This window comes from Morchella importuna, assembly GCF_003444635.1.
Source record: "Morchella importuna strain M04M26 chromosome Unknown Morimp01GS001, whole genome shotgun sequence".
NCBI classification, from domain to species: domain Eukaryota; kingdom Fungi; phylum Ascomycota; class Pezizomycetes; order Pezizales; family Morchellaceae; genus Morchella; species Morchella importuna.
In genome coordinates this window covers 3,160,525-3,433,999 of record NW_025763398.1, presented here as the reverse complement: position 1 = coordinate 3,433,999, position 273,475 = coordinate 3,160,525, and the positions used below count along the sequence as shown (strand labels likewise).

The following is a 273,475-nucleotide window of genomic DNA, read 5'->3' as shown; positions in this document are numbered from 1 at the left end:
TTTGGCGGCCGGTTTTTAAGTGGTAGAGGATCCAAAGTCTCGTTTGTCGGGGAACTCGCTGAGCAGGGAAACTGAGTGCGGTTTCTGAGCTAAGACGATACCATAAAAGCCGAGATAAATACATGTATTTATGTATTGTATTTATATATCTATCGCTAATATAAATAAGGATGAATTTACCCCACTCAATAATAATATTTCAATTTCACCTATCGATTCCTTGAATGTCGTCTAATTACTTAAACTACATGTCTAAATAGAATAGTCAGGTATCTCTGTCATCACGAAAGGTTTCAATTGGATGGTTAAATGCCTCCAGTTTCTGTGGTCTGGCGGGTTACAGCTGTCAATAAACAAAGAATGGGGTGCTTTAAGGGAGACGACATGCATGTTTTCAACTCTTCTTTAAATGACAAACCCTAAGCACTACCGTCATGATATATAATAGTCTTCCGTCCAAGATCAATATCGACTCTACTCTTCCAAAATTACAACCTCACGCGAGCAAGGAGGGGCCCAGCCTGCCGCGCAGCGGCAGGTGGCGTCGAATGCATGCGTGAATTACATATTGATGTTTATTTCCACCATTACATCGAATCCCACGCATATCCGAGCCATTGAACAGGGCCGGATCTTTATACATACACATTCCTTTAGTTATCAGCAGTCCCTCGAATTGATGGTTAATTTCATATGCGGCCGGAGGCCGCTCCTCACTAGTATATGTATATATCAGCCATCACATCTACCGTCAAAATTCTGGTTGCATACAATTGAAGTAATCAATCAATCTACCGTCGTAACTAATATAATTTCATCATTGCCATTATGCATGTTCTTTCTGAATCTAGTTTTTTGGTAAAACCCCCCCCAACTAAATCCTTTGTACCCCAAGTAAAATCCCATCAAGCTCAAGCTAGCTATTAGTAACCCCCGTACCTCTTGGTCTGGAGTTGGTCATGGCGGAAACATGTTTATATTCATAGACTTACACGCAGTAGGTGGGGTAAGTAAAGGGTAGGTTCATTACACGATAAACCTCCGGCTCCTATATACTAAAAATGATATCTTCCGTGTACATTATATGAGTAAGAGTCGCGGCGGGGTAATGGGAGTATTTCAAAACAAAAACGGAATAAATGGTTTGAGTGAGTGTTCTTTTAGTATAACAGAAAGCAGGTTTCGATCACTACCCTTGGGATATCTTCGACTTGAGGAGAATGCAAATTGTTTGATGATTACCTCTCCGCTAATGAGCGACTAGTAGGCATAAAGGGTGAAACCCTGTACTTGTATTGTAGATTGAGTGCTCCGCCATAACTGAAAGGTTGCATGCGAGTATAAATTAAACAAAAAAAAAAGAAAGAAAAAAAAAACCTGTCCGCTAATAAAACGCAATTAGTGAATGATCAATCATAATCAATCAATCAATATCCGCTAGTAAATACATGTAGTTATCGTGTCTGGTTTATATTTAGACAGTTGACTAATTCTATCAATGATCATGGATGACGTTTTCTGTAAAATGAAGATCACCAAATAAGTAGCTGCATGCGATTAATGTAATGAATAATAAAAGGAAAAAAAGAAAAGAAAAGTATATATTGTGTATCATCAGAAATCACTCGACCATATGTACTCATACATGTATGTTATGTATGTATCTCCCTACGGCGTTTTCACGACCGGGAGCTAGTAGGCCACTTTTACTCGGTAGTACACCTAACCCTCACTCCGTGAACCTCTTTTGCTGTGAAGTCACCTTCTGTGACCCCTCCGATACCTATTTTGGTGTCTCCACAATCTGTAGGTAGCTAGATTTTCTGAATATCACCACGCCGTCGTGGGCCTAATATGTCTCCCTTTTTGCTCTGACGAACGAAGGGATAGGGAGTCCTATTAATAGATCGCTATTGACTATGCATACATGCAGTACTAGGTCTTTGGGATGCACAATTGTGCTGGTATTTACTCAAGTATTTTCAACCAAGTTGGCTTCCGCATCTGTAAATCAAGATAAATATAAATCTTTCCACTGTCATTTAAGGTCTGTTTGCCACTACTTGCCAGATTTTTTTCTGTGTCCAGCTGTTTCTTCCTCATCCGGAAATATGGGAGTGCTACGAAGCAACAGCCCTAAAACTTGGTGAATTTGATACTTATTTGGTGAGATAAAGTCGTTGCGACTCTTCCGTATCAGGAAGAATAGGTTCGCTGGACACAGAAAAAAATCCGGCAAGTACTTCTCGCAAAGATAGTGACAAACCCGTATTATTCAATCGACATCTTTCAAACACATCTTTAGGAGCAAGTGGGCTTTACTTATGTGGAGAAGCGACAGAGAATGCTGAGACGAAGGTTCCACTTCGCAATATACCGCTGGTATAAGCTGACCCAAGTGATTATTCACAAGGTGCAGTGGGTTCAAGTATAGTAGTCTGCTAGAATTGATGATTGAAAGATGCGGAGTGTACTATACACTACAGTTATAATAACGTTATGAGCAAGTATAACGGATTCACGTATGCGTTAATTAGCGATCTATCACATGTCCATCAAACGCGTACGATAGAGGAACAAAGCTAGCTGGTCGTAAATATAAATCGATAAATCGGCCAGTTGCTATACTAGACACGGTGGGTCCGTTTGCATATATTTGTGCTCTATCTTTGATGAAATCGAAACGGAGGTCGTAAATCTAGGCTCTGCCAATTTAAATCTATAAATATCATTGCCGCCATAGATGACGCTGATTGGACAGGCACTTTAGTTAAGGTTGGTTTAAAGTTCTTAGCGTGTACACCCTCCCCCGTTTAGTGGCTTGTCAAGCAGTAAATTAAGCGATTTTAAGCCTCACTCCAACACCAAACGTCCAACATCCATATTCCTATATTCAGAAAACTAACCCCCAAGACCTCCAAATCATGGCGCGCCCCCAACAGCCCCAATTTCAAAATTCCCACCAGGAGCTCTCCCTTTACTCTCACATCACTTCATCACGACAGCCTCAGATTCTCCGCATCATCTCCGGCATTACTGGCATGCTTCCTGACACTTCACTGCACCACACCCTCGTCTTCAAGCCCAAACGGCCCAAACAACTTGGTCCCGGTGGCGGTACAGAGCTGTACTATGTGCACCTTGTTTCCAGGATTGATGAGACACAGGAGGCAGAGGGGAAGTGCTATGATGTCCGGAAACAGAAGTGGACGATGACGCTGGAGGATATACCGGAGCCGACACGGAAGCCAGTGACCAGTAGGAGTGTGTTGAGCTCAGACATCAGTGAGGGTGATGCTGTCGCTTTTATGGAGAGCTTGGGATACACGTGAGTTTAGGTGTCTGTAGGCGGGGTGTGCTTCAATCAAGATATTGATAGAACTGGATTATAGATTCCAGGCAGCGTATTTCACGAAGTCAGAGCGGCTGGTGCACAATAACGTCATTATTAAATTGACACAGATATTAATCCCATCAAACCCTCCGGCCCCAGATAATACAGTCACGCCGTCGGCAGATGAGATGCTAGGAAACCCATTCCCGGTGTCAGCTCTGACACCGCTCGACCCGGCCAAATCATGGATTTTGAAGGCGAGCGTACGAGTTCAGAGCAACCAAGACGTAGAGAATCTCAATGTTGGAGCGAATGAGCTGAAGGGGTTCAAAGAACTAATGAAGGGGATGTGTGATTTGGAGGTTGCAGAGAGGTTGGCTTTGGATACCAGGGTGAGGTGATTAATTAGAGACTAGTAATTCACTTGCTGTGTACTTAGGACGATTGAAGTCACCAGGGATAACATTTGTATTATAATATTCTGAGATACTGTGCCCTCTAGGTTTGGTAGCCCACATGCAGTATGGTAGATTACCTATAAAAACTCGTTAGAAGGTGCATCTACTAGATATATCTATACTTAACGGGTTCCTGGTATGCACCCCATGTTTGCGGGTCTTTTTTTGTAAACCGCCCCATAATGGGGTAATTCCTAGATCATTGTGGGTAATTAATTTGCTATATGAGTCGAGCGGTGGAGGGTTGAGACGGAGAGGTTGGCGGGAGAGATTCCAACCAAAAACTTGGCATCGAGTTCCGATGTAGTTGAAATCGCCATGCCTCACCATTCGTCTCGCCCAACCCTCCACTACCCTAGCCCCGACTTCGCGGGCTGGATACGATTGTCAATGATCGTTGAGATATAAAGTATAAAAAAAAGTCTACAATTACAATAAAGGTTAAAGACTAGGGTATACTAGGCCTAACAAGCTCCACTCATTCCATCTATCCCCTAGGTTACAAAAACCAATCTTAACACGTTCCCCCCTCCGCCCCTCCCCTTAAAATCTTCAAAAAGCTCTGTACGACAGATATTGCCATAACACAGACCCCAAAGACAACTGTTGCGCCAGCAACATACGTCTTCCAGCTCCTCGTTGCGAGCTTCATATAGCACAGCGGTGGCAGTATATACGCTAGTGCACATGCACTTGTGGCACCAATCAACTCAAACACAACACCCAGATCGCATGTAAGAAGCGACAGTACCATTGCAGAGACAACGTGCGAGGTCCCGAAGATGAGATGACGCTTCATACTGAAGGGAGCGTCGGGGAAAAAATAGGTTTCGACTACTTCTCGACATACAAAAGCTTCCAGCGGGAGCGTGGTTAGCATGTTGAGGCCAAAACAGCTATAGTTTGATGTTAGTACAGGTCCTATATAAATCTTCATATGGGTGAGAGAGACAGACAAACGCGCAATGTTAACCATGACGTTGTTAGAGGGGAAGTTATTGAGGACATTGCCTTCAGTTTTGTCACCGAATGTGAGAAAGCCGCAGACGGCCATAAGAAGACAGGCAATCATGGAGATTCCCGTGGAGTAATGGGTTACTTGCGCAAAACGGTCCAGAGTAGGTGTTTTGAGGGAGCCATAGATCAGAAGCGAGTTATGGTGGCATACAAATGCTGGTGGACCGTTAGATATGGCTCATTCGACTTGGAGGAAGGGCGGAGAACGAACCGAACGAGATGACACCAATAGCTTGGAATACTCCATCATTAATTAGAAGCATGTCTTTTCCAAGCTTGCCTTTCATATCTTCGGGTACGGTGAAGCCTTGTGTTATCACTGTGAGGACAATGATGAGCATTGATATGAGTGCTAAAGTCGACGCTTTCGCAAGCTTTGCAATATCACGGTACCAGCTCAATGGGTAGGATATTGTAAGTATGAAGATTACAATACATGCTCTTCGATTAGTGAATATGCTGAGTATAGCATTGGAATCTGCAGATGGGAAGAGCGCATATATAACGTGTGGAATTGTGTCACCAACGATTATACAGAAGGCTATCATGCCTCCGAAGGCGCTAAAAAGAATTATTAGAGGTTCGACTTGAATTTAGGCAGTAAGCCCGGAATTTTGGGTGGGAACGTGTTTTGCAATAGATGCAATTACTCACAACGCCCATTGTGCAACCTAAAGGGGAGAATTAGCCTTGTACTTATTACATGTAAATACACCACTGCAATTATTACTGGGAAACCAAAAACTTACCGAAATCGCGATCAATCCAGGTCTTCCAAAACAGGCACTGACGGTAGCTTGAAATGACTTTGTGCCACTGAGTTTGGAGTTTATTACTATTAAGTTGATGGTCCAATCGACCTATGCATATCGTCAGCTGCAGCCCTATCGCCTGTGCGGAGAAACCAATGCAATGCAGGAGTTTTAGCGTAGGCGTCATAGTGTACCTACCGTTACCGTCAATCCCACTAACAAGAATATACCCATTCCAAGCCCAGCTTGTCGAAACGCATATGGCTGTCCTATATCCCGGAGTATTTGTTAGTACGCGCGTCCTAAATCCCTGGTATTGCGCGCGCGCGGGTGTCAATAGATGTAAGCTGGCCTACCAATGATACCCGCACCAATGATACTATTGGCCATATTCATGAACGCCATCTTCATACCGCTCTTTGGACGTGCATTCTCCAGAAGCTCTCCGAACTCAAACTGTGAAGTTGGCCTGCGACCTAGCAATCCTTCGTCCTCATCGTCACTATGGAGATAATCCTCCTCTGCCGTCCAGCGATCTCCCGTCTCTTCGTCCTGATCATCACCAGGAGTCTCGTCTAGAGCAAACCGGACCGTCCGGTTAGGTGTACGTGGAACTGGCTGTAGAGGCGGCACTGGTGACCGACTAGGTGCGGGAGCTTCGGGGGTGACAACTAAATCGTCCGATGAGTGATCCGACGATAGAGCCGAGGAGAGAATTGAGTCATTGGAGCTGCGCCTTAGGGGGCGGGAGCTGTTGGCAGTGTTGGAGCTAATTAGAGTGGAGGGAGTGGACATTTCAGGTTCAAGGCATGGTTAGTTGTAAAGCTTGTGTTCAGATGGGGGGTAGGAACTTTGGTTTGGTTTCTTTGATCGGCAGCCGCCGTCCCGTCATCGGATTTGCAGGGTTCTTTGGTTTCCGGGAAAGCCATAAAAGCCTCAACTCTCGGACATGGAAGATCACTCGCTTGAACGAATGCTCTTCTGTGAGAAAAGATTAAACTTGTTTCGATATCTTGATGATATTTGTGTATGGGCCTTTCTAGATTAGTAAATACATGTAGCGAACCTAGCTGGTTCAAATTAGCTACCGCATTAATTCGTTCGAACGGCCGGTCACACAAGACGTTGAAATTCCCGTATTTGGTTATTTGTCTTGAATCCCCCTAATCTTCCCTCATATTAGCTTGAAAAGGCAACTTCGACGTCTTGTGTGACAGGCCGTTCGAACGAATTAATGCGGTAGTCAATCAAACTAGAAGGGCCTTACCAGTCTATTTGCAAGCACAATACAGGATAAAGAAAGTAAATCACAGGCGACAAAGAATAAATATACGAAATAAGTAAAGTGCCTACATAGCCGTTTTGCACGAGGTAAAGAAAACAGAAATGCACAGATGAGCTATTATGTGCGGGTGAGATAGCATGACCCTAATGGCCGGGTGCGAGAGCATGATCGATCTTGTATCATTTGCCCTGGTTGGTCATTTGTCATCGGCCAAAGTTTGCCATTAACTGAGTTGTGACCCTGTTTCTACTGTAGATATGATTTGTGTGTGTGCATCTGGGGGAGTTTGGTGAGACCCCAAGAGTCTTGGGAGAATGCCAGAAGCATATTTTGTCACTCGCTCCAACTTCACATCTTGGCATCAACTCAACGACAATGCGTGTATATAACCATCAATAAGCCCCCCCGGCGCAGACACAGAATCACAATAACGTTTCAAACTCCCGATGCCGCTTTTTAAGCAATCATAATTAAGGTAACCATGAGATCTCTAAATCTCAAGTAGGGATGGCAGGAGACAATTACTTAACCTGGAGATAGGGGTAGTTTAGCGCTGTGGTTGAGGGCAAATATCACAAATATTACGCAAGGACACTCATGGGAAAGGCTTCTGACTGGATGGTAAGTCTTGTTTCCTTGACTAGAGCGAGAGCCAAGGAAACAACCTCAAGGATCATTCCTCAAGCTACTACCTACTCTACGTATTTACATATAAAACTCGGGTCTTTAGACACATGTATGTATTTCTCCATGGTAAAGTGTTAATAGACAGAGGCTTCCTAAACTGTTCCATCCATTGATTTCCAATGCTAATCCATGAAGTAATGATAATGGGTACGTACAGCGGCAGGTAATATGTGATGGAACCGGCTGAGACACAGTGATACCCGTTTTGGGTAAAACGCCACCAACATACGGTATTTGCAGGTATAACCGTACCTCATGTCGTCCCATCACTTATTACCTGTCGCTGTACATAAGTATTTCATGAATTTCCGTTTTGTTAATTTTGGATTCTACACAATACTTTTTTTTGGCCCGGCAAAGCACATACAAACCAAAAGGAAATCAATATAAAGAAAGGAAGAAGTAAAAAGACTACATAATAGTGCAAAGAGAAAAAAAAGTACATCAAGAAATAAGAGACAAACCACATGAAGAAGAGAGAGGAAAAGAAAGAAAGAAAAAACCAAGACACAGTTCGAGAGTATACTACAAGAGCAAGCCATCCAGCACCACCTAAGAAATTTTAACTCCTTCCACTCGCCCGCCCGTCCATGCTGCTTTGCTATATTTATTCCGACTTGCTCTTCTTCTTCTTCCCATCTTTGTCCTTCTTACTCTTCTTCTTGTCGACTTCGCCGTCGGTCTCAGCCTCTTTCCGTCTCTTCTTACTAGACTTGTCTTCTTTCTTATCTTTCTTTTCCTTCTTTGCTTCCTTCTTTGCCTTCTTCTCGGCCTTTTTCCTTGCCTCCTCGTCCGTCTCCTCGTCCTCCGATGACTCGGCAGCAGGGGTGGGTGCCGAAGGAAGAACGGCAACGATCGTCTCCTCCCTCTTCTTTCCCTTCTTATCCTTCTTGCTCTTCTTCTTTGTTTCGGCCTCGGAGTCCTCGGAGTCCTCGGAGTCAGTGTCCATCTCAACATCGTCTTTGATGGCCTTGACAGCAGCCTCCGCGACAGCCTGTGCGGCAGATGGTGCATCCTCCATAACGGCATCAGCGTCAGGGTTGTACTTCTTAGCCTCCTTGATCTCCCACTTGCCGGGTTGCCTAGCGCCACCAACAGGAGTAGCATTGGCATTCGCACCTCGAGGAACAAGTGGCTTGCCCTCAAGCTTGCGGACACGGTTCTCAACCTGGGCGCGCATGGCAAGACCGAGAGCAGCGGACTCATCCTTGTCCTCAGTGAGAGCGTCAACTCTCAGACCAAGAGTGGTCTTAGTTGCGAGCATACGGGCGATCTTGCCCTTGTTCTTTCCAGTTGATTGACCAATGAGGGAAGCGTGGTAGATCAAACCATACTTAGGGGTATCATGCTTAGTCTTCAACGCTCTGAAGAGCGCCTTCTCGGCACCAAGAATCTGGACAGTTGAGGCAGGTGATTTTGCAAGGTTCATCAGAGAACCAGCGTGGGCGATGAGACGAGCCCCGACAAGTTCTCCGACAAGAACAGTCAAATTGGGCGCAATAGCTGACATACGGGCTGACAAGTAGGATGACAATTGCTGTCTGTACTCGGTGAATGAGATAACCTGCTCAGCAAGAAGGGTGATGTTGTTCAAGTCCTCATTGGTGATCTCTGTGCCCATAGAAACCTCGGCGGCAGCCTTGAGGGCGGTCTCAATCTCCTCAGGGAGGATCTCCGAGAGATCAGTTGTGGAAGCCGAGGATCGCATGCCCATAGTCTTGATTACTTTGGCGTATGCCAAGTTGTCGTTGATGATTTTGCCCATTTCGGGGAAATGCCATCCGTACCATTCCTTGACACGCATAGCGTAGATGTTGAGCTCTTTATCGAGATCATCGAGAAGGGCGATCGCCTGAACGATCATGGTGTCGACCTTATCAGGGCTGAACTTGAGCTTGTGGCGTGACAGGGAGTGGGAGAGACCCAGTGACATGGTGGAGACGTCTGAGGGTGTGAGACCGGGAATGAGCGCGGTGAGGTGCTCGCGGATCGCTCGGTACAGGTCATGGGTGCTGGAATCAGATATTATGGTGAATGAGAGACCAGGGAGCTTGTTGATGGCAATTCCTGCAACATGTTAGGATACTGGCAAAACCACAGATCGAAACAAAACCAAAGGTGGGGTGGATGGTAAAACATACCCAATTTAGGGTCAGCGACAACGAGTGAAGCCTTCTTCTCATCCTTGACCGATTCCAAAAGATTTGAGAGCATAGGCGAAACCTTGTTCTCTACAATTGCAGTTACTTCTTCTAGCGCAGTAGCAGCACTGTCGAACTTTGCGAATTGCTTCAACTTCAATCTTTATATGAATTGAGATGTCAGCTATTGTTTTCGCCTTAATTGATCCTCCTATGCATTGGGAGTATACACTCCCATATCATAAAGCCAAACGGTAAGAGAGAAACATACAGTCCAGCAGCGCCCTCAGGTGTGCTCATCTCGCCAGCAAGGTCATTCTTCTTTAACAATTTCTTGTCCTTGGCCTTGAAAAGAGCATAACCAGCACTGGTTTCGGTAAGAATTAAAAACGTCATTGTCTCTTCTATCCTCGTGGGGGGGGGGGGGTGTGATTGATTAACACGGGGTTTGAGCGTTGTGATTGAAGTTGGTTGGAAGAGGTTGAGGAAGGGACTTTGCAGGTGTGGACGGGCACACTTTTTTTTTGCAGAAGAACTTTTTTCCTGGGTTGTTGTTGAGCCCCTAACAATAGCTTTGTTTGTGGGGCTGTTGTGCATCGATCTTGGCAGGGCACGGCAGTCTGTCTTTTCCTAATCCTGGACTCGTCCCGTCCCCCGGACCTGGAGACAGAGAACTGAACGCCGTGGGGAAATATTCATACTCACCGAGCAAACATGCAGATCTGCCAGCTCTCGTCGGGACCTAGAATCCCAATTCCACGGAAACAAAACAAAACATTATAGTTCATTTCCCCAGGCCCCATATGTCCGGAACCATCAGCCGTGAGAGGCACCAGGACGGAGCCGATTACCGTGGTTGACTTGATTTACAATTCACCAAACGCACCGGGATGACAATACTAAGGAGGAAACTAAGGGTTCGATGTCTCATCCCTGGTAACTACATGTACCCTAACAACACGAAAAACGAAAACACCTGCCCATAGATTCCCATACGTTGGGTTCGTCCCGGCTCTTAACTTTTATAAAATGATACTCTGGGGTATACATTTTCTCCTAGGCTGATTTATGTCCATTGTGAAAGAACCTACATCCTTTATACATGTACATGTAGTGACCATATATCAAGGTCTGAAGAAAGGAGTTTTATCCTAGGAACGCATGCGCGTAGTGCACATCAAACATTTACGCATCCCACTGAAGTTTACTCAAGACGTCAAATGCCTATGCCAGATACGTGCGTGTATTAATTCGAGTGATGTAACATGACCGAGTCTGCTTGCCAGAACTGGTTGGTCGGAGGTCCTGGATCAGAGGTTTGAAAAAAACCATTCGGAGACTCTCCCAAGATAGGGTAAAGGTTCGGCAAGACCGCTTCAGAAGATAAATTAGCACAGACATCAGATGAACCATGGATGGGCTTAATATGGAGGTACCGTGAATTCTCTATTGTGGAAATGCCCACGACTTGACAACAACGACGATGTGGATGGCGTACAAACCTGAATCACCAACCGAGGTGTTTGGATCTGTGCGGTTATACCGTAAGACCGGAGCTGTCATCCGTCCAGTTGACATGTTTGGTTTGAAATTACCAGCATGGGGTACTCCATGTGTGACGTTGAGACTTTTCTCCTATCGTCTTTGCATTTGCATTTGCTTTATTTTCTTTCCATAGGCTGGGAAGCCTGAGCTGGGTGTGCTCTGACCTCATCGGTAAAGATGCCGCGAGATAAACGAATGTTCCATCTGCTGCCCAATGTCCGGTATTAAGACATCTGGAAGAAAGTAGGTAGGCATGAGACCGCTCTTGGGCCTCTGTTAGGCCTCATTGGGGCTCACCACCTCAACCACGATCCTACCACCATCTCTGTGATATTCCATCTCTACTGGTAGAGGGTTCACTCGGATTCATTGATGACCTTCTGAAGCATCCGCTTTTGCCGAGTCAGAGACGTAGACAGTACACCCCTAGTCTCGTGGGGTTCTAAGGCATTGTAACCGGTGATGTGGTTCATCTATATTGCCTGAGATGTTACATGACACCTAAATGCGAGTCCTATCCATCCGTTCCGGCAGTTTTTCTTTCACGGGGCTCCCGAAACCCTAAACCGCCTTATGGGAATGTAGTGGTATCTCCAGATCTATGTTCGCTCAGACTCGTTAATGGCCTTCTATATCGAGCCCAGAGTACCCTTTTCCACGGGAATTGATATCTAGTATTAACAATATATAATAAGTATTATCAAATAGAGGGACTCGATAATTTGAAGCCCTGATCTCGATAGATCAACCTAAAGTTAATATGGCGCCAACGATCGATCCCATAGAATGGGGGTCCGAGAAGTAAATCTTGTTCCAGGGACACGAGTGTAGCGTGCTGTTGCGGCATGGAAACACTAGGCCACATACCTAGTTACTAACAATCTAAGTAGCAGGGCCTCCATTACTCAGAATCAGTCACCCGGACCAATTAACGACCTAGGCTAATAAATCAAACCATTCCTCCTATGTGCCAGTTTCTCGGCACATGAAGCGTCCGTTGAATGATTGGCCGAGAAACAGATTCATTTGTCTTAGTTGCTCAAGAGCTCAGCTGTAGAAAATTAGCTTGGACCACAAAGATAGGCTAACCCAGATCTTGATGTTGTGCCGGTGGGTTATCTTGAGAATAATCGTTAGAGGGTATTGCGTATTTGATGCGCTGGGTGTGAGCTAGGTGGATGTCTGGGCTATGTATACTCGAAGAAGGGGGATTTCCCGAGTGATATAGTGTGACCCAATATTGCAATAATATCAATTTAATCACAGGTCGTATTCACAGTCACCGAACGTATTTTAGCATGTGAAGCTGTGCTCTACGTAGCTGGGATGGTGGGCAGGCCATGGCGCGTAAAGATTGTACTCTGGGATCTAAACTTTCCTCGTAAAGAGGCTGTGGCGCAACAGAATCATCAAATTTAGCTATCTATAGGCAAACCCGTGTTACGAAGTCAATGGAAAACCCGCAAAAATGCATTTTATACAGACAGTAAAAAACCAAAGCTAGCAAAGATTTGACGAAACGAACTCCCCCCATTTTTTGGTATTTAGGTTGATGACGGGAGATTGATTTGGGCGACCCAACCAGGTGGAAAATGAGAACCCAATTATCTATTTTCCATAGTTGAACAGTAGAAGAACCCCAATCACGCAACCTTCCCACCACACCCGAGAACCAAACCCAGCTTTTGAATTGTAGTTTATTTTTAATTTGCGTCCCAGACCGTTTATTTCTTGTCCTTGCTGACCTTCTTTCCGTGGGTTCCCCGTACCTCCTTGGCCTTGTTCTTGCGCTGCTTGCCTGTGTTTTGAAGACGCCATAGGTCAGCCTCCCACCACACATACATGGAAATAAAAGTAACATACGTTGTTGACGAGACGCCTTCTCGATCTTGGTGGCGTCACCGTAACGGACAAGGCGGTAGTGGGGCTCGAATTTCTTCAGAGCGTCGTGGGAGTCGTAGATCAAAGCGAAGCCGGTGGACTTTCCGCCACCGAACTGGGTGCGGAATCCGAAGACAGAGACCTGGCTCTTGTCGGCCTTGTAGAGCTCAGCAAGCTTAGAGCGAAGCTCATCCTTGGAGACGTTGGGTCGGTTGGGGTGGAGAACATCACTGTTGAGTTAAGTGGCCAAGTCAGTTTCAATCAATATTTCGCGATGTCTAAAAAATCCTTCAATATCCCGGTCCAAGCCAGTTTCCAGCTTTTATATCCACCCAATGACCATTCAAATCTCTCATTTCTCTTCTTCCAGCTCTTTACCGATAACACTTCCCCGGCACACAAATAAAGGTAGCAAATGGGATAACATACACCACCATCTGTTTCCTTCCCAAAAGGGCATTCCTCAGGAACTTGCGGGTCCTCAGAGTGACAGGGTCGGCCATATTGAATTTTTCAAAAATTTACTGAACTTCGTTGAAACCGGCTTGGTTGTCGGGAAGGGCGTCGAGGGATATTGTCGTGGTCGTCGTCGGGTGCAGAAATTTGGTGGTATTCACAAACCAATTCGCCTAGCTGGACAAGTTGCCTGTGTGCCCGGGGTGCATAATTTGTGTGAGCTAGTGACTGCTGTTGTTTATTTGAGGTTACCCGGCATGGTAGGTTTCTACCCTAAGAAAACCTGACCCTGATCCGTTCCTACTGCCCGAAATACTCGTAAATTCATGATGTTTCCGAACACGACTGCTATTACATACCATACAAAAAAGCGTCAAATCCATCCTTTTTGTATGCCATGCAATATTGGTTGTGCTCGGAAACGCTATGAAATTACACTTAGGACAGCCCGAAAAACGTTTTAGAATCGAATATAGTACGGCGAGGCCCTACGTGTAGTATGACTCGTTTTAGATGATCATGATGATATGGTCTTAAACTTTGCGAAGTCCTCCGCCTTTTCAGGATCTGTATTATTATCGTGTGAATATATTTCATATGGGATTTTTGCTTTTACTGAACATAACAGGCAGTTCTGGGTATAATAATCTCTTTTGGGAATTTGAGTCCGAAGGCTTTTGGTTCCACCTTCATCCACCGCTTGGGGATTTCTGTTGGTTCGATGATCGACGTGGGGCGACAGTTTTCACTCCGTCCATTTGAATCAAATTTGTGTAGAGGCGTTCGACAGTGGAGTTACTGAATCACCATTCAGCTCTCTTTACTCTGTCAACCCATGTGATAGGAAGCTAAGGTAAAGGTGTACTCAAAAAAAAAAAAGATGAGAGGTGAAGTTGCTCGATCCAATCATTCCTTTATGCGCAGCAGCATTAGGATTTTCTCTTTAGGACTGGGTTCTCAGATACGAGATGTGATGATACATAATATTTGCCGTTTTGACCGTTCATGGAAAAGGAGACAGAAAAAACAAAAGTAGGTACGTCCGTCCCATCGGTAATTGTCTTTGTCCACATCTCGATCTCGATCCTAGCATAGGTGGTTTTCAGGGTTGTTGATAGTAGAAACAAGGGCCTACCCGCTCGCTCGGCAATCCCTCTTAGATACCTGTGCTCGTAGAGTAAATCCGCGCTGGCTTGGGTACCTACCAACTCATCCCGGGGTTACTGAGCGAAGAGGGATTCAGATGTGTATCGAATCCAACAGATGAGCCATTAAAAAAAAAATAGATACATAGAACTCCCCCCGGCTGCTGCGGCGCACAATTATCTGGATCCGTCAAGGGCGCTGAGGCCTCTCATCTGAAAAATTGTCATTCATAGGGCAAAATAATCCCTGTCAGCACCTCATATACATACACGACGAATCCAGCGACAATACTGTGCAGCATCTGCCATCTGTCCCCTCCACCCCGGGTTCTAAATAATAACCCATCTTCCCCCACAGACAAGCTCATCGCCTGGTTATTACAGTAGTTAAGCCAACACCACCATACAATGGCTGAGCCTCCACCATCACCTGCCCCAACACTCTTTCGCGACTCTTTCCAATCTCCAGCTGATCTTCCAAGCGGCTGTAAGTATCCCTCTAGTCTACTTGAGCCCCATCTCCAACTTGCATCTTCTAAGACCGAGTCTTTCGCAGACAATTCTTCCAACGACGACCACTTCTCAGACGCGCAAGAGGGCCGCGAGTCAGAAATGAGCGACTCAGACACCACACCATCCCCCACGATACCCATACCGCCCACAGATATGCCCAAGTTAGATGAGACTTTTGGGACAGAGCCTTTCGAAGATCTCTCGGACGACGACACAAGAGTGCCTGACGGTGCCGAGACCCCCAAGAAGCGTAGATCAATGAACATTACCATACCCGGAGCATTCGGTGGAAGTGACTGCGATGCCGATGACGACAATAACGTGGAATCAACTCCCGAAACGCCAAGATCAGGTGTTCCAGTCACTGTTTTAGAAAGAACCGACAACACTTCCAGTGACGGGAAAGTAACAGTGACAGAAACGCTGAAGGAGAGATTAGCCGGTCTACATCCCGATGTAGACCGGTCTCCTAGTCCGATACCTACGATGGTCGTACAAAGAATCGAGGAGGATAAGCCATATCATGGAGAGGTCCCTGGTACAGAAGCATACGAGAAACGGGCAGCGGATGCCCAACCGGATATTATCGTACGATGGAATGAAGAGGAAGATCGGATCACAAGAAGAGTACAGACCCAGCGTGAGAAAATCGAGAAGATGGTCCAGGATGGCGGGACGCCAGTTGTGGCCCCTTTACATGGAAGGGCAAGAAGTGTGAGCCCAAGTGTGAATAAAGGTGAAGAGGCATTGTCGAACCCAATGTACACACGAGCACGAAGTGCAAGCCCGAGTTTCGGGAAAATGGATTCCATTGGGAAAAGAGAAGGGGCCATGGCTGGCGACGAAAGCACTGTTGTTATGAGTGGTGGCTTTTTGGAGATGCCAGTATCCAAAGCCTCACTTACAGTCGACCTCGATGCAGCTGAGAACGACATTCCTAATACATCTGCACTATCCCCTACATTTTCTACGGGCTTTGAGGAACATACTGCCCCTCGGCGGCGAAAATCGTCCGCGGCATCACGTAAGAGTCGAAAGTCTGTCCCGCCATCGCCAGTGACTCCTTCAGCAGACTTTGGGGATTTCCGAGAGAATGAAGAAGCAGATGATGATTTTGGGGATGACGATTTCGACGATTTCGGCGAAGTGGTAGAGGGGGAGGAATTTGACGATTTTGAGGGGTTTGGCGGAACTACCACCGATTTTGAACCGGTACCCATAGAAACTCCACAGCCCACCCAACAACCCCCTGCACCGTTAAAGCCGGTGATTTCTGTTCCAGTACTCGACCACAAAGAGCTCGGTGGAGCGGAAGCAATTATCAAAGCTGTTTCCGAATCATTGGAGATCATGTTCCCGACAGGCAAGAAAACCAAGCTCGCGCCAGTAGAGGATAGCTGTTTCCTCACGGAAAGAAGGTAAGGCTTACTAATCTTACATGACTTTGTATGAGCATATATACTAATTTGTGTCACAGTTTATCACTTTGGAATCAACTTGTCGCTCCGCCACCTTTACAACCCCCTAACTGGAAAATCTCTCGTATCCGTCGTCTCTTCCTCGTTTCACTCGGTGTGCCTGTCGACCTTGATGAAATTCTCCCTGCAGAAACTAAACAGAAAAAGCTTGTCCTCCCATCCATCAATACTCTCCGTCGTTCCTCGGGTGACGATGGTCACAGGTCTCGTTCGAGCTCACAGTCAAGATCATCACGTCCTTCTTCACGTGCAAGGAAGGCTGCGGCGGATGATAAAAACAAGAATGGAGGGATTGGACCTGAATCTCTTGACGTTCCGAGTGCCAGGATATTATGTAGTACGAGCGACGTAGCATTGAGTGGATTGACAGTGGAAGAGCTTCAGGAGCATGTGAAGGAATTGGAGAAAGTAACACAGATTGCCGGCGAGGTGCTTACATATTGGCTCAGGAAGCGCGAGAGTGCAATTGGCGATAAGGAGACTTTTGAAACGGTCATCGAGAGTCTTGTGGGATATGCGAGAAAGAAGAGGCAGAATGGTTAAGTACCTTCTCCGAAAGCTATCATTATTATGCATCTAATCGTCTACGTAATTGGGGGGGGGGTTTGTTTGCTTGCTTTATTTTCTATCTTTTTGCGGGTGTGCTCTAGGGGAAGGAAGGGAAGTATACTGGGCTAGGAGTTTTTTTATTTTAAAAATGGGTTCATGGGCGCGGGACACTATATGATATGGAAGATTTCTAGATTCCTTCGTTTAGGTTGGGAAGGCTTTTTTTTTGTCTATTTTTTTGGGGGGTGGACTAGGGTAATGATGCTGCGTTGATGTCCCGGTATTATTAGTGGGCTTGGCATAGTGTGGGAGAGACTTGATTATGAGGTCATAGAATATATTTATATGTAGCTTAAGAAGTATTCTAATAGCTATCGGTTATGGAGAAGAACCCCCGCTTCGTCCTGCAGTAGCTTGTGATCTTTACCCGAGGTACTTAACCAAGTTTATACAAAAAATCTCGACCCAAGTTTCCTGGGATAACCTTAATCGATCATGCCGACACCAACCAGAGTTATCCCGCCTCTTCCAGAGATCTCAGAGGACCCGTTGGCATCACAGGCCATTTACAGATTGCTTCCGGATGTTCATAAAATAGAGACAAGCTCTGGAGCAACTGTAGTTGCGAGGACCAGGAGTTTAGACAATGCAGAACTACCGGTATTGGTGATGATTCACGGCTACCCGCAATCGTATGTTAATCGAAAGTCCTGTGAAAGTATAGAGCTTATGGAATGATTATGCTGATACGACGATGGCAGAATGAATATGTAAAGATCTTATCTAAGTGGTAGGAACTGGACCGCAAAGTCTCACTAGTATAGGTTTCGTTACATAGTAGAGCGTCTACCAGAACAGATTCCATTGTTCATACCAGATGTATGTGTATTGTGAGTATCCTTCTTTGTATTTTAATCTACTGATAATTTTATGAAGATTCCTGGATATGGAGAATCCACTCATTCTGCTACACCCTCAAACACAGCGGCTTACTCAAAGCGTGCAATCGGAAATATCATTCTCGAAGCTCTCAAGAAACTCCTCAATACCCCGGAGAGGAAGATTATACTACTTGGACATGACAGGGGTGCAAGGATTATTCATCGTCTAGCTGTTGACGCAGCAGAGGGGTTCCTCCAAGAGAAATATGGATTTGATCTAGTAGGAGTCGCTTTATTGGACATCATTCCGACGATTGTTCAATTTGCATCATTTACGGATCCTGCAGTTGCGGCGGCAACTTTTCACTGGTATTTATTGACTAGCTACTGGTACTTATTATTTACAATCAGAAAGCCTCTAACCCCCTTGGAAACACAGGTCCTTCCTAGCAGCCCCTTCACCGTTGCCAGAGAATATGATCGGGGCGCTCGGAGGTGATGTATTCGTTGATAATATGATAAGAAAATGGACAGGAGTCTCGGGAGAACCGCAGGTGTCACTTGGTATTCCTATATATGCTGCATATTTCAAACGGCCCTCCGTAATTGCGGCATCCTGCGCCGACTACCGTGCTGGTGCGCTTGTGGATGCCCCGGAGCAGGTTGCGGATCAGAAGGGGGGCCGGAAGATTAATTGCCCGACATATGTTTTATATAGCGAGGGTTACTTGGGGAGTCGGTATGAAGTAGAGAAAGTATGGAATGATTGGGTTCATGGAAGTAAGGGGTTGTTGAGTACGAAAGGGGTGGGGAATGGGGTGGGTCATTTTTTGTGCGAGGAGGCACCAGAAGAGGTGACAAATGGCTTATTGGGATGGATCAGGAAATATCTAGGGGTAAAGGTTTAAGCCGAGAGCCTCGGAGAGGCGTGGTTCATGAAATGTCACTCAGGTTCTATGTACAGAATAAGCGACGATTCAAAGGGCGTTTATTTCTTTTTACTCATAATGTACCTGTATGCTCTATATTAATACGCGATCGGTCAATAGGGGAGGGGTGGAACTACAAGAATATGTTTTCTCGAGTGTAAGTTTCATGATCTGTGTCGTGTTGGGCGTATTCAGGTTCGTCCTTGATTTCACGGACATTCAGTCTCTTCTTTATCGCTTTCATGAATGTCAAGTCCGCCTATTAAACAATTTATTAGTATTATAAAATATTAAAGATGTTGTTGAGATCGAGAGGTTACTTGCCCGTCTCCTCTTCTTGAAGCAAAAGAATACAATTGTATCATCTCCCACTAAGTCTACTCTAATCATTAATAAGCATTTGTATTTGACCTATTTGTGGTATAATATCTAACTTACAGAGTTTTTTCTAGCAGAGGAAACGCAGGTTCGTAATAAACCTAAAAAAAAAGGTTAACCACAGCTAGTAGCTAATATGCACAGTTTCATATCATACACAGTCTGCTGCTAGCACAATATCCACAGGCTTGTTTGCTATTGTCTCAGGTATGGGTTCGCTCCTGATAGAATTTTAAAATTTGCAACTTTGCATTAGGGGATCTAACTGGCTTACCAGTCTAGTAATTCTACTTTGACTCTGTTATCGAATCCGTTAAGTGCAACGTTCTTGTGAATTAAATCGATCATCGCATCCATATCCGTGATGAATAATTCGCTATCGTGAAGATCGCATGCAGCTGCAATACCAAGGCTAGTGAATTGGTCAGGTTTCGCCGGACTTTCTGGTAACGGATTCAGCAGAGACTGGTGCATACCCTGTCAATCCGCCCCCAGCACCCAGTTCTACAATCCTCTTGCCCCTCAGACCACCATTATCTTTATATCTTCTCAGAATATATTTCGTTAAGGTTTCTCCCGCTGGCCATATTTGTCCGCCGCATCCCTTCGCAAGATCCTCGTGCAGTTTGATAGGTGAGTCAAGAAGGCCACTAAATGTGGTTTCCGTGATACGAGCTTGTAGCATTGGAGCTGGGGCGACAAGATCTGCCCCAAAGGGCTCAACCTCACTGTCGCTATTTTCGCCGAAGAGATCCATGATAAAGCGGTTGGGCAGAGTGATGGCTGGTGAAGGAGGCGGGGTAAAGAGGACCCCGCTAGAGCCTCACCAGAGCCGCAAAGCTTGGCAGGTCAAATGCGGAGGAGCCTACATGTACTTAATTTTTAATATTGACGACTATCACCCCTCTTATAGTATAACGAGATGAATCAAGTAAAGGAATCTCACACGAAAGAAATGTCCTTTTGTGAGTGGTAAGCGCTAGCGAATAGAGGTACAGTCTGCGTGCTTAAACTTCAGGGGCCACTGTAGCTGCACTTCAATTAGATTAAAGCACCTGCATACATGTACTTCGAGTCTCGGGTTTGGGGATTGACGATTTGCGCTGGGAAGAAGTGAAGTCCACCAATGTCACCAATGATGACTAAGCATTGCATCGTGGAACCCTAATCTTCTCACTTTTGACTAACAACGTCAAGCTCGATCACCGACAGGAGGATTAAACGTACATGTAGTTCGAACCACAAATTAACAATGGCTGATATTATGGATCTTTCGAAGCTCGCATTTGTTAAGCTACCCTCGAAAAAATTAGGCTCGGGCTCGGACTTTCTTCTCAACAGCATCAAACAAGCCGAAAAACGGTCGTTCCCACCAAACGAAGCGTTTGACTTCAACGCAGAGCTCCCGAAAAGGACTACAAATCTATACTGCGCGTTTACTAAAACCGAGAACGAGCCCGAATTGTGCGGCTATATTGTGTACGTACGTTCTAAACTAGTCACAAGGATTCATAAGGTCTGCGTTGTGGAAAAGAAAAGAGGCCAGGGTATCGGGAGATGGATGATGGATCTTGTCCTGGTGGACTTAAAGAAGGGTGGGGCCGGAACTATTGACCTCTGGGTTGATAAAAATAGAGAAATCGCACGAAAGCTATATGAAGCGTGTGGATTTGAGAAGAGAGAGCTCATTGAAAATTACTATTCCGGTGGACGTGATGCACTTAGGATGGAGATAAACCTGTGTGATTGATAATGATAAAATCAAAGTAAGGTCACTTCGAATTTCTGTTTTTAGAAACGACCCTTCCCTCAACGTTTGTTAATTGTGTACTAGTACTGCGAAATAATATCTCATGGGTATAGGGTCTCATCTGTGCTTTTACACTTTACTTGATGAAAAATAGACTTTCCTTTGCTAACTATTCTTTATCTAGCATGGTTAAAGGTTGCTATTCACGATATACATCAGCTACTCTAGAAGTCTAGAAGTCATGATTTTTAATTTGAAGGGTAATCAATTACAAATCATCCCAATGTGATCAATTTTGGTATCGTCAATCATATATTTGCAGCTATTAAGTTGAAGTCCCCATCCGTCAACTACCCCTTGCATCCGTTTATCCACCCTCATACCATTCCAACATCAACATGCCAAATATGTTAATTCTTGAGAATAGTACTGGAAAAATCTTCTATGGTCCCCTTTCTGAATATTAGGTGTAACTTGAAAAGTTTGCGTTCCAGCAATGTGGATCTACAAACGTAAGGGAGATGCTGAGTGTCCCTTCGAAAAACTGTAGTAATTCACAGTCTTGGTATCAAGTATCATTGCTTGGGGATTTCTTCGTCCAAGAGTTTCTGAAATTCTTTCCTGGAACCTATAGTACACTGTCGTTCTTTCTTTTTGGTTTTTATCGCCTATTCTCACTCATTCATACCATACATTCTTTCCTTGTTGTTCATACCGCCCGCTGGTGCACAACCCAGCGAATTATTTCCCATATCGAAATAAGGATCTCTTGAGTTAATCTACGAGCTCGTGAGGTATTTTATTTATTCTTGACTGGTAGTACGTGAATTCAGCATATGCTAACGAAAGTTAGGATTCTCGTCAATCTCTATAATGGTGGCTTTTGTTATTATCATTCTTTCATACGCCTCTCTTATTGCAGGAGCACCATCAGTTTCCTTCCCAATAAATTCACAAGTACCACCAGTAGCTCGAGTATCGGAAGAATTTAAGTTCGTGTTCTCACCATGGACCTTTACCTCAAGTGTAGAGCCTATATCATACAATATCACCAACGGGCCTTCATGGCTGATGCTCGACAGCAATTCACGAAGTCTATATGGCGCGCCGAAACAAGATAATATTGGATCTTTTGAAGTGGTTATAACTGCGACAGACCAGACAGGGTCAACATCACATCCAGCAACACTCGTTGTGTCATCGGAACCGGGTCCAATGTTAGAAAAAGACATCGATTCTCAACTAAAGAATGCCGGCATGAGAGATGGAAAAGGCGGAATCGTTTTTTTCCCTGGACAACCGTATGAGTTCTCATTCTCAAAGGATACTTTTGGCCCTTCTGGATCTGTAAAACAATACGAGGCGGTTTCGACAGGAAATACACCTTTGCCGTCGTGGATTAATTTCGATCAAGGACGCCTAAAGTTTTCTGGGGTGACACCTGATTTAACGTCTTTGATTGCCCCGCCGCAGTCTTTCGATGTTACTCTAATAGCAACCGACTATCCAGGATTTGCCGGGCCATCCGTATCATTTCAGATGGTTGTTGGGCCCCATCGCATCTATTTCAAAGACACACTGTTTACTGCCAATGCAACTTCCGGAGGCCTGTTCAATTATAAAGTTCCACAAAATGCTATCTTACTAGACAGCGAGCCAATTGGGCTCGAGAACTTGAGTTCGTTATCTGTGACCGGGTCTGATTGGCTTTCGTTCGATGCGGATACCTTCTTGCTTAGTGGAACACCACCAAAGGGCACAGAATCCACAACAGTTAATCTCGTGGCTCACGACGTTTTCGGAGGCGAGGCACAAGCAAAGCTCCAGATCAGTGTTACCTCAAAGAACAAAACTGATGCTATATTTAAGGGAGGAATTCCTGATTTCAACATCACTGGCGGAGAGAATTTTGTGTACTCGATTGACCAAAAATCTCTCTCTGCCAAAAATGTCAAGCTCAGTGTGAAGTATAATCCGGACGTAGACTGGATTACTTTTGATGCTGAAAACTTGCGATTTCAGGGTACAGCACCGAAAGAATCTATCAGAGTTCAGGTCATCATGTCTGCTCAAGCGATTGGAAAACCTTCAGAGTCTCGCAGTTTTTCGTTAAATGTTGACGGAGATACCAGCGTGGAATCAGTTTCAGCTACTCCAACTAGTATGTCAACTGGGACCACTGCAAGCCAAACAGAAGCCAAAGCGACTTCGAGCTCAGTGACCCGTACAGGAGCACCTAAGGCTAAACCCCCTAAGGGAACGGCGGATACCAATTCTGAAGCTTCCACAAAACGTAGCCGCAAAAGAACCCTAATAATTGTCCTTGCAACCGTGCTACCTCTTATTGTAGTCTGTAGTTTCCTCTTTATATGGTACTTTGCCACCCGTCGGTCTACAGACTCGAATTCCTATTACAGCCGCTCTACAACCCCCATAGGTTCAGAAATCTCTCAGCCCTTTGTACAGCTCCCTCAACCATGGGCAGTCACCTCAAGCAACCAAAAAGAATTGGAGACGCCGAGGCGTTTATCGGGCTTTGGATACTTCACGACTGATGGAAGCGGGAGAATATCGAACGGGTTCATGAGTTCAATGATGAGTAATGATGGGACAATCCTGCACTTACCTTCGCCGCCTATACATACAGCTTTAATCCCTTCCACACCAGAGACAGCCGGTGATAGTGGTACAGTTGGAGCTATCAACTTTTCTCAACATCCCGTGAATCGCATCTCGTTCCCCACAGGGCCACTGTATTCCCTATATCCCGCAGTCGGCCGCTCAAGTTCTCGAGGAAAGGGCACACATCCCGCGATTGCACGATCTAATTCTCGAAGAGAAAACATTGCTCCGGGAAATCACCGAACGGGCTCCCGAGGATCGAGCTCACGCCCTTGGGGAGCCAATAGCCATGCCCCCAGACGGCGCTCAAGCACATCCGCCAAAGGGAACAGCGCGGTTCACGGTAAATCTTCATTTGGAGGACCGCCAGGATATGGTGTCCCGAAACGATCTTGGAAAAGGACAGTAGTCTCACCTAGCCGCTGGCCTGGAGGTAAAAGATTCAGGGAGAGTGAAGAGACTTTTGAGACTGTTTCGACCGAAATTTTCAATCAGGTGCCACAGGTTAGCCAGAAAAATGAGGTCCATCAACCCAGTGTTAGGCTAGTTGATGGATCTCCTGAGGGAGCTGAAAAGGCGAGTCAAGTACGAGCGAGAGGTTCTTCGCCTTTCTTCGCGGGGTCTTCCACAGCATGGAGAAGGGGTTCAAAGGTGCACTCATCAACTGGAGCCGAGTCGAACGACGGTGACCAAGATGTCATCGACGATGTCATCAAAACAATGATTCGGGAGAATAGCTATACGAAGACTATCGGGACATATTCATCGCTCAATCTCCCTGAGACACCGCTGCGAAGATATAACAGTGCTCTCCCATCTCATTTTGCGGCCTCATCGTCGTTTATGAATCATCCTAGTAGGGGCTTGGCTGCTGAAGAAGATGGCGCCTTCTCAAATGTGGTTGATGAAAGTGGACAAAGGGTCTGGTATCCGAAACACTCTACTAGAGAAAGCGGTGTTACATCATACAGTCGTGGAGGGTCATCATATTATCCTTATGAGCCATTTGAGTACGGCGTTGCGGTGACCTCCACACGAGCACAGGGGCCAGCCATGGGAAGACCTAGTATTGAAGAGGAACGGCCAACTCGTATAGTGGGTGAGATGCCTATACCTCCTCTGGTCACACAGCGAGCAAAATTAGTGGACTTTACGAAGAAAAGACCAGTCGGTATCAGTGAAGAGGGGAGTGAGGAGGAAATAAAGGGAAGCTTTCCGGTGGATATGACTTATCTGTAATATGATCTGGGGTTTAGTTATCGGAGTTTTACTTTCTTTCAAAATCTCATCCGTTCGTTTGAAGTTAAGTTTTATATATAATGTAAATATTTAGGGTTAGGCTGTTTTGGGGGGATTTTGTGATGATATTAGTGTATTTATCTCTAGATATTCCAGAGAATCAAACAATCCCTGGATTTCCGAAAACAATAGGGGTCTGTATAAGAAAAAGTGAGAATCGATGGGTGGAGTGGCGAGGTAGTCGCCGTTGGGCCAATTTTGAACTTCTGTATGCTAATTTTAAGTATAATAGGTTCGACGTTAGGGATGTACTCTATACGCCATAGTTTATACTGCATGCGACCATTCTGTACCTAGAAACTAGAAATGAAATGACTTCACACACACATAGGGATGTACTCTATCTAGACACTACAAGATCTTGGCGGGACTTTTCTATAGGGTTAGGGCTATCCATTTGCCCTCATATTTCTACCCAATTAAATTCAAACACACTTCTTTGGGCTACATGTACATGTATGTATTGGAAGGCTCTTGGTGACAGACCTAGCCCAATTAGGTTAGGCTTATGAGTTGAAGATACTACATACATGTAGTCGATTACTGACCAAGGGGAAGTAATGACTTTTCGATCCTATGAATTGAAATCTGGGGACTCGAGTTTATCGAAACGTTTATTACATACGTACATACAGTCAGCGAATCTCTTATTGTTTCCAATTTTAAATTGTGGTATTTAGGGTGGGCTTATCGTAAACTCAATATCATAGAGGATATCTATGCACATACAGTAGTTAGGACTGCCGAGGGCCGGGGCGTTTGTCGGATCTAATCATAAAATGCCGCTCGCTTCGGATCATTGGCGCGCGGATGTCAAATATTAAACCTTGGAAGTGCAAGTGTAGTCAAAGTTGGTAAAGATAGCTGACGCAAAGAAATGCCTAGGCCGGCCCAGCACTTCGTCGATTCAACATCTGTATGCACAAGTACTGTTAGGTTCTGCTATACCTTGTAATACCACTACAATTTCCCGTGCAAAGTGTACAGCGGTGGGTAATAAGTCATCGGACGACCTAGCCACAATTTTGCCTGCAAACGTGTATTTTGGTCTGATGACTTATTACCCACCGCTGTACCAGCACGGCATGGTACATAGAGACATACCTACATAGAGTACTTTAGGTACCTCGATATTCTAGGCAGCCATGCGCGGTTTGTGAATCAGGTTGGTTTGAGCTAGAATGAAGCTTTCCCCGCTGTTCGCTGCTTGAGAATGGTAGAGTGAATTGAAGATAATTGAGGATTTATCTTTATAGAGGGTTTGGAATCAATACCATACCTCCTAGTGTTCTGTAGTCCTATTCTGACTCGTATTCTACTTGTATGTGAATCTCGGGTGTTATATTCTGGACATGAATAGGACGAGTTTTTCTGGCGTCATCGGGAGTTTCATTTGCCCCTCTTTCCGGGTGAACGCTTTTCACTTCTCGTCTCCCCGCGTCACTGATAAGATTATGGTAATAGCAAATGCTCCGCAATGGACCTTTGGTATGGGACTATAAAATTACAGAAGTACGAGTACATACATGACATTACAGGAAATTAGAATAAACAAAGGGTTGGCTTCGCCTTCTTCAATCATTATTGCCTTATCAGCTTTGTCCAGCAGTGCCTTCTTCCTGTATCGCCCCTCTCAGAAGCACGCGACCGAAAAGAAGTCAAACCCTGAAAATCAGGATCTTCGGGCTTCTTTTCTTCTCTCTTTGATACGGTGCCTAGTTTTGTGACATGCGTACATTGAGGTCTTGTTTTAATTAGCTCGTTACCCGAAAGTTCTTGTTTTCTCTCATTTTTTCGTTGCATTTCAGACTGGGCGAGGGTCTTTCTGTAGCCGCAGCACAGACTTTGACAAGGCACTCTACCCCTTCTTTCCCCTCCCCCACCATCAACAACCACACAGCGCAACTCGAGGAAAAAGAATAAAGAGCGATTCCATCATCTTTTTAGCCACTACTTCTTTGTTTCACCTACAGGAGGTCTATCATCCATCATATACAGGTTCCCCACACATTGAAAATTACTACCAGCCTTTTCGAAGACCTGGATTGAATCTTTTACTTATCTAAAATTAAACGAACGACATCATGGGTCAGACTCTTTCGGAGCCAGTAGTAGAGAAGGTACGTCATTTTTAGAGAACGGAGCGAACGGAGAAAGGACGGATGAGGATGAGACGAACGGAACTCTTTTACTGTCTATTTGGCCCTCTAGCGAAGTTTTTAGGAAGATATGATCAAGTACCTGACACAAATTAGCTATCCGACAGCGGTGAAGATGATCGTTTGGCCTTCGGACTATCCAGCATGCAGGGCTGGCGTATCTCTATGGAGGATGCTCATGCTGCGGTCCTCGATCTCCATAAACCTGACGTTGCGGGCACTGCCGGAAAAGAGGGAAGGTTGAGTTTCTTCGGTGTCTACGATGGGCATGGAGGCGAGAAAGTTGCTGCATTCAGCGGGGATAACGTTCATAAGATCGTGGTGAAGCAGTCTTCTTTTGAGGCTGGCGATTACGGAAAGGCCCTGCAGGATGGGTTTCTTGCTACAGATAGAGCTATCTTGCAGGGTAATAAATTACCTTTCCTAGTGTTTGTGAAGAGTTGGCTCGGATTCATTCTAGGGCAGGATGCTGATGAGTCAACCGGTTCCCTAGATCCCCGCTATGGTGACGAGGTATCTGGATGTACTGCCACTGCCGCCCTTATTTCAGACACAAAGATCTATGTTGTAAGTTATTTCCCATCATAAATGAGGGTGATATACTAAGAGTCTCAATAGGCAAACGCCGGCGATTCACGTACAGTTTTGGGTGTAAAGGGAAGAGCTAAGCCCTTGTCTTTCGACCATAAGCCACAGAATGAAGGTTGGCTTTTCTTCCTTCCCGTGCGTAACTAGCACGTGATCAGAACATTAATGTTGTCAAAATAGCCGAGAAGGCCAGGATACAGGCTGCTGGTGGTTTCGTCGATTTTGGAAGAGTTAACGGCAACCTTGCGTTGTCAAGAGCTATCGGTGATTTCGAGTTCAAGAAGAGCGCCGACCTCCCACCAGAACAGCAGATCGTTACCGCCTTCCCAGACATCAACATACACGAAATCTCAGATGATGATGAGTTCCTAGTTCTTGCCTGCGACGGTAAATAATTCTTAGCTTTCAATTTTGCCTCTATTACTGATACCGTAACTAGGAATCTGGGACTGCCAGTCATCTCAGGCCGTTATCGAATTCGTTCGACGTGGCATAGCCGCCAAGCAAGAGCTTCATCGTATTTGCGAAAATATGATGGATAACTGCCTTGCCTCTAGCAGTGATACTGGTGGTGTAGGATGCGACAACATGACCATCGTTATCGTTGCCCTACTCCGTGGCAAGACCAAGGAAGAGTGGTATGATATGATCGTGAAGCGTGTTGCTGACGGCGATGGCCCTTGCGCTCCGCCCGAGTACGGCAAGTCTCTTTTCATTTTAATTCAACTGTCTACCCTTCCGTTGTGCCCTCCCAAAATAAGATCCCCATACGTAGCTCCTTTGAATTACTTTTAAATTTGTTCGTCATTATCAAAACTAACATACATATCAGCCGAGTTCCGCGGGCCGGGGGTACACAACGACTTTGATGATAGTCCAGACGAGTTTGATGCGCAGAACCAGTCGGGTGCGGGCCGTATCATCATGCTTGGTGATGGAACAGAAGTTTTGACTGATTCTGATGATGCAGACATGTTTGACGACGCAGAGGATAAAGAGGAGGAGGAGAAAGATGACGAGGCACTACGAAAGGTAGCTGCAAGAGAAAACAAAGGGGAGGACGAAGAGATGAAAGACATCACAAGGTCGGATAAGGATAAGGAGAACGCAAAGGTCGACTCTTCTCCTGCAAAAGCCGCCACCTCTACAGACGGAGGGCCCAAAAAGCAAGCTTCAAATTAGTTCAAAGACCAAAAAGTAATTCGGAGAAAGGGAAGGACTTCTTTCCTGAAATTTACAACTCCAACCCCTAAGCTTTTTATTTTTTTTGTCTTTGTGATTTTTTCAGAGAAATGATATGGTTGACACCAATTTTTCGTCACATTTGTGTAACCCGAGGAACATCATTAGACCGAAGCGATGTATGTTCTATCCGGGGAACTTACGAGGGCAGGGCATACCGGACTTCTTCATAAAGGAAACATGGGGTTATGAAGAATCTAAACCTTCGAGTTGTGTTTTGCCAGCCATTGTTTTTGTCATTTTCATGTTTTCATTGTTTTCATGCTCATTTGCAATTTTCATCTGTTTCTATTACATGTGTTTTTCTTTTCGTGTGGGATTACTACTAGCTGGGTCATGGACCGATGGTTGCTAGGTCTGTCGAGTTTCTGCTACTATTACTACATTACTATGGGCAATGGGGAATTACCGATCGGGGGCAATGAATTAACGAAATCTTTAGGAGAGGGGTATTCAAGTGGCTTTATGCCCCCTTTCTTGCTCATGTGAGGTTGAAGTTATTTTAGGACTATAATTTCTTTTGTTTTCTCTTTCTGCATTGCTTGCGGATGGATTAGACGGACATGGGTTTCTTCTGTTTATCACCTCTAAAACAGTTTCTTTCTCGGGTTTGACTGCGTTCATATTCCATTCTTTATCCCTTGGGGTTTTGTCCAGCTGTAGATAGATTCGGCTAAAGGCAATGGGTTTCCATAGGGCCCAAGCGCGCGGCTAATCTCGCTACTGCGAGTGATGGTCTGTGAAGCAGTGCAGGGTTAGTTACGGCTGCTAAGAACGCTCTTTTCCCACTTCTCCCTATTCGTTACCTTCTTTACTTCATTAAAACTGTATTTCCGATCGTTAGACGGGAAATCGACGGCAGAAGGCAACCGAGAAATTAATCTATCTACTGTAAATCCCACCCGGGTCTATGTATATATATGTTCGCACCATGGCGCCTTTATTTTCTACTCGGCTGTCTTGACACCCAGTCCAAAGACATCTACAGTATTCTTCCACGCAGCTTCGCAAACCTCCTCTACACTTATGCCCTTCACATTCGCGATGACATACGCCACCTGGGATATACACACGGGCTCGTTCCTGCCCTTTATCAGCTGATTGGTACCAGCAACGAAGCGCTCCTTCTTGACTGCTTTCGGCAGCGCAGGTGCATCTTTGAGGTATTTCGAAGATGCGTGAGTAGGGCGAATCTCGCACCATGGACCCTATCACACCAGGTCAGCTACGCCGCAAACTCGCCCAGGTAGCGAGACACTCCAGATGGGAATGCACACACATCAGTCTCAATCATAAGCCTGTCCAACGGTATCTCCTTCATAACCGCCAGGTTCTCTTCCGTCTTCAGACTACACCCATTGACACCCACATACAGCCCAGCGCCCACGATCCTCTTCATCTCGTCCATAGACCCCGTAAAACTATGTACCAGTCCTCCCTTCAGCCTCGGCAGCCTTGGGAACAAGATGGCTTCGAAGTCCTCGGCGGCAGCGCGTGAGTGCAGGAATAGCGGCAGCCCAAGCTCCTCCGCGAGGTCCAGCTGCATCGTGAACGCGAGCTTCTGCTCCTCGACAGAGGCGTGGTAGAGGCGGTCGTAGTCGAGACCGATCTCGCCGAATGCGGCGACGAGGGGCGAGGAAAGGGCGAGGGTCCGCAGGGAGTCGATGTAGGCGGCGTGGCCAGCGCGGTGGTTTGTGAGGTCTTTGGCACTGCAGGGGTGCACGCCGACGGTGGTGTACATGTATCCGGCTTTGGGGTGGTGTCAGGACTATCTATCCATTGTTATTTTGCGGGGGATGAAGGAAGAGCTTACGGTAGTTTTGGGCGATCTCGAGCGCCGCTTTAGACTCTTTGAGACAAGAGCCGGTGAGCATGAGCTTTTCCACACCGCCTAGTCTGCCGCGCTGAACTATGTCGTCGAGGTCAGATTGGTGGACCTGGGTAGTGAGGGTTTGTCAGCTATGAGATGCGGAGCGGTTTCTGTAATAAGGTGTTGAGCATCATACCTGCTTCCCGTGGTATTCGCCATGGAATTGGCGGTCCGTTAGGTTGATGCCTATGTCTATATACCGGGGGACATATGGGGATGATTGAGGGAGCGCCAAGTCAGACTGCGAAGAAGCTGCCGTTGCATCTGCAGATGAGGTAGCTGTGGAGTTCATAGCTGTTGAGGGAGCGCTGCTGGCTGTAGACATTTTTCTGGCTGATTGCGGGGTGATGGCGAACTGGGTATTTTGGCTATGGGTGTTCAGAAATCTCTTCTGTTTTGGGAAACTGAAGGCAGAAAGGTGAGCGCAGGTGTGGGTATGGGAAGTTATATTACGGAAGACAGCTGGGGGGAGGCGTATTCGCATATTTAAGTACATGTAGAGTACCTACATTCACCAGTAGCAGCCCTGACACCAACGCCGTATGAATGACTCTAAGGTCTTGATAGGGTGTCGTTTACTGGGGGAATTGAGATTTGTATTGAGTCACTCTCTCCTGCACTTTCAAGGGTGATTTCGCACAAAGAACAACATTTTGATCATTGAGGATTTTCGGAAGGTGAGTGGGGGTCATCTTGTTGCGGCTCAAATGGCGGTAGGGTAATGTGGAACATAACATTCTGTGTACTTAATCACAGGATGTCACTCGAGGTACTTCTGGGAAAAGTTGTTTGCCGATTTTCTACGAAAATCTGTCTATCAGAAGCTTTGTAGCTACCGCTTAAATAGGTGTAGACACGGATCGAAGGCAGAACTACCCAGGTCTAATCCCAAATGTTCTCTGGCTAGCTAGGCCTAGCTACCGTGCTGTCCTGCACAAAAACCCAACCCAAAGGCGCACTCCACTCATAAATAAAGCCCCCCCAATACCGACAAACATGTCAGCCAACATCCAAGCCCCACTAGAACACCTCCTAGCCGGCCAATGAGAGGTTGAAGCAGCACTGTTTACGTCATGGTCCTCTAGACAGATTAACCTCCATCCAAGCCTCTAGCTCTTCGTGATGAATTTGTTTGTACATACCTTCCTCGTCACCACCGAAGCTATAAACGTGTTTGGATTTTGTCTTCGTCTTTGCCTTTATATCTGTGTTTACCACTGCTGGTTTGGGCCCGCCAATAGCCGCTTCTGTGATCAGCGGGGAGAAGGTTTTATCCGTGGCACCGCAAGTACTCGTGGTAGCCGTGCACGTGGACGGTAGGGCGAGTAAAGATATCAAGAGGAAAAGAATAAGAGAAGAAACAACGATATTTTTTGATAAGAACTTCATGGTTTTCAGGACTGGTGAGGAGATGTAGGATCTCATTGGAAACTTATATCACGATCGTTTGATCATAAGGCCAGATTCAACTTCATTGGCTTTTGTATGGATGTTGGAACCAACAGCGAAGAAGCTATAGGCGCCTTAGTATTTACGTAAAGTGAGTAAAAGAAGGCGCGTGAAGGATTGATCTCGAATTGCTTGGTGCAAGATTCCCTTTGTTCCGAGATGCGTTGAGACGTGTGTCGAGCCTGCTACTATCAGCGCCAGGGGATTAGCGTTGCCAAGCGCCCTGGTGATCAATTATGTTTCCCTTTCATTCTGGGTTTTAAGTTTTGTTCCTGCCATGTATCCCCGAGGAGCAGCGCACCTCTCACACCCCGCGCGTAAGATGAAGCGCCGCGGTAGAAAAAGAAAAGAAACCCCCTCCTTCCAAAAAGCTTAGGTTAAACCTTAAATGCTCTCGATCCAGGCTAGCGTATTCATAGGTTATCACTCGTGTCCCAAGGACAGACTGTCAGGATCAATGTATCTTGCCACGGAGTGAGCTCGAGCCCACGTACATGCATATACATATAGAAGGGACATCTATGACAGCCTGCTTGTGCAGACCTGTGGTGTAACTTTGCCGTTTGGATTCCCACCGCCTTAATAGTCAAACTAAGGACATTTCATCACAGTGCAGCCCACCTTGACGATGTTGTTATCAGTGCTTGAAATTAAAATAGTAAAGCTTGCTTTAGGTATTTTTAGGTCTTTTACATCCTGGAGCTGGTCCAATAAATCCGCTCGACTATCGCATCGACACCTGACCCACCTACCAGTGTCATTCAAAAGATTCGGGTCCTGAATACCTACCAAAAGCCAAGAGAGTTGAAATTGTCTCGTGCCAGTTCTACACCTGCGCATGCTGTGTACCAAGCAGCCGGGACGGAGTCAAGCCCAAAGCGGGAGTATATCAAATCCCTCACGACATGGGCCCACACTATCCGTCAAGAACAATTCCGAAATTCTTCACTCTACTCTTTTTTGAACAATTCAGGGAGAAAAGGGAATCTTTAGTAAGTTCTAAACCAATTATTTCCTTCGGCGTAAATACATGTAGCTCTAATCTCATACGAAACATGGAATCAGGAAAGAAACTTATAACTTTGGAGTAATACCAAACAAATGCTTTTCATTGCTTTAAAAAGCCTCCTCAACTCCAAGAACACTAAGTGGTAGCGACTAATTCATTGTATTCGCCTTTCGCCTACTAATTCTTGACTGGCCCTGGAGGAGTAAAAGAAATAACACAAAAAAGGAAAGTGACTGAAAGAAACGCAAAATTCCCAGCCCAAACTAGAAATGAATCCTCACATTAAATTAAACCACTAATGACTTGGTTTTCCATACGCCGGTGGTGCACCCGCCTGGTACTGCGTCGGCGGAGGAGAAGTAGCCTGATAAGTTCCACCCGAGGGCCCATGAGCTCCTCCCGCTGAAGGTGGAGGAGATTGGTAGCTACCAGGACCACCAACCGGCGGCTGGGATTGGTAGCCACCGGGGCCGCCAGGACCACCAGGACCACCAGGACCACCAGCTGGCGGTTGGGATTGATAGCCACCGGGGCCGCCGGCTGTAGGATGGGGCTGATAGCCACCTGGGCCACCGCTGGTTGAGGGCGAAGGTTGGTACCCGCCTGGACCACTAGTGGGGGGCGCGTGATAGCCTGGCGCACCCCCGGCTGGGGAGTAGGCGGATGGTGGGGGAGAGTTATAGCCCTGGTATTGGCCTTGAGGTGGAGCGCCATACTGCCCCTGCTGCGGAGGCGCACCGTATTGGCCCTGCTGAGGAGGGGCTCCATATTGACCTTGTTGAGGGGGGGCACCGTATTGGCCCTGAACCGGTGGAGCACCGTACTGGCCCTGGGGACCTTGAGGGCTTTGAGGACCATGTGGACCCTGTGGGCCCTGAGGACCATGTGGACCCTGTGGGCCCTGAGGACCCTGAGGACCCTGGTAACCGCCCTGGGGAGCCGGGCCGCCGTATTGGTGCTGTTGTCCAACGGGACCAGAAAACTGCTGCCCTTGAGCGCCGGGTGAGGGGTAGGATTGCTGAGGATGCCCATAGGGAGGGTTGGCGTTATAGGGGGGTTTGGAGATGGGGAGCCGTGTGAGCCGTATTTTTGGGGTTGCTGAGATTGCTGGTGGGTGCCATAACCATAGCTCTGTTGCTGAACCGGTTTCTATCGCCATGATCGATCGTTAGTATTTCAATATATTCTACCGGTCCCAAAAGCGGGGAAATGTTGTACATACCGATTGACCATGGCTTCCGCCCCCTAGCACGCCACCAATAAGCCCACCAAGGCTACCAAGTCCTCCCGGCATTCCGCCACTGGAACCATGACCACCGCTGGAACCATGACCACCGCTGGAACCATGCGCGCCATGCGTGCCATGTCCACCTTGTCCACTCTGACCATAACCACCCTGCGAACCTTGGGTGTTATGCTTGTTTTTCCCTCCACCCAACAATCCACCGGCAATTCCAGCAGCTTGTCCAAACAAGCTGCTGCTGCCCCCGCTGCTGCCATGGCCACCATGGCCACTGCTGCTTTGCTTTCCGCCGCCCAACAATCCAGATGCCAATCCTCCCAATCCACCACCACCACTTGATGAATGGCCGCTGCTGGAATGCTTACCGCCTCCTAGCATTCCTTGAGCAAGGGTACCGACGAGGCCAGAACTACTTGAGTGCCCGCTGCTCGAGTGTTTACCACCTCCTAGCATTCCCTGGGCGAGACTACCGGCGATACCGCCGAATCCACCAGCGCGAGTAGCAGTCTGGCCTTCTGGCTGAGGACTATACTGTGATTGGCTATAAGCTGGTTGTTGCTGTTGCTGATCTACATAGCCTGAGTGTGAGGGTTGACTCTGCTGGTTATAGTTGTCTGTGGGCGCTGGATACGGAGATGGAGTGGGGGGACCGGGGGTGTTGGAAGCTTCCTGAGTTGGAACCTCCCAGGTTGTTTTTCCGTTCGCTGTTTGAACGTAGTAATAACGTTGCGTTGTCGGATCCCATTGTGCGATCCTAGAGAACAGAAACAATTAGATCCTGGACTACTCAGTTTAAGATAAGGGTAGGCGAGACACATACCAGCCGATGGGTAGGCTTGGGGGAGCAACACTTGGGCCGTTCGCGTTCGGTGACGCGATAGGGTTTGGTGGGGTTACCATGACTTGGGATGGTCGTTACGGGGGGGGATGCGGGGTATTCACGCTACGAAAAGTGGGAAACAAACGAATAGAGAGTAAAATGCAGGAATAAGTTGTAAGAGGCGTAAGGAAGGAATGTTATGCAGAATCAAGCTTCTTCTTGAGAGTGACTTTGAGTGGTGGGGGGGGGGGGGGGGTGAAGAAATAGAAAGGAGGAGGGAGAAACCAGAGAATAAGAGATGGATGGAAGCGCCTTAGCGAGTAAGAAGAGGTGGGGTTGGATGGATAAGTGAATGAGCGGAGGGGTTCCACGGCGTGCATGTGCATCAGTGTGGAAGCAAAAACGACCAAAACTGATCAAATAACGGGTGGGCTGTGCTCATCTCGGCCATCACCACCGTTCGCCAGGTACCTCATTGCAGCAGTAACTGCAGTATCCGCGCATGACCCAGTAACAGCCGCCACTCCTACGCATCATTTGCTATTATTACTTTCATTTTCCCTTTACTTTTGTGTCGGTTGGTGTGGCTGAGCCTGTTATTTCATTCTTCTGCTTCTTTTTCTACGAAGTACGAAAGCTCCTTTGCTGGCTGGATACCGCCGGCTGAAGCCTGGACAAAGCTGAAAGTGAGGGAATAACGTCAACAACCAACCAACCCACCCACCCAAGCCACCACCACCCCCCCTCCTCATCCTCCTCAATCAAATCCTACGATAATGACGGAACCATTTTTTTTTTATCTATGTATGAACACGCGTCTGCTTTGTTCAAATCCTACACCTTTTAGTCAGCTTATGGAAAGTGAAGAATGGTACTTAATAGATGCGGTCTGTGTGGCCCACAGCCCATCTTGGTGTACAAGGGTAGCTTGTGAAGCGGAATAAACGATACACACTCAAAAAAAAATCTACATGGATATTTCTAAACAATATGGACCGGACCGATTGAGGCTGCGGAATCATACTTGCGGTTTCGGGGTTACATACAGTATCAGCGGCGGTACGGTACGGTACGGTACGGTACGGTTGGCCATGGCTTAGTTGGGATCCGGCGGTAAAGCATATGGAAGTTACCCTGCCGGTCTGTCTGTCACCGCGCGCCAACGAAAGCTAAATGGGGTCTTTGTTTAATATTAAACTTTGAATCGTGAGTAAAAAAAAAAAAAAAAAAAGAGAGCTTACTTTGGAGGCTATGTAGGGTTGTATGGATTCTCTAGCTAAAATGCAGGGATTGGGATAAATATTGGTTAATTTGCGTAGTCACAGATGATCACTCGGTTCATCTCTCTAGTGTTTTTATTGAATTATGCTCTCTAATAACTTCATTTTATTTTAATAGCATACAGCTTAGAGCTGACTTGAACAGACGACCAGATTATGAGTATGGCTTACGAGAATGCTTAGTTTGCTTCGTCTTGTGGACTACATTAGCTATCGCTAATATCGAGTGAGAGTTCATGATACAACACGCGGACCATCTGTGAACTAAAATCACAAAAACCTCAGCACAACGCAAATCAAACCTGCATATCCTCTAAAATTATCTGATTATATTAATAGGTATTACACTACAGACAATACGAGGATTGAACAAAAAAAAGAGAGAAAGAAAACGCTCAAAATCATGCCCCCCGATCCACTAAAAAAATGCATTCCCCTACGACCGCCCCCAAACTCATTCTCAGCCAGACGCATGATATCTTGCAAGCCTGGATGCATGTCTTTTGTTGCATTGGTCCAGAAACATTCTGAGCTTTGGCATGCGTATAAGGTTCTGGTATCCTGCAGGAGTCATAAGCTCCATGCATCTCTTAGTTATCTCCTCCTCCGGACTTTGATTAAGGCCGACCTCTACTCGTAGAGGATCAACTCTAGATTTAGATTATTTGAATTAGTACATCATTACCAAAATAGAAAAAGGGCAGCTGAATGAAACTTACTCATAAGTCGGTCGGAGGTCAAGAGAGATGTGATACGGGAACCGTGGTCTTTTTGGGTTTGACTGCCCATGCTCAGAGGCCGCGTAGTCGACCACGGAGTTCTTGGGGCTCGTAGCCTGGTTGGGGGCACCGGATCCCCTCACGACTATTGCTTCCTCCTCCTCCTTGGGCTCCATTTCCTTCCGGAGAGACGTCTCACCGACCATCTCATGCCCCGTCTCACCACCACTTTGATACAAGTCATAGCGGCCCTGATCCGCGTTTCTAAAAACTGCTTTGTGCGCATCCATTGCAGCCCTACTGGTCTTAATTGGCGATGTGCTTTCCTTTTCATCTGAACTCTCGTCGTCTGTGCTGGGCGCTTTTGGTTTGCCCATCTTTCGGCGGCTCTCTTCGTGTTTTACTCGTTCCAGGTGCTCTTTTACCAGCCTTTTGATCTCCTGCCGCTCTTTTTCGGCTTGCTGGAATGCTTCGATTTCGGCGGCGCGTTCCTGCTGCGCTTTCTCGCGCGCTTTGAGATCAGCCAGGCGTTTTTTCTCGGCGTTGTCCATACTAGGCTGAGTTTTAAAGCTTCCAGATGCATCGGATTCCTGGGTTGTTTCAGACTTGTGCTCTTGAGATCTTGCCTCTACCAATGGTGTGTCCTCCGTGGTTTTCTGTATAGACATATCGTTAAGATGGCTATTATTAGTAGTGATCTCAACTTCGGGCTTAACGGGTGATTGGGTTGCGGGTGCTGCTTGAAAATTAATCCTAGCAAACGGTTCATTAACCCTAGGGAATTTGGTCTCTTTGGTTTCTTGGTCTGAATGCTTCTCATCTTTTTCATGATTATTTGCGAGAGATTCTTCTTCCTGGGCCTCGCCGGATGGTCTAGCCTCACTTGTAACTTCAAGTTGTCCCTTCACTCCAGAATATTCCTCCTCGATAAACTCATTGGGAGGCACTTCTGAGACTTCCCATGTTGACTGCTCCTGGGGTCCTTTAGTTTCTGAGCTGTCCTCCTCTTCCGCTACAGCTTGTGCGATATCCTCTACAAGATTTGCCATTTCAACGTCAGGTCTGCCCGCCTCTGCGCTTTCTTTAGCAATCATCAGTGATTCAGCTTCCGCTACAACGTTTTCAGTCCTCAGAGCCAACGCTGATACAGCTTGCTTGAGAGCATCGCGCTTCGCTTTGATATTATGCAATTCACACTCAATTTGAGACATTGTCACTTCCTTGGTCTCGATTTCCCGGAGAATCCCTTCCTTTTGTAACATCATCATGACGATACGGGCCTGTAGGGATTGTTCAAAGCTATCGATACTAGATACCTCGGTCTTGAGATTGTTAACGGATTCCCTAATCGCGCTGATATCATTATGTAGTGATTCAATTGTTGCGTCATCCTCTTCAGAGATATTGTCCGAGCCGGTGGGGTTTGTGTTAGCATGCGCTTCTAGGCTACTCTCCTCTCCTCTACCGACTGAATCCTTATTGATGACAGTGCTATTAGGTTCCAGAGATTTAAGGGGAGGTGTTCTAGTGGCCTCAGGATGTGGTTTGGCGGAGGATAACTTATGTGGAGCCGTACCAGCACTATTATCACTTGAAGCCCCACCCAGCTTGAAGACAAACGGCGCTCCAGGACCAGTTAAAGGTGTAGAGGGAGTTGCAGAAACCTGGTGCTTGAATATAAATGGCGAACCAGGCTCAATGGTGGCTTGAGGCCTGGGAATTGGCCCAGTATTTGAAGGAAAGATGGTTTCAGGGAAAATAGAAGGCTTGGGGGTCTCAGGAACCTTTTGAACCAAGGGAAAGAGAACTGGGCCAGGAGCAACAGCAGGGTATGTTTGTGAAGAAGCAAGTTCAGGACTCCTCTTCCTAGGAGCACCGGGTATAGTGGAAATATCTGAAGCGATTGGTAAGTTGGCCTTTTCCTGGCTTGGTAATTGAAACTTGTTTTCGGAGGAGGGGCCAGTGTCTGCCTTTGCCGTTTCTGAGAATCGGAAAAAGGCTCCAGAGGAAGAAGCCTTGTCGGCCATTTCCTGGTCTGCTGGTATAAAAAAGTTCCTAGGGGGAGGGGCTTGGTCGAGCTTTGCCGGCGTCGGGCTTTGGAATAGACTAGAAGCGGGCTTTGGTGGGTTTGACAGATAGTCATAATCGACACTGTTCGTTACAAGTTTACCCGTATTCCACCTAGTTTCATGTATAACTTAGCAATTACCTTTAAATTATCAAAGGAAGCTTGAATAAACTTACTGGCTAACCTCCGGATTCCTAACAACAGACCTCGCAGAGAGATGAGGCGGTAGGGCAGATGTTTTTCTAGGAGGAAGGGCAAAGACATCCATATCGCTTGGTCCCTTGGAGGCGTAGATTGGTGGGGTATTGGGCGGCGCAGCCCTCCGCTGCTCAGCGACCTGTGCTCGGAGGGGAATGCGGGCATTTCCAGCAAGATGGTGCTTGACGATACTATGAACTCCCCTGGAGCGAAGTGATCTTTTCCGCCCCGCGACTAGCTCAGGTGCCCGTAGCGGGGCTAGGGGATTGCCCGGTGGCCCTTCGCTGTGCATGCTACTGTTGGTTATTTAGTATTCGTAGTCCCACCAAAAAGAAAGCCAAAAAGAAGGAGAAAAAGAAGAAAAAGCCAGCTGGCCGACAACAAATAAAAACCCATCAACAGATGAAAGATCAAACACAAACCTCATCTCAGCCCTGATCGCCGCCCTCCTCTGCAGCACCGCAGACCCACTGACGGTGCGAACACTGTCCAGCGGGCCGCGCGTGAAAAACGGTATCTCGGGCGGCAGCTTGCCAAGCTCAAAGAGCGACCTCGAATGCCGCAGCTTCCGCCCACTGCCCGGTGGGGACTTGTTGCGCCCCGCTCTCGACCCCAGGTCGGCGGGGTAGCGGCCGCTGCGGTGGTCGTCGCCATTGTGGTTGTTGCTGTTGTTGTAGGGTTGGTAGTTGGGGCCGCTGCGGTGCATCTGGCCTTCTCCGAGGCCGTCGTCGCGCTCTTCGACGAGTTTGGGGTCGAAGAGGGCTTTGGGTGGGAAACGTTAGTTTACTGATACTACTACTAGGAGGGGAGACGGGGGAGGGGGGGGGGGGAGGAAGGGGGGAACTTACAGGCCCAGGCATTGGGTATGTCGGGGTAGTCTTCGGCGAGCTTTGCGACGCGCGGGTTGTGTTTTGAGATGTCTGGTGGGGGTGGGGGGAGGATTTTTGTGCTGCCGGAGAGGGGGAGGGCGGCGCGGCGGTGGGTGCCGAGGTCCGCCTGTGGATGGGGGGTTAGTGGACGTTTGTGGGGAGGAAGGGGAGGGAGGGAAGGAACGAGGAAGAGGGAGGAGAAGGAGGAAAGAATGAGGAAAGAAGGAGGTACTTGCCATCATTTCGGCGGCGCCATAGGTGTCGAAGCTGGCTGCCGCAGAGGGCGTGAAGCGGGAGTCTTGCGGGGTGAAGGATGGCATCCCAGGTGGATGGGATGGGATGGGATGGAGGGGGCTGGGATGATACTCTTTTTATGGGGTAGAGGGGGGGGGGGGGGGGGATGAATTGAGTGGAATATGGGGAGAGGGATGAAGCGTATACTTGTAGCAAGCTATTTTATAGCAGAGGAGGAGGAGGAGGAGGAGAGAGTTTATCTACAATTGATGATGGTGATGGATGATAGAAAGTGGAGGGGAATTGGGGGAATGAATGTGGTGTTTGTGGGAGAAGGTTGTAGTTGACGTTAGTGGTGGCTGTCGTTCGTAGTTGTAGGTTTTGTGTGTGCAGACAGCAGCTCAGTGGGATTCACCGAGCGAGAATCCATGACGCACAGAGATTAGAGAAAGGGCCAGACAGACTTGGCAGGCCAGACCCTGACCCTGACTGACAGGCGGCTCAGTCAGCATGATATCGAGTGAGAATTCGTCCCCTAAGCCCTGAGTTTAGTAGCTACCCTCCCCCGGTACATAAAGTGCGCGCAGTGGCAGTAGTGGGGTAAAAAAAAAAAAAAAGAAAAGCTTCCCCCACCAACCCCAGGTTTTCTGCATCTCGACATCTCTCGCCCACACATTCGATCTAGCAGAGAGGAGTGAGAACAAATTCCACAGAATGCAGTCAGCAAGGATTTCGCGACTGGCTCGCGCCGGGAACAATAAGGTAAAATACATGATAATTATCATTTCATCTATCTATCTGTGAATTGCTTCAATTGCAATTGCAATTGCTAGATATCTGCTACCCCAATGCTCCATCTCCCCAATCCTTTCTCTTCCTCCTCCCTGAAAGCTCAAGAACAACCCAGCTAACAACCTCCCTCCCTCCCTCCCCCCACCCAGTGGACCCCCACCGCCACCACCCGCACCTTCACCCGCACCCTCGCAACCCCCGCCAGCAGTAGCACACACACCAACTTCTCCGCCCACCCCGAAATCGCCTCCCGCACGCCCCCCTACGCCAAACTCACAAAGAACCTCACCGAAGTGCGCCGCGTCCTCGGCGCCGCCACACCCCTCACCCTCGCCGAGAAGATCGTCTACTCGCACCTCGCGAGCCCCGAAGAGTCGCTCGCGGGCCGCAATGGCAACATCCGCGGCGACGCCTACCTCAAGCTCAAGGTCGACCGCGTGGCCATGCAGGACGCGAGCGCGCAGATGGCGCTGCTGCAGTTCATGACGTGCGGGCTGGCGCAGACGGCCGTGCCCGCGAGCATCCACTGCGACCACATGATTGTGGGCGAGCACGGCGCGGACACGGATCTGCCGAAGAGCATTGAGGGCAACAAGGAGGTGTTTGACTTTTTGGAGAGCGCCGCGAAGAAGTATGGGATACAGTTTTGGGCACCGGGGTCAGGGATTATTCACCAGATTGTGCTGGAGAACTATGCGGCGCCCGGGTTGATGATGCTGGGGACCGACTCTCGTATGTACAATCCTATACACTGGCTTTACGGAGGGCTGACAGGTGAACAATAGACACTCCTAACGGCGGAGGACTCGGCGCCATCGCCATCGGTGTCGGTGGTGCTGATGCTGTTGAGCCACTGGTCGACGCCCCCTGGGAGCTCAAGGCGCCCAAGGTTCTCGGCGTGCGCCTCGAGGGCCAACTCAGTGGCTGGGCCACGCCCAAGGACGTGATCCTCAACCTCGCGGGCCAGCTCACCGTCCGCGGCGGCACCGGCTACATCATCGAGTACTTCGGCCCGGGCGTCGAGACGCTCAGCTGCACGGGCATGGCCACCATCTGCAACATGGGCGCTGAGGTTGGCGCCACCACGTCGCTCTTCCCCTACACCGCCTCCATGACCGCGTATCTCAACTCGACCCGCCGCGCGCCCATCGCCGAGGCTGCCACAGAGGTCAACAGGTCGCACAACTTCCTGCGCGCGGACGAGGGCGCAAGGTACGATGAGGTCATCACGATAAACCTCTCCGAGCTCGAGCCGCACATCAATGGCCCGTTCACGCCGGACTTGTCGACCCCGCTGTCAAAGTTCAAGGACGTGGTCAAGGAGAACGAGTGGCCTGCGGAGCTCTCGGCCGGTCTTATCGGGTCGTGCACAAACTCTTCGTACCAGGACATGCTGCGCGCCGAGCACCTGGTTAAGCAGGCTGAGGAGGCCGGCTTGAAGCCGAGGGTGGGCTTCTTTGTTACCCCCGGAAGTGAGCAGATTAGGGCCACCCTCGAGCGGGACGAGACCCTGAACGTGTTTGAGAAGGCCGGCGGCACCGTTCTTGCAAATGCCTGTGGACCTTGGTAAGTATTATCTTCACAGGCCATCACTCGGTGCCATCCACTAACCCGACCACAGCATCGGCCAATGGAAGCGCAGCGACATCTCCAAGGGCGACACCAACGCCATCCTCACCTCCTACAACCGCAACTTCCGCGCGCGCAACGACGGCAACTCGCAGACCATGAACTTCCTCGCCTCGCCCGAGATCGTGACGGCAATGATCTACTCCGGCTCCATGTCCTTCAACCCCATGACCGACAGCCTCCCCACGCCCTCCGGCAAACCCTTCAAGTTCTCACCCCCCACCGGCCCCGAACTCCCCTCGCAGGGCTTCGAACCCGGCAACCCCGCCTTCGTCCCCACCACCTCCGCCCCCTCCCCCACCACGCCCGTCGTCGTCTCCCCCACCTCCGACCGCCTCGCCCTTCTCGACCCCTTCGAGCCATTCGGCACCGCCGACCTCAAGGGCCTCAAGGTCCTCTTCAAGGTCAAGGGCAAATGCACAACCGACCACATCTCCGCCGCCGGCGCGTGGCTCAAGTACAAGGGGCACCTCGAGAACATCTCCAACAACACGCTCATCGGCGCGCAGAACGCCGAGACGGGCGAGGTCAACCGCGCATACGACGACGACGGCACAGCCTCGGGCATCCCCGAGCTCGCGCGGAAATGGAAGGCGAAGCACCAGCCGTGGCTCGTCGTCGCGGAGAATAACTACGGTGAGGGGTCCGCGAGGGAGCATGCGGCGCTGCAGCCGAGGTACCTCGGCGGCCGTGTGATACTGGCGAAGAGCTTTGCGAGGATCCACGAGACGAACTTGAAGAAGCAGGGGATTGTGCCGCTGACGTTTGCGGACGAGGCGGACTATGAGAGGATTGGCGCGTGCGATGTGGTGGATACGGTGGGGCTGTATGAGATGCTGAGGAATGGAGGGAAGGGGGAGGTGGCGCTGGAGGTGACGAGGAAGAGTGGGGAGAAGGTGAGGATTGGGGTGAGGCATACGATGAGTGAGGACCAGTGTGGGTTTGTGTTGGCGGGGAGCGCGCTGAATCTTTTGTCGAAGAGGAGCCAGGCGTAGAGGGGGGTGGATATAGAGCTAGTGATACCTGTGTTTGGGCGTGTGTTTGGTGTTGGGCTTTTGTATGTAGTTATTGCAAGGGGGGGAAAACAAAAAACAAAAACAAAAGTTCTGGCTTTAAAGGGCCTTTCTTTTGGGGGTCTCAAGTTACACTGTGTGCTGTTTTTTGTTTTGTTTTGTTTTGTTTTCTGATCTGGTTTGTGATTGTGAAGATATCAATGATCGGTTTGCCGCTAAAACACGCTCTATCATTGACCCTTTCTGTCCGCGGACTGCAGGATTCCCTCGCTCCCCCGGGCGATGGCCTGGCTGCCAAGTCTTTCTCGCCATAAGCCAATTCGGTGATCGAGGTCTCGCTGTCTTGGGGGTTTATTTCTCTGAATGTGCGGTTGAGGGGAGTGTGAGAACTAACTTTACAGCACCTCGGGACTCACACCTCTGCTTAGCCAGCCACTACCACTTAACCCCAGCCAGCCCGGCTCCACATTAACCCAACCCAACCCCACCACCGGCGCCCACCACCGCAAAACCCCCACAGCATGACCTCCGCCTCCCCCGCCTCCGCCGACACTTCCTCCACCCCGGCCGCCATGGCCACCCTCCTGCCCAGCTTCCGCGCCACTCTCCGCGCCTTCACCGCCTCGCCCGCAACAGCGTTCCAGCACATCCGCTCCACCACGGCCGCTCCCCTGTCCGCTGCGAAACAGCTCTTTGTCCTCGACTCGTCGTTCAACCCGCCCACCAAGGCGCATTTCAGGATCGCGCTTAGTGCGTTTAACGATTCTACTGCTACTACTACTAATACTACGGCTGGATCAGCGGCGGCGGCGGCGGCGGCGGAGAAGAGGCTGCTGCTGTTGCTGGCGACGAATAATGCCGATAAAGGTCTCTCTCGATCCTGCGTAGATCTAGAGCTTATAGCTAGCTAGCTGGTACTTACAAGCTAACATACCATACCACACCCAGCGCCCAAACCCGCCCCCTTCGACGACCGCCTCGCCATGATGACGCTCCTCTCCTCCGAAATCTCCGCCCTCTCCTCCACCTGCACCTCCCCCACGACCCCAGCGGCCGTCGACGTAGCACTCACCAAGCACGCGCGCTTCCTCGACAAAGCCTCCGCGCTGCGCAGTGAGTACACGGGCGCGCACGAGTTCGTCTTCCTGACGGGCTTCGACACGCTCGTGCGCATCTTCGACCCGCGGTACTACCCCGAGGCCGAGCACCGGCTCGACGGGCTGAGTGCGTTCTTCGAGAGGGGCGTGGTGTGGTGCATGTTTCGCGAGGGCGAGGGGTATGGGGGGAGGCGCGAGCAGGAGGCGTGGTTGGACGGGTTGCGGGGGGGGAAGTTGGAGGGGGTGGGGGGAGGAGGAAGTGGGCGGGGAGGGTGAGGTTTATCGTGAGTATTCATTCTGGGTGTGAGTGTGGAGGAGGAGAGGGAGCGCTAACGAGGTGTGGGTGGTAGGAGAATGATGCGGGGGAGGTGGTGAGCTCGACGAAGGTGCGGGAGGCGGTGAAGGGCGGCAATGGGGAGGTGTTGGAGGCGCTGTTGACGAAGAGTGTGAGGGAGTATGTGCTGGAGAGGGGGCTGTACTTGGATGATGGTGAAGGGGGTGCCGGGTTCGATCATTGACCAGCTTGTGGGGGATTTTTTTGTCTTTGCGTTTTTAGATACCCCCCTTTTCTAGATGGAGATTTATAATGGAATGAGGGTTTGCAAAATTGATCGTTGGTTGTGTTGAGGTCAGTACTTATTGAAGAACTTGGAGTGTTTTTTTTTATATCTTTCTACTCTGGATAGAGTCGCGACGGGCAGGAACTACATGTTGTGGGGGATTTATTGTAGAGGTTTATGGATTTTGGTGATATGGTCGTTATCCCCGTATTCAAGGTCACGCCAGAGCTGAGATCCAATACCTCCATTCATATCTCAATTGTCTCTTGAAACAACAGATAGAATCGTGGGTGGCGACATGAGCGGGCGATTTCTGTTTGATGTTGATCACGACGCACGTACCAGAGCGCGTAGAACACATGTAGCTCGCCTAAACACCTAAGCTAGGGAATTCGTACTGTCCTTGGCACTGAAGTAGTAGCACTAGGGATGAAAAACACACATGGCGAGTGTGGCCTGGAAGACACCGGGAGGTTGTACGTTGCCTTCGATTACAGAAGGTCCAGCGTTCAACCCGGGGGTGGAGATTGTATATCTGGAGATTGTATAATCTTTTGTTCTTTTTTTTTGTTCTCTGGGAAAAGAAATCGGCACCTGGCTTATTTATTATTATACGGGGCTGGAGGTCTCTCTATACTTATAAGAGTTTATAGCGCATCTTTTAGGTAACGAAGGGCCGGGGGGACCATTGTCGTAATATACAGTAGCTAGTAGCAGACGTCGGAATATTATCTATTGCCTATTTATAGGGATGCGTGCTCTATAAGAACCCGATATATTAGGACCCTAGAGTTTCGCAGCTAGTAGTTACTTGGCTGTAATCCGTATATTGCTGGCGACCACCCGGGTACGTACGTACGTACGTGTAAATTTATGAAGGAAACCCCCGGCACTGGTGGGTCGAATCATAGATGAGCACTCGATCGACATCGATCGCCTCTAAACTGCCAAGACGTTTACTTGAAATCACCAGTAGAGTAGTTCAGATTAGTGCAACACATTACTACTGCTACGCCAATTATCTAAGCTACTAAGCTTACAACTCCGGCCGGCTCGTTTTTGTGAGTAAGTTGAATCTTGGCAATAGGGTTATAATGCATATGGGTGTCTACTACTATATATAACCACTATATACATTGTATTGCAGCTAACAATTGCATATACTATATATGGCTACTATATATATTTTTTAATTCATTACTATATATATTGCTTGTATATCATAGCACGAACTCTTAGGGCGTCATTTTGCTGTAGCATTCATTGGTAATATGATTCTAATACTCCAACCCAAGATCTTCTATAGCGCCGCGGTGGGTAACCACCGGCCCACTCGACTCCTCTTTCTCCCCCCATTGCATTTCCGCCGTTTGAATCTGCTCAGGTCAGCTAGCTCCGCGACGTAGAAAGCAGGGCTGCACTACTAGGATCCCAACCCACAGCTAGGCCGGTAGTTTCTGACAATTGGTTAGTTATACGTCAATGCAGCCCGAATGAAGGCCTTTGTTTCGGCGCAGGTTCATGAGCGATCACTCGCACTCACTCTTAAGTGGACTGTTGAAATTATGTTCCGAGCCTAGGAGCTAACTCCTAATACTCATATAAGTGTCAGTATATATGTCAGTATGTAGTCATATATAGACTGTTCTGGGCACAATATTCTTGTATAAATAAGGGCTTTATATGCCCCCTGTATTATAGTCAAGCAAGTCAATTGAGAAAGTCACAGTCTTCCGCATTTATTATTATTCACTACTATTTATTTCCAACATGGACACGAATTGAAAAATGTGGCGAAAGACAACGACTGATCCGGAACCCCTTCTAGCTGTTCTCCAGTGATCAGTGAGTGGGGGGGTGGATAATGGCTTGGTTTAAAGGTGGGGGGGGGGGGGGATGCTCGCGAAAAATGTCGACTTGAATAAAGGCTGCCGCCTGACATGGGTGATGATCTAGCGGCAGGTACTTTTATGGCTGGGTTATCAACCGCCATGACTGATGGTGTGGATTGAAATTCTTAGATTGTAATTAATCAGGATAGGCTACGATATTATAAATGCTTGGACGGCGGTGATAGCGGTGGAAAAGTATTCAGGCGGTGAGTGGAGTAATATAGGCCGACAAATATCTTTTGGTGCTTATATTTTGATACTGACCACGTACGAGATGGACTTTAGTAAATCTCAGCCTTTCAAGGTCTAAGTGCTAGATAAGCAGGCGCTTAGCTAAGTACTAGGCTTTGGTGAGACCCTTTCTCTAAAGTTTAAGCATATTAGTCTCCCCCCACGTCTCGATCACGTTTAATTGGTGACACATGACGAAATCGCAAAGTTTCACACGTTATTATTATTATTATTTTCAAATTGATACGCAGTCATAACGAGATTTAATGATTTAATGATTTAATTCCGAGCATCTTCCCAACTGAACTAACACGCCGACAGAATGCAATGATACTAGTAAATCTTCAATTACTAGCCAGCTAGAAAAGAAGAAGAAAAAAACGCCATGCAATACACCGGCCCCTCGGTCCAAAAAACCAAGAACTTAAGGCCCATGTAGCAGAAAAACAAAGCAAAGCAAAGCAAAACAAAACGAAACCCTCTCCTACCTATTTCTCCGGCAACCCCTGCGGCATGAAATCCTCCTCGTCGTCAAACGCGGCCCATCTCTCCACCGTAGCTGCGTACTTTGCAGTAACCGCACTAGCATCCCTGATCCTCCGCTCTTCCACTCCAGCCTCCTCCTGCTCCAGCAACTCGCGGTACTCGCGGTCACTAAGCAGACGGGGGAGGACAGTTTTTTTGGTATCCTTATTGCTCTGGAAATTGGCACGGGGCTCAACGACGGTGGTGGTGGGGGTGGTCGGGGGTGTTGGCGAGGGGACGAAGGGCTTGCTGAGGGGGTTCAGCTTGGAGGTGTTTTGTGGGGTCGACATCGTTTTTGAGTAATTTGCCTATTGAGTAGTTTTGGTGTTAAAGCCGGAATTGTGACGTTGTTGAAGTGGTAGTTGGATGGTGAAGATGGAGTTTGAGCTGGTGCAACTCGAGCGGTATATATAAGTGTGGCGTAGAGCGCCATGTGTATATGAAATCTCAAATGGAGTCTTTCAAGCCATTCTATGGACTTGAAAAATATTGTTTGGTGGGGGCGAGTGATGGGTTGTGAAGAAATACAGGGGGGAGGGGAATAGAAAGATATCATATAGCTGACTAGCCCCACATCGTAGTACTAATTATTTCATCATTGGAAAGAGAAACCTTGTTTCTCTCGGATGGTACTGTAACACATTCTATTCTTGACACTGATATTATGAGGAGGAAACAAACCGTCTCCTCGCCGGTTTGTCTGGTTTCTGACTAAATATAGATATCGTGGTGCTAGTAGTTGGCTTTTATTCAAGTTTTTAAAACACGGGGCGGCTTTGCGTATCCATGGAGCGTTATAATTATCGGTTTTCTTGAAATATTCTTCTAAAATAAATTTAATTACAGATTGAATAATTGTCTAAGGTAAGTTGTATGGCTTATGGGAAACAATAGATACTCATAGTACGTACACTCGGCTCGTAGTTATGGAGTTGTGGAGAATATTCATATACTTCTTGCAATTGTTGTTGTATCCATTACTATTCGACTTTCTGTCTTTGACTCTTTTCAAGTCCACTCTCTCACCAGCCCATGAAAATCAACAGAGCCTCAGGGCACTCCGTGTGCAACCAGCTTTCAAGTTTGGTATCACAAGCGAGCTAATAGCGCACTTGTGCAACTACTGTGCATGTATTCATCTTACAGCTCGACAGATGAGTAGCCAGTGCACTCCAAACCAGATCCGCCCCCCATCTTCCGCGTGCAGCATGCGCAGGTGCTAGTCAGGAGACTGACAGACTTTAGGCCAAATCCATGGATCTTCTGTACTTCGGTATCAAGGGTAAGTGAGTAGAACGTGGCAGCGTGGCTAAAGCTGTAGTTTTCCTGTTTTGCTCGCGAATATGAACCGCTGCGCCCTACTCACTTACCCCTGATACCGAAGTACATGCAGTCCAATGAGAACATAGTGCTACAGTGTTACTGCTCATCACATGAGGTAGTACGTGTAGATTATTATATAGATTGCCCTATCAGCAACATTGAGATAGCCACGCCCCAGAGATCCGATAAGATTGTAGACTTTGTGGATAATGTCTAATCTTATCAGACGCAGAGAGCATTTCAGCCCTTCTAGTACCTTCTAAGGGGTATCAATGTCACAGGTACAAGCTGACCCCTATCTTCAGCCCTAAGGGTCGAGTCCCAGCTTATTATCAGCCGCTAGAATATTTCCAGAACGCCCGGAACCACAGCTCGATAGAGAACTCCCGAAATCAACCTCGGCTCATAACACCGGCTCAGATCATAACACCGGAGAGCTGCAGTCACTAGCTAGCCCGTTCTCGAACCCAACTTGCCCTGACTGGTACCGGGGTGGTCGTGTTATTCCCGGGATCGGATCTCTGCGAGCCGCATGCCATGCTGGGCTAACGTCACGTCACACAACTAACAATGATCCAACATTCCCGATCGTCGAGGACCCGAGTGGCTTTCTCGGAGCTTCCATCTCGAGAAGTTTAATCAAGAGCCAAAAGTGATGTATCCCGGGTACTGTGTCTCATCGAGGGGAGCGGTGCAGGAGGCCGAATCATCATCCATCACTCGACCGATTATAGCCTCGAAAACAGATCGAGATCGCACGCCGGGTGTCAACGTCAACAACAACACACGCCAAAGGCCATAAGTGCTGCTTTAAAGATAGGCCCGCACCAACTCGCGATAATAATGGCTTGTGGGGTTTTCCGACGATAGATTAGGACACTTCTCTAAGGGAAACAGGGAAATTCCATCGCCGATGTGAGGAGAACAAAGGGCTCTCCACGGTGCAGTAGAGGAGAGAAATGAGACAGGACGTCAATGTTTTTGGGCTGCAGTATGTACTTGTTCGTGTGTGTGTGTGAGGTGAGGTGAGAGTGAGAGAGAGTGGAGGGTGTCACCAAAATATGGATAAGCATTCAAATGTTGCTGGCAACATACGTCACCCGTTTGGGACCAAACTACCTGCACCGTTCAGGCACGCACCCTTTTCAGAATCTCACTCTGATTAACATTTATTGACATGTGATAATCATTGCGTGTTGCTGTTGGGAGTCATGATGGGTTTATTCTTATTGACACCCAATTATTGCTTCGCAGCTACATACAGACACACATGGCCAGCTGGTGGATAATGTACTTGGCCGCAGATAGATAACCACAACGTCGGTAAATATTAACATTATAATTCACGTGACTAGCCATGTTTATCATAATCCATCTTAATTGGTATCAACTAATTACTATAATTGGGCACCGGCACAGTACGGTATTCCCACCCTTGGGCTTCTGCTGTGTAAAGGGAACTTTATTCATCCGGTACTACTACAACATAGAGCTAATACGGGGAGGCCAAATCACTCACAAAGTGCAAAGTAGGTACCCACAGCCTGGCCAGCTGGTTGGTATCTTGAGGTCGGAACTAACGTCGTTAGCTACTAAGAAGGCAGCTTATTGCCAACTGCAATCATAAACCTGTTTATGAGATTTCAAAAACCCCGTAAGGATCCGATTCTTAACAATTGCTGCGATCCGAACACTCTTCCGCAATCATATATATATATCTAGGTATTCCGGGGAGCACAAGATCACGGAGTAATGTACCATACTGGAGAGAGAAATAGCCAAGAATTAGCTCAAATTAAGGATGTGTTATCACCATTTCCTTCTCCAAGGAATGCCTCCGAGACACTGGCGCAATGCCCAATTTCCTTGCTCCGTAGCCCAACAACATGACAAAAACATCTGAGCCTTGATATCTAGAAACAGATATTCTTACAGTTACAAAAAACAACAAACCTGAGCTGCCGGGAGGAGCGGAATCAGCTCAATAGCAAGGCCGGAAGAAACTCCGCGAGCAACAAACACCGCACCGCATCCCCCAACGAAATGAAAAGCTCGAAGAAGAACCACAAGATCCACAGGGACAGATATGAGATACAGTACAGAAAGTAGAGCACTACTGATTTACGGTAAGCAAGTCCTAGCGCCGCGCCGTACGTTCAAAAGGAAAACGAGAAGGTAATTCGGATAACATGTCTCAATCAAGCCCGTTATGGTAGTTAAATTCTCACCGGCGAACAAGGCGACTTTGATCGGATCGGAGCTCTATAATAGCTAGGGACAAACTAGTTTATCATCAAGAGGTTGCGTTTCGTTGGCTACTGCTGCCGACTGTCTGCGCTGTAATGTATGTACCGTACAGTACAGTACATGAGTAGAGAGATGAAATGGCACTATGTAAGCAAAGGTATCAAGTCCTAAATATTTTAAAAGGGACTGAAGATAGCAAGTGGTTGTTGAAAGAAGCAAGTACAGGCTCGTACAGGGTGTGGGGCGGAGGGGGAAATAATAGGTGGGGCATGAGCATTTGTGGCGAGTATAAAATATAGATAGCTACTTCCTCGCTACCTGCAAATTCTGCAAGTACTTGTAGTAGAGTTTTAAATCCTACTACTATTTTCACAAAACAGGAAAAACTAACTATATGTAAGGCTAGAAATATCTGTTAAAAAGCCGGTAGAAACGTGGGGTCGTGGGAAAAGAAAAAAGAGTGCTGTACCGGCATGTATGTTCCTACATACAGGAGGTAGAGTAGCGAGCTGGTTGGGGTTCACCATTGGAACGACGACAACTCTTCTCCCTCCGCGGCTACGGCATCCTTTGTTTTGGCTGCATATCATGAGGCGACAGACAGCAGCTCCATGGCGGCATCAAAGCAGAACATCTGTTCGTGGTAGCTAGCTACATATCAGAGACAGCTCAGAGCTCCTACCTACACAGCAGCAGCACAGCTAAGGTCCGCACCGCCTTGCAAAACTGCTACCTACTGTCTGTGCTTTTTTTTGTTCTATCTCTGGCTCTGCTGCTTTGCTGAGCTCTGACAGGTCCAATTTAGAAAATGTCACACATTTCACACTGCTGCTGAGCAAGCTGCGAGTGTGCTCTGCATAAGGCGCACGTTAGTTATGTCTCGAGCTGCTGTCTGTCTGGCCTATCTTCTGAGTTCTCGAGCTCGTGTATCTATCTTTTGGCCCCACCCCCGGGGAACCAGAACCACTCGTTTACAAAACCTAATCCTCACGGGAACCGAGAGTGCAATTAATTCCACAATGCCAGGGGGTTGATGGTACAGTCGTGTTAAAAAAGTCCTGGCAATCAGCACCACACGAAATATTAAAATCCTTCCCATTCAACAACCATTAAGTGAATTAGATTAAAACAAGATAATTATGCATCACAGACACCCAGAATACAGTTATTCTTACAATTGAAAGTCAAAAGCAGCGAATGGAAGACCTTCAACTGATGTCCTGACACATCCCACCACACCTATATCCAGAGTATTCTCGGTTCACTTTGTCGAGTATCAAACTTGCCCTTTCCCGGGCCCTACCTAGATCTGTCCGATTCGAAGCAGTCGACAGTCAACTAACACCCCTTCGATCGGAGTTGTCCACAAGGTGCCGGCACCAAATGAGCTTGAATACGTAAAGGGGTTTAACTCTAGTACCGGCAGCACAGAACGAATCATGGATCCGGGATGAGAGTCAATATGTTGATTTATTAGGAAACCCTCTCGGTTTTTTCTTTTTGTTCGAGAAGTAATCATTTAAGGCCTAAGGGGTAAGAATGTTTAGAGTAGGAAACGACAAAAAAAAGCAAGCAAAAGATTAGGCAGCCTCTCCCGGTAACAATTGATCAAAGAACCAGATATAGCCAATTCCTTCGATGTCTACAAGCTTCATAGGTACGAGAGTCTCATTTCAAGGTCCCAAAAGGTGCGGCTTTGGATCCCGGTAACAGCTTAGCTACCTTACTTGAGATAAGAGATCTACCTTCCACACGAGTCGCCTTTCAGTTGTTAGATTGTTTACCGGTAACTAAACAACCGTTTTTTTTTTGGGGGGGGGGCTCTTCCCTACTAATTCTGTTTGGGATGGGAACGCGCCGCTGTGCAGCGGAACGGAAAAGCCACGCCCAAGAAAAGAAAGGGCCCTGATTTTTCCGGTGGCTTGGTTCGGAGCCCTGCCTTATCATTACGATGTTTTCGATTTTTTGTTACTTTGGCATATGCCCGAGAAGGTACATACGGGTTAGTGTATGAAAGGATAGCCTTGTTAGTCGTATCGTATTCCGCTTTTGGGGCGGATGCGGTGCGCGTTTCGCTCGACTTCCAACGCTGTCAATTAATTGCTTTTGACAATTTCTTTTCCTGTGGTGTTTTGTTTGATGCAGGAGACACAATATTTCACGGAAGGTGAAGCTGAGTACCGAAAAGGCTGAGTACCGAAAAGGCGTACCTACAGCTAACTAAGAGGCCCATGATAGGTTTTTTGCTCCAATTACTTTTATTTTCATTTCACATACAATTTGTTGGTAGAGTAACAAGTGTATTGGATACATGTTCCGCACAAACTTTTTTCCCAACCGCATAAAACAATATGTCGATAACGTCTTCACGTTTGAGGATAGCGGCAGGAGATCCGTTTGCATGTGTTGTGCGTGAATATTTGTTCGTGATCGTCGTCGTGGGCAGCAGCAGCTCCCCTCGAAGGCCGGTCCGGACAACTGTGTGTCAAAGGGGTTTCGTTGGACACACTACATATCAATCAGTACTCAAGACAAGAAGGGTTTGGGACCGGCTGATAACAAAGCAGGAAGGCAAGATTTTCGGCCAAAAAAGATTGTAGTTTCCGCTGCTCCGTGCAGCAGCAGCAGTGAGAGATGCTGCTGTCGCTGCTGCAATTGTCAGTCCGTTCCAACTCCTTGGACACGAGCGGGGGAGGTCAACAGGATGGATGCTCCGTTCTTTAAATCGGAGAATTCAGTCGGAATCGGAGTTGCAGGCCAGAGGTGCACGAAACTGGGTGGCGGGTAATCTGCATCGAATTGGGCAAGCAGGCAATGCAAGAGAATGCAGTCTTTTGTTTGGATAGGTGACCTGCGGGGCTTGGATGCAGTGTCACGTCATTGTCGCAGGGACCTGAAGGGATGGGCTTTACAGGGATTTGCAGGTCCGTACTCTAGAGTACCTCGAATTGGTATCTTTTGGGGATTGGTGGGTGTGTGGAGGGGGGGGTTGGAGGGGGAGAGAGATGGTGTGAAGCCTTTTTTTAAATGCAGTGCAGGAGAGAGTTGCAGGAGATGGTGGTGGGTTGCTGTGGGCCTGTTCTGCTGCAATCTATTTGGAGGGGATAGAATTGTAGGGGCGGTAGAGGTTGAGTGGGTGTGAAGAGTTAGAGTTGGTGGTTGTGTACCTATGTGGTGGTGGTTGGAGTATCACTGTGCCAAAAGATCTAATCTGATCTAAGGGACCACCCACTGGGTCCGTAATGAGTAAAGGTTAGGTTTGGTGGTGGACCTCTCGCCGCACTAACACGGGGATGATCGAGTGACGCCTACCCACCCACGCCCGCCCCGAATCTCTCCACCCCCATTCCCTTCTATCCACTCAGTCATTTTCGAGCCCTCCACCTTATTCCACCACCCACTCGAACACCCCCCCCCCTTGTCTGCCCTGTGGACATCGTCTTGGCCTCTTGCTCTTCAGTATCCGAGTCCGCGCTTTGCAATAGAGTAACACGTACCAGCCATAGTAACATTTACTCACTCATTTGCACCACTCAGAGAACACTACTCCATAGTCAGATTTTTTGTCCTTATCTTGTGCTCGCGCCCCCTCGCTTTCTACCTTCTACCTCCCCTCAACAGTCAGCCATCCAGTCCTCTTGCTTATCTTCCGCTGCCTGCCCGCCGACCTTAGCCCTGAATCTTTTGTTTTAACATCACCTCACCACCCTCTTTCGATTCCTTCTCATCCTCGCGATCTGAGCATCAACCAGTCCACTTCAAGCCTACAATACATCAACCCCCATACCAAATATGCTTCTTCCTCCTACTGAACGCCGCGAGTCGGGAGCTATCATCCCTTCCGCATCACAAACACAAACGAATGCACAGCCTTCCATCCCCAGGCCCGTTCGTGTCCCTGATGGAACCCTTAGACTTAGAGGAGGTCCTGTCGAAGATCGCCGTGTTAGATGGGGTGCCGATGTCATTGACAACGAAGGATTAGGAAGAAAGAAGTCTAAAGGTTTGTTACTAAATTTCCTCGATTCGTGGTCGTTTGAACTTCAAACCTTAGCAAGCGAACATCAATTAACATGTGATTTTCCTCTCCAATAGTATGCTGCATCTACCATCGCCCAAGAGCCTACGATGAGTCCTCAAGCGATGATAGCGATTCCTCATCCGACGATGACAGCGACGCTAGCGATCACCGACACGGAAAAGACTGCGGACACGGTTCGATGAGGAATTCCCGCTCAAAGGGGAAGGGAAAGCCCAGCAAGAGAGGACCAAGCCCAAATGCCTACGAAAAGATGCCCAAGACAAAGAAGAAGGCGTAAATGACTGGTTCATCGGCTTGTAGATTGGGTATTGGGTCTTTAACATAGAGAGGGAAAAACAGGGTTCGGCCTGAGGTGTTTATTTGTTAACTTGTGGTTTCTTTTTCTTCTTCTTTTCTTCTTCTCGAGAGGCGTAAAGTTTTATGGATATTGCTTGCAGTTCCTCTTCAATTCTTCTGGTCTCTATATTATTTTTTAGTCTTTTTTGTTTCATTTATTTCTGGAGAACAATGGAAAGAAAAAAAAAGCTGGCTGGTTGGGTCACAGTTGGCATCTGGGTTATTTTTCTTCATTTCTTCTTCTTCTTCTCCTGGGCCATGTGGAGTTTCACGGAACACAATTCTTGTAGCTGCGAGCTTCTATATCCTCATTATCATAATGAAACTACACATTTAGGTATTTAAGTCTCTGGAATTTACATGGGGTGGGGGGGATTCTCTGATGGAAAAAAAACAACTTTTTTCTTGGTAATAATTGCTTCTTGTACCTTGCCAAGTGTGCGCTGCTAGCACAGGGTCGAAGTTAACGGCTTCCATGGTCCGTGCGTCTGCATGTAAATGCGGCTCAATGCCGTGACAACGTTGCAGTCAACGTAGACAACAATTATTATACTTATACAGTCACGTCACCAGCTCATAACTATTGAAATCTGACCTTCTTGCCATTCTTCTCATCACTCCACGTCAAAAAAATGGCCTCCGCTGACCGTTCCACTGAAACTGAGGAATACCTTCCTAGTCTCTACCGTCCTTCAACAGTTCTCCCTATATCTCGACACCGAAATGCTCTTCTGTACCTCATCGAAAATCATCCAGTGACCATCGTAGTAGGCCAAACCGGGTCAGGAAAAACCACACAGCTACCCCAATATCTAAACGAAGCGGGATGGACACGAGATGACAAGATTATCGCGTGTACGCAACCCAGGAGAGTTGCAGCCACCACAGTCGCAACAAGGGTGGCCGAAGAAATGGGTGTGAGGCTGGGTGAAGAGGTTTTGTGAGCCCCTGTCCATTATTATACCTTACCTCAGCTACGGATAATAATAAATCCCATTATTGTTGGGGCAGCCTGTGCTGCTCGAATATAAAAACAAAATTTATTTTGGATTTTTTTTCTCCCTTGTCCTTAGCTACATAGCTATAGCTATCAATAGCGACATGTGTTATTTTACTAGGCTGACGGTTTTTGCGGGGTTTCCGCGAAATAATATTACTTTTAGGTGGGTTACTCCATACGTTTTGAAGACATGACATCCCCGCGTACACGGATAAAATACATGACGGATGGAATGCTGCTCCGAGAAGCGCTGGTGGATCCTTTGCTATCCAGGTATTCTGTTGTCATGATCGACGAGGCGCATGAGCGCAGCTTAAGCACGGATATATTGCTTGGGATATTGAAAAAAATTCGGAGGAAGCGAGAAGAGCTAAGGATTGTGATTAGTTCCGCTACTCTCCAAGCGGAGGAATTTGTCAAATTTTTCGAGGGTGACGAGCCGCCTGACCAGGGCAAGGGCAAGGGCAAAGGGAAAGAGGTGGACAAGAAGGAATTGGCAAAAATCATCTCGCTGGAGGGAAGATGCTATCCGGTGGATGTACTCTATTTAGAGGAGCCTACGGAAAATTACGTAGAAAAGGCTATGCAAACAGTTTTTGATATACATCTCAAGGTAAGTTTTTCGTTTGGGATATTTTTTCCCTCCAATTTTTCCAAATCTTCAATCGCTGCAGTTCTAGGATGGGGAAAGAATCGGCTCTTCCTTCAATCAATGATTTCTGATATATCTGAGACATGCAGGAAGGCGAGGGCGACATCCTACTCTTTCTCACAGGCCGGGATGAGATCGAAAATACTGTTTCTGCGATCCGTTCGCGTTCCCAAGATCTCCACCCCCGGGCCCCACAGATTTTACCCCTACCCTTGTATGCAGGTCTACCGCAGGACGCCCAACTTGCCGTTTTTGAGCCTGCACCTGAAAACCACCGTAAGGTGATAGTATCTACCAACATTGCGGAAGCATCAGTCACAATCGAAAAAATTTGCTTTGTTATTGATTGCGGGTTTGTCAAGCTGCGAGCTTTTAACCCGCATACGGGGATCGAGTCATTAACTGTAGTCCCGATTTCAAAGGCCTCTGCTACACAGCGGGCGGGAAGAGCAGGGAGGACAAGGGCGGGAAAGTGTTTTAGATTATACACTGAGAGTGCGTTTCAAGAGGAGATGGCTGATATGGGCGTACCAGAGATCCAGAGGAGCAATCTAGCCCCAATAATCTTGCAGCTAAAAGCACTTGGGATTGATAACGTTGCTCGTTTTGCTTTTATCACGCCACCACCAAGTGAGTTAATGGTGAGGGGCTTGGAGCTGTTGTACAGTCTTGGGGCCTTGGATGAATATGCAAGACTTACGAAACCACTGGGTCTGAGGATGGCAGAAATGCCGTTGGAGCCCATGACAGCAAAGATTGTGAGCTGAACTTTCTCAAGTCTTACCTAATCCTGGAGGGCACAAAAAGTAGGTACTAACCCCAGCAATAGCTACTCAATTCTGCGGAATTTGGGTGCAGTGAGCAGATTCTTAGTATTGCTGCAATGACGAGCGTTCAAAACGTCTTTATCAGCCATGAAGGCGAAAAGAAGCCCGCTGAATCGGCCAAGCGACGCTTTGCGGTTGAAGAGGGAGATCACCTGACTTTACTGAACGTCTACCAAGCATTTACAACTAAAGGTGGCCAGAAATCATCGTGGTGCAGAGACCATTACCTGAATTTCAAGTCACTATCTAGGGCCGTATCGATACGCGCACAGCTGAAAAAATACTTGGAAAGATTCACTGTGGATGTGGAGAGGGAGAGATCCCGGTCACAAACGGCTACTGGTGAAAGTATCAGGAGATGTCTCACTACAGGTTATTTCGCCCACGCCGCTAGAATGCAGCCAGATGGGAGCTTTAGAAATATCAGTGGTGATACGGTGCTCTGGGCGCATCCTAGTAGCGTCATGTTTAATCGGAAGGCAGATTGGGTGATATTCCATGAGGTTGTGGAAACTGGAAATAAGACTTTTATCAGAGATGTATGGCAAGCTTCCAATATCACTTCCCCCCACTACCACCCGATCCTGCAAACTAGGTATGTTTTATTTCAACATGCACTAACCATCCGATTTCATCGGGATTTTAGGTTACGTCTGTACAGAAAGACTGGTTGCTGGAGTACGCGCCAGAGTTTTACCAAGTGCGCAAGTAGATAAATACATCTGGGTGGTGATCGTAGCTTAGTGTTGCATGTGTAAAATACCAAAAAGATCTAGTTAGGTGCGGGAATTGCCGAAAACAAACATTTCCAGGGGTGAGGTTGCTGGGGCCTTGGCAAAACACCTTTGCGGGTACGACGTTGTTCTCAGCACTTAGTAGCCACATGTAGTAACTGAATACAACTCCAACGTCGCAGTAAATGTTCCATCATTTGTCCTCAGAGCTTTACCAGGCCATGGCTCACAATACCAATGGTCAAGGTAATAGAAGCAGCACAATACTTCTTCTCACTATCTTTGTTATTCTAGCGGCTGTACAGTACCCATTCGTGTTCTCGTGGCTACAAAAGATCTCAGGTCAACGAGCTCCCTCAGACCCAATGAGCTCTAGCTACCAGCCCGGACTATTCAATATGGCTTCAGCCCATAAGCCACAGACAATCAAGTTTTCAGACGGATCGAGCCGACAACGAGCTCGACAGCGGATATTGAGGCAATTGACAAAGACCAAGGGCTGGGAGCGCGATACAAGTCACCCCAGGCGGAGGGTACTAAGTGCACTTGTGGGGTTCCTAGAATACAGAGAGAAGATGGAAGAAGCCGTTCGAAGGAAGAGAGATGGGTGGAACAAGTTGACTGTTAGACAGAAGGAGGTTTGTTGCAGCTTTTTTTCCACCACTTTTTTTTCGTTTTTATATCGTGTCGTCATCTTCATAGTGGGCTTTCGAGCCCATCGTGTTTGTTTAACCACACTTCTCGCCTGTCAGATTTACATCAAATGTAGATCATAGCTGGTTCTGTCTTTGAAATCTGCATCAATTAACCCGGAGCGCAAATTCAGACATGACGTACTAGGGAGAAACCGAGATTGTGGAAAGGCACTATCGAGATTATTTTCTGAAAATCCTATTTTATCTTTTTTTATGTTCCTGGGCTAATATGCGTATCGTTGATCCTATCAGCTTATGTCTACAGTGCCCTACAGTGAAAAGCTGGAAAAGACATCCGCTCTCATTCGCGAGAACGACATCCTGGTGCAGAAAATCGTCGATCATGGGCTTTCATACTACGATCTGACACTTACCGAGCTATTGTCCTTCAGATCTGCGCACAAGAACGACACCAGGTCTGTGGCGGACCATAGTTCAGTGATACAGTCTTTGAAGCACTTTATCCGCGACTGGTCCGCCGCGGGGAGCCATGAGAGAGATGCGACCTTCCCGCAAATCCTCACTACCCTGGAATCACTCTATCCTGACCCTGTAGGACGAGAGCAAAAGAAAGTCCTTGTTCCTGGCGCGGGGTTGGGGAGGTTATCGTACGAGATTGCTGCCATGGGGTTCCAAACTGTTGCGAATGAATACAGCTTCTATCAGAACCTGGCACACCTTTGGATACTTTCCCTCCCTAACACAACACAAAGGGAGTCATTCAAGTTGTACCCATTCATCAACTGGTGGTCACACCAGCGTACAACCACCTCGCTGCTTCGCGGTGTCGCGTTCCCGGACACGGAGCTGTCGGCTTTGGCACTTGAGAAACTCTGCCTGATCGACGGTGATTTCACGACTGCATTTTATGCGGAGGCCAGTAGTTATGACGTTGTCGTGACACTGTTTTTCATCGATACGGCGCGTAACATTGTTGATTACCTAGACAAGATACACGCCGCTTTGAAACCCGGGGGAGTGTGGATCAACCTCGGACCGCTACTATACGGGACGGGCCCGTGGTTAGAGCCGTCACTTGACGAAGTCCTGGCAATTGCGGAGAACATAGGGTTTGAATTAGTACCGACAGAGGAGAGGTGGGGGGCGGACTCCTTTGCAGATGTGGAAGCTTGGAGGGGCAAGGTGAGGGGTGCGTTTGCGGGGTACGGTTGGGATCAAGATAGTCTTAGTCGCAACGCCTATTCGGCGCAGTTTTGGGTGGCGGTGAAGAAATAACTACTCTACATGCAGAGTAGGTAGCATGAAATAGATATCATATCAGTTTATATCACGACAGAAAGGAATGCTAGTAGAGTTTTTGTGGTTGTGATAGTTACCAAATTCATTTCCACCAGCATTCTTATCATGAAAAGTAGTCGGGCGAAGATTTGAATAGGAATCCATTGAATAACTAAGAAACAGATACCTATCTACTATCGTAAGAAGCCACGATAGTGGGAAAAGAGGCTCATATTCCGAGGTTAATCTGGGCGTGTGGGGTTGTCCGGTGCGACGACTCAGTTCAAAACCGAATAACCGCCCAAAAATGCATCCCTGTTGTGGTTAGGTTAAAAACACGTTTTTTAGGAGAACGTAGTTTAGAACCCTCGGTTATCAAAAGATGTAGATAGATCTTTGAATCAAAAGCTCCACTCGGCGTACACCATGCCTTACACACGTGCCAGGGATCTATTTGGCCCTCAAAGTGGAATCATCTATATCGTATTTCCCAAAAGGTGACTGACGTTGCGAAAGTGACCGATAGATTGAGCTTTCGGACTTTCTCCTGCAGCTCCAGTTTTGGAGAAAGGATGTATGTATCCGTTTAGGGAGGAAGAAACTCAGGGCCGAATCAGAACAAAAGAAAGAGAATGCCAGGGACCGGCCAATGCTCACAACCCATGCCATAGATTGTTAGGGGGATACGGGATCTTTACCGTCGCTAATCGAATATCGGTAACTATTCGACCCAGTTTGTGACGAACATCACCTGTTGTCACTCGGTATGATACTGTGTGTGAAGTTTTTCCGAAATGCCGTTATGAATTGGATACATGGGAAAGAGAAAAGCTCCTTTAGAGAATCACAGATAAATTAGGTGTGTGTGGGAGAAGACACGTTTTCCACCTCTCTTCTCTTCATCCCCGCATACTTCGGGCAGGAATTTTTTTTTCAATAAAAATCATCAGCCGAGTGCTGGGCTGTGAAAGCAGCGACAGTAGTACCATAACAGTTTCACAAGGGCACTTTAACTTACCCATGGATGGCGCATACAGGTTTAATCCCGCACATATGTGTCGTTATTAATATCGGTTTTCCGATCGATCGATCGATCGCATCTCCCTGAATAAATATGCGCATAAAATGTCGCAAAAACGCCTGGCAAACATTGGTAACCTTGTGAGTTTTTAGTGGCCAGATATCTATTAGATCAAGAGAGATGTTTGATTGGCTTTACCGTAGAAATGTTTCAATCCATATTTCCTGGTTTTTGGGCGTCAATGGAGATAAGTATGCTGGTAGGTTAATTGTAAACATTTGTTTCTCCTCTTGAAAAAAATTTGCACTTCCCCTCTTTCTTTCTTTCTTTCTTTCCCTTCGGCCGCATCTTCCACTTCTCATCTCTATTTCGTTTTTGCTTCCATTGTACCTTTTTTTGGGCCAGGCCGCTGTTGACGCTGCTAGTAATGACTGCAGGACCTTAGTTTCGCCAGTCCGCCAGTTCGCCCAGCTTCACTTTGGTAAGTACATATGTCGTCTTTTCATTCCCAGAATCTCACACGGTCCCTTTTTCTGCTTTATTGCATCCACTCTTCTATTCATTTCTACTCACCGCCTATGAAGACTTATAGTTAGTGTTTGCAAGTTAGCTATCAATGCAGCTCTCCGGGGTTGGAATCTGCCTGTTTTACCGCCTTTTCCACTCTAAAAATCGAACTCTGGTTCTATATGTACTATCCTCATATAATAGAAACACGTGCTGGAAATTAGGATGAGACCGTTATCGAACCTTCGTATCTGGGGAAAGAGCCGGCACATTACATACATGAGCCCAATTTCGAATGATTAAAGAAGTCCAAAAGTTAGCCTCGAGGAATATGGTCGTTATTGCGTTATCAATTGGATCGGGCTTTTCTTTCTTAAGGGAAAGCCGAATTGACACCCGCCCCGATATTGACACAGGACAGCCAGCCGGAATTGAGTGGAACTCTATAAGTCATCAACAGGGTGCGGTCTGGGGTAATTGGCCTCATTGGAACCAATTCTCGATAACCCAAATACCAATAGTTTTAGGATTCGGAAGCTAGTGTTGAAACTCACCTTTTACTATGCCTGAAGTACGTGCATCTGCTTCGCTGCAACGCGCATCCTCGACCTGCATACACCAATTGCTATTTATCCACGCATTCTACTCTGGTACTCGGGGCAGGAAGAACCTGAAAATGACTTTTTATGGTAACGACCTCTGATTCGCGGCAGGCAAAAAGCTACACCAAATTGAGCCCCTACTTGCAGCTTACATTTTCAGGTTCTTCTTGCCTGCCCCGAGTACATACCCCAGGCCTGGTGACCCAAGCGAGCGAGAAAAAGAAATATGAAACCATCCAGAATAACTGAAAAGATTTTCGGTTCTGGTTGTTTTTGGTACTTTTTACGTTTCGTATTTTTTGATTCGTTTCAACGGTTTTGTAGTAGGCGGCGGCCGGCAATCGCTCATCCCACTCTGTCAATGTTACTCGGTAGACGGCAGATGGATCTACAATTTCTTTTTGTTATGTAGCTAGAGTATAGTAGGTGGCCAGGAGGCTAGCAGCGGCAGTCAAAAAACAAAATTCATAGTCAGTAAATAGGCCCCACGAGGCAGAAAAATGGAACAAACCCCACGCGAACAGTACAGCATGTACGTACTTCGTGGGATATGTACTGAGATCAAAATACCTGTCAGCCAATAAGGCCTACTTCGAAAACTCAAACATGGTGGGGAAATTTCAATCCTCAGTGACGATGATGTTCCCGGGGCTGGTACTTATTACAATAAGCATTACGTTAGGCTAGTTAAAAATGTAAGCCTCAAGTTTGAGGGGGATCCACGTAGGGTTTCATGTTTGCTTTTTGATTTTCATGTCGTGCATCTCGCGGTTGGCTAATCACAGGAGATCACTCGGTCTGGATATACGATCAATCACTTCGTGGCCAGGGCTCAATCATGTGCCCACGGAAGACTCGATTCATAAGACTTTGTAGATCATACGGCCCTAAAAGAAACGGATAGTCCTCATTGTGTGGGGGTCAATAAAACGTAGAATGTAAGGAGTTAGTGGGTTTAAAGAAGAAAACAATTATTGGTAGATCATCCGTCTTTGCTCGTACCGGGAACCGAAAAGTTCGTCTAATGCACATACCAGGAGATTTTAGCATCCGGTCCTGTTCCCCGCAAATATCATCACTTCCGTGTCATTTTGAGACCTGTCAGGTACGCAGATCTGCCGAATCCTAGCGGCAGACGGCCGCCTCAAAAATAGTAATAACGGGAAAGGTCCAGAAAGCCGGTCTTAAAAACGCTGCCGGCGTTGGTAGAATAACGAATTCTGTCTCCGGTATGTACTCGTGATTGCAAAACGCTTCCAAATACGACTGGGTTTGCGTGCCACCAAAAGACGTACACAATGTAATATTTCCCTATATGTGATCCGGCTGTGACCGGAAACGTCTGATAAAAAGAACGTGCGCGCACGCATATGTACCTATCTTTTATTTTAATGTTTTAAGAAGACATAGACTGGTAAGCTAAAGACAGCTGACAAACTGCAAGTCGGCTTTGAGAATGATATGAAGATATCAAGGTGAATCTATGTGATGTTAGTGGAATTAGATGTAGTCCAGTAGTACCTACATACGTTGATGTATACGTATCTCATGTTAAATCACATGATCTGACCTAGTCTCGTACCATCCCGTGCGAGCAGTATGCTGCCTGTAGTGATTGGACCTAAAATCTGTCGTAAGGGGAAACCCTAATAATCTGATATTCGAAGGCTAGTGGCACCTATAGGCCAGATCAGATCAGATATCATATCGAAACAAACATCTCTTATATAACTTTCTGATACATAATGATCTGGTCGTGATCAGGGCATTTCATATGGCTAAGATGAGAACTCGGGATGCACTCACTTATGTATATGGCCGTAAAAAAATTTCCCCAGCAACCCACCGATCATCAGCAAAGGTGGCCACTATCCAGACCTCTTATTTGATGACTATGCAGGGTGAGTCCAATTCTTGATTCTTAAGAATCTCCAGAACATGTGTGCCATAGCTGATGATTGGTAGTCACTGAATCGGAATCGTAATTTCATCGATGATCTATCCGATGGAGGCGACACCGAAACTCACGGAGTCAACGTCTATTAGATACCCCATCTAGTCTTATCATTTGCTTATTCCAATTACATGTAGTGTAGCTACTAAGACGGTAGTTTAAGGGTCCACCCTTCGATTCTTGGCGTTCGTACTAAGTTGTTTTGGGGATATTGTATATTCTTCCTCATAATGGTTGTGCAGTAAATATTTCCATTGGCCGTGATTAGATTTGACCATTTAGTGGGTTGGGTATCAAGATTTGGGGAGATTCATATTCTAACGCTGTGTTAAATTTCACCTAAATAACGACTTTAGGTGGCTTTTTTCCAAAAATCCCAATAAGCCTTGTAAGTGATGCTCTTGCGGAGTATAGACTGGACTGCTGTTACTATGCTGCCGCAATCGCCTAGTGTAATGCACGAGACCGCCTTTAACACCGATGAAACTTTACATCCAGGTTCTCGAGGTAACTTGAGGCGAAGGGTAGTAGTGTTTACATCAAATAGCCTGATGCTTATGAATCCTTGGGATTATAATGCCTTATAGATCGACTGACCATACTATGAGTGTTTCAAGGACCCAGGCCACAGTGTAACGCGGAATACCTCTGTAGTGAATGTTTATAGTACTTCGAGAGTGGAGTAAACAGGTGGCAGGTAGTGGGGCTATGGCTAAAGGTTTGTAGCATAGTACAACCATGTGCACCTGTGTATGAATTTCCCCTTTCACTTGGCCACCGTTGTGACCTTCCGTGGAAATTCGAGTTGTACCACCATGTACTGGTAGTTGACCGGCGCAGCCCCTCTCAGCGGGACAACCACCTTCAGCGGGATCCAGAAACGTTTGGCTGTGTGGCATATGTAGCCATTAAGTAAGCCACGCCATATAGAAATACTTCCAAGCAACTCCAATGGGGTCGTCTCGCTGATGGGGAAGTTGGTATGTAGATCTAGCTCTTTTTCTCCATGAGATCTTTCAGTTACAAACCCGAACCAGCTTTGACATATATCGAATATAAACTATCGAGGTTAGCAATAGTGTCATAAGCCGGGCGAGAGTTAGAGTAGGGCTGGGATAAGTACTGCGCGATGTCATGACACGGTTGTTGCACCAGTGTCCGGGTGTGTGTCACTCATGTGTCGGGTCGACGTTCAGCATCCCTTGTGAAGCAAGCTTCTAAGGTTACCCGGTATCTTGTTTGACTCTAAGTGTGACCCGGCCCAGCCCAAGGCATTCGATCTCTACATAGACCTCATTCTTATGGCGCAACTTCCGGATCTCTCGATTGGCCCTGGCCTATGACACACAAAATTTGGGATAATTCGTCTTTTTGCTCACTGTTGACCATGGTGCATCTAAATGTAATCGGTTTTTACGACCCCATTTTGTTTGTAGCCAGAGATCTCTCACTCGTGTGTTCATATTATGTGTGGTAGCCGTGTAAGAGTCACCTACTACGTGCCACTTCAATATGAGTCGAGTCTCTCTTGTTCGAACAAGCCTGATTGCGTTCTTCGTGGGAGGTTGGCTTGGAGGTGTTCTTTTGATTGGAGTCACTATTAACGGAGAAAGAAAGTACCTAAAATCGCGGAGAGGCTCCGTATAAGATCTTGGAATTGAACTTTTATCGTATTATATGTTTAGTTGTAATCATGAAATATCACTCGACTGCTATCAATCTATCTGTCGCCCTACTGTACCGCTCTAAGACGTAACCTAGCACTATAGGAGGTCCAGAATTTAAATATCTTGAGGATACCACCATATTTTCAGAACTTTCCTAATAAATATCACAGTGTTACAACCTAATTGGTCTATTTCGCTAACACAAGACAGGCCCGATGGAATCATAATCATTCAGTGTTTATAAATATTTCCCTACTATTCATCGCCCGCCTTTGGCATCTGAAAATCTAATCTCTGTGGTAGAATTTCCCTTCCACAGTCCTGGGGCCGGCAACGCAACCGGCCTCGGAACTGGCGCAGGCAATGGAGTGCCCGGCGCCGCTGGCCTATTCTGCAACGGTGGTGCTGTGACTGGCGGCATCTGTGGCTGCGGATGTGACTCTCGTGTCGGCCTCTGTGGTTGCAGCACAGGTGTCTGCGAGAGGCGTATAGCTTGCATTGCGTTCGTTATCTCACTAGAGCAAATCATCAGTTATCACTCGCCACTAAAAAGAAGGGAATTAAGGTGCACACACTCTTCAAACTGCCCTGCTTCCATTCTTCTCCCATATGTAAAACTTTTACATCCGTCCCTCCATCTTACCATTAGTTTGTTGAGGTCGTTATAGAATTTCCGGCCGACATCAAGGTTGTTCATGATTTCGCGGTATCGTAGGTATGCGTTCTCAAGGCCCTGTAGAGCCCTTTCTCGGTCCTTATTTACGTTTTCTCCTTTACGGCAAGCCAAGAACGAGCTGTTTGCCTCGTATAATCGCTCTATTAGGTCTTGTTGGGCTTCGGATTCTTCAGCTAGAAGGGTGCGCTCTGATGAGTAGTAAAGGGATAGCCGTGACTCAAAAAGGGGCTCAAAGTGAGCAGGCTCGAGTTTGCAGAGAGGATTGGCACGTTCAAGGGAGGAAGCTTCGTTGAGAATTGCGGATGCTGAGGGGAGTTAGTTGAGCGACAGAGGTAGATATAAAAAACAGAGCGAATTACTAATATCATCTGCTTTGGCCTTCTCACGAAGACTCTCAATTTTTCGACGTCTTCTAGACTCAAGTCTAGATACTTCGTTGAGGCATTGCCGTAACTTTCCAACTTCACGATCCATCTTTGGCGTGAGGGTAGCCCTTGCGGAGTTTGGCACAAAGTCTTGAAGAGCCCGCTATCCATGGCATTTTGGTTAGCACATACTACACAGAACACACCAAAAGAAACTCACACTATCCCCTCCTCCCAATAACCCCAACAATCCCTCATTCTCTTCCACCTTATTCTTTACCACCCGGTCACTATTCTCCGCACTCTTCAATATCCCATTATACTCATCCACATGCGCCCAAAGTCCCGCGCCTGCAGTCTTACTCGGCTCTCTAGTCCATCGATCGGTCCCATGCTTCGCTCTGAGCGTATCATCCTCTTTTGCCTCGGCCTCCAACATCTCTACCGCCTCTTGATATATCGCATGGTCAGTCGCCTTTAACTTTGCGATGTCATCTATACTTCTTAACAGTGTGCGAATTCCCCCTTGTTGGTGCATCTCCTCAGCATGAGCAATGATACCTGGGGGAAGACCGAGCGGCTTTTCAAGGGCCTGGAGGGAACCAGGAAGGCCGAGAGATTGAAGCAGGTCATGAAGCTTTGTAGTCAGAGACGAGAGCTCCTCGATTAAAGTGGTATTGACTAGTCTGTCACGACGCTCCGCGTAGATGCTGGCCGCTACGTGAACAGCAAAGGGTACGAGCTTCGAAAATAGCGGAGCACCATATGGGCCTTCCTCTACAAGCAACGTCTGAGATTCTGAGATTTCTTTTGGAATTTTGCTATTCACCATGGGCGCGCGTTGGATCTTTGTCAGTGCGCTCGCCGGTGGGACTGGATTAAGATAAATTAAGTCGTTATCCTTCTCCGCACCCTTCAAAGTGTCTGTAACTTTCTCTTTCAATCCCTGGAGATCACCTAGAACAGTCTTATTAAGGTATCGTGCTTCTTTCAAAGCATCGTTAACCGCATCTAGAGCGTCCTTTAAGCGGGCAACCTCCTCTCCGTATTTACTCTTCTCCAAGCAATCACACGCAGCCCTATACTGCGCTGCCGCAGCAAAGTGGTGGTGCTTGGCGCTCATGTGGTGGATCCACTCGCTGGAGATACTTGCACTCTTGATTGCGAGCTCCCCAGCCGCGTCATAGAAGTCGGATACTTTGGCGGCAAGCTTGGATACTAGACTGTCTTTATGTCCGTCGACAACGGCCTTAAGCCAGAAACATTCCTGCGCCTGGGCAAGCATGAGCTGTTCTACGCACTCGAGGGTAATGGCATCCATATCTTCTGGCGGAGTGGAGCGAAGCTCGGGCAGTACTGAGGTCTTGAGGTACTCCATGACCCCAGCGGCCGCGCAGAAGTAATTACAAGCTACCTTGAGCCCATGTTGAGTATCGCGAGGAGAAGAGGTGGCGAGCTGGGAGTAGAGAGATGCGAGATTATAGAGGATATTTGCGCGCTCAAATTGGAGATTATTTTGCGTCACTGGCGGCGCAATCAGAAACAAACCCAGAGGTGCTCGCAAAGTAAGCGGCGAAGGAAAAAGAGGTTACCTACCAGGTTTATGAGTATTGTATCCTAAAGCTGGATACCATGCAAAATCCGCTCCAATCTGCCATCCCACCATATCGTCAGCATTCTCAAGCAGCTAAATAGCCTCCGAAAGACATACATCGATGGGAAATTTCCCACTAATCCATTGCAGCTGGGCTGCGTAGGCCGATATCTTAGCTATGCCGCTAACGTGCGCTTCCTGAACATGTACGGCGTCGGTACGTAGCTTATCGATTGCGGTGAGGTCCGCAGCGAACATGTCGGGGTGTTGATCATATTTTGTTGATATGTACTGTTTGATCGCATCGGAAAGGCTAAGAAATACGGACTTCCGAAAGGGTAACTGCGGGGGTCAGTAGAGGTTTAATCAGGCGTCTTGGAGGCGGAGATGAACGGTGGGGGAGGTACGTCGAGTATGTTGGAGCTAGTGGGGAAACTTGGTTAGTCTAGGTAGAATTAAGGCAGAAGCGGAGGTTCAGGCAGCTTACGAAGTCATTTTCAGCATGCGAAAAGCGTTAAAGTGGAGGTAATATGAAGGGCACTCTTTGAGTGAGAACACTCAGGGATATCAGTGAGGGCGAGAGGAGAGTCCCCGGTGGCGGGGTTGAACGAGATATGAAGATTCTGGTTGAGGTGCGCATGCATAGGTAGTTGGTAACAGGGCTCACTGGTGGAACGTGCACTGGGGTTCATGTGCCCCTGCTTGGCTACAACCAATGACGTGTTGTTGCTGCATGAAAGACCTACCAACTGGGCCCGGTACACTCTAGAGATGTTCATTCAACTCCACAAAAACCTATTGCTTTCTGAAAACCACCATAGAAATCTTATTGTTTATATTTAACTACGCTAAGACTTGTTCAGTGTTCGCACCGCGAAGAGTGATGGACAACCTAGATACGTTTTTAACCTGGTACCGCGTTAAACTGGGAAATGGGCTGTAGGCATACAAATTGCTGTGAACAAATTTGGTTGTTGATCGCCATACAATTCGTTTCTAGACCTGACGCCGTACTGGGTCAAATACGTTACTCGTAACAATGATGGATCCATGGCTTTAGAAAAGGGTTTGATTGTAGACTTATAGATCATAGTTTACGCTCCTTCCTTCACCTATAGTCGTCCCTGTTGAAAACTGACGTGAATATCCCTTCCCATAGAGATCGAGTGTGCTGAGGCCCTTACTCTACTAGCTAAGGAAAGAACACTTCTGTGAGAGTGATCAGATTGAATAGTTGGTTCTACAAGGCACCTAACCATGAATAGGACGATACACATTGCTTCTCTATTACATTTCATCATCTTAGCGGATCCGGAGCTGAAAAATGAATCCCGGCACCAGGTCTTTGAATGCACTCCTGGAGACTAGGAATGTTGTCCTTGTTTATGGGTGCCAAGACGGTGACTATACTCTACTGCTAGCAAATTCCTTGATTATTTGTTCTAAACCCATCTAGGTCCCATGAATCACTAATCTGTATCTGCTATGGCGTTGTCATTCCCTGCGATAAACTTTCAGCATCCCAGATAATCTCGCTATCAATACACGAAAATGTGTCGAATGTGGATACTCGTAATTTCATAGCGTTTGTGAACACAGCTGGGCCTGCATACACCAAAATCTGGAGCCTCATGCAGGGTTTTGCGGGTATGCAACCCAGTGGTGTTCACAAACGCTATGAAATTACGAGTAGATGCACATATCGAGTGATATTTCATGAGTCAAGCGTATCCGTATCACGCTCCCCCCAAAGGCTCAACCTAACCGGCACATCCTCTGGCCTCCATACATGATAAATTATATGGTTTCTTTTCTAGGGGATTCGCAGTTGCTTCAACTCTCTAGTTCTCTTTAATTTTTCTCGGATTCTATTGGAATAATATCAATTACCTAGCAAGATATCCCAAGGGAGTTGAGACTAAACGTCCGGGAATCCTTCACGAGGCGGATATATCATTTGGTAAGTAGTATCCTGATCGCTTGATTTAGTTGGCGGGTCTTGTCTTCGAGCCTCGATTAATAGTTGATTCTGCCAAAGACATGACGGGATACGAAGATAGGTATTTATTCAACCTCTACAAGAACGCCTACTCTAGGCAGCTATCTAACATGCACTCAAAGATATAAAACTACAAATGGCGCAAAGGTAAAATAAAAGGGGGAAAAAAGAAGAGGTAAAAAAAAAAAAACAGGTAAATATACCCCACTACTCCGCCCACACAAGTGCAGAACCCGCCTCCCAAGCTAGCATCTCATCTCCTCTTCTTCTTCAGCTCCTCATTCAACATCTTCACTCCCTCTTCCACCACCACACCACCACCAACCCTACACTTATTCCACACCTCCCACTCCCACCTCACCACATCCACCTGCGTGCACAAATCCTTCACACACGCCCACTGCCCCACCCACAATATCCACTCCCACAACCTCCTCCCACCCGTCAACCTCTCTAGCCCCCAACTCCCTTCCTCCCCTACCCTCGTCTCCCTCAACCAGGCCGTCACAAGAAACCACCCAACCGCAAATACAACCCCAACCGAATACCCGCACGCCACCTGCATCGGCGTATGATAGTTCAAATACACCCGGCTTCCACTCACTGCCGCAGACCCGGCAACACACAAAATCGACAGCAGCACCTTCTGGTACCGCGGGAGATGGTGGCTCGCGCGGAGATGCAGCCATAGACTGAGGTACACGGCGAAGAAGGCGACGAACTGGGCGTGCGAGGAGGGCATACCATAGCCTTTTCCGTACATCTCTAGAACACCACACACGGGTCAGAATATATACTACACAGGTAAGAGAGGAAAGAGAGAGAGCTACGCTTAGGACGCTGCTGCTTAAAGCACCGCTTCAACACCCAGTTCAACCCCTCGCACGCCAACTGTCCCGCAAGCATCAGCAGAACCTCCAGCTCCCGCTGCGCGACCGACAACGTCGCGTACGAGACCATTAGTGCCTGCGGCACGAGCGCGAGCCATGCGCACAGGAGCGATGCCGGATCATCTGGATTCTAGGACATCCACGGAATTGTTAGCTAGCTATCCTTCTATTCTAGCAGCAACGGGAGAGAGATATACGTAGTAGACGTGTGTAAGGCTCAATGAAGCGAGCGGAGGTTCGAAATGGCTGTCTTCCATGGTGCGCTTCTTGGGGAGTATCGAGCTGTGGGTAGAGATGCTGTGGGATTCGTGGTTTCTCTGCTTGTATGCGCGCCTTGGCAGGATGATTGTCATGGATTCCACGTGGTTGGAATATGGGGTTGTCCTGCCAGGCTTTCTGCGCTACTATTGGCTGGGACAACTGGGACAATGGGAGCGAGTTGTAATTGTGCGGGCGATAAACAAAGGAACCGATCATGATCAGGTGGAGAGGAAGCTCAAATGCCCCTGTATAATTACAATCTGGAGTAATTATTGGAAGTTTGGCTCTAATTAACTACTAATTACCAGCAAAGTCACCTTAATACTGACAGCTGAATTCAGCTAAAACCCTCATATGGATATCGAATACCGAACGCCACGGACTTCTAAAAACTCATAAAACCTTCATTCAAACAGCACACATCACAATTGCGCCACATTTTCATAATAATGTACAGAGAGAAGCTAAAGATAGAAAGAAACGAAAAGAAAAAAAGGAAAGAAGAATAGCAAATAAAGAAGAAACCTAATACGCGTGAATCCGTGAAAAATTACTTTTTTCTTCCCTCAACCTTCACTAGGTACTACTTGTTGTAATCCAAACAAAATCATTGCAGACATATAAAAACCCGATCAAGCACTATTAAGAAAACTAACTACCAAGGAGGAGGACTGGCTACGAGTCGCTGGCCCTGATTAGATCTGAACCTGTTCCACCTCGGTAGTTAAGCTTTCTAGCTTTTTCCTGGTAGATTTTACAAGTACATCTCTGCAAATCACAACTTGTTAGCCACCGACCACTGCTACTGGGAAAGCAGAATACTTACTCTCTATCTAGCAACTCTCTCAAGATCCTCAGTTTCTCCTCCCTGATACTCTCCGGTACATCGTCCTTACGGCCCACTAGCCCACTTCCCTTCCCGCCCTCCACCAGCGGCTTCAACTCCTCTATCATCCTCGCCACCATCTCCTTACGCGCCGCGAGCGCAACCCTCCTCTCTCCACCAACCCTCTCCTCAATCTTCCCCACCTCCTTAAACCACTTCTTCTCCGCATCACTCAGCCCAGTCTCGCTCTTGACAATAAGCAACTTCAGCACCTCATCCGCACGGGACTGTAGCTCCTCCTGCCTCTTAAGATATCGCTCAAGCCGCTCGCGCACATCCTTGCTCTGGATCTTGGCCAGCTGCTCATCGGCCCGGTGGATCGTCTCGATCTGCTTCCGGTACTCGATGCGCTGCAGCGCCGCACGGTCATACATCTCCTGCGCGGCCTCCATGATGCCGTCGTACTCGAGCTTCAGTGTGTCTCGCGCCTTCCTCAAGAACTCGTTACTCTCCGTCGAGAACATGACGGGGCTGCGGACAAGCCGCGGGTTATGCTCTAATGCTTGCTGGAGCAGCTGCGCCAGCTGGCTGCGTTGCCGGAACTGTGCGGAGGGGTTGTACGGCGGGAGCAGGATGTTCATCTTGCGCTGGGTGCTGGAGCTAAGTGCGTTGTTGCGCTGCGAGGTGGACGTGGACATGCGGAGCTGCTCGGCTTTGGCGATGGCTTCGGAGGAGCGGGAGCCGGCGGCGAGGACTTCGTCGAACTCGGCGGCGGCGACGCCCTTGAGTGTCGCCGCGACGAAGATGTAGCCTAGGTAGGCTTCGTAGATGACGACGCTGCCGGCGACGGGGTTGGGGTGGAGGCTTTTGCCGCGGTTGTTGAGGACGACGCTGACGGTACTCTGCGGGCTTTTTTCCAGCGTGAATGTCATAAAGTCGGGGTCCTCATCACGGTCAAGGACGGAAGAGAGCTTGCTGAGCCAGCCCTTCATACTGAAAGAGACGACGCCAGAGCTGTGGTTGATGAACCAGACTTGCTCGCTGCGTGGGTCCGGGACAAATACGGGCCAGTTTGTGGTTGCATTATCTCTACCGGCGTTGAGACCGAGATCGATACTCTCGAAGGCGGCAATAACTGGGAGGTCGGAGAGCTGCTCTTGATGCCTCTTCTTTTTGTCGACCCACTTGGCGCGGAGGAGCTCAAATTCGAGACAAATATCGACCTTGCCGTTAGAATAGAGAACACCAATGATGCCAAGGGACCCAGCTTCCATATGAAAGATGTCGCAGGCGTAGTAGTCGCCTGGGAATTCTACTGGCGGAGGTTGAAAGAGAAAGGGTCCTTGAAGATGCGGTTGTATGTCCTCTTTTGAACGCGCATCTAGCCCTGGGCGTGTGAGGTATGTCTGGTTCTTCTTCCACGGCGTACTCTGTGATGCCCCAAAAGAATTCTCAAGATTTGTTTCTTGGGTCAATATGTCGTTGATCCATTTGGTCTGCTGTCTCAATATGAGCTTTTCCTGCAGACTTGCGTCCTGGTCAATGGATTCTAGGTCTGCGGTGATACTGAGAGATAATTTCTGGAGGTACTCCCGACTTGCCATCCAGCGGGACGGGACCAGCGGGGTAAGAGCGTAGATATCACCACCGCGCATAAGAATATATAGTGTGAATTGGCGCCAGCCTTCTGTACCTTCCCCGAAGCAGCAGGACGCAGGCTCCATCTCGGACTCGTCGGCGGAAAAACCGTTAGTGTAGCGAGCCCGCCCAGAGAGCAAATATAAGTCAATTTCTTGGTCGGCTATGTTGAAGGTGATATCGCGGCCGACCTTGAAGTCGTAGGATCTGTAGATACCTTATTAGTACCTTCAACCTAGGCTCGGGAGAGAAAACTGACCTGATCATACCATCCTTGGACAGTACTACCAACGAAGCGTCGTCGACCCCCAGCGGATGCCATAGCGCACGTACGATCGGGAAGGTTGCTTTATTGTAGACGTTCTCGCCAACCTTATGGAACCTGCCTCTTAGTCAGTAGTAGCCCAGAGCCTAGAACTGAGTATACAAACTTACGCAGGCACCCTCAACTTAGGGTTTTCCATCTTCGACAGCCCTTCCGCGGGGAGTACACAGACCATGAGCTCATTCTCACCGACAATCGCGAGGAACACACCATCTTTGCTGATCTCAAGCTGGCAGATGTCGAAATCCAGCTCTGGCAGATCCAGCCTCTACACCACCGACCTATTAGCCCTCCCACCCACTGCCAAAAAACCAACAGTACTTCCCCCCGTAAAGAATAGAGAAAACTGCGCACCTTGTACTCTCTGTACCCCTCCACACTCTGTTGCGCTGGTTGCCTGGCCTTCAGATCCTGCAAGTCTGCCACCCGCACCTCGTTACCCCGCGCCACAAAGATCTCGGTACCTCTGTTCGCGATGGCCCTTCGTGGGCCTACTGTGGGGGCGTCGTCATTTGCTTCGCTGACAAGTGGGTATGATGTAGGCTTCTCTGGCGGCTTTGAGAAGAGGTCCCAGCCGGTGGAAGGTTTCGCGAGGAAGGGCAGGCTGGTGGACGTGATTGTTAATGTCATCGGATGGGTCTGTCTGTCAGTGTGTGTGTGTGTGTATTGTGAGTCTATCTATATGTATACTATTTGAGTGATCTCGACGCGTTGTGGGAGGGGTGGGTTGTGGTGGGCGGTGGTGGGTTGACGCGCTGTTGGGGCGCTAGGAGGGGAGAGTTGTGTGTGACAAGAGATGATGGTTGCAGTTGTTGCTAGCCTGAGACACGCAGCAGAGGAATGTTTGGTGACCGCTGATAGGCCGGCTCTGCGCTGCAAACAGAATCTACGGACGAGAATATATTAATTATATAGGTTCTAGCTATTACATTAAGATGGCTTTCTTTCGCTGCACTGACTGGTTCACAGATCTCTCGCAAAATATCGACAATGGGACGTTAATCCCTGAATTATTCTTTATGCTATTAACCTGCAAACGCCAGTAATGCTTCTGACAATAATTATCATTTACCCAATGCTTAACTCCGAATTCCTATTCCCAATTATGTATTTCATGCTTCGTGATAACCCGGAACCCCGCAGCTCGTTAATCTTTACTAATGCTTTATGGCCCGTTTAGATTCGGCCTCTCGATAGCTGCCTTTCTTCTCTTAGCAAACTTGCGCTACCTGCAATAGTAGTCTTTGGTTCCTGAGCGCGACTCATTCCGCCTAGGCCTTGGATATATACCCTAACAACCCAAACACCCCAACGGCTCTCTAGTCTTCAGCCGTCTCCATTGTTTCATCATCCTCAGTCTTCACTTTCACTACCTTCTCGGTATCCTCATCCATAGGCTCCTCTTTAATAGGTGCCTCTTTCTCTTTTTCTTTTTCTTTCTCTTTCTCCTTCCCACTACCCTCCTTCTCGTCCTCCTTCTCGTCACCATCCTCCTCCTCCCCTTCACTCTCAAGCTCACTCCCCAGAGCACTATCCCTTGGCTCTAACTCATCCGCATCCTCCAGCATCGCCCTCGTCTTAATATGCGGTAGTGCAATATCACACACTCGCTCCTTCGTCAACAAATCATCAATAAACTCATCCATATGCGTAAGCCTCCACCCGCCCATCCCCCTCACCCTCAGCTTCCGATAATCTGTCATTAGCGGCTCCAGCGTCTTGAAGATATCCACGGCGTTCCACGTCAGCCGAATATAGAACGCCGCGAGCGCGCGCAAGTACTTGAACTCGTCGTCGTGGAGATACGCTAGCACGATCTCACGCTCCGGATGTAGCTGCAGCAGCTTGAACGCGAGGCAGAGGAATGGGGTCGGCTTCTGGTTCGAGTATTGGCCGCCGATGTATGTGAGTTCTACGGCGCGGTCGAGGAGCGTTGCGGCTGTGAGGTGTTAGTTTGGGGCGCAAGAGTGCGAGCGCGCATAGGGAGGGGGAATTACCGTTGAGACCGAAGGCTTGCTCTTTCCAGTAGAGGCTCTCGAAGATGCGCTCGCGGATGATCTTCTCAACGAGCAGGAGAGGGTTGACGCCGTGGACGGTGGCGCCGGTGTATAGTCCTCTGCTGTCCAGCATAGACTTTGCGTCTGCTTGGTGCGCCATTGTGGGTTTATTTGCGGTCGGAGCTACGGAATTACTGGATTACTGGTATAATCGCGGGTTGTGGAATCGCGGGTTTGTGAGGCTCTTGAGACCTGGGAGCTTGTTTTAGGGCGTGCCGGGTAACTGGCGTGGGTCAATGATTGCGCGGTAGGTTCTGCGTCCTGCTGTTAATATCCTTAAAATTGTCGAATTTTGCTACTTTTTAAGGCGAATTCGTGGCTATATTGGGTAGTGGTACTCAAAAGGAGCTCCTGGGCATCCAAAAGACATTTCTGGTCACCAGAACGTTTATCAAATACCCTGGATGCAGTATAACACTTGGAAACAGCTAGGGGGGAATTCCGGAAAGGATATATATTAAATACATGTGCCTAAAAGAAACCGAACTTCTAAACAACACTCATAGATATCTCCCAGTGTTGCTGCTTTGCATAGCCATAAGTTCCTTATATGGTTATAACTATGGACAAGCTCACATACACAGAAATACTACTCTTAGTATGTCCTTAACATAGATTTAGATCGAGTCAAAAGCTGAGGGTCTCATGAATACACATCTACAGCGGGTTGTTACTACAAAGATAAAAAGACTCTAGCTAATTACATATTCAGCTTCTGAATATAGTGTTTCCTGAGTAGGTGCTGGAATCGATTGTAAAGACCTCTTTTCCGCCATTGGTTGCAGATAAGAGAGATAACGAGATCTATCAGCAAAGATCACTCACCTTCTTCATGATTTACGTACAGCACCTTGATCACTTACCAATGTCTTTAGATAAAGAGTGTAAGGTTTAAAGTGGTGACTTATGCCATTACATGGTTTTTTTTACAGGATTCCTCTGACCTACTTAGTCTCATCAATACTTATATGCGGGAGAGGTTATCTGCCCAATATATGGTTGCACTTGCTACTGGAGAAACGGCAGCCTTTCGACCCCACCACGTGCACTACAATATAGCAGTGGGACCACCGACCACTCATTATGAGCTAATACATACCACTTATGCCTCTGGCTTCCATTAGACTACCATTTTCTAAGATATCATGCGTTGTCTGAAAAGTAACAAGGCTCAATATTAGCTTGAATTTCGTGCCTGGTCTTATAGCAGTTTCTTCACGGACCATCACTCGTTTCACAAACCCTAACCCCCATCCAACTAAATATACCAGATGTACCACTAATCAAGACAGATTGTACTTCAAGTAGAGAAATAATTTTATCTTAAATCGCTTATAGTACCAAGCGACGTGGTCTATAGATAAAACGGGACACCAATCCGGCCGTATACACACATTCTACGTCGTACCCGGCCAGACCTACCGCTCATTAATCATGGATTATAAATTTTCCAGAATATTAAAGAGCACCGGAGGAGGTAATAGGGGTAACTATCGGTCGAGTTCAGGATCGTATTCTTCAGGCGCCGGCTATTCTGTAGCTACTGGTACCCATTCGGAGAAAATCAGTTCAAGAACCGTCCTACTCGAGAAGGAGGGCGATGGCGATGTCGATAAATACCCCAATGATCAACAGGATGGGGCTTGGGGAGGTTCTTCACGACATGTCACAATTCGGGAAGAGGGCGACTCAGAGAAAAGTCCTCAGGATTTGGAGAGTGTTAAGGTGATTTCACCAAATGAGGAATGCGCACATTGTGTGGACGATACTGAAAGAATTGATCAGAGTGCGAGTCTTCTGCCTTCCGAATTCCCCGTGTATGTAATTGAATGACGAACTTACTGAGTTCTAATAGCTGCAAGTGTTTACGCACGCACCCCTTCTGTTGGTATTGAGAGTTAGTATTTCAACAGTCTAGCACAATTGGAGAAGTATTTTACTGATGATGGTCCAACAGCGTCAAGTATCTACTCACTGGATCTTCCGACCATCATGTCCGACCAAAATGAGTTCGCGCTCTACCCTAGATTTGGCAAGCTCAACTGTCTAAATCTCCTTCACCTGCAACAGCATCTCTTTGATCTCGAACAGCAGCTCGAGGATCTAAACCTAGAGGAACTCAAGAGTATCGAAGAGGAGGACTTTATTGATAACATGAGGGATGCCTTGGAGGGGACCGAAACGCACGGTGTAAGGCATCGACAACAATCAAGGGTATCGAGAGCATCCTATAGCTCCAACCTCTCAACTAGAAGTGCTGGGTATGGGGGGTCCAGCGCTCAAGAGAAAGCCGATAGAGAGCATGAAGGTTGCAAGTCTCAAGGTCATATTCTTCGGATACCTCACTCTCTAGAGGGGCGAACAAAGGACCTGCCAATAAGTTTGAGAAGGTGCCAGTTGATGGGAGAAGTGGAGGTGACATTAGGGGCTTATAGTGCGTATCTTTCGTTTAATGAATATAATCTACGTATCGTCCTTTACTGAATATTCTCCACTTGAGACTAGACCGAGCCCTTTTGAGCTATTCCCAATTAATTAACCTTCCTAGCGCATCTACGCGAGATAGGCGGGCGCTCAAGGTCTGGCTTCAGCGTGCCGATGACCCTCTTGCCAGAAATTCGGATTCGCTTCGATTCCTGGATGAGGATTCTGCTGATGTGATAGCACTTTGTGCTCGCGATTCAGATATTTTGGAAAACTTTTTCCAATCTCGTCTACTCCGTATACTCGAAAACTGGTCGATCTGGGCTTTCGTATTCCCGTCCATCCGGGGGGCAGTGGCTACAATCAAGCCAACAATCCAATCACGTGCAACCCTTGAGTTCCTGAGGTTTTTCATCTCCTTGGGTGGAGCAGTGCTGATTGTTGCGCCGGTCGTTGTTCTTTATTTTACAAGGTCGGAATGGGGTAGGTTGATGATTATCTGTGTGTGTACAATTGTATTTGCCATCCTGATGCACATGTTTACAGCTTCGGACAAGAAGGAGGTTCTTATGGCAACCACTGGGTATACAGCTGTGCTGGTGGTTTTTGTTGGGTCTGATGCATTTTCGGATGCAACTGCTCCAATGCCTGGCTGAAGGTTGTATGTACATGTTTGTGTTGAAGGTTTGAGCCAAGCTGGAATGGATGTACAGTTGGGTGCACGTAGCAATAGGGTTTGACCCGTAGGCTTGGGGTTAAGGTACTACAGAGCTTGCTAAATCAAGGCATGTCCACAGCAACTTGCTGTTTAAATTCAAGGTCCCGGGGCGGTACTCACAATCAAAGGCATATCGTATCACAATGAAAGATTAGTAGTTTAATGAGAAAACCCAGTTGATGCTAAACCATAGAAACCGTGCTGAAGAATACATATCTTTGGTATCTTTGGGAAGCTGTCAATTCGTTCGCCGATCCCATCCCAAGAAAGTAAATATGCCATGCACGGACCATTTCCTAATGTAGGGATAGTCACTCTTAAGCTTTCTTTCAGCCTCAAAACCCAAAACCAACCCCACATTACAGGGCCCTACCCGTCGCCCCCGAAGCCCACAGCTATTTAAAAGGGAGGGATAGCTACAGAAACTCGGGATGTCAGCGCCGTTTACCAATCTATACCATCTACGGAAGGTGGCAGAGGTAAGGGAAGCTCAGATTCTAGTAGAGGAAATAGGTTTTGATAAACCGGCTTCATTCTAGAGCGCTGCGAAGCCATGTATGGTGTGCTACAAGCCCACGACGAGCGTCCTTGTGACGCCGGATAAGAAGGTTTGTTGGTGAATTGATAGCCTTGACAGGGACTTTGTTAATGGGTTTGGCAGGACTTCTTCTATGTCTGCCCTAGCCACACGAAGGATCGCGGATTTGCGTCTGCAGTTGTGGACGACCCAGAGCCCACGCCCGAGGAGCTGGACAGGAAGCGCAAAGAAACTGAGGAGAGAAGGCTAGCCGAAGAGATCGAGAGGGTGAAGAAGGAGTACGAGGAGAAGCAAAGGAAGAAGAAAGAGAAGGAGGAAGGCGAGAAAGAGAAAGAGAAAGAGAAAGAGAAAGAGAAGGACAAGGAGAAGGATAAGAAAGAAGATGAGAAGGAGAAGGGGAAAAATAAAAAAGAATCCTCGCCCCCCGTAGAACCTAAAAAGGCTGAGGAGCCTAGGATATTCACATTGCACAAGTGAGAACCCCCCACCTCTTCCATAAATCAAAGCTTGGAGAGCTTGCTAACTCCCCGTCTTCTGCAGGACCATATTTGATTCTAGGATGCGACGATGGAAGCAGCAGCAAATTTCGAAGCTGAATCAGGAGCGGCTTAGGTCTAGTGCGTTTCCATCGGTACCCAAGGGTGACCCGGTATAGATAAGTTATATCATATCATGGAGTTTATGTGTGCCTTGTTCCTGTCCTTAGATACATGCATCAATTAGACATGGCGAGTTGTGGTTGACGATTGTTTCGGTGGTGGATTGACTTATGTGAGAGCGATACAATACCTAGCATACATGTACCTATATCCAATATAATTCGGAGGGTTCTTCCGGCGAGGAAAGCACACGCAAGTAAATACAAACAGGGCGGAAGAAAGTCGCTATATGTGGTGTATACAACGAGTGATCACCAATGATCTAGAATAAGGGTCGTTTAGAAACGGACAAGGACTTGTTGGTATATACTGTCAAGCTTCCAGTTGAATGGAGCTTGATAATACTATTTGCCAAAAATAAACTAACTAATGATTCTGCTGGGATAGCTCCAGGAATTTCTCCCTAGACGGAATCCAAGCCGATCAAGCAGGATATCCAGAAACAGAACAAGTCCATTAAATGTCAGATCCCATGCACTCCCATCCCGTACAACCAAGAGAAAAAAAATGAATTCCCAATCCCGTACCCCCCATGCCGAAAACCTGTTGAAAGAACACCGATTATATATCAAAATATCTGCATCTGTATTAACACAGTCCCCAACTTCACCTTACCCCCGATCAACCTTCCAATAGCTTCTTTTGCACCATTTCGGTAGTACCCAGCCCACAGAAAACCTCTTTCCAGTAGATCCCCATTTCGAACAGCTTCAGCTTCGCACCGATACGGAAGTACTCCCACAGGGCCGAAACCCACCGGACGATGTTCTTCGCTCTCAGCAAACCGCCGTGCTTCTCAATTTCCTCGCGGGCTTCTTCATAAACAGCTCTCGAGCAGTATCTCGCAAGAATCATGAATGTTCTTTCTGGACCGCGACCAGTTTGGAGGCCCTCATCAAGCGAACGGGTAAGATCATTTGTTTTCAAGATAAGCAGAATAACCGACGGGACATTGGCGAGCAGTTGGATTAGTTGTTCCAAAAGACCCTCAGTCATAGCTAAATCTCAAGTGTCAATGGCTTTTTCCCCATAAATCGACTTAAAGGGGGGGAAAAAAAACCTTGAGTAATTTGTTTCTTCTCTTCATCATTTCGAGGAAGTGCAACCCCTTTTTGCAAAGCGGTAAAATCCCTCCCTGTGATAGCACTAGCAAATAACGGGAACTGTTCGTCCGTGATACCCGCGACTTCGTTCGCATACCTCCTCATCTTCTTTTCATTCCCGTCGATCACAGCCAACCAGAGCTTTGCGTAAGATCTTCTTAGGTCCATTGGTATTTCCCTGTATAAACCGTGATCATATAATATAATCTCGAACTTGCTCTTCCGCCATCCTCTTTTTGAAGGATCTGTAAGTCGAATTGCAAGGTTTCCCCCGTGTGGATCACAGTGCAGTGGTGCATTCTTTCCAAATACCATTTCGTTGAAAATTCTGGCCAACGCAGCAGAAACCTCATCCCGAGAGATACCATTGCTGTCTAGCCATTGTAGATCATCGAGGCGTTTTCCAGGAAGATATTCCATTACTAATATTCTTGGTTTTGCCCAAATCACTTTCCTCCAAGTTAGTATATTTAATAATACCCCGAATATCTTTACATCGCGAGATTAACTAACCTTTAGGAATAACCACTGGTGTATTTTTGACGTTCTTGAAGTATTCTGTTACCCGGTGAATATTGCTGGCCTCTCTTTCAAAATCGAGCTCTTGAGGCAGACTATAAAGATGTTTACTCGTAAGCACCCCTCCTCAAAAAGGATCATGTCTGAAAAGGTATACCCACGATGCCTCCATCTCATCGCTGAGCCAGGTCAACGGATATTCCGGGAAGAACCATTTGATGTATTCGAATGAGAATCTCGTCAATTGCATATCGAGAGGGATCCATTCCGCCAATGATGGATGTTGTAGTTTTACCGCAACCCTAAAGGCCATTAGCATCAAAACCTACGTCTCATCAATGAAAAGCGCATGAAAACACACTCTTGGCCTGTTTCCCTCAATATCGCCCGGTGCACCTGAGCCAAAGATGCTGTCACAGAACTCAGTTTTCATAGCTCGAAAAAAGTAACGACTGGGTTTTCCGTACCGGCTCCTAGGGGGACTGGGTCAAAGGTTGAGAAGAGTTCTGGTATTGAGTGACCGGTGTCTTCAAGGATCATCTAAACCATCTAAATCAGCACAAACTATCATTTCCAAGGTCTTAGTCATCCGTAATTTCTTACTTTTTCAATACTTTCCATACTAGAAACTGGGCAACGATCTTGTAGAGGAATAAAGGTTTCCTAACTAGTCATTAGAAGATAGCTCTCCGATTTCTGAATAAAACACACTTACAGTCCATTCCACCGGTAGCAGATATCCCATGGCAGCCAGATGCTGTCCGAGCTTGATGAATATCGAGCCATTCTTCTCGAGTACCTTGTAGGTTCTATGCCAATTGAGTTAATCCCATATCACGAGAGGTGTTTCCGGTGAAACGCCGGAGAAGTGAAACATTGACCCCACCTTTCGGCACACCGCTTATGGCATTTCGAGAGCACTGTTTCATTATCCGGGTCACTATCAAGGATCCTCAAAGTAACTCGATAACTGCCAATCAATTAGCTTAACCCCCCGGGAAAAGTAATAGGAAGAAATCATACTCATTTATGCACAGCGCCAACGCACTGGCGACCCGACCCGCCCTTTCCACGGCAGCAACCGTATGCCCCACATCTGTCACGATCCCGAAGACCGCCGCCCCTACTACCGTACCTCCGAGGACGCCCAATACTATTTTGCCACTTCGATGAGGGGTAGTTTTTGTTCCAGTCTTAATAGGTTGGAAGGTTGAAGGTTTCCGTAGTGATGAGAGGCATCGTCGGCATGTCCATGAGGCAGAGTTGAAGGCTGGGAATATGGTATTCTGATTCCGGGGGAGGAGACCACGAGATGGGATTAAGGCACGCATGACCGGAGAGCAATTGTCGAAAGGTGAGAGAGGACGGAAGCTATCATACAGGCGATAGATGGACCTAGTTATATTGATAGCAGGCGGGGAAGAGGGAAAGCCCAGTCTGGACGACGTGGTCTTGAGTTATCGGCGGGTGAGACTCGGAGGAGTGTTGAGAGCAGGGTTAGGGTCACGAGCCAAATTTTTGCCGGCAGTTCATGAGCTGCCAGAGTTGTAGGGATTACTTAGTGCCGTTGAAGTTAGGCAGAGCCTCAACAACCACATCGAGTTCCTGCGTTTCCCTGCACCGCTTGACCACATGGATATGACAAACGGAATTTGAAGCTGGACTTGCTGCTGCAGTAAAATTAGAAACAACTACAGAGCTCGTTGTTTTCTTGCATTTCTGGACAAAATGGTTCAGGTCATGGCTGTTTGAAAAAACAAAACTGCACTCGAGGTTTTGAAAGAGCAACTGTCCTGCGGGATTGGTCAGGATCACAATTTGCGACCCTTCTGGCGACAAGTCGGATTCCAGAGTGAAGGTCTCAGCAGCTCAGCTTTCATAACCTAGCTGGACCATTATTAACTACATGTAGATAAGTACATTTTAGCCCGGTACCGTGGGAAACTGGGAAATGGGTCATTGACATACACGCTTCGTTGTGAATAGACCTGGTTATGAATTCAGAATAACACCCGTGGCTTTGTGTGCCAGAATGTCTATTGAGGAATTAGCAAGTCGATCCGCTACCTATTTAAGCCTACAAAAGCTACATGTATTTAGAAAAGGATATACCATTTACTTATCCCTGCTGAAAGCTGACTACCCCCTTTCGTAGAGAGTGTGCACTCATGTGTTGAGAGTACGTTCGTTTGTTGGTTTCACGCTGAATTAACAGCAGGTCTCCAACTACATCCCTTAAAGCAAACTCTGGGACGTAGGGAAATGGTATATATTTGCTTTTTTTTTCTTTCCCCCCAGGCTTCTAGCCAATCAGTTCCCGTCCTTTGCGAAATAATTTTTCATCCTGATCTTGAGATATCTCCACTCCCACGATTTTATTGGCGTTTAACAATCCCCGCTTCTGAAGTGCATATATGGTCTTTGTGGGCCTAGATCGCCTAAGGCGGGGTTATTCGAGAGGGGAGAGCATCCGCGCGCGTAAAAAAGTACAGGACCGTAGATGTGCCTTATCACCTTGAGAAATATGCGTATGTGCATATGTCTGAAGTTGATCATATATGAAATCACCCAAAAAAAAAGCCTGGTGATGCGCATCTGCAGCCAAGGGAGTAGAGTAGACGCCTGTTGCTTTCGATTGATGGTGGTGGGACTTTACATGGAAAGCAAAACTGACCGAAATACATGTAGTGGTGAACGTTTTGCATTCCAGCATTTTGTCATCCACAGCATACTTTACATCATTAGATGTATTTTTTTTTTTTTTAATGACTGAATTCTACAACACATCTGTATCGAATGCCAAGCCAAACGAGTGATCGAATATGTACCTACAAAGCATCGATGGTAACTGGCAGGGATTGCAGGTCTCTTACTGATAGAAACGAGAAACAAAACCAGAATCAAGGTAAGATGACAGGAAGAGAAGACGTTATATATAATCTGTTGAAGTCGAGATGAAGATAGGGCCTACGGATGACATCCACACGTTTGATAACCCGTTGGTAGCACATTGAGTGTACCTCCTTATACTCAGCAGAGAGCAAAGCAAAGAAATTATATCTGCTGCCCATTTTCAAAAACCCTACAGCTTCTATATCCTCTCTAAACCCGCGAAGGGGCCCTATGATCCCATTCACAAAAGATATAAACACCGAACCCATATTTTTATATATATACAGACCTCTACGCCGCAGCCACTGGCTGCTCTTCGGCCTCAGAAACTGGTGCCTCCGGCTCCTCTTCAAAGTCAGACACAGTAAAGGTACTCCTGCCCCGTCTCTTGATGATATCGGCCGTAGCCACCTCTTTCCACATCTCGAGAGCCTTCTGCTCCATCTCGATACCGATCTCGAGGTACGACTTCCCGAACTGAGCGCCCACAGCCAGGGCCTCTTCCGCCGCAACACGGCGCTCAATGTCCTGCTTCATACGCAGTTCGTAGAATTCCCTACGGGCATGGTCGTAGGCGTCCGTCTCCCCAAGCCCCTTGTTCTCCATCAACCACATCTGTCGCTGGACAACACTAAACGGAACCATCAGCACCAGCAAGCCACTGACAGTTAGTACACTAGGAAACCAACCTTTCACCATCCAGCTGCTTGCTTTGCTGCTCAATCTTGCTCCAGTCATAATGCTTATGATCGTTTCCGTCGTTCTCCACCAAGATCCTCGGCCTAGCCAGCTCCCACGGGTGGTCCTTGAAGAATTGCGCTCGAAGCTTGTCCTCGGGGTACTCAATCTTCTGAGGCATGAACATTCCTCTCGGCTTATGTCTCTTTGTCCATGGCTTGTGGTCCTTCTGTTGCACCGGGAGCGGGCGGACAAGTGACGTTGTGGGCGGTATCGAGCCGACAATCCGATACCACGCCGGCTCCTCCCGCAACCGTCCAGTCTCGAGGCGGCGAGAGGCGGTCAGGTGCACCCGTATGGGGCGCAGTCGTTTAATTGTGTTCATTGGGGCGTTCCGGTGTGAGCGGAGGGTGTTTCGGGGATCTCTGGGTGGACAATTCCGGGGTAGTCGCCGGGGGGTCGAGTTTGGTTGTTTGGTGGGCTTGGGGAAAACTTTGGTGGGTTACCGTGGGGTGGTGATGGCATGTGCGTCAGAAGCGTATATGTAGGAATGGGCGGTACTGGGGACAACTCCGGGGGTGTCGCGTTTGTAAATTCTCGCCGCCGGTAGTTGCTATTCACAGACTCAGGTTTTCTATTATATTCATAAATTTCATTTGAGGAAAGTGGAAAACCGGAACACCGTAAAGAATTATAACTATGGTACAACTGCTAATGAAAGCGACACATTCAAGAATACTCCCTTATCAAATCCGTATCAAGCACCCATGGAAGAAAGATAACCTCCATGCCTATTCTCACTTTGCTGCTGTAGCCTCCACAACATCCTGTTTATCGTCAAACTGCTTCCTGGCGTCGGCGATAACTTTTGCCATGACTAGAAGCTCCTCAACACGGCCCAACTTTTTCGGATCGCGTCGCAGAGCAAACTTGAAGTCGTCGACCTTGATCTTATTTCGCCGGGCCTGTGAGGCCATGCGCGCTGCGTCGTGACACTGTGTAGAAGATCTGATTAGTTTAAGCTGCTGCGGAAGTTTGAGCACTGTAGGTAAATACCATATCGACAATGTAGCTGCGAGCGCGAATGGTTAGCTATGCTATCTAAGCTGAGCTCACGGGGAATGTTTGTAGAATAACACACTCAGTGACAATCTCATCAAGGACATTAACACTCTCTTGGAGTGGCTCTTGGTCATCGCCGAAAGCGTACATCAGCGACCTAACTACATCCCCCCCCCCAAGGTGACTGTTAGTACAATATCACAGCGAACTAGTATTCCGAGGGTAGTAGACGAACTCTCTTTAGCGAAAAGGTGCTGGCGTCTACTGCGCGGGCGCGAGCGGGAGATTCCAGCATCGGTGGCCATGGTTTTTGAATTCTGATGTTTAGGATGAGCCCTGGGTCTCTTCTGCGTCGACTGTTCAGGACTCTCCATGGTTCAATGGAATCTGGGTTACTTATGCGCTTGGTGGCGGTGATTGTGGCGGTGATGCTCCAGTGTGGCGTCAGTATGTTCCTAGCTTCAAAGCTCTGACGTTGGTTGAAACCACGATTCAATTTACCACCACTGCCCCACGACTCCCGCTCTCACATTCAACCCTCCAAGTCTACTTACAAACGAGCCCGCAATGGTGAGTTATCCTCAAAATTCCTCTGCAATAGCTTTAGACAACTAACCGCCCCTATCTACCTAGTCTGCTCTCTTCCACTTTGACGCGCTCCTCCTGGTTATCCTGCTCCTTGTGTGCACATGCACCTATGTGCGCGCCACTGTGCCGGGCATGGTAGACTCACGGAAGGATAAGAACATGTAGGGCCCTCCCGTTTCCCCACACACCCCTGCTGGCTAATATACGGTAGGCTGATGAGCGATTGGTAGCTTCTTTGGCATGTTTTGGAAGTTTGCCCGTATCGGAGAGCGATTGTCGCCATATGTTAGCTTATGCTGCATCATTATGGCTGTAAGTTCTTCCCCGGAGTTTTGCACTTGGAGTCGGCTCTCGTTATAAGGACTTGTCTATGGCGGATAGCGGGTATCCTGCAAGATAGAAACCCTCATAAAGTTTAAATATTCTTATTGGGGCCTCCTTATAGCGAGAGTCGACTTCCGGGAGCGAGCTAGCCCGGAACACATGCTAACATGTTAGCGATGTAGGTTGTGACATTTGTTTCATAAAATGGGGATAAGATACACAGACCAAGACGGGGGAGAGTGGGGGGACGAATTTTTGTTTGTATTACTGCTCTGTGTTGGATTGTTTTTATCGGGCGTCCAAATGCATTTTTTCTTTCTTTCTTTCTTTCTAATTATTATTGTCCTTTCCCGCACGCATAGATTATTGATACCACATACATTTCAACAAAAGTGATTGAATTTGGGCGCATGAGTGCAGGTCCTGCCGGCGCCATCCATGGTCTCTATTGAATAAAGCCTTGGTGTAAGCTCTGTATACACATGGGCCATGGGGGCTTCGCCAATGATGGTCTACATCGCCGTGGCTAGGAAGCTTTTCTATCAGCTGGACAAAGACGGGGCCCATAGACAGCCAAAGTCAGAGAAAAGTAACGTTCTCAAGGCTGTGGGCTTCTAGATCTAGCTCAATTGCAACCTCAAATGCCTGTATCTAGAAAATCCAATTATGCCGTAGTTAAGTCACGAACCTACATCGAGAAAGAAAAAAAGTTTGATGACTAGGAGTCGTCTTAGCGATAGCTAGCTACTATCGCTGTCGTTTCAGTTGACCCATATCTACCATTCCCTCGTCTTTCCCCTTTGCCCAACCCACATCGATCCGTCTTGAATAGTCCTCATCACACACACCCACTCACCCGACCAACTGTATACCCAGTCATACATGTATCAGTTCAACCCCCCATCGACGGCAGACAGACCTCAGAGGTCGATCCCAGAACTCTCAAACCACAGATTACAGCTAAGAATGTTATACTACTACATAATTTCATCTATACATATAACTGTGCAATGGGTTCCTCCAACTTTAGCCGTTCCATGTCGTCTCTTCTGAGCTGCAGGAAGTAACGCCCAATCACCAGTCATCACTCGGTGCTCAACATTGCGACCTTTGTTGGATCTATTGGTTGATGATTCGTTCGTATGGGGTTTTATTTGGATGTTCAGTTTTTTTCGAATGATGTCGAGCCCGTGCAGGTGGGCTGTCCAAACCTACCGTCGACACCCTATCACTGCCATATGCACACTGGCCCTTATTAGATGAGACTCTTTGACCAAATCACTCAACCATCTCGTCATACTTCCCCAACACCTTCGGCCAACATGACGGTGAATGGGGACGTGCAAAATCAGAATCAAGAATCTATATGCTGCAATGGCCATCCAGAGCCTTCGCACCACTACGCATGAGCGCTGATCACCAAAAGAGCTACCAATGATATCTCGACCACTTTCCATTAATATCTAAGGTACAAAACGCAAACTTTTATCTATCGAAACCTCCTCCTCCTCCTCCTCCTCCTCCTCTCCTCCTCCTCCTCTCCTCCTACACAAATTCAAAAGTGTCGCCCACATCCGTACACATCACGCCCACCCTCTTCGACCCCACAACCCTCTCCAACCTCAGCACATCCCACCGACTAAACAAGACCCTCACCCTACACGTCCCCGCCTCCGCCATCCCCTCGCGCACACTCCTCGCCAACCACCCCCCCGCCACCTCGCGATAGAACCGCTCATTATCCGGCACCTGGTAGAACACCACCTCCCTCGCCCCAGCCACCTCATACCTCCGAAAATGGTGCGCGCGCCCGGTATACAGCAGCACCTTGAGCCTCCCCGTCCTGAAGTGGCTCCTCGCCCGCGCAACAGCACCCACCGCCGTCTCCTCGCTGACGACGCCAAAGTCGAGCCCCAAGCCATCCAGGTGGTTGCGCACCCTCACAAAGTCGTAGTACGAGTGTACAAACACCACGCTCCCCCCCGCGCTGCGCTGCAGTCCCGGGAGCACCATGGCCGCGAAGAACGCAAACCGCGCATCGGCGTCTTGCGCCGGCGCGCGGGCGTCAAAGCGCATGAACGTCTGCCGCACCTGCAGGCCCAGGTCCGTCATGGCGCCCGCGTACTCGGGCGCGGTCTTGACGCGGCCGGCGATGCTGCGCATGTGCCCGGCGAAGAGCGCGTTGATCTCGGGCGTGAGGAAGGTTGCGGTGACGAGCGTCTGCCGCACGAAGCGCGCCTGCGAGTCGAGGTACCATGAGCGCACGCGGCCAAAGTCGCAGCCGTGGGCGTCCGTGGGGATGAGGTTGAGGTGCTTGAAGACGTGCTCGACGTGCTCCCAGTTCTGCATGAGCAGGGCGTCGGCGTGGTCGACGACCACGAGCTCGAGCGAGGAGAGGAAGTCGTAGTCGCGCTTCCTATCACCCTCGTCCCCGAGCACCATGCGTAGGCCGAGCGGGGAGGCGAGGATGATGTCGGAGGTGTAGAATTGCGAGAAGAGCTTGACGGACTTGCGCGTGAACTTGAGGCCGAGGCGGAAGAGGTCGTCGTGGTTGCCGGAGAAGAGCTCGCGGAAGTCGGCGGGCTTCGTGGCGGGGATGCGCTCCTCCGAGGGCGGGAGCGTGAAGCTGTCGGTGAAGCGCTTCTTGTTCTCCTGCTGCTCCGCCTGCGACAGCGCGAGCAGGGTGTTGACCACCTCCGCGCAGGCGTTCCGCGTCGGCAGCAGGAAGAGCACCTTTGGCCGCGTGAAGCCCTGGTCGCGCAGCTCGAGGTCGGCGGCGCCGTCGTCCGTGGTGGCGGCGCGCGAGAGGCGCTCGTTGTTCTTGAGCACCCTGCTGCGCGTCTTGTAGATGTGGTTGAGCGCATGCACGCAGGCCAGGTTGCGGACGGCGGCGGCGTTGTCGGGCGTCCGCGAGGTGAAGAGGACGTCCTGGTTGGCAAAGATGTAGGGCGCGAGCGCCTGCTGCACCGGCGTGAGCTCACCGTTGAGGGCCTCGAAGGGCGCAGCGAGCTTGTTCTTCAGGTTGACGTCTGCGATGCGGTCGACCTTCTTGCCCGGCGCTGCTTGCGACTCGCTGGGGGCGCTGAAGACCAGCTTCCCGCTGAGCGCCGGGTGCGTGAGCTTCTTGGTCTCCCAGCTGTTTGCCTCTGCGGCCTTTGTGCGTGCGAGATACGAGGGCGTCGGGGTTGCAAAATGGGACTCGAAGGGGTCGGACTGGTTCTCGTCGTCGCTATCCCCGCCATCCTGCTGCTGCTCTTCCTCTTCCTCTGCGCCCTCTTCGTCCACAGGCGCCCACTCCTCCTCCGGATCCTCCTCCTCCGCTTCCACGACGTGCTGGGTTTTCCGGCGCTTTGCGTCCCGTGTGTCTTTGGACTTGCGGCTCAGCGTTAGGGACTGCAGTAGCACGTTATACGGCTTTGCGCTGGTGTCTTCCGGCTCCTCCTCGTCCTCCGTGGTGAGGACAGCGTCGTCGTCTTCAGACTCGGACTCGGACCCGGACCCGGGGGCATTATGGGCTGCGCCGACTTGCTCGTCGGAGCTGGCTTCGTCTTCTGACGGCGCTGGGTGCTTGCTACTGCCTTGCTGTTAGGGCCAATTGCACTCGTTTCATGGATTGATTGATGGCACTGCTACTAACTCTCTAGGACGGTTCTCGAAACTGCGGATACCACCTCGGCCTCTACCACCGCCGCCGCGGCCCCGTGCGCCACCCCGTCCTCTACTGCTATTACCGCCTCGACCGCCGAAGCTACCACTGCTGCCGCCGCGCCCACGTCCTCGCTGTCCTGGTGGCATTGTGGGGGTTGTAGGTGGTGGGGTTTGTATGTGTTTGAATCCCCTTGAAGGTGAGGCGAATAAAATAAAAATTTAGGCGCATGAGGCTCTGGGAATCCCTGCGTGTGCCAAGACGCTGCACGCCCCACTATTTTGGTGTTTGGGTCATGGGATGTCACTCGGCTGAGAAGTGAGGGCCGAGGGAAGCGAGTGGTCGTGGTGGGAGATGGAGGGTTTGTATGGCGGAGTGGCCTGGGGAGATGGCGTGGAGGACTCTCGGTGCCTGGACTCTCTGATCTGGCACTGCAAACATTGTATCTCTGCCGCCCTTCCCCGAGTAATCATCCCGTTCCAATGCCTGCTGCCAAAAGACCCGGCCCCCGAGTGACTGACTGACTTATCAGATGCGATTACTCATCACTCTTCTCTTTCTTATCGCAGTCCCGACACTCCCCCGCGCTCGCAGTCAACAATCCAATTCTCCCCACGCCCGCCCCACATGCGAGTGCATCAACAAGTTGGTGAGTTCTTGCCCTGCGCCTTGGAACAGTCCCGACCGAGAAAAACAATTCCTATTCCTGCTACATATCTACTTACATATACTTACATATCCCTCCATCCCTCCATCCTTCATCCCTTCTCGCATCCCCCCTCCCCCTCCCCCTCCCCCACATTTCTATCCTATACCCCCCCCCCCCCGCATCCGCTCCCCCGCTAATGCTGCGGAATTTCCCCACCGTTACCGACCGATTCCTGCACTGCATTGTTGGGTGGAGGGCGGGTGGGAACTTGCCTGCTGCTGCTGCTTCTGCTGTCGTGTGCGCTGAGCGATAGAAGAGAAAGAAGAGAAAGGGAGAGAGTGAAGGGCAGCTGCACAGAGTGAAGAGTGAAGAGAAAGAGTGAAGAGAAAGAGAGTCTGTGTGTGTAAGGTGGGCTTTTTACTTTATTATTATTGCTGTTGTGCGCCCATTCGTCTTTTTCTGTCGGCACATTACTCTCTCTAATAACGATACCAAATCAAAATCAATACTAAAATACTCTGCACCGTCTTTTTTTTCCAGAGGAGGGAGCCAAATATCCAAATCCAAATCCAAATATATACAATACATACCTAGAAGACAAGTCTGGTGGCCCGGTGGTGGTTATCCTAGCACTTCTACTACTTCTGCTACTTCTTCTACTACTTCTACTTCTGCAACTGTTACTACTATTCTGCTGCTGCTGATACTACTACTGCTTCTGCTATCATTGCTGCTGCTGCTACCACCATACTGCAATACTGCAATACTGCAATACCACAAATACAATTCACCACCACTGGTACTGCTGTTCCCATTACACCAAACTGTCAGTACGTCCCGGTGCCTTACTCGTGATACGGGGGCCACAGCTCCATTCTGCCGAATCCTACATATACACACACACGCCCGGCCTCTTGCATTGCGTCCAGACACCCCGTCAGTCCACAGCAGCAGCCTGCACCCATCCGTCCGTCAGTCAGCCAGTCAGCCAGTCAGCACCAGCAGCAGCACCGAGTCAGTTCACACAACAGCACCCAACATCCCATATCCATATCCCCCCACCATTAATACCACCCCCCCCCCCCCCCCGACCCAGTAACACTCCCCCGAAGCCAAAAGTGCTCCCCCAAAAAAACCAAAACCACAAAATCCCCCACAATGCCACCACCACCCCCAACCCCCTCCACAACCTCCCCCGACAAGCCCCCGCACCCCGTGCACCACATCTACCCCATCTTCGTCCCCGCCGACCTCTCCGACAACTTTATCCACGCCTTCTCCGGCGCCACCGCCGGCTTCGTCTCCGGCATCGCAACCTGCCCGCTCGACGTCATCAAGACCAAGCTGCAGGCCCAGGGCGGCTGGTCGCGCATGGGGCCCGGACCCGGCGAGGTTGTCTACCGCGGCCTCTTTGGAACTGCCAGCACGATATGGAGGGATGAGGGCTTTCGCGGGATGTATCGCGGCCTGGGACCGCTGATATTGGGCTATCTGCCGACGTGGATGGTGTATTTTACGGTGTATGAGAAGGCGAAGAAGTTTTTGGAGCCGGGTGAGTTTCTTTTTTTGATTCTTTTTTTTTTGTTTTTGTTTTTGTTTTTGGTGTTCTTTTTTTTTTGTGTAGTGGGAGGAGGGTGGTTTGGAGTGGGGAGGGAGAGGGGGGGTTATATTTGCCTTTTACACTAGTATTTTTACTTGTTACTTCATCCGCTTTGGGTTTGCGGTTTTGCACATGTTCAATTGAAGGATTGGTTCCGCGGGGGGGGGGGGGCGCAATTGACCTATTTCATTCCCCAATTGCCCTAAACACTGTCCCCGCCCTCCTCTCACCTCCGCGCTCATCCCCCCTCTATCCAACCCCCCAACTGCCAATTGCCATGCCCCCATTTCCCCACTCCCCCCCCAACACCCGCGCAACGATCATTTCCACTAACCCGCACCCACCCACCACCACAGAAATCGAGCGCACCTGGGTGACGCACATCCTCTCCGCCATGACCGCCGGCGCCTCCTCCACAATCTGCACCAACCCCATCTGGGTCATCAAGACGCGGCTCATGTCGCAGCCGCCCGTCACCGCCTCCTCGCCCGCCTCGCACCACTACACGTCGACGCTCGACGCCATGCGCAAGATGTACCTGCACGAGGGCGTGCGCGCCTTCTACTCTGGCCTGGCCCCCGCGCTCCTCGGCTTGACGCACGTGGCCGTGCAGTTCCCGCTGTACGAGCAGTTCAAGAAGATGTTTACCGCGGGCGCGCGCGAGGGCCAGAGCGGGAGGGCAGGGCGGGGGACTTTTGGGGGATACTGGCGGCGAGTTGTCTGAGTAAGATATGTGCGAGCTCGGCGACGTATCCGCATGAGGTTGTGCGGACGAGGTTGCAGACGCAGAGGGTGCTGGGGAGGCGGGGGGAGGAGGAGGAGGAGGAGGAGGAGGAGGGGTAGGGGGTAGGGGGAGGGTGAGGTATCGCGGGGTGGTGCAGAGCTTTGTGACGGTGTTTAGGGAGGAGGGGTTGGGGGGGTTTTATGCGGGGATGGGGACGAATATGATTAGGGCGGTGCCGGCGAGTGCGATGACGTTGTTGACGTATGAGTGTGAGTTTGCGCTCTCTGGTTTTCTGTGTTTTTGGGCGGTGGGGGGTGTCGGGAGTGCGCTGCCGGTAGGAAGGCAGGTTAGATGTTGAAGACTCGGTGGCTAACGTATACGACAGTGATGGTAGGACGATTAACACGATACAAGGAGCAAGGAATACTAGAACGAAATCGACTACTCGGCGAACAGTCGCAGTCATCACGGTGATGTAGTTTGTTTTCTTCCGTTTTTTCTTTCTCTTGATACACGAATACTAGCCCAGCCCGGAGGGAGCGCCATCTATTTACCTGTGAATTTCGAGATTGGAGATTAGAGAAGAAGAAAGAGGAAAGCTAGTTTGGGGTGGGGTTGTGAATGTAGTTACTTCCGCTTCTTGTTCGCCTCTTTTTCTTTTTTTTTTTTTTTTTTATTCGTCTCTATTCTTCTTAGTTGGGCGTATATTCATTCCATTCTCATCATTCTTTGTTTCTTCCTCTTCTTCTATTTTGGGGATTTTGTGGCCTTTCTTCCTTTTCTTGTTTTGTAATTGTGATGCGGGGATCTGGACGAGAGTAAAGACGAAGGAAAGAAAAGAAATATCATGGGGATATATACACGGACTTAGTAGGTATTATAATGTAACAAACGCCACTACACTATACACTTCCTTTATTTCCTTCTTCCTTCTTCTTCCTTCTTCCTTTTCTCTTTTTCTCTGGTTTGGTTTCTGGTTCTTTTTCTTGGTAGATGGAAAAGCACTCCTTCTTTTTCTTCTTCCTCTTTTTTCTCTTCTTCATTCGATGGTTGCGGTCAGCTAGAGTAGACGGTCTCTTACAAGTCAAGTCACTTTGGTACTCTACTAGCTCCATCTACTCTGCTCGAGGCCGCATTACCGGCCGAGTGATGACCAGTGATCCTACATCCCCGCCCCCATGCCACCTAGCGGGGGAGAGGGAGAGGGAGAAAGAGAGAGCTGTCAACCCACCCTATGGGTTTCCCGCAAGAATTCCACTGACAAACCCGGCTGGCTTGAGCTGGGCTCTGGTGGGGGGGGAGCACATGTAGGTACCTGCATCACCGACCATTACCGGTGCGGGGTCTCCCGAGGTGCACATGCTGTGGTTGATGCAACGGCGGAAGAGGGAAAGACATACTCTACACTGGCGATGCTGGCATGTGATGGGTTCGGGGATATTGGGGTGTCGGTGTGTGAATCATTGTCTTCTATTGCCATGTGAGCTTCGTAGGTTCCGGGGAAGGTGGTGTGGTATAATATGCCTGTAGAGTATAGTACAGCTGTGAATAGAGAGAGTGAGTTGGTATTTGGACTGTAGGAAGAATCCGGAGGATGGGTTTGCAGTATCGTGGTGCGGGAGTGACTGGAGGGGGAAGGGCTGCAGACCGGCCGGCGCATAGAAGAAAGTTACCAAGAAATATGGCCAACGAGTACACCAGACATCCAGAACCCAGTATACATCTCACAATAGCCCCATACAAGAAGATCGCTCTTCTAATTCCTCAACTATAGAAACACCGGTGTGGTGCAAAAAATATATACAAATCTCAAGCTCTCCGCCGGCCCATAAAACGCCAACATAGATATATAATGTTAGTTCCCTCAGTCAATCGCTCACATACACAACAAGTTCACACTCCTCTACACGCTCCGCTCCAGGTCCAGCATATCAAAAATAAACCCATTACCATTTCCTATAGGCGCCTGTATAGTTAACCCAGCCCAACAAAATCCTGCTCTAAACTGTATCCTCTACCTGCTCTCTCTCCCTAACCTCTCTTGTAGGTCCTCTACCAGCTCATAGGCAGGTTTAAATCGCGGCGTTGACTCCCCGCTCTTGTTCTCTAGTAGCACTGGGTTGGGATGGGTATCGGTCGTTCCGCCTAGAGACGTGTAGCCCTTATCGTACAATGAGCAGTACGGTATCTCAAGCGCGCGCAGAAACTACGATTACCCGTCGGGTCAGCATGCCGTTATTGTCCAAGGATCAACCGAGACACTTTACGGGCGGGAAGACCCGCAGTGAGATAAATCAAATCCCACCCCGCACGGGGGTCCGAGAATCCCAACCGCACAACGGGAATTTGGGGGGGGGGGGGGGGGGAGTGGAAGAAAACAAGGCGGAGCTGAAGGGTTCTGTCAACTTACAGCCCAAACCTCCTGGTAGTGCCAATCAATTACCGGGTGCACTCTCATAAAGTCCGGCCAGCCATGATCCGTCCGGTCAAAATGCGTGAGGAACTCGCCGTGCGGGTCTGTCCGCCTCGTACCGACGAAGATGGCCTTCACGTTCTTGTTCTGCTCGAGGTATATCTCGAATGCCTTCTTCATGGGGAGCGCATAGCGAGCGAGGTCGAGGTGGTACGACGGCACGCAGATGTCTACGAACTCATCGACTTCAGCGAATGGGTGCTGGGACATGACATAGACTGCGTTTAGGAGCGCTATTGAGCTCTTTGGGAGCGAGTTCTGGGAGAGTCCGGCAAGGAAGATTATTAGCAGTACAAGGCAATCTTTGCCACCGTTAAATGAGATGGCGAGTTCATCGAATCTGTGGGAAGCTTTAGTTGTCTGTATATGGCTTGGTGAGCGGCGAAGTGTGGGGGAGGGTAAACGAACGAGTATCTCTGTAATGCTTCTTGAACGACCTGGAGGGATATCTTTGTCTGGTGCTGAACCTGCCGGAGGAGCTCAGTCTCAGGCGTGGACGCGAGGAAAGCAGAGATCTTGTCGTGGAGTTGCGAGCAGAGCTGGTGTAGTGATTCTTTGGATTGTTCAGCGCTCTTCACATGAGTGGTCGCACCGTTCTGCTGGACCACATTCGGGGGAGGGTGGGGGGTTGTGGTGGTATCTTCTTTGTCGAGCATCACAGAACCTCTGGACATGATCATTGAAGCCGTGAATGTCGAGATTCCGGGAAATTTGAGGATGAAATCTAGAAGAGGTGTGAGTGCAATGTATGTATTTGGCTAGGTGGTCTTTTTTGTAATAAGCTGGGGATGTATCGGTATCCACAACCACCATGCTCTTTCTACCCCGCCGCCGCCGCTTCAGCTTTACCTTTACAACCAGATGGGTACATGCCTTACCACTGCCGAGAAGCGGGGATTGACTGATTGATTGAAATAGTGTCAGGTACGAGATCGATCTGGTCTCGGAGGCATCTTCTGTAGAGTACCTAGCGGAAGTAATTTGTTTTTTTTTATTCCTATCTACACTAGACTGCAAGCTTGCGATTGCCAGTTTCGTGATATCTAAAAAAAAAAAAAATACCTATTCGGGGAAATGGAGAACTCACTTGGATGAAGGACGAGGACGAATGGGTAAATGGAGATGCTCTTCGCGGTCAGAAAACCTCCTCTAAAATCCCAGCCTGCATTTCTACAAGTACATGTACTTGCCATGAGTACGCTACAGTACGTAAAGTGCACTCCTCCCACTTCACAACTCTGCGGAAGAAGAAGAAACAAGAACACCACCACCACACGTGCTACCCCGCGGATCCGCGCAATGCAGGTGTGCCCCCATCCCTCATCCCTTCCCTCGTAAGAAAGGAAGCGCGAAAAGCTTGATGTCTGTCTGAATCGATTCCTGCTTTTATGTGCGCAAAATCACAACCGGGGATTCATAATCGAAGCTCTCGGGAAAAGAGGACCCTGATTACCTATTGTACCTACATGTAGGCAGATATGTACCTGATCCAATGAATAATTCTGCCTTCTAAAGAAGTTTCCTGGGATATGTTGCTTTTCTGTTAGTACCTGCAGCTTTCCATTCCTGGGGCAGTTTTTCAGTAAAGTACTCTACCGCCGGCTGTTTGATTTCCCGCCGACATCGCTCATCCAGTCATTGTGGGAGAAGGCGAAGAAGCTCACGGCAGTGTGCGGATCACCTCTCGACGGAAGTTACATGGGGGAGTAGGGGTTCACAAATAGGAACCTGCATTTCATGTAAAACGTCGTGTGTTTTGCAAGGCTGTTGGTTACATATTGGTATGCCCCCATTACTTAACAAGCCCGAGATAGGCAAGCAGCAGGCAAGAATAGTAGACCAGGTAATCAGGCGGGAAGCATCATTACCCAGCGGGCCGTACATAGAGTACCTACATATGTAAAAACCTACATACATCCATACAGCAAGCTTTCACCGCCATAAGCCAGCACCAGGTTTTCGCTCTCCTCCCCGCGTACCCGCCCCTCCGCAAAAAGAATGAGCGCATGCCGCAGTTGTGTGTGATCTTGTGCTTGTGAACACTCACCCGGTCACTCAGCTCCGTGAATGACTGTAACGGGTCGACTGCTGCTGCTCTTCTGTTTCAACGCAGCTGCTGCCCTTTCTTCGTCTTTTTATACTTTTTGTGCTAGCTAGCTATTCTTTCCCTCGCAACGTCCCCCCATCCAACATTCCTGCACTGCAGAAAATGTCCTCTCTACCCGCTGAACATGCCGTTTGCTTCGCCATCGTCTCCAGAGCTCTTGCACAGGCCCGTGAGGAGTTCAGACTCGAGAAGCACCTCAGAAAAGTTTCACCGGGCCGCCAGCCAAGGCCGTCGTTCTCGGTAGACTTGAGATCCAAGCAGATCTCAAGCATCCCGCTGGAGGCTATTGAGCTCATCAAAGATGAAGTAGAAAGGTCAGCCAACGGCAAACCATGGAAGGGGGGCAAGTGATGAAACGCCACCACTTTACCCCCTTCAGAAAGAAAAAAAAAAAAAATTAAGCTATGGCGGGTTCGATTGTTGCTAACTGATTATTCTCCCGCAAATTTTGTTCTGCTTGTTTTGTGTTTTGAAGACTCGCTTTGGCCCATAATCAATTGACCTCGCTGCAAGATGGGTTCTCGGGCCTTCACAGAATGAGATATCTGAACCTCCGTGCGAACTTACTCGGAGAATTTCCGGCGGTGGTATGGTTTGACAAGAAAAAAAACTTCCTTCCCTACAACTTCTTTTTCTCTTTCTTCCTCGTTATCCTTCCTTCAGTGCTAGTATGGGTAAAGAAAGAAAAAAAAAACTGAATGGGAGGGCTGATATTTGAAATGTTTGCTTTATGTGTTGCTGCTGTAGATCACTCGCCTGCCGTCGCTTGAGATACTTGACGTCAGTCATAACCAAATAGGCTCACTGCCCGAAGACTTTGGGACCCTGATGTCGCTGAAGGTATGGCCAGCCAGTACTGCAATCAATACTCTTATTTGCAAGGCACAATAATTTACCCTCCTCCTCCAATCCCCCACTTAAAATTACATAGTTATACTCCAATCTACCTGGCAATGATAATTCGAGAAGCTGCTCACATGGCCTCTCCCAAAAGGTGCTCTCAATGGGCAAAAACAAAATCACCATTCTGCCTAATTATATTGGCGCCATGCCCAATCTCACGATCCTGAAGCTCCACCACAACCCCATCGTCTTCCCCCCAAAAGACCTCCTGGCCAAAGACGACGCAACGGACGACGAAGTATGGCTGGAGGAGGTCAAGAGATTCTTGAGGCAGCATGCGGAGAAGATGGGCACGGGGTCCGAATCAAGGTAAGGAAGGCCCTCCTAGATCAGTAACATTAGAAGTAGGTGAAGTAGGTAGAGTAAATGTACCGTAGTACCTACCCTGGGGGGTGCTACCCTACCAACCCTATCCAGTCCAACCCCCCTCCCCCTTTCGCATATCTACCCCCCTACCGGAACCCTGGTCCCGGCATTGACGGGGTCACGGCGAACTAGGGCGGGGGGGGGGGGGTTGGAGTGGGAGTGGATGGTTTGATGAGCTGCCTGCGCTACCTTCTTTACCTACTTCTACCACCGCACCCGCCGGTATTGTGGGTTTATGCCGTGGTTTCAATTTTGGGGACTAAACTTTCCTGGGGTAAAATCCCTTCTAGTAGTGATTACGGCCCAGACTTGGGGAATGATTCTTGTTCATCAATCAATACCGCGACCTTTGCTTCTAGAACACCAAGCCCTGGTTCTGTGAATAGCTGCTGCTGCTCAGTGGAAGGTAGCGATACGAATAACAACTCTAATCCCACCACTACTACTATTATTACCACAACCAACCAAGCGGAGGAACAGCAGAAAGAGGCACCATTCAGGCTATCAGCAGAGCTCGATACCATCATGCCACACGCTTCCAATTCTCTAAGGACGCGATCCGTTAGTCCGTCTAAACGGTCCATGCTATCTCTGCACCAGAATCGCTCGCCTTCGCCACTGTCGAACGCCACGATGTTGTCTAGCTCTGCACCAATGCCCGCCTCCTCTCTCTCCCCATCCCCATCCTCCTCTATTGCTTCCGAGCAGGAGCAGCCTCAGACACCGCTTTCAGAGTCCAACCTGTCTCAGCTGGAGCGATCCCGTAGTCATAGCGAATCTACAGCACAGCTGCAAACCATCCGGGGTAATCGGAGAATGGGCATGTTGCCACCACGCAAGTCCCCAAATGCCATTTTCCAAGGAAGCGGGAGCAATAATAGCACCACCGGCAGCAGTAGCAATAGTAGTGGAAGCATTGGAGAAGGAGGAAACAACAACCTTCGAACCGTTATCGAACAACCGCAACCGCAACAGCATCTGCAACAGCAACAGCAACAGCAACAGAAGGCTTCGAAGCACCAACGTGGTTACTCGCACGATAGCATCATCGACTCGGCTGGAAGGACGCTAAAAAAGAATATGGGGAAGCCTGCTGACGGTGTTAACGGCGGATCGCAGGGCAGTCCTACGGAAAAGGAACGACAGCCTGGGCCGTACTTTCGACGGTTAAGCTCGTTACCAGAGAATAAGCGGACGTCATTGTCATCTGCAAGAGTTGGTGAAGCTGCTAGGGGGATCCTTTATGCTATGAGCACACTGCAGAAGCCGATCGAGCACTTTGTGCAGTCAGCAGTTGATCCTAACGGACCTCACCATAAAGTTGAGAGAGCTCTTTATAACGGGAATATCCATATAGGGTCATTGGTTGGAGCTCTGGAGGCATACGAGGAGAAAGACGATGAGGCAGCAGTAGATCAGGTCATTGATGCTTGCTACTCTTGCGTTGCCGCGTTCCGACAAGTGCTGTCGATGCTACAGTCGAGCTCAAAAGAGATTGGAGCCGGAGCAGCAGGACATGATGTCCGCTATATGAGGACATTACTACTTACAGTCTACGGATCTTATGTTGAGATCCAGAGCTCGTATGAGATTCTCAGACCATTGCTTAGGACACATCGGCCCACACCGAGTGTACAATCTTTCAGTAGTGCTAGCTCAATGATGAGAGGAAGACAGCCGCTGCAGATTAATAATAACCCTGGACTACGACTAGCATCTATCCCGTCCGCTACGTTCATGTCGTCAGCAGCTTATACAACCCCACGGGGTGGCCCGCTGGGTGCCGACTACTTCTCACTCCCGCCAACGCCGGGTTTAAACAGTGTCCCGTCTTCAGCTGTCTCACAGATGTCGGAGAATGGGTTTGGGTTCGACCACGATGAGCCGTTGTATGGGATCTTCCAGACTGCCATTGGCGCGGCATTGAGCACGCTGCCAGTCATCGAGAAAGAGATTAAGGCTGCGCTGGGGCAGAGCTTGATGCCGAATGTGTCTTTGAAACTAAGGCAGGTCTCGGCTTTGTGCGTCAATGGGGCGGACGCAGCGAGGAAGCTGAGTAAGGTCAGATGGGAAGCTATCCAAGAGGGAGATGTTGGTGAAAGGCGCCGATTCTGGGACGATACTAACATCTTCACTAAGGTTAGTTTCGGGTTTAAGCTTTTGTTTTTTCTATAGAATATTTACTGATGGAGTGATAACAGTTGATTATCAACATTGCGGAGCTCATCAAGAGTACTCACCAAGAATACACTTTCCGAAAGAACATGCTCACTGCCGTCGGTATGGTTGTGCGCCCGACAAAGGATCTATATATTCTCTTGAATGGCTCATCATTCAGGATGTACATGGCTGAGTCCTCTTCGACACCCAATTCTCCACCATCAGTTCTCTCACCCACACAATTTGGGTTCCAGTCCATGATTGCTCCCAGCCCGACACCGACATCCACACCGACAATGACTGCACCACAAACCTGGCTCGCCGCAACGCCGCTCTCCGCAGCATTGGGTCCTGCAGCGCAGGCAACGCTGCCACAGGGTATGTTTTATCCAAGTCCTGGACTTGGTGGTGGAGGTGGTGGGGGAAGCGGCAGCGGATCGAATAGTAGAAGTGCTACTTTGATGAGCATGGTACACCCCACTATGACAAGCGTTATGAGTGGGCTTGGTGGGGCTGGGATAGCGATGGCTATGCCCGTGACTCCGAGCACACCCGGGCCGGAGGGACCTATGGGACTTGGAATGGGGTTGATGACACCTGGAGCGGCTAGAGGTGGAGTGGGCACTAGTAGTGTGAGCCTTAGGATGGGATGAGCTGGGAAGTATAGTGTGGAGGATGGAATACTAGCAAACGTTCTTTCTTTGACATTGGGGTGCATTATGGGTTCTTCTTTTCTTTTCTTTTTAGCGTTATTTTCTGACTCTCAAACATTCATTGGTGGTTTTTCTATTTTTTCAACATCGTCGTCTCTCGACTTAAACAGCGTCTTGATTGACATCCGTTTTTTTTAAAAGTACTTGTTATACCCCCCTCCTTCCCCATTCTTATTTGTCTCTTTTTGTTACCAGGTTTCAGGCTGCATTCTTATAAAAACGGTGTTTTGGGGTTACTTATGTCTTTTTACCTTGTTTTTTTGACACAAAAATAATGTTCTGTTTCGGTGTTGGCACGCACATCTTACATCTAGTTGACATCTTTCTTTCTTTTTTATTTCTTTTTTCCATGCACATTGACAGAAGTTGGTTTACTGGTCTGTCTTTACATGTATCATCTATGTATCCTCACATAGAAACGGAGTTTTTCTCGTCCCGTTGTGTGTTTTTGATTTGATTTTTAGTTGCATGGTCGTTGGTGGTTGGTGAAGATACCTAGATTGGCATTAAGAGGAGGGGCTACAAAGTCGAAATTGGAGCATATTGCATTATTATATCCTGATGAGCTTACGGACCATAGAGTTAGAGCTGGCTACATGTGTATTTACTTACATAGGTGGACATTTGTTTTTATCATTCACTAATTTGAAGCCGGAGTTTTCTGCTTTTGAGCGTTGTGTTTTTTTCGTGGGAGTTTTGGTTGAAAATGCTTGTTAACTATTTTTGTTTGGACCTTTATTAACTACCTTTTTTACGCACATCTTGTTTGTAATTTTTAATACCATGACCTTGACAGCCAGGAATCATACACTGCTGTTCCTTCAACCTGGAGAAACGATCCTAGCAGCACCGAAGAGAAACATGTCTCTCATACGTGAAGCACCGAAAATCACTGTCGCTTATCAAGTATTTTGTAACCACTCTATAGGGTTCCGGGGCCGGGGTTCTGGCCGCGATGCGCATTGTTGTCTTTTTCTTCGCCTTCCATACACTTCCCTATAGGCGGCGCCGAAATCCAAAAGTTACTCCGTTCTACCTACGGAGCTCCCTACCCAGAGAGGTTAAATCACTCAATGGGTGACCTGATCGCTGGAATATGCTCTTGTTCCCAGACTCACGGTTGACATGATGTCTCGGAAGTCTGCAACGAAAAAATTCTTTGCATGGAATTTTGCCAAGAAGTTGATGGGTCGCGCAATACGGAAGTCGCGAAGTTTAAAAAATTTAAGGTTTTTTATTATCATTTATCCTCATTCCCATTCTCCATATATCTGAAACACAGTATTACACATGTGAAGCCTAGGGGGATATACGCCAGAAGCGAATCTCGAAACTCGTGGGAATAACAAATTGCGAGAATTATGAAAGGCGTTTTGTTTGATCTGGATCCTGTACTAAAATTTGCAATTGGACGTTGAGGAAAAACTGGTCTATGCAAGGGTATGTTGAGGATCGTGTAATATGTAGAGAAGGAAGAGGAGTGTGAGGGGGAGGGGTAATTTATACCTTTCTGCAGAACCAGGGGAGAAGCCCCTTACCCTAGTTGTAGTTTGTCTTGGCCTTTAAGGTACTGGCCAAATAATTAGTAGACGACCTTAGTGGTCGTACGAGCTAGTCTGGAGGTTTTTTTTTTTTTGTTTGTTTGTTTGTTTGTTTAATTCATTAATTGCATGCAGCCTTAAGCTATGGCAATGCTAGTCTAGAGGTGAAACATGCTCGGGGAATTAACATTCGATAACTAGAATTCAGTTATCTTGTCGGGGTTTAATATACTGCGATTGAATCCCATGACATAGTATATGCACTGTAATTGGGTACGAGAATACTTGTCAAGGGTGCCGGTAGAATTCGAACTTATCTATAAGATATAAGTATCTACACCATCGAGTAATTAGATACATTTATATACGAAATATGACAGCTTTAAGGGGACGTCGGATTTCCCATTCATACTATAATGATTCAGATTCCATTACATACATCTTCTTTTCCAATCAAGATATATTATAGTCGGTGACTGAAGTTAAAGAAAAGATAAAAGGTCAAAGAGCAGCGAATTATGATCAAGTATGGGGTTAAAGATACAACAAATGAAAGGGGCTCTATAACTTGAATAAGGAAGCAGCTATAGGCTATTAACCATAGATGATATTTAAGGTATTTCTATACGTTGTGGGATTTTTATAGGCATATATATGTCGAGAGGGTTCACGATTTGATCAATAACAGGTCTTTCAAGTTACATCCCCGATCTCTTTGGGATATTGCACTAAGTAGGTGATGACTATAGAGAGCTCGAGCTCTAAAGCCATAGATGACCTAGATAGGTAGTTGAATACTCGAATATATATATCTGAGAGGCAATTGCAATCCATATACGAATGTTATCTGAGACAGTTACAAGTAATGTATTCTTTTTTTCTTTTGTAGATATCTATTTGTCCATACTACTAAACCTCTAAGAGCTCAAGTTTGCACCGAGTCCCAACTATATATAAAGTTTACTCCAACGTTATCTGTATACGTGTGTATAGGTCGGTACCCATGCAATTGTACGCAGGCGCTGGGTCCTCATTACATACAACAAGTTTGATATTATGACCAAGGCCAAGGCCAAAGCGATAGTTATTCGACTTCAACCAATGTAGTTCTTGTATTGGAAATCGAGATATAGACTAATCATGCATGAGACCACCTCTTATAAAATATTGAGATGAATGCAATTTCATCGATTAAAAGTATATCTGGTTAGTAAGATAGCTAAAGGAGATTGTATTCTGTCGTCTTAGCTTCGACGGATAAAACGCATTATCGGCACATTAACATAAACGAACAAGGACTTCATATCGCATCATCATTACTTAAAGCGTATATAACGTGTTAATTTGTTGTTATAGGGGGTATTAGTAGTGACTTCCTCCTTCTGGTGGGATAAAATTTATGCAGTAGGATTGATTTCTTAATCATAATATATCACTCGGCTAATGACGCTCCGGTCATGAGTTGTAGGAATGCTTAAAATGCCAATAGATCGCCTAACATTCTTTGTTAGTATTGCTTTATGAACCGGACATCCACCAGCCCTTAGGATATTCGAAGAATCGGGAGGCAGCAGATAGTTTCGACGAGGTTGTATGTCTCGATTTCCTAGTTATGGATATATAGAAATGCCAGAGTAACTCTAAAAAAAAAAAAAATGAATGACGTTAAAGTTGTTAGAGTTGTAACTAGATTCAATCAATACATTAACATTAGGCACGGGCTGGCTCGTGTACATGTATTTCCCTTGAGATCGAACCTGGTAGGCTCGAGCTTAACCTCGAGCCCCCTTTTTGAGACCTAAAATTAGACCTCTCAATGTGAAATTTGAGACGAATCCGGAATATGAATTCTTGCAAAGGGTATCGAATATGAGGTGAGACTTTGGATGGGCTATTTGGCCTATAACACACAGTTCATAAATTATAAAGCTCGAGCCTAGGTTCGAGCTTTCCACGGATAATATTCGAGCTGGCTCAGCTTGGGCGATATAAAGCCCGCACTAGGTATTGAAGCTCCAATATTAGCCCTAGATGACCCGCGCCTAACACTGTTGTCGTAACAAGACTTGTTCATTGAGCAGCTACGTATATAGCTACTGGACGAATTCTTTACTTATTAACGAGAGAATTATCAACTATTTCGGGAGCAAGGGAGCAATGGCTTACTTTGTATACATATAGTTTATAGCTATTATATATCGTCTGTTCTGGGGTATAGGTAGGTAGCTTTGAAAGATCGATCAACTTATCCAACCTAGCCATACTATTAGGCGCCTGGAACACGCGCACTAGTCGCTACCAAATATCGCACTGGATAAGTTGTGGTTATTGTAAGCTCGAACTCACCGAACTTCTCCCAAATGCCATCCGTAGGATAAGATCCGCTCTCTAAACTTCCTTCTTCTTTCTTCTCTCATTTTCCCAAAGTCATCCTCCAAACTGCCGGAGCAATCCAAAACACCACAGCCCCCCCTGAATCAAAGCAAACAAGCCACAATGACGGAGGATCAAATGACCCTCCGTTCGCTTACAGATCTTCTCTCATCCAAGGGTTCGTATTGGCACCAACCACTCGATAAACTCATCACCCAATGGGCCGATACTCAGTATGGCAACGATAGCACCAAGAATGTACTCGCCCGAGATCTGATGAGGAACCAACTTACCTCCCACAGAGATGTCATCCAGTCGGCACTGGATGAGAAGGCTGAAGCGGTTGAGCTTCAAAAGATACATCTAGAGAATTTGGTGGGGCGTCTCAAGCATGAGCAACCCAACCCCGGAAATGTCTTTTCTGAGATCGAAATTATTCAGTATAGGCTGGACGAACCCCTGGACGAGTTTATGAGTTTGAACGCCATGCTCGATGTCGATATCAAGTCAGCTTGGCAAGAAGTGCAATTATTCGGAAAGTTGTTTGCGGACATCAAGGGGTATTTTGCTGCCAGGGACCAAATGTCGTTTGGTAGACTCGCCATTGATTATAAAGAGATCGGAGGACTTCTTTTGGCGATTTTGCGGGTGCAGTTGGAACTTCAGAAAATGGAGGAACAATCTCTAATCATCCAATCAGATATCAGAGACAAAGTCATGACGCTACACTTTGGCGTCGATGCAATCTTAGCTATGGAAAAGAGTAAGAAAGAACCTCCGAAGGGTTTGCGCCATATTAGAAAAGCTTGGAGACGCGTTAGAACGGTGTATAAGGCCAAGAGGGAAAATATTTCGAATAAGTTGCGGAGACGTATGGGGAAGAGAGAGTGTTTTAGGGATTGACTTTACGAAGCGGTAAGTTGAATCTGTCAAAGCCTGCATAAACCTCCTTTCTTATTTTAGATTCACAGGCACCTCCCGACGGATGACACAATATCAACAAAACGAGCGGAACGGGTACCGCTGTCAAATCCACACATTTTTTTAAATACTTTTTCATATGGTTTTCTGGTTAGGGTTCCCTTGTTTCCGCATTCTCATATTACTACATGTACACATTAATACTACCCATCACATCTCCTTTTTGGCACTCTATTGATTCACTTACTAAATTACGTCATTTGTTCTGGAAGTACTTGAAACACTGTTACTTGCATGCATAAATGTATCCCTCCTACCGATTACTGCTGTCTCGTGCCCAGCCTTCTCCTAGTATTTTGACTGGGCACGAGACAGCGACTTCTGGGTCAATTACCCATATCCTTCCTAAAACAATTACATATTATTGTATTCTTCTCTATTGCTATCTATCGCACTCGGTGTAATTAAATGTGTAACCTACACTACAAATCATCAGATCACACCTGGTACAACAGCTTTCCTATCAGGCACCGCGTTCTTTCCAAACTTATTCAAGTACCATCTTTTCCCCTGCAACGCTCTTTATACATACGAAAGTCAGCCACAGTTATCTTTATATCAAGCGAAAGTCTTACCTAGGCAACATAGTTGCAACCTCATTAACCACAAACAGCCCTGCCGGCCTAAAGCTCGAAAACCCCCCTCCTATCATCATATACCCATACCACTCCGCCCATTCTGAAAAGTAATGTGGGTGCCAAACCCATTTGAAGAGGCCACCCTCTGGGATTTTGTAAACCCTGCCATTTTCTACAACAACCTTTCCTTCTTTCTCTGCATTTTTGTCCACCCTCTTATCCCTTCGAATCTCTCTAAGTACCTCATCATGATACACGTTTCCAAACAGTCCTGTAACGAACAAAACACTTCCAGCGATCACCTGCCACGTCGGCACATCTTTAGCAGAGCCATATCCGCCAAGCCACCCGCCAATTAAGCTGCCGTTCATCAGGTTGAAGAAAGCAGCTCCGATGGGGAGGATGATATTTATAGGTGCCATTGAATGGTTCATAAGAGGGCTGATGAGCGCTCTGTTAGTATAATGGAGACAGTAGAGTGCTACTAGCCAGAGGTGAATATAGGAGAGCGGTTGCGTTCGTTCGGGGTTCGTAGAGACCGTGTAAAGCATGGTGAGCGGAGAGACAAGCTCCATTAAAATCCAGGCAGGTTTACCTATACAAAAGGTTGTTAGGATATGTTGTAGAAAGCTAGCTGTAAGTGGGGAAGCTACCAGGAACATTGAGAATAGACTTGTAGGAGGTCTTTCCCATGGGGTACCAGTCTTTCAAGATTAGTTGTGCGGGACATATCTATGCGGCATTAGATGGATCTAAATTTGATGGCGAGATTTCGAGGGGAGGTACGAGAGTGAAGTATTTCCAGTAGGTCATCAAAAGCTCCCAATTATCTCTTGTGAGAGGCACAAAGCCAGCGGTGCGCAGAAAATCCATTATCAATAGCTATTGTGCGGAGTTGAGCATGAGCTTAAGGACGAAAAAGGGGGAAGCTGGAGATTTGACTTACATATACGTATATATATAATTTGAGTAAAGCTTTGACAGCGCAGAAGCAAGGTCTTTATATAGTCTTCGATAGATGCTATAATAATATCACAACGATATAGACAGTTATCGCCACGTCTAGATTTTCGGGATTATACTGCATGTGGATCGATCGTGCATGATATCACCAATAGTTATCGTGGTTTGCAATATGCGGCTCCGATCTCTAACCCGGCTCAACGGCGAATTCTTATTGGTCAGCCAAATTCAATGGCCAGTGAGAATATTTGTCCCTGAGCTATCATCTCCGCTATTAATAAAAAACACACAAGAAAGTAATCAAACAAGTAGAATCATGATCGATATATAATAGATCAACTAAGCAAGAAAATAAATTAATCGCAATAGAAGAAGAATAACGTACTGTACATGCACCAAATAAGGAAATTATAGAAATGCGAGTCATTCCTTCCGGGTGAGGCAGCATGATCTTACACCATTTACGTAATTACTACTTGATTGCTATGATTGTCCAGGTTCGCCAATACTGTATATAGGTACATGTACATACGTCTACACTCAAACATAGCCCTGAGCAGACTATGGGCTGCCAAGAATCACGAGGACCGTTGGGGGAGCTCAATTCGGTGATCTTGGATATATACCTACATGTATCGCTTAAAACTGAACAAGTCGAGGAATTTAGATATTACATGTACTTAGGTATGTACATACGTATACATGTAAGCACCATGATATATCGCGCGAGGCCGGCCAGTCGCCGTGACCACTCTCACTCGCCGTTTTCTTGGCAATGAATAAATGAAGCTAGTTTTTCTTTCTGTGGTCATGGCGACTGGCCGGCCTCGCGCGATACAGTCGTTGAGACTGTACTTGTGTGATAAATGAAGATACTTAGGTTTTCTCAAACCTTGGGGGTATCATATATATTACCATTCAGTCTAAGCTAGGAGGTATCAATGATTTGGTATACAAGTACATGTATGTAGGTTAATTTCCTAATACGTCCGGTTTATCGACAAGGCCTACGGATAAATACGGAAAGTCTACTTATATAACTTCCTGATCAATCATTCCCGCAGCCGTCTAGCCCTGTGTAACAGGATTCCACCGGAGTATTCCCTGACGTGCAGGGAATTTTGTTTCTCCGAATACGAGCTGTGAGCACTGAGCTGCTACAAATCTGAGCTCATGAGTCAATTGATGAGGTTATATAAACCTCAGTCCCCGGCGAAGGAAATGTTACTTAGCTAACATCGACATTAAAATCATACATCTATATACACACACAATATCTAAAATGGTTGTCCTTGAATATGCCATCCTCTCTATCAAGTCTCCTCACACCAGTGACACACCTTCACTAAAGTCCGGTCTCCAGAATGCACTACAGGTTCTGAACAAAGCTTCTGCACCTTCTGGTGCCCAGTTTTCTCTCTTTCAGCAAATTGAGAACCCCCAGATTCTTCATCTTCTGGGCTCCTGGACATCTGTGGAAGCCCACCACGCTTTTCTCCCCTCAACAGAGAATTTAGCACTCCTCGAGGAGGTAAAAGATCTTATCAATGTTGATCTTCTTTTTCATGCCGGCATGGATAAGTCAACTCTTCCGCTGGATGCACCTTGCGTCGCTTTCGCCCGGCACCTTGTCAAAGCTGGCCATAAAGAGGATTTCGCAACGATATGGGGAGAGAATTCACATCATCTCAAAGATTTTACAGAGCCGTACCCATTGGTTGGAGGGTGGAGAATTGATGGTGTTGAAGAGGGTATCGGCGGTGAGTGGGTTCAGTTTTCGGGGTTTAAGACGGTGGAGCATCATCATGAATTTGCAAAGACAGAGGGCTTCAAGGAATATGCAAAAATGAAGGAGTTTTTGGAGAGATTTGAGGTCGTACATGCAAAGACGTTGAATTGGTAATTGGACTGATGTATAGATACCTATATATCCATTTGCAATTGTAGGACTTTTTATTAAGTATTTTGATTAATTCTATAGGCTTAATTAGATAAGTCTAGAGTGACCTATTCGCCCATATAAACCAGGATCTAATCCAAACTTCATGGATATGAGAGTCTAGAAATAATCGAGATGAAACAACGAACAATATTTTACCCAATACGCAGATGCGTATTAAGAAATAACCAGAGATTCCAATAACACAATTCCCTAAAAATCTCTCTGGAAAACTTCAATGCAGTTCATTTGCCAGCCAATTAAGCATTAACTACATGTAATCAATCGCTATAGCGAGCGGGTTACATAAACATAACAAGATGAAAGAAGAAAAACCTTCATAAAACCCAATATTACTGGCGCAATTTTATCAGAAAGTAACCTCTACCACTTTGATGCAGCCAGTATCGAAGCAAATTGTAGCATGAGGTTTTCCCCAAGCCAACGATTCAAAGAATATTAACAATTACCCCAATCAAAGTCTTATCTAGGCCATACTCATCGATTATTACCAGATGAAACGATATATGCAAACTAGTCTTGCAATTAATCATTCATCAAGCTGTGCTCTCCAAAGATTCTTTTGCATCACGCCAGATTTCCTCCGTATTCCTGCCACCAACTCTGAAAGGCCCGCTTGATTGTGTATCAATATCACTATCGCTCTCGGCATCTTCACTTCCCTCCCCTATATCATTACCACTAAAAGGCAAGGTCACACAATCATCATATAGGGTGCTCCATGGCCTAGACCTACTGTTTGATTCCTCAATCATATTTTTAAGTCCAGGATTGTCAGGCACACTTCGGTCGTCAGGAATCCTATGTGAGTGCACGCCATGATAGGAAGACTCGGTGTACGACTCCACGGTTTCATTTTTTGTAACAATATCTTCATCTCTAGGGGGTATTTTTTTGATAAGTTCTGTACTGCTCTGATGTTCTAACATCTCTTTGGGTAGGGATGGTCGAAATATGATGCTAGACACATCCGATCCAGAAATACCGAACTTATTCTTTCCACCAAGTGTCTTGGGGCTTTGAGTGAATAGATTTTCTTCGTTACAATGCCCTTGATAAAAACCATCTTTGTTTGTCTGCTTGCCCCTAGGTGAAGGAGGAATAATTGTCCCTCTTGAACTCTCATTAAAACTCACTTTTCCTCTAAGCTTTGCGATGCTATTTGTAAATGTCCTCCTAAGTGTCATGCTCCTAGAGCGAATCATGGCTTTTGATCTCCTATTCTTTAAGCGGGAATTCCTCGCTTCGGTTTCATCAAGAGTTTCAATATCAGTGGTGAGATTAGGTAAAACCTCGGAACCTGTAGCTTTTCGTAGTTTTTCTTGGGTTTTGTCCCGGATACTAGAACGTTCCCACATTCTTTCACCAAGAGAGATACTATTCTTTAAAGAAAACCTTTTCTCAGTTTTGCCGTAGTTACTAAAAATATTTCTTTTTGAACCGATGGAGCTCCTACCGTGAGGTGAGCCCCAGATTCTCGGGTCCTTCACTTTGCCTTGCCGCATCGTTAAACTGCTTACGCGGGTAGTCGATCTGACCCATGTGGTAGATTTTTCTTTCTTCTTCGGAGCAGGTGTCGTTATACTATTGGAAATCTCCCGGTCCTCGAGATTATCATAGTACCAACTAGCCTTATCTATTGGGACATTTGGTAGGCTCTCAGGAGCCTCAAGCATTGATTTGGCACGGTCCTCCAGGTAAAGGTCTTCGCATACCTCGCCATGTTGGCTGAGAACGACATCCTGAGACCTTTCAATGTTTGTTCTAGGTGCTAGCTGGAGATCACGGCCCCTCTTCTGTGCTTTTTTTAAGTGCGCAAGCGAGCTGCCTCTAGTAAAAGCAGCCTCATTTGTAATAGGCTCTGGCGACTTATTCATACTAAGGCTCACCCATGGAAACTTAAATAGCGAACCTCCAGGTGAATCTATTATCATGTCGGAAGGTCGAGGAGTCCGATTTAGCCTGTGGGCATCAGCATCCGTAGACAATGCTGATGGTTCTGGAGTGCATCTCTCGGATTCAACTAAAGATACGCAACGCGAGGTTCCAGGAGATGGATAGAAGGACGAAGTATTATCAATGGACGGCCGAAACTCGTAGCCGGGCGTTGGAGGACAAGCAAAAGCAGGAGTATTGACCCCCGTGCTGTTTGCACTTGTTGCCTCCAACGGGGAATAAAATCTAGTAGAGTTACTCTTTGTGAGTTCTGGAGTTGCGCTTCCTGTACTTGGAGAACTCCCCAGGCCATCTTTTTGGTTATGGTCGTGAGAGGAAGGGCATGACATAAAAGTGCTTGTTGAGGGCCTAACCCATGTGGGTATTTTCGAAAAGATCTCATTGGGCGTGAAATCGTTCCTACTCGCGGTTTTATCACTGACACTCGCATCTTCTCGATGCTTTGTGTTTCTCGGGCTCTCGGGATCTGCAGCCGCTACTTCCCCATCATCGGCCGTAGTGCCATCTTTCTCGTCAGCTTTATCCACTGTTATCATTTGCAAAAGGCAAAAAGATCAATAATCGACTTACCAAGCCTAATCTCAGGTTTAACAGTATTGCAGTCTTCTGGCCATTCATCTGCCGTTTCAGCATCTTTTTCGTCTGGACTCTGCTCCGATGAGAGTTTCCCAGCCTCCGAGTTATCATCGGGAATAGGAATTGTGATTCCTGATCTTGATTTACCATTTATTGATGCAATTGTGGTAGCAATGCTAGGCATTAGATAAGGGCTCAAGTCTGGAGTGGAAGGCACAGCTATATGGTCCACTTTCGGAATCACTGGCGTATTTACCGGGAACATTTGAGGTAGTGATGGGTTTTTTGTCTCCTCTGTGGAAGATGAGGTTAAGAGAATATGGTTGATGTCTCTTTCTAGAATGGATTCGGTCCCAGGTTTAACTATCGTTAATGAACTAGTCAAAGCAGGCATTGATTTTGCAGGGACTGTAATTTCATTGGTATCTGGAATGGTTGGTATAGTTGGCCCACGGAGTTCAATTGCTGAAGATGATTTTGATACTCGGCGAGTACTAGAATATCTCTCGTCAGAATCTACAGAAAATCGAGCAAAGGATGGTTTAGGGTATATGATTTTTGTACCCATTAACGTGCCCTATTTCCCTGTAGTTCTCCTTGGCCGCAGAGTCTGCCTCTTCACTATTAAGAGGTGTCCTAAGATTCCGTACTGAAATTTTTAGCTGATGATCCAATAGCAATAGTTAAAAACTTCATAGAATCTCTTCGAAATCTCACACTCTTCCTTAATCTCATTCCGTAAATTAGATTTACCCCTTTCTTCCTGGAGAGTATTCAACAACTCTCTACCCTCGTTGTAAAAGGCCTCAATGTTTTGACGTGAGGCCTGAGGGCGGGGTGTCGTAATATGACCAACTATTTTAGGAGACAGTGACACTGATTTGTTGATAGTGTTTGGGTCACCTCGACGGCAGCAAAGAATGGACATGGTTTGTTTGCCTATATCAGTTGTATGAATGATCATCCACAGAAATTTATCAGTGTCAGAGTTTTATTTTGAGAACAGGGGGAATAAAAGTTGACGCAATAAGCAGCAAAGAATCCAATTTTTCCAAAGCTCTAGTAGGGATTTTAGTGAAATTGAGTATTTGACTTCTTGTTGTCACAGATGTATACATGTAGATACATGTAGGTACAAGATAAGACCAGGTAAACACCTCGCTGTTACCAAAAGTACATGTATGTACCCCACGTAAGATCTAGTAGATGACGTTATCAATAATCTGTGCCTGAAGATCTCCATAATGTCGGAGTCACATGACGTTGTCCCGCTATGAGCTAGCTAGAGTAGAATTTACCCGACAAAAGCCACTGATGAAGCCACCGCCCGGTCTCATAGTTTAATTTGCTAAGAAGATTACCTACTCCTAGCACGTATCCCACTGTATGTTTCGATGGGAATCAACAAATTCTTGAATCAGGAAAGATACATGAAATCCACAATTAATTAATTGACTTCCATTTATCGAGCTGCCGTATTTCGTACCTGGTACAGGTGAGGTCCCGCAAGCTCTTTAATTTCACGTGCGAAAGGAAGCCCTTGAGAACAGGGGTGAGATTCAAGATTGTCCAATTAAAACGATTATCTTCCCCACAAGCCCTTCCGGGAGATATACGGTATGCTCCGAAGCGAGGTTGTATTTGGCTCTTAACGGTAAAGATATCAAAGTGTATTTTATGGACCCTGTCAGCCCAGAAAACTTTGTAGGAACGTGCTGCAGAAGATGCTCCCCACGGGCCAGAAATTTAGATCTAAGCACGAACGGGACAGGAACCATGAAGCTACACGGGAGAAAGATTTGCCTCAAGGCAATACGGCTTTATGTTCAAAAGGCGGGCGCTTTCCTCCTCAATTATGAACCACCATTGCTTATACGTATACACAGCTCTCTTTATCGCTAGGTCAAGTGTACTCTTTCTCCTTCCAGAATTTTAACCTGTAACTGGTTTTCGAATAAATCGGCAAATATGGTTCATTTCTCAAAACTCACGGTAGCTCTTGGACTTGTATTGAGCGTACATGCTACTCCGAAGACATACAGCGGCGAAAAGGGGGATAAGAGACTCGAAGTTCAAGCTCATAGAGGAGGGCTCGGGTACAGGCCAGAGAGTAAGTTCTATATACAATTCGTATTTGGTAAATTATTATATCCGAGAATGCTAATATAAGTTGTTACTACGCAGGTACCTTGTGGGCATTTGCAAAGGCTCTTGAGAGTGGTGCCAATGTCCTGGAAATGGACACTGTAAGTCTCTTCTGATACTAATGAGCCTATTTCTTACTGACATGCGAAAGGTGTTTACAAAAGATGGCGTTGTTAGTAGATCTATAGAGCTAGAAGTTTATCTACCCGTAAACTTACAAAAAGCTGATCGTGTTGTAGCCCGTGATCTGGCACGATCACCAAATTGTGGCGTCCAAGTGCAAAGATACTGAGCCCAATGCCACATACGTTGGACAGGTAAGTTTCTCAATTGAGTAGCAGTCTACTTTCGGAGAATATTTACTTACTGTAAACTTCGGGTTGTCTAGTTTATTGCCAACTTGACACTTGCACAAGTGCAGGTACGTTACCTATGGGGATTCCGTTAAATGATGGGTTTCCCTTATTGACATTAAAATATAGTCCCTTGATTGTGGAAGCCTGCAACTTGATCTTCACAAACAAGCAGAACGTAAAACTCACCCACTCATTTTTAATCTTATGTAGCTGATTAGAATAGTACATCCTGGGGCCAAGATTCCTACTCTTGAGGAGGTTCTTGACTTAGTCGACTGCTACGGCGATAAGAATGTTGAAATTAATTTGGAGGTAAGTCACCTTAACTTCAACTATATACTTAAAGTATCCTAAGAATCACAGACCAAAATCGACCCCATTCGTCCAAACGAGACGTTGGCTCTCGAGAAATACATTGATGATATTGTGCCTATCCTTGAGAGGCGTGGGTGGGCTGAAAGGACTTATATCCAGTCTTTTGACTGGCGTACTCTCATTGGAATTAAAGAAAAGTTCCCGGAAACTAGGATTGTTGCGCTTTTAGACGATACCACAGTCATCCCTGAGGACCGTGGTGTCTCAGGTTATCCTTGGTTGGGCGGGATCAACGTATGAACTTCCCCCAGTCGATTTAGTCAAGTTCAAGCACTCACTTTTTCTTTCTCTTAGCTTGACGACTTTAACGGCGACTGGGTCGCCGCTGCAAAGTCCATTGGGTCTACTGTCTTGTCTCCAGTCCACGGTTATCCTTCATCCCAAACCCCCAACACTCCCGGTTACACACCGTTTGTCACCAAGGATGTTGTCCAGCGGGCACACAAACTTGGGATGCAAGTCGTCCCTTGGACTGTTGATTACGAAATTACTATTAAGAAGTTGATTCTGTAAGTTTTCCTTTGTTATCTAATGAGAACCGTTAATTTTGAGCTAATGAATTCTATTATAGTGATGGTGTCGAGTAAGCATTCCGCCCAATATATATAGACATCTATTTCCTAAGATAATAACTAACCAAAACAGTGGTATCATCTCCAACTATCCTGACCGCGTGTTCTACGTCGGCGCCGAGTATGGAACGGAAGTTGGTATCAAAACTAACCGCCCCCACCCTCAATGCCTCAAGAATGCCAGTATCAAGATTTAAGTCTACCCCCGGCTCCTACAAAGGTAATTTTTTTTTTATCTTTTATTATAGAAATAGCAAGGGAAAGCCTGAATTAGTAAATAGATAGAGCTAGAGTAAGGAGTGCAAATAGATACGCATAGAGTGTCTCTTATTAATAGCATGGTTTGTAATTAAAAAATCGGTAATCTTCCATTGGCTGGCGCAAAATACGAGTTGCCACCGAGTGATTTATTATGAATTGCCTTATCGCCATCAGATAAGATCCTATGCCCAACATCACACCACCGATCGGGCGATATATCGACAGCTGGATACTTATCAAGTTTCTCAAGCACTGAAACATCCGAACAAGATAATTACTGAAGAAAGCTTCCAAGATGCCTCCCATGAATGCCCGAGTGCGCTTCTTCCTCCCCTACCCGCAGACCCCACTAACAGCCCAAATAAGACTTTAACAATGCCCATGGCGGCCGCAACCATGGCGATACTCCTCTTCGTGTATACGCGCACGTCCATCAACGCCGCAAAGACCAACGCCAAGATGCAACGTGAAGCCGACGGCGGACAGATATCGTGGAGAAACCAAAGCCTACGTCAACACGGGCAGCTTCCCGACGAGCCGCTGCCTGAGCAGAGCGGTGTTGCGAGGGTCATTGATAGGGTTTCGACGGGGAGGGGTGCGGGTGGTGAAAGGGCAATGGTTGAGGGGGTAGGGGGTGAGGATGCGAGAATTAGGGATAAGGCGAGGGAGAGTAGAGCGAGATAGGTGAGAGACTCTTTCCTTTATTTGAGTAGATATGGGAGATGGTCTGGATTTCGATCTCCATATCCACAGTACTGGCTAGTAATTCAATAGCATCAATTGAATTTCAAAATCTTGACACCAAAGTCATCAAAACCAAAGGTGAAGCGCCGCATTCGAGCAAGGGACCGCCCCCGATCAACTATAGAAATTTGTAATTCTACGCACAGAATCTCACTCGGTTGTATAAACGACAATCGATGTTTCGTTTTAATAACCTCGAGAAAACACGTGCGTACATACATATATGTGGCACATACCAGGTGTCTTTTAATACATGTAGCATGAGATACATACATGACCACCACAGCATTACATAATAAATACTGTACTGTATGTATGTACATGTACCTTGTTGGTTGCTGTATTAATTGATCAACACAGCCCATCATTCATGACCACTCGTCATCTAAATGCGTATAGGTCAAGAATTCCCAAATAGAAAGGTATTAAATATACGAATCCTATTTCATCTATCATCCATCCATCCACATGTAAGCGTTACAGAACCGCAAACCATATAAAATACCAAATAAAAACAGGAAAGAATTTTAAAAAGATAGAAAAGAGTAAAATCAAAGATATCATTAAAGAAAAGAAAAGAAAAAAAAGGAAAAGTAAAGTAAAGGAAAAAAACGCCATTCCCTCCATCTTTTTAATCTCGTTTTAGCAAGGCAAAAAAAAGTTAACCAACCCCATTACTTAATAACATCATTCAAAAGGAAAGAGAAAGAGAAGAAAAACCAGTGCATGAAATTAAAGCCGCTTCAGTACAAAAAAACCACCACACTACCCTTTTAATCTAATATCTCCTGATACCCATTTCCTTCATCTTCTGACAATGCGGTAAATGCATAGAATTTGCTCTAGCCATTCTCTCATTGTCGACAAAGATCCAACCCATAGCGGCATTCCTCTCATTCATCTGAATCTCCTGCTCTCTTTGACAATTGTAGTTTAGATCATTCACAATTCGGTTCTCGGCACGTTTAGCCAGTTTTGCAAGTTCGCCCGCTCTAAGATCCTTAACTTCGGCAGGATTTACCCAGTATGGGATCTTATAATGTGGTGTTTCCCGTTGCAGTGTGAATGGATGTATCCGCTCAGTTCTGAAAGAGGGCCCACGGAGACTCTCTCCGCTATCGCCGCTGAATAGTGAACCGATGAGCGGGAGTATAAAGAAAATTATGAGAGGTAGTAATTGTATGAGTATTTTCCCCAGGCCCGCCGGGGCTGTTGCCTCTTCCTGCCCCCCAGCATCCTGCGCGGGTCGCCTTCGTGGTTGCCGCCCCATATGATGGATTCGGATGCCTGGCCCTCCAAAGGTAGTAAATCCACCAGCCGCACCTTCTCCGAACATTGCTGCTCCAGGTCCCATCCCACCAAAAAACATATTGAAGAGGTCTTCAGGTGAGATTTCACCCTCGAACCCCGCACCACCACGGGCCGGCTGTGCAAAACCAAAGGGTGAACCACCACCGAAACCACGGGGAACACCACCGGAGCCGCCGCCGCCGCCACGACTGTCCGGGTCGCCGCCATGGCGATCGTAAGCGGCGCGTTTATCATTGTCGGAAAGAACTTGGAAAGCACGGGAGACAACTACGACGTGTTAGCTAGGCCTGATCATACGAGTCCAGTTCCGGAATTCAGCTCGGATGGATATCGTGGACCCGAGCTTGGGTGTATAGAGAAGCTTTCTACTCACGTTTGAAGGCTTCATCCGCGCCAGGAGCTCCATTCTTGTCAGGATGCATTACTAAAGCCAGCTTCCTGTATGCTTTCTTTATCTCCGCTTCCGTCGCTTCCTTCTTGATATCGAGAATCTCATAGTATGCTGTTGCTTTGCATCTTCTTACTTTATCGACAGCAGCCTTCTGTTCAGGGCTGTAATCGCGCCCTTGTCGGCCTTGATTGTGTTCGCGGGATTTCTCGAAGCCCTTGTTGGGGTTTGTTTGAGCTCCCGTTGAGGACATCGTCTATGGTGTAAAAAGCGGAGGGGGGTTCTAACAGCCTATAAGAGAATGGAGGGGTTAAGGGATTTGAGATGAGATGTATAAGGGTGTATGTAGGATATATTAGTAAGGAGGGGGGGGCAGGGACGTTGATGTTTCTGTTGAAAGAATGGGAGTTGAGGCGTGGATGCGTGGATGGATGTGGATGGGATGAGGTGCGTGGAGACTATCTGGTCTCTTTCTGGCCATGACAGAAAATGTTTGGAATCCTTGATCATGCAGAAAAGACTTGGCGCTGAGATTTCTACTATCATTTGCGACATATCTTTCGACAGGCAGCTATATGATTACAACACCACTAAATATGTCACCCACAAACGAAAACGAAAAGAAGCAAGAGGAAAAGAGGAGGGATTGGCTAGGCGTTGAGGATAGCGATGCTGAGGATGACGATGCAGGTTCAGAAGAGGAGGAGAGTCGAGTGAAGGGAATCTCAAAGCGCTCAACAAAGCGACGAAAGGTCGACCATGTCGATTCAGCGAGTGAGGATGAAGAAGATGGTGAAAAGGAATCACAGGAAGACGAGGGCGGAGAGGCGGCAGAAGAGACAGAAAAGGCCTCAAAAACAAAAAAGAAGGAAACAAAGAAGCAAGACGAGGATGAGGACGATCTGCTTTTCACAAATCCAAATAAGCTCAAACCACTCACCCAGGAAGAGCTTACGGCCTCTAAAGCAGCGACAAAAAAAACCGGTGTGATATATCTTTCTAAAGTTCCTGTGAGTTTCTCCCAACCAATGGCTTCAAATTGATTATTAATTTAAACTATTCACTAGCCATTCATGAAACCTATGAAAGTTAAACAACTACTTTCTCGCTTCGGCGAAATAAACCGCATTTTCCTCGCCCCTGAAGATCCAAAAGCCTACGCCCGCCGTGTTCGCTTTGGTGGCAATAAAAAGCGTAACTTTGACGAAGGCTGGGTCGAATTCGTAAACAAGAAAGACGCAAGGCTAGTCGCCGAAACTCTCAACGCTACCCCCATTGGTACGTATCCCACCTGAACTTCTCAGGATCATTTAGCTTTGCTGACATAAAATAGGTGGTAAGAAGGGATCCTACTATTATGACGATGTCTGGAACCTGAAATACCTCCCTAAATTCAAATGGCATCATCTTCAAGCTCAAATCGCCTACGAGAACGCCTCCCGTCAATCCAAAATGCGCGCAGAAATTGCGCAGGCAACCCGTGAGAATAAAACTTATATTCGGAATGTCGAGAGGGCAAAGATGGTCAAGAACATGGAGGCTTCTACGGCATCTAAAAAGCGGAAATCCGGAGATAATGGCGAAGAAGAAGGCAAGAAGAAAGTCATCGAAGTCCGGAGGCAATTTAGACAGAATAAAACCAAAGGGAGCGCCGATACTGGAAAGGTGGAAACAAGTGAAGGGGTCAAGAGGTTGCTCAGTAAGGTGTTCTGAGATTATTACCTTGAGTTGTAATGAATATACTGTGGGGTTGGCCTTCGTGAATCGGATTTGGATCATGAATTGTCACTCATTTTTCTACATTTGATATTCTAGATTCTAGGCAGGCATTGGGGTTGCTTAGATTCGCTCTGGAAAACCTAATTACAGCGATAGAAATGTAAATATTACTGGTAACTTTCTACCCGTAATTCTATTTTTTTTTTTAAAGTAGAGGCCGCGGACTACATGTATATGCCAATTACAACAGGATCAGTCACGAAAATTTGTTTATATGCATGTAGTATACAATACTCAAGTCTTAAATCTAGTCCACGGGACGGGGACGGGGACGGGGACGGGGACGGGGACGGGGACGGGGACGGGGACGGGGACGGGGACGTGGGCGAGGACGGCATCTTGGCGTGAGGTTAGGTTTTCTATTGTCAATATAACGTTCCTATCCCCCGTCCCCCGTCCCCCGTCCCCCGTCCCCCGTCCCCCGTCCCCCGTCCCCCCCCCAGAGGACCGGGTTTATTAAGACTTTCGGAGCCCTACCAATCATGTAGTATCTTCATATTTAAAGTCTTCACATCCATCAAAATCTGTTTAGATCCAAGGCCATATATATAGAGGTAGTCCAGCCTAGGAAGTACTGCTATTCCATTAATAACACGGTCACAATGCCGTGAATTCACTAACTAGGGTTATGATATAGAAAAACAATTGCAAATGGCAACTCCTATAACTATCCTCAAAGAGAGGGGGGGGGGGCGGTGCGGGGGTTGGCCGCTCCGTCTCTCATCACTCAGAGGGCCGTGGGGGGGACATAATTATATAAGGGTGTTTAGTGTCCCGGTGCATATGTCGTTATATTCCGCAAGAGGGATTGAGGGCCTTCACATATATCTCGCCGGAAACAACACCGTACTCCAAAAGGCCGTACCAAGACATATTCTTTGGGCTCAGTGGCTCGCCAATCTTGATAACAAAGCACATCATCTGAGTAAAGAGTGCCCCTTTAAAGGAGGCGCGACGGCCCGCCGGTCGTAGGGACCACGCGTCTCCAATGTCGTGTGACATCCTGAAGAAATGGTGCCTGCATCTTGTAAGGAGGGAAAGAATACTTGGACACACATATGTAGATGTGTGCATTTCTTATCGGGGCCAGCTAGTTGGAGGGGCAATATTTACTAACAGAGCAGGGGAAATGATAGCAGTGTGAGCAATGGACATACATATATCTACATGCTACATAAGGCAATCTGGACCGAATGTCAAGGTTTCTCGACTCATCACCCACTAGATGTGGCCGGTTCCTGGCAGATGCTCCGGCCGGAACTGGCCTGCGGGGTATAGGCTTTGGCTCGATCTCATCCTGATCCCTGTCTGCCCGTAAGTACATGTACTTATCTACATATAGCTGCTACTGGCAGTCTGTCGGCTTAAACATTTAGTTATATCTGTCCGGTAGACAGGGGGAAATCGGACGGCTTCGGACAATCGGACTAGTATCTCCAGAATTTTGTGATTTGATGGCCGGTCCGCACGAGGTGTGCTTATATTTTATTATGAAAGTATACAGTCCAACGACAACCTAGGCTGTGAGAGTGTTGGAGAAAACCGAAGTGCAGGACATAAAGCCATGCCTAAAATAGCTATTACTTAGATACGCGTACCATGGGAAGTATCCTGCGGAGCTACAGAGCTTGCCCATGGCTCTGTGCCTTGAGGGTGAGAAGTCGAGAATTCGAACTTCTAAATCTGAACCGGTCCTTCCCCCGGAGCCCGGAGAAGATCCGGATTGGCGGGCCGAGTCGCCAAGGACACTCAACTACCAAAACGTCAAGGGTTTTGTACAACCCTACTAATATTCTTGCCTATTCAGGTCAAGACCGGTGTGTACTATACAGTACTTGGTAGTTTTGTATAGACTGAGGCTATACAGGCTAGGCCTTATTTAAATCTTAAGGGGCAAGAGTACCATTCTGATAGAAGCTAGTTAAGCTTATTTCTAATGTCTGTGAAACAGTTGTAGGATCACAGTAGAGTTCTCAATTTTGTTCGAAACGTCCTAAAGTAAGTTCAGCAACCAGAGCTACAATGCAAGGCGTAAACTTTCGGATTATTCTTGCCAAGCACGCGAGCGCCCTAGTTTTGACGAGTTCCTGGATAATAATTAATACCGGTGATATTGTTGGGATAAACCCTAGTCCCAACCAAGCAACAAGTTAGTATTTATATTAAGTGGGGAAGGTGTACCTACGTAGGTACATGTCCATATTATGAACATGCGTTCCTATGGATGCATGAATAAAAAAAATAACGTGCTCTTTCTGAAAGCGGACGAATGGAACCAACCGCTTCTTTATTAAATGTTTCGCGATTATTACCACCGAAGCCTTTGAGCCAAAGAGCTCATTTCCCGTTTTCTTCAGGAACGCGAAAAGAGGTCGGCGTTTCTTTATATAAAGTATAGACGATGCCCTAATGAAAAAGGCTACAGCCCTTTTGCACTAAGAAGCCGTAACGATGTTGTTGATATCGCTCCTTCTGCTGGCTTTGCAGCCACTGCTTGCTTTTGCTGCCTGGGGATACACGGATGATGGGTCTAATTATGTAATTGGTACTTATTATTTTATTCCATGATAGTTTGTGGGAATTGTAACTGACGAAGAACAGATACCGGGGCCAGTCTCGTCTTCAAAGTTTCCAAGACAAATGGAGACATCAACTCTATGGTTTATAATGGCGTCGAATACGAGGGATACCAGGGCAAGCACTCGTAAGCTTCCAATTTCTCTACCTGTCTTATAGATATATCATAGTTCTTGCTAATAACAACCTAAATAGTCACGTCGAGTCTGGCCTCGGAACATCTACAGTCACCATTAATTCCTATAGCAGCCCAGCATACATTATCAAGGTCACAGTTACATATGGGACTCTTCAGCACATTATCGTGGCACGCTATGGCAACAATAACATCTATCTACTCACAAACAAGGGCGACTCTTCAGTAGCTGCATCTCGTTTCATTGTCCGTTTGAAGCCAAATGTTCTTCCACACGACTCGAGCATGTCAGATTTCTATGACGACGCTAGCACAACCATTGAAGCGTCAGATATCACTCAGAATTCTCTGGGTTATACTAAGAGCAAACACTATCAGGGTAGCAACTATGGGAGGTCAGTATTCATGCCAAAACTCTCTGTAATAATTCAATTAATATTTACAAAATACGTTGCAGAGTCATCGATTTCGATTATGTTGGAAAGACCACCGGCAGTGTGGGCATCTGGCTTATTCGCTCAAATCACGAGAAAGCATCTGGAGGTCCCTTCTTCCGCTCTCTTGTCCGAGGCTGCACGACTATTGCCGAAGATTTATACGAAATTCTTTTCTACTCCATGGGACACACGGATGCCGAACGTTGGGGCTTGCAAGGCCCTTACGTTCTATCCTTCACCGATGGCGGCACTCCAAACACTGCGCTCTTTGCCAGAAACGCGGATTGGTCATGGTTTGATACACTTGGCATCACTGGGTGGGTTGCCGACTCAGCACGTGGAGCCGTTGCCGGTGTGGGAATAGCCAATATGAAGAGCGGATATACATATGTTGTTGCGTTGGCAAATACCAACTATCAGTACTGGGGAACTGCAGCCTCTAGTGGCGGTGCTTGGAGCATCAAGAGAGTTGTTCCAGGAACATACACATTGACGGTATACAAGGGTGAATACGCAGTGTATACTGCTAGTGTTACTATCAGTGCTGGCTCAACCCTGGCTTTGAACACTATCACTCCCAACCTGGACCCTTCGGATGTTACCGCTATATGGAGAATTGGTGATTGGGATGGCACTCCTGGTGGATTCTTGAACTTCGATACCACCCCGTGGAAGGTAACTATCATCCCTCAAACCTTTTGATCCCATAATGAGACTAACACAATCCTATCTAGCCAACTTATATGCATCCTAGTGACCCCCGACTTGCTGCTTGGGACTCATCTAACTTCATCATTGGAACAAGCACCACTGCCACCTTCCCTGGATACATGTGGAAGGATATCAACAACGATTATCTTGTTTACTTCAAGTTGACGGCTGCTCAAATTGCAGCCGCCAAAACCATCCGAATTGGTATCACTGAAGGTTACGCGGGAGGACGCCCTACTATCGCTGTGAATAGTTGGACAAGCTCACTTCCCAGTGCGAGTACGCAAGGCAGCACGAGGAGTTTGACAGTGGGAACCTACAGGGGAAATAACGCGATGTTTACCGTATGTCTCCCGACCCCTTCCGAGTATTTGAAGCAAAGATAACTGATTCTGATATGCTTTTAGTACACTGTTCCAGCAAGTGCGTTCCTCACTGATACGACACAGTGGAATATCCTTAAGATCACTGTCATCAGTGGAAGTGGAGCGACCGACTATTTGAGTGCGGGTATCTCAATTGATTGCGTGGACTTCTATTAAAAGCTATAGTTATATCTTAAATATAAGTGAGATTGGGTTAAAGGGGATTTAGTATGCAATTAATGAATTAAAAAAAAAGGCGGATTTCGTACGTGCAACTTATATCGAGTGATAATCTGTGATTTATGTACTATTGGATCTAAAAAAGGCAGGTGGGATAGATCTAGACGTTATCAAACTAATCCGATCATCTTAACATATATACTTGTAATTGGACATGTACATGTAACCCACTTTATACCTTCCATTATTTATAGCTACATGTACATGTACTCAGGCGTTCAACAAAAGGTCGTGAAAAGTCGCAATACGACCAAAAGTTTTACTAAACGCCTTAGTAGTTTGCGGCCCTTTCGTTCTATGAATTTGGAATTCTTTTATCATGATACCAGCTAGATACCTACGTATACATAAGTACGTACATGCACTTGAGCCCATGTAATTCCGATATATAAGTCAGTAATAACCTATCTCTAATGTAGTTCTCAACGACTCTATATTTTAGCTTACCAGAATATCGACAGCAAGGCTTAGTCTAGCTGTATATAGTGACGTTCCCGGGTGAGGAAATAATGCAATTACATGTATGTAGCTATAGTAGCCATGCAGTAGATATAAACGGAATAGAACACGTCATTATTCCACTTACTACATGTAGTATGTAAATATACACCACTTCTTTACTGGCGGAGACTGGAAGTACAAGCTTTTACTAAGATTAAAGAAAGTATTAAATCTTATGTCCACCACACAACCCCGCCCCGCTTAGACCCTTCACATTCAACAGTTCTTATTCACAAGTTCACAATCCCCTAAGAACCAATTAAAACCATGTCTTCTGTCTTCAAATGCAAGCCAGCCATCTCCAGAACAAAATTCGAAAATTCACCTGTCGAAGCTCTCCGCTTTCTCGACCTGATTGATATCTCAATATGGGCGAATCCTCCCACAGATGATTCTGTTATTCTCGAAGCCATCTCAGAGAAGATTGGTACAGAGTCTGCTCGAGTTTGGTACAATGAATTGGCTGGTACTATCTATCCCCGCCCTCTTACACTCGATGATTTCCGCCAGGCACTCCTGAGAGATTATCATGTCGAGAACTATCAGGCTGTGATGGCACGATATGATGATGAACGCAGCTACTTCAAGTCTCAGGAATTCCTGCTCAAGGTTAGCTATCATGATTCGATTGAGGGATTACAGGACAGGATCAAGTTTAGGGACAGCAAAGCACTGGAAGACCAGCAGAATTTCAACGAATTAGCGGCTACGCTTGAATCCATTATTGCGGAAAAGGACGCTAGAATCAAGGAATTGGAGTTTAGGCTCCCTGAGACCGAAAGAGCAACTAACGTTGCTATTAACCCAATCACCATGTTTGGGAAGAGAATTGAAGAGGCGAGGAGGAAGCTTAAGGAAGAATTAAAAATTAAAGAACCTGAAGGTATAGTTTTTAATCGAGTTTAACTCTATGAACCTCTATCCTAATGCTAACAGAACTACGTCTAGTTGCTCAACATGAAATGACATCATGCTGTCATACCAGCCCAGGGGTTCCCTGTAATTGTCCAGATTCTCAGGATCACACGCAATTAGTGCGTTTCTCAGCTCCTAAAGCTTTACTCACCAGGTCTGTCCAATGGCATGGCCCATCCTCCCTTGAAAACATCGCTGAGCCAGCCCCGAACCCCACACCCCAAAGAGAGAACTCAGTAACCCGGCCTCGCTCTTTTCTGGATAATATCAGGTTCAACAATGGCGGCAGGGCATTTTCTCCTCGCTCGTCAGTTACAACTACCACAATAGATGGTTCAGTTTCAGTCGACTGCGATGAATTACAGGCTGAGTGGGACAAAGAATTTCCGAACTCGCCTTAATTTTTCTAACATATAGAAAAGTTGTATCGATCAATGGATCATAATCGCCTCAAAAAAAAGATTTCGGCTTCACTTATAAAGATTTAAGAAAGACAAGGAGGAACTAATCTGTTCGAATTCTCTGAACCAAAAGGTGGTCCTCGGAGGATGAATATTAACTTTTTCTCGAAATCCTCTAAAAACTGACCACGCTTGCAGTATATATACTACGGTATATGAACACACGCATACATAGCTACAATTTATGCACTCCAATTGCGCATATACATTGTAAACATAGAAAATCACTCGACCTCTTCCTAAGGATCCTGCTAAGATTACTCTCATCTTGATATCAATGTTTCTCTTACTGTAAAGTACCATATTAAAGCTACGTTTCTAGTAGAGATTATTCCGGGAAAAGCCATTATAATAATGACGCGGCGTTATCGCTCTATAGCAGAATTGAATATTACTTTTACAGGCTCCTGAGGAATAAGCTTGACGCTCAGGTAGAGCAAACTAGTAGAAATATGAAAGATAGGATTCTGCCGATTTATCGCTGTGATTAGGGTGAGAGGCATGAGGATACACGTATTGACGGCAGCTAGCTAGCTCCTCTAGCTAATCGTCCACTGCCTTTCAGATGGCAAAACTATACTTCTCCGCCAACCCCGGCTCTCCATGCGCTTCGTTTGGTGTTTAATCCATACAAAGAGTTGAAGAATCTTGTGGATAGTAGGCCTATCTGTCTCTTCACCCACCACCACACTATGATTGATGCAGTGGACGGAAGACTGCAACACGGGCCGACCTCTGCTAAACACTCAAAACGTCGTCCACCAATAATCACATAAAGATTGGTATCACTTTAAGCCATTGCTCCTGATGCGCTGCAAATTAGGAGGCCTTCTGTTTCAGCTTTGAAGACCAATGTTCTTTGGTGAGTTCTCCTGATTGATTATCCCCTAAGCTCCTGCGGATCCCTATCCAGTCCCCCCCAAACGAACTTAAGAGCTTTGATGTAATACTAGGGATTCTGGTTGTATCCTCCCGAACAGAATCCCTGGAGATTATGATACGGCACAGTTTAATTATCAAGCTGAATGGCGTTGATGTTCATTTTGTCAGCTAGACTCATATCAGTACAGTAATAATAGACTTAGCCTCAGCTGAATGCAGATGTCAGCCTGCAATCTGTCAGTCAGCCATAGCCAACGTTCCGCATGTTCGGTGTTCGGGTTTCGGTGTTTCGGTAGCATGGCCCGAGGCACTGCGGTCGAGCTTAACCGGCTTCTCGGAACCCGGCGATGTTGTGGTTAACTCCTTCTCTTTCACCACCGGGATATTGGATGCCTTAGCATTCTGTGGTTATGCTTTTGGGTGTTTTCGATTGGGCATTCCGCCAGCGGTGGATAAACGCGTTTATCGCTGAAGAACCAGTCAGATATTCACGACGTGGATTACATTACTTACATACTTTGTTGTCTCCGGTCCGGCATAATACCATCTTGAAGCTCAAAAAACGACAAGATTGTAGATAGAGCACATATCTGCCAACACTCTTCTTAACACAGCAAAGATATGTAGTTTTCTGCGAGCTCCAGAATATCTACAACAAATATGCCCGGCAGTTGTTCAATGTCGGACGGTAGCGCGCCGGAATGCGGGGATCTTTTGGTGTCTGAGGGTAACCACCGGGATATTTCCCCAACTGTTGATGTTGGGGTGGTCATAGCTACATTATACATAACATATGTAGCTACTCGACATTCATCAAGGGTTTCCCCGCTATTCCGCAAAAAGCAAATAGCAACCAATATTAACTGTCGCGTTGCACAATCTAAGGGACAACACCGCGTAGGCAAAAGCTATGACTTTTGGATCATCTGCTAATCTACACTTGTGTTCCAGGAAATCTGTGGGGAGTGAATAAACGGGTGATAGATCAGATATTACTGTGTAGTGGGGGGTTCGAATTCTCCTAACTAGACGAATAAATCAAGGCTGAAAAAATCTTCTTCATCCCTAAGTACTAGGTATCTAACCCCACAGAAAATACATCTTCGTCATGTGAAAAAGTCATCTGAATAGTGAGACATATGCTTTCCACTTCCAACTGGACTGACAGGATATATGCTTGACAGAAACGAGAAACCTGGCCTCTAGCAAGCTCCACTAGTGAAGCCCTTCGGTCCGGTCCTTAATGAAGTGTCAAGCATTACCCCATCTTTCAGAATCCCTATAGGGTTATGGCGAACTGCAATTCACGTATCTCGTACTTTGACTTTTGCTTCTTCCTCTGGCTGATGATGATGATGTTATTATTATGCGCATATATCTGTTTTTACACACTTCTCGACTGGGGACCCTGCTGATCACCCACGAAGTCCTCGGGCCGGCAACTCCTGTCGAGTTGTATTTATGCGAAGCAGTGGGGAAAGTGTGGGGTGCATTTGAACCTTTTATTTGCGTTCATCGTTGCCGACAGGCAATGAGATGTTGTCGGCTGTTCATGGTTACCATAAACAGCGCTGTACCTTGTACGAGTGATTTCTCATGAACCCTATCAAAACGAGCTTTAGGAGAGAAATGAGACCCTGTGCATGATCATATGACACACGTCTTTTTTTTCGACCCTTGGAAGGTTATGGAGTATGTAAGTACCCAGATGGATGTAAGTAGAGCAGGTACAGTAAGTAGACCACTTTCGAATGCACCTTAGGTGGCTGTTTCTGGATTCCGACGCAGTTTGAGGGAGAAGAGGCGGTTTGGGGAGGTGTTACTTGCCTTGCTGTGACTGTCTGCGAGGTAGATCAGGCAAGAAAATATTCTATTAATTGGTAGAGAAGAAGGAGTATTCAAGTTAGGTCTAGCCATGCTGCCTCCCTGCCTGCTTGTGTATGGAAGCGGATGTATTCAAAATACAGAGTGTTAAACAGCAGCGACGCAAGTGGCTGTTTACTCCTAAGGGGGAAAGTGATTGGGGACGTCACCTCCTGTGTGTTTGGCTAGGAAGTAGGGCCAATGATTGTTTCCATACGACAGCCCGCGCCCGCCCGCCGCTCCACTGTACTGGGACCCAGCCTCGATTCCGTTCCGATTCAATCGGGCGGTGGCTTATTGGCTCCATGCTCCGTTATTGTACATACCCGTCAGATCCTGCATCTCCGATTCAACGGCCGTTTTTTGAATCGCGGAAAAACTCGAGGGGCGTTGTTTATTTTATTTTTTCCTCTTTTTTTCCCGGTGTGTGTGGGTGGATTGGGTGGATGTGGGAAACAAAACAAATACTTACTAGATGATGCGGGCTAACTCGGCTCGATCACCTATGTATGTATGTATTGTAGCGTGGTGGGTAGGGGTGATAAGGCTGTAAAACGAAACATATCCATCCAAGATGTGATGTAGGTGAGATATACCCAGCCTCTGATCATGTTGCGCCGCTTTTTGGCTTCTTGAAGTGGGTATGTTGGTCCATTAGGGATTGCAACACCCTGATCAATGCATGTTCCTCCGGGCCTACTATGGAAGTACCTATGATAGGTACATGTACTGCTCTACGAAACTTGACTCAAGAAAATACTCTACCAATACAATTGAACCCGCTCTTCATACGTGCTCTACTCTAGAAAGCAGTCATATCAAGAAGGCAGGGCCCTTGCTACATCCAGTCGAACGAGACAAAAAAGCAACGATGAGGAATTTAGAGTGCATTGCATTATATCCGGGAGGGAGCTCTTCCCAAGGTAGAGAAAATAGGGGGGGGGCGCAAAGGTTCCAATTCGAGTGACGCGTGACACGATGTTGGATCTGGTACGGATATCGCGAGTTTGAAGAGAAGGCATCGCATAGAGTGTCGTGGAGGAGGAAGATAGGCTGCGTGGTTTGCCCGCCCGCCCGCCAGCCGAAGAGAGCGCCGCGCGGGGTAGTTGGAGGAGGAGAGAAATACATACAGTAGCTAGAGTACATAGGGAGAGAAAAAAATATTTTATCGACTCGTCTCACTGGTTGGTTGGTGGGACTTGGGTCTGTGGTGGGGTTGAGAGCTAGGAGGAGGAGAGGTACATGTACCTTCTGCGAGTACGGCCGCGGTAGATACAAAACACCAAAATTCGTGGTGCGCTCCTCCCCATGGCAACAGATGTCATTCGTTACTCAGGTGATGCGGTGGATGATTCGACGGGGAGATCTCGGAAATGAATTTGCTCGCGTGCTTTCATAGGAGACGCCGGGGACGCCCGCTGGCTTTCCAGAAAGTCAACCTTTGTAGAGTCTAGCTACAACTCATCTGTATACTCCTACATAGTACCTGATACATGTATCTATCTCGACTATCTTGATGAGAATACTTGCACATATGTATTTACGTGGCTGACTGGTTGCGTTATATCTCATGTCAATTGGACGAGGGAGGGTCCTCGTGCAAAGGAGAGGACTCGCGGCAGTCGCAGATCATGGTGAAAATCATTTCTCTTGCAGGCCATTTTTTTTTACATCTTTCTACTACTTTGCTTTTTCGTAAATCAAAATGTTCCTGGGTGTTGTAGTAGGCAATCCTGTTTGAAGCGGGTATTCGAGGATGTTCTGTCGTATACGTTCTGCGGGTATCCATGTGAGGGGGCGAGTCCAAGAATATTGAAATTGTGTGGACCTGTGCTCGACATATCTACATGGTACTCTCCCTAGATTATACGCTATGTATACTCATGATGCTTCCTAGAATATTTTCCGGAGGCGGGCGTTATGGGCGTATGGGCATAAAATCCGAGAAGGCGTCTGATGTCGGTCGGGACAACAAGACGTTGGGCCCTTGCAGGCGAGTTGACTGGGGCCCTGGGGGAAGGTCGAGGGCAAGGGAGCGTTGAGTCTTAGAAATTGGGCCACTCTCTCATTGGCTGACGATGATGGGTCAGTTTAGGGTATGCTTTTGGGCACGAGCGACAACGCTTACCCTAGGCCTGTCAATCGAAACAAGACAGTGGGATGTGCGGTGGGTGTTGGTGGGGTCCCGTTTGCTCCGGGGGGGAAAAGTTGGATCTTCTGTTTCAATTGCTCACAAAAATTATTGTTTTTTTTCTTTCTTTCTTTCTGTCTTCCTTCCTCGTCCTTCAGCCTCCTCCACACTGCGTCAGTGATATCCAATCGAATACCTGCCGACAGATTGCATAATTACCTGTCACATAAAACCCCCTACTTGACGTACTCTATTAGGTACGATAGGAGAGGTGTGGACAGTACATAGGTACATACATACATGTGGTAGTGACTCGAGAGACGGTTTTATTTAGGACTGAGACCTGATCTCTCTAGTAACCCTTTTTGGACGTGAGATATCCATACATAAAGTAAACTTTGTCCCCCTCCTAGATCTTCTCATTCACCGCTTGCCCTGCTCTACAGCCCTCGCTTCCATAAATCCTCTGTTTCAGCCCCATCATCCAGATCCCCCTACAACTTCTTATAGAACCTCAACACATCCCTCTATTTCCAAGAATATACACCTTCTAGTTGTGGATCCACCAAACCAAGCAGGACTCACTATACCAATCGTCGTTCCTCTACTCTGGAAAGAAGATTTATATATCTAGCATCTACTCAGTCTCCATTGTCATCACACTATTGAATACCGGGTCCCGTATCTCGGAGAGGCGCACTCTTTCCTGTTAGGTAAGTTTTAGTTGTTTACTCTTTCCGGCCTTAGAAGTAGCTTCTACCTCTAGCGCAGAGCTCCCCTCTCTCCCGTCAACCACCATTCATACCTCACCTTTATTCCATTCTAACAATATCTTCATCATATACAGTAACATTTAAGGAAAACTACACACCTTTACATCAAAAATCAGGTTATTTCACCATAAAATAAATGCTATCATCATCAGCCATGTTCAACAACCACGAGCTGGCTACATCGCAATCTATTACCAAGAACGTTGTCACTGTCAGAGACAGTCAGACCAAGTCAAAAGAAAATGAGCGTGTTAACCATCGTATCTCCTCCATGGATCCAGAGCGCCCTACAATTCGCATTCGTTCGAACTCCTCAACTAGAGTTGAGGACCTCCCAAAGCGTTCAACTGCAAACCAAGAGATTGGGCCCGTCAAGAAGAAGGCTGGAGGTAGAGCTCCTATTTTCTTCCAAGTCCCTAATTTTTAGATTGGAAGATGTGAGCTGGTTCTTACGCTTGTACGTTGGTGCTTTAGCTCCTGCTGCCCCGAGAATCCTCAGAAGCATGAGTGTTTCCCTCAACGATGGATTCGCCCCACCTGCCAACTTTGCGCTTGTTGGCGGCGGAGGTGTCTACAGGAGCAGCTTCCCCAGAGTGGAAAATTTTGGATATCTTAGGCGTTTGGGGTTGAAGAGTGTCCTGTGAGTATTTTTGCTTTGAAAAAGGTTGTTAGGAATCTACAGTTGCTGATAATTGTCGCGTGACAGAACACTTGTTGGGGAGCCATACCCTGAGGAGAACTTGAAATTCATGAAGCAGTGTGGAATAACCCATTTCCAGATTGGCATGCCTGGAAACAAGGAGCCATTTGTGAACAGTGAGTACTCTGGAGTAAATTTTGGCCTTGAGTGTATTTTCTAATAATCTATTAGTTCCTGATGAAAAGCTATCTGCCGCTCTAAAGGTTGTCCTTGATCGTCGCAATCACCCAATCCTTATTCACTGCAATAAGGGCAAGGTATTTGCCCACTTCTCTTAAAAATGGCACGATGTCAAATCTGTGCGACATGGATATTGACCTTTTTATTTAGCACCGAACCGGTTGTGTTGTCGGCTGCCTGCGCAAGCTCCAGGCATGGTCTTTGACCCTTATTTTCGACGAATACCGTCGCTTCGCCGACCCCAAGAGCCGCGCGCTCGACCAATTGAAAATCGAACTGTATAAGGAAGAAGCTTGCATGGGTATTGCAAAGCAATGGGGTTGGATGCCGGAAATAATGACTGGCGGCGGTTGCTCATATCAGGAATGCACTGACGGGATTGGTGGATGTGGATGCGGTGGACTAGAAGTCCAGGCTCTATAACATCCAATCTCAGAGGTGTCGTTTCGTTTGGTAAAAAGCAAAGATTTGTTTTGAGATCTATGGGGAAATCTGGGGAAACGATTGTTTTTCTGGGTAACCACGCTTCGGATTTCAAAACAAGCTGGAAAAAGTTCATTTCTGATTTTTTTGCCCTTTCACATTCCCCTGGGTTTGTGGGGTGGACAATTGTTTGCCTTTGTACAGTGGGCGGCATTTTTTCTTAGACCTCCAATTTGCCCCCTTTTAAGGGAGTAAATAGGTTTTATTTCTTTTTCACGTCATCGCGAGGTGACGTTTGGGGTTATATTTGGGATTTCCTTTCGGGTTTGATGGTTACGTTGGTTCTGGAGTTATTATTTATTGGTTATTGAGTTTATTAGAGTGGCTATGGATATGGTTCTGGAGGAAAGTGTTTTCTCTGGTGGATAGGTGTCCTGCGTGTCTTCTCTTTATTACTTTTGTACCACGGTTTGAGTTTGGGTTTGAGCACAGCATACAGCACAGCATACAGCACAGCATACAGTACGGCATATAGCAGGGTTGTCTCGAGAGGGTTCTGTACAATTATTAGCAACCTATTGCATTTTATACACCCTTCTGATACTTGTGACGAGTTGGGATCGGGAAAACAGAATAGGATCGTCCAAGCAATGGTTTTTGAAGTTTGTCGGCCTCTGATCGCGAGGCTTACTGGTTGCGTCAAATCTTTCTCTCGCGTGACCAAAGATTCAACATGGAAATTGAGTTCTGATTTCTCGGAGGAAAGCGGGATGGGATCAAAGACTCGTCATCAAGTGTTTTTTTTGGTGTTTTGTTGTCAACAACGTCACTATATGTCTTCTGGATGATAAGTGCTGGAACAGACGAAATTGTTTCCGACAGTGATACAGCATTTGAAGCTACGTCGTTCTGTCTCTATCTTCTCTTGACTGTTTTTTCTCGAGGTTGCTGAATCAGCTGACATTGCAATCCAAGTCTGTTCCGGCAGTCTCGGTCTTATTTCATTGGGTTTCAGTGATCTGTTCTAGGCTTACTTTGCATGCTTGCTTCACAGTTCCTACTGTTCCTGGCCATTCGGGCATTGTATCCCTAAGCCTTACTATATGAACTAACCCCCCAAAATAAAATCAACAAAAACGCATGCAAATCAACCCCAACCCACTAACTACACTATCTTCCTTTTTTTTTTTTCGGGAGGTTTAGTGAACACCATGATTAATCGACTTCGCTTCCAAGGCTTGCCGCGGCAGCTGCAGGTGATGATAAATACATTTGTAGATGTAGCAGAAATTTCTCGCGGACCTTCCATGGCTCTCACGGACAACGAGTTTCTAGGACCATGTGATGTAAACGACTACTACACTACAACCTAGTGTCTTCCTTGGCCGAAACATATTCACTTTTTTGGTGCTGTAACCTGGTTACGCACATATCTGGGACCGGGTTGTCGGTGAGATTCTATGGTAGGTTTAGAGCAAGGTTGGACCAAGGCAACACTAATGAGGTCAGAAGTGAATTTATATGCTTTGTTCTTTTAAATACAGTCAATAATATAAGAAGTTAAAGAAAAGGGTATCTAATAAACCCTAACCCTGGTAGTTTGCCACAACTACAGCCTTGTTCTATGATCTATGAGCTCTTCTCCTCCTTGGGCCTCGACGTATTAAAGTAATAGTTTCCGTGAGTGATTGCGTTTACAGCTGCAAAACCTGCGACACCCAGTGGCAATGGGTTCCGTAGGCGTACTAGCTGCTTTACGCTCTTGCGCACACCATTTACCATGAGGTAGAGGAATGACCAGGCGGCGGTGGTACCGGCGCCGTCAATTGGTGCATGGTCGTAGGTCATCCAGCCTCCTATTGCCATGGTGGAGGAAAAGAGGAGGAGGGTCCATGGCCTTGGGAATAGTTTGGCGTTATGTTTTCGAGCTAAAGGAAGCTGCGATAGGACTGCATCGTGTCAGATGAATGTTTTTTTATTTCAGCCCCATGTAGTGAGGGGGAGGAAGGGACGCACCAGCTGCGGAGAAAGCCCATGCTGGAAGAGGGGACTCTGTGGGGTTGCGGCTCTGTTGTTAGTTTGGGGAGACCCCATTTAGGTGGGTGGGGTAGATGCATACCAGCGTAATCTCGACCGTGAGAATTGAGGAGAGATCGCGCTTGGTGGAGGATTTCTGACATGTCTGAATATAGGGTTTATGGATTCTGTATGAGTTGGGGTTGACAGATCTACTTTTTGTTTGCTTTTCGCGGACCAGCCGTTTACAGGTGCATATGATGTCATTGGGAGGAGATATTCGTAGTTTGGCGCGGCTGTCAGACTTGGGGAAATTGGCGTCGTCGGATTAACGTTGTTCCTTAATCTTGAGATTGACATCCAACCACATCCTTCATACCTATCAAGCGAATCAGAGGTCGTTATCAACATCGACGAACGACCCTTATCAAAAATAAAAGACATCAATAGAATACCAGGATCACAATTCGCCCGCCTATCAGGTTTTGCTAGTGACTGTTCTTGGAGCCTCTTGCACATTCGATAGACAGCCCTAAGGCGCCAGGAACCAAGAATCATATGGATCGATAATAAAGCTATAAATTCACCAATCTCTACCAAACTGCCGTCATCGCACTATTTCGTCCGTACTTCACCGGCCTTTTTTCAAGCGCTTTCATTACTGAGTCTCCTAGACTTACGTGGCTCGTGGGTCTAGAGCTCAACCGTGATTCCTGATCATTTACAGATTCATACGATTCTGTTGTGATCGAGGAAGTTGAAGTCTGTGCCCCCAATTGCCACGACACAAAAGGTTTAAATTCCCTTTGAATACTTCTCGGGCCCTAATTGGACTCTTGTATATCAGGCAAGGAAGCTACCCGGGTCGAAAAGAGCATCAAACATAACCGTGGCGCGAACCTGGGACGGGCCGAAGATAAACGCGGGATAGCTTTCTGATCCCGCCCAAGAACCCGATCACTCTAGGGTTCCCATCTCCTGCAGCAAGGAGAAACTGGAGAATTGACATGTGATAAAGTGATTCTACTCGACACGTTTTTTAAAATGCGCAGATCATTTTACTGGGGCCAACAACGTTGGCGCTCTGGACTTCTAGCCTCAATTGAACGACAACTCAGTCAACCATTGGAAAAAGTCTAATTGACAAAGTGATCCCGCATTGTATGCGGTGTATTGTTCTTTGGATCGTTTTGAAAAAGAGGGATTTGATAAGGTCAAGGGGAGAAAGGAAATTTGTCAATATCAAAAAAAGCCAATGTTTGCTGTCTTACCAATGTTTTTTTTACCCGTTCCACAAGGCGCAAGCCGCAGGACTTAGGTACCCTTTGCCCTCGATCGAGATCACGGGCTAAGCATTTATTCCGTGTCTATCAAAAAAGGACCCCGTACGTACTTACTCCGCTGAGTTCCCTGCATAAGCCCTCCACTCATCTCAAACATGACATGATGGGGCATAAAACAAGATCTTGATGACTTGCATCAGCTGGACACCTCTCCAGCACGATATGTACGTATCAGACTAGTCGACTATATTGAGATGGGCGCATCAGTCTTCCCTTGGATCGAACAAAATGGTAACGGATCAGGGCCGGACATATCTATGTGAGCCGGTCGGTCCGCTGCGAGGAATGATTTTAGCCTATGCACACGTGAATAGTGCAGATTTTGGGAATTGGCCATTTGCGACGTAGTTAGAGAGGTCATTTGTGCCAAATGAGTGGGTTGGTTACAACAGCGATATTCCTGGGGGAAAGTGGAGTGTAACATCTGTTTGGCTGGGTGAATCAAAATGGATTGCAGGTATTTGTTTACAGGTAACGTTTACTATAAACAAAATCAATCGCTCACAAGTTACACGTCCCTGAGCTCTGGCAATTGCATATCGTTACTCTACATGGACACATACATACTAACGCTATTTGGACTCCTTTTTCTTTTTCTTCTTTTTTTTTGCCTATTGAAAGATGCTGCTAATTCAAGACACGTTGGCTGTTGAGACGTCTGGAAGTTATGTTCAAGGATCGCCTCGATCGGAATGTATTACTGACATCTTTTTGACAATCCTGGGGGGAGCTTGCAGGAACTAAGCGTCCGAATACAGGTATTCTAATGTACACAGGCGCCATTATGTACAATCTATCCGATAACGTTATCTTTGCGGATGCGGACATGCAGGTCAAGTCCAACCCATGTTCACAGCTAGTCACTCGAGCATCGCCGTTGTTATTGGTTCGTCACTGACTTTATACATAGTACCTACACGTAATTACTCATCGAGCTTATTCCAACCCTCATCTCATCAAACAGAGGCGTCATGATAAGATCAAACTGTAAAATCGGAACTTGGGCCTCTCGGTAATGGCACCTAAAGTGGAGGTGCCTTACTAATATCTAACAAGGCTTGTGATTAACGCTCGTGATATTTGATATTGACAGTAAGTGGTGATTCGGGTGACCAATGGGAGTTCACTCACACCCACATTTGTTTACAGAGGCTCAAAAAGCAAGCTACGAATCTAAACTTTAGCACCCCCGCCAAGATCACAGATCACTATCGGGTCCGTGCACTTAGCGCCAATCTTGAGCCTCACCTATTCATCCCACCTAAGATCTCAACCGCCGACATCTCGCAACTCGACATCACGCGAGCATATATCAACTCCAGTAACAATGTCAGGATCAACTACAACACCAAGACGTCCGCCGAACGTTCCTTTCTTTCTAGTTCCCCCAGAACTATTTTCAATAGTCACAGATGCCGCCCCCTTCCCTATCTACCGTTGCTCCAGTGTGTCCCCCGAGAACCGACCTTTTCTTAAAACGTATAGACCTCCTCACCTAAAAAGCAATTATATTGCCAAAATTTCAATTTGCTGACAAAAATGGGGGTTTTGTGCAGTTTAAATCTTAAAACCATACTTTCTCTTACTGCCGAGAAGCCCTCGAAGCCACTCCGCGCCATATCGGAGGAGCAGAACTTGAACTTGGTCCACCTCGGGCTCTGGCAGCCTCGCAATCTGGAGGCTTCCCAGCCATTATCAAAGGGCGCGGTTGAAAAAACGTTACAATTACTCACTACCGACAATCTGCCGGCCTTATTGGTGGACGGAGGTCATGGGATTTTTGTGGGCGTGCTGAGAAAGCTCATGGGGTGGAACCATACTAGTATAATTCTAGAGTAGTGAGTATCCTATAGGTCCCGAATACCAGCTATCATGAACGGGAATAGAGGAGGAGGTAGTGGTAGCTAATGGGACGCAGTCGGTCCTTCGCAGGCAACCATCCGAGATATGGAAATGAGGAGTTTATCGAGATGGTTGACACTTCGCGGATTAATATTCCCGAGGGAATTGAGTTTCTAGCTTGGCACGGTCCCAAGAGCAATGAAGAGGACAAAGAGGGGGAAAGTGAAGGAGGGGGAGAAAAGAATAAGGGGGAGTCAAAGGATGTGGGGGTTACTAGTCGTTCTCGAGCTGAGCTAGTTAAGAAATAATTACCGAACTAGCCTAGTATCTATATACCCAGGAATGTTTCTTATCTAAGCTTCAAGTTTTCAAGTTCGAGCATAAACCTCTTTTTTATTATACATAGAAAAAAATCATATTTTCTCTTACCAAACGCCGCCACCGGCCCACCATTTCAATTTTGCTTCTCCGGAAAACATAAATATCGAGCGAGTTGGTGATATATATACCCCTATCCTGATCTAAAGAAAAGTAATTCCCCATTCCATAGTGCAAAAATATTCAGGACAAACGCAGCAAACACCAGCATGTATCTATAACTACTTTTTATTCCTTTTCTCCCTTGGCTTATTCGCGTCAACGTCTTCCATCTCACTTCCCAATTCATCCTCTAGGTCCACACTTCCCTCATCCTCACTCCCCATATCCTCGCTCCCCTCCGCATCACTCTCATCATTGTCATCATCACTCCCCCCTTCGCTACCACTGCCTACTTCCTGACCGGGGACATAGTCTTCCTCCTCTTCGTCCTCAACATCAGCCATGGCCTGTTCCAATGCACCCTCATCCCCTTCTTCACCATTGACCTTGAACTCCTTTGCTCGTCTTGCTTCGGCCATAGATGCATCGTTGAGCCGGTTCTTCTTGATATAGGTATCGATACCCGTATATTCCTCCTGGTCGATCATTCCAAACTCGATTTCGTCCCCTTCAGGGGAGGATTGGGTGGCGACATGAATAGATAAGTTGAAGGTACGTTTGGTAATTGAGGTATATGAAATTGAATTGATCGCCGCGAACGAGAAATAAGCTAATGGTTTTCGGAATGTCCAGACAATGCCGGTACGGAGGAAGAAAAGGTAGCCTGGTGATTTATTAGCTTATGCATACTTAAAATATCAAGAATATCAGGGAAAAAAAATACCATCTTTGCTCCCACGGTGAGCCTTGACATGAAATGCCTTCTCACCCTTCCGGTGAGATTGGGGTAAAGCTGAGTAGAATACAGCCTCAACGGGCTCCTGCACCACGGCGTTTGATTTGGAAGCTTTAAGGAGCGCGTTGAAAGAGTCAACCAGTAGTGACTTATAGCTCGTTGTATCAAATCCGCGACTCATCTCATCTCCGGTTGCGGTCTTGGGTGCGCTGTCCGGGATTGTGAAGACCAAGGCGTCCGCATTCCCGTCTCCAATACCCTCCGAGCCTTCGGGGAAGACACAGAAATTCCATTGTCGCGCTGCTTTGTCCGGGACTGGAAGACATGATACGTATTCTGTGGAATATCATTAGCTGGCTATTATATCGGGAAACAAGGGGTAGGTAACTAACTGATGTTACCCCATGAAACCCCGAATTCCGTCACCCCCGAAGCAGCACCAATAGCGCTCATGCCCCCTTCCGTAAGTGCCAAGGTGAACTTCTTCCTTTGTGGAACTGAAAAGCTAATCTCATTAACGAGCAATACTTCTTTTCCAGCGAATGTGGGAGCTTCAGCTTCATCGGCGGAGACATCATTAGAGACTTTCCGCTTCTTGACTGAAGGCTCTGGAGACCGGTCTACTGGTTTCAACGTGATGATGTATTTCCCAATGTCGTGAAGGAGAGTAGAGTATTTTGGGTCCTTTGCTATAGGTGATAATGTTAATCAGCTATCTCAATGAGTTGAGAAGGGGGTGGGATAGTACCGAGAGCATCGCGGACGGAGGTGTTTAGGGATTTCTGTGTAGTGGTGGGGAAAGCTTGGTCAATCCAAGTGGTATCGGATAGTGATAACGCAGCCATTTTTTCTTCCTGCTTTTTCCTAGGAGGCATTATTGTTGTGAGTTATTTCTTGGTGGGTATAATTTTTTCTTCTCGTGGACCTTGCTTTTGGTGATGGTGAGTTGTTGAGTTTTGGCTGAGGTTGGTTGGTTGACTCTTGGTTGGTACTTTAGGGGAAGAACTGACTACCAGTGTAAAGAAGGTAGCCGCGAGTGCGCGCTTGAGTGGGAAGAATGTAGGGGGGCCCTGTGGTAGGGAGAGAGTTCACACGTGTTGATAAAGATGGGTACACGGACCGGGGGTTAATATATGCGTATACACTTGGAACCGTGTGGACTTTGATGCTACTTATGCGGTGACGGTTTTTGTTTGTTTTTGGTTTGATCAGCCTTGTCGCGGTCGAAGGAGCCTCGTGGTTATTTTATCGCCACGCGATAGGTATATTGATCATTGTAGGTATCTTGTATGATACAGGAATCAGGTACAATGCAGTGCCATGCAGCAAGACAACTGCAAAGTTGCTAACAATTGCTCTTTAGAAGATAACTGCATGTAGATGTAGACCGCAGTCTTTGATCATTTTAGTCTTTAAGAAAGTAGTTGATTCTTGATAAGCTGAATGTAGATTGTTAGCACAAAACAAATTCAAGGGGTTATCTTTTGAGGTACAGATGTTATAGAAAGCTTGCTTGGAGATCATTGTTCCCTAACACTGGAAGCTGTTGATTATTGATATCACTTATACTTCTTTTGTGATCATAAAATTGGATACTCATAATAGATACATCAATTCTCAGTACCACAAAATGGATATTAGTACATTGATCTAGCACAATGATATTAGCACATTGCTTGGTTCATCTTTACGCCTTGTTACTCTATTACGTTCTAGTATCCTCTTTCATTTATATAATATCTACAGGAACAAGACTCTGGTCAGTCACAAAGCCCATTGCCTCTAAAGACAAGTAAAAGGGCCTTGAAAACGCGGATCATTTGCAACCGGCTGCTACACCCGCATCTACGAAGGAATAAGGTTTTCTTATAATATCAAATTAGGAGTGTACTAGCTTACCCCATACAAATAGAAGTAACCACAGGCTCATTTTTCACCTATTTTAGAAACCGTTCATTGTGAGCTCCCCCTGGACGTACGCGCGGCATGTACATATAGCTATTCCGTGGGATTTCTCAAATATCGGGTTGAAATTGGCCTCGATATATGGACAATGTATTCCACACCCTGCATCTCGAGAATGAAACTGAACAGGGCGTAGATAAAAACGAGAGAGAGAGGGGTATATAGGAAGTCGAGAGCAACATAATTCCCCATACACACACACACACACACACACACACAACGAGCTTGTGTGTGGCTCATAGAACCTAGCCATAGACCAGTACAAGACGCGGACCGATAGAAGCATTGGAGCCTCAGATAGGCCGTATCAATACCTATATATATATATATATAGTCAGTCTATCTGAAAGTGAGGTTTAAGCCAACATAACTTAAGTCAACCTATTTCAGTCATTCCTGAGCTTATATTGATATCTTTGGTCGAGCTCCGCATACCTTAGCCCCTAGGATCATGATATAAGAGGATCCAAGGTTTTATCCGCTCCGAAGGAATAAATATATAAGACGGAAGCACCAAGGCACCCACACTTTCAGAAGGAGACTTTATATAAAATACAGTTCCGTCAGGGTCGTGGATTAAAGATAAGCACCGATTGTGGAGCTTGGGGGAAAAGTGGATTATCTCGATATTTCATCTAACATTCAGAGCCCCTCATTATTGTAAGCTCTATATGCATAGATAATATCTATATAGTTAGCTATCACCGTATAATATATAATAAAACTTGGACTATTAAGTTATAATCGTACCTTGATATCTGGAGCATTGAACAATTCGGTTAATCACAGGTTATCACTCGACATATCTCTAAGAGTAGTATCTTTAATCAGTTGCAGCTTTGTCCCTTCGCATTTGACAGTCAATTTAGAATATATTCTGGGTATTTTCAAACAAGGGATCGTATTTATATACTCTCCATCGGGCCCAGGAATAAGTTGTCCAAAACGACGAGGAAGATTAATGTGCATACATGTCGGCTTGAATTCACTGCAATCAATCATCGAGTCCTCGGACACCTTCCAAGGTGGTGGCGAGAAAGTCACCGTATATGATAGATGTTGTATGCGCCCTTTAGATCTGCATATAGTTGTGTTTGACTGAGGGACGGGGTGTGGACTTTATTTGTGCTTTGACAATAGCCTCCATTCAAAAACTTATCGCGATGTATCCGCATCCCCTGGGGGCACTTAATAGAGCTACCTCAAGCACGTGCGTGTTCCCTTTCTCTTATGGAGTCTTGACGTGACTGGCCCTGTGAAAGCGTAGGGACATCAGGCCGGGGCCGCTAGTATCTGTAAAACGGCCTCTTGTGTATTAGTACTTCACCCAGGGTGTGACAGAGAAAGAAAAAAGACCAAAACTCAAGGTACGACCTATATCTTCTCTGCGCAGGTACAAATCTGTGGTAGACTTTACGTTACCCCAAGCCTCTACTTTGCATCGTATGCAAAAAGAAAAAAGGAAAAAAGTCTTTTTCGTTTCCCTCAAGGTAAATATGTACATATATATATGCATGCATAGCTAGAAAGATGAATCTTGACCTCTTTGTGTATTGGTTAATATATATTCAAACATAGAGTAAATAAAACTAAGAGAAAGATTCGGGTTATATCTGTAATGCCTGTGAAGATAATCGATACAATTTAGCCCTGAGTCGATCACATGCCACCTGACCACATGTCTTCTGAGAATCGCTTTAGTGGGAGCTTTGATACGTACATGTAGCTGCTCTGGTGCTATATTATATGTATATTATACTCCACTAGCCGACCCGGAAGCTTATCAGGTTCACTCTCCGTCCATCAAGCTCGCTGGACAGTCCTACATATATGAAGGTGGCCCGTTCGTCAGGTGTTTCGTTCTTCGGGGGACATGTTCTGGCACTAGGAATCCTTCGGTGATGATAGAAACAACTCGGCCGTAGAAAAAGCAGTCTATGAAAACACTTCCAAATTAAACCAATTGCAAGCTACATGTGTAAAGCTTTAATTACAACACATTGAGAACATGAAGGAACCGGAGGTTTTGAAATCTTAAGAATTTCATTTGTGAAATGGAGCAGCCCAAGGGGCTGGGTTCGCCCTTGGATTGGGTTTGTTTGCCCGGCTGTGGAGGGGTATGGAATAATCATAGAGCTCTATAAAAATTCGGTAGCTAGCATCTAGCGATAGTACCAGGCCCTTTTTTAAACGATAGGAGTTTCAATTTAGGTGGGAAATGGAAGTTTTTTTTTCTTCATTTTTTTTTAGGAATGGGCGTTTAAAAAATTCAAAGTCGCTGGCCCTAATTCAAGTCCCAATGTATCAGGTGTAACTACATGTACATGTATAAAGTTTACGATATTGCTAGTGTGGTGTTGAGTCGGGCAAAGGTGAGGAGCTCCACTGCTAGCATCTTCTCCGTAAGCCTGTGAAGAAAAGAAAAAAAGAAAAAGGGAGAAAAAAAGCTCTAAACCCTACAATACATGTAATCAAGGACCCTGAGATTCTAGAACCCTCAGAACCGAACCGAACCATCCCCCATGATCCGCAAACCGCATGACTAATCCCTCCAAGCGGGCATTCAACCAATCCAGATCGATCTGATAACGGCTTACTCAATCCACCTGGTTATCCTTGCTCCTCACACCCGGCGGGAACGAGAAATTTTCGGGTTATCTACCGTTCCCGGATCTACCCCGCCCCGGTCCAGAATATTCAACTGAGACCAAACTTGTTTAAACCCTCTCACCTTCCCCACCAACAACGGTTTTCCATAGATCAGACCTCCCCCCTCGCTTTTACCCCAGCGCCATCAATCCCACCACCCCGGGTTTCAATTGCAACAAACAACTCTCTATTCGAATAACCATGCCTCCATTGTCTATTGCGAAGTCCATCGTTGCCAGGCCTTGGTTACAGCGCGTCCTCGGCCCTGTAGCCAACAGGTACGCTGATCTCGCTGGATACCGTCAAATCGGACTTGTGTATGTTGCCCCCAAATTCCAATATATGTATATTTCGAGAAGATCCCGCGGCTAATATAGAACAGCGCCGATGACTTGATTATAGAAGAGACCGATGTTGTTCAACAGGCGATCAAGAGACTGCCCCCTAAGGTTGCCTACGACCGTATGTTCCGTATGCGTCGTGCTGTACAGGTATGTATACCTATACTGGTCCATCACTTATTCATAGCTTGAGACTGGCTACTGATTGTATCAACTTTATAGTGCTCGGTTGCCCACCAGATCCTGCCAAAGCAGGACCAGACAAAGCCCGAGGACGACGTCCCCTACTTGTCACCCTACATCGAAGAGATTGAGGCCGAGTTGAGAGAGAGGAACGAGCTCGACTCGTTGGCAAAGGCGAAGTAATGGGTTGATGGAGATTTGCGGTGATAGACCAGTAGGACGGTTATATTGGATGTACCGGTGTTATAGAATTGAGGGTAGACACTGCAGGGGAAAAAGTTGATACCATACCTACCGAATGAAGATTTTATCTTTTTATTCGGTGTTTCTGGCTCTTTCAATGTCCCTTTTATTCTTTTTTTTTATACCTTTTTTTCCCTCTACCTCTTGCTTTTCTGGGTTTTGGAAAAAAGAGAAAAAAGCTATTGTATAGTGCTTTCCACCCGCTACTTTTTGAATATGCAGCTGGAAGCGGTTCTTATAGATAGCTTTAAAGGGAGCTTTTGGGAGTTTTTTTTTTTTTTTTTAGCATCATCCAGTATTACTCCGTCTGGAACTCTCAATTTACAGAACCGCATCTTTCGGGTAATAATAATTTGATCATGTGCCATCACTCTCTGTCTCATGTCACGGGCTATGTTGAAATCAGAAACTTTTATCATTGAGAATTCTTCTATTTTACAATATAGCTAGTATTTTACAACCAACTACAATTCCAATGCCTTCTTTGCCAGCTCGAGCGCTCCCTCAAAGCTCTTATTACCACCGATGAACCCACTGGCGTGAACAAACACACCACCAGGAATTCCAGTAACCTCGCTCAAAGCATCATCCCTGATGCCTCTCCATGCGGCCGGCAGAGCCTTACGACTCTCAAACGAGTCCTTGCTTACTGGCACGGCCTGAACCCTCCAGTTTTTTCCAGGGCCCTCGCCATACAATACATAGATGGTCTCTCCTTTAATGCCCTTCTCCTCCTCAATTGTGAATAAATGATCTCTCCACGGGATCGACTTCTCAAATACCAAAATGCGACCCTTGTCATCATACTCCATCCTCTTCTCTATCGCAGCAACGACAAAGTCCCTCGCCGGCAGCCAAGATTTCCCGTAGAAGTCGAGCTTACGCAGGAATACCGACCCAATAAAGTCGGATGCCTGGACAAAGTTTGCGTCCTCGGACTCCTGCGAAGGTGAGGGGTCATTCCAGTTTGGGTTGAAGGCGCCGACGGCAGATGGCAAAGAAATCGATTTTTCGTTGAAGAGTGGTGAAGGCGCGTCAGAGGGGTAGGCGGAGATGCCGTTGTCGTTGGCGTCGAGAGCTTCGATGAAGTCGTTGTAGAGCTTAGTGTAAATGAGGTCGGAGGAGGGGGAGGTTGGCTCGATTGAGAGACGGTGATTGATGATGGCGCGCGCGAAATGCTTGTAGACTAACCCAGCGCTAGAGAGCTTTGTTTTGTGGTTGGGAGAGAAAGTCTCGGCGAATTCGCGCTGGTGGTGGTCAAAGTGCTTGGTGCTATCGTATTTACCAGTGACCTGGGTAAGGTGTTAAAGGGAGGTTAATGATAATGGGGTGGGAGGAGGGTTGTGAGAGTTACATCGACGATTATGTCGCACTCTTCAAGAACAGCGGGATCCCGGGAACGGGTGAGTGTTGCGTCTTTATATTCTGGGAGGAGACGAAGCATATAGACGGCGAGAGCCTCATCAGCCTATAATATATTAAATTAGTATTTCTATAGCTTACTCTTGGAGTTATATCGAGGTGTACATGGAAATGACCACTAATACATAATAACAATTATTAGCAAACAATGCGATAGAATATTGGCGTGAGGAAACTAACTTATGAGTTCCAATGTTCAATGGGGTAGCCTTCATACGTTTAGCGGGAGCAGGGGTGGCCATTTTTGTGAATTTAGAAATTTGGGAACGGGTTGTGGTTGTGAATTGATTGAGTGAAGATCGGGCAGCTGAGGATAAGAGGCGGGGCAGCATAAGATGAACGCGGGGTTGCTATGAAACAAAACGAAACGCAGCACGGTTGTGTTATATTTCGTGCATAACTATTGGCGTGTGATAGCCGGGTAACGAACCGGGATATGTGCAGTATCATTGGCTGAACTTACTCTACGACTACAACAAGTTAACTACATGTGGGTGGCTATCGGGACTTTTTGTATTAGGGATTCAATACGACGTAATTAAAAAAAAAAACGGCCTTATAAAAGTGGTACTAGCTCTCAGTGCGGTGCCTCTTCGGCCGTCTTCTGAAGGTTAATTATATCAAAGCCACGCGCGCGTACTAATTTATATATAACCACTTCAACTAGTAGACAATATCATTCACTTGGAGTACTAGCTATCATTATGTCTGATCATTGTAAAATATTATATCCTACTTTCTGACATTACATGTAAGTTATTGGCATGTTGACTAGGATCTAGGTTGATTCTTGATGTAGAGCACCTAGTAGCAGGGTTTCAACCACCTATGGCATTTCGAGGAGTTCTCGGGCGGCTTCTAGAGTTTGGTTTATAGCTTTGGAGTAGGGAACGAAGTAATACCACAGAATCGATAATCCGGTCGTTATTACGTACATGTATATATGCATGTGTTATCAACCGATTTCCGTATGTACATTTACTCTAGCTCTACTTATAGGAATGTCGGCCCTGTATCTGATTTATCCCCTGGGTGTCTGTAATATATGGCATTGTTTATATCATCCTTGAAACGACAAAATAATGCCTTTGGGCAGGTCTGCAATCTATTGGAAATTGGTGCCACATACACATAGTCAATAAGTGGTGGTAATTAAACTTTACAGAAACCATATTGCCATAGAACGACGAAGGTACTCTATATTACAGAATCTCGAAGTCAGAGGCTTTTGAACTAGGGAGTCTCTTGAATTCAAGAGTTGAGGTTAGGCATAGTAGATTTAGATTCCACTGTTCCATGAAAACATGTGCTTGGCGCCAAGGGTCAAAGTTCTTCTCCCGAGTCACATTTTGAGTCTCTAACAGTCAAGTGAGCCTAATTCCCAAATGAAGAATGCATCTCCGGTTGAATAACCTCGAGCTCCCAGGTGATCTAGTCACAGTGTAGCAGACGTTACACACAGTGGATTTGAGGCGTCAAAACGCCTGCCAAAATGATCTAACACCGTGTGTACCCTATGTATGTATGTATCTGTAAATCTAGATAAACGACCTACATATTTTACCTATTAATTATAATTGTGTATGGACGGAAGAGCATGAGATACCAAAACTTTAATCATACATATGTCGCGATATGTGTAGGCACTCCAAAGTGCAAATCATTTTGTGCTCCCGACGATAAGTCTTATCAAGTATGCTTAATCTATCGCGGATCCAAGCCTTATCAGGCCATAGGTGTCACTTGGCAAAATAGCAGGGAGTTTTTTTTTATTATTATTTGCCCGGCCCTCTGAGGAGTTGAATTTCGGGTTCCCTGAATTCTTGTGATTACGACTGACTGCATGTGGACAGTCACGGAAGATCATCTTCTCTTGACCTGCTTCTCCTGTCCTGCCTGGTCCCGCCAATCCAAAGCCTCTCTCCCGTGCTTCGTTGTGGAGTTGCCTGCCAGACCAGTGGGGTGCTTTGCTGAAACATTCGGTTCCTGATCTATATCACGAGTTGTTGTACGGCTCTGGTGACGTGAGAGACCTTTCCCTTCACTCATTACGGCATATTTCTTTTTGTGTGGTCATCGTCAGTCACAAACGTTGCTGCTGTGACTGCCCGCTGCCCGCTGTCGCTCTTGGAATTTTCCCCTGCGCAAGGCTTGTGATATAGATAGATAGACACCATTCACTGTATTGAAACTTTTGGCTGCGAAGGGAAGTTTTTCACGAGGTGAATAATAACTGACAGGTGCACTGTGCTTTCTATTTTGTCCATTCAGACCAACAGCCACTCATATCTCACATCCCATACGTCTATTCAGTCAGTCAGTCAGAAACCACACATAGACACATTTCCTCACCCCCCACTCCACCCACTCAACTCTAAGACAACTACCTCATATCGACAACCTCACCTCTAACTTTCTAACTTTCAAATACATACGGCATTAGCACTAACATCACCCATTCATTCATTACTGAGCCTACTACTCGAACCTTCGCTGCCGCCGCCGCCTCCCCCGCATCTCATCTCATCTAGATACCTCATCTCGGTCCACCGTGGATCTCCACCAGCTCGCAAACACGCGCCTCCGACGGCTTCACCATTCCCAACCACCAGGTCCACCGCTGCTCGAATACAGCGGTTGACCCTAAGCTCCCTCTCAGTATCATTACTCGACCAATAGTCGAATCACCTTTCCGATGTCGAGCTTCTTATGGCACCTCACGCGGGTTTCGGCAGGTGTTACCTTCCTGTCACTCATTATCCTGTTAATACCACTGGCCTTTGATGTTGGCGGCCGTGACTGCGGTCTTACATACAGTCTCTCCCTCACAATAGTCTACTTCCTACTGTCAACTACGCGGATGATCACACCAAACTCGCCCTGCTGGAAGGGCATGCGCATGCGCGTGTTGGTATCTGTTATGGGGGTAGCTCAGCATTTGGTCATTATCCCTGGACTGCTTATCTACGCGCTCAATAAGTTTTCGGACAACGAAGGAAGTGGGGGCAAAAGCGCGGGCTACATTCACGACGAGAGTTGGAACCCATCATGGGTGGACAAGCTGAGCATCGTCCCCTGGGATAATTTTCTCACATTCTCGACACCGGTATTTCAGCTATGTGAAGGCTTCTGTAGCTTGTTAGTTATTCAGGCGGTGGGACAGATTTCGAGATGGCTAGTTAATAGGAACAAGTCGGACAGTTGGATGGTAACGATTTACTCCCTTGCCTTTATGGGGTTTGAAATTGGTGCTGATTTGGGGTTTAGATTGCACTATTGGTCATGTCAGGTTCTGTCATCTCCTCATCTGTCTACTTCCTTTGGAGAATTACGACTTTCCCGGAAATCGGTAATATCGATGCTTCGCTCATTGGTGTAGCTGTCACGTGCGCGATCTTCTTGTGTGCCTACGGTATCGGCTCAGGCAGAGGGAACCCTATTGAGTCTTCTCTTCTCGTAAGTTTTTACTCGGAGACACAGCTTTATTCCATGACTTCCAATGTACTTACTCTACCTTAAATAGTTCTCATACATCGTCCTCTGTTTGTACCAAATTTTCACAGACTATAAGCCCTCATCACTAGCTACTGCCGACGCCGTACCACCCGGAAAACCCGATTTCCCACCATTCCCACCTCTTATAATGGCATCTTATAGTTCTATAGTTGCCTCGATGTCCTCCTACCTTCCTGGATTTCTGAGACAAATTGCATCATTTGGAATTAGCGCTGTAGCAACAATTACACCGTCTGTGGTGATCTCACTCGCATATAGGCTTTTTGTGTTTTACGCCTCGACGAGGATTATCCCTGCGGTGAAGGATGAGAACAGTGCAAGTGTGAGAGGGGGAGAAGCAATGTCAAGGATTCTTGGCTGGTATAGTCCGTGCATTCTTGTAAGCGTGTATACACATTTATTGATGCAACATCTCGAGATTGCCGGCGGAGACGCCGGAGTGGGAGCTGGGAGCTGGGAAGGAGGGATGCCAGCAGGAGGGCAGGTGTGGCGATGGGTCAATATCGGTGCTACTAGTATGTTTTCCGTTGATTTGATGGAATAAACGTAAGAAGCTGACATTTGGCAGTGGTATTGTATGCGTTCGAGCTGAAACATGGAGACAATGACGGAGGAGAATCGTTGACAAGCCATTGGAAAACGGATTAAGTGGACATAGTCTGGAACAACAAAAAAGAAAGAAAAAATTGAGATACGGTGGGTACATGGTATCGGAGGGTTGGAAATGGTAGGTGTTGGCGGCAAAAGTAAAACTATCGTTATTTTTCTCTCTTTTTTCTTTGTCAATTTCTTCTTCTTTTAAACCCTTTCATCTATTTTTCGGCCTAATTAAGCTGGGGTAATATTGAATGGATGGTCATAGAGTTTTTCCTTTTTTTCCCCTCGTTCCTCCCCCTTTCAGTGGTTAGTTAATCATGGATGGTCACTCGTTATTTCTTTTGTAATCGGCTCGGTATGGTTGGGGCGGGACCTTTTGTTTTCTATGTAGTATTCTTATTTTCTCTTCTGATTTCCTGTGTTTTGGGGCCTCTCGTTACGAGTTTCACGATGAACGGCCTTTTCTTTTATTTTATCGGTGGATGTGAGTATTATACCTTGGATGGATGGATGGCGCGTTTTTGTTTTGTTTTAAGGACAGCCGAAGTGGCAGTAATGGGTCGAATGGGTGGGCACATCATCCCTACTAGTGGGAAGTGGACATAGTTAAGAATTAATTATTTTCCTTCCTTTCTCCTACTTATATGGGTTGAATTGATCAATGGATTTTGTGGAAGAACGGTTATAGGACTTGAACGATTATTAAATAGGCATAGGGTATTGGGCAATGGGCCATGTTCATAAACTGTCACTCGTGACCGATCGAGGCAGGGATAAGGTAAAACATTCTAGTGCTGCAGAGCAGTTGTAACTTGGTAACAACTGTTATTTGTGTCCTCACAACTAGGAAAATATGTATCCTATAGATTGAATAAATCCTATAAGAGACCCCAAGAATACATATAATCCATCAATCCTCCCAACTCATCTATCCTCCTTTATTGCTTTATCCTCGGGTTCCCGTCACATCAGAAACAATAGCTAGGGCTTCCAGGAGGAACATGGACTTTGGATTGAAGCAGACAGGCATATATGACCGCGAGTTAGGTCCTTCTACACTACAGTTAGGGAGAGCTTGTAAGTCATGAGGAGAGAAACGAGTTCTCATCTCAGCACATTTGCCACCTCCGCTCCCTCACTCCCCATCCTCTCCTACATTCCAGCATATGCCTGTCTGTTCTCTCTTTCCCTTAGTCCCCCCCTCCATGCTCTCTTTTCCTCGATTCCTCCCGCTATTGTGTTCTATCTTCGGGAAGTGGCTAGTCGTTTGTTTTGTATTGTGTGCACGTGATGATTCAGGACATTATTTCGTTTTTTGTATTTTTTTTTTAAAAATTGTTGCTGATGATACAACCCAGATCCCAATTTTTTATAACAAATCCCTCCCCCTATCTCCATGAGGGAGGGGAGAAGGATGCTGAAAAGAAGAGAAAAACCAGAACAAAAGAAAACAGACGCTTAAGTTCCTGGGTTGGGGTTCATCTTCCTCTTGCCACCGGTCATGGTGACGTTTACGAAGCGGCGGGTGTACCTGTTTTGAAGAAAAAAAAACCTTGTTAGCCATCCCCGTCTCTGCCGGGAATATAGAAATGCGATCGAGCGATGTGAGCTCGGTGGAAGGAAACGTACAAGATTCTCTTCTTGGCACGACCCTTGGGCTGCTTGGGCTTCTCCTGGGGCTCGACCTGTAGTTGTTGTGGTGATGTGTCAGTTGCTTGCAATATGTGTGGATGAGTAATCCGCCGCTGCTGCCGCCGGCCCCTCCCTCCTTCGCCGCCCTACCTCTCCTCCCTATTCCTCCCTTTCTCCCCTCCTCTTGACCGGGCGGCAACGGCGACGGCGACGGCAACGGCGACGGATGCTGAATTGTGAAAGAACGAGAGTGTAGAGCATACCTTGGGGGTCTGAGACTTGACTTTACCAGCACGAGCGAGGGATCCGTGGACTTTACCCATGGTTGCGGATGTGTGTTTGGTAGGTTTTTAAGCTGGAGGTGGCGACTAAGTTTCGGGTGAGTTAGCGAAAAAGCTCTCTGCCACTTTTCGTGCGAAATTTTGGAAATATCCTATTTCCTCTGCTCTGTTCTCCTGTCCGTAGCGGGGGGGGGGAATCCAAAACGTACCTAGGCTTCGAGAAATGATGTTGGTCGTAGGGTCGTGGTCTGTCGTTGTTTCGATGTTGTCGGGAACGACCCTACCGGCCTGGGAGGTTTGCGTGTGGCTGCCAAGACGGAGTTAGCGAGTTTGTATTTAGGCTGAATGTGACCGTGGTGCCTAGGGCTGTGCCCTGGTGGCTCCACAGTCAAATGGGTGGGAATGATCGTTTTTCGGCTGCTTACATGAGGGTTTGTGATTGGAAATTTTGGGAGAGGTGAGTTCTACAGCTAGATAGAAGGAATAAACGAATCTTTACAAGGCGTGAATCAGGACAGTTTCGTCCTTCATTTGGTAGGTATATGTATACATGTACATAATGCAAAAATAACAAAAAGAAAATCAAAACCTAAACCTAGACACCAAGCACCACCGAGTGAGAATCTATGTATAAGCAGCGCACATCATCAAGACCCAATCCTCGTAAACGGATTAATGCTAGTAACCGGCTCTTGCAGCTTCCCATACTTCTTCTTCTTCGCCTCAATATCCGGATTGACGCTCTCCATGCTCGCGAGCGTCAACACGGCCGCCCGCTGCGCCTTGTTGATCGCAGACTCCCACTCCCTCTTCCTCGAATAATGGCCCAGGAACACGCCGAGGAACGTATCACCCACACCATTCACGCTGACAATACTGCTGGGCTTCTCGGCGGCGAAGTGCTGCACAACGAGCTTGTCCGGTCCGCTGCCGCGCGTGACGACGGGCTTGGGCACGAGCTCGCTGATGTCAAACTCGGAGGGTACGAGACGCACGCTGAGGACGCCCCGGGAACCGAGCTTGATTAGTTGGTTGGGGAAGTAGGGGGCGAGGTGCACAGCTTGCTGCAGTATGCCGGTGCTGCGGAAATCGACGCCAGCTTGGTGGCCTAGCATTTCCATCTCTGGTGGAGAGGTTAGTATATGGTAGTGGTAGTGTTTATGGCGAGGGGGATAAGGTGGGTAAGAGGTGGTTACGTGTCCCGGTTTTTTGTATGAGAAATGGCATTTCTGAGCCTGCACACTGTGAAAATAGTGCTCTGGGTTTCATAAAGAGGAGGCAGAGCTCGAGGATCTCTATAAATGAAATTGCCTCTTTTTCCTCTCCTTACGCCATAAAACCTGTAGAGCACCATTTCCAGAGTGGACAAGCCTCCCCAACACACCGATTCCCATACATACGGGGATGCGTCTTACCATCGGACAATAGACGTAGAAGAGGATGGAAACACATACCGTTATTAAACATCGAGTCCACGCCAATCTCATCAATCATCTTAAACCACTTCTCTGCCTCAAATAGCTCCTTCTCCTTCGCAGCGTTGAAGATGCTCGCCAGCTCCAGCTCGTTCGGCGATACCAGTGAGATGCGCGTTCGGGGGTAGAGACGCATCCGGGGGTGGATAATCCGCGCAGCCTTCTCCACTGATGTGGGCTCGAATGCAACTATACACCGTCAGTAAATAGGCTCTCCTTTTTTGCTGGTGGCGGGTAGATGGGTGGGTGAGTTAATTGATACATACTCGACACGCCCGTGGGCTCGCCGCCAGCAATCATCTTGATAGTCTCGGATGAGAGGTTCCCGTCCAGACAGATCCACGCCGGCCGCGCCTTCACAATCCTCTCCTTCAGCCACTCATGATCAATGTTCTCTATGATGGCCATGTCCGCGCTGGCAACACTCATGTTCCCGTCGCTGTCATTGAACGCCACGTATCGCGCCGTGCTGTAACCCTCGACCAGCTTGATGCCCATCGGGTCCATTCCCTTCGTCTTGATGCGCTGCAGGGCCCAATCGCCGCTCAGGTCTTTGCCAACGGCGGAGATGAGCTTTGTCGCTGCGCCTGTGTAGTGCGCTGCTGTGGCGACGTTGTTGCCGACGCCGCCGAGGGACTCGCCGATGCGGGAGGGGTTGGAGGTGGAGAGTTGAACGGCGGTGGTGGCGTCGCAGGAGAGGTCGATGGCGATACTGCCGACTACTAGGACGTCGGTTTTGGACGTTACGGTGGGTTCGGGGGTGTCAGTGGCGGGTTTGGGGCGGTAGACTTCGGAGGCGGCGTTGATCCAGGTGGAGCTGTGGTGCGGGGTGTTAGCGGAAACTTGCACATTGATCATTACCCCACCAACCCCACCACCCCCAAGAGTGTGATATACCCGTTTGTGAGTGCGGCAAGCTCAACAGCGATCTCAGCGCCGCGCTTGGCATTGTTGACGACGAGGGCCTTATTGGCAAGGACCGAAGCACCGCGAGTCTGCTCGCGGATGACCTCGAGGGTGTACGGCGTGATGGCCTTCCCCGTAATACCCTTCTTCCGGCACCGCGTGACGGCGCCGGTGATGATGTCTTTCATGGCCAGATGGTTGATGTGGTGGCTGTTGGGGATCGGATTCATGAACAGCTGTCCGCTCTCCAGCCCCATCTCCTGCGCCGCATACACGATCCTAGCCGCCTCCGCCGACGTCTCAATCACCATCTCAGCCTTCCATCTGCTGTCGCGGCTGTAGAACAATGGGATGAATGTGTCCTCACCCTTCTTGCCGAAGGTGATGGCCGGCACGCCGACGGTCTCGAGGTACTCCATTGTGCGCTCGATGTCGAGAAAGGGCTTAGCACCTGAGCACACGACCGCGACGGGCGTCCGCCCGAGCTCGGCGAGGTCGGCGGAGATGTCCATGCTGTTTGCGGCGGCGCGGTGGACACCGCCGATGCCGCCGGTGGCAAACACTTTGATGCCGGCGTGGTGGGCGAGGATCATGGTGCCGGCTACGGTGGTGCCGCCGCTGGCGGTGTCCTATCTTTTGTGTTAGCCCTTAAAGCAAAACGCAAGCATTTCGGGGTGGTAGGGAGGCAACTCACAACGCCGGTGATCCAGGGGAGGTCGCGGCGGGAGACCTTTTGAACGTTCTTTGAGCCGGCCTTGCCTAGTACATCGATCAGAGAGGCTTCAAGGCCGATACGGGCGATTCCGTGGATGACGGCGGTGGTGGCCGGGATGGCACCAGCTTCGCGAATAGTCTGTTCGACTTTTGCGGCGAGCTCAACGTTGTCAGGGTATGGGAGGCCTGTGGAGATTTGAGCAATTGGTTAGCTGCTAGTCTTATAATACAGCTTTTTTTTCTATGTAGATATACAATGGTAAGGAGAGCTTGGGCAATTGAGACAGACCATGTGTGATGATAGCACTCTCAAGCGCAACCACTGGCTTGCCCTCTGCCAGCGCCTGCTGCACCTCCTCCGAGACCTGGATGAACTTTGAGAACCGTCGCCATGGCTCCCGTTCCCCGGAGGTGGTCGAGTACAGTCGTGGTGCGAGGGTTTGGGGACGGGGGATTCGGAGGGCGCGGGGGAGGCGCAAGAGGAGTGACATTGCTTTGGCGGTGTTTCCGGTGAACTGCTGCACAGAACAGGGGAGAGAGAGAAATCTCGAGAGAGCACAGGCAAGTGAATAAGGTGTAATTGACTGTGAGGAAAAAGTAATTATGGCGTTGCGGAAAGCGCCGCTTGGGGCCGGGTAACGGGCCGGCGTCATACGGTGTCACTCGGCAGTGCTTTGGATTGCGGGCGCAAAGATATCGTCAAAGACTACCACCCAATTAAACCCATCAATAGAGGGCTAGGAAGCACAGCAGTTTCTGTCCAAATTGTGTAGCTAAAACCCTCTAATAATAGCAAGTATCGACTAAAATAAAACCACACCACGGAGCAAGGGTGTTGATGTGATTATCTTATCTTATCTTATCGAGATCTGGAGTCGAGGATCGATGTATTTAGCGGTTAGAGGTGCGCTAGATTAAGAAAGTACTGTATTGTATGTATGTAAATATGTATATTAGTAATTAGCAGTTCTCTCCTTGTTCCCCTAAAATCAGATTTAATGTCCTACCTAGGCGTGCGGTGGATAACCCTATTAGCTAGCTGAACATGCCATTACATTCATATTGACGGTAAAAGTCAATAGCTAGGTGTACGTAGGAGTGCTCAAGAGGTGGTGGGATGAATCCATGATATTTCTATCACGAAGGAGGTCAGGTCGAGTATCTCTACTTAATTGACACGTTTGGTTAAGCTGTACTGTGGACACGGTACGTCGCTAATACACTAACCACCTTACAAGAAACACTTCCTGGCTGCCTACATTTAATATTTATCAACTGACTGCAGGCAATTGTTAACCCCGACAGCCTGTCTACTCGTCAGACGGAGAAAAGAAAGAATTAAGCTATCGCGGCTACACATATATTCTGGAGTTCGTTGGAGTACTGCTGTGCTCTCTATACTATTCCCTACTATAGTCATATACGAGCAGGATGACAGCTACCCGCCCCACCTACTCTCTACCATGCCAGTTCACCAGAGCTACATGTACTGATATCTTGTACCCGCTTTCTCCTATGCATCTATAGAACTCACCCTTTTGTACCGCACCTTTGGCAAACACTCACCGACGAGCTAGCTTAACAGCACTTGTAACACAGCTGCAGCAGATATCACATATCCTTAGCCCGGGTATCCGAGACGCCCAAAGCCCAGTTTTAATTGTAAGAGCTTCAATACAATGTATATACGAGGCTAAATTAACGATAGTGTCCACCCTCTTGGGATGAGGTTCGCGAGACCGAGTTTGAGCCACACACCCATAACGTACCGCGTGGCTCCTGCCGCTTCATGGGTGGTCACTCGAGTCTTTCCCCGATCCATTGTACACGCTCCATGCAGCGGGGAAGTAATGGCGTTCAAAAATAACTAGGTATCTCTTATGTGTCTCGAGAGGCTTCAGTCGGCCTACTATACATTTCGATTGACAAAGAACACTGCCTAGCATGCACTGCCCGGCGCTGCTACCTAGCTGATTACTAGGATCATATAGTCACTCTGTGAAACTCAAACTGGATTGACCGGGTGGCGCCAAAATCACTAGAAGAAGAGTATATATCTCGATGTCAAAGCTGGTGTTTGGAATCACAAACATCCTTAAAGTCTATAAACTATATATTTCACTCAAACGTCGGCGGATTAGTAAACAGCTACATTTTGAAAGGTTATCCTGGGATACCTACTCACACCGTTGGAAAGGTCACAGATATATATGATTCCTACGGATGGAAGCCTAGAGAAAAAAAAATATCGAAATATTATAGTTGTGGCTGTACCCGCCCAGCAGATACAGCAGCTATATAGACAGCTAAGAAACAAAAGCCCCGCCCCCCCCAATAAAAAATAAGAAATAAGAAATAAGAAATAAGAAATCTTTAGCTCATTAACCTTAATCATTAAACCATAACGTCAAAAAATCATCCACTCTCATAAGAAAGGCGAGCTCCTATCTACCTCCTCCATGTCCCACTCATCTTCGTCTTCCTCCTCCTCTTCATCATTCATCTCCATCTCCCACTCCCACAGCTCTCTCGCCCTCCCACATACTTGATAATGCGCCAGATATCCCTGCGTGGTAAACATCCTCCCCAGCTCCCTCTTTCTCGCATCAAACCCCTCCAACCCGCTCCCAATTCTCACTGGCATATAGGGCATGCCCTCGCCCCTCAACGCAACCACCGGAAGCGTGCTTGTGCACCCCTTACAAGAGACACCATGCTCCACTCTCCCCGCCCTACGATCCAGCGTCGGCATCGCAATCACGCCCAGAAGCCGGCGGACATCCATATCCTTCGAATCCGACACCACCTGCACCTTCTGCGCCCGCGCAGCAATATACTCCTCCACCTTCTCGGCGCTGCCGTGGACCGCCACAGCAACCCTCCTCGCCGCAGCCCGCGACACAAACCGTCTCGACTCGGGCTCGACACAAACCTCCTTCCACGTCCTATACACCCCCGGCACACTCCTCATGACTGGCAGCCCCCCCGCCGCCGCGCGCTCACCCGGGATGCCGTACAGCTGCATTGCCTCCTCTGGCGCGACCGGCAGCAGGTCCGGGTGCTGCGTCAGGCACGCCCAGCAGCACCGCGTGCAGTCGAGCATCCAGAGGAAGGGGCCGAACTCGCCGCAATGCGCGCAGCTCTCTGTGCACAGCGCCTTTGAGAGCTGTGCGACGGTGATGGAGGCGCCGAGGGCGGTCGCGGAGTATGCGTGGAGCGCGTGGGCGGCGTGGGCGCGCAGGTTGCGGTAGAGCGGGTCGGAGAGGAGGAGGGCGTGGGTGCTGGAACTTGTGGAGAGGAGGGGGCTGAGCGCGCTGAGGGGAGGGCGTGGATGATGTCGTGGAGGAGCTCGAGCGGGAGGGTGTCGAGGGCGCCGAGGGAGGCGGGGAGGGGGAAGAAGAAGCGCGCGGGGTGCGGGGTGGGGGGGTGGGGTGCTGAGGATGGAGCTGGTTAAGTCTGGGCGGGGGTAGGTGAGTGTCTTGAGAAAGTCGGGGGTGCTGGATGGCATCTTTGAGGCTGAGGGGAGAGATTGGGAGGTATCGAGTCAATCGATTTTCGAGATTTCTTTTGGGGGGCTGTATATTATTATTATTGACAATTGGGGGGGGGGGAGTAGTATGGAGGGAGGTGTCTATGAAGCAGATTTCATGGCGATAAGCGTCCCTGGCATTATTATAACACAACATCCATCCAGAATGTGTGTGGTGTGCGTACGACACACGACGGCATACAACCCATTAAATTCCGCCCCTCCCCTCTCACCTCACTGAGTAGGTAGAGCAAGCTAGATACCTAGGTATGTAGAGAAAAAAATCACCATTGCTCGTTGTCCCTACATGAACACGGCGTCAAATCGATGAGGCCCGTGTTGAAGGTGTTCCAAGGAAGAAAAAACCCACCCTCCCAACGATCATTGCCAGGGTTCAGCCGAGCTGAAACTAGGCACGTTGGGCGGGGCGGAAACACTGCTATTGGACTGAGCGTTTCGGGGGGGCTGTGGGTTGCCAGCAAACAGTCGGTTGCGATGCCCAGTTGGGTCAATGTCGACATGAACCACCCACCCAGCACCACCCCGAGGATGATGGGGAGATGGATGTCCTTCCTTCCCATGTGGGGTGGCGCAGCAGGACTCGAGAGAAGGGAAGGGAAGGAGAATCACACCCTGTCACCCGCGATGCGCATGAAGGGAGCGTGGCATGGCATGGGTTTCCCCGATAAGCTAGGGGGCGGTACAGTACCTACTAGATACATGGAGGTACATAAGAGCAAACATTCCACGTTTGCGAATCAAATGTTTGGTCATGCAGTGGGAGTAGGGTGGGTGTTGATTGGTCAATGATAGGGATGCTCGGATTACATGGGGGCGAGAAGGACTGGCGGTCAGGCGTGATTGTTGGTTGTTGCTGGGTTTGAGAGTTGCCGGTGAAGATGTATAGTTACTTGTAGCTACTGCAACTACTGTACTCTACTGTACTGTACCTACTACTGTATGTACTATGCCTGCCAAGCTGTAGGATAAAACGTTGTAGATCCATGATGACCGGTCACCGGAGGAGATGGGATGGTGGGGGAATACAGTAACAAGTGGAAAACACTCAATTTATCTTCATCAGGTCTTGCTTGTAGGGTACAAAAAACGGTGTCTAGAGTATGAAGCTTATGAAGCTAAACTTGAGCTTTCTACCCCCGCTTTAATTTGCTTTACGAAACACGTACAGTATCTTTTGCCGCGAGGCAATTATTCTTTTGAGAAGAAACGAAAAAAAAAAAAAAAAAAAAAAGAGAAAAAGACAATACAGGCATTTGGTTTAGATTGTGAAAAGAGGAAGAAGAAAAAAAAACAGAAAATAGAAAAGATAACTCCGGATTTTTTTATAAGGTCTTTTTTGAAGGGGTGCAGTGATGAGATTTTGCGTTGCTGACGGCACCGAGAGTTTCTTGTATCACTCATAGATACAACGGAAGGAAGAGAATCAGAGCTTAGATAAGCTCATCGCATGTCCAGTCCTCATAGCTGCAGTAATCACACCCGTTAGTAAGCCCGCACATACAGATACATACACATACGAAACAATTAAGTCATGGCCCAAACACACACACACAAAAAAAAAAAAAAAAAAAGAGAGAGAGAGAGAGAGACAAAAAAAAAAGATGAGGGGCAAAAAAGAGAAAGAACCACATACAATCCATCCGGCAAGTATCTCCTCACCACCAACGGGATCTTCTTCTCCTGCAGCTCCTTGAGCGCAATCTGCAGCGGGTCCGTCTCGCCGCCGGTATCCACGAGCACGGGCGCATTCATGCTGATCTGCAGCGCGCGCGTGCCCAGCAGCCGCGCGCGCTCGTACTTTGTCATGTACGGCGTCGTCGTGCGCTTGTCGTCGGGGATCTTCTTTGGGTCCTTTCCGCGGACGCCGCCGGCTGCTGCTGCTGCTGCTGCGGCGGCGGCGGGGTCACCGGCGACGATGTAGTCTTGCGCGTTGATGGCCGCCGAGTCGGCTTCGTCGCCTGAGAGAAGGTCCTGCGGGTCGGCGTCGAAGTTGTCGCCTTCGTAGTCTTCTTCGTAGGCGTCGTGGGCGAAGCTGGGGGGGGGGGGGGTTAGTGGGGGTGTCGGGGGTGAGTGAAGGGGAGGGGATTGGGGGGCTTACTCGTTCTCGCCATCGTCACCGCCGTAGTCTGACATTGTGGGAGTAGGAGTAGTGTTTGTTAGAGCTTGTGTATGTGAGGGTGAGTGAGTGACAGGAGATGGTTGTGGTTGTGGTTGTGGTTGTGGTTGTGGTTGTGGTGATTGTGATGGTGATGGTGATGGCGATGGTGATGGTGATTGCTGGTGTTCTTTTCCACGCGCTTCCGTGCCAAGCTTTCACTTGATCAACTGCGGCTCTTTTCGCCACTAACCCCGACCCGGCTACTCGATGCGTAGAATATTCCATGCGGTTAGACCCCGCCCCACGTGATCTAGAATTTCCAACCTCTGCGCTGAATCGACTCGCCCGCCATCTGCACATTTCTCTCCCAATTGCCTCAATTTCAAAACCATGCGCGCAGTCTCACGGAATATAGGAAATAGTGCTTTGGTATTGACAAGACACAGACGACTTCACCACCACCAGATACTACTACTGCAATGCCTCCAGACAGCGTCGATACCACCGCAGCAGCAGCAGCAGCGACACCTACACTCCGCGCCCTCAATATCAATTCCAACAGAAAGCAATGGCAATATCAGCACCACTAGAAGCATCTCCACAACCCCCGCCCTCTCCGCCACCCCAATTCCCACTGGCAAGCCCTCCTCCTCCCCTTCCCCTCCCCTCCCCCGCGCAGAGTACACCCCACTAACAAACCCTCACCACAGACCTCACCCCCGCCCCCGCCTCACCCCCGCCCCTCAAACTCCGCACCTACCAAGAAGAATGCATCCGCGCCGTCCTCGAGCACGTCACCCTCGGCGAGCGCCGCCTCGGCATCTCCCTCGCCACAGGCTCCGGCAAGACCGTCATCTTCACGCAGCTCATCTCGCGCCTCTCGCACCCGTCGCGGCCCGCGACCGCAACACAGACACTGATCCTCGTGCACCGCAAGGAGCTCGTTGAGCAGGCCGCGAGCCACTGCAGACGCCAGTATCCGCACCTCACGGTCGAGATCGAGATGGCGACGGCGCATGCGAGCGGGTGTGCGGACATCACGGTTGCCAGCATCATGAGTATTGTGAGTGGGGAGCGGATCGGCAAGTTCCGCAGGGAGAGGTTTAAGTTGGTGTTGATTGATGAGTGCCATCATGCGGTGAGTAAGGGGTACTTGAAGTGCCTGGAGCACTTTGGGCTGGTGCATGTCGGGGCGGCGGGGGAGGCGGGTGAGGGGGAGGGGGAGGGGGAGGGAGAATTCGCGGGGGAGGCTGGTATGGAGTTTGGGGCGGGGTTTGGGGCGGATACGCCGGTGCTGGTGGGCGTGAGTGCGACAATGTCGCGGTTTGACGGGCTCAAGCTGGGCAAGGTGCTGGATAGGATTGTCTATCATAAGTTAGCACTCAATTACACCCAAGATTCTCTTCTTCCTCTTCTTCTTGCTCCTTCTTCTTCTTCTTTTCTCTGTTGTAGACTGATTGTGTGCCTTGTGAGCCGCGCAGGGACTACATGGACATGATTGCTGATAACTGGTTTGTCGCTCATTGACCCCTCCCCCCCCCCATATATATACAGTGGCTAAAACACAAAACAAAAACAAAGGCTCTCGCCCTGCAAGTTCACCACCGTCATGACGCACGTCGACCTCTCTAGCGTGCGCGACGCTTCTACGGGCGACTTCAACCTCTCCGACCTCGAGCGCGCCGTAAACACCAAGGAAACCAATAACGTCACTGTCCGCTCATGGCTGCAGAAAGCAGGTAAATCCCCCCTCTCTCTCACCCCTCTCAGTCTGGCTCGTGCACCGACTGACAGCGCAGTCCAGACGACCGCCACTCCACAATCGTCTTCTGTGTCAACATCCAGCACGTCAACGATCTCTGCGACACCTTCCGCACCCACGGCATCGACGCACGCCCCATCACTAGTAACACGCTGCTGCAGGTCCGGCGTGAACGGCTTGAAGAGTTTCGGGCGCGAAAGTTCCCGGTGCTTGTCAATTGCGGGGTCTTCACTGAGGTATACCGTCTCTCTCTCCCTCCCTCCCTCCCTCCACCTCCCTCCCCCGTGCTACTACTACTCGTCATTTTTTGGTGTTTCCAGACCTGACTGGGCCGGGTCTGCACACCACCAAATATGGCCGTTATGCACGACTTCCGCCCACACGCAGACCCAGCCCAGTCCAGAAACGCCTAAAAAACAACTAGTAGAGGGAAGGATACATACTGATATGATATTGACTGATACACACACAGGGCACCGACATCCCCAACATCGACTGCGTCCTCCTCGCACGCCCCACAAAGTCACGCAACCTCCTCGTGCAGATGATCGGCCGCGGCATGCGCCTCTTCCCCGGCAAAGCCGACTGCCACATCATCGACATGGTCGGGGTCCTCAAACGCGGCATCGCCACAGTCCCCACACTCTTCGGGCTCGACCCCGACGAGCTACTCGAGGAGCTGTCGCCGGAGCAGCTACAAAAACTGAAAGCGAAGCGGGAGAAGGAGGCCGAGAAGCGGCGGCTGGAGCTGGAGGCCGCGCGGCAGCGCGAGGAGGCGGGGCGGGAGAAAGGCGGGAAGGGGAAGGGGGAGAGGGGGGTGAAGCTGAGTGTGGAGTTTACGGACTATGAGAATGTGTTTGACCTGTTGAAGGACGCGAAGGAGTCGGGCCATATACGGCGGTTGAGCCCGTACTCGTGGGTGTCGATTTCGAATGGGAAGCATGTGTTGCCGCTGAAGGCGGGGCGGTATCTGAAGATCCAGAGGGAGCGGGATGGTTTGTGGATTTCTCTCTTCTCCCCCCAGCTTTTTTATATCGAGCTATGAGCTTATAACGGGGGGTGTGTGTGTGTGGTGTGGTGTAGGGACGTTCACGTTGATTGAGTTTAATAAGATCCCGCCGGAGGTTACGAAGACGAGGACGTTCTTGTCGAATCGGAGGGTGGTTATGGAGGGTGCGCAGTCGCTCGCCGATATCATCCAAGGCGCTGGTTTGTTCCCCTTCTCTCTGTTTTCATACACATCCTTTCTGCTTCCCCCCATTTGTCTCTGTTTTCTCCCCTTCCTCTCTGCTTCCCTCTCCTCCCCCCTCCCCCCACTATAACCCAGCATCTCTAACCCACTACCCCCACAGACACCCTCGCCGCCACCCGCCAAGCGCGCAACCTCCTCCTTCACAGCGCCCCCTGGCGCAAAAAGCCCGCCTCCGACTCCCAGCTCGCCTTCCTGTCGACCTTCCGCGACAAGTACAGCATCCCCGAGAACCTCACGATCGGGCAGGCCGGCGACATCATCACCAAGCTGCGGCACGGCAGCCTCAAGGAGCTTGAGAAGCGCAAGAAGCAGGAGCACCGCGAGCGCGTCAAGGACGAGAAGGAGCGCGCGAGGGACGAGAAGGCGCGGCTGAAGGAGCGCATGAGGGAGGAGGCGCGCGAGCAGAAGATGCGTGAAAAGGAGGAGAAGTTGAGGAGGTTGGAGGAGGTCAAGGTGGGGCGATTGTTCTAAGGGGTGTGTGGGTTGCGGGGTTGGGGGGAGTTGCTGCTTGTTTGGTTCTCTTGCTGCCGGCTGCTGCTTTTTCGGGGTTTCTTTGATTGCTTTGCATTTTGTTCTTGGGCTTCCCCTGGTTTTGTGGGTTCTTGGACATTGGTCTGGGTGGCCGAGTGATGTGCTGTGATGCAGTGGTTTTGGGTGGTCTTGGTCACGTCTGAGATGGATCTACAACAACAACAACTACACGTATAAGCACTGGCGGTGATGTTTGGCTTCTTGGACTACTTGGTGATCGGTTTTAGAAATGAGTCGCCTGTGTATTGCTGGCTAGAAGGAAAAAAAAAAAATAGACTATAAGGAAATAAAAGGAATGACATAATATCGAACTTAAAAAATCAATCTCCTCCAACCCTTTTTTTTTGGATTTTGTTTCTTTTCTTCCCTTTTTTTTGGTTTATCCAAAGAAATTCGTGAAACAAACGGTGCACACAAACAAACAGACACCATCCAGAACTCTCGAGCTCAACCGCTAACCAAAGAGAAAAAATAAAATCGAAACCGTCGTCAATCTCAAACAATTTAAGTCGACAGGAAAAACAGATACCAGACCACGCATCGCACCAACATCGTCATAAATACCGGCCGAGATGTAAACAAAAATGTTCGCCGCTGGCAGGATTAAGCAAGAAGAGACTAGTTGCTTGCGTTTGAGGGCCCGGCATCGTTGGGGTTGGCATTCTTGCGTGCGTAAGGCTTTGGCGCCTTCATCCTGGGCGTAACGTGAACTTTTGGGATGTTTTCCTTGTGGAAATTCCTCCGGTGTTGAAGGAGGTTATCGTAACGGGTAAACCCCCTTTCCCCGGTTCTGCGACAGCCTTGGACTGGGCAGGGGATCATGTTCTCAAGTATGACGTCATACGAAAGGTGGGAGGTTCTGAAATGACGGTTGAAGTCATTACTGGTTTTGTGATTTATTTTGTTGTACATCTCACAATACAAGTCCAAGCATTTTATGGTTAACGAATTACCAATACTAAAGACACATCGGTGTTTTCCGCTATTAAACTATAAGTTAGCATATATATTTACCGGTGTGCCTATAAAGAGGTGTGAACGGTATTGATCATAAACACATACAGAAATCTACCGCTGCAGTTGATACCGCAACTGTTATCTTCAGAAGAAGAGGCCTTTGTCACCTTCTTGTTGACGCTGGATCCTGGCATCACTGGAAGAACTGGAGCCTGTGCTGCGGGACCATCATCCTTTTCTGTAGAACTTTCGTGATCCATAACATCTTCATGCTCGGGCAGCATCGATTGGTTGGAGATCTCGTTGGGCTTGGAATGACTGTGGTTTGAGATCATTGGACTGAATTGAGTTCGGTGGCTTTGTTCCGCATGGAAACCCCCAGAGATGGTTTGCGAGCCATGGAAATTATCCAGCCTTGAAAGCTCAAGTTGAGATTTGGCCCAGATGTAGCTCTCGAGGGTGCTAGTGTTATCCCAATTGAGACTTAACCAGCGGCCAGGCTCGTCAGTATAAGCTAAAAAAAAATCACCGAGAATCCATGTCGATTGGTAGGCTGTTATTCCAAATGCGATATGTGAGTGAACGCCTTGCAGCTCAGGCCCGGCAGTGATAGAGTTGTAGAAAGTGTGGTTGCACAAAAAAAAGTATTGGATAGGTGAGTTAACTGAGTTGTACTTTGAGTGTTGTGTAGGAGTACGTGTAGGTGGGATTTGAGTGTTTGTAGGCGCAAAAGAGGACGGAAGACAGAGGGGGGGACCCCTCCGCTATATAGTTTTCATCGATCCGCACATGATCAGACTCGTTCTATTACCATTCTGATCGGCTAGTCAATGGTGATTGTATTAGGCCTTTAGCCCCATCACTTTATCACTTATTACTGAAGTTATATAATTATGTGCACTGTATTCCAGCTACGGACCTCACTCGGTACTTAGTAACTATCTGATAAACTTGATAATGAAAAATTATAACTCTCTTCAGAAGATACTGCTTTGCAACCTACTACTATCATGTTCCCTGGCTGCCTACGTACGTGCTGAATGTTGAGAGTCTCATATCACGCAAAAAACTGGCCGCCAAACACCCAGCCAAGCGAAGTTTGGCTATCTAAATTTCTACTTGAATTTTCTTCTTTGGACGTCGCTTAGTACCATCGTTTATGAATTCAACCAGATCGATGTTTCACATGTACATACGTTGTTGGCCTGCATACAGCTGACGAGCCTGGTTGCTTAGACATACATGCCAGGCTCGTCGGAAGCACTGCCTATCATGTAGATTAGGTACGAGCCTGATACCAGTCTTAAACACTTGTGCATGCAGCTGCATGCCAAATAAGGACTGATATTTAACGAGCCTGAAAATGTGATGTTTACCACTCAATCCTGATCCAATATATGTATTATTATGCTGCAGGAAAGAACAACGAGTGTTGAGCTTCCACGCAGTGCGCATGCTCGACAAACAAACGACCCCCACCAGAAAGCAACATATCTAGAGTACAATAATTATTTCACTCTTATGTAAATTCTCGACGTACCACTAATTGAAATGTCTCACCGTGCACCCTGAGGCATGAATAGATGGTAGTTTCTGGGAGACATTTAATTATGATCAGAATCAAGCGCTATGTAAAATAGCTCTATAGCTAGTACCCGATACTCTACGAAATTGAGCACCAATTAAGTTGATATGGTTGTAATTATAAGGCTGTATATACGTACATGTCTATTAGTAACAACCAATCCTTTCACCATCGATCGGGGAGGCGTTCAAGCTGTTGCTCCCTACAGCAATATACCTACATAGCTGATCTTGGGGGTGATTCTAAATGTGTACATACATGCAATGGCCAACCTTTCGTTTATGGAGTCAATTAACCTATCCTTTTCCTGGCTGATGTACTTTGACCACCGATCCTAGTTGCAAGATTGGTAGAGTCCAAAAACATCATTGGAAAGTTATAAAATCTACCTACTCTATATGATTATATCGAAGGACGTATAGAGGAGGCTGGCTATCGATGTGTCCAAGGTGTTGATGTAACGTCATGAATGAGCAAAAATCCATATCCTGCGCGCACAAAGTCCCATGGAGCAACATTAGACACACGACTCTGTATATGAAGTGCTTTATACCTTGATCGTTAATTTTTATTTGGCCTTGACCTCAACTTCGAAGCAAATTTGCTACTCGTAGATTTTTGGCGTCTGAAAACGCCAAAAAACTACGAGTATTGTGCATATCGCTGTACTATGTATGTATAGTTCTAGGCCATAAGTCATGGGAAGGCACCCATTTTACACAAAAATGCCACTTTTCAACATAGTCCTCGACCACCAATTATCATGAATTATTTCTGAGAATTGGAGGACTATATACTTTGCATATGAATAATCGCTCTATCAACTGAAAATTATAATATTACACTTCTAGCATGAGTTGTGTTGGTTTTGTTACGTTGAGTTGCAAAGAAACACATACTTTGGGATGCAACTGAAAAGTTGCTCTACTTCTAGCTCATGTAACTTCTTCTACATTTGACTTCAGAGAGTGCCTTTTTGGATTTATTAAATTTGAGAGCCAATATTCTATCCCCTAAAGCCTTGTTTATTATTGATGGCAATTGTGTTGTAGGTGGTTGTTGCATTTAGACGAACTTTGGTGTGGTTTGGTTGCCTTCCCATGACTTATGGCATCGCGCTGTACATACATGTGGTTGGTTATATTAGCTCTAGCTTGAATTCGATTGGTTCTAACGTAGCTTTATGGATTAGTATCTTCACATTCATCGGCAATTGCTATGGAGTTATTGCGTGGTAAAAGACTTTGTCCACCGATGGAGATATCCCCTACGAACGAACATACATTCGTCCACCTTGGTAATCTAGAACACGTGCACGTGCATGTGTGTTCATTCACCAGCCGTCACTCGCTTACTACGACCAGGCAAGGGTACTGGGTGAACAGGTTACCCGGTTGACAGACTTATGTGCATTTACCCTGGTTCCATGAAAACCAACCAAACCTCAAACTACACCAAAATTCAATGCTGCTTCGTTACGCACTGGACGTAGCTCCACTTTGGAACTCCTCAGAAGAGGTTCAAGAGTCCCGGTTTTGATTTCTTGTATATTTCTAACTGACTCTTGTACGCACCCACTTTGCTAGTTTGCCGAAGCTCTCAATCTTCTGCCAGCCCTAATAAGACCATCGGTGACAAAGTTCTACTTCCCCGCCGATCGCAAGCTCGCTCTTGGCTCGCAACTACTTCAGCGCTTTGTCGTTTCAAAAGTTTATAGCAATGGGAGGCCCAGTGCTGATATACCAACACTTTCCTCGATTTCGATAACTCGGGATGCTGAGAGTGGGCGACCTTCCTATCACACTCCCGCTGAGCTTCTAGAGAAGTGCAATGGACTGGTACTTAGGGATTACAACGTCTCGCACCATAACCCAAAGTCGTCGAATTCTGATTCGACACCGTGCCTTGTGATCCTGGTGGCACGTGTTACTGCTGCAACATTGTCTTCACCCGCTCTTAGGGTTGGAGTAGATCTGGTGCCTACAATCCACAACCGAGGCAACACATCTGCCGCAGACTTCCTGGAGACCTTTAGGGATTCAGATGTTTTTACTAAAAATGAGATACGGGCTATATACTCCCCGCCGCTGGAGGGAGATCGGGTCAAGATGATGTATCTACATTGGGCACTAAAGGAGGCATACTGTAAAGCTGTAGGTACGGGCTTGGTAACGAATCTTTTAGCTATAGATTTTAGACATGTTGAGCTTGGTAAGGTTGAGCAGAGAGAGAGAGATACCCAGGTGAAAGTTTTTGTCGATGGAACCCAGAGGGATGAATGGATGTTGGAGATAGGGAAGCTATCTGGGGATCACTATGTTGCGATCGCCACGGATTCTTGGAGCGGTGAAGAGGAGGCTGAGGAAACCGGAAAGTGGTTATGGATAGATTTCGGCAAGGACATCTTAAGCATTTGGAGCTGAGCGTCAGAGTCTGGCAAAATATGCAGATAAAAAGGACCTTCTTCCTACTTTAAATAGAGCTGCGTGTACCCTTTTTTTTTCTTTTAAAAATATACTATAAAAACATATACGTAGCTAGCTAAAGATGAAAATCAAATCATTACTAATGGAGTCCTGGCGTAGATATAATAAATGGGTACGGATAGAGTGGATAAGTAGTATAAAAATCTAGGTGCTTCCATCATGTCCATTACTTTTCACCCATTCTTCTTTGTTGAGAAGTCTATGGAGCTCACCACGTCGCTCTAAAAGTTCCTCTAACTTCCCGCTCTCCACAACCTCCCCATGACTCATCACCACAACCTTCTCAGCGCACCGCATCATCTCCTGGCTGTGCGTGATGATGATCACTGTCATCTTCTTGTCATAGGCCCCACCTTTATCTACCAACCGGCCGATAGTGTTATGTATAACCATCGCACTCTCGGGATCCAAATTACTGGTGCACTCATCTAGGACCAACACGGCTGGCCTTCTGACAAGCGCCCTAGCGATACCAATCATCTGGGCCTGACCCCCAGATATATGGCCCCCCTTGTCTCCTAGATATGTGTCATAACCATCTTGAAGGCCCTTGACGAATTCGTGGATTCCAGCTGCCTTTGCTGCTCTCTCAACCTCACAGCGGGTATAGTTGCTGCCATAGGAAATGTTATCGTGAACACTGCTATCAAAGAGAACCGCGGACTGCGAGACAATAGCCATTTGTGAGCGAAGAGACCGGATGCTGAGACTTTCTATAGGGAGCGTGTCTATTGTGATGCTACCCGCTGAGTATGGGTAAAGACGTTGAAGCAGGGCCGCGACAGTTGATTTTCCTGAGCCGGAAAGACTATGGATATTATGTTAGTCCAAGATTGTTAGAATGAGGCGTAGTTCATTTTTACCCTACTATGGCGATACATTCCCCGGCGCTAACTTTGAGGTTGAAGTTCCGGAGTACAATGGTGTCTGGGCGAGTGGGGTATGCAAAAGTAACGTTGGAGAACGATATGGCTCCTCTAAAATCCAGCGTCCTGCTACCCTCAATTTCATGAGAACTACGGGGCAGGGTGTAGAGTCTCAGCACACGTCGTGCCGTATCCTTGCTATTGCTTATCTGGGGAACTGTAGAGAAGTTAGACACCCGCGGGAGTCAAATTGAAATGGGAATGTTATTATACCAAAACCGACGATCGTATTTGCCCCTGCCAAAGAGAATAGCAGCAGACTGAACACTGTAAGAACATGCTGGATGTCGTATAGGCCCTTCCCAATCAACACCGCACCGTACCAAAAGATCAAAGCTAAAGAAAATTAGTATCACAAAAAAGCCGGGAACGCCAGAGAGACATACCTGTTGCAAACGACACCGCAGAATCTGATAACCCGTAGCCAACACCTGTATAAACAGACCTTTTCACGCCTATTCTCAATGCCGCACGGGTAGCTTTCGCATACTTCCTCTTAAAGTATCTTTCGAGAGCAAGCCCCCTTACAGTCTTTATATTCGTGATCGTTTCATCAAACACGCAGCCGACAATCTCAGCCGCCTCGTTGCTGTTTTTCTCCCACTCATCCGAGATCCACGCAAAGGTCCTTGTCAGACCATACATGACCGGTGCAATCGACAGCCCAACCATCGTCAACTGCCAGCTCTCTGTGAAGCTCCAGCCAACACCCAGAATCATAATCGTTGCACCAATAAACACATACCCAGCAAACCGCCCCAACAAGTCTCTCATATCCTCAGCATTCTTTTCCATGTCCTCTGTTACCGTTGCCACTAGGTTCTCATCAAACCATACACGGGGCTGGTCAAGAATGCGAGCCAATGATTTTATGCGCAGCGTATCTATCCAGGACTGCGCAACGGACTCCAGAAAGTAATGCATCAAGTAGCTGCTGATTGCGTCTATGACCGCAATGCACAGGATTACTACAGACCATCTCGCCGACTCCGAGGGCAAGTTCCCGTCTTTGAAGAACGACGAAAGCAGTCGAGCAAGTGCATACGAGAACGCCGGTGTTGCCGAAGCATGGAAAAAGGCCGCCGTGAAGCCGGTGACCAGCAAGAATCTGTAACCAACGTTCAAAGAGGGCCATATTGTGGAAAATATCTGCAAGAGGGTGATCTGTTTCGCTTCAAACCTTCTGACAGGCTGTTTCCTGGGAGTTTCGGGGATTATGGAGCCAATGTCGTACGTTGGGGAATGAGCCGGCACATAGTCAAAACGTGTCATCTCGGTATTAAGCCTTCTTTCAAGCAGCCGTACTCGAAGCTTTCTTCTGGTTCTTTTGGGGCTTGAAGTTTTTGCTCTACCTAGTAGTGACAAATTCTCTAGCTTGAAAGTGGATTCCTTGGTACCATCTAAAAACTCGCCATCTTGATCTTGCTCCGTCGAGCTTTCTTCCGAGATTGGGGCCAAAGTCCCATTAACTGGATAACCTTCATTGTATACGTCAGAAGCTATAAGCTCCTGGGCTCTATCATTACGGACCAGTCCAATCCTGGGTGAGCCTGGTTGGTTTCTGATTTCTTTGTTGGTATCATACGCCTTCACGAAATCTCGAAACAGGCCGTCTACGCTACAAATTTCAGACCTGTACCCATTCTGGACGATCTCCCCGTTTTCAAGCACGTAAACAAAGTCTTGCGGTTTAATTTGGGAAATGTCGTGGGTGATTATAATTGTTGTCTTTCCCCGCCGCCATGTGTGTATTGCTTCCATGACTAGTGATCTGCTGACATAGTCAAGGGCACTGGTAGCTTCATCTAAAATCAGTATTGGCGTATTCCGGAGTATGGCTCGCGCCAGAGCAACCTTTAAGAAGAGTTTAAAAGTCAACCATCTTTCTCTGGGGTGCAAAATATCAAGCTTAAAATAGAGTCTTGGAATCTTACCCTTTGCCGTTGGCCCCCAGACAACGCAGCGCCCCCAGCACCAACTATAGTATTGGAGCCTAATGGGAAATTTCGGAGGGTTTCTTCAAGCATGGACATCCGGCAGGACTGATGAACTTCCTCCCGGGTGGTACTCTTGTAGTCTTTCCTCCCGAATGCAATGTTACGGAAGATTGTCTCATTGAACAGCACGCTCTCCTGCTGCACTATGGTGACGTTACTTCGTAGCCATTCTTGGTCGATATCCTGGACTGAGGTTCCATCCAGCGTTATAGTACCAGATAAAGGCATATAAGTTTTGAGGATGAGATTTCCAAGCGTACTTTTCCCAGAGCCACTTTTTCCGACAATGAAGGTAGTCTCATGCGACGGTATAAAGATACTGGCTCCATTCAGTGCCAAATTACAAGGGCGAGAGGGATATGCAAAAGATACCTACATGTAAGCAGTCAGTATAAACTAGAGAATAACGGGGGGCGCCGTTTTAGAGTTACACTTTTGACTTCAATCTCGCCTTGACAGCTCTTCGGGATGATCCCACCCTTCATATGGAAGACCCGCATCCCTCTCTTAAATTTCACCAACAATGCATCAAGGCCTGCACCTGCAGCCTTCCCCTTCTCCAAGACTATCATCTGCGGCAAGACCATTGAGAGAGCCTGCGTAGCCATTAGGCACGACCAAAACGTAGTCATCACATCCCCCACAGATGCCTCCCCCTGCCTAATAAGGTGACCACCGTACCAGAAGCCTTGCACAAACATCGTCAAGATCACAAGCCTTATAAAGCCCACCACCAGGGCATTGCTATGCGCCTGTTCTCTGTACGCACGTGCGGCCTTCTCCGCGGCCAGGGAAAACATATAGCGCTCGTACTGCTGGCCGTTGAACGCTTTTACCGTCTCAATTGCTGTGAAAGCCCTGTTCACGATTCTTGTTGCTCTTGAAAGGTGCTCTTTCTGCGTGTCTATCTGCGTCTGGATGCGGCGCGAGATGACGCTGAGGAATATGAACGCCAGTGGCACCCCCATCAGCACGACGAGGGTCAATGGCCAACATGTCGTAATGGAAACGAAGAGACATACCGCAGCCGTCACAAGCGCCTGTAGCGAGAGTCCCAGTGGCTGCGATACTGCTGTCTGGAGCTCCTTCGTTTGCCTATCATCCGATCCACTCTCAGTCAGCAACAAAACCAGAAAAGAAGAGTGAGGTGGGTGGGGGAAGATTTTCCAATATCCATACGTTTGCACTCTCGCCAGTAGTCCCGCAACTCCATTCCTCCTCATATCATACCACTGCATATCCTTATCTACCAGCCCCTCAAACAAGCTCTCCCTCGCGCCTTCCGCCTGCAACTCCCCAAATACGCCCCATGAGGCATAAAACGCCCCACCTAGGCACCAGCTCGCGGTCCCCAGTGCCACCAGCTGTACGGCGAACACCCTAACTTGGTCCACCAGCTCATTAGCGGGGATCAGGTCCGCCCCAAAGGTTGCAAAGGCGTTGAATAACCTGCCGAGGATTATTGCCGTAGCGGGAATCACGAGCCCGTTGAGCAGGGCGAAGAAGACGGCGGCGGTCAGGGGGAGGATGTGTTTTCGGTTGGTGAAGGCGAAGAGAGAGGACCAGCTGTGGTTTCTGTGGTCTTCGTCATCGTATTCGTCGTATTCGATGTCTTGCCGTTGGGGGCGTGTAGGTATCATGGTTTTTTTTCGTTTTGTTTTGAATTTGAATTTGGATTTGGATTTGAAGGTCAATTTTTTAGCGATATTATATATTCGATTACTAGCTGGTTTAATCGCTGACCTGAAGCTTTAGGATATCTAGCTATCTAGCCACTCCCGCAAAGATTTTTTCTGTAGATTATTAATAACGAGGCGCATGACAAAGCTTGCAATGGTGAAGCTCAAAGCAAGCCCTTTAAAGGACAAAAAATAAAAACCAAAATTAAAAGGGCCATCTCATGAATTATATGCATAGAATTGAAATCTCCTTGGCCCTATTCACTACACCGTATTTGGAAAAAGTCTTGATATTGTGCCTCTCTCTTACCATTGTGACGTTTTCATTGTCTTGAAATATAAGGTTCTGTTTATGATTGGCTGCCCCAGGGATGCGTGTGTTGTAATTTAGTAGCCAGGGTTAGGGGTGGTGAGTATTTGGATTGGTGTGAAACATGCATCGGATGGCCTTTGCATGCCAGACTACATGGACAATGACCGTACCCAGATAGTCTCGGGAAAATCCAGAGATCCCGCGAAACAAACGTTGCGCAGACATGCATACACACCTCGCGGAATGGGGAGTGATCTAGTAATTCATCCCACGATGAGAGGCAGAACCCACCATAGTGCCGGCACTATGTATGTTTACCACCTCATATAATCACGCCCGCTCGTATCCGGCACCAATCGAATCGATATGCCGGTCTCTCATTCCCCGGACCGATCAAGCTCCGGGCGGACGCGAGTCGCTAAGTACTACATGTAGGCACGGGCTTAGAGCGTTCTTGTATCTCCACGGACGGCCCGTTCGTGAATGATATGGAACGAGACGTAAAGCGTGTGCTTGCTATGGAAGCAATTTTTTGCATTCTTTGTAGGTTGTGTGGTGGTCAGTAACAAGTCAAGTGTCTCCAACATAATAAAGACCGAGTGATATATCATGATTAAATATCTTTATTAGTGCTACTCTGTCAGCCATGATTCACCGGCTTGTTTTAGCGGGCCATAAATTGCGTATTGTTTGACGTATATTACCTAGCACTGTATATACTAATAAAGCCTCATACTCAGAAGCGGGTGCTGCATAAAGAAGGTCGTTAGCTATGTCGCGCTAATTATGATTTTTCCACCACGACCAGGGCATCGCTCGCCTGATATGGCTCAATAATTGAGCGAAATTCTGAAAGATACATGTAAGCTGCCCATGGATGGTGCTTTGGTGGATAGTAGTAGGTACTCATTAACTGCTGCTTAGGAAAAGGGTGATATGTATAGAGTAGTGGTGACCTCGATCTCATCCAATTCACCATTTATCCCAATCATTTATATTTATAGTTCTTTCGTATAAGTAAATGAGTAACTGTATTATGTTTTTTTAATAGTAATAAAACGCCACCGTCCCTCTCCGGAACACTACTTTCTCACCAGCGAAAGAACCGGAAATACGGTTACCCGGGGCGATGGTCGTTCGTAAAGTATCGAGTGGCGCCGTTCTCCCAACCAAAACCCCCTGCCTTGGAAACTTTCGTTTTCCGGTTCTTTTACAGGTAAGCAAGTAATTCACGGAGCTACATATCACACCTACCACGGCCAAAGAATTCCCGCGCCACAGGATCTGGACACATGCACCCCTGCCCTCTGGGACTCGATCCGCAGGGGACCTGATCCGCAAGCTAGGGACTTTGGTCTCCCAAGGGACCATCGATATCGGAAAATCAACGTCCCACAGCTAGCAAAACTTGCCCGCATGTCGATCATTTCCCCCAGTTAGCCACGCGAGGTGCACATAAAAGTCGGCTTGATCAGGGTGTGTATGCTTTAAAGATAAGCATTAGGACTCTATCACGCGGTTAACTACTTGATAGGTATCTTTTAAGTATGCGCAAAAGAAACGATAGTGTGGCCTGGGTATGTAGCCTTTGAGCATAGAGAAGTCTAGCCTCCGGCAGGTATCCAGCTGTAAGTGCCCTCGATTAATTAAAGTAGAGTCTTGATTGCGCAAAAGGGCTCCAGCTCTAAATGTCTGAAGGAGAATCGGCACCAACAGCTCAGGCTACCGGGAAATTAATTGGAGACTGGCTCTGTTTGTGCAAAGACTCGATTTCAGGGACTGCATTGCGGATCTAAAGGTAGTTCGCGTTTGACATATAGCTAGAAAACGCATTTATGAGGACCATACCATTTCCAGATAAGGGCTAAAGATAGGTGAAATAGATTCTACCTGGACTACCCGGTAGATCGTTGCAACTTGACATTAGTAGTTTCTGCGTATGTAGTTGTGCCTTAAATCCTAGCTCTAGATCTACCCTTTGATGTGGCTAGACCCTCGATTCTCAAAGATCAGCAAGGGTCCAGTACTTGTAGTGTTCCGAAACACGCCTAGCTTGTCGGTAACGATTAATGCCTACTACAGTCTAGATTGTCCCCGCCCTCCCCGCCTCTTCCCCACATAGCTAAAGCAGGTTGCCGCATCTCATCCTCTCATTTTTTGCCGCTTGAGAATTCGTTGCCGCTTCATGCTCCACTCTTATGACTTGACCTGAAGCTTTTTTATATCCAGGTAGCAGAACTCTACTGGCGGCAAGCTTTTAGTAGTCAGATCTTATTCGGCAATCTCGGCCTGGATCTAAATAATCTTGTCTGATCCGTGCTCGATGATTTGGAATTTTGACGCAGGTGGGGGTTAGGCCGATCGGTGGCCAGAGTTCGCATAATGAGAATCATTAATTTTATATTATTGGCCCTCCTTATGCTGCACGGCACATAGGATTGAACAGTTATTCTTAACAATTTCCATGTCGGCTATGAGTTATCTAGAGAATTTAATAGCCAAAAGTCTTTAAAGATTCAGCCAGAAAGATGCATTTTTCAACAGCCCGGTAACCGATCCAGAAAGTTTGACATGGGAAATTTCTTCTTGTGCGTGACACTGTAACGCAGGCCCAGCGGTACACAATGGGGCTATAACAGTTGCTGACAGTTGTTGGTAAACATAATATAATATGTGGCCCTGCAGGCGGCTACCGTTCACGGCGGTGTAAAGTAACATGCCCATATGCGGCGTCACTATGGAGCGAGGGGTTATGAAAAGGAAAACGAGAATCCAACGGGTCAGCTTCTTCCCCTCCATCGGTAGTTGTTTTCTGGTGACGTCTTGGTGTCAAGAACCGAGACCAAGGTACACGGTATTACTATGTGCCTTAAGCAGGAATGAAATTTGAAGCCGCAAAAATTGTATAGGTAAATGACCCTGGGACATAACTAGCCTAAATCGAGATCAACTGACGTATCCGCTACATATCCGCTACATATCCGCTAATTATAGTAGAGGTACAGAGTACTCAGAGGAAAGGTGAAAATACCTCCAGCCAGTACTAAAGAGTGGATCTTAGCTCATGTTGGATAGTCCCACCCAACGGTCACCCCGCGAACCCACTAATCCAACTAACTACCCTGGGGAGATTAACGTTGACACCACTAAACCAAATACGAGGGGTAAAACTCGCCCGACCTTTGTGATTGGTGAACGATTTGCAATGGCTTATCCAGGGGGTGATGCGGTTACATAGCTACACAGAAGGATAGGGCTGAGTTCTCAGGGTGAGGTTATGCTGACATGTTATTAGTAGCCCGGACCAAAAGATCCCCACACTGGTACATTGGTACATTGGTCCAATGGTGGTACCTTTATCCCATTCAAGACTTCCCTTGTGTATCCCCCCCCCCCCCCCCCCCCCCCCCCCACACACACACACAGGGCACAGAGAATCGGAATCCGGAAGGGGGTGGATACGAGAAAATGCTGTATCTATATAACTATATCTTGCCTCGTCCGGACATGATTCTCATCCTCAATTATTCCCAAAATCAGGACAGGACTTAAACCTCGATGACTCCCGATGAACTACGAGTGCTACCTGGTGGAGAGGAGCCGATCCCAAGGAATGGAAGTTGGGGGGGTTCGCGGACGGGTTTCTATCCAGCAGATTTTATTCACCCAGCAGCTGGAAGCTACCCCTACCCTTGGGAGTATGAGCCAGAGCACAAGGCGGAGTATTTGTTTGCGTTGACCATTGTAATGGTGGTGCTTTCAACGCTGGTAGTTGCTGTGAGGATTGGGTCTAGGGTTATGCTGAGAACGTTGGGTGTGGATGATTGGCTGATTATTGGTGCGACGGTGGGTGTTCCCTCAAACCGTTCGATGTTGTCCTCGACTAACTCGGGCGTAGTTGAATACCATAGCAGTCGGCGCTACAATAATCATTGGTGTTGTTAGTGGTGGTGCAGGCGTACATTGGTGGGATCTAGAATACCCCGAGTTCAAAAAAGGACGAGGAATTGTCAGTATTAAATTAAACCCGTACCATCATAACAATTCGATCCGGTTTGAATTAAAGCTTTGGGATTTATAGATTATGAGTTTCCATGGCGCTATCTATGCTACAGCTGTCCTCTTCATTAAGCTGTCGATACTATGTTTTCTGAGGAGACTGTTCACAAATACCTCAGGATGGATGACGAAGCTGATAATGCTCTACATTGTCGTTAATATCATCTTTTTTGTGACGAGCTTTTTTTGCCTATTCTTTTTGTTAGTGTCTCCAATACCATGATTTGATCTGGTAATAGTACTGACTATATCACATAGGAATGCTTCGTTCGGACTTCTTTATCCTCTGGGTGGTGTGCACCTGAGCTTGGAGATTGCAATATTGATACTCCCCATGAGAATGGTTTGGCGACTGCAACTTCCGTGCACCCAGAAAATCATTTCGACTCTGATCCTAGGACTTGGTGGAGTGTAAGCCCTCTCTCATCACCATTAGCACTATAGATACCACTCAGTCTGCACGTCAGTATTAACAATCTCTGATTATACAGTGTGTGCATAATATCTGTACTCCGCCTCTACTATTTCTACACGTATATTACCTCCTTCGATGCCACCTGTCAGTACTCAGTCCAAAATCTCCCCCAAGCTTTGTTCTATATACTAACTACATACTACTAAACTAGACAACGCTACTTATATATACTTGTACAATCTCCTCGAATGCACGCTAGGTATTTTTACCTCATCAGCGCCGTCAATGAAGGCAGCTTATACACACTTCACGAAGCCTCGGGTAGAAAGGGGCTCTAATGAAGGCATTCTAGACGGGGATGGGTCGAGAAATGCATCTCAAGAAGGTTTGGATAAGGGTGTTGGCTGCGTTAGGATGGCACAGCGGCAGGATTATGACGAAGAGGCCGCGTTGAGGCCGTTCCAAGCAAGACTTGAGATAGTGCGTTCGAGAGACGAGATATTTTTCCCCGAGTCTGAGATTCGGACTAGTGTATTATTGCCAGATTTTCCACATTGAGCAGTGCTCTTTTTTCCTTCCGTTAGTTTATTGGGACAGCGGGTTTTGTTTTTAAACTGGGCGTTTACCACAGATATATAGCCTTCGACTACTACAGCATTTGAGAGATGTAATACACCCGACATTATTTGTGTATTGAGCACATTACATAGCACATAGCGGGTTATCTCGAATAAAGCTTCTGGGACACTGAGTGATCATCCGTGATTCAACGCGCTGAAATGAGTGATTTCTTATGATTCAACCACTCTTTGGCCACATTCCTTGATCTTGCTCTCGGGTCCATTCTCTCATTTCTTCGTTATTCCGTATTTCTGTTGGATCAGATACCAGTTCCGTAACTGGTTTCTTGTACAATGTACCTCTAGATCTATAGAACGTAAATTAATTGCTGGTCCGCATTTGAATCGGAAACCAGACGTAGCATGCAGTCGATAGACCACCGCATCTAATGACGGTGCTGCTTTATTTAGGGGTGTGCGTTTAGCTCATTTAGTTGTCCACTCTTTAAGATAAAGCACACGAAATAAAAAAAATATTGAACGTACACCACCTCGTATGCGAGTGATGTGTGATGATTTGCATGTATGTAACAATTGAAACCTCTAAATAAATAAAAAAAGTTCCAAATTCTAACAAAGGAGATAAAACACCTACATTCATTGAGATACATAAATTGATACTGTATTAGACGCTGGTCGGCCTCAGGAAGTGTTCTCGCCACTCAAGAAGGAGCTGCTTGTATTGCAGTGATGGGACGTTGTTATCGTCAACCAACCCCATAAATGCACACATGCACTGACAGCTAGCTGCATAGGGCGTTTCAATTTACATCGTACCTACATGTAACTACTTTTCTATCCACCTAGAATTTACCCTTGGAAAAGAATGTTTTACCAGTTGGGCTGATACTCGGATTCCAATCAGTCTCGTGCGCAGAAACATGTAAGGGTGATTCCAGGAGGCAAGGACAACTCTCAATCCCAGGAAAGGGGATAGGTCGCCAGTGACGAGGTTTCTCGGATACTTGGTCATGCATATCTTGGCCCGTGCATTAGGTCGTGGCTCAACCGGTCTGAAACAAGGAATTCACAGGAGAGCACTTTTTTCATTTCAACTCCTCTTCTGACGAAGTCACTTGAGACGCATCCTCGAACATAGCGGTTATATTGTGCATCTGTGACACCGCGTGTATGCATTATACCGCCACGATCAGATCAAAAGGCGGCATTCTCGCTTCAGAGGGAAATGCAGGTAGGATATCTTGTATATAGCTTGAGTACCATAGGCTAGTGGTTAACCGTGTGGCCTATTCTACCTACTCTAGAGTAGAATGATCTGAAGGGCCGTAGGTACATACAGATAGGTATGTAGATTATCCTACACCCTTGCATACATGTACTTGCATGAGTACACATGTACCTACATGTACCTACTCTTGATAGTTTCATCATGACTTATTTCCAGCTGGTCCTAGAAAACGTCAGAATAGGTTGGTTCAACACAAAATTCGCCGTACGTTCCACGTACTTAGGGAACCAATATAGTTGGGGTGAACATCGGTATCTGTCCTTTAAACTATGAACACATACGACGATTCAATAATACATCCATCAAGAGAGTCGCGAATCATCTAGTTGCATGTACAGCGGTGGGTAATAAGTCATCAGACGGAACGCCACCAAAATACGCGTTTGCAGGCAAAATTGTGGCTAGGTCGTCCGATGACTTATTACCCACCGCTGTATTTATAATAGACGTACTGCCGCTTACAACTGAGGTTCCCATTGACGTTCGCTTGAGCTTTTAATTCTGCCATCTCCTGGGCGGATGCGTTCTCTCCCGTCATGAATTTTAAGCATTGATATGAGCAGAAAGAATATGTAGGTTCATGTCGTAGTAGTATGTAGTAGTTATAGTACATGTAGTAGCTCAGGTACCGATGTTGTTGAATTTCGATGTATCATGGCGTTGTATGAAAACAGGGTACTGGGGAGGAACCTGCATGCATGTGCATGCCAGATACTCTAGATATGGTAACACAGTTTGCCGAGCTGATGTGAGCTGGGATTGAAGCTGAAAATACTCGCTAGATACGATTAGTACCAACCGGGTTTTGACCCGAATTCGGTTGTCGACGGGCAGGTTGCGAATCAGAAAACTGTCAAAATTGAAGCTTGAGTCGAATAGGGGACGGTTATGGTTATGTCTTTTTTCACTGTTGCTAGTCCGCCTTGCGATCTGCCCGGCCTTGGGTATTCGCAGCATGGATTTTGGACGTTGGTTTTTTGATATTTTTCATCCCTTCTTTTTTAATGATTTCATAGCTATAATCGCAGATATTACATGTATGCATTGGCCAGTTGGTCTAGATTGTGGCGACATGCATCGCAACTCTACCTACGCTACGTAGGATGTAACATGTACTCGTCTATTCATAGCGTTTGTGAACACCACCGCTATTGCATGCTATACAAAAAGGTTGTCTTGGCTATTTTTTGTGTGTATGTAATGCCGGTTGTGTTCACAAACGCTGTGAAAAAACGAGTAGTAAAGTTGTAGGTGAAGTTGCATCATTTTGCTTTGTATTGTAGCTAGCTTCAATTACTTGGAATTCCGAAAATGTGTGTGTAAAATCTTGGGGGAATACTAGACAGCATCTCAAAAGCGCAAATGCCTATGACGTGAAACTACATGTAGGCTAGATGACAATTGCGCACCAGACATGTATGCATTGTTGCCTAGTATCGTTCAGACTCCTGTACTACGTAAAGCACAAACTATTTTTCTCGTTCTCGCCATTGTCAATATGTTCATTCCTATCCTCAAGCACGGGGGATCGAATTTTTCTTGACGTAAGCACATATACTATAGTGCTTCCTTAAACCGTGAGAAGTGCGCAGCAGATAATTTGTTCTGCGATGATGGCAGTTTCATTAATGGCACATCACGTACGTATACATACCACTATTCTACTACCGTTTTCAAAAGCAAAGACCTGAAACCGGGGAAATCTTCTGAACTAGACCAGATTAGCATCGGCCCTGAATTTCATGACCGTTTGGAATACACACATATATATATGACGGTGTCACGTGCATGCATACATACATGTATGCACAAGTGCGAATATGCACAGGTGCGCACCCACCAACTTGAGAACAGCATAAATGGTAGGCTGTGGAGGTGACCTTCATTTCTCTTTTTCGCTCATCCCAAATCTAATTTGACAGAACACAAAAAACGTAAAAATCACTTTCATTCTTAACCATTGCCTCGCCGCCCATTTCTTCTCCGAAGACAAACCATTCAGCAGAAGCTAGAGAGATCCGATTGTGAATAGAGTAGCTTTAGAGAAGCTTGACTCAGTCATACAAAGTTTGAATCCTGGTGATTTACAGGTACATACACATTCTTACACTTTTTTGTTGCCTAAGTTTACTGACTCTTGGTTCAGCTTTTGATACGTTTAGCAGGTCTAACTCTCGAGAGTCCCCGCCCTAATATTTCCCATGGGTTTTCTACTCGACTTACCCAATGAACTCCTCCTCTCCATATCTACATACCTTGAAGAGTCGGGGATAGGCTCTCTCTTAAGAACGAACCGCCGGCTCCGGGAGCTCTTAACGTCAGAGCTGAATCAACATGCGACTCAAATTTGTCGCAACGTTTATCGCCGAGGAAATCTCAAAATCCGCTGCACACTTCACTGGGCTGCCTGGAGGGGTCATGAAGCACTGTTCCAGCTACTCCTAGACAAAGATGTCAGCATCGAATGTCCGGCCGACGCCCATCACTGCCATAGTCAAGAAACGGTCCTCCACTTTGCCGCTTTCCAGGGGAGTGAAACTATCGTGAAGCTCCTGTTGGATAAGGGAGCCAACATCAACCAGACAGACGAAACCGGAACAACAGCACTGCACTTTGCTGCCATGAGAGGGAATGAGGAAGTTGTCCGCTTACTCCTGGAGAACGGAGCGAAGGTAACAGCGGTGGATGGGGCGGGATTGTCGATCATGAGCAAGGCCTTGAAAAGCTACGACCATCACCGGACAAAGAGGAATTTAAATGTTTTCAAGCTTCTACTTGAGAATAATGCGGATATCGACGCGAGGGATAAGGAAGGTGCGACTGCATTACACCTTGCGGTCAAGCATATGGATTTGGAGATCTTGGATATCTTGCTAGAGTCGGGTGCGAACCCGTACATCAAATCGAAAGATGGGGAGACAGCACTCGACTGGGCATTGATCCAGACATTTGATAAATTATCCGAGGAGAGACTCCAGAAAGCATACCAGGTGGTCAAGTTTCTTCAAGAGAAGGGGTTAATTCCGACATTGGGAGGAAAGTTTTACGATGTGCGGAGGCCCAGGGGGAAACGCGAGTATTGGAAACTGGCATGCGGAAGTGGCATCAAGAACCAAGCCAAATCTATAATCAAAACTTGGACTTTTCAAGCCTGTCCAACCGAAGCAGCGGGGAGATATTATAGGCAAGAGAAGATCAAAGCGAATCGTGCTTTCAGAGGCACTACTATCAATTATTATAATTACAACCTATAATTCTGGTTGAATTTATAATTTTTTTCCCTTCATTTCCCCGTTCACTATTCTCGTTTAATCTTTCCTTATTATCTTCTTATGATCTCAATTTACCACCGCAGCTGGATCGAGCACGTATTTATCACTCGTTCTGTTAATCTCTTATTTAATTAACATACCTTCGTTTTTTCAGTTTTATATTTGGCTTATTTCTACTACTGGGCTGGTTAGCTTTATTATTTATTAAGTCATGTCCTTTTTTATTTGGATTTAGCGTTTTCTTTGCTTCTCTCATTCTCCTTTTTCTCTCTTTACTGCTTGGTTATATTATGACTTATGATTTACGAATTACAAAGCTTACAGAGTTATAATTCGAGGTGTGTACACTATCGTCGATGTCACGTTTGTCTACACTCCGTTGACTTGAATACACCCATAAACATAACCCATATACCCCTCCCCCCCCCCCCCCCCCCTCAAAAAAAGATATCCCTCAGGACTTATTTCTCTTATTTCTATCCTGACAAGGATTTGGGCCTAGTCACCCGCTAGTCGGGTCGAAACGATCTTTTCGAAGTTAATCTCTTATTTTTTTTTTAATTTCATATATCCGATCGCTACTATTTCATGGTTTCGAGTGGTTATGAGGGCGTGGGAAATCAAAGGTTCATTGGTTTTAGGAATCGGACGAAGGAAAGGTTGGATGGACAGGAATTCGCTCACATGATTCTTTTTTTTTTGTTCTTCATCTTACAGTACTACTTTATTCTCTTATTTACACCACATGATCATATATACATCCTTTTGTTTCCCCTTTACCTCTTAGTATTCATTGTTCTTTCTCTTTACTTGATGATTTGATCATTTCCCTACATGTATCATGTATGCAAGGTTGCCTTCGAATCTAGCTATATACGCACTAGTAGCTTTCTTTACTATTTCTAGCTTTTATAAGTTTTCCACTGTTCTATATCTTCTTTGGTTCTATAAAAATCCTTAACTCAGAGACAAATTAAATAAACGCTTTTTTTCTCTTTTATTTTTACTCATAGATTGTGCATGCATCATGTGCGTAACCTTTCTCCCTAGTAGTGCCGTTTTAAACCTTTATCGGGATCCAGTTCAACCTTTAAGATAGAAGAGAAGAATGAGACCACATCCGAAAAACTTATAAAACCCAAAAGACCCTTTTCGAAATCCCTAACTAACTACAGATGTTTTGAACTTCAAACTCCACACGCTCATAACTCGCAAAAATAAATAGAAGTAAAGGAATAATAATGAAATAAATCTATACACAAAGAAAAACGAACTGGTCTTGTGCATGAGGCCTCTATGCTGTAGAAAAAATACCTCTAAAGAAATAAAATGGTTTCCAAAGACGCATACATGATCTAAATCTAGGAAGATATAAAGCGTTATTTAGCTTTTAAAAAAGAAAAAGAAAAAGAAGGGAGGGGTACAAAGGGAAAAGTAAGTCATATCTATCTTTATTTATATTTGATTTTTTTTTTGTTTCCTGGGTGTAAAGAAATTAAGATCTCTGGCCGAAACCTTGTGGGATCTTTGGGCGTCCAAAGTTTTGATCGAGATCCTGAGTCGCAGTTAGTCTCAGATCCCCAACATATTTAGATGAACTAACTTACCATGATGATCTTCAATGCGTTCCGGCTTCTGAGGTAAGGCATAGGAGCACTCTGTTCTGCCATCCCGATAGCTGGTATGATTCCGCCTGAGAGGCTTTCTGCGTCCTGTTTCTCTTTCCCAGCTGTTGGGAAAATGTTTTGCAAAAGCTCATAGGCAGCCAGGGTGGCACCAAATTGGGGCGAACTTCGCAAGATCCTTGCAGGACCTCCTTTAAAGAAGGCTTTAAACCCTTCTTCTTTCCAGACCGTCGTAGCGCAGTGGATCAAACCACGGTAGTGGGTCTGTCCCTGCCTGGCTTCGACCTGTAAACGAGTTTTGATGACATCGCAAGGGGTGGTGAAGTATGCGGCAGGCATACCGGCGATTGCACCAGCAGCCAATAATTGAAGAATTCCAAGTTTCTTAGTAGGTGATTCGCCAAAAAAGTCGGTTTTTAAATGATTGTATGTTGGGAAGTAAATCGCTGAGAACGGGACATCACGGAGGAGACATGCGGATGCTCCCTTGTAAAGACCGATCAACCCAAGATTTTTGACAATCCATAGGGCTGAACGGCGAGGAACTCCTTCGACATTTTTGGCGACCTCTCCTTGAACCTGAAGACGGATTTTCACAATTTCAAGGGGGCTTGAAATGGGTTAGCCAAAGGCCCAGATACTAAACAATATTGAAGCGAAAGCGAAGAACTCTCAGAGCAGGAAAGTCATATCTCACTTTGTAAAAACGACCTGGCAAGCGCCCGCACTCCCTCCCGCAAGGAGCTCCCACGGAAGGGTGATCTCGCCGTTCTTGTTCTTCGCCTTAGATCTAACCAGATCATTGACAGTGAGTTTGATAGCTTTCTCTGGCGCAACACCCTATATTCAAAAAACAATTCATTAGTAACTCATTATCTGGTCAACACATGACTATACATAACCTACAATCAATTGTGGTCCCAGGCCACTGTACAATCCCAAAAATCCCTCGTTACGAATAACCTTCTTGGCGCAATCCAAAGAGTTCTTGTACATAAGCTCGCCCACAACCTTGCTTCTTTGGTTCTGCATCCGTGTCTTGACAAGGTCAATGGGGTAAACAATAGTTGCACCGAATGCTCCTGCGAGCGATCCAAGGGCAAAGTTCTGAGCTGCATCTAGGGCTTGCCCAAAAAAACCTCGGCCGTGGGTGATTGAACCAACCGTAGGGAGAAGTCCCTCTGTGGAAGGCAGTAATCCAGAAGCATCGAGCTTTGGCCCCCGCCATGACGGGTCAAGAACACGTGTAAAGTCTTTAAGTCCCAAACGGCCGGATGTTGTATCAAGCCCAGCGAAATGGAACAGGATATCGGCCTCCATGGGTGTGAAAAGAGTGAACCTAGTGACCTTCGCTGATTCGTTGAGGAAATCGGTGCGGGTGATCTTCCCGTCAGTAGATTTGGCGGTAGCATTGCGTACAATTAAGTCAACCATATCCATTCCTCGAACAATGTTCTGGAATGCACGGACATTGGCATAGCTGATCTTGGACCCGACAGAGATGTTGCAAAGTGTGTGCAGGTTCTCAAGAAGGTGGTCACTGAGCTTGTGAGCAGAGGTTTCGAGGATTATTCGTTGGAACTCCTCTGGTTCGATAAAACCAGTACCTCTTTTGTCGAAATAGTGGAAAGCCTGCCTAACACGTTCCCCCTGAAGCCCACGGAGCATCTGTGAGAATTGGGGGTACGTCAGGTCATGACGCTTGTTCTTCCCCCCGAGGTAAAGAGACGCCCACATGCTATTCCAGTCAAATGGAATACCGGAAGGGTCCCTGTTGGCTGTATAAAGTTTAATAAACTCATCATACTTTACACTGCCTTTACCTTCGACATCGAATAGTCTAAACGCAATTTCATATTCGACATCTGGCTTCGCGAGGAGGTTCTCGAAATTTGCCCAATCGTGGAGATTGACAATGCCTTCTTTGCGGCGATCGGCCACCTCAAACAAAATCAAGTACTGCTCCCTCTTGATTTTATGATAATCTTGGTCCGGAGGTGCAATGGCCGAAACAAAGTCCTCTTTGGTCATGTAGCGCTCTCCCGAAGGAGCGGTATGGGACGCATACTTGTCAAAGGTTTTCTTTGCTTCATCGGTAAGCAGAGCAGGTTGCTCGCTACCTACGAGGGATTCCTTGATGGCTTCCTGAACTGTAGCCATTTATCTCAAGATCGGTAACTGATAATCGTAAGTTTTAAGGCTGAACGAATTGGCGTTGTGGAACTGTCCACAGAGCTGCAAGGGACGGTTGTTTCCGATGACCCTTATAAAGCACTCCTGGAGGGAAAAAAAAGTAAAAGATTGTGGGTGGAAAAGAAGTGTATTGAAGTCACAGCAGCAGAGGAAAGGTCGACAACACTAGCAATCCCGAAATGCAGGTGCTGTAAAGATTGAGAGGGGCCTAAGATAGGGAGTGATTGAGGAATGAAAGGAGGAAGAGGAGGTGTAGGTATGGTAAGAGAGCGGGGAGGGAAAAGGCGGAGGGGTTGGAATTCCGGGGGTGGTTAAACAGAATCCGGGGGCTTCGTTTATTAGTGGATGCAGAGCTTCTAAATCCCACGCTAAAAGTGGAACGGAGACGGGAAGTCTTGCGTTTGTTTCTGATGCAAAAGAAAGCAATCTATGGCGTGGGATGGTGCTCGAGAGGGGGGCAGTTCGCAAGCTGAGATTGGATCTTTGTTGGGTAAGTTCACTAATCCCGCTCAATCTGAAGACACCAGAAAACAGATTGTTTTGAAAACGTCCTCTGCTGTTTGGAATATCTAATATCAATTTGTACTTTTGTTCTCAACAACGAGGTTAATGTCCACCGGGGCGTCGTTATTGGTGGGATATGTGTGTGCGTGTGTTTTTTTTCGGTTTTTTTTTTCTTTCTCCCACTCCCCCTCCAAGAGCCGCTTGAACCCTGCTCGTGGAAGATCGGGAATCATCCGAGTTGTCACTGCAGACGAGAATTTCCCCTCCACCCACATGACTTCATCATCTTCACCAGTAATTGACTTAGGGTCCATAATGATAGAACTGTGGTTAGAACCTCCGATAACTACTCATGTGAGCCGGTAATTCGCTATTTAGCCGTCCCCTGAAAAACTATTAGATGAGCTTAACTATTAATGGTTAGTTTCCTCAATTGGCCAATTCAATCTGATAAGATGGATAAGATCACAAGGTCTAGTTTGTTCATGTAATCGTGAAACCAAGAAGACATGACAGGCCCTTTTCGACCCCAGACTTTAGAGCAGTCCCGAAAGGACAGAACGGAAACCGCCTATAGGTATAACGGGTCGGGCTAGGCCACTAATTGTATTAAGCTGTTGAGGGAACTGCAGCTAGCTTAATCTTATAGTAACGGATCATAGCAACCAACAAAGCTAGTAAGTACAACGGTTCTGAGGTCAGTTGCTAATTCAGCTGGGATAAATATTCGCAGTGGCAGTGGGAAAAATACCGACCTGGTAGCGACATGTTATAAGATAATTAACGTCGTGAATTGCATATATATATGTATAGAGTTCCTATTTTATGCTTCTGCAGCAGAGCTGCCTGAGCATAGGATACCACTTGGTAGGCGCTTCTCGACGCTATTCACGGCTTGAGGGTAGCTCAAAAATATTTGACCGGTACTAACTTTTGTCAAAAATGACTGGTTCCGCGGATCCGCTATACCATCATAAAACTAGCCAGTGGCTAAAATCGAGACTTCTACTAGTCTTGGTGGAAGCTATAGGTATTGAAGTCGTGGCGGTGTACATGTGGAGAGAGAGGGCGAAGACGATGAAAGAGTTATGAAGTAGTGGAAACCTTCATAGTAGTATTTGACTTGTGTGGGGTGATCGTTTTTACTAGGCGTTAAAGATTCTTTGAAGTGCACCTCCATACACTTATATTCATATATCAGCGGGTGAACCTACATGTATTCATCAGCCGAGGGTTCGGGATTAACCCGGGTGACCCGAGTCTCACAGGCCATCACTCGCGTTCAAAACGAATTAAATCTGATCTGATAAGATCTTTGGATAGATAGCAAACTCGGCGGTCATTTTCGCAACTGTTCATAATTGCAATCGTTATCGCAGTTACATAAGAATAAATGGATTTGCGATGTACTTTAATAGAGTATAATTCAAGGAATGTTTTAAGCACATGTAGAACTCTGAAGCTTATCTCGAGGATGAATTATTTTGGTTGTGTGCTGATTTGCGCACGTGCCACATGCACATCCTTATGTAATGGGCCATGTCCAGCGACCGTGTTCTCTCGTGCTGAAGTTGAAACGCGAATTCAGTGGACATCCAAAAGCTTCTTTCTTTCTTTCTTTTTCTACCCCCCGCCAAGCAACGGGATTAAGTCCCAAGAATCAATTATAGTTCTGGTTTCCTAACTCCTTATCATCTTCTCCCTCTCAAGGGCTTTCAACTAGAACATCGGAGTCCCTTGCTGGACTCGCTCAAGTTAATTCAAGATGCGGCTCGCCGTGTATGGAGCTGTAAGTACCTTATTTCCCTCTACCCTACGCTATAGCAGCTAAACCATAATCCGTCTAAACAACTAGACCAGCGTCATTTTGGGCGCCGGCGTCATCATCTCAGCTTTCAACCAACGCGCAAACTTCTATTCGGCCTGTGTTCACCTTGCTCAGTCCAATGCTTGTCTTATGGTTCATTTCCCTTCTTATTCACTCCATCAGATGTATGTCCACAGATGACTGACTCCACCGGTCACTTAGGTCCTTACGAATTTGTTACTTCTTCTCTCAATACTATTCGGCCATGCTCTGCAGCTTATATTCTATGGACCTCTACGGACCCCCGAGATTGAAAATCTATACGAAAAGGCTTGGTATGCTGTGACGGAGACATGTTTGGCCATGACTATATTTCGCGACGAGTTTGATGTTCGGTTCATCGTCATGTTTGGTGTATTATTATTTATCAAGTGCTTCTGCTGGATCGGAGGAAGTAGAGTGGAATTTATGGAAACCTCACCTCCAGACAATCCGACACTCTTCCATATTCGGCTGGCCTCTTCCTTGATTCTGCTTCTTTCAGCCTGTTCAGCAATGCTTTGGCACTCTGTTTCCTCAGTTCTTGAGCGTGGGAGACCAAATATGATGGTCATGTTCGCTTTCGAATTCGCAATTCTCCTAATAACATCACTCGGAATTACTGGTAGATACGTTCTAAGTTTGGTCGAAAAATATATCTTAAAACGGGAGGCGATGCGAAGACGTGCGGCAAGAATTCTGGAGAGGGAGGGCGCTCGCCAGAGACATGCAGCCCGGGTCGCGGAGGTAACAAGAAGACGTAGGGATGGCGATCTTGTGGAAGATGTTCCTGAGCTGGAAGAAGAAGACGAAGATGAGGAGGAATTAGATGTCGGAGGCTGGGAGGAGAAAGGAACATGGGTTTTTTACTTGGAGTTGGTTACAGGTAATTCACACAGGGAAACACTTTTAAGGTCTCCACGAACATAACTAACTCAAATCTAAATAGACCTTCTTAAGCTCCTTACTTATCTCTCATTCTTCTCGATTGTTCTAAGATATTATGGACTTCCACTTCATATCATCCGTGATGTCTACCTCACCCTCCGTTCATTTATCACCCGGATTCGAGACTTCATCCGCTATCGTCGGGCAACCGCTCACATGAACTCCCGGTACCCAGATGCAACCCCCGAAGAGGTTGAGCGCGAAGGGGTCTGTATCATATGTAGGGAAGAAATGAGAGCGTGGACTGAAGGTGGTGCTGCAGGTGAAGGCGGTAGAGCAGCCGGCACTCAAGACCAGAGATCAAGACCAAAAAAGCTTCCATGTGGGCATGTACTTCACTTTGCCTGCTTAAGAAGTTGGCTTGAAAGACAGCAAAGATGTCCTACATGTCGTAGGCCTGTACTTGACGAACCTCTCAATGGTCCAGGCGTGCAAAACGCTGCTGCACGAGCACAAGCAAATGCCGCTGGTGGAGCAGGCCTGGCGTTTGGTGCGCAACTTGGTCCTCTAGGATTTGACATTGGCGTTGGAGGACCTGGTTTTGTCCAAAATTTAATGGATAGAATGAACCAACAACAACGACCTCAACCGCAGCAAAACCAACAAAACCAGCAGAACCAACAACAGCAAAACCAGCAACACAATCAACAGGCACAGTTGCAAGCACAGTTGCAGGCACAGATTCAGGCACAGATTCAGGCACATGCGCAGAATCAAGGTTTAGCAGACGTTGGTGCCGGTGGTGCTGGGTATACAGATCTTGATCAGCAGATGCTTAGGATTAGGCTTCTTGAGCGCGAAGTAGCCGTGTTGGAGATGAGGCAACAATTACAGGCGCAAGCTGCAGGTATTCCGGGGGTTGGTACTCTACAAGGCCAACAAGTCCCAGCTACCCCACTTGCTCCTGGGGCCACCCCCGCAGCTGCTGCCAACCCATACCTAAACACCGGGAATAATCTTGAAACCAATCTACCGCCAAGAATTAGAACACCGGGCATGTCGGTTTACCATGGGGGGCCAGTATTGAACGGATCCAGTGCTACGGCAGTACTGCCTCAAGGAATGGTGCTGCCGCCGGGATGGAACGTGGTTCCCCTAACTGCTCCTGGATCTACTCCCACTGCTTTACCGATTACAACTCCAGGTGGAACAATGTCGTTAAGAGGAGCGGAATCCTTAAGAAGTCGAAGGGGGCAACAAATGTACCGGGAGCGCATGATGGATCACCACGCTAGATTGACCCCAGGAGAAGAACAAACATCCCGTTCTTCTAGACCAGCCTTTACCAGATCAACGACCGCCCCAAGTGGACTCAGTCTCCCGCAACAGAACTGGGCAGCTCAAAGAACTAGCGGACCAGTCACGGGTGGAAATCTGAGTGAACGGTTGTCTCAGGAACAGATGGAAAGGTTAAGTCCAACAGTTCAAAGAAGTGTTGCGACTATCAGCAGACTTTTACAATGGCAATTAGAATCAGGAAATGGCATAACAGTGCACGAAACTCTTGCTGGTCTCCCAGATGAAACCCGGGAAGAAATTCTACAGGGTTGGCCTAATAGAGATATGGCCCAGGAGCTCGCAGAGGGTGCTAGAAATGCCACTCATTCCGAACCTGGTGCAGATATGGTGCGTTCTGTGGCGAACATTGCTAGATGGCTTGAGATATTGCCTAGAGAGGAAAGGATTCAGGTTGTGCTGGGATTTCCCGAAGGCGACTTTAGGGGATTTATAATGATGCACCATCCAGGACTCAGGGTAGAAGTAACAAGGCTGTCTGCACTGCTGAGAGATCTCAACGAAGAAATCACTGAGACTCCCGCTACAATCTCGCCATCCGGCGTTTCAGGCATGATTGAGAGCATCTCCGACTGGACTCAGATATCACCTTTGGACGAAACAAGTTCTCGGGCAGACATTGAGAGGATAGAACGGGAGACTCGCGAGACTGTCAATAGACGTATACAGGTCCTCAATGATATAGCCAGAATTATGAGAAATGCAGCGGGGCAACTCGAACAAGTTAGTGGGAGACGACTTCCATCTGCGTCTTCAGCTCCTGTCAGTTCAGTCGACTTATCAAGACTTCCTACTCAGTTCAATACGGAGAACCAACTTTCACTATTTGGGGAAAGAAGCATCTTCAATCCCAGAGCGCAAGAGCAGGCGTTGAATGCACTGGAGCAGGAGGTTATACAGCAGGAGAGGGAGTGGAGGTCAAAACAAGGAGTTGCAGCTGTAGAGAGTCTTTTAGGGGTTACCGAAGGACCTACTGATGAAAAGGGTAAAGGCAAAGCAAAGCAAGAAGTGGAACCAAACGACGCCCAGGAGGGCGAAGCCTCAGTAACTCCGGAAGCACAAGGAAAGGCGCCGGTTAAGGTCACGGTAGAGGATGTTGATGATGAGTGATGCTTTCAATTGTACTTTTAGCTGCTTTTTTGTTTGTCTGTTCTTCGTTCCTCTGTATGGAATGGAGTGATATTGGGCTTTATCCGCGCGGAAGATCTGTAACGTTAGTATTTTTACCATCTGGTGTTGTAGTTTCTCTATCGAATTTCCAACTGTAATGCACCTTTTCCCACTACATGTAGGTACGTAGTGATCACCGTTGATTCTTTCAAAAAGACTTCCGTGAGAGGATACATGAGATTATGGTCAATGATGGTTATACAATCACTCGCGCGCGTTGATAGACCCAGCAGTAGACCCCGCGGCCCGAGAGAGAAAAAAGAAAAAGAGAGGGAAAGGGACAGCTAACACCTACACTGCAGTTAATCTTAAACTCGTTGTCATTGAATCAAAATTATCAGGCCTAAGCTGATATACACTGACATAATGTGAATTGAAACTCTTGCTTGCATTATTAAGGCTATAATATTTGAAATAACAGGAACACAAACACTCATCAGAGCAACTCGCCGGATGAAGAAATATTTTGAGAATCACTACCAACACGTACTATAGCGACCAGTCAAGTTCTTACGTCAGGTGTCAGGTCCAGCAGTTTTGTACGAACAAGTGCCAGGAAAATGGGGCAGTGTACGAAGTACTTTGGGTGTCATTTGTATCAACCTTTATTTTCCTCGCAATAAACACTGCACATTATCGATCCTTAGCCACCCGGACAGAGCTGTGTACGAATCTTTTGTTCTGTCAGTCAACTCACTGGGAATTTATTAGACAGTACTGTACGGATTGTTTTCTACTGGCAAGAAAAGTCTCTGTACGAACTTCACTGGCCGCTATAGGATATCTAGCGAACCCGATAAGATTATATACCCCTCTTTATTAACGGCAGGGTTGGAGTATCTTTTTTCTTCTTTTTTCATCCCCACCTCCATCTCACGAGATATTGGCAATAAACGTTACACCTTATACTATCAGCCCCCACCCATATATCGAAGTGAAATTTATGATAGATGTGGATGGACCTGGTAGTATACTGCGGGATGGAGAGAGCTAGAGTTCTTAAATGCAGGTATTTCGAGGTTTATCATCATATGAGCCGACTTATTGTGGTCTCTTTCTAGTGGGTGCGATCTATTCCTGTCCATAACTAGCTCTCAGCTCTAACTACTATAAGCGATTTCTTTTTTCAATCCCACAATATACCGATGGTATTCCCGGCTTCAACTCCCCCGCTTGGTCAGGCTTCTTTGAAGAGTGGTGGGCAGGGTAAAGACCATATGCCCTAGCCGTCCGACTGCATTCCTGTGCCGCCGGTAGGTCTCCCCTCTTTGTTCTCAACAAAGGAGACAATCCCTCGGGGGTTCTTTCTCTTTGCGAAGCCTACTTTACCGGTAGAATGGACGACCCAGAGATGACAGAGATTATAATTAGAGTAAAATTTAGCTGGACTTACATGATGATTTTAACGTGGTGATTCACCGGATATTCAATATAGATGCGGAAAAAAGAATGATCATGAAGCCTTAGACTAGTGGGAATGACAGCCGACGTGAGGAAATGGATGTAGAGTTTAGGTCATGATGATGGTTACTAGCAACGTGGGGTTAGACAACCCAAGAAGTCCTTCTAGAGAAAAGGGTAGCCATCAACCTTGGCTACTCTTTGGAGTTTAAACGCTGACAATAATTACAATACTTAGATATGCTGAAAACCGTATGGCACATCAGAAGAATTTGGGAGTTAGGAGGGAGGTAGAGTAGAAGTCCTCCCCTTGTCTCATGTCCAGCCCATAACGCAAAGCTTACCTCACACAGCACCTAGGGTTCGGCTTACGAAAGTTTCCGAGTTTTGTCAGAGCTTTCTGCAACCTGGGTGTTTCTGAGCCCCTGATGCGCTTGAGATTTGATTAATTTTAAGTACTCGGTCAAACAGAGCACTGTGCCAAAAAGAACCTCACCTAGCCCGGAATATCTGGAACACCAAGAATTTAAGCACGCGGGCACTAGTACTAGTGTGCCATTTAATCCAACGTTTAATAGGAAAAAGGAAAGAAAAAGAAAAACTAAGCTTTATAAAGTAAAGCTCATATGAAGGATAATTACAGGGAACCGTCAAACCCGTATGGATACAACTTCTAGAACCACGGCCCCACAAACAAGACAGAACATTTTGATCTGTTCACTACACGACTTTCGGATACTCCCGAAACCGTCAACCAGGCACAAAACTGGTTATCAATCTCTTTCTGCGTCATGCCGTAAGATGCATACACAGATAAAGTAAGCGAACTAAGCTCTACGTGACCCATTGGCCGGTGTACATATAGCAGCAATGAAATGATGTGAACGAGCCAATATCTGATCCTGATATCAAGCCCGCAATGTGCATTGGACATTTTCCCGCACATCTATCCGCACGCTTGGGCTGGTAGAGCTTTTAATCTTTCTTAGAGAAGCCTAGGTACTTCTTTGTTAGGTAAAGGGTAATTCGCGATTATCGCGGCTGCGGCTGCCCTACTATGGTTTGGCTGCACCTGCTGTAGATCTAGGTTCTGTTGTTATCCGGTTGATCGGATCGTGATTCGTCAGCGGCCCTCGATTGTGATTGACTGGCTTAACGATCGCGAGAGATGGGACGGTATTGGCATATGGGGCTATATCTGGGATTATATAGCTGCACAGTTCATATGGCACCTACCCAGCTACATGTAGCATCATCTCATACCACAGGTATATCTATGTTCAATACTCCAATTAATACGTAACCGCAGCCAATACCTCGTCATAGCACTCCTTTTGAAAGCCATAATAATTTATCAAGACGTGGGATTTCCACAAATTTTTACGTTCTGGTGAGATACGCCCAGAGCTGGCCACCACACCGTAACCCGATTGCAGGGTCCCATCCCATTCCATGATTGTTGAAGACAGAAATTTTCCGACAGTAGTATAACAACCAGCGAATCCTTTCGTTGTAAAAATATCCCTCATGTCAGGTGGCCCTACCATTCTATCCCGCTCTCTCAAACCTCTTGGCAAACAAGAAAAAAGTGATCGGCCAGCTCAACATCATCCATCATAGATATGATAAGGTGTTATTCTCAAAGACGCGTATCGAATCCCGTTTTTTCACACAGATCCTGGTTTATTTGGAATCATCGTGGGAATCGAAGAGATAATGGTGTTGTAGGGTTGGCTACTTTTTTTTTTTTTTTTTTTTTTGAGTGAGGAGTGGAGGAAAGGAGTACTATGCGGTAGAGAAAAACAGGGTATAAGTCATTCCTTACTTATTACTGGTCAGCCAATAGCAGGCTCTGAGTTCTACCACTACTAATACTACTAATAATTTAGTCCTTGGATCCTCTCTTTGATTTGTGTTGATCGCACGGAGCATGCTATGGCCAGTGCCAATATGACCTCACAGGTGATAAAGTCGCTTTTTTCTTCCTAACAAAAGCAATCACACGTCAGAATATCAAACCAAGTTTCTAGAAAAACTCTAGATTATTATATCCTCTCTGGGGCTAGCCGGTCGATGACCAAGATAAGGGTAACTCGGGATAAGGCAAAGCTGGCAACATCATCAGGCGATAACTGAAGTGAACCTTGCAACTATATAGACCCAGTAACCAGGCTCCCGGGTGTTCTAGAGTCACATGAAGAAGTTGTGGATTAGAGGTAGGTAGGTATGTACTCTACATACTGTGCGAGGTAACCCTGAATATCGGTGCATGCTGTATGTTGATCAGAAGGGGGGGGGGAATGTACTCTCTTATGTTAGCTGTGTGGAGATTGCCGTGTGTGTGTGCACCGGCCACCTCCACCACAGACGGCCATGCAGTTAGCTCGATGGCGGCAGCTAGCGGGCGCTCGGTGATCGGACTTTGGTGGAGAAACTGGATTGTTTCTTTTTTTTCTTCTTTTTTTTTTTTCAGTTGGGGTTGAGATAGATTATGGTTCTGCTAGCTAGCAGCTAGTGTAGAGCTTGGGGAGCTATGGAGCATTTGGTTATATACCTATATCTATGGCCCTTTTGAGAGAGCTCTTGTATAAAGACCTCTTGTGGGCCCTACCAAAGTTCAATTTTTGATCTCTACTAGCTATATATCGAAAACCCATATAATTTACTACCTCTACCCCATTAATTAGCAAGCTTACCAAAATGTTTACACCTCTCCCCTCAACCTCGGAGACAGAGACAGAGGCTCCCCCACGAGTCAGCATCCCCTCCTACCTCCTCCAAGACATTTTTACCCACCTTGACCTCTACGACATCATTGCCTGCCAGCAGGTATGCCGCCTCTGGAACGATATCTTGCAGACCCGCCGGTCTCTTCGCAGCAAGCGCTTCCTCGTGTCCACCCACCTCCTGCCCTCTCCGCCGGTGGAGAAATACACGCTACACCCCGTTTTTGGGCTAATTCATTTCTCGCCCTCACTGTGCGTCGCAGACACGACCTTAGGGCGCCGCGGTGATGGGCCAGCAGCGCTGTTGAAGGGCTCTCCGGTATGCGCGCAGTATGCGACAGACCCACCGACGGCCTGGGCAGCGTTCGAGGTGCTGAAATTCCATCCATACTGCGTAGTCGAGAATTCGGCGGGCGTGACGGTATGGGATGTGATGGTGGCGCTGGCAGAATAGTAAGTGAGAGATGTGATATATGTGGTGTGGTGTGTGATGAGGGGACAGTTGGCTAACCTGAATCGGCGCGAATAGTAAGATGAAGGAAGCCAAGATTAGCTTTGGAACATTCTTTGGGTCAACGATCTGCTCCAAGAGGAACTATGACCGTTCAAGGAGGATGCGGCATGTGGACTTCTTGGGGACGGAGAGGTATGTTGGTTTGCTTTCGATGATTGGTGTTTGTGGTTGCTAATGAGACTGTGTCCCGCAGTGTGTTCATCGATTTTAGCGGGAGAGACGAGAGGGATCCTAGGGTGTTTATTGGTACGTCATTTGAGGCGAGGGGCGGCTTGAAGAAGGGGAAGTTGTTTAAGTTTTGGAGCGCTATTGCGTTCTGCGATGAGGTGAAAACATAGCGCAGTTTGCTTATTGGTTTTCTCTCACTTTGTAGATACAGCTTATGTTTTGACGAATTTCGTTACTTTCTCTCCTTTTTTTCTTTTTCTTTCTCTTTAGCAAGCGTGTTCTTCTCTCATTTGTCTAGCATGCGCAGAAAGGGGTTTTTCATTCTTACCTTCACAGCGTCAATCATTTCATTACATTTCACTCTTTCCTTGTATCCATAATTCAGTTTGTAATTACTGCATCGTACGTAACGGCTTAATTCACTTCTGCAAGCCAAACCATTGATTGCCCACTAGCAGACGTCCCGATCCCTACTACCTGTCCTCAGAACAAGGCAAGCAGTACTCTCTGCGTTCAAAACAAGCGAGCTGCATTATTATTTGTTTCTGATTCGATCACATGTATGGACCGGATCGTAAGTCTTAGCCATTTCCACCTTCTTGATGGCTGCTGTCCCGACCGGCCGTGTCGGGGAGGGGGAGAAAAATAGTGAGAGGGCAGAAGTGGGGTCCTTTGTGCTACGCGGAATCGAAAACAGGAATCTTTGTGAGTGTGTTTTTTCATCGGACAACCAACATGCCAGGAAGAGATAGTCATACCGTACTCTTTCCCATTATATCAACTAAAGCCTGGAGCGCAAAGCTCATCACTACCAATATATGCATATATTAGGCCATTCATATGACCATTCCACACGGCCCGAACCTTCACTTCGGTTTCTGACACTAGCCCGGCATAGTAGAGTGAGTACTTTTCTGTTGAAACAGGATCGGAACAATGGGGACTTTCAGAATGTTCTGCAGATCATCGGATATGTCCTTTTTGAAAACGGGTGTTGGTGGATCCGAGGCAGGCGATGCCGTAAAAAGTGCAATAATTGACATGTATGTATGAAGTACCACAATTGTACAACATCTTTCCATAAGGTAAGCAATATAAATAGATGGCTAGATGCGAGATGAGAGGGCGGAGAGGAGTTTCATAGCTGGGAAACGTCTCTAACCCCGTTTCTACGCTACTATAGTCTAGTCTCTCATAGTCGTTCTTTTGACCATGCATACAGATTGGCATATCCTTTAAGCTTTACAAGGCTCTGGTTACGTGTCTTGCTCATACATACCAAAACTCCAAAGTGTAAAGGCTTAACAATGTCTCAATAGCTGGTTCTGGTTAGGTATGTACCTCTCAAGTTGTACATCTACATCGATGTAGATATGGCAGCCAAAGGGAAATGATCGGAATCCCATGATTTGAGCATCACTCCTCTGGCGTTAGTGAGGCTCTATTTGGAAGCGCTGGGCATTTCTCACATTTTTTTTGTGATCATATCAATTAGTAATCCTTTTCAGATGCATGGCCGCTGCAGGGCCTGCTACTGTGTTAGCTCCTTCGTCTAGTACCTAGTTATTCGCTAGATACCATGGGATTCCGAGATCGATCGGGAAGTTTCAACAGATTTGGCCGGCAGATCGAGTGTGTTGGGGATTACTCAACCTCGCCCGCCGTTAATGTCTCGGACGTAGTTGGCCTAAGAGAGCCTGTTTTATAATACCACTACATCCCTGGTTTGTAAGTATGCACGAATATGCACTTTCTTTCTCAAGACCTAGCCGGCTGATCAGTATTATTCAAAAGCCAGTACGAAACTAAGGGACAAAAAACATGAGGTATCTTCCGGGCTAGATCAGTCATCAGGGTTAACCGAGTGACAGCCTATGACGTGAATTTCTAGATCTGTACTCGGTGTCGAGCTACGCGAAACGGCAGCTCAATCATGCAGTAAACTTACATAACATAGATCTAAGAAATGCCGTGTCACTTCACGTATTTGATACAGGTTCTGATTGGCCCACTAGCGCTCCCGAATATTCGTAAACTGCATTGGAAAACTAATCTAGTAATGAGATTCTCAAGTCTTGCAATTGGAGGCGGGTTAGATACATGTAGAGTTGAAGGTACTATATTAGCCCGCGTACTATGTATATCGTGAAATCAAATCGACCAGGCTAAATTGCAGTAAACATATGGGCTACCTTCGCAAAGCTCAAATAGTATAAAATCATACTCTTGCCTCTCAATTCTCTAGCTTGAATTCTATTCTTGATCTCTTTCCCACAACAGTACCACACCCCAATAGGGGGTTTGCCCTACCCTCTTCGACCAGTTTTAGATACTGTTTTTTGCACGTACTCGGGCCAAACCTATAGCTCCCGCCAAGACTTACTATAGTATCCGATACTTGCTTCCATTTCACACCCAAAATAGACGGATCAACTATCTCGAGAAGTAGTTCGATCTGCTCTTGTTGGTTAGTACACCAAAAAATATCATCTTAGGTGGAGTGATTGAATGACAAACATCCTCTTCTGTCCATTGTGGCTTCCTCAACCTTTCGCTTTTGGGCTTCGTTAAAGTTCTTAGTCTTCCACGGAGAGTACTCTCGGCTTCATTGATTCCAAGTTTCTTCTTGATGGTACGATAGCTAATGCCTTCGGATCTCCACCGTAGGAGTAGCCGATTTTGCTCCCTCAATAGCTCTTTTGAATCCGGTAGCGGTCTTGAGATGAAGGAGGTAGGGGTCGAGGCTGGTGAAGGCGAAGGCATATCATTGTCGGACATGGTCGCTTCATCGCTATCTATGAATTCTTGGTCTGAGAGAAACCTAGAAAAATCGTGATATTTTTCAATCCCTTCAGGATCGAAGATGCTCTTTGGTGGAGGTGTGGAGGGGAGTTTGAGCTTAGAGAGATGACGAGGGGATATTGTAATGTTGGGCTTGGGGCTTCTTCCGGGATTCCGAATACGTGTGAGAAGTCTGGCTGATTTCCCGGTAAGCTTATTAAAATTATACGGCGGAATCATGCGGGGTTCGGGAAGCAATACGTTTTTCAAATCTAAATTAACTAGATCGGAAGCTAGTTGTGATAGATAACCACTTTTGAGTGGCGCATATGCATCCACAGTGTAGGTGGCGGTAAAAGAAGGATGTGTAGCTGTGGGATGTGGTGGTATCGATAGTTTATCGCTTCTTTGAGGATCCTCGGCGTCCGATGATTCAATGGGGACGAATGGAATTGAGGACGACGTTTCATTAAATCTGGAGCAAATATCATTATTTCGTTTTCGTTTCGAGGCCCGTGGGTTAGAAAAGGGTAACGGGTGGTAGATTTCATGGCTTTCCTCTGCAGGATAAGCCTGAGTGATAGATGACATATTCTGGGTTTCTGGTTCCGGGAGTGTTGGTTTTAGTCTGAAGATACAGGTATCCACAATCTCTGGGAAGAGATCGACAACAGCTTGGTGAGCTGCGGCTGTGAAACCGGGAGTACCGGGCTTAAAGGGGATAACGGCTGTGGTTGGGATAGTAGAGACGTATTCAGGTGAGTTTGGCGGTGCCTTTATGTTCTCCGGGGTGTTTGGTTGTGTTTTATTATCTGATAGCAAACTCCTAGGGGTTCCCGTCCCCGCTGCTGTGCGTATACCCACCATCTCATCCTGTGTTTCCTCTTCTTTCTGTTGCTCTCCAATATCAAGTGGATATTGTGTGTCAAAGCTCCAATCTTGATCCTCCTGATGATAGTAAGGAGGTGAAAATTTGCCATAGGATTGTACTAAGATGCTGGATTCCCTGGGATCAGGCTGGAACTGTAAAATTGATAAGTTAACTGACATGACGTGACTTTAATTAGATGACTACGTATAAGACGCCTGTCATGGAATTACAACCCACCCAATCAACATCATCATCAATGAACCTGCTCTTTTCCTGTGTTTCTTGTGGTTCCCACATTCCTATGTGGTGTATTCCTGGCACCGGCCGGTCCGCAAAGATATGTCCAAAGCTGGTAGAAGACGTCTATTAACTCGGGAATAATTAGATGTCATGGTGTTATTTCCCGACCTTTATTTGTCACTTTGGATTATATTAGAGGCGAGAATAGACTGGTTACCTTTATATCAGCGTCATATGAATGCCAGATACTACCTGAAGGACTAGGATCCGATTCCATAACCTAAGTAATCTTTTGTTAGTACAATAACAGTAGATAGCAATGAGTCCTAACTACATACTGCAATCCTCGGTCCTAGGTAAACACTGATATCAGACTTATTCCAACGTCTAAATAAATCTTATCGAAGGAGTAGGAGATTAGTGAGGTATCCAGAAACAATAATTCGTGTAACTGGCTCGTTTATAAGGCGATTTCCGAACTTATTGATGCCTCTAAGGAGTTAAATCATATAGAAGTCGCACCTGATGAGATAAGATTGCTTTCTTGGAATGGTAAGGAGCTTTTAAAATCAAGACGTTCGTGATATCAAATAAGCAGGTGACTTGTGGTCAAACACGTAACGGTGTACGCGTGCGTCAAATTTTTTTCTGCAGCCGGAATCGATTTTCCTTCAACAGCAGTTGCAACTATGGCTTGGGCTGTTGTAGCTGTTGTTATAGTTTTTGATCCGGTATTCATACCTGTCTTTCTGATATAGTCGGCAACTGGCCACGAAGCCACATGGTCAGGTTCAGGTCTTATAAAGCAAGATGAGAATAATGTACATGTGCGACAAAGCGAGCGAATCAGAAACCCGCGGGTGATCTGTATATATGATTCTAGAAAGCTGGTCCTCTGCAGCGTTTCTACTGAAGATACACAAGACTCACATCATCTCCTAAGCAAACCTGGTTTCCGTATACACATTGCGTCTTGATTCCAACACTTTCTAGTCGTGACAGTGTGTGTGACGGACAAGAAAACTTGGGTCCATTGACTAACATGCACACAAGCCTAACCTCTCCATGATAAGACTCTTCATGAAAGCAGTGTTGTCCCTCAACTCGCCACTCGCGTCAACTTCGGGAAAAAAGACAAGCAAAGTTTAATAAAGACATATGCAGCGTGCGGGATTTAACCCGTACCCCCCACTCCTTGATGTGTAGATGCTCCGCTACCCGCTGGGCACTGAGAAAAAGGTGAGTACCTCCCTTTCTCCATATTGTTTCTGGTATACCGGCATTCGATACCCCATATTGGGAATTCCGAGGAGAATGTGCATATGCCAAATGTCTAAGTGACATGATCAATCCTAGCCCTGCAGCAACTTGGATACTGGTTGTTCAAGCATACGAGCGACAAGTGCACCTTTTCCAGCTTGACTGTTTTCTAATGACTATATTGCTATTCATATAAGACCAATCGTACGTAGGGAAAGTCATATGTAGTTTAATCAATACGATCTAGAGTAACTGTCCTTACGTGATGAGCACCGCTATATCTCTATTACTACTGCAGCTGGGTTTCTTTCCAGAATTGATATCCAACCCCGCACCATCTTACCAAGTTAGCCGGAGAATTGCTGGGACCCTTGAATCTATATAACAATGGTTATTTATGGCCTTTGTTCTCTCCACCCTATCACTCACTGAGATGTGCGTAACCGTCACACTAAAACACTACCGTTCCCCTGAAATGTTGAGACGAAAGGTACTGTCGTTCACGGGGTATTGGCGGGTACTGGGTGTTGGCGGATAAGTCTAAAAAGAGACAGCCAAGCCAATTTTTGGCTTCAATCCGCCAACACCCAGTATCCGCCAATACCCCGTGAACGACAGTACGTATAGTAAAGAGAATTATATAAACCCCTACCATAATTACAGTCCTTAACCTATGGCCATGGTCGATATAATTTGTAGGGTATAACGTGGCCGGAGCCTCGGGTATTTTTAGTGAGACGTTTAGATACATAAGTAAGTTTTGGGCGGAAAAATATGATCGATCGACCAACCCAATACAAAAGGACTTTTCTGCCTTTGGGTTAAGTGGATGTACATGTACATGGGGGAGTGAGGGGCAAAAATTACCAACTCTATTCTGACTAGGGAGGTTTTACTTTTTATTTTTCCCACCAGAAAAACAACCTGCTCATGGCCAAGAAGCATTGGCTTGTGAGTATATCCTCTAGTGTAGGAAATCCTCATTGGCTAGAATACTTCAAGTAGCTCGAAAGTCTAGTATGCTTAAACAGGATTGTGATGCTTCGAATTTCCGCCACAGGGTACACCCACCACAGCGTCCAGAGCTCGAGCCACAGGGCTTTTAACATAGAAGTTTTAAACGAGAGCTGCATCTAACACTACAGTGAAAGGTAGAAGCAGGGGTCTGTGGGCAGAGCCTGTATTTTTGGTAAGGCCAATAAGATTTTCCAATACATCAACAGTAATTCCACCACATGCTGTAGTGATTTCAACTTGCGATCGTCAAGCTGTAGGTATTGTTTGACTTGACGAATGAGCAGCTGCCAACCATGGGCTCCACCTTGATTGTATATTTCTGTCATCCCCTCCTCTTCTGCAGCGGAGATGTATTCACCCTTGCCCGCTCTTTCCTTTCATCAGAGAAATGCCGGCACTTTTATGAACATTTTTTCTGCAGCGTGGTTTCTGAAGCATTTAAGTTTTGATAGGTTCGCGTCCTAATCCTTGATGCCCCCTGATATCATCTACCCTAGCGTCTGAATGTGTCAAAAAGCTCTAGCTAGATACTATCACCGGTAATGCAGCATGCCGGCTAGGCACCAGGATAGAGATGATCACAAAGCTTGCGAGTGATAGGTTGTGACTAAGGATTTTGCTGTACAAACTTATGCTCGTGCCATTCTACATTCATAGATAATAAAGACAAAGAACTTCTATCCATTTCTTATTCCCCAGACTAAAGTTGACAAAGAGGGTGAATGATAAACCCTTGTCTTCTACTCGACGTTGTGATGCACTTCCCCAACGTTGCAGTGCACTTCCCCAACGTACGTAACCGGCATTACTATTAATTCTTTGTGGCATTAGACCTTCTTTCCGTACACTGAAAGTTCCAGGCTACTTTATTCTAGAACACAACAGTAAATGGCTTATCTTGAACTGCCGATAGCCCTAATGATACAGGATGAAACGTAGTATAAGCCTGGTGTCTACTTACGGGTTTCGTACATCCCGCAGTGTACATAGAACGGAAGGTCTAGGTCTATTAGCAGATCATGTATTGCAGTGGGATTGCGGCCCGAGCCGGGCAACATAGGGGCCTGAGCTCATGAAGTGTGAGGCTGAGAGGAAACGAGAAAGGTTGTATACGATGACCGGGGTTTTTTGTGGTAAAACGATGAAACATGGTGTCATGTTTGCTACGTGTAGTCTTGTGATTCTTGGTTGCCACGCAACATTAGCCAGTGCCAAAAAGACCATCTCCATTGTCCTCCGAGACTCTGTGAGATCTTTCCGGGATTTCCCGGGATTATTTCTGCTTTGAATTTTCTCAGTAAGAGTCAAATGGTTGAATTTGTGTGCAACTCCCGAAACAGTCTCGGTTGGTTTAAAAATGCTAGTGGAGTACCAGGTGAACTCCGGAATCGTAGGTTTATTCGGAATAAAATTCTCGGAGGCTTTAGGAGTCCTTTGGGGCCTTTTGAAAGCCATTCAAAGCTCCACCCCGGGAGCTATATTCTTTGTTGTGACGCAACATGCGCTATGGATTCATACGAGAGAACAGCTTTCTAGATGGTATATAGCGGCTCAAATTTCCATAAAAACTCATTAGTAACTTCCAATCGCCTGTGAATTCCCCACACAAGGGAATCTAATCTGTCGGGCTCTTTTTGGATGTGTATGTCAAGCTGTTATTCCTGGAAGGAATAGATCATAGTCAAGGTTCAGGCTAGTCATAAGAAGAAATTATGGCGGACCTAGTTCTCACTCTTTATTCTAATGCTTCTTACTCGCTGTGATGTTGATGAAAGGTTCGATTGGCTGGGTGTATGTATAAGAAGGAATATGAAAAGCAAAATTTGGTGAAAGACTCGGGAAAGAAGATTTAATTCAACCTTCTCCATGACAGTATTCTGAGCCATAGAGCTCATGGATCTTTGACCTGGAGGATCAGCTGCAGAGGTGTCTGGTAATAGCTGCTTAAGTCAATGCTGGCTATTGAATGCGTCTGAGTTAGCTCATATATATCCTTTTCGCTATGCCGCTGAATAAAGCACTAGTTGCTTATAGCCGTTGTGGGTAAAACAGCGAAATCGGAGCAGATCTAGATAGGTGATCACAAAGGTATGGTTTGGCAGCCTGTGCTCTTTTAAAGGCGACAATATAGGTTGTGTCGAATTCTGTTTTTGGAGTTTCTCAAAACGATCAGGGAATACTTGAGGGTTAACGACTGAAGAGACTTTAGGAGATCGTTGGAACCGTGTATATATGTTTATCATGGTTTTAGTAGTTATATCTAACTTGATATTGGGTAAGAATTAAACCCAGCCACCTGTGCCACCACCATTAGCCACTTGTACTACCAAATTCAACTCACCTCCGCAGTCTCAAATAAATCTACCGGTACTCCCAAGACGTATACAGAAATACTCCATGGATTATTTGAAGATCTAGGCTTTATGCAGGCTGATCTGGAAGAAGTGGAGGATGCACGAGTTTTGTAGAGAGGATCGAAGACTAGGCCGGGCAAATAAAAGAGTTTGTCTAGACGTTGATTTAAGGTTCTTGGCTAGCTAGATTCAGACGAATGAGACAGAGCCCCTTCCCGCAGTATTCGCGCCCCACACGACCACCACGATCAGACATCAAATTGCTACGTATGTACATGAACTACATACAGTATTCCTAGCATGACGCAGCAACTTAATAAATAAATGTACGCTGGGGTCATCATAAAACCCTCTACGTACAAGCAGTAGATATTTAAAGTTCAAATATGCCAATATTTCACATCATTTTGGGGGTGATCCATGACTAGCTAGAAGCGAAAGCATGTGGACTAATTCAAATTCTATGTGTTCTGGCCCTCAAGTTTATGATCCATTTGATTAGTATCCATTCTACGTACGTCCATGTGGTCTTCAGCGCTTTGGCAAACTACACGCACACCCATACAGGAGTTTAATAGCAAGTTATAAAGAGTGTAAAGCTATCCTACGTAGTAAATATCAGGGTCATTCCCCCAGCTATGTAATTATAAGTCTACGCACTACGAAATTAGTACAATTTAAAGTTAGTACACATTAGTTCACTGCCAAGATATCTACTAAAGATAAAGATTTACATAGACCCCTGCTCAACATCAGCTCTGGTAGCTCAGTGGTTAGAGCATGCGATTGCAGATCGCAGGGTCGATCGTTCAAACCGGTCTCAGAGCTTTTGATTAAGTTTTTGTCAGTGTATTATATCATCGGCTTCTTTATAAGTTCACGGCGAGCTATATCCAGTTCTAGCACTCCCTCTCATCTAGCACTGGACCGTCCTGGTTTGTGGCCAACATTTATAGCTATAGGCTCTGTTTCTTCTGGATAGACGGTTAATTCCCTTTGAATAATACTCTATATGGTGGTTTGCTTGACTTGGGATCAAAGTAAAAACGCCAAGAAATTTCGCGGGACAAATGTTTGTACAACCCATTTCATCCCGAGAGAAGTCAAGTCATATATTAAGCCGCCCATGTTAGTACGTGTAAGCACATTAAGTACACTGTAACGGATATACATGTATCTACATACATGTATATAAAGCTGGAAGCCGGCACGTTCAGATGGGGCGACAAAACCTTTTATATGTTCATATACATGTACATATATGTACTTAGCTATCATATTCGGCCCGCAGCTACGAATATCTCTTTCGGCCAAGTGGCGTGGGGCAGATAGTGGGGGAATGTTGTAAACAAGACTTGGTGCAGACATGGTGCTACATTTATACTACATGTAGGTACCGTTACATGTCCTTCACACGCATACCTACATCGCTGATGCAGAGAAATGAGGGAAATCCCGCTTTGGAGAATTAACGCCGCAGAGAACACTCTGAGCAATTAATACATATCATTGGTGGGGACTAAACCCTTTTAAAGTGTCCAAGAGACATGTGTGTACCTTTTTCCTCATCATGTTGTCTCCCAGTACTTGAAGCACCTGTCTTCATCTGATCCCGACCTCAGGCGCATCTCGGGCGAGCTAGATTCCGCGAAGGAATCGACTCAACTACATTAGAGGTAGTTTCCAAGGAATATCATTGTCCGCCTTCTTATCCGGGTATCTGCCTCATGATCAGAGTCATCTGTCCAAACAATCTGGATGTGATGTCCTATGGAGGTACAGCATACATATAAACTCTTAGCAACCATTAATACGGACAACTACGACTGGTCATTTTACGTGCGTCGAACCTGGGGTACAGTAATTTATAGTATTTTACCCCCTATATACTTCTTCATTATAGGGCCTCAAGTCCACCCTACACACCGGTTGATCGGAGGACCACGCCCCCATACATCTCACCTATAGCTACCGTCAATATTATCTCACCAGGGATTAGAGGGTGAAAAGCATGGTCCTCGTAAGATGAAAACCTCTACCATGTGCAATCTCGGCGAAATTCAGCCCGGTGATGGTAGTGATCATAAGTAGGGAGATAGTACTTTGAGCAGCTTTGGACCCCAATGTACAAAAGAGGCACCGTGGGATGAAAATTACGGAACTGCTTAACGGCCCGACGTTATAGACGCATGTGCCACATCTTCCCGGAGACCAGAGGCGGATTCTCCGCTGTAATCCGACTCCAAATGATTACCCAACCAAAACCAAGCTTTAGGGAATGAGGACAATATCCGTAGCTGGTGGTACATTGATGTTACCAGGCAATCATGCTACCTGTCAAAACAAGACGGTGCATATGGTACTGATCAATACGCCTCGCTTTCTGGGTCATCTGCACATTTGGAGAGCTATGTCGTATTGAGGGAGACATACCTAGATACTGAGCAGACAACCAAAATGTCGGGGTTTGAGCTAATTACACAGGGGTAATAGAGTGTAGGTAACATTAACTGTACTCTATATACCACATGCCATGGGTGTATATCTCTATTTCGACATGCAATGCTCCGGGGAATACACCTGTAAGTGAATGAGTAAGCAACCTCGAGTAGAGGGTAAGATTCATATCCGTAGCCTACGGAATTAAAGTGTTGATGTTCTAATGTAAGTTGTTATGAGCGCTCGAGCAGACTAAAGTCGCATCAACTTGTCGAGATACACTAGCGGAATATTCTGTCGAAACCCCGGTCGCCGGCTGCTGGAACAGCATTCAAAGATTTCCGCAAGTGTATCTTCAAACTTCAATCTGGCATACAGGGACGCGTCTCCCCGCACCCCGCACCGCCATCTGAAGCAGGTACAGGTTTTGCCTGGGCAGGAGTACTGCAGTGCTAGCGTACAAGGATTGTAGGGGATTAATTGGGTCGACTCCTATTGGCTCTGGGCACTCTCGGTAAAAAGTAAACCCATGATCCTTGCAGCTTACCAGGAGACTCGGGCCTAGAGACCGTTATTAATGATCAACAGGGGAGAAGAGAAGGTTGTCGATCCGCCCGTTGGAGGCGGTTTAATAAGTTTAATAAGCAAATAAGCCTTTTTCGTGTGTAAGGACGAGCTATCGGAGGCTTCCGTCCGTTAACAGAAACCTCCTATGTAGTAGATAGTCATTGATTGATACGTAGGAAAACCGATTCTACCGCAATACCCACGGATACTCTACCTCTACCCTAGTGTTAAGGTCGTGCCCCAATCTAAAGTGATGCCGTCGAGTTTGCTAGCTCGGAGATTCCCCACACATGTGCGGAAAAACGTGTGAACGTACCGGCCGTCATTGTCTTCTGTGCTGCATAGGCAGGTAGGTACTGCTTCATGCATGCATTATACGGGCCCAACTGCAATTACCATGTACCCCAGGAAACCTCACTTTCCAGGTGCATGGCGTACCCAGAGGTCCACCGCACTAACGATGGAATGAACCATACGATTTCTCTCACCTCCTCATCTATCACTTCTTTCTAGCCATAGGAGATCTCGGGAGTCAATATAAGAAGCCCATTGATCCCCTATGATCTCCCGTACCATCTCTCTCAAGAACACAAGAGACAGACGACCCACTCAACCCACCCAACCCACCAACCAAATCCGGTTCCGGTGATAGTCTTTCCTTTACTGAGTCGCCAATATGAAAATCTCTTTCTTCTACCTGTTGTCTGTGTTGGGTCTGACTAGTTCAGGTAAAACACATTCCCCATATTAGAAACCGTGTTTATACCCACCCGTACTAATCTTTTCTCGGCGTGAATGATAGTACTCGCACAGTCAACAACTGAATACACCGACCCTACAACGGGGATAATCTTTCAGCGCTTCCTGACCAGCTCATATGGGGGCTTCAGTTTTGGAGCCGTCTTTCCGAGCGCACCAACCAATGAGTTTATTGGGCAGATTGTGAGCATCTTTATTACTATTGATATTGAATTAAAGTGCTGATGATCTATAGGTCGGCCCTATCGGAGGATGGTCCGGTGTCAGCTTTGGTGGAGGCATGAACGGCAACCTCCTCAGCGTCGTGTGGATGAATGGAAATGAAATTGTACAGTCGTTCCGCATGGCCTCGTAAGTCTTCCGGAGAGTAGGTAGCAGTGGAAGAGCAGCGCTGATAGTCCCTTAGTGGCTACCTTGAGCCCACAGTCTACTCTGGCACCGCCTCCAGCATTCCTCTCTACACCAGTTCCAATGCCACCCATTTCTCCTACACTTTCCGCTGCGTCGACTGTGTGACCTGGACCGACGGTGGCTTTGACCCCACCGCCGACTTTACCGTTATGGGATGGGCCCAGAGCACCGCCCCTGTCGACGATCCCACTGACCCTGCCTCTACATTTGAGGAGCATCAAGGGTTCGGTCAGTACGGTGTTATCCTTACGAGCGCGAGACAGTCAGGGTATGAGGGGTGGCTTGCAGCTGCACCGACGCCCACTGCGGTCCCAACTACTACTATTGCAGTCAGTACTACCGCACCCACAGCGACACCCACAAGCACAACGGTGCTGGGCACGTATGATTATATTGTTGTTGGTGGTGGTGCAGCAGGGTTGGTTGGTAAGTTGATCATTGACCCTTCTATATCAACGACGTAGTTAGTATAAGGCAGCTGGCTAACTGATATCCATGGCAATAGTTGCGGACCGTCTGTCTGAGACCGGTAAGAGCGTGCTTCTGATCGAGCGCGGTCCACCAAGTACCTACAAGTCCGGAGGCACCGTTGGACCCGCCTGGCTGGCAGGAAAGGGCCTGACACGTTTCGATGTGCCGGGTCTCTGCAATCAGATTTGGGTAGACAGCGCTGGTATTGCCTGTAATGATATTGACCAGATGGCTGGGTGCGTCCTCGGCGGTGGGACAGCCGTCAATGCGGGACTGTTCTTCAAGCCCCAGGACAGAGACTGGAACGATAACTTCCCCACTGGATGGAAGGCCACTGATATGGTCTCTGCGACCAACAAAGTCTTCACACGTATTCCCGGCACTGATAACCCATCTAGCAACGGCGTACGCTATCTGCAGGCTCCTTACACCGTTCTCTCCAGCGTGCTAAAGACCGCTGGATGGTCAGAGGTCACCGCAAACTCGGTACCTAACCAAAAGAACCGCACCTTTTCCCACTCGCCATTCATGTACGCCAACGGCGAGCGTGGCGGGCCCCTCGCAACATATCTTCAGACCGCAAAGGCCCGCTCCAACTTTGCCATCGCCGTCAACACGACCGTCATCAAGACGCTGCGTACCGCTGGCCATATCACCGGTGTGCAGGTGACGCCCTCCTCCACAACTGTCGGCGGGAAGCTCGGAGTCTATAACGTTACCCCCACCACCGGCCGTGTGATTCTCTCTGCCGGTGCCTTTGGGACACCTAAGATCCTCTTCCGCTCCGGTATCGGCCCCACAGACCAGCTGAACGTTGTAAAGTCCTCTCTGGAGGGCGCCGCAATGCAGGCCACGAGTGAGTGGATCCGTCTCCCAGTGGGTTATAACGTCCTCGACCACACAAACACAGACATGGTCTTTAGCCATGCCAGCGTCACAAGCTATGACTTCTACGCTGCCTACGACAACCCAAACACCACCGACATGAACCTCTACCTGAACCAGCGCGCCGGAATCCTCGCCACCGCCGCCCCAGGCCCAAACACCATGCTCTGGGAGTCCTTCCTCGGCACCGACGGCATCACCCGCCAGCTGCAGTGGACCGCCCGCAGCGAAGGCTCGCTCGGCCAGGAGGGCACCAACCTCGTCACAATGTCGCAGTACCTCGGCACCGGCGTCACCTCGCGCGGCCGCATGACCATCACCAGCTCGCTCAACATGCAGATCAGCACCTCTCCCTTCCTTCGCGACGCGGCCGATATCGATGTGGTAGTGCGCGGCGTCCAGAGCGTGCTCAACGCTGCCAGGGATAAGGGCGGCATCACGTTCATCAGGCCCGCGGCGGGCGTCACGGCGCAGGAGTATGTCAACTCGTATGTCGACAGCAGACGCTCTAACCACTGGATCGGGACCTGCAAGATGGGCACCGACTCTGGGCTGGCGGGCGATGGAACAACTGGCAGTGTTGTGGACGCTAACACGAAGGTCTACGGAACCGACAACCTGGTTTGTGATCTCCCTTCCTTCCTTCCTTTTGCTCCCCCTCCTCCTCTTCTGTCTTCCATGAGACAAGACTGAATGACTGACAAAAACCCTTAGTTCGTCGTCGACGCCTCCATCTTCCCCGGCCACGTCACCACAAACCCGTCCGCGCCCATCATGATCGCGGCCGAGAAGGCCGTCGAGAAGATCCTCGCCTTAGCCACCGGGAGCACGACCCCCGTCCCGCAGTACAGCCAGTGTGGCGGTATCGTAAGTCCCCCTCTCCCTTCCTCCCTCTGTTTGTGCCTTGATGCGGTGTGGTGTGTGTGTGTTTGATGATGAGATGACAATGGATGCTAACGGTGGAACGATGATAAAAACAGAATTACGTGGGATCAACCGTGTGTGCAACCGGGTATACGTGCACTGTCCTTAATCCGTACTACTATCAGTGCTTGTAGTTAGTTGTTGGATAGTGGCTCTCGTTTCTTTTTGGTTTGGCTTTTGATTTTGGTTTTGGTTTTGGTTCGGTTTCGGCTCTTACGTTCTTGTATACTTATCTTGGTTATATATCGAATCCTTCTTTGCATGCCCTTGTTGTGTTTGTGTGTGCAAACAACTGTTGGATACATGTGTCATGGGTTGCAAAAGATTCCACGCCCCACCACAATTCTCAAGAAAGTTGAATCCTCCCTCCTAAGCACATGTCAATGACCACAAACACATCTTTTCAGAAACCCTGACCCTGTCGCCCAACTCGAAAAGTAAAATAAGCGAGCAACACCACCGAAGGATGAATTTCGCAGCCCAGAACCACTCAAGAACACACAAGAACGAACGAGTGCTGGTGTTGGAGAGGTTGAGAAAAATGTAAAGACAAGCTCTGAGACCGATTTGAACGATCGACCCTGCGATCTGCAATCGCATGCTCTAACCCCTGAGCTACCAGAGCTGCTTGCTTTATCCGGGTAATTTGCGCGGTCAAGAAGTTCACAACTAATTTAGCGCTACGGCAGTGGAGTTTACCCGGCCGGCTGAATGTCTGCCGAGTGATGGGTTGTGCTTAATTATTTACTTTTCTGGCTACATTTCTAAAAGATCACTCAATTGTCTTTAATAATCTATATAAACCGGCATATCTACAAACAAAACTCCACTCACAGCTTCGCCCCCCCACTCCCACTCGCACCCCCACTCCCCGCCACCTCCCTCCCCGCAACCCTACAACACACCTCCGCCAGCCTCCTCACGGCCTCCACCTGCCCCTCCGTCGCCCCATTCGTCACGGCGCCCTTGACATGGCCCCTCAGCTGCGGGTCCACATCCTGCGGCACCAGGCCCGCCACAACAAGCAGGCTCGTGTCGCGCGCACCGAGCACCGCCGTGTTGCTGAGCACGTGCGCGTACAGCAGCTCGGCGACGACGCCGAGGTCGTCGTAGGCGTGCACCATGTTGCCCATCACGCGGGAGGTGACCTTGCCGTAGAGCGTGCTGAAGAAGGTGTTTCCGCGGGCGAGGAGCGGGGAGGGGGGCGTGGTGAGGGTGCTGCGGCGGCCGGTGGGGGAGGGGGGAGCAGGTGGGGGGGCGTGGCGGTGGTGAGGGCGGTGAGGGCGTTGATGGTCTGGTGGTGGGAGGGGTTAGTAGGTGTGGTTGTGGTTGTGGTTGTGGTTGTGGTTGTGGTGGGGTGGGGTGGGGTTGGTCCGCGGCCGCACCACTCCGCGGAGCAGCTAGCTGGCTAGTGCGGGATATGACGGGGAAGAGAGAGAAAAAACGTACCACCGGCAACCCGCAAATGACCACACTCTTCAACAGCGCCTCTCTAATCTTTCGATGTATCACGAGCGCACTCTCCCTTCCCTCCTCCTGCTCCGCCATCCTCCCCGCCAGCTCCCTCTTCACATACTCCTCCTCGGCGCTGCCCGGGATGGCGACGTTCTCGAGCGCGTAGCGCCAGATGCGCGGTATCTCGTCGGGCCGGTTGAGCGCCGAGAAGGCGACCGAGGCGAGGAAGTAGAATGTGTGCTTTGGCAGCGCGGGGTTGTGGTGGAAGCTGCTGAGGAGCTTGTGGGTTGCGAGGGCGGCTGGGCGGGGCATTGCTGCTGTGTGTGGCGGGGGTGCGGGTGCGGGTGCGGGTGCGGGTGCGGGTGGTGGTATGGTGAGGTTACTATAGCTATAGCGCGGGGGGGGGGGGGGGGGCGGGTATCTACAGTGGTGGTGGTATATAGTAAGGAAGGCGGTATAGCTAGCTAGCTGTAGGTGTACTGTGGGATTGTGGTGGTGCTGCTGCTGGGCGTTAAGGTGCGGATGTGATATGGAGGACTGCAGCTTGCGAGAAGGTTTGTTGTTGCAGGCAGGCAAGTGTAGAACCTCGGCCCGACCCGCGCGCACCCCATCACATCCCCATCCCCATCCCATCTCCATCGATATCAATAATATATCAAACTATGATCTATCTATATCTGCCTGTGCCTGTCTGTGCCTGTGCCTGAGTTCCAAGTTCCCCAGTGTAACAAACTGCACTGCACACCACCCACCACCCACCACCCCTCCTTCTTCACTCATCATCACCCCACCACCCACCACCACCCGCCACCACCCACTACTGCTCCCCATCTATATATGTATCTACAAATAACCCAAGATCTATCAATGGTAATATTTAGTGACGGAAATAGCCGGGTAACTAATAAGCAATTATCTGCTACATAGCTAGTTTAACCCCCCATTCCAACCCCTGAGTTGGAATGGGATGGATGGATGATGGATTGGAAAACGATGCGTCAGATCACTTGCAGTCACTCGCATCGTCGGATACTCACATACATGTATCTGAGTTAACCCTTTTTTTTTTTTTCTCTTTTTTTCTTTCATAACCCTCACTCACTTAATTCCTCCCACCGAGTTACCGACTCGTAAGCTCATCGTGGTACATGTCGTCATGCATCCCTCCCTCCCTCCCTCCCTCCCTCCCTCCCTCCCTCCCTCCCTTTCTCACTTAATTACTAGCTGTCAGTACCTACAGTGCTGTTTCTCATATTTTCTCATAGATGTGGCAAAAAACATAATATTTATATTGCACTGCACCAACGGGACGTTTTCAATGCGTTGAACCCCCCAAAAAAAATAAAAAATAAAGGCTTGGTGTGGCCCCCTTTAATTCATCTAGATAGTCCGTCCCCATTGTCTCTTTCTCCAGTTTTCTCTCTCTCTCTCTCTCTCTCTCCCTACTCAAGGAAAAAAGAAAAAAAACATAGAAAAAACATAGAAAAAAGCAAAGATACTAGTAAACCCAAAATCCTCAAAAGCGCCCCTTCCATATGCCAAAATGTGTGTGTGTGTGTGTGTGTGTGTGTGTGTGTGTTTCTTTTTCTTTTTTTTTTTGGCTTTCTTGCGAAAAAGAAAGAAAAAAAACGGTGAATTCATATCCACACCACTACCACTACCACCACCACATGCTCCCTCCTCCCGGATATCCCAATCATTCCCCAAAACAGCTCAGCTGAGGTAAACATAAGAAACCCAAAAGAAAAAAACAGAAAAAAGGTACACCGTCCCGTTGAAAAAAAAAAAAAGATCCCAATCATGCTAAATCGTAAAGGAAATAAGTTATTTTTGTTTTGCTTTGGGGTGGGATCGCAAAAAAAACAACCAGAAAAAAAAAAAGACCCGCTTCCCAGCCATCATATCATCGCTATCGTGAGATCAGAAAGAGAAAAAAAAACATAACACCGTGAAAGAAAAATGCAACGCCAAAATGAACAAACAAAAAATAAAGGAAATAAAAAAGGGTTAATACAAAAATAATAGACATAGAAGGAAATGAGATAAAAGAAGAACAAAAAGAAGAAACGTCAAAAGATTGAAACTAATATTATCTCGCTTCTCCCACAATCCCACTTGATGTGGACTGCGCAGTCTTGCTGGGCGCCGCGTCCAAAAAGGCCTCGGCGCGCCTCATAGTCCAGAAGTCAAGGTCGGAGACATACGAGTCTCCGCCGAGGGGCGCTCTGACTTCCCACTCGGTGCTCATCATCATCTCATCACGGCACAACAGCTTTGGTCCGTCGAAAACCATCAAACATCTTCGCTTCGTCACCATCTGTTCTGGCTGGCTTCCCCACCCGGCTGGAAAGTTCTTTCTCTTTCTTGGGCGCGGGCGAGAGGCCGGCTTTTGAATGGAGCCACCCCCGATCACTCGGGAGTGAGTTGATTGTCACCTCGGACGTGAGCCACCGCTTCCGTTCCCGGAAGCGGGCTTCTTTGCTCCCCCGCGAGTGGCTCGCTTGGATCCATTGCGTCCAAGCTTGCCGGTGGACTTGCGGCCGGGTGGGGTAAAGGTTTCATCCTTTCCGTCATCGGCACCGTCTTCACCCTCCTCGGCAAGGTCGTCCTCTTCCTCGACATCTTCCTCGTCCTCCTCCTCCTCATCTTTGTTGAATCGCTTTCCCTTCTCTGAAGCCTCTTCCATGTCTTCTAGCTTGACCGAGTCAAGATTCATTTCGTTGAATGCTGCAGCTGGCTCCTCTTGGACAACCTTGAGCTGCACGCACTCATCCAAATGCTCGTAGAACTGCTGAGCAGTGGCGAAGGTGACCGCGCAAATACTGCACTTTCCGGTGATGTATGCGCCAGAAAAGCGGTCTTCCTCCGTAGGAGACGCAGTGAAAGAACCTTGCTTTGATCCAATCTTCTTGCGGCCGTTTGGAGGCGTCTGCTCGACATTGTGTACAGACATCAAGTGGCGCTTAAACACGTCTGCACGGTTGAACGACTTCTCCACTGCCGACCCGGATCCAGGACAGAACCCGCACACCATTGTTCCCTTGTAGTGTGTCAGGGTGTGTCTTTGGCAGTCATATTTTCTAGCAAATCCCTTTTTCGAGTATTCACATGTTGCGATCGGACACTTCACTGGTCGCTCCAACTGATGGGTGAGTTGATGTGCCCTGAGATCCCTAAAACTCTTGTTGCACTCCGGGCAGACTGTATCCTTTCCTGATGATCCAACACCACTATGGCTGCTTGGGACGCTGGCAGAGCTGCTTGGTGCCCTGACCCCCCTTGATCGGTGGGACTCGGCACTTGCAGCCCTTTGCAATTGCTGTCCTGCAAAGATTTCACCACTCTGGACCCCACTGGGATCTTCAAACCATTCCAAATTTCCAGCTCCAATTGGTGATCCATGGGATCTGCGGGAGCCCTGGGACGATACTGATGGCCTCCGGGTTGGGTAAGGAGCTGGGCGCTCGCGTGCTGGGTAAGGTGACAGACGACCAACGGATCCACCAGATCTTACTGGCTTGTTAAATACCGGCGACCCAGGGTTAGAAACTGGAGACGGTGCAGATTGCCAACCGGGTGAGCCATGCGACGAAGCCGAGGCCGGGGCATCATCGTTCAGCTGGTTTGGTGAAGGGATGCTGATGAGCGAAGGGTCGACACTTCCTGTTGCTGATGTGTTCGTTAACAACTGCTCCAGAGAGGTAACAGGATGTTGGGTGAAGAACGTACCAGTGGGATACTGAGTAGTGTACAGGCCGTCGTCATTGAGGTAAGGTGAGTTGCTGCCAGCTTCAGATCCAGAGATCGCACTTGTGACTGAGGAGTGGCCATCCCATCCACCGGCCGAGGTGACTGGAGAAGGGAAGGGGCTTTGCCTATAGTCATCCTGAGGAATATTAGACGGATAAGGAAATGTTGGAGGGTGAACCAGGACGCCTGGGGCTGGGGGCATCTCGTCTGCGAAGCTTTCTGAGATCCCGTATCCGGTGTAGGGTGGGTAGTTGTCGAATGATGAGGCCGACGTAGCTGGTGGAAGGTCCATGGGGTAGAATGGCTTGCTAACTCCCTCTTGCTGCTGTTGCCTTGTATGTAAATTATTATCTATACTACTCGGGTTTTCTAACATTGCACTCCAATCTACAACTCCACCCCGTGATGCTGATGATGTAACGTAATTATCTGAGTGGATTGGCGCTGAGTGGAATTGAGGGTTGCTCTGGTGAATAAACTGCCGCGAGTCGAAATATATAGGTTCGTTTTCCTCGAATAATACAAAGTCTGTCAAGGCCTCCGGTTTCATACTAGGGGCTATCGACGAGGTAGGTAATGACTGCGAAGTTGCCATTGTTGTGTAATATGTAGTGTTACTGTTGCTGCGAGGGTAGGGAGATAACTGAGCTGAGGAGAGACAAGCTGAACTATGCTTGTTTTTCTCGCTCACCTAATAACCGTTTTGTGTGGTTAGCTTTAGAGCTTGATAGACAACAAATGTGATAATCGTCCCTCAGCTGCCAGCCAAACGGGCCGACAACCGAGGCTTGCGATAATGGAAGCGAAACTCGAAACCAGCTGAAAAAGTTGTGACATTTCAAGAGAGACATGACGCTAGATGACCCGAGAGTTTGGAAAAGTAGGAAACAAGATCTGTGATTCCCCCAAACGTACCTTAACGATCTCACGAAATTTGCCGCTCGATTGTGTCCTGGGGTTCTTCTAGAAGGATGGAAGGCAGACACGAGAATAGAAAAAAGCTCAGTGTGGGAGGATGATATTATATGAGCGAGGCAGATTCTCGAATCTTTAAGTATAAAAAGGAGGATGGTTGAATGCCTTGTGATATGCCTTGCTGTCGAAGATGGCGGGTTATCTACCTATGTATATGAGTCTGAACCGGGAAGTCTGTAGGGCTGGGGTGAGGAAGATTGAATGGAGATCTTCGTGTCTTTTTGTAAGACGGCTTTCGGGCAAAGACGAGTGAGTGAGAGCAGATGCTGCGGCTTCTTAAATATGGGATGGGGCTATGAGTGTGGATGGGACCGGCCCTCGTTTTCTGTGCACATCCCGGCCAGAGGGTGATTGGCTCGCTGCATGACATAAACGAACGAGATTGGCTTTTTTTTTTTAATTATTTTCCTTTCCCTCCCCCTCGCCATACATAGTGGGAGTGCAAGCTGTCTGACTTCCCCCCCCCCCCCCCCCCCCCCGCGCAGCATGCCTGTATTGTGTCTGTGTGTTAGTACATACATGTATCTATCGTGGGTGGTGGTGGGCAGTGTGAGACATGGAGGGAAGGGTGCTCAGGGTGAACGGTGTGGTAGTGTTGCTGCTGCTAAGGAAGACTCTCTTAGTGCGTGGGTCCAGGACTTGCTGTTGGCAGGGCTGATGACTAGGCACCAGCCCCCCTGCAACTGGTTGCAGGTCCACCATGAGGAAGTTCGAAGTGGTTTGTCCACATCTCTCCTTTCTCAAAACTGATTTCATAGTAGGTTTCTCAATTAATCCCTTGCAATTAATTTATCCCCCCAATCAACTCAATCCCCATCAGTCACAACTCATCATCTACAATCATCTTCATCATCATCATCATCATCACCATCATATCACCAACAATACCCTCCTCTACCCCCCCATCATCATCATCACCACCACCGAATCGACACCTATCATCAATCCATCGTCTCGTCAGAGTATTATGTACCCTAATGTATACTTTCCAATCCCATGAAACACGAATCTGTAGTCCAAAAAGGAATGAAGGAAGCCCCAACCTGTCCCAATCCAACATATCTTGCATCCTGCAATCCTGCGGTCCTACCAGCTATTCCTCTTTCTCCCTGTGAATCGGTGACCCCCGCATCGCTGGACCTGGACAGGGTTGTTCGCCTAGATGGGACAAATCCCAATCCACAACATTTAGCACCGAGGCTTTGCTCACCAGCCTCGCTTGGTGAGGCGCATGCCCTACCTACGGTGTGTGAATGAACAAAGCCAACCAGCTCGGCGGGTATGGGCAAAAGGAAAGAAGAAATCACACTTTACATCACTGTGCGTATCTTCCATGCTGCACAGCTAAATTCCCATCCCGAACTCGAAAGTCGCATGCGATTACTGAGCCTGTGCAGCAGCAGTGTTCTACTACATATGCTAAACTAGGTACGCTCACAAAACCTAGGCAATTAACTCTTACCGATTCAAACATGTAGCACTCTCAAGGAGGTGAAGAGTGTTCGAAATGATGTCCATGACGTTCGGGTGAACTTTGGCACCAATTCCTAATCCGTAATAATTAGACGAGTCCTTGGAAGCACACGCTCTAAAGTAAGTGCCTTTCCTTCCTTCCCGCTCTACCCTGACTCCCGACCCTCCGATATCTACCATCCCCATTCCCAAAGCGTCATGTACCATTATTTGATCTGCGAAAGAGGCAATTCACACACCCACTAGATGTAGGTACAGTCGGAACCGATCCTCGAATCAACCACCTTCACCCCACTTAACAAAAAATATTTCCAGATGGATCTGCCATATATTTGATTCGCAGAAGTGTTTCTGCTACGAAATAGTAACTTCCTGCCAAGAGCAACACCAATTAGGCACCGTATTATATATCGTTTCCTAATTATCCCGATTAGGGAGAGCGTGATCCTAATTAGGACTAGCGGCCGGCTTTTAGTTGTCCGACGCTGTATTTGTTTTCCCCAGTCAGGGTTATCCCGCTCATCGCCTATCACTTGCACTTGGTGTTTTGCTCGGGACAATCACGGAAATTGACAAATATATGATGTATTGGCTTGAGAACGGAATAACATTCCATCCAGATTCTCTAGTCACCAGAAACTGGCTCCATTGACATAAAGTATGATCCTGTTCGAATCGGCAAATACGCGCGACACGTCGGAAAAAGTTCCATTTCCCTCTGTTTGATATGCTCTAATACTTGCCCAATATCAAACCTTGATTGGTTAATATACAAAAGGAGATAGACCCTTTACTATTTTTAAATAAAAGAGCTTAGCACACCAAGCACAGACAATTGGGTGTGTGTGGGGGGATTCTCGAATCAAAATCCCGCTATTTGGAGTGGTGTAACGAAGCACAGACGAACTCCGTTCCTTCTGATTCTGCATGTCACAGAAGCAAGTCAGGCCTGGCGCCAATAAGCATCGTGTGGTAGTCGTAAAGAGGCTTCAATCACGGGAACAAGTGACAGGAGACGATAATTCACGTTGAGTTAGTATGCCCACTAGAACCAGGTATTAAAAGTGTCGAGCGCCACTTGATAGACGGGAACAGCTACTCTAATATGGCGGGGAAGGAAAGGAAAGGACCAACCTTGAGGTCTGGATTAACGCCCCAAACCCCAGAAAGCAAATTCCGTCGATTGCTTCTTATCCAGAACGCATGCGGGACCTTGTTCGCGGGACCAAATTTGCCTCCTTCAATAATAGGCGTTTTCTTATTACAATCGGTTTCCTTTCAGTTGGGCACCGGGAGCGCTCGTGGCTTGATAGCGTGAGGCTCAATAAAATATCTTATGATACATGTGTCTACACAGAATTAGGTACACTATTGTAGTTAGAAATGGCGACCTAATTAATTATTAATTCTGCCTCAACTCCTCCTCCTTCCCCTTGGCTGTCTCTATAAGCGAGAGGACACCGACGTGGAGAGTCAAATTGTAAAGGCACAGCAAGGGTATTGGCTTGGTCTGTGCTACAACTGGTATGACTGTGTGCTACTAGCAGCTACAACCGGAAAAACTCGTAGGTGTCACAGCCAAGGGAGATACATGTAAGTACCTACATGTGGTGATACTCAGTCGTCCAACGCAGCCGTTAGCCTCCACCAGGTGAAGAAAAAAAAAAGGGCCCCCAAGTGGGATAAAGGAGCCTCCACCACCGTGTATGTATGTGGAGGACCTACCTGTCTGTGCCAGCGACCATATTCCCCTCTGCCTCCTCCAAATACGTGTGATTTCTAAATAGGCGACCTAAACGTGTTAATGCCCGCTTGCCATAAAGGAATCAAGCCTTACACTGCCTCCCCCGCAAAGGTTATACTTAGCCTCGCCAGGTAAAATATAGTAATGTACATGAGTTGTGGAGATCACATGTGTCCCTCGCTTGATTTAAGTTATCGTTTGCGAGCCGAACGATGTGTGGAAGTGTGTTGCCCTATCAGATGCAAGCCACAATTTCTTACAGTTGACAAAAAGGGCCTGTACCTAAACTCCTGCTCTAGATCCCCAGACAAGCTTTCAATGGTCTTTGCCCACGGTAGCTAAAGATAACTATCGATACTGACACATCCTAAAGCTTCTTTCCATTGATCTCCAAGACGTTGACCAGTAGGTACATACATGTGGGGTAGATAACTATAGGTGCACAGGTAAATGGTGGACTGATCCTAACGTATCCTTAGCGGGGAGTTCCAAAACGTTACGGTTCTTATTTTTTCTATCCCTTAATTCATGAAATAAAAATATAACTCTTCTCGTGAAATCTTGGCCTTGACTGTCACCGAAATATATACTCATATAGGTGCGTTTAAGCGTTACTCATCTACTATTTCGCGATATTCAAAGTCTTCGTCGATCCTGGCGACTATTGTCACTTGGATCTATCTATCACATTACCTACCATAGGGAAGGAAATAAAAATAAAAAAAAGGGCGTCTTCTGTCGGCTTGAAATGGTAAGTCCCGTTTGATAGAGGACCGAGCAGGGGGCCCGCGGCCGCGTTTGCTGCGCCTTCAGCGCCTGCATAAGATATTTTTTGCTTTTTTGCTCCATGTCCCGTGGTGCTGGGACTGAGCATCTGTTTCCTGGACCCGACGTTTCTTTGTTGCGCGAGAAGAGCGAATCGATATCCGTCATGGCGTGACTGGCAAGGTTTCAGAAGCATAGCCAGGACCGCGAGAGAGAGCAACTGGAAACTCAATGTCAACAACACAACATCAATATGCTGACAGACGGCAGGCGAGACACCCTGAATTCAGGGGTACGTTTTGCGGAGCTTGTTTTCATGCCCGCTGTTCATCGGCTTTCGTGGGCGATCTAGCGTACAATACGTGCGGAGAGGAGTAGGTGCTGCTGCTACGGTATGTAGAAATTAACGTTGTCTACCCCTTTTCGGATTAATAGTCTCTTTCCTTATTCCACCGTTTTTTGTCTTCGACCAACTACCATTGGCTACAAGGTGATGAGCCCAAAGATTAATTGTGGAAAGCCACTTCAGTTGGCTGGTTTTTTTCTCTCTACGTCCTGGGGAATCGTGAGTCGTTACTGTTACGATATTAGATCTTTATTTTACAATTCGCTATTCATGTCGTCTTGTCTAATCCCATGGCACAGAGCACATAACTAACTGGCTTGTACCAAGATCAAGTGGAATGGCACATGCACTGCACGACAAAGCTTGCGATGGTTGCCTAGAGCCATCGTGTTGTCACACACGCAGCAGCAGCACGTACAACCTAGCACACCCAACAACGATACCAAGAGAAAATCTTGGAGTCTGTGTCTAGTAGGGCAATCTTCGTCGACAAAAGCCATCCATGAACCTTGAGTGTCGAGGGGATGACACGTACCTAATTAGATGCATTGCCTACATACAACTCTAAGGGTCTGATGTTTACATACGTTTCGATTCCGTCCATCCACCCTATCTGAGTATCGATCGATACATATCAGTAACTCATAAATTACGCCGAACCCCCTGGCGAATGGGAACCTTGAACCGATGATATTGGGGCGAGGAAGGGGTAAAAGAAAGATATCAACATAAACAGAAAGTTTACGGGTGGATGTGTCGGCAGTTTTTCCAGAAAAGTACACATCACAGTAACGCTTTCCCCACATCATGAGTTCTGACTGCATATTCTACATCAATCATTGTTTCATATTCTTTGTACCCTCACGACATTTAAGGGCCTCATTGGATCTTTGAACGTTGGAACCTTGCTTGAGATGTGTGCTTTCGGAGATTATAGCATTGAAATATGATGATGACCTAGGGACCTCACTTCTTCGTATGTTGTCCTCTAGCGCCAGTGACCACGCCAAATTCTGGATTATATCAAAACCATCATCAGATCGTAAGATTCCTTCGAAATCCATATCGCTGGCACGGAGATGATCGGCCGTGTATGAAAAAGGGGAAGGCTTTCGTTGATCCGGTGGCACAGAGTAGTTAGAGATTTTAAGGATTTTTGGTTATGATATCTCATTTACCGCTGGCTGGCTAGTTGGTCCAAGAGTAGGTAATACATGAGCATTCAAGAAGGTAAGATGTTAGCCTATTCTTGCTTCTATAAAATAACAAGATATGTAGGGTCAGATCTTCAATCCTGGACTGGAACCTATTATATTCATTCGGTTGAATGGTTCGACTGGGACCAGACACGGGTTTCTGTCTGAAAATACTCTACAATTACACTCCCCTGTTGATTCTTCCTGACCAAGATGATATTTTTATTTTTTCTTTTAGGGAGAAGGTGCATAATATGAAACGAAACAAGAATAATCCACAAAGCACATACCAATGCTAACAAATACTCTACTACTATGTGTTACACCTTCTCCTTATGGTCAGTCCCGGTCGGGGGGATGTCTCGATTTCTCGGAAAACTCGAGTACGATCCCCGGTGTCCCGCTGGAGTGTTTAGGATAACCCCCCAAAATCAAATCGGTATATCTTTCTAATCGGTTTACGTGTACGTCCCGTGGGCGTTAATCTTCCGTGCCACGGGATATATTTCCCTGTATCCTCGTGTTCGAAATTGATCAATCATGCACCGTCTTCCACTCATTCCAAACCCCGGAGCCATGGAACAGCTACGCAGGCCAGGGGGAGAATAATCTGCCTATCAATCGGCCTACCTGCCTACAACTGCATCTTTTGGCCATGGATTACAGTACCAGAAGGGAGCTCGGGCTTGAGTTTAACCGCTAGTTTGAAAAGAACCTTACCTACCCATGAGTTCGTCCGATAGTCCCTTTTCCGTACGCCCCCGTGGCCGGGACAAACACCGTGGTAGAGTTATATCCCGAGGATATCCTTTGGAAGCGGGGGGAAGGGGGGAAGGACCAAAATATATCCCTGCTCCTGGAAAACTACCAACCTCTTTCTACGGGTGACATTTCTAGCGAGGAGTTTATCAGGAATCTATCAACAAGGTGTATCATTCATATCCTTCTCAAGAATAAACATATGCCTCAAAGTGGGTTTCTTTTGCGGACATAATTATATAAAGTTAAAAAATAGAAGAAAAAAGCATAATTACCGCTTCATCCGGCCGGACTAACCTCGAAAACGAAATGAAAGGCAATTAATTGTAAAGCAGACCTGAATACACTTTTTTTTTATCGCCGAAGCCCTTATTCAAATAGGCTAGGAAATAATTAAATAAATAAAAACAAAAAAGTGAGACTGGTCACTACCACCACCACCATCTGTGTGTGTGCATGGCTTGTTTACCGGGTACCGGAGCAAATTCAAGTACCGGCACTTATTGTTCTCGCTCTTCTACTGCCGTGAGAAACGGTGATGGTTCTGCTTCACTACGAACACTAGAACTTAGTAGTTAGAGTACTTAGGTGCTAGAGATGTTCGGAGGTGTAACAGTAGTAGTCCAATGATCAACTTTTGCGTCCTTCCACCAATCGGACATTCTGGAGGTAATTGACGAGTTAAAGAGACCAAGACCATTGTACTTCCGTCTCTGCATCTAATTTTCATAGTTTGATCTACTCTACCCAGCATTTTTACTCTTTCATTCTCTCGGCGCCGATCACTGATCAAGGGGAACTAACTGCATCAAGACAGTAACTAGTGTGTACTCTAATATCAAGAAACCCAAGTAGGTTACCCAGTGGTGGATCGGTGCGAGTGAGTAAGGACTAAATCGTGACACTTCAAAACGGACCATATCGTCCTGGATGAGGTGCTCTGATACCCATAGGGCAACTCACGCATGTAAGTCCGTAGGGAAACAGTTTAAATCCCTCGCCCCATACTTTACTTGACTCGACTTCTCTAGCAGAGTAGAAGTATGCATACCATCTGCACCGAGGAAAGGTTTCCGATTCTGGAGCGAGCCGTGGGGTGCGGTCGCACCATCATGGGGGTAGGGTGGGAGTTCAGCTGGACAAGGATCATTCACCCGCATAATAGTAAGACAGACATTGGATTAGGAACGTAACAAGATTAGCCTGAGGGAAGCGTGACGGGTCGTGCGTGGAAAATCGCCAGTCGATGTATGTGATGGCATGGCCTCTTTATTTTTTATTTTTTTATTTTTTTATTTTTTGTTGACGTTGGGTAGATTGGCTGGGTAGGACTCGGAAATAATGGCCAAATCATTCTCTACCGTCTCTTATTGATTCTTCAATTGAGTGGATAGCAAAGTCTCCCGGATTATGGGGACCGTTTATCTCATCAACACCTCGATATGTGTAGCTAAGGCATGTAGGTACATACTCTACATACTTCCTAGGCCGTCTTACTTCGCCAGTATTTGAAGTACTCTAGGTACCACTGCTCTAGCGATGCGGTATGTATGTACGACCCATATAAGAAGTGCAGCGCTTACAACTGACTGATTATTCAAGATCCGCATCCATACAAAGGAAGAAAAGCTACGCAAAAAAGAAAGGAATCCCTGGCAGGCGTAGGGCAGACTTGACAGGAGGAGGGAAGGGGAGGAAATAATACGGAGGTCGCCGGTTCGTAGGGCAGACCAGACAAAGCTCGCTTCTTCTAAGTATGATTCAGATCGATACCCCGCCCCTTTCCCCCTACCGTCGGGTTCCTTCTGGAATGATTCCATGCCATGATATGACGTGCCATAACCCTACGGTTTGATCTCTTACCCACATCCTCCTTTCCTCTTCGAATCTGCTCCCCATGTCTCCCCCCATGTCGACTGCGCAATTGGTGTGTGGTGTGGGTGCGTGTGTATGTGTGTGTGTGTGGGCGTGCTGGTACGTCCGTCACACTCACAACTGCACTGAGGAATGCAATGCTGACCAGCAAGAAGGGAGCTCTAATGGTTACCACCATGCCTACATGATGCCCTCGGGTCCACACAAAATAATTGATCTCTCAGCCCTGCAGCTCGCAGCCTAGCATGCCTACATTTACAACGCTGATATTTTTTTTTTTTTTTTGCTCCATCCATCCCCGTTCCGATATCTAATGCCCTGCCCGTTGCTGATGTGATATCTCTATATCATCGAATCGTGCATGTTTATTGTGTTACTTCCCTCGGGAGGAGGGGCAGGTAATGGTTTGCCATGGGTTGTTTGGTCCCGGGCCATGAGATCAAACCCACGATCTTCCTTTTTTCCCATGTTTCCAACGATGGCTGGGATGTGATCAAATATACTAGTACGGTAGGGCAACACATGTAGAGTCTAGGTAACTGCACTGCATACTATTCCGAATTTGTCAACAAAAAGCGGTCTGGGTATGTAGGTACGGGTAAAAACATTTAATTTATTACGAGTATGTACGAACAATTACTGTAGAGTAGATGCGACGCTTTAGAGTATGTCCTTACGCACTCCCCTCTGTTTATGTTGTGGGACTCATCTGCAAAAGAAGCGGGATAGAAGACTCGTCGAAGAAGCCAAGTTCCCCACCACATTTGCTTCCACATGTCGAGTCCTAAGGTCCACTGATCAGCTTCCTAGTTGAGTACCAATATCTCAAAGTAATAAGTTTCATGTGCATCCAATGCATACACACAAACGAATTAAGCCTGCTTGCTCATGCCGTACAACACGAAGCCCAAGACGATAACACCGAAGAACAGATATGGACATGATTCCACCATTAATCTGAAGTTCAATTACCCCAACAAGCCTCCCATATCCCATATTGACCAAATCCAACCCCCCACCTTTATCTTTTTCCAGTCTGTTTCGGCGACTCCTCTCGCTTGGAAAACAAGCAATCATATTCAACGTAGAAATGTCTTAGACATGTCTCACAAGAGCCTCATCTCATTGAGGAATAAGCGGTAAGTATGTATTCACATACCTACATTATGTACCAATGTACAAACAATAACTCGATCAAACGAATGTACGTGTATTGTTTACTTGTCCCCACCAGCATGATCAGTGGTATTTGGGTACATGTCAATTGAACGAAAGCCCGACAAAAAAGGGTTCTCGTGGACCGGACCCGCCATAATAACCAACCACCCTCGACGGCGTGTACCGCAGGGCAAAAGGAACCAATTGAAATTGTATCGAGAGATCGGACGATGGATATACTCCAAATCGGGTCGCGTCCTCTTCCCCCACAAAACTCTTGTTGGTGGTTGTCTTGTATTGCTAAACACTCCTGTTTCGGGAACTGTAGGTTGATTGATGGGTGTCGGCCAATACCAAGTACCGAGTTCCCGTCGCCGATCAAGGCGAAAAAAAAAAAAGGAAAACAAAACCCCATAAAAGACATGGCTTTCGTGTAAATGATAGATGCCGTGGTCTATGCGCATCCATCCTTTCTTTGGTTTTTTCGCTTAATGATGGACGGCTTCACCAATGAAAATCAACACCACCACCACCAACTTTTCTTGGTGGTCAGAAGGAAGTAGGACCCTGTCCCAACCTTTCTTCAACCATTTCCCGCCTTCGCCGTAAGAAGGCCATGGTGGCATCGTTTTGGGATTGCTAGGTAACCGTTCCAACAACTGGTACCTCGGGTTCGCTTGAATAAGGTATGGTAGGTATGTAGGTAGTCAGAATCTCACAGATCGTGGCGGAGCGGGACTGGGGTCCCTAGTTGGTTGGATGATGTGTAACTAATCTCTTGTAGCTGGTCCATGCACGTAGCTATCCGACGGACACAGCCACCAAGTGCAGTGGCGCTAGTAATAATTAAGCCGAGCCACAACCAATTGATGCACGGTGACATGATTAACGACATCATCGTGGCAGAGTGAGAGTAAGGAGAGTAAATGTTCTAATGACGATGGTTATGATGTTGACCGGGCATTGCCAACAGATATTCGATGTACTATTGCAATTCGTATTGTCGGTGAGCTCCGTTCATACATGCCTAGCTAGATCATGACACGTGAACCCACCGAGTTGGGTGACGAGAGAGAACGAGATAGGTATGTACACACTCTAAAAGAATTAGCAGTAGTGCAATAATAGAAGACCGGGAACTCGGAATTCGAGGTTGATAATAGGATAGGTATTGAATCTGCAGTTATCCACGGGCAGTAAGCTAGTTTTCTTCCTATAGTTATGTCAGAACTACCTCCACTAAAATAGCAAGAAAGCATTCTTGACTCACGAGGAAAAGCAAAATATTACGCTCTTAGTATAGTCCAAACATATTGCCCCCTGATTGTTGTTGATTTGCTGTTGCCGAGGTCTCTATCATCGTGAAGGAAGTAAGTAGTTCGCACTCAAGGCATGAGGTTTCATTCCTTGCTGAAATTGAGAGAATGGCTATTTTCCTGGGGTGTGTCTGTTCTTATACTTGGTCTCTTCAGCCCCTACTTGCTCAGCCGCGTTAAAGGCTAGATTCAGCTGATGCGATGATTGTGGTACTTGTGTGTTCTAGGGGTTCATGGGATTGTTTAGGAAGAAAAAAAAAATGTAGCTCGAAAGGAATGGAATGGGCTCTACCACTGTACTATGGGCTAAACCCTTCGGGGTTTAATAGATTCGTGCTCTAGACATATCGAATAAGATCACAATCTGTCCTGTAGATTTCGTCGGGGCCGATGACTGTTTAAAACGTAGCACACACCTGCTGCGTGAATCCCTGAATACCAGCAGAAAAGTACTAGTTAGACCAACTCATAAAGCGCCTTTGACAGTGTGAAGTGTGTGTGTGTGTGCATGTATCAATGTGTGAGGGTCGATCTGGAACCATTTTCAGGGGAATACGTACACATGCAGTATTTATCTTTGCCGCCATTTTGCGACAGGGGGCAAGTTTACGTGCCACTTGGCTAGTCAGATGTGTTTTTAGATCAGAATTCGATACTAACCCGAGTGATGAGTTATGATTCAAATTATTATAAATCTTAGCCAGTAGGTAGGTACGGAATGGTTTGAGAGGGTTTAAGCGTACTTATCTCTCTGACTAAAGGGAATAACGCTTGCCTATGTTATAAAAAAGTTATCATCGCATGATATTAAGTAAGGGGGAATGCGATTATACTAACTGATTTCATAATTAGCCAACACTAATGGAAATGCCCTTAATGTTCCAAATAAGAAATAACAAGGCAAGCTAACCAGTGTTTAATAAACAGATTTGATAGCCCTGAAAACATTAATAAACCCTGGGGTGTTGTGCGCATATGACAAGCAAATGATAATATGACGAGGGCCAGAACAAAATAATCCTGGTCTTACTGGACATGTAATTATAATCGAGTAACGAATTAAGTTGTGCTTCGTGGCTGCATATATCACTATCAGTGAGATTAATATTGGGGGGTATATTCGGCCGAACATCTGCAAATACGCTTCCCAAAATTATGAAAAACCCACGGGTGGGTAAAGGGACGTAATATTCGGTCTACGTAATTTCCTAAATTAAACTCGAAGATCAGCGTAGTAACCCATATCTTAACCAGAAGATATACGAGGGGCTCGCCACACGTGCACGTATACTTCATCACACTCCATTTTTATTAATCCCATTTAATATAATCTCCCTTCCTTTCAAATTATTAACCAACCAACAAGCTAACCAATCCCATTCAAGCTGAAATCATCTCCTTTCACGCTTTCAACAAGATAAATCATTGCTGAATTTATCCGTTATCCAATGTTCCCATTATGGGCCAATGTATGTTGGCCAGAGATGAACCGGCCCAGGGAAGAAAAAGGGAGAGGAGCGGTGCTATAGCTAGGAAGCATTAGATCTATAGAGTGGTAAGGGAGATGAAGGGTATATATCAAGAACGACTTGGGGGAAGCATAGAGGGGAAGATGAATGAAGAGGAATGAGAGGAATGAGATGTGGTTGATCTAGGGTCCGGGAATACATGTACCTTCCCGCTCTAGACCCGGCCAGAATCGAAGTAAAATGTTAGCGGTAATCACTAAGGAGAATACATGTAGTACACACGTGTTCCTTATCAACTTAACCTTGCTTTAACATCAGTTCGTAGGTATGTAGAGAGTTGTTTTGGCAAAAAGAAAAGGTTCTGATATGGCCTGAATCTCTCGAGCTCAACTGCAGAATATTCTATGACCAAACCGTCAGATTGTTCGATGCCTAAAGGTACCCTAGTCATCTGATATTTCAACAACACGGTAACTCTAAATACTAGCACTACATGTATCTAGTAGTATAGATTTCATTTTGATAGCGAGCTAACTGTCTTTGAACAAGAATACGACGGTTTCTACCATGTGATTGGCAAGACAAAATTAGTCACACAATGAATCTTTCTGGTAAGCGCAACTAGCTAGATGGGTGCGTGTCTCTATACCCTGATCAGATCTTTTGGTATAGAGGGTCGAAGTAGCCTCGATATGCGATATGACGGCGTTGTGGAGCACCTTTCAAGGAAGATGCATTGAATGTAGATCTCGAGGACCGACACGATTAGCTTGATCGGCCTACGTAGCTGCTCGATCGGCTGATCATAAGATATATGGCACTGAATAATGAGGTTGGATTGAGAAGGAATGAGCAGGAGCCAGATTAGTTATGACTCAGGAGAAAAGATACCATGATCATTGATGGGTCTCGCTTGGTGCTTCAGGTAGATTCAAAGAAGCATCAGAAGATTTATGAAAGTCCCTTGATAATGGAACCTTACTAATGTTCGTTCCCAAAATTTGGAAACTTCACTCGAATTTCGGCCGGTACCAAACCTTCTTTAGCGTTAAATATATACAAACAGAGTGCACAATACAGCCTGTAGATGTGACGGCAGTTTTGACGGGGGTTCTAGACTTGCCGAATCTGCTATAAGTATGGCACCATAAGGCTATTTACCAGAGCGCCCACTTCAGCTAGTTTTGCAATTTGAACCGCGGCATGCAACGATAGTATTAAGGGACTGGCCACTGCTCTCACTGATCATCACTCGTGTCCCAGAAATAACAAAGGTCACTAGCCTATGACGGTCTTAGATGTTCTTTGGGCGGGTCTAAGATGAAATTATGAGATATTAATTCTTTGAAACTATTCGATGAAGAGCTTTGTTCTGTCGATGCTTTGTCTCGGGGTCGTTAATCAATCATTTAAGCTGTTTATCTCCTGCCATACGCAAGGGTAAACAGACCATATAAACCTCGGTCGATCTGTAGCCGTTGATATCTATTGAGCTGGTAAGTCAGTTGAAAGTCGAATATTGATGGTGAGGAGGCTGTAGTTACCAGTTTGGTTGTTAATCTTTGAATAGTAACCGACCGCGCGCTTTGCGCCACGGTATAAGAAAAGCTTTGATAGGCTTAATCTGATTGCGGTACCTTAGCCTATCATATATTCTGATATAAAGACTTAAGACTGGTGCATATGGGATGGCCAGGCTCGCCTTGCGTCTGAAAATCAAAGGTTCAATAGTCGGGAATAGTGTAAATTCTCGCGAGGATTGAGCTCATAGACAGGAACGCCTATAATAATCAAGGGACTAAACAAATCAAGAAGTTTGGGCTAAATAACCACACTAATTATAAACATATATAGTGATCTGTGGCTTCAATCTAACTGTGGTTTAGATTGAAGATTCTCTACAGTGTGTTTTCTCTAATTATAAATCTAGTTAGACATAAGTCCTGAACTCTCTAGTAGCCGTGGAAATGCATCAATTTTGACGTTTTCCATACAAAAAGTTGCGAGATACACATTATTTGATGCAATAACCGACCTACTCTATGCTAAAGGCATTCCTGTCACATTACCGACACCTTTACTGATGCTTTTACAGTGGTTTCTGGTGTTTCCGGTTTTCCGCCGGAAAATCAATGAAGCCATGCTTTTGGATCTCGAGATAGTTGAGCCCTCAAACAAAATATTTCGTTGGGGCTGTCAAATGATATCTGGCATCAGTGGGCCTGTAACAGTTGGGGAATACAATTTAATTCTTGTGGATCTATTGTTTGGCATATACATTCAGGAAGTTCTGGCTTGATGCTCCTGGTATAGTAGCAGGATGCTCTGTCATGATTTGTTTCATTGGCGATGGCCTTGGTCAATCATGTGAAGAATCACCGGTGGCCAAAACTTATCCCCCATGTGTATGCGCACAAAATCATGTGTGACAGAAGTGTGACAGGTAAAAAAGTCGTTCGTAAAGTCATCTGTAGAGTCGTCCAATTTCCCTTAAAACGACTTTACCTCCACCGAAATATTGACATTTCCCAGCGAGATTTGGGACCCCAGAAACGACTTTCCCGACGACTTTACTTAATATTCGAGGTACACATTTCCATTCCCCCTAGTCGAGACTTTGAACTCATTTATGATCAAGGGGTAGGCCGGAAATGTCCAAGAATTAACAGGAAACAACCTTTTGAACTGTTTTATCTTGCATGCACACGTATATAATATTTAATATGGGGGGAAAGGGACGAGATGTTAGTTAATTAGATAAGCTCGATCGAGTGGAGATGATAGAGAGACGACAAGCTCCAAGACCGCTACGTACACGCCGTTATGTGACCATGAGGTGGAGCTGCGAGACAAACGATTCAAGATTAACAAAGAAGGTTAAAATTGATATACATACTGCTAATAATAAATTTTTATATAGTGGAAACCACCCCGTGGATATTTCTAAAGGTTTGTAGGCGCTTAAATGTGGTCTGTAGACTCCCCAGGGGGTGTCTACAGAGTTGTTCAAGTTGTGAGCCGTTTCTATGCAAGATCTGTAATTTATCTTCAAGGCTTCAGGTTTAAACACCTTCAGAATATCTACGGGATGATTTCAAGTATTATTAATGTTTGTAAATACATTTATATATATATTCAAGACTTTATAGAACTGGAGACCGCTGGTACACTAGGCCTTAGCGCTGGACTAGTGAAAGTATGGTCCACAACTAACGTACATGTAGGTTTGGCACATTTGTAGCTTTGTTTATATGTAGTTAGTGTGATAAGCTAGTAATAGTGACGAGAGTTTTGAAATTTTGGGTAGTTGTGATGCTAAGAGTTGGTTGGTTGGGTTGAAAAATGATTCCTAGCTTGGAATACCATTTGAAACTTTCACAATTACACACATACCCTTCTCATCCCATTGGTTAAGCTATCGTTATATTACCGGAAAGGGTCTAAAACAACACGGTTTTCAATATAATAGACGTGACGTACATGCAGAAACCCAGCGTAAAATGAAACACCTTGCCATTGGCCTTGATAATGAACCGTGACTATTAACCTTCATGGTTCAACCTCTGTAAACTTCACAGTGGGCTATTAGTGGTAAGTTCACATGTACACCCTGGATCTATCGTTGTATACCTGAAATGCTTTTCAAATTAAGCCGGCCAACTAATAACATACATTAGGTAAGTATATAGATAATTAATTATATATAATATATGCCCTGGGGACGTACGTCAAAAAGTGACTAACGTGCTGATCTGATGAAGTCACGATGGTTATTAAGCGCTGCTCTTCTTGTAATAATATGTATCAAGGGATAAGAGGTCAGTATGCCGTCTTCAATCTGTTATTTTCGGGGAATTAATTAAATATGTTCGAATTCAATAGCCGATTTTGATATCGAATTGTGAAGCTCAAGTAAGTTCGTTGGACCAAAAATGAGGTGTGTCATTTTGAGTTGTAGGGAAGTACGTATGTCCATATATATGTTATTTTGCACTACATATAGCTACATATTTATGTGTTATTTTTTTTTATATCATATAAATTGTTTCTAGGTACAATTACTGCATGCAGTCATAGACTATGGCATAAAGACCCATGTATTTATGTGTTATTGTATATCACATATATATATTACACATATACATACATAAGTATTCAATTAACTCAATCACAAGCCGGCGGCCTCCGCGACCTCCGACAGGCTCGAGTCTGAGATTTGGACCCTATAAATCCAGGAATTGAAGATATGATCAGTCCCCGACGGTGCCGTCTCCCCAGTATAGATATTATTCGCTGGACAGTATTTATCCCCATCATCTGCGCCTGCCGCTGCTTCTCCTCTATAAATACCAAACTTCGGGCTGGTATCACCAGTGAAAAGATACACATTCTTCAACCGTTTACCACCTCCATATGCCGCGTTGAAGTTCTGTTGGACGCCGTCGAGATAGAACTCAGCCCAACCGGTACCATCGTTTGCGGTATTGATGACAAAAGCGAGGTGGTGGTTTGTGTTAGCTCTGACTGAAACGGGGCCGGTCCAGACGACTTCACGGTTAGAGCCGGTACCGCCAGGGATTGTATATTCGATTGTGAGGTCGAGATTTTCATTGAAAAAGACGTATAGGGGAATGTTTTGCTGGGGTTCTGCAGTTTTATCCCATTTTTTCCTGAATGGAAGTTAGCACGCAAGCCATAACCTCTTATCAAGAAATATTCACCCACCATTGGAAAATCACCAGATCTTCATACGCCTTACTCAATCTAAAGTTGTACCCAATATAATACGTCTTGTCCACAACGGCTTTGTTCGCACTCGTGTACAGCGCCTTAACCTCGGCCCTTCGAAAGTGCGGATCCCTTTTAAAATGTAAAGAGTTCTTCCCTGTTGCAGAGTCGGGTTCGGGTTTGATGAAGCATGCATTTCCCGCTTGACCATTTAATATCTTGCAGCCGAGTTCTTGACCCTCGAGCTCAACATTGCCAAGAACTGAGGCTGCGTCGCCACCATGGTAGTCAACGAGGAGGGTTGCGGAGGAGAGGAGGAAGGAGGAGAGCAGAACGAGGAGTGAGGAGGAAGTCTTCATTGTTGTTGATGAGGAAATGAATATGTAGTAGGTGGTTCGAATCGATGAGGGGGAAATGTCCTTGAATTTATACATGTCCGAATTCTCTAATCACAAGCAATGCTGTGAGCTATCATTTTGGATTTTGAGCCTAACCCCCGGGCTCTCCAAGGGTAAACTCTGGAGGAAAATCCGCTGATAATAGATCGTGAGCCGAAAGTTGCCTATAACCTTGTATTTTCTTGCTTGTTTAATTACAAGATCGACGTTGATTTTTGGGTAGCGTTGGTACTGATTGAGCCCCACTCTATCACACCCCTTGCGCCAACACCTTCTAGATGGGATTACAATTCTGTTTCCGAACGATAGTAATACCACGCTTTAAAACTAGTGGTAATGACTAAACCCTGGATTAAGCAACAAAGCAGCCAACACCCGACACCCAGCGACCTAACTAACCCTACGTACCTTAGTATCTCCATCGGCCTACATTTAGGGTAGGTAGCACATTTATGCATACGATATACTTTACTTGAAACGTTATACGGCTAGTTCAGTAAGCCTACATGTACTACCACAACGGCCCCACTAATTGTAATTGAAGTACCGACGAAAGGTATGAACCTTCCAATTTCTGTATCTAGAATGGTACGTACTAACCCGGATTGCTGTACTATATCATCCTTCACAGGGTCACATATGGCGCGAAAGTGATCATGAAACCACATACGGATTAGTTTACCTATATTGTATAAATGAGAGAGACAGGCTAGGAGCATCTTGTAATCGACGTTAAAGCACTAGTGATCTGTAAGGTGTTTTGCAATTAGAAATTGTTTGATACGGCGGTGAAGCTTGCAGAAGGCGATTGGGAAAGCAAATATTAATGATATATATATATACATGCGTTCACTTATTTTCACTTGGTTATCTAGATCGCTAGATCTAATACATGTTAAAATTACAACGTTACCGACCATGGGAACTACATTTAATCGGAATTAAAATCACATGAATGATAAGTGTATATATATATATATATGTATATATTGATCACCGATCAGAGAAACAGGTCGACGATTTACCCTCGGCGAAAATTTATACACGAAATTTAACTCTAACCAGCCTTAACTAATGATCGGCACTACAAGATCTCATGATATACAGACTTTTTCTATGCTTCGCCCAGCTAGGATACCTCAATGCGCCTCCGGATAATTACGGATACTTACAAACTTTGAAGGCTCGAAATAGAAACCTGTGCGACATTACAAAGCTAAAAACGTATCAGGATCCACACCATAAGTATATATAATATAATCTTAGCTGCGCTGGCCATGGCCTAGTACAATATATGATGTATAGTACGAGGCTGTGCTGTGTATATGTACATTCATAGTATATATAAATATATATACATGTAGTTATGCTATGAGAGCCTAAGTGATAGAGCTATCAATACATATCAAGCTCTGAATACTACTTCGAAGGGCTATTTCTCACCACTTAATTTTGGTAGTAAATGCGGTTTAAAAGCTGCGCTGCAGCGCTGGTTTACGTCTAAATTCTGGTTTTCCAAAAAAAAGATCTCGACAGGCTAGGCTCCACCGGAATTAACACCTCCTAGTATAGTGGAAATCTGAAAAAGAAAATATCTTCGTTGTAACTGCTACCGGTGGCCTGAGCTTTACCATTGCCATAGACTAAGGTCTGCATGCAATCAATGAATTAAACAAAAAAAAAAAGAAAAAAAGCCTGAGCTTTACCTCTTGAATAACCAAATATCAACCAATTAACATCTGTTCTAGTGAGGGGTTGTTCCGGTGGAGCCTAGTAGGCTATAGGGGATTATATAAGGCGTCTATGTACAACGGTGGGTAATAAATCATCGGACGACCTAGCCACAATTTTGCCTGCAAACGCGTATTTTGGTGGCGTTCCGTCTGATGACTTATTACCCACCGCTGTACGTCTTATGAAAGTATATGTAATCTTAGTAACCAATCCTGAGCTAGTGGTACCCAGTGTTACATGTTCAATACATGTATAGGTATACATGTATCCATTAATTCATGATCAATATTTAGTACTAATGCACACGGATAATTACTTATATTAAATCACGATTAATCCTAGATCTCTACAATTAAACACAGGTTGATAATCAATGCATACAACTAGTACATATATATATATACACGCCAAAAAGGGCGTATATAATGTACTTGGTATATTATCATGTCATGTACATATATGTTCAAAGCGCCAGTTAATTAGATCTCGTGATATCGATTCATACTCTAAACTCTTTATCTAAATATACAGCCACTCTGCAAAAGTGTTCGTGATTCCGATTTCGGAGTGAGACATTTCTCCATATGCAACCGCGGTGGACCATCCAGAACCCCCCAAGAGAAGATTTTCCCAACCAATGGCGCCCAAATTAATGAAGAATAAGATCAATAACCTATCTTCTTTTTATATATAGTCACAAACTATATTATATATTTTTCGTTGTTTTGAATCTCAACTTTAATAACATTAGTATTACGGGTGCGCCACACTGCGCACTGACATGAAAACCATATCACGAACACTTTTGCTAAGTGGCTGTACTTATAAATGCCACAGAAGATTTTGCGACGAGAATTCTGTTCTATCCCTTAAACCGTCAGGCCGATTCCCAATGCCAGCTACTAGCTGTGGCTGGTAAGCATGATCTTGTGAACGCCGTAAGTGAAAGCTATGAGCGCAGCTTCGAACCTCCACTGGCGTGTAAGCATGCACACACACCGCGTTGAACTGAGAATACCTACTATTTAAGGCTAGTAGCTGGCATTGGAATTCGGCCTGACGGTTTAAGGGATAGTATACATTTTTAAAGTACAAATGTACTACACAGCTATACTGAGCTATAGCATATATCTGTCAAACAATATAAATATAAATGAGAGTCTGTTATTTTGCAGGGGGTTGGTTCTAGATCTGTCATGTGCTCTTTGAAGCCAAGTGAAAAGCTTTAATAAACATTAATCGAATCTCACGACACGACGCGACAGCTGTGGTTCAGTTCGGTCGGCGTATAATATAATGGTATAGAAGGTTCATGATCATACCTCCAATTTTCTCTCATTACGCAATAAATTGTCGCCAATTACATCACGTCTCTTCTGGTGTAAATACTGTGTATGTGATAAATTCAAGGGTCGGAGTACGTCGTGGGTGGGGAGTCAAGCCGCGGATGAGGAGTCAAGTTGCGGATGATGGGAGGTTAAGTTACAAATGAGTGGACAAGCATCATAGCACAATTGACGGCCGTATATATCGGAGATGGTCACGTTAGGAAACGTATGTTAAGCTACAATCACCCTCAGCCAAAGCCAGAAGCGTTATCTCTCCATCCGTCTTCGGTTTAGCCACTTTTTGGGATTGTCCTTTCATAGGACCTAGCTCGAATATTGTCTTGGCGATTTTAGTGATCTAGTTATAGTCACAGCGCATCACTCGGCAAATGAACGGAGAGGATGTAGTTTTTTTTTTTTTTTTTTTGTTTAATTCATTAATTGCATGGAGAGGATGTAGTATAACTACATGAATTTAGAACGATCGAAGGTTTAGATACATATCAATGAAATTTAGTCAGTTATTATATCTATATATATAAGGCTATCATCTTATGATTCTCTCTCGTAGAAGCTCCGATCTGATCAAATACATCAGCACTATAAAATTCGTATTTCCATTGAGTTAGGCCCTAGGGCGGTTAACGAATCGTTTAATTTATAAGTACTACTTAGCCCACAAAATTTATACTGGCCACTGTTGTTAGTGTATAGTAGTACTTCATGTACGTATAACAAAAAGATTATCGCTGCTCCAATCTTTGTATATAGAACTGAATACACCATATGCATCGGAATAGAGCTAGCTTTGATCAAGACAAGAATTTAATTGGGACATACTTAGCGTGTTAGAAAACCGACCAGCAAAAAAAAGATACTGCGCATTTTCTCATAAAAACATCACTTACAGAGCACGCGCATATACATATAAGACGAATCACCAAACACCTCTACTAGTATACTTTGAACATCAGGAAAAGAGAAACCGAGTTGGGCCGCATTTTTTGTAAGAAAGGAGAATTGCTGAAACCTTAAACCAAAGTAAAACCATAGAAAAGCAAAAATAGGGGGGAAAAAACCGGAACTCAAAACAAGCCAGAACAGTTTGAAAATCAGAGAAAGTAAATAAAAAGGGTATAATGAAGAGGAGATCAAAAAGGCTAAGTAGATATGAACAGCTAACAGGATAACAAAAGAAAAAGAATAAGAAAATAAATCAGAAGAACTAGTACTGAATGTAACACCCAGGTATAAGGAGTAAAAGAGATCAAGAAATAAATAACTCTAAGAGAAAACAACAAAACACAAAGTCTCTTCCAACCAACCACGCCTCATAAATATTGTCAAACCCAATACTTGAGTGCACATATTTTCTTGTATCCTCAATGCCAACTCCTCTCTTCAGAACGCTATATCTCTGAATCATCGACAGGAGCATTCATATCTCTCAACAAGGCCTTCAAAATGCCACCCGCCTTCGCCGGATTTTTCGGAAAATACTTTTCAGTCTCATGAGTATACTCCCTCAACTGCCGTAAAGTTTTAAATTTCTTCACCTGGCCCCCACCATTCCTGACATCATGATCAATAAGGTCTACCAGATTCACATGGGTTCTCCTCACAGCCTTTGAAACCTCCGTATTAGCATCAAACCGACAAATCTCGAATGAAATAATAAGTCAAGTCTTACCTTTCGGCACTGAGTTATAGTCTCTGGAACTGGGTCGACCCTAACAACTCGACAGAGGTTTTTCCACGATTCAAGGTCATTGTTGTCGGTACCGTATGTGGCGTTGAACTCGTCAATCATTGCACTTCTGAATCGACGGTGAGCTCGGGATCTTGCTCTTCCTGCAGGAGCCCAGTTTTGTGCAGTTGAAAGAAGGTTGAAGTTGGTAATAAGGGAGGAGTTAGGATCAGGGGTGAAGCCCTGGAATCTGGCCCAAAATGCGTCCATAATGTCTGATACTGATGCTAGGAAAACCTATACTCTCGAGATAGAGTTCTGTACTTTGGGCGAGAGACTTTTGCTGTGTGATATTCGATGCTTTGTAGTGTTGTAAATACAATCTGGCTGTGTTGGAGGAAGAAGACCTAACTATTGGATCCAATCTTTATATCAGTATAAAATCATTCATTCAGCGCAAATCAACCACGCTGATGCGGCACATGTGCTAGATCATCTAGAGCAAGTATAGTCTAAGTTGTGCTAGAACACATGCTCAACGAACTTATACACTGCCTGATCCCAAAAGGAGCTCTACCGGTACATTAAAATCGACGAAATAACCTGTGGGACGTTGTAGGTAGATAGATACTTAGCCTGGTAGGTTAGGCAGCAGGAGTACCTTTCACATACCCAGACCCACGTAATCAGGGATATGACATGGGTGAAAATCGATCTGTAGCATTGAAAAATCTTGATCTGGTTACTTCATATGATCTACGATACGCACTAACTACAGGTAGGTACAAAGTTAGTGTGATTTCATATTGTGGTTGTTTCGTGAGGCTATGTTGGGGTTGGATGGGCATGGCATGACCAGTTTTTCATCTTTTATTGAGGGCCTGAATGGTGTTGGGGACGAGTGGGTGGTTTGGTAGGCTTACCATAGGAGAGGCCGGGAATGGAACCCTGGGGGTGATGATTATTCCCGTGGCTTAAAAGTTCGCGAAACCTTGGGTGGCGGATAAGAAAGTTTAGAACCTCTGCAGGGGTCCTTATCGTGCAGGTGAACCTGGTATAGTTCTCCATATCTCCCCTCTGGTAAAGCGATATTAATAATGTGAAAACAAAATTGGGGATATGTTCTTTTTTACCTGCAGGGGTAACCGTTTTCTTTGTTCTTCAAGCACCGCCATAACTCGAAAAATTGGCTAGATCAGAATTACTTGTATGGGATACTTCTGATGTAGATCGATGCAATCCAATCAATTATTCAAGCGGTAGTCCCTGGACGGAGATAGCCAATTTTTCGAGTTTTGGCGGTATACTACTGATGCTTGAGGGTGGCGCGTACGAGGGAAGTAAGCGCTGGCTCCCGCTGCTCCCGCTGTCATTCGTGCGAAGTGTTCCCGCCTTCTCCAGCGCAGCATACGCGCCGCGCCGTGCGGTGTTTTGGTCTAATGTGGAATGGTTTCATCCAAATACATGTATCTGGAAAGCCTATTATATAGATGCCTCTGGGTAAACGGGCTATGTACAGACAGCTGGTGTTGCCTTATTTATCGATCCCGTGATAAGGTGCACGGCCAACCGTGGTACATTGGGCAAGCACACCGACACTTGGCGGCGGGGAGTGTATGCAATTGCAAGTGTGCAATGTGCACATAGGTGTTCCCTATATGTGTTTAAGACAAGTACAACACATAGGCTCATCTCATCTCTTCTCATAGGGGTGCTGAGTTCACATGATTTCATTTTGCGGGCCCATGTTTGCTGAATATAAATTTGTTTAAATTCTTTTCACGAGTGATAGCTTATGATTTGTGTGAACAATCTTCCCATCTATAAGAATCTATAAATCTAGTTCATCCTTGCAAATCTTAATAACGTGAATCTTGCAATGGAGATATTGTGTAGGTGGCTTTCCCTACACATGGTATATAGTGTGGGAAAAAATTGATGAAATCTTTTCATCAAACCAATATTTATGTCAGTAAATGCCTGATTAGATCTGGAATAATTCTGAGTTGGAAGTGTGATTACCAATCCTTGGCGAGCCCTGGAAAAATTCGGGCTTGGTAACAGAATGATCTTGAGCAGAATTTTCTTATGAAAGCTTCAGCCTTGTAGGTTCAAGTTCAAGCCTTCTATCTCGACACAAAATTATGGGTCGGCTCGCGCGTTTCGGAAGGAATACTCGACGTATTCAAGGCACTCTCGTTCAGTGTGCGATGACGGACACTGGGCGTTGACTGACAGGTAGTTTAAGTCAATGAGAAAGACCTTGCCTGTTTTGTTTTTCTCTTTTTGGTTGAACCAGTCTACACCGTACCTAGTGACCGCCAATACATGTACCCAGTGAACGGCTTGAATTAACTCGAGATACACAGGTATGTAGTTCCTGCAATCAATTAAGGTTTGAGGCTGGCGATACAGTAGTGTGCCACATGCACAAGATCCCAATCCTCAAACTGCGGTATTACGCCACAAGTTCGTTCAGCTGTCCAGTTGTCTTCAACAGGGCAGTGCTCCAGAGAATGTACCGTCAGATCACATCCCAACATACCAGTTGATGCCATGAGCCTCATCCTTACCATCCAGGCCCTACCGCCCGTTAGCGCCCGCGATCGTCCTGTATCCCTCAAGTTTTTGGCCGGGGTAATATGCAGGAGATGCTTGAACATGAGCCACTCCCGAGTCCCGTCATTTTAGTGATGAGCTATGCATCTGGTAGGAAGAGAGGCAACAAATAATATTGGCCAACAAATAACGGAAATGATAGGCCGCCGATGACGAAATTTCTATGCGTTACTTCAGACATGGGCAACGAACTCGGCTAGTCATATATAAAATTTAAAAGGATGAGTGCTCCTTTCATTACTCTATTACTCAATTTACTAGATTGCTTTTTCTGAAGCCTGAGGGAGAGAGAGATAGTATTCGCACAACTTTGACAAAGTAAGAACAATCGCCCGAAAATATATGTATGCTAACGGCGTTGATATATTTAGGTCCACATTTGCAGTTAAAGATGTATGTACACGTCCATATATACGAAAAGCACTTATGGATGTGAGTAGTCCGGACCAATCGAACCTGGGGGGCCGTACCAGCAAGCCAGCTTGATCCCTGTTGCATGCAGTATTAACAGAATGTTATCGAATGACTAGGCCTACACACAACTCTAGCTATATCTGTCTGGCCGGTCCAGTAGTTGCGATGGCTTGTAATTCATGCGTCGCGCTTGGTGGTCTGGGATTTGATTCAATTCGTGCTATCGAGCTTAGCTCTCGTGACAATTAATCGACAAGCTAGTAAATTACGGGGTACTAGCTTGAGAACAGCCGCCACAGCATGTATAGATGGTCCTTGATATCGCTAATATCGCTAGTGATACTCATTCATGCCACAGGTATGTATGTGGCATGGCCATATATGGATAGACGGGTAGATATCGATTAGGCACCAAAGACATCCTACCCGATGCGGCAAAGGAGAGAGGCAGACCGACATATCGGTGGAAAAAACTGCCTTGATACACGTATTAGTGCCATGTCTCTAAGAGAAACATGGTAAAGAGGAGTACCTGTATGGTGGAAAAGTTGGATTCCATCATCTCGGGCCCGAACCATGCCCTCCCGCCCCTCTTCACACCCTCATTAGGAGATCATCCCGGAGAAATTTTTTAAAAGTACACTTATTTGCGCCTTGCTTCCCCTTTGAATCCGTGCTCATATATCCCCCTCACACCCCTCTCTGGGTACACAAGTACAAGCAAACGCGAGCAACTGCACTTGACGCTGACAAATACTACATATTTCTACACACCCTCCGCACAAAATCACCCTTACTTCTCTCTCTCCCCTCTCTCTCTTTGCTGGTGTCATACGCGTCTACTCTACACAAACATGGACACATTCTTTGCGCAGTACCCTACTTTTACCCGCCCCTCCACCTCGGGTCTCCTTGACTGCTTCAAAGCCCTCTCCGTATCACAAGCATGGACGCCTAAGGACGAAGAAGACGCAAAGATCAATTTTAGGACTGCGATGGTACAAGAGTTTAATACTCGGTATGGAACAAACGAGAAAGATCTCGAGTCATGGAGGAATCTGTGTAGAGTCTTCGGAATTGGAGAAGACAAAATGCCGGGGAGTATCAAGAAGTGCAAAAAGGTTCTCTTCTTCTTACATATATACCAAAACACACTAGTATTACAGATAATCTGATATTAGGGGTGTACTATAGGAGATTGCAAAGATCCACGTGAACCTTGTGGATCTTATCGAGTTACCACCACCCAGCTCTGGTCCTGTCACGGCAGCTAGGATATTTCCAACATTGAAGGCGCTGAGGAAGTATACGAAGAGAACGAAGAAATACTTCCCTCGGGAAGAGGCAAAGGCAGGTGGGATTTTGAAGAATCTCTTGCGAAACATCTTGCGTTAGGGTTGCAACTTTCATGGTGGTGGGCTTTTCGGTTCGGGAGTTTTTTGGGGTGCTATCTTCTGGGGGTGTAAATTGTTTTGGGGGGCAAGGCGTTTTGGAAAGTAGTTTGATCTCAGACAAACATCTACAGGATATGAAATAAGCCTATCTGACAAGGACTCTGGGCCTGACGTGAAGTCAACTCTCATTGAGTCCCGGGGTCTGAAACTTAAGCATATTTGATATCCTGTGTGTTCGTCGGAGAACGATCCACTTTCTAAAGCGCCTTGTTCTCTAATGCGATTGACATCTCCATACGATGGTAGTTGTAATATTTGTGTTTTAAGTTATTTAGTTGGCGTGCTTATTATATAGATGTATGTAGCTACGTGGTATGTTCCTTCTAGGGGGGGCATACCTAAGGGCACTGGAGCATTTCTACGGCTCCGGGTGAATTGGCGCCCTTGAAGAGTATTCTACTGGTTTACTGGTAGGGTACTCTTCAGGGGTGCTGAATCGCTCGGGATTATAGTGGCTCTGCGTGGGACAAATAAAATTTCTGTTTATTCTCTTCTAATATCGGAACTTCCATGGCCATATAGATCTGGAAATATAAAACTGTGTTCGGTACTATTATGAATTAGGTACATTTAGATCCTGCGAGGTTTCCACGGTTCCGGTGCGGGTGGTACGTACATTATCACAAACTACATGTACATGGGAGGGGGTTGTCATATTCGATGATATGTGTTCAGAATTCCCCTCGATGGAACCAATTCTAGTTTTTGTGATATATGTCTTGCACAACTGTCAATAAGCACGTGACCAGAAATCTTCTATGGCATGAAGGAAATGATCGGATGAATCATGCACTACAGCGCCGTACTCGTATTTCTCTGACGTTTGTGGACGTGACTGATATTGCATGCCATACAAAAATACGCCAAGCTCATGATTTTGGGTGTATGCAATAATGGCCCAGTTCAAAAACGTCAGCGAAATACTAGTACATATATGTATGTATAAGGTAGATGAGACGGAAGCCACACTAAGCACTTTAAATTTAGCTCCGGGTGCTCCAGCTCAATATGCACGATCTTCGATCTTGAACTGCACGATATCGGTTCCGAGGATCCTATCCTGGGGGCGAATTGTGGGGACTTTACCCTTCATGAGGATCAATCTACTAGGTAGAAACCGTCTCTATCACTACTGGCAGCGTCATATAGCAAAATACCTCACACTATTCAGATTCCAAGATCAACAAGATCAATTTTCCGCTCAGCTCTTCAGACTATCAATCACAGAGAGGCAGGACAGGCCGGTGAATCTCCAATCCGCAGTGGCGGTTTTGTTTCTTATTCTCTGACCGTAAAGAATATACAGCTAGATTAGTCAGGAATCATTGATTACTATTTGGATTGGAATGACTCAATAAAATATGGACTAGTCTGGTGTGTAAGAGACAACAGCCTCACGTTACACGAAACCATAGATCAACAGACTTTAAGACCGTGATCGACATCTACAGGCGGTCTTTATGTGGCTATCAACAAGACAATTTGGAAGATGGCAAAGCGAACTTTTAACGAAATCTCAGCTCAAAACTATTTTGTGGGGTTGCAAAAGGGCTGTCGCCACGCTGAGATACTGGACGCATGTTCGCACCCTTCCATACTAATGAAAGAATACGACTTTACTATGAAAATCATCTAGCTTTGGGAGTTGAAAATAGGTTAGAGTAATTTCAGGATGTAATAGAGGCGATTTGATTAGAAGGGACATCTTGTTCGGGAGAGACAGACTAGAGGGGAACCATAGTTAGCAACGTCCAAGAGAGGATAATGTTATCTATGTTGATGATAGCACAGGGCGCGGACCGATAATGTTGAAAGAGAGGGGGTTGATAGGTGAGGGAACATAGGGCAACCACGAGCCCAAGGTCCTGGGTGAAAGGAGCTCCCTTCCCTCCTGTTTGGTAGCTAGAAAAACACCACATGCAACGGAGAGGAGGTATCAGAGGCGTCTAGTAGTACGGGCGTTGGACGGCGTTCAATATGCTGGCTGGATCTAGTGGTTAAGACCAGCCCCAGTTAGGAGGAGTATCTCTACATATGTAGTGTTATCGACGTTACTGACAAGCTTCCGGCCTAGGTCGGCACTTACGACGTTATATCTGTTGTAGACCTCCAAGCACAGTCCATAACTTGTCACAGCCTACGGGCTGGATATATACACAAGCCCGGTATTGTTGTCCTCGGGGCGTCTCGGGGCGCCTCGAAGACGATAAAAAACGATCTGATAGGGCAAAAATTAAAATCAAAGGTATATTTTTGTTCATGACCTCATTCGATTAAGGCATATTAAGTGTGTATGATAGCCAAGAATTGTCCTTGGAAGTCTTCGAGGCAAGCTTAAGGACAGGTATTGTCCTCGAAGTTCCTTAATTGTCCTTTTATAATTTGGGTCGCTGTCCTTGTGTGTCATCGAGGACATACCCTCGAGACAAGGACGATCGTACTCGTCATGGACCACACTATTAAGAGGGTATTTTGCCTCTCTGGGTCGGGTCTGAGACCCTAGTTAGACTTTTCCTTGTAACATTATACCAGAGTTCCTCCTCTCTATTTCATATGCATGGCTATATATATGCGGGATCTTAATCCCGCTTAAGGTTTAAACATAATTTCCAGATGTTTGGGTTATTTGGAATCCCTGACACAGCCCATGATCAATAGGCCGGTCCTTTTTCAATTAGGCTAATATCTGAGTGTACTCATGGCTAGATGGAAGTTTTTTGTCTACAATATATATATATATATCAGCAGTTCGTCGGTTGTGGTGGCGCAATTGAATGGGCATAAAATAGCCAAATGTGGCCATGGGGATCTACTTAGTGAATGACCAATTATTTCTATAAATATTAGTCCTTCCTCCGAAATTCCAATCAAAATACAAAGGGGTGATCTCAAAATAGTACAGCGAGTGATTTTTCATGCTTGGATAATTGGAATAACTCTAGGTTTTATAGCCCTAACCCATAGTCAACTTTGATTTACACTTTCATTCAATGAGCTAGAATCAGCCGGGTTACTTAAAAGCCACACATCATTCACCAAAGATCGACTAGCTAGCCGCCCATGCATCTATGATAATGTGAATCCCAACCATCAGCCATGCAAAGAGGAATAGCCGCCAGCAAATCACTCAGTGGGCACGCCGATTAATTTGAGGAAACGGATCACGGAAGAGTTCCTTCTTTAGTAGTGAAGCCTCTGGGCGGGGGTACTTAGAGGCGTGGGTGCGCTGTCCGCAGAATCTAAGTCCGCTCTTGGTATTTACGCTTTTGCCAGCGTATACATTTGTGCGAACATTTATTTGCGTTAGTCGGCCTTTTTCCCCCCAGCTAATGAGAGCCCTTCGACAGCTGATAACCATGAGCCTTCTAGGTAATGAGCGATATATATATCTGGGAAAAGCTGTCTCATATATAGTTTTGTCTCAAGAATAGAAATAATCGATCAGTCCACGATGCCGGCTGGGGCCGGGCTAGTGACAGTCACGGGGTCAAAGATGAAACAAAACTTGAAGTAGTGGCCCAAACCACTGATATCGAAAAAGTGAAGAATGACAAGCGAAGAGGAATCTAGCTAGTGATGCTACATGGCTCGAGATACCGACCGCTGCGTTCAAATTGTGGTTATGTTATAACTTATGATGGACGGACTAGAGCTTATGTATGCTTGACGGGCCAAGACGAACAGCAGCTCATGGTAACAGTCTTTCTAAAGTTGGCAACAAAGTTACCACACTCTAGAACTACCAACATTTTCTGAACGCCTCCACTCATCGTTACCAATAGCACCCCGCTTGAATCCTCTGGAGAGACTTGCAATTGAGATTTCCCTATTGCTAATATTAGTTACGCTAGTAATCTAACCAGGGTATCTAGGTCTCAAAATACGGTCAGGCAGTTTAATCAATATAAAGAACACGCTCTCGATGCTGTTTTGTATGCCATGGTCCCATGTCTATGGTCTTGAAACGTTTCGAAACAATATCGAGTGAGTGTTTGTGCGCCAAGCCACACACATTACCGTAATAAAAATTGAAAAGAGTACTGAAAAGGGACCATGATAGGTAAGACAATAGCGATATAACTCAATATTTATAGATGATGTTTGATCTGATTGGCATACTAGAATCAAATCAATTTTCTTAGTCGTCGAAGTGGGTTCTGGCAGACTTTGGCCTACTGGAAAGCCACTTCATGATGAAGTTCAATAACTAGATCTTAGCTCAAGAAGGGACATAAATTTTAAGATCTCAATAATTGCCGATGCAGTAGAGATGGCTTATTGTAATTAATGAGGGAGTAATTAAGGAAGCGTCCCAGATTCGACTCCGCATCAGACATTCGGGGTGATTGAGCATTCATAGCCCTCATAAGCGTTGCTATTTAGTGCCGATTAACTACATGTACATGGGTAATATTTTCATATTACGATCCCCCAGGCTGAGCCTTGGTCCGAGATAGCCCCATAATCTCTGGATACATACATCAGTCCAGCCATGAAGTTTTTGGATGATCTGACTCTCTTCCCAGGCCGAAAACAAAAGTAAATCAGCTGCAACGCGTGTCTACCTACGAATATCTGAAATATCTACCAGTTAATCCGCTTCAACGGCCAAAGCGATACACCGCTGGAGCGCTTCCTTGTTTACTACACGCAGGCTTAAATAAGGACTTAGGCTCGGCCCCCGAAGCTGACATCACCCCTAGTCTGAGATATCGTGGCAGCTTGCGCGTAGGATACCTTACTGACATTCTCCACGGAAACTCTTAAAGATTATAATTAACAAGTATAGTCAAAACAACGAATATATTCAAGACAATTGTTAAAATACAAGTTGCTGAGCAGGTGGTGCGATTCTGGGTTCAAAATACAGACAAAAGTATTTGACCCGTCAAATAACCATGTTTTTTCCTCCAATAAAATGACTAATGATGGAATATTTAAGATTAAGAATATATTTGGGAGTTGTTTCCGGTAAGGGTACCGAAAATTATACTGTGCCAAATATGTCCTTAGTTGAGCGATTTGTGGCCAAGCTTTTCAGAACATATCAAAGCCGCTAAATAGGGCGCAGGTAATCTACATATACTTTGATCACTGGACTGTAAGTGGACGCTACCTAAGGGCTTATTGCCCCGTGTTATCACTTCGCTGTTTGAACCACTTACTAGTAGGCCAGTGCCGTTTATCTGGAAAGGTCGATTACCAATAATCAGTGGATATTTTTCACACGGGGCTGATACATATCTAAGGCCTGAGTAGACTTCACAAAATAATCTGTCCTTGGTCGCCAAAATCGGTTTTTATCGCCGCAGCGTCAAGCTCGAGCATCCTCTAGTTCTATTGGTCTACCTTAAGCTTGCTTGTATTTGTTTTCTATTTAAATCCCACCCGGGTATTATAACTGCATCTCCACCCGGATAATCTCTTGAGATGATGGGGTCACGCCTCATCACTTATCAAGGGAGGAGAGCGTGATAGCTCAAAAGATTGGATTTTCACCCCTCAATGGCACTCTATTCTACCCCACAGACGGATACTAGAGACAATTTTTGTTGTTAGTTCGACTGCGCAAGTGTGCGTTGTCCTGAGTTGTTTGATTGCGTTGCACTTTGTCTTTGGACACTTCGTGACCTACTTATTCAACCTGACCAGTTAATCCAGCTCGTTCGTTGGCTCTCTTCAATAAAGATTACCCATAATAGAAACAGGTACGCTACTGCCACTCTATTAGTGAATATCCTCTCCATATCCCTACATGTACCTAACACACCTCTACTGTTGTAGGAGGTGCAAGGTGATATTCCAAGTGTGATGTGGCATAACGTTAATCTACCTGAAGAAGATACTAGCCACAACGAACATCTTTTACGGCGTTCAAACCCATCCAATTATGGCGACCATAGGCATCTGTTACGAAACCTAGATGTGGGGAGTTTAAGTTACCCCTTAAAGTTCCCAGAGTCAGATGCTGTCTGCGGAGACTTCCGGCCGCGCAGTGGGATATCACTGGATCTGTCCACAGCGAGGATCCACCCTTAAGTTCATATGCACTCCACAGGAGCACAGGTATTTTTCATGGCAACATCCCTGAGTGACGCGACGCCAGTCTACCGCTGTGATCAGTAATAGGTATGTGAGTTCATCCACCTAAAAGTTCCAATAACATTCAGAACGAACCATTATTGATACGAAGCTCTCGTACCACCATGAGGATCTAGGCAAGGCCTTGTCGGCAATAGGAGCTCCCCAAAGCCGCCGGTACTGCAAAAGAGTCCTGTGATGTCAATAAACTACCGAGCAAAATATATCTTTGCAGATTCATGATAATCACCGGGACTTTCCTGATGCTTGTGCAACTAGCCCTCGAAATATTTAGATACGACAGATACTGATGTTACAAATTCACATGCTGGTCTTTACTCTTCATCTGGTGATCAACACATACAATGGCACTGTTATCAACAAGGCTAGGTCTCAGTCGGAACAATAAAACGCCGACCCACCGCGGCCTCTTGTTGAACCAGCTCGTAGAAGCACTTATGACTTGCATCAATACAGCCAAGTTAGTAGTTATACGCGCTCAATCTAGATCTTGGGAGAGGGCCACACCCGTTGGTCATTGAGAAAAAAACCACCATTAACGCCGGCTCCAGCTCCCCGTGGGGAGGAGTACAGGATAGCAGACACCACACTTTCACCACTGAAGTTGGTCGATCCCATCCAGCGGGTTTTGCTTTGTCCTTCTGCCGGATTCGGGGTGCTGGTTTTCCAGATAAGGATGGCTGCAGTATAACCATTCGTAATGGTTAATCTCCTATGTACCACCCGCAGCCGCGGAAAAAGGGACGGGGAACTTCACAGGGCTTCTGGATCATGAAACCAGTCGATTGGCTCAGGAGTTTTCCTTAGACTAAGGTCCCGACAGCCCTGCCGATACACAGGACTCTACCTCAACTCGACGTTTCTGTAGAGAGTAGAGTGGGTAACCTTATATGCAGTCGAGAGTAGAGTAGGTAACCTTATATGCAGTCGAGTTAGAACTCCTGAAATTTTTTTTTCTTTGCTGCAGGATCCAATCCCGAGGGATGGGTAGGGATTTGGAAAGATGCACCGTAAGCTGTTATTTTTGCTTTTTTGTTTTGTGAATATTTTTCTTTTGTTTTTTGGACACCGTACTCTGGGTTGGAGAGGTTGGGCCGGGTTGGTTGTCTCAGAAGCCGTACTGGAATTTGGAATTCCCATGACTGGGGGTCGGAGAAGGGGGGGGGGGGGGGTTATGATATTACGATGGTCCGGTAATTTGACCTACGGGGACCGGCATTATTCAGTTTAAATGTCGAGGTCAATAACGGTCCTGACCTGCCCTTTTTTCCTCCTTTCTTTTTACTACCGTATAAGGTATTTATATACAATCTGCCCTCGCTCGCTACGATAACCATTTATTATATTCACAAGACGGTTCAGTTAGCAATCGACCTGACTCGTTTCCATACTTATTTCTTTTTCTCTCTCTTCCTTTCCTGTAGTGTGCCCTGGATTTTGTATGATATGTATCTACATGTAGAATAGAGCACTTCAGTTCATGCAGTCAGCTTATCACGAAAGCTTATATCTGCGCAGTAGAGAGAGAGCCTTCAGCAGCTGTAGCCTCCACTGGCCAGAGACGGGAACCCCCGTCCTTTGCCACCAACTGCATTTTGATGTGGCAGGAAACGATTGTGCATGCCAAACACAGCCCATCACTCGCAGCATCGCCCAAAGGAAAAATGTCTTGGCCGCCCCCACCTTGGCGCTCGTCATCCCGTAACCGTGCGCCCCCCTAGCAAGGCTTGACTGCTCTGCTCAGCCAGGCTACTACTGCACGTACCGTAGCTGCCAGTACAGTCAACGAAGCAGAGAAGGCGCACTCACTGCGATTCGAACCCGCACCCACCACCGCCCCCTCCGCACCCACCACCCAGGCTAGAACCAGCGATCCAATCATTGATATCACCGACCACCACCATGGCGACAGGCACGCTCCTCTCGCACCTCCCCTTCTCGCCGCATATCCGCCCCCTCCACGCGGCAACATATCTCCTCGGCGTCTCTCTCTTCTCAATCTCCTTCCTCGTCTTCCTCAACAGCTCCGTCTCCTTCGTGGTGACAGACCTCCTCCACATCGCCCCGCCAATCGGTAACATTGTCGGCACCCTCGGCTTCGCCGACGAGCTCGTGGCCATCGTGGCCGCCCCCGTGTGGGGCGTACTGTCCGACGGGCCGCTCGGCACGCGTGGCGTCGCCGTGACGGGCTTCATGATCATTGCGGCGTCGCTGGTGGTCTTTGTGAATGTGCCGAGCGTGTATCCGGGGCTTCTCCTCGCGCGCATGTTCTTCTCGGTCGGCGCCGCGGCAGTGGCCACGATGGTGTCTGCGATCCTCCCGGAAATGACAGCGTCCCCGCTACCGCCGCCGTCGTCGTCGTCGTCGTCTCCGCCGGCTGCCCTCCCGCGCGGCCGTATTGCAACGCCGCCGCCGTCGGAGCTGCCGACGCCGGTGCCGCCGGATGTTGAGGCTGCTGCTGCTGCTGCGGCGGCGACGACGGCACGGCGACACCCGACGGGGAAGCTGGCGGGGCTGGTGGGGCTGTTTACAGGGCTTGGGGCGCTGCTGGCGCTCGGTGCTTTTCTGCCGCTGCCGACGCATTTCGAGGGTGGTCCGGGGGGAAGGGAGGAGGCGGTCAGGAGGGCGTTTTATAGTGTTGCGTTGGTAGCGTTGGCGGTAGGGGTGTGGTGTTTGTTGGGGCTACCGGCGCCGGTGCAGCAGACGGTGCAAGAGGAGGAGCAGGTGTCTCTAGGGTTCCGGGCGAAGCAGTGGTTGTGGACGAAGGTTTGGGGGGGCGATCCGGCGGTGCTGGAGCCGCCAGTGTCCCCGGGGTCGTGTTCGAGCCGGAAGAGCGGTGGTGGTCGAGGGAGTGACCATAGCGGAAGTGGTGGTGGTGGTGGCAGCGGCGGCGGCGGAGGGCTCGTGTCGTTGAAAGCCGCGGTGAGGGCCGGGCTGTATGATAGCCGCATTGCACTCTCGTATCTGGGCGGCTTTGTGGCCCGCTCCACAAGTGTCGGTATATCGCTATTCATCCCGCTGTTTGTCAACCACTACTTCATCGTCAGCGGCAAGTGCCCTCCCGACTCACAGGACGACCCGAAGCACGGCTGCCGCAAGGCGTATCTGCTCGCTGCGGCGCTGACGGGCATGTCGCAGCTGAGCGCGCTGCTGTGCGCGCCGCTGTTTGGCTACTGGAGCGACCATCCGCCGTTTGGCTCTCACCGGAACACGCCGCTTATACTGAGCGGGGTGCTCGGCGTGGCGGGATTTGGGGGGTTCGCCATGGCGCGGGTTGCGGAGATGTCGCCGGGGGTTGTGGCGTGTGTGGTGTTGATGGGGGTGGCCCAGATTGGCGGCATTGTGGGCTCTCTGGGCGTTATGGGGCGGGGCATCGTCGAGGAGGAAGAGATCGAGGAGATGGGCGAGGAGGAGTATGTGTACGATGAGGATGCGCGGGAGATTGGCGAAGAGGAGCCATTGCTGAGGAGGAGGGACAGCGGTGGGAGTGGTGGAGCGGAGAGCGGGATCGCGGTGACGGGGAGGGGGAGGAGGAGGAGGAGGAGGAGGGACGTCAAGGGCGGGATTGCGGGCGTGTATAGTTTGTGCGGTGGGGCGGGCATTCTGGCACTGACAAAGCTGGGCGGGTGGGGCTTTGATGCCGTGAGCGTTGGATGGCCGTTCTGGATGCTGGCATCGTTTGAGGGAATGCTGGTTGTGGGCGCGGTGGCTGAGGCCGTGTGGGGGCGGAAGTAGCTGGCCGTGTTTCTGTTAGTTATCAGTTAGCTGAGTACATGCATTAATGGTTTATGAGAGTGTTGCTGGAAATGATATATGGGTTTGCATGTAGCGATTGGAGGTATTTGTACGTCTTTTTTCTTTCTATTTTTTGTTGCAATTGTCTTTCTCTGTTTGGTGTCTTGCATGTTGCCTATCTGCAGATATTCTGCGCCTTGGATTTATATTGGGCGAGTCGCACACAGATAATCTCACCCTTTCATCCACTTGGTATTGTCAAAATGGTCGGATATCAAGCGGGATGATATCTTCCTCGACTGGCAATCCACTTTTGCTCTTCTTCAATGGCCACTACTTTGATGCTAGTTAATGAAATCCTTGTTGCTGCAACACTGGGCCATGGTGCATCACGAGTGGTCACTCGCTAGTCTTGGCATTTCGGGTTTTTGTTTTTTTGTTTAATTCATCAATTTTGGCATTTCGGGTTTTTAAATACGTAGCATGGCGTTAGTAACGAATTCGAACATGATGTAGCAATACCGCTGCCTGTCATCGCTAAGCAGCCGTGCACGGAAAGCAGATGAAGGGTTGGCTGCGGATACCTTTTCAGCCGCCGATTAAGCCTTCCGTGGTGGGGGGCACGGTCAAAGACGTGAATCGTTATACCGAATTGAAGATAAACAACCCGTCAGCATAGGAGGCGACAGGAGCGCGTTTTCGATTTACATGCGGACACGAACACACCTAGAACCGTTCTGAACTTAGCATCCTGTTTGTAAAGCTAGAGAGGACCGCATGCAACCTCTCCACTGGGCCCCGGCCAGCAATACAGTATACTGAATAGACTCCCGTCCTACAAAGAGTAGCCTAGTGCCACCACGTACACGAGAGCCAGCACAATTGGGTTGGTTCTTGCCCAACAAGTACTACTTGTGCATAAACAATTCTGAAGATTACTTCCAAACAGAAAATGAATAAACAAAACTCTCTAACCGGCTCAAACGAAACGATACACGTATGTAAAGAAGCCAGCCCCGCTTAAGTTGTGCCAGCGCAAAACTAAGATTCCAACTAGAGCTATAGTTCGTCCATCAATCTGTGAAACCTCCTCAAACATGCTAGCTATCTACGCCCTACCTACCCCTCGCAATTAAAACCTTACACCCACGATTCTTCAATTGAATATACGCCCAACCCAATCCTTCTTCCCTCAAACCCAAGGCTCAACCAGATGTTTCTCTTCCTCTGGTAGCCGGCGGCGGGAGCTCTCACTAGCACTACTAATCCCTGGAGGTAAATCGATGGAGTCCCCACGTCGCGCACGGCTTGTACTAGCTAGGTGTAGAAAATAGATCAGTGGCAGATGTGCATATTGTCGTGGTCCCTCACTTTTCAGGATTTCGAGTGTTCAAGGTCTACGCGGATCAACTGGCGCTTAGTGCCTGCGAATGTACCTGCATCCGCACTGAACCCAAAAAAACCCGCACCGAGCCTAGCGACATAACCGCAAGGAAAAATTCTAGTACTCTCTGTTTTTTTTTTTCCCTCCCCTTCTAAAAAGAGTCGAATTAAATACAAGACCCGCTCTAGCGGTTAAGGCTTTAAACGTGGTTTCTCAATATGAGGAATTGAGCCGCGGCCGGAGGATGGTTATTTTAAGCGCGAAACGTTTCGCGTTACATGTGTGCACATAACCACTAACTACATACTAGCAGCTGTCAAGACTATTGCGGTGAACAATGCCCTCGGCGCGTGCGGATGGGGGGTCATAGAGGTACATGTAGGTTTGACATGTGGTATGTTGTTGCAATTGCTTGCCTGGCCATGGGTCTTTTGTTGGTGAGCATGAGGCGCAGATCTAGATATCTCTTGATACATTTCCTATATATTGCTAAAGTACCGCTGTACATAACGGAAGTAACTATAGAGCCGGCTACATGTATAGCTGCGTATCAGCCACCTCCTCTACGATAACTAGGCATGGATTTGCGAGTGGCCGTAATTATAAGCGCTCCTTTCATTTCTAACTTTCATGCTGAGCGCTCATGAGCAGGTTCGGGGGATCCAGACCGGACTAGACTAAAGGAGCTGGTGATAATCAGGCCTTTTTAATTTTACAGCCCGGTATCTGTGCGACGTTTAACCAAGCGTTAAGGTACCGTCGGCAGTAATGCCCACATGATTCAAACTCACATTTCCTGATACATAGCGCCGGGTTGAGAGAGAATACGCCTTGCTGGGTAATAGGGGAGTAAGGCCGACTTGGCCTTTTTATAGACCCTTTGAAGAGTCATGGGAGCTATGTGAGCATGGGCTTGCGCTTGTTAATATGTTGGTGGTGGTCGTGACTTAATTAGAATCCTGGTTTAGATATGAGTAGTTTTGATGTCATAGCCGCCTTTATGAGATTAACCACCCAGTGCTAAGGTGGAGTCATATGTCAAATTACAACTACAAGTAGGACCTTTTTATGGTCTTATTCCTGGTGAGCCTAGCCCGCTAGGGTTCAAACTCTGCCTTGTGTCGAATAGACACATGACCACAAGGTTACATTAGTTTAGTCCTCGAAGCTTCTCGCTCGGGCGTTGACAGAAATCTTCTAGAAGATTATCTAAGCTCTACGATAGCTCATATGACAGCGCCCAGTCTGTAGAGATGTCGTAATCTGCAAGTAACTAACTAGTAAACGGGACGGGTGCGCCAAATCATAGAATATCACTCGCACATAAACGTGCCTGGTGCGACTTCATGAACCTGTGAACATGCCAAAATAAAGGAGAAAAAAAAGGAAATGGTACTTTTACTAAGGATTGTCTTATCATCAGTTCATCCCTTGGAGCGTTTCTTGGTCTGAAGTCTTCTTTCCGCCGTTGCTCGTGATCGGGTCGATTTATGCACCGATGAGCTGTGTAGTTTCATCAATGATTGAGATTACCGTAGGATTGATGAAATCTAGGAGTATGTATTCGCTCAATGGACGTGGGTACCGCATTCTGTATTTGACACAGAGTGCATTAGATAGTACTTGAGTGATTGGATTCTCCTACTATCGCTATTCTTGATAGTAGGGCAGAGATGAAGAAGCCAAGGTGTACAAAGCGGTCCGTTTGCCAACTGTGAGAGTATATTTCTCTGTAACGTTAAAATTGGCGCCGTATGCTCACTGCTTCTGTAGTAGCACAAAATAGTAAATTGTAAATGCTGACCCCTCCGGTTTTAAGTTCCCAACGTTTTTGATCCGGCCGAGGTGTTTAACAGCGTAATCCCTCTCCTTCCATGTAATCCACTCACCCTCTGGCTAGTATAGTCCGACCTCACGGCCGGCCCGCCATCGAGGTTCCGGGAACAAAAACCAGCCGCAGCGCCATAATCTCCCAGTCCACTGTCATCGCACACCGCATCCGGATCTCGGGACTTACACGCGGGGGACGCGGACGTGTGTGCGGCTTTAATCGCGGGCGCTACCTGGGCATGATGGATCTTCTAAGCTGTTCATTGGTTACAATCCTACTGACGGGGAGCGGCGTACCGGATAGGAGGGTCAGGGCAACGTCAAAGAAGATGATAGGTATGTAGGATCAAGGGCTCTGTGGTACTTGGAGCTAGGCCGAGTGGTTCGAGGATGGGGATAGGCGGGGTTTTCGCTGGTTGGCGTTACTGCGTTAATTGATGTGCGGTCTGTTTATATGTGAGTAGCCGGATTGGTTCGCTGGGTTGGAGCACGGTGCGGATTGACGAGTGGGACGTAGTCGGGCTTGCTCAGGTGGAAGATGCCATTGGTCGCTCGGTAGGGTGTTGGATTACGTATGATGCTTTCACGCGAGTGATAATTCATGACTCGGTCAAGCTGCTTGGCAGAATTGTTCTCCATTAGATACATATATAAATACATGTACATGTACACAGATATATGCAAGTAGCCACATCACACGGTACGCGGCCAATAACTTTCACCACATCTGTCTCTCCACCGGGTGACTCTTCATCCAACCGGCCACTACAGAAACCCGAGTAAACCAGCCACTACCCCTCGCATATCCATCATCGTCCGACTACTTCATTAATTCACGGCTACTTGCAATCTGCTACCTCTCGACGAGGTGATGATGATTGAAGCTGGTCTTCGCGCAAGACCACTAGTCGTGCTCGAGAACCTACCGTTCCCCAACGCGGTCATAGCGGTAGATGGGTAGTTTGGGTTCACAATCTTCACATTCCATATCAGCATCAACAGTTCAACTCAAGATTGTGTGATAGAGTGGTTGTACTGTACCTCCAGTGACAGTATGGAGGACCCATCGGTCACGCTGCTACGAGCCTCGATAGCCAATGTGCCTGTACCCCTCCTATTTGAGTAATCCTGCGAGACGAGGGTTATCTAAACAATCATTATCATGCACATTAGCAACCGTCTCTTTTGATAAACGATTCTCGTCGAAAACATATCTGATATCTCCGGCCATAACACCATCGGGAAAGGAAGCTCACCGTATCTGGCAACGATGCCACAACGCTAACCGCCACTTTATCCGCGCTATTCCCAGCCGCATTGCTGACCTGGAGCTCGAATTCCATAGTCGTCGGCGTACCTGGCGCAGTGAACGTACATGTCTTTCCGTCCGTGCTGCAGCTAAGTACCATCGTTGTCCCAGCACTGGTCTGCAGCCATTTGTACGTGAGTGTATTCTCTGGGAGGTTTGAGGTGTCGGTGCGGCCACTGAGGGTTACTACTTGCCCGACGGTGACGGATATATCGGGACCGGCGTTGGCTACCGGGACTGCCGGGGCTACATTATTGCAGACAAGGGCTGCATCGGCTCTAACACCTATGTGTAGATTTCTGGTTAGTATCACTCATGCCAAAGACAAGAGAATATATACCTGGCCATGGATCCAACCGCCCCACAATGGGTCCATTTAGGTCTTCCGCCGCTCCGGGGATACCGCCCAGCCACGGCCCCGCACCCTTCGCCAGCCATGGCAACTCATCAAAATCAAACACAACCTCTGGGTTCCCAAACAGCACCAACTCTGGGAATATAAACCCATCATCCATGATTGGCTGCACATACTGCCCAGCGGTTATACCGTTCCCGTTGACCATACTTGCCGACGGTACCCTTGCTAGGACCTCTCTGGAGGATGGCGTGATATCAGGCGTAGGGCGGTAGCGCCATTGCCCGCGACGGCCGTCTGGACGGGGGACGACGGATGAGAGAAGACGCTCCGTGGTGACTCCGGTGCATGGGTCAACATCGAGAGCGTAAACCTCGACGTTTTGTGTTTGGTCTGTTGTGTAGCCCTCAATCTACACACTTGTCAGAAATTTGCTAATATGCGGATATTGGATCATGAGCTCTCACTCGGGTCTGCGCGAACTCGCCGGCGGGGTTGCCAACGATGCCAAATTGCGCCTCGGTGATTGCAAGGTAGACGGGCTTTGTACCGGGCGCAGTGTAGAAGCCGAGGTTAGCCTCAATAGAGTAGGCCGCGACAAGGTTGGTGTCGACATAGACACCGCTGTAGGTTATGTAGTCGCCCACCATGAATGGCGCGAAGAAGTTTGGGTCTGGTCTCCCGGATGCAACCGGAGGGGCCTCGAATTGGCTTTTTGAGATGTGTTAATCTTCGGAAAAGAGATGAGCTAGGAGAGGAGGGGGTATACTAGACGCTCAAGGGGATGCCATTTGTGTTCTTCGGGCGGTTCTTAGACGGGCAGAGGGGGTCGTCCGTAGTGGCGGGATTAGTCCTAGGAAGGCACATTGGGAAGCCCTATATCACGCCAATTATCACCAACAGTCCCTCCCCAATTTCACTATTTCTAGTATGAATGTATATACTAACAGTAGCTGCCCTAATCGATGGATTGTCCGTATCCGCCGTCAGCAACGGCCAGGCATCATATACCCTCCCGAACCTACCGACTGGATCATTGATGATGACCTTCGTCCCTGTGGGTGCCGGGTTCGACGCATCGGGCCAAGCACCACCAACATACATCACTCCTGAAGCGTAGTCGATCGCGGTGATGAAACCGTTGGCCGTGTGGCCGAACTTCTGGGAGATGTAAACCAGGCCCGCAATATAAACGCCATTTTTACGGTTGGCGCTGACCTATTATTGTAGTGTTAGGTATTGAGCAACGAGAGAAAATGGAATTCGGCGGTACTGACTGTGACTTCCCATTCTGTTACGCCAAAGCGGGGGAAGTTGAGGGCTCCAGCAGATGTGAAGAGTTCACTCCAGGAGACAGTGATAGAGGGAAGAGTCACGAGGAGGTTGCGAGGAATAATAATATTCATGCCATTGACGCTGAGGGTGCCGCCAGAGAGAACGTCAGAGACATTGGCGACAGTTGCTCTAGCACCAAGAACCAAAGTAAGTTTCTACTCGATTAACTAGTTGGTAATTGTGAGAATAAATTACGCTTGTAGCACTCCGATAGCGGAAAAAGGACTTGGGTTGTACGGGTCTGCAGTTACTTGGCCCAGCGTGCACGTGAGCTGAAGAAGAAAAGTAAAGAAACAGAGGATACTGATCGTGAGCTGCATGTTTGCAATTCTGGAGGCAAAGGTGCCAGTGTAGTATCTTGGAGATGTGAGATCTTAGCTGGACTTGGGGCCGTGAAGAGAAGCATTTTATAGATTTTTATCTCCCCATTTCACGATACATGCTAACACGGATTCTGCTTAACGCCACGCGGTACTTTCTTTGAATTCCAATATGATGATAGAAATATACCCAAGACATCAATTTAGGATACCTTAGTGTCGCATAAAGTTTATAATTTAGAACTTAAGCTTGAGTGAGACATGGTATCTTTTGCACATGTCTCTGACTCAAGTCAACCCCTGATGCCTGGCAACATAAACTATAATCGCATCATGCGCTTGGGATAGACCTCGGGTGGCTTGCTTTAGAGCCACAGCAACCAAATGCCCTACGAAGTATCCCTCAGTGTTTACTCGGACGGACGGGGCCTTGTAATGGGGACGCTTCTCCAAACATCCCACGATTACTCACTACAAGATCTCACTAGCCCCTATTGGGAGCCGAAGATGGAAATAGTCTTAAACATCGGACGGCAGAAATATGTTTCAGTATCTAATAATTTCCACCAATATATTGGAGTTGGTGTTAGTTGATCGGATCAAGTAACCAATCTTTTTGATATTTCCGGATCATCGGTGGGCGGTACTACTATTGTCACGAGATATAGGTGCTATAATCTGCTCAAATAATTCTAAAAAACTAACTTAGTGTTGGTACAACTACAGTCGATCTCGCTCTACAATATATCCACTTATTACAGACCCACATCAGGCCCACTTCATAAAAAAACTACCGCATCACCTCTAAAGACTGTCGATACCCCTTTTACGTCAACTTACCGCTCAATAAAACCTTGAACCCAGAACTATACAACCATATAAAAAGTGCAAATCCACACCTGAAGATATCTTGGCACCCAATTCGATGGTAGCACAAACTTCCTAATGTGCTCTATTTTCAGCAATCGGAGCGGGGGGATTTGGGGGGGGGGGGGGGGGCTTGCATGGGCCGAATGTCTCAGGCGCAAAACAATTGCAAGTGATCATCTGCCAAAGGAAGGGAAGGTGATGGTTCGGAATCCGAGTGGTGGACAATGTTCCCCGGCGAGGTTGAGTTGAAGGAAGGTGGTTGTGAGTGAGAGGGTATGATTCACCCGCATGGGTCCAGGGGGTAGCAGCTTCATACAAGAATTTCGACATGAACTATTGTAGGTACATGTACCTACATGTACCTACATGTACCTAGCGAGGGGCCTTAAAACTCGGTATATAGGTAAACCATATATGTACCAGACATACAGTGGAGTCCCGATAGTAGCAACCTCGATAATAGCATATCCTCGATAGTAGCATATAGTTGGGCAATCCCAAACGGGTCGGTACGGGCAAAGTTGTTCTCGATACAAGCATATCCCCGATAGTGGCACACGAAAATCCGTTCCCGACCATATGCTATTATCGAGACTCCACTGTATATGGAAGGAGTGGGGTCTAGTGAGTCGATACTTTAGCAAAGGGGGGGGGGGGGGCTGCCAAGAATTAGTAGGCCTCGCGGTAAAGTGGGTTAGGTTGTGGATCTACCGGCTTGAGCCGAGGTGCCAAGGGACTGGCTTGATAAAGGGTCGATACGAACTTCTTCAGGGCCCAGTGCAAGCAAGGTAGTACCCGGCTAGCAGCACCCACGTTCAACATCAGTCTCGTGGTACAGGACTCGGTTCGAGATAGGAGTTGTGATGTCCGTGGAGGGCGGGCTCGAGATTCGGGCAATGGATAGAAGGTACATATAGGTCCAGTCTACTAGTACAAGGCAGTTACTAGTACTATAGGCCGGGCATATTTACTAGGCTAACCTACTAACCTAGATCGTTGCTCATTCTCTGTAGGTGTAGTACAGGCACAGTACTGCAAGACCCTTCAAGTTAGCCAGAGGGTCGTTACCCATTTTCCGCGGCAGGCCTAGACCACTGGATCCACAATCATCTATCGAGAGTACAAGGTCCGTGTAATACTACCTACTCTACCCTAATCTACTCGCTTCGGATCCCGGCTCAACTCTATTTCTGTAGCTAGCTCGTTACACGAGATTTGTACTATGGCTTGTCTTGTGCAACTAGACTAGATGGCTTCTACCGCCATGGCGGGAGTGCTCGGCGCCGTGGGATTATATTATATTAATCTACGTGATATTTACTTTGGTGGGACGAGCTCTCGGTAGATAGCCGGGATTTGGGATATTGGGGCACGGGCACGGGCATGGGTAAGGAACATAAGGGCAAGGGCACGGTGTCTGGACTCTGGATGGCCATGTTTCTCTGTTATTCATACTGTGGCGACTTGCTAGTAGATTATCTATGGACTTTGTCAAAGGATTGAGACTTCGTCTGAATGAAAGAGTCACAGAATTCAACTAATGGAGTTCTGTATCTATCTGTAGGTTCATACTCTCGATCTCGAAGCTAAATTGCCACACTAATAATAGCCAACGTTGCAACGATATACAACCAGCTAGATCTTTAGATATCTTTTCGAAGCCGACCGAGACAGTGTTAGTTAAGCCTCTGTCTTGATGAGCTGTTTAAAACACATATCGATCTGCAACTGACTCAGGTACCGTACCTCCCCGATCCCTCTGACTCTGAACTCTACTTCGACTCGACTCGGTAACAGTTCCCATCCACCCCCACTATTACCTCCCCTCCACTGTAGTACCATACATATGCACATTAACATACACAGCTATATGTATTGTGGGTTGTCAAAATTATCCGGATGTTCGCGTCGCAACTAAACAGATTAGCTAGAATGACCGATTTTTGAAACCACTTCAATTGACTTCATATTGAAGTTTAAGATAATAGGGGTATAAGAAATCACAGCAATCAAATCTCTTGTACTCTTTCCTTGTGGTTGTGGAAAAAGGCGACGTTGAAATTGAAAATTTGGTTGCAACAATGTTCGGATAATTTTGTCAACCCGCAATACCTTCCCAAGCTACAGCCACCCTGATTAATTATCTCTTTCGCTAAAGCCTGTAAAGTCTATTATTCCCACTAGCTAGGGGATGGCCGGCGACCGGCTGAACAAGCAACTAACTCGTGAGCTAGATAGAGCAACTTAACTAACTACATGTACATATAGCTGGGTATATACGTGTAGATACTTCTTATACATACATGTATGCCGCTCTATTAAGATGAAACCTTGTCCCTAGATATTTTGTAGCACTCTTGCTGCCTATGGGTATACTTGAGATAGGAGGTTTCTGTACTACATAGGCCGAACTCACGAGTGGGGGGGGACGTACACTGCTTGTTTGAGATATCGAGTTCCCCGCAGCTGCAGTACTCATGAATTAAACAGAAAAGAAAAAGAAAAAAAAAGCTGCAGTACTCGATGGATTAAACTGCTTCGAATCGCATGATAATGCATGATTCCCGATTGACCCACCAATCACCGCCTTCTTTCTGTCAAAGAATCAAAATAGCCTCCTAATCTATTTTACCACAAAAAGCGCAAAAGGTACTGCAACGACTTATTCATCAGTGCGCGTTACTACCCCCACCCCTGGTTTGAACCCGGGACCTTTTGTTATCCTGAGACCAAACACGCGGTGTCTAACCTGACGAGCAGTCTAACCACTAGACCACTCGCCCATACTGGGAGTTGCGTGGGAAGTGATGCTTGAGCTTGGCGGTGTGCCAAGATGGAGTGAAATCCCTATATAACCCTTTGATGCCAATACTCGCAGCCATCTGAGCTGTGCTTTGTGGGGGGGGGGGGGGGTTAATTGGGCTAGGTGGTAGTGAAGTGGTATAGCTTTCTCAGTGTATATAAGCAGGTTAGGTTACTAAGGGATGGGGTCATAATCATTGGCCGAATCTCAGCATATAGTGTAGGAAACATACAAGTAGGTGTTAATATCAACCGGACTTGCAATTGCAATTGGGTGAACACAATATTGGCAAGATTAAATATTGTTAATTCTACGAGATCTAGATCAAGTTCTTCATAATCCACATACCTACTACTATTCTTAATTGCATGCGGTTCGCAGTGGTATCAATGATTTAAATCCTGTTTCCTGTTTCCTGTTTCGGCTTGGTTACAAGTGGGGTTACTTATAATAATGCATTAGATATCGCCCGCTACCACTCCTCATGCTAAAATAATACATGAATATAAATGTTCATCAGGTCATAAAAAAGGACAAAAAAAAAAGGACCAACACCCCTAAACGCCCCCCAAATGATATCTAGAAATAAACGAACAGGAAGATGAGGAGGAAGAAAGGAGAAAAGAAAAGCAGGAAGGAACAACTCTCAAGCAGCTAATAGAGTAGTAGTAGTACAGGAACATTAGTACTAACTATCTGTCTCCAAAATAGGGAGGACTCTGGGTCAATGAGTTGCCGAGTTAGTTGACCTGCAGTGATCAAAGCCATGGCTGTTATATCGAACTCTCACAAAGGCGTTGGATATCCCAAAGAGAACAAAGCCGCACATCTCTACCCCTTCAGCAGTTGCTCCAGCACCACCTCTTTCTCCCTCGCCAGATACTGCTGCGCCAAATCCTACCCACCGCAATTAGCACCACCAGTCCTTGACCTGCATAACTCCACAAAACCAAGAAAGAAGGAGTACGAGAAGAAAGAGAGAGAAAAAAAATACTAACCAGCACCTCCCCCGCAGCCCTCATCTCCCCGACCGCACGATCATAAATGCCCATGATCTGCGCAATCTCACCGCCCGTATCAACCTCTTCGTCGGCCGGCAGCCGCCCACTGAGCGCCTTGATACGCCCCAGGGCGTGCAGCGCCGACAGCGACTGCCGCAGCGATTCTTTTAAGAGCTCTTCCGGATCCGGCCACGACGGCGGGATGTTGGCTGAACGAGGCGTGGTTGCTGTGGAGGACTGCCCGTGGCTGTCGGCGTCGTTCTGGCCACGGTGGAGCGAGAGCAGTGTCTGTGGTGTGTTGAGCGTGCGTTAGTGGAATGTAATAATATATTAATGTATCGATGCATAATCCTTTTTTTGTTGGTTGTAGTTCTTTTTTTTTTCTTTAATTTTTTTCACTTACCATGGCCTGTGAGATCTTGCCTAACCCCTCATCGTCTGAGTCTTGCCTCATGACCCCACCAACACCACCTCCCCCTCCTCCACCACTACTCACGGCATTCCCCAGGTTACGGCTCGCAGCCTCCACGTCCCTGGACCACAGCGACGTGTGTCGATGACCCTCAGTCTCCATCTCGTACAAGCTCCCTGGGGACATTGTTAGCCCCCCGCTCATGATCGTCGAGCTACTCTGTCGGCGGTGCCGTAGCGACGACGTGGGCTTGAACGGACTTTGTGGGGGATCGCGGGGCGATGTTGGGTATGGGATTGAGCGGCGGCCTCCCACTCCTATTCCTGATCCCGATCCTACTCCTACTACCACTACTCCTGGTCGAGGTGTTGTTGAGAGTGGCGGTGGCACGTGTTCCATGGGGATTTGCGGAAGAAAATTTCTTCTCTTTCCTTCTTTCTTTTTCACGATCTGGATTTGTGGTGGTGGTGGCGGTGGTGGTTTGTAGTTGAGAAAAAGGGGAAGGGGGGGTGGGACGGGGAGCTGCTAGGTAGGGTATGTAGGTGGTTACTCTAGGTACTCTATGTAGAGGAGAGGGAAAGTAAAGTAGAGCACCCTGGGAGATCTTGTCTATGCCCAGTGGTCCCCCATCGTGAGTTTTTGGGAACTGCACGCGGTTGGTTCGAGGGGTTGATGATCTACATGCCATGCATTAGGGAACCCTAACCCAGTTGGCTGCAGATATCGAAAGAGATAACAGAATTCTTGATCTTGGTATCTATTTTGATCATTGGTCAATATGTAAAAGTGTCTTTACTATAAACGATATTTGATCTAGGCATGTTGCAGAATTCCAGCTCGAATAGGCTTGAGGGCTACCTTTACTCAACTACAACATACCTGTAGTCTAGCTATAGGCTACTAGCTAGGGAGCTATTAGACTCGATCCTTGCGAAATAGGAAAGGCTCCAATATTTGCGAACAGCGTGATTGGGGGATGAACTTATTACTTCCTGAGCGGAGCAAGATCTAGCCACATTAGAGGCTCTTACTGAACAGCAGGTAGGCTTCTGAGCAAAATGCTCGCTAAATTTCCCTTCCCAAGGAAATACATGTAGGTATAAAGTAGAGGGTATTTGTAGAACTGAACGTTACAATTTAACGTTAAGTCGACTACGTGTCGTATACAAAGCCATATGAACCCATATAAGATACATGTAGTGGTCTCCCGAGAAACTAGCGAAACATAGATATGGTACCTACATAGCATGTACTTGCCTTGCAATATTACAGTATAATTATATGTGTGGCACGCACATTAATTATAATACATACATGCAATAATCCCAAAGATAGCACGGGCATGTACCACATAGCATAAGCCTTATAGATCGAATAGCATCTGCAGCTGAGACGTCGACCTGATCTACGGATCTGCTGCTGTGTGTCAGAAGATGGTAAATCCATGGCCATGGCCCAGGTATCAAAACACCAACATCAACCATCTCAAGGCTGCCCACATGCATCCGATAGTCGGTTTTGCCGTCAGTGTGCAGCGCGGAAAACCGGGGAAAGTTACAAAGCACACAAAAAGTTGCCCTAGGGGCCGCGGAGGGTTAGGGTTTTAGGTTATCGTTTACCTTGGGCCCTGCATGGCGATATCGATACTCTATAGATGTCGTGCATAGACTTGGGCCATGCATGTCCTGCAGGTTTAGCGAAGACTTGCAGTTGTAAATAGGGCGCGAGTTGTTGGGAGGAAATGCGGGCAGTGAGCACTGTTCCTTTTCTTATTCGAGCGGGTACCAGTCTAGTTCTACGCTACTCCAGAGTAGTGCTTATATATCGATCAGTACCTAAATGACAACTCA

General features: G+C 46.9%; 76 protein-coding genes across 76 annotated transcripts; 38 read left to right on the top strand and 38 right to left on the bottom strand.

Moving 5' to 3' along the window:
- Positions 1–2,548: 2,548 nt before the first annotated feature.
- LAJ45_00871 (uncharacterized protein) lies at positions 2,549–3,735 on the top strand (the record flags this gene model as incomplete). The annotated part of the gene is made up of 4 exons (XM_046110470.1): positions 2,549–2,563; positions 2,771–2,775; positions 2,852–3,328; positions 3,393–3,735. The coding sequence occupies 4 exons, from the start codon at positions 2,549–2,551 to the stop codon at positions 3,733–3,735; spliced, it is 840 nt and encodes a 279-aa protein (XP_045977163.1).
- Positions 3,736–4,306: 571 nt separating this feature from the next.
- LAJ45_00870 (uncharacterized protein) lies at positions 4,307–6,356 on the bottom strand (the record flags this gene model as incomplete). Its single annotated transcript, XM_046110469.1, has 7 exons — positions 4,307–4,688; positions 4,749–4,965; positions 5,021–5,370; positions 5,464–5,480; positions 5,559–5,669; positions 5,760–5,830; positions 5,918–6,356. The coding sequence occupies 7 exons, from the start codon at positions 6,354–6,356 to the stop codon at positions 4,307–4,309; spliced, it is 1,587 nt and encodes a 528-aa protein (XP_045977162.1).
- A 1,784-nt stretch (positions 6,357–8,140) lies between these two features.
- On the bottom strand, positions 8,141–10,070 carry LAJ45_00869 (uncharacterized protein; the record flags this gene model as incomplete). The annotated part of the gene is made up of 3 exons (XM_046110468.1): positions 8,141–9,600; positions 9,675–9,835; positions 9,946–10,070. 3 exons carry the CDS (start codon positions 10,068–10,070, stop codon positions 8,141–8,143), a joined length of 1,746 nt encoding a protein of 581 aa, XP_045977161.1.
- Positions 10,071–12,943: 2,873 nt separating this feature from the next.
- LAJ45_00868 (uncharacterized protein) lies at positions 12,944–13,603 on the bottom strand (the record flags this gene model as incomplete). The annotated part of the gene is made up of 3 exons (XM_046110467.1): positions 12,944–13,017; positions 13,083–13,330; positions 13,530–13,603. 3 exons carry the CDS (start codon positions 13,601–13,603, stop codon positions 12,944–12,946), a joined length of 396 nt encoding a protein of 131 aa, XP_045977160.1.
- A 1,506-nt stretch (positions 13,604–15,109) lies between these two features.
- LAJ45_00867 (uncharacterized protein) lies at positions 15,110–17,235 on the top strand (the record flags this gene model as incomplete). Its single annotated transcript, XM_046110466.1, has 3 exons — positions 15,110–15,188; positions 15,258–16,632; positions 16,692–17,235. The coding sequence occupies 3 exons, from the start codon at positions 15,110–15,112 to the stop codon at positions 17,233–17,235; spliced, it is 1,998 nt and encodes a 665-aa protein (XP_045977159.1).
- Positions 17,236–17,736: 501 nt separating this feature from the next.
- LAJ45_00866 (uncharacterized protein) lies at positions 17,737–19,030 on the top strand (the record flags this gene model as incomplete). Its single annotated transcript, XM_046110465.1, has 5 exons — positions 17,737–17,933; positions 18,003–18,011; positions 18,066–18,120; positions 18,178–18,491; positions 18,562–19,030. The coding sequence occupies 5 exons, from the start codon at positions 17,737–17,739 to the stop codon at positions 19,028–19,030; spliced, it is 1,044 nt and encodes a 347-aa protein (XP_045977158.1).
- An 80-nt stretch (positions 19,031–19,110) lies between these two features.
- LAJ45_00865 (uncharacterized protein) lies at positions 19,111–20,186 on the bottom strand (the record flags this gene model as incomplete). Its single annotated transcript, XM_046110464.1, has 7 exons — positions 19,111–19,135; positions 19,189–19,310; positions 19,376–19,433; positions 19,490–19,530; positions 19,587–19,650; positions 19,704–19,841; positions 19,906–20,186. 7 exons carry the CDS (start codon positions 20,184–20,186, stop codon positions 19,111–19,113), a joined length of 729 nt encoding a protein of 242 aa, XP_045977157.1.
- A 495-nt stretch (positions 20,187–20,681) lies between these two features.
- Positions 20,682–21,179, top strand: LAJ45_00864 (uncharacterized protein; the record flags this gene model as incomplete). Its single annotated transcript, XM_046110463.1, has 1 exon — positions 20,682–21,179. One exon carries the CDS (start codon positions 20,682–20,684, stop codon positions 21,177–21,179), a length of 498 nt encoding a protein of 165 aa, XP_045977156.1.
- Positions 21,180–22,052: 873 nt separating this feature from the next.
- Positions 22,053–25,040, top strand: LAJ45_00863 (uncharacterized protein; the record flags this gene model as incomplete). The annotated part of the gene is made up of 1 exon (XM_046110462.1): positions 23,775–25,040. One exon carries the CDS (start codon positions 23,775–23,777, stop codon positions 25,038–25,040), a length of 1,266 nt encoding a protein of 421 aa, XP_045977155.1.
- Positions 25,041–27,184: 2,144 nt separating this feature from the next.
- LAJ45_00862 (uncharacterized protein) lies at positions 27,185–29,029 on the top strand (the record flags this gene model as incomplete). The annotated part of the gene is made up of 8 exons (XM_046110461.1): positions 27,185–27,220; positions 27,356–27,665; positions 27,753–27,826; positions 27,878–27,962; positions 28,028–28,234; positions 28,287–28,547; positions 28,680–28,754; positions 28,818–29,029. 8 exons carry the CDS (start codon positions 27,185–27,187, stop codon positions 29,027–29,029), a joined length of 1,260 nt encoding a protein of 419 aa, XP_045977154.1.
- Positions 29,030–29,709: 680 nt separating this feature from the next.
- LAJ45_00861 (uncharacterized protein) lies at positions 29,710–32,348 on the bottom strand (the record flags this gene model as incomplete). Its single annotated transcript, XM_046110460.1, has 8 exons — positions 29,710–29,826; positions 29,896–29,914; positions 30,041–30,297; positions 30,369–30,838; positions 30,903–31,026; positions 31,096–31,327; positions 31,956–32,040; positions 32,102–32,348. 8 exons carry the CDS (start codon positions 32,346–32,348, stop codon positions 29,710–29,712), a joined length of 1,551 nt encoding a protein of 516 aa, XP_045977153.1.
- Positions 32,349–33,712: 1,364 nt separating this feature from the next.
- LAJ45_00860 (uncharacterized protein) lies at positions 33,713–35,560 on the bottom strand (the record flags this gene model as incomplete). The annotated part of the gene is made up of 4 exons (XM_046110459.1): positions 33,713–33,957; positions 34,017–34,566; positions 34,640–35,414; positions 35,481–35,560. 4 exons carry the CDS (start codon positions 35,558–35,560, stop codon positions 33,713–33,715), a joined length of 1,650 nt encoding a protein of 549 aa, XP_045977152.1.
- A 1,915-nt stretch (positions 35,561–37,475) lies between these two features.
- LAJ45_00859 (uncharacterized protein) lies at positions 37,476–40,934 on the bottom strand (the record flags this gene model as incomplete). The annotated part of the gene is made up of 5 exons (XM_046110458.1): positions 37,476–39,660; positions 39,724–40,041; positions 40,168–40,507; positions 40,594–40,665; positions 40,847–40,934. 5 exons carry the CDS (start codon positions 40,932–40,934, stop codon positions 37,476–37,478), a joined length of 3,003 nt encoding a protein of 1,000 aa, XP_045977151.1.
- A 628-nt stretch (positions 40,935–41,562) lies between these two features.
- LAJ45_00858 (uncharacterized protein) lies at positions 41,563–44,264 on the top strand (the record flags this gene model as incomplete). The annotated part of the gene is made up of 4 exons (XM_046110457.1): positions 41,563–41,610; positions 41,790–42,372; positions 42,426–43,206; positions 43,262–44,264. 4 exons carry the CDS (start codon positions 41,563–41,565, stop codon positions 44,262–44,264), a joined length of 2,415 nt encoding a protein of 804 aa, XP_045977150.1.
- Positions 44,265–44,803: 539 nt separating this feature from the next.
- LAJ45_00857 (uncharacterized protein) lies at positions 44,804–45,897 on the top strand (the record flags this gene model as incomplete). The annotated part of the gene is made up of 3 exons (XM_046110456.1): positions 44,804–45,149; positions 45,231–45,622; positions 45,730–45,897. The coding sequence occupies 3 exons, from the start codon at positions 44,804–44,806 to the stop codon at positions 45,895–45,897; spliced, it is 906 nt and encodes a 301-aa protein (XP_045977149.1).
- Positions 45,898–48,550: 2,653 nt separating this feature from the next.
- On the bottom strand, positions 48,551–48,877 carry LAJ45_00856 (uncharacterized protein; the record flags this gene model as incomplete). The annotated part of the gene is made up of 1 exon (XM_046110455.1): positions 48,551–48,877. One exon carries the CDS (start codon positions 48,875–48,877, stop codon positions 48,551–48,553), a length of 327 nt encoding a protein of 108 aa, XP_045977148.1.
- Positions 48,878–55,949: 7,072 nt separating this feature from the next.
- Positions 55,950–56,476, top strand: LAJ45_00855 (uncharacterized protein; the record flags this gene model as incomplete). Its single annotated transcript, XM_046110454.1, has 2 exons — positions 55,950–56,160; positions 56,253–56,476. 2 exons carry the CDS (start codon positions 55,950–55,952, stop codon positions 56,474–56,476), a joined length of 435 nt encoding a protein of 144 aa, XP_045977147.1.
- A 691-nt stretch (positions 56,477–57,167) lies between these two features.
- LAJ45_00854 (uncharacterized protein) lies at positions 57,168–59,790 on the top strand (the record flags this gene model as incomplete). The annotated part of the gene is made up of 6 exons (XM_046110453.1): positions 57,168–57,470; positions 57,699–58,148; positions 58,277–58,945; positions 59,017–59,553; positions 59,661–59,714; positions 59,785–59,790. 6 exons carry the CDS (start codon positions 57,168–57,170, stop codon positions 59,788–59,790), a joined length of 2,019 nt encoding a protein of 672 aa, XP_045977146.1.
- Positions 59,791–59,933: 143 nt separating this feature from the next.
- LAJ45_00853 (uncharacterized protein) lies at positions 59,934–61,679 on the top strand (the record flags this gene model as incomplete). The annotated part of the gene is made up of 2 exons (XM_046110452.1): positions 59,934–60,386; positions 60,696–61,679. The coding sequence occupies 2 exons, from the start codon at positions 59,934–59,936 to the stop codon at positions 61,677–61,679; spliced, it is 1,437 nt and encodes a 478-aa protein (XP_045977145.1).
- A 6,013-nt stretch (positions 61,680–67,692) lies between these two features.
- LAJ45_00852 (uncharacterized protein) lies at positions 67,693–70,563 on the bottom strand (the record flags this gene model as incomplete). The annotated part of the gene is made up of 8 exons (XM_046110451.1): positions 67,693–67,948; positions 68,009–68,414; positions 68,469–68,637; positions 68,695–69,998; positions 70,071–70,125; positions 70,186–70,410; positions 70,476–70,491; positions 70,556–70,563. 8 exons carry the CDS (start codon positions 70,561–70,563, stop codon positions 67,693–67,695), a joined length of 2,439 nt encoding a protein of 812 aa, XP_045977144.1.
- A 1,757-nt stretch (positions 70,564–72,320) lies between these two features.
- LAJ45_00851 (uncharacterized protein) lies at positions 72,321–73,310 on the bottom strand (the record flags this gene model as incomplete). Its single annotated transcript, XM_046110450.1, has 3 exons — positions 72,321–72,832; positions 72,898–73,087; positions 73,155–73,310. 3 exons carry the CDS (start codon positions 73,308–73,310, stop codon positions 72,321–72,323), a joined length of 858 nt encoding a protein of 285 aa, XP_045977143.1.
- Positions 73,311–73,913: 603 nt separating this feature from the next.
- LAJ45_00850 (uncharacterized protein) lies at positions 73,914–76,637 on the bottom strand (the record flags this gene model as incomplete). Its single annotated transcript, XM_046110449.1, has 5 exons — positions 73,914–73,986; positions 74,045–75,889; positions 75,942–76,064; positions 76,118–76,275; positions 76,362–76,637. The coding sequence occupies 5 exons, from the start codon at positions 76,635–76,637 to the stop codon at positions 73,914–73,916; spliced, it is 2,475 nt and encodes an 824-aa protein (XP_045977142.1).
- Positions 76,638–77,326: 689 nt separating this feature from the next.
- Positions 77,327–78,164, bottom strand: LAJ45_00849 (uncharacterized protein; the record flags this gene model as incomplete). The annotated part of the gene is made up of 2 exons (XM_046110448.1): positions 77,327–77,946; positions 78,005–78,164. 2 exons carry the CDS (start codon positions 78,162–78,164, stop codon positions 77,327–77,329), a joined length of 780 nt encoding a protein of 259 aa, XP_045977141.1.
- A 1,334-nt stretch (positions 78,165–79,498) lies between these two features.
- Positions 79,499–81,144, top strand: LAJ45_00848 (uncharacterized protein; the record flags this gene model as incomplete). Its single annotated transcript, XM_046110447.1, has 5 exons — positions 79,499–79,850; positions 79,920–79,961; positions 80,022–80,498; positions 80,570–80,971; positions 81,035–81,144. The coding sequence occupies 5 exons, from the start codon at positions 79,499–79,501 to the stop codon at positions 81,142–81,144; spliced, it is 1,383 nt and encodes a 460-aa protein (XP_045977140.1).
- A 493-nt stretch (positions 81,145–81,637) lies between these two features.
- On the top strand, positions 81,638–82,863 carry LAJ45_00847 (uncharacterized protein; the record flags this gene model as incomplete). The annotated part of the gene is made up of 6 exons (XM_046110446.1): positions 81,638–81,685; positions 81,746–81,814; positions 81,868–82,217; positions 82,285–82,393; positions 82,670–82,701; positions 82,791–82,863. 6 exons carry the CDS (start codon positions 81,638–81,640, stop codon positions 82,861–82,863), a joined length of 681 nt encoding a protein of 226 aa, XP_045977139.1.
- Positions 82,864–83,024: 161 nt separating this feature from the next.
- On the bottom strand, positions 83,025–85,356 carry LAJ45_00846 (uncharacterized protein; the record flags this gene model as incomplete). Its single annotated transcript, XM_046110445.1, has 10 exons — positions 83,025–83,401; positions 83,464–83,955; positions 84,020–84,120; positions 84,187–84,327; positions 84,387–84,435; positions 84,493–84,565; positions 84,629–84,688; positions 84,741–84,834; positions 84,912–84,995; positions 85,049–85,356. The coding sequence occupies 10 exons, from the start codon at positions 85,354–85,356 to the stop codon at positions 83,025–83,027; spliced, it is 1,779 nt and encodes a 592-aa protein (XP_045977138.1).
- A 1,852-nt stretch (positions 85,357–87,208) lies between these two features.
- LAJ45_00845 (uncharacterized protein) lies at positions 87,209–87,980 on the bottom strand (the record flags this gene model as incomplete). Its single annotated transcript, XM_046110444.1, has 2 exons — positions 87,209–87,548; positions 87,607–87,980. 2 exons carry the CDS (start codon positions 87,978–87,980, stop codon positions 87,209–87,211), a joined length of 714 nt encoding a protein of 237 aa, XP_045977137.1.
- Positions 87,981–88,392: 412 nt separating this feature from the next.
- LAJ45_00844 (uncharacterized protein) lies at positions 88,393–89,031 on the bottom strand (the record flags this gene model as incomplete). The annotated part of the gene is made up of 4 exons (XM_046110443.1): positions 88,393–88,590; positions 88,652–88,667; positions 88,737–88,818; positions 88,893–89,031. The coding sequence occupies 4 exons, from the start codon at positions 89,029–89,031 to the stop codon at positions 88,393–88,395; spliced, it is 435 nt and encodes a 144-aa protein (XP_045977136.1).
- Positions 89,032–89,224: 193 nt separating this feature from the next.
- LAJ45_00843 (uncharacterized protein) lies at positions 89,225–89,772 on the top strand (the record flags this gene model as incomplete). Its single annotated transcript, XM_046110442.1, has 4 exons — positions 89,225–89,227; positions 89,291–89,406; positions 89,476–89,557; positions 89,752–89,772. The coding sequence occupies 4 exons, from the start codon at positions 89,225–89,227 to the stop codon at positions 89,770–89,772; spliced, it is 222 nt and encodes a 73-aa protein (XP_045977135.1).
- Positions 89,773–91,114: 1,342 nt separating this feature from the next.
- On the bottom strand, positions 91,115–93,364 carry LAJ45_00842 (uncharacterized protein; the record flags this gene model as incomplete). The annotated part of the gene is made up of 2 exons (XM_046110441.1): positions 91,115–93,143; positions 93,207–93,364. The coding sequence occupies 2 exons, from the start codon at positions 93,362–93,364 to the stop codon at positions 91,115–91,117; spliced, it is 2,187 nt and encodes a 728-aa protein (XP_045977134.1).
- Positions 93,365–95,022: 1,658 nt separating this feature from the next.
- Positions 95,023–96,188, top strand: LAJ45_00841 (uncharacterized protein; the record flags this gene model as incomplete). Its single annotated transcript, XM_046110440.1, has 2 exons — positions 95,023–95,416; positions 95,821–96,188. 2 exons carry the CDS (start codon positions 95,023–95,025, stop codon positions 96,186–96,188), a joined length of 762 nt encoding a protein of 253 aa, XP_045977133.1.
- Positions 96,189–98,134: 1,946 nt separating this feature from the next.
- On the bottom strand, positions 98,135–99,341 carry LAJ45_00840 (uncharacterized protein; the record flags this gene model as incomplete). The annotated part of the gene is made up of 4 exons (XM_046110439.1): positions 98,135–98,144; positions 98,207–98,394; positions 98,599–99,001; positions 99,070–99,341. 4 exons carry the CDS (start codon positions 99,339–99,341, stop codon positions 98,135–98,137), a joined length of 873 nt encoding a protein of 290 aa, XP_045977132.1.
- Positions 99,342–100,870: 1,529 nt separating this feature from the next.
- On the top strand, positions 100,871–104,850 carry LAJ45_00839 (uncharacterized protein; the record flags this gene model as incomplete). Its single annotated transcript, XM_046110438.1, has 6 exons — positions 100,871–101,082; positions 101,244–101,355; positions 101,516–101,608; positions 101,763–101,980; positions 102,328–104,176; positions 104,239–104,850. 6 exons carry the CDS (start codon positions 100,871–100,873, stop codon positions 104,848–104,850), a joined length of 3,096 nt encoding a protein of 1,031 aa, XP_045977131.1.
- Positions 104,851–108,947: 4,097 nt separating this feature from the next.
- LAJ45_00838 (uncharacterized protein) lies at positions 108,948–109,813 on the top strand (the record flags this gene model as incomplete). Its single annotated transcript, XM_046110437.1, has 3 exons — positions 108,948–109,608; positions 109,738–109,739; positions 109,796–109,813. The coding sequence occupies 3 exons, from the start codon at positions 108,948–108,950 to the stop codon at positions 109,811–109,813; spliced, it is 681 nt and encodes a 226-aa protein (XP_045977130.1).
- A 424-nt stretch (positions 109,814–110,237) lies between these two features.
- Positions 110,238–111,470, bottom strand: LAJ45_00837 (uncharacterized protein; the record flags this gene model as incomplete). The annotated part of the gene is made up of 6 exons (XM_046110436.1): positions 110,238–110,325; positions 110,381–110,978; positions 111,037–111,115; positions 111,170–111,265; positions 111,330–111,381; positions 111,466–111,470. 6 exons carry the CDS (start codon positions 111,468–111,470, stop codon positions 110,238–110,240), a joined length of 918 nt encoding a protein of 305 aa, XP_045977129.1.
- Positions 111,471–112,628: 1,158 nt separating this feature from the next.
- Positions 112,629–113,249, top strand: LAJ45_00836 (uncharacterized protein; the record flags this gene model as incomplete). The annotated part of the gene is made up of 1 exon (XM_046110435.1): positions 112,629–113,249. One exon carries the CDS (start codon positions 112,629–112,631, stop codon positions 113,247–113,249), a length of 621 nt encoding a protein of 206 aa, XP_045977128.1.
- A 593-nt stretch (positions 113,250–113,842) lies between these two features.
- LAJ45_00835 (uncharacterized protein) lies at positions 113,843–116,766 on the bottom strand (the record flags this gene model as incomplete). The annotated part of the gene is made up of 4 exons (XM_046110434.1): positions 113,843–115,779; positions 115,833–116,332; positions 116,403–116,487; positions 116,556–116,766. 4 exons carry the CDS (start codon positions 116,764–116,766, stop codon positions 113,843–113,845), a joined length of 2,733 nt encoding a protein of 910 aa, XP_045977127.1.
- Positions 116,767–117,806: 1,040 nt separating this feature from the next.
- LAJ45_00834 (uncharacterized protein) lies at positions 117,807–119,483 on the top strand (the record flags this gene model as incomplete). Its single annotated transcript, XM_046110433.1, has 10 exons — positions 117,807–117,948; positions 118,023–118,084; positions 118,223–118,300; positions 118,372–118,404; positions 118,466–118,514; positions 118,563–118,651; positions 118,703–118,948; positions 119,009–119,223; positions 119,286–119,297; positions 119,360–119,483. The coding sequence occupies 10 exons, from the start codon at positions 117,807–117,809 to the stop codon at positions 119,481–119,483; spliced, it is 1,050 nt and encodes a 349-aa protein (XP_045977126.1).
- A 359-nt stretch (positions 119,484–119,842) lies between these two features.
- LAJ45_00833 (uncharacterized protein) lies at positions 119,843–120,425 on the top strand (the record flags this gene model as incomplete). Its single annotated transcript, XM_046110432.1, has 4 exons — positions 119,843–119,863; positions 119,914–120,174; positions 120,222–120,231; positions 120,322–120,425. 4 exons carry the CDS (start codon positions 119,843–119,845, stop codon positions 120,423–120,425), a joined length of 396 nt encoding a protein of 131 aa, XP_045977125.1.
- A 644-nt stretch (positions 120,426–121,069) lies between these two features.
- Positions 121,070–122,243, bottom strand: LAJ45_00832 (uncharacterized protein; the record flags this gene model as incomplete). Its single annotated transcript, XM_046110431.1, has 2 exons — positions 121,070–121,869; positions 121,976–122,243. 2 exons carry the CDS (start codon positions 122,241–122,243, stop codon positions 121,070–121,072), a joined length of 1,068 nt encoding a protein of 355 aa, XP_045977124.1.
- A 343-nt stretch (positions 122,244–122,586) lies between these two features.
- Positions 122,587–123,703, top strand: LAJ45_00831 (uncharacterized protein; the record flags this gene model as incomplete). Its single annotated transcript, XM_046110430.1, has 3 exons — positions 122,587–123,000; positions 123,058–123,268; positions 123,324–123,703. The coding sequence occupies 3 exons, from the start codon at positions 122,587–122,589 to the stop codon at positions 123,701–123,703; spliced, it is 1,005 nt and encodes a 334-aa protein (XP_045977123.1).
- Positions 123,704–126,220: 2,517 nt separating this feature from the next.
- On the top strand, positions 126,221–128,172 carry LAJ45_00830 (uncharacterized protein; the record flags this gene model as incomplete). Its single annotated transcript, XM_046110429.1, has 6 exons — positions 126,221–126,314; positions 126,371–126,473; positions 126,542–126,877; positions 126,940–127,594; positions 127,654–127,974; positions 128,038–128,172. 6 exons carry the CDS (start codon positions 126,221–126,223, stop codon positions 128,170–128,172), a joined length of 1,644 nt encoding a protein of 547 aa, XP_045977122.1.
- An 831-nt stretch (positions 128,173–129,003) lies between these two features.
- Positions 129,004–130,052, top strand: LAJ45_00829 (uncharacterized protein; the record flags this gene model as incomplete). Its single annotated transcript, XM_046110428.1, has 2 exons — positions 129,004–129,619; positions 129,685–130,052. 2 exons carry the CDS (start codon positions 129,004–129,006, stop codon positions 130,050–130,052), a joined length of 984 nt encoding a protein of 327 aa, XP_045977121.1.
- A 5,863-nt stretch (positions 130,053–135,915) lies between these two features.
- Positions 135,916–137,064, top strand: LAJ45_00828 (uncharacterized protein; the record flags this gene model as incomplete). The annotated part of the gene is made up of 5 exons (XM_046110427.1): positions 135,916–136,150; positions 136,236–136,401; positions 136,468–136,577; positions 136,633–136,718; positions 136,792–137,064. 5 exons carry the CDS (start codon positions 135,916–135,918, stop codon positions 137,062–137,064), a joined length of 870 nt encoding a protein of 289 aa, XP_045977120.1.
- A 1,629-nt stretch (positions 137,065–138,693) lies between these two features.
- On the bottom strand, positions 138,694–139,244 carry LAJ45_00827 (uncharacterized protein; the record flags this gene model as incomplete). The annotated part of the gene is made up of 3 exons (XM_046110426.1): positions 138,694–139,013; positions 139,081–139,116; positions 139,184–139,244. 3 exons carry the CDS (start codon positions 139,242–139,244, stop codon positions 138,694–138,696), a joined length of 417 nt encoding a protein of 138 aa, XP_045977119.1.
- Positions 139,245–141,207: 1,963 nt separating this feature from the next.
- Positions 141,208–142,573, top strand: LAJ45_00826 (uncharacterized protein; the record flags this gene model as incomplete). Its single annotated transcript, XM_046110425.1, has 5 exons — positions 141,208–141,255; positions 141,334–141,342; positions 141,628–141,902; positions 141,980–142,261; positions 142,342–142,573. The coding sequence occupies 5 exons, from the start codon at positions 141,208–141,210 to the stop codon at positions 142,571–142,573; spliced, it is 846 nt and encodes a 281-aa protein (XP_045977118.1).
- A 291-nt stretch (positions 142,574–142,864) lies between these two features.
- On the bottom strand, positions 142,865–144,356 carry LAJ45_00825 (uncharacterized protein; the record flags this gene model as incomplete). The annotated part of the gene is made up of 4 exons (XM_046110424.1): positions 142,865–143,409; positions 143,470–143,817; positions 143,874–144,170; positions 144,230–144,356. The coding sequence occupies 4 exons, from the start codon at positions 144,354–144,356 to the stop codon at positions 142,865–142,867; spliced, it is 1,317 nt and encodes a 438-aa protein (XP_045977117.1).
- A 3,940-nt stretch (positions 144,357–148,296) lies between these two features.
- On the top strand, positions 148,297–148,802 carry LAJ45_00824 (uncharacterized protein; the record flags this gene model as incomplete). Its single annotated transcript, XM_046110423.1, has 3 exons — positions 148,297–148,412; positions 148,478–148,586; positions 148,659–148,802. 3 exons carry the CDS (start codon positions 148,297–148,299, stop codon positions 148,800–148,802), a joined length of 369 nt encoding a protein of 122 aa, XP_045977116.1.
- A 524-nt stretch (positions 148,803–149,326) lies between these two features.
- LAJ45_00823 (uncharacterized protein) lies at positions 149,327–150,526 on the bottom strand (the record flags this gene model as incomplete). Its single annotated transcript, XM_046110422.1, has 5 exons — positions 149,327–149,587; positions 149,645–150,154; positions 150,217–150,330; positions 150,390–150,402; positions 150,465–150,526. The coding sequence occupies 5 exons, from the start codon at positions 150,524–150,526 to the stop codon at positions 149,327–149,329; spliced, it is 960 nt and encodes a 319-aa protein (XP_045977115.1).
- Positions 150,527–152,127: 1,601 nt separating this feature from the next.
- LAJ45_00822 (uncharacterized protein) lies at positions 152,128–154,448 on the top strand (the record flags this gene model as incomplete). Its single annotated transcript, XM_046110421.1, has 7 exons — positions 152,128–152,173; positions 152,238–152,308; positions 152,556–152,596; positions 152,964–153,492; positions 153,552–153,740; positions 153,808–154,315; positions 154,369–154,448. 7 exons carry the CDS (start codon positions 152,128–152,130, stop codon positions 154,446–154,448), a joined length of 1,464 nt encoding a protein of 487 aa, XP_045977114.1.
- A 2,509-nt stretch (positions 154,449–156,957) lies between these two features.
- LAJ45_00821 (uncharacterized protein) lies at positions 156,958–159,896 on the bottom strand (the record flags this gene model as incomplete). The annotated part of the gene is made up of 6 exons (XM_046110420.1): positions 156,958–157,433; positions 157,765–157,974; positions 158,052–158,602; positions 158,683–159,320; positions 159,386–159,591; positions 159,695–159,896. The coding sequence occupies 6 exons, from the start codon at positions 159,894–159,896 to the stop codon at positions 156,958–156,960; spliced, it is 2,283 nt and encodes a 760-aa protein (XP_045977113.1).
- Positions 159,897–161,830: 1,934 nt separating this feature from the next.
- LAJ45_00820 (uncharacterized protein) lies at positions 161,831–162,913 on the bottom strand (the record flags this gene model as incomplete). The annotated part of the gene is made up of 1 exon (XM_046110419.1): positions 161,831–162,913. One exon carries the CDS (start codon positions 162,911–162,913, stop codon positions 161,831–161,833), a length of 1,083 nt encoding a protein of 360 aa, XP_045977112.1.
- A 1,472-nt stretch (positions 162,914–164,385) lies between these two features.
- Positions 164,386–165,088, bottom strand: LAJ45_00819 (uncharacterized protein; the record flags this gene model as incomplete). The annotated part of the gene is made up of 3 exons (XM_046110418.1): positions 164,386–164,419; positions 164,589–164,987; positions 165,054–165,088. The coding sequence occupies 3 exons, from the start codon at positions 165,086–165,088 to the stop codon at positions 164,386–164,388; spliced, it is 468 nt and encodes a 155-aa protein (XP_045977111.1).
- A 355-nt stretch (positions 165,089–165,443) lies between these two features.
- Positions 165,444–168,538, top strand: LAJ45_00818 (uncharacterized protein; the record flags this gene model as incomplete). Its single annotated transcript, XM_046110417.1, has 8 exons — positions 165,444–165,474; positions 165,764–166,427; positions 166,535–166,564; positions 166,635–166,792; positions 166,858–167,051; positions 167,288–167,810; positions 167,899–168,024; positions 168,168–168,538. The coding sequence occupies 8 exons, from the start codon at positions 165,444–165,446 to the stop codon at positions 168,536–168,538; spliced, it is 2,097 nt and encodes a 698-aa protein (XP_045977110.1).
- A 678-nt stretch (positions 168,539–169,216) lies between these two features.
- LAJ45_00817 (uncharacterized protein) lies at positions 169,217–169,890 on the bottom strand (the record flags this gene model as incomplete). The annotated part of the gene is made up of 2 exons (XM_046110416.1): positions 169,217–169,580; positions 169,661–169,890. The coding sequence occupies 2 exons, from the start codon at positions 169,888–169,890 to the stop codon at positions 169,217–169,219; spliced, it is 594 nt and encodes a 197-aa protein (XP_045977109.1).
- A 2,714-nt stretch (positions 169,891–172,604) lies between these two features.
- On the top strand, positions 172,605–173,563 carry LAJ45_00816 (uncharacterized protein; the record flags this gene model as incomplete). The annotated part of the gene is made up of 3 exons (XM_046110415.1): positions 172,605–172,658; positions 172,727–173,293; positions 173,348–173,563. The coding sequence occupies 3 exons, from the start codon at positions 172,605–172,607 to the stop codon at positions 173,561–173,563; spliced, it is 837 nt and encodes a 278-aa protein (XP_045977108.1).
- A 207-nt stretch (positions 173,564–173,770) lies between these two features.
- LAJ45_00815 (uncharacterized protein) lies at positions 173,771–178,189 on the bottom strand (the record flags this gene model as incomplete). The annotated part of the gene is made up of 7 exons (XM_046110414.1): positions 173,771–174,434; positions 174,490–174,709; positions 174,766–174,888; positions 174,939–176,406; positions 176,487–176,921; positions 176,981–177,644; positions 177,729–178,189. The coding sequence occupies 7 exons, from the start codon at positions 178,187–178,189 to the stop codon at positions 173,771–173,773; spliced, it is 4,035 nt and encodes a 1,344-aa protein (XP_045977107.1).
- A 3,910-nt stretch (positions 178,190–182,099) lies between these two features.
- On the top strand, positions 182,100–183,573 carry LAJ45_00814 (uncharacterized protein; the record flags this gene model as incomplete). The annotated part of the gene is made up of 6 exons (XM_046110413.1): positions 182,100–182,387; positions 182,440–182,550; positions 182,623–182,801; positions 182,859–183,011; positions 183,092–183,159; positions 183,227–183,573. The coding sequence occupies 6 exons, from the start codon at positions 182,100–182,102 to the stop codon at positions 183,571–183,573; spliced, it is 1,146 nt and encodes a 381-aa protein (XP_045977106.1).
- A 3,131-nt stretch (positions 183,574–186,704) lies between these two features.
- On the top strand, positions 186,705–188,138 carry LAJ45_00813 (uncharacterized protein; the record flags this gene model as incomplete). Its single annotated transcript, XM_046110412.1, has 4 exons — positions 186,705–186,712; positions 186,917–186,974; positions 187,031–187,089; positions 187,172–188,138. 4 exons carry the CDS (start codon positions 186,705–186,707, stop codon positions 188,136–188,138), a joined length of 1,092 nt encoding a protein of 363 aa, XP_045977105.1.
- Positions 188,139–189,651: 1,513 nt separating this feature from the next.
- On the bottom strand, positions 189,652–191,941 carry LAJ45_00812 (uncharacterized protein; the record flags this gene model as incomplete). Its single annotated transcript, XM_046110411.1, has 4 exons — positions 189,652–189,711; positions 189,764–190,391; positions 190,479–190,621; positions 190,688–191,941. 4 exons carry the CDS (start codon positions 191,939–191,941, stop codon positions 189,652–189,654), a joined length of 2,085 nt encoding a protein of 694 aa, XP_045977104.1.
- Positions 191,942–194,243: 2,302 nt separating this feature from the next.
- LAJ45_00811 (uncharacterized protein) lies at positions 194,244–197,678 on the top strand (the record flags this gene model as incomplete). The annotated part of the gene is made up of 6 exons (XM_046110410.1): positions 194,244–194,267; positions 194,334–194,438; positions 194,508–195,210; positions 195,274–195,479; positions 195,541–195,602; positions 195,668–197,678. The coding sequence occupies 6 exons, from the start codon at positions 194,244–194,246 to the stop codon at positions 197,676–197,678; spliced, it is 3,111 nt and encodes a 1,036-aa protein (XP_045977103.1).
- A 4,161-nt stretch (positions 197,679–201,839) lies between these two features.
- On the top strand, positions 201,840–202,717 carry LAJ45_00810 (uncharacterized protein; the record flags this gene model as incomplete). The annotated part of the gene is made up of 3 exons (XM_046110409.1): positions 201,840–202,318; positions 202,395–202,511; positions 202,573–202,717. 3 exons carry the CDS (start codon positions 201,840–201,842, stop codon positions 202,715–202,717), a joined length of 741 nt encoding a protein of 246 aa, XP_045977102.1.
- Positions 202,718–204,980: 2,263 nt separating this feature from the next.
- LAJ45_00809 (uncharacterized protein) lies at positions 204,981–206,496 on the bottom strand (the record flags this gene model as incomplete). The annotated part of the gene is made up of 2 exons (XM_046110408.1): positions 204,981–206,351; positions 206,437–206,496. The coding sequence occupies 2 exons, from the start codon at positions 206,494–206,496 to the stop codon at positions 204,981–204,983; spliced, it is 1,431 nt and encodes a 476-aa protein (XP_045977101.1).
- Positions 206,497–214,871: 8,375 nt separating this feature from the next.
- On the top strand, positions 214,872–217,660 carry LAJ45_00808 (uncharacterized protein; the record flags this gene model as incomplete). The annotated part of the gene is made up of 6 exons (XM_046110407.1): positions 214,872–215,018; positions 215,071–215,186; positions 215,242–215,672; positions 215,752–217,223; positions 217,317–217,469; positions 217,583–217,660. The coding sequence occupies 6 exons, from the start codon at positions 214,872–214,874 to the stop codon at positions 217,658–217,660; spliced, it is 2,397 nt and encodes a 798-aa protein (XP_045977100.1).
- A 696-nt stretch (positions 217,661–218,356) lies between these two features.
- LAJ45_00807 (uncharacterized protein) lies at positions 218,357–218,650 on the bottom strand (the record flags this gene model as incomplete). Its single annotated transcript, XM_046110406.1, has 1 exon — positions 218,357–218,650. The coding sequence occupies one exon, from the start codon at positions 218,648–218,650 to the stop codon at positions 218,357–218,359; it is 294 nt and encodes a 97-aa protein (XP_045977099.1).
- Positions 218,651–218,658: 8 nt separating this feature from the next.
- LAJ45_00806 (uncharacterized protein) lies at positions 218,659–219,293 on the bottom strand (the record flags this gene model as incomplete). The annotated part of the gene is made up of 2 exons (XM_046110405.1): positions 218,659–218,820; positions 218,976–219,293. The coding sequence occupies 2 exons, from the start codon at positions 219,291–219,293 to the stop codon at positions 218,659–218,661; spliced, it is 480 nt and encodes a 159-aa protein (XP_045977098.1).
- Positions 219,294–221,070: 1,777 nt separating this feature from the next.
- Positions 221,071–221,298, bottom strand: LAJ45_00805 (uncharacterized protein; the record flags this gene model as incomplete). The annotated part of the gene is made up of 1 exon (XM_046110404.1): positions 221,071–221,298. One exon carries the CDS (start codon positions 221,296–221,298, stop codon positions 221,071–221,073), a length of 228 nt encoding a protein of 75 aa, XP_045977097.1.
- A 114-nt stretch (positions 221,299–221,412) lies between these two features.
- LAJ45_00804 (uncharacterized protein) lies at positions 221,413–223,326 on the bottom strand (the record flags this gene model as incomplete). Its single annotated transcript, XM_046110403.1, has 2 exons — positions 221,413–222,650; positions 222,711–223,326. The coding sequence occupies 2 exons, from the start codon at positions 223,324–223,326 to the stop codon at positions 221,413–221,415; spliced, it is 1,854 nt and encodes a 617-aa protein (XP_045977096.1).
- A 10,384-nt stretch (positions 223,327–233,710) lies between these two features.
- On the top strand, positions 233,711–234,387 carry LAJ45_00803 (uncharacterized protein; the record flags this gene model as incomplete). The annotated part of the gene is made up of 7 exons (XM_046110402.1): positions 233,711–233,717; positions 233,807–233,819; positions 233,929–233,935; positions 233,996–234,028; positions 234,098–234,107; positions 234,191–234,218; positions 234,279–234,387. 7 exons carry the CDS (start codon positions 233,711–233,713, stop codon positions 234,385–234,387), a joined length of 207 nt encoding a protein of 68 aa, XP_045977095.1.
- Positions 234,388–239,975: 5,588 nt separating this feature from the next.
- On the bottom strand, positions 239,976–240,894 carry LAJ45_00802 (uncharacterized protein; the record flags this gene model as incomplete). The annotated part of the gene is made up of 2 exons (XM_046110401.1): positions 239,976–240,477; positions 240,533–240,894. 2 exons carry the CDS (start codon positions 240,892–240,894, stop codon positions 239,976–239,978), a joined length of 864 nt encoding a protein of 287 aa, XP_045977094.1.
- A 4,510-nt stretch (positions 240,895–245,404) lies between these two features.
- On the bottom strand, positions 245,405–245,952 carry LAJ45_00801 (uncharacterized protein; the record flags this gene model as incomplete). The annotated part of the gene is made up of 2 exons (XM_046110400.1): positions 245,405–245,620; positions 245,686–245,952. The coding sequence occupies 2 exons, from the start codon at positions 245,950–245,952 to the stop codon at positions 245,405–245,407; spliced, it is 483 nt and encodes a 160-aa protein (XP_045977093.1).
- A 2,740-nt stretch (positions 245,953–248,692) lies between these two features.
- LAJ45_00800 (uncharacterized protein) lies at positions 248,693–249,123 on the top strand (the record flags this gene model as incomplete). The annotated part of the gene is made up of 4 exons (XM_046110399.1): positions 248,693–248,733; positions 248,832–248,887; positions 248,949–249,017; positions 249,074–249,123. 4 exons carry the CDS (start codon positions 248,693–248,695, stop codon positions 249,121–249,123), a joined length of 216 nt encoding a protein of 71 aa, XP_045977092.1.
- A 446-nt stretch (positions 249,124–249,569) lies between these two features.
- LAJ45_00799 (uncharacterized protein) lies at positions 249,570–250,110 on the top strand (the record flags this gene model as incomplete). The annotated part of the gene is made up of 2 exons (XM_046110398.1): positions 249,570–249,836; positions 249,910–250,110. 2 exons carry the CDS (start codon positions 249,570–249,572, stop codon positions 250,108–250,110), a joined length of 468 nt encoding a protein of 155 aa, XP_045977091.1.
- An 8,063-nt stretch (positions 250,111–258,173) lies between these two features.
- LAJ45_00798 (uncharacterized protein) lies at positions 258,174–260,006 on the top strand (the record flags this gene model as incomplete). Its single annotated transcript, XM_046110397.1, has 1 exon — positions 258,174–260,006. One exon carries the CDS (start codon positions 258,174–258,176, stop codon positions 260,004–260,006), a length of 1,833 nt encoding a protein of 610 aa, XP_045977090.1.
- A 4,042-nt stretch (positions 260,007–264,048) lies between these two features.
- On the bottom strand, positions 264,049–266,539 carry LAJ45_00797 (uncharacterized protein; the record flags this gene model as incomplete). Its single annotated transcript, XM_046110396.1, has 9 exons — positions 264,049–264,195; positions 264,262–264,366; positions 264,477–264,814; positions 264,870–265,296; positions 265,352–265,595; positions 265,654–265,760; positions 265,833–266,102; positions 266,162–266,348; positions 266,415–266,539. 9 exons carry the CDS (start codon positions 266,537–266,539, stop codon positions 264,049–264,051), a joined length of 1,950 nt encoding a protein of 649 aa, XP_045977089.1.
- Positions 266,540–271,043: 4,504 nt separating this feature from the next.
- Positions 271,044–271,811, bottom strand: LAJ45_00796 (uncharacterized protein; the record flags this gene model as incomplete). Its single annotated transcript, XM_046110395.1, has 3 exons — positions 271,044–271,109; positions 271,211–271,501; positions 271,617–271,811. The coding sequence occupies 3 exons, from the start codon at positions 271,809–271,811 to the stop codon at positions 271,044–271,046; spliced, it is 552 nt and encodes a 183-aa protein (XP_045977088.1).
- Positions 271,812–273,475: the final 1,664 nt, after the last annotated feature.